General features: G+C 46.4%; 4 protein-coding genes across 4 annotated transcripts; 2 read left to right on the plus strand and 2 right to left on the minus strand.

Moving 5' to 3' along the window:
- Positions 1–969: 969 nt before the first annotated feature.
- Positions 970–5,525, plus strand: NTHL1 (nth like DNA glycosylase 1). Its single transcript, XM_075319444.1, is given in 5 exon segments — positions 970–1,469; positions 1,472–1,536; positions 1,710–1,869; positions 4,195–4,300; positions 5,160–5,525. Coding segments are annotated over 5 exon segments (558 nt in total). The 5' UTR covers positions 970–1,369; the 3' UTR covers positions 5,287–5,525.
- A 2,164-nt stretch (positions 5,526–7,689) lies between these two features.
- NHERF2 (NHERF family PDZ scaffold protein 2) lies at positions 7,690–136,523 on the minus strand. Its single transcript, XM_075318308.1, has 7 exons — positions 136,135–136,523; positions 106,422–106,658; positions 35,178–35,357; positions 21,606–21,762; positions 18,449–18,492; positions 15,735–15,800; positions 7,690–13,989 (listed from the first exon to the last, which is right to left on the minus strand). Exons 1-7 carry the CDS (start codon positions 136,342–136,344, stop codon positions 13,831–13,833), a joined length of 1,053 nt encoding a protein of 350 aa, XP_075174423.1. The 5' UTR covers positions 136,345–136,523; the 3' UTR covers positions 7,690–13,830.
- A 22,601-nt stretch (positions 136,524–159,124) lies between these two features.
- On the plus strand, positions 159,125–207,293 carry LOC142246739 (astacin-like metalloendopeptidase). Its single transcript, XM_075319791.1, has 11 exons — positions 159,125–159,374; positions 199,269–199,319; positions 199,404–199,559; positions 200,823–200,940; positions 203,409–203,587; positions 203,668–203,752; positions 203,953–204,080; positions 204,667–204,948; positions 205,029–205,138; positions 205,412–205,640; positions 207,289–207,293. Exons 1-11 carry the CDS (start codon positions 159,125–159,127, stop codon positions 207,291–207,293), a joined length of 1,593 nt encoding a protein of 530 aa, XP_075175906.1.
- A 2,283-nt stretch (positions 207,294–209,576) lies between these two features.
- Positions 209,577–222,173, minus strand: NPW (neuropeptide W). Its single transcript, XM_075319445.1, has 2 exons — positions 221,309–222,173; positions 209,577–210,085 (listed from the first exon to the last, which is right to left on the minus strand). The coding sequence occupies exons 1-2, from the start codon at positions 222,047–222,049 to the stop codon at positions 209,921–209,923; spliced, it is 906 nt and encodes a 301-aa protein (XP_075175560.1). The 5' UTR covers positions 222,050–222,173; the 3' UTR covers positions 209,577–209,920.
- Between the last annotated feature and the right edge of the window lie 16,483 nt (positions 222,174–238,656).

A 238,656-nucleotide genomic window follows, 5' to 3' on the forward strand; every position in this document is an offset into this window, starting at 1 on the left:
GACCACCTGCACCATCTACTGTCAGAGGGATCCAGACAGAAGGGGTCTTCATGAAGATTGACGGCCAAAACCTCAGACCTTCTACAAGAAGCAAGACCAAGTGACTCAGCTATGCGAGAAAATACAGGAACTGATGGGAGAAAAATGGCTGCAGCTTCTCTGGGCTGAGGGGTCACAATGTGGAATATTTGGCTGTAACCGAAGCAGTTTGTTCCATAAAGAGCGGCACAATATTGAGGGTCTGCAGGAACGTGAGGAAGGTGGAGGGTCCTGCAAGAGTGCGGCTGTATTTCTGAAACTGGGGATTTGTTCAGGATTAGTGGTGTCCTCACTGCTGAGAAATCCAGGCAGATACTTCTCCATCAGGAGGTGTCTGATCGTCTCCAAATTCATTCTGCAGCCGGACAACGACCCCCAACATCCAGCCGAGGTCATAAAGAAGAAGTCCTGGAGGTGATGATCCGGCCGCACAGAGCCCTGATCTCACATCATCCCGACTGTTTGGGATCAAGAAACAGAAGGATCCGCACAAGATCTGGGGTCGGGTCTGCAAGATGTTTGGAACAACCATATGCATATATGGGTCATATGATTATGCTTAAAGGGGTCCTCCAGATTTTACTCCTTCCTCTGAACTTTTTAAAGAATCCGTGTCATCCATTTTTTTGCAGTAGGATGGTGTTTTCAGCTTTCTCCATAAGGGGGCGAAGTTGAGCCCGGCATTAAACCCTACAGCCGAGCACATAAACAGCGAGCGGCCCGTACAATCCCTTTCATCTTCTCATGGGTTCTTTCTTTGAACTGAGAATCTATGCCAGGACAGCAAACATATTCCAAGCAGATGGCCCCGTATAGTGAGGGCGGCCGTCGGTGCTCGGTGGTGATTCACAGGCATGTCTGCAGTGCATTACACCAGAGGGGGAGCCAGGCCAGGACTGGGGGTAATTCTTTACTTGTGTTTGATGATACCTTCCAGCAGATGTTTGCTTTTTGGCCTCCTTTTGCATTTTTTTTTTTCACCTTTTCGCCGCTCTTGGAATGTTTTTCAGTTCATTAGACATAAAATGAATGGTATCAATCAAAAGTACAACTCGTCCCTCAAAGAACAAGCCCCCATGTGTCTTTATATATTGAAAAATAAAAGAATTGTGGAGGAAGAGGAGTAATGGGCTTATAGTGCTGCGTGAGCCAAGATAGGCAGCTTTCACATTGAAATTACAAAGCAGAGAGGTGTTGGTATTTCGGGTGGGTGCTGACGGCCGCCTCCATTGCTGTTTGCACCATGATGCCCCATGACTCTATCCGGTCGTGGGCCACCACTATACCTGCATTATGGTAATGGTTAACCCCGTGTGTTCCTTTATAGGTGATGCGCTACCAGGTCTTGCTGTCCTTGATGCTGTCCAGCCAGACGAAGGACCAGGTGACCTCGACGGCCATGAGCAGACTACGGGAACATGGACTCACCGTGGCCGGATACTGGAGACGGATGAGGAGACGCTGGGGAAGCTGATCTATCCGGTGGGATTCTGGAAGGTGATTGGTATTAATGGAGGTAATGGGTGGGTGACCCCACAGGATCACCTTAAAGAGGTCTTATCTTGTACTATGCAGTACCACCGTTCACCAGCAGAGGCCGCCAGCATCTGTTAAGGAGTTATTCAAACTGGACATCCCCTTTAAGTTTGTTTTATTTTTCCCCCCTGTAGAACAAGGTTAAATACATCAAGAAGACGACGGAGGTGCTTCAGGAGCAATACAACGGGGACATTCCCGATAATGTAGCAGAGCTGGTGAAGCTTCCAGGGATCGGACCCAAAATGGCTCATCTAATTATGGATATTGCCTGGAAGAAGGTGTCTGGGATCGGTAAGGATAATGCTGCATCCGTGGGAGGTGGGTGGGGGGGCGACATTGGAAAGGTCCATTTGAATCTGCATACAACCAAAATAATTACTCACCATAGTCAGGTTGCGAGCAGAATTGTATACTCTGCCTTCATTTTATTATATACTAGCTGTACTGCCCGGCTTCGCCCGGGTTAATAACTGCTGTTAACAAAATAGAATGTATTAACATTCCCGGGATAGAATGTATAAATAGAATATATTAACGCCCGGGATAGTAACTGTCTCTGTTTCTCTCCCATTCTCTGTCTGTCTCCCCCTCTGTATATATCTCTGTCTCTCTATCTTTGTCTGTCTGTCTCTTTCCCTGTCTGTCTCTGACTGTCTCTGTCTCTTTCTCCGTCTGTCTCAATCTCTTTCCCTGTCTATCTCTGTCCTTGTCTATCTATCTGTCACTTTCCCTGTCTGTCTCTTTCCCTCTCTTTCCCTGTCTGTCTGTTTCCCTGTGTCTGTCTCTTTACCTGTCTTTGTCTGTCTTTTAACCTGTCTCTCTCTTTCCCTCTCTTTCCCTGTCTGTCTCTTTCCCTGTCAGTCTGTCTCTTTGTCTGTCTCTTTGTGTCTGTCTCTTTCCCTGGCTGCGTCTGTCTCTTTCCCTGGCCGCATTGTGACACGCCAACATTCCATATAAGGGCGTGGCTGCGCATTCGTGGCTCCCAGCTCCATTCGCTTTAATGGAGGCAGGTTTTTTGGCAAATAACTGTAAAGAGTGGGGTTAAAATTTCCCCTCGAAACATAGCCTATGATGCTCTCGGGGTCCAGAAGTGAGTGTGCAAAATTTTGTGGCTGTAGCTGCGACGGTGCGGATGCCAATTCCGGACACACACACACACACACACACACACACACACACACACACACACACACACTCAGCTTTATATATTAGATAAGTCCATTAACCCTTCCAAATATCTGCTGTATGTGTTGGCTGCATTTGTGCTCCATTTCTGCCAGCTGTGTTATACAGCTGCCACCTACTGCTTAAAGCAGCGGCCGGTGTTGGCTCTGGTTGCTGCTGTTTAACCAATTTGATGCTGCTGTCAATTACTGACAGCAGTATTTAAATGGCTCGCTCCTGCCTGGGGTCTACTGAAAGCCCCCACCTCTGCCATCTTGGCCCTTCTGTAGCTGGATTTCATAGGAGAATGTCAAATTCCACTATACACTCCTTTATCATTGTTAAAAAATGAACATATTCAGCATCACCATGTCCACAAAAGTATGTACACCCCCAAAAATATCCAATTTTTAATTATTTTTGGTAAAGTGAATGGTATCATTCCAAAATACATGTCCTACAAAAAATGAGTTGTCATCTACATAAATGGAGAAATAGTTATGGCTCTTGGAATAGAGGAGGAGAAACTTAAAAAGCTCAAAAATAAAAATTGCCCAAATCGGGAAGGGGATAAAAGGCGGAGTGGGGGGATAAGGGGCTGCCAAGGCCTCGGATAGACCCTTATCTCGTGTAGGAACAGAAGATTGGCCATAACAGGACTTAAAGGGGGGGGGGTGTTCCTGTCTCAGACGCATGCACGGCCACCTCTCCATTTTTGGCATTGTGATGAGGTCCTAAAGGTGCGGGGTTGTGCCAAATTACTGTATTTTTTGGATAATCCGACTCAGTTTTCCTCCCAAAAATTTGAGAGGTGCGTCTTAAAATCCGGTTGTAGCTTAGTGAAGGGTGGTGGAGTGGTCACAGGAGGCAGGGGGCGGCGGAGTAGGGTGGTGTGAGGCAGGAGCCATCTAGAAAATGTCTGCAGTGCGGGCTTCAAAGAAATGGCGCCGAGAGTCGGCGTGTGCAGATATTGAGCTTTCGGCTCAATGACAGCTGAGAACTCCTCTGCACGCGCCGCCTCCGGTCCATTGATCTCTCCGTAGCGGATTTAAGGAAAAAGTCTCCCGGAGGTGAGATCTCAGCTCCTCATTGAGCCAAAAGCTCACTGTGCACGCGTTGACTCTGGGCGCCATTTTTTTGAAGCCTGTACTGCAGACATTTTCCGGATGGCTCCTGCCTAACACAGCCGGCAGCATCGCCCTGCTCCACCACCGCCCCGGCCTCCTATTACCCCGCCCTACCACCGCTGCCGCCCACCCCGGTAAGATACAACCAGATTATAAGGCGGACCCCATTTTCACTCCCAATTTTTTTTTTTTTACTTTTTTCTTTCTCCAAATTTGGGGTGCGTCTTATAAAACAAGAAATACTACTATACTTTGACTTTTCTATTAAACGACATGGAAAAACCGTTAGTTATGAATGGATCTGAACACCCTCCTGTCTCCTCAGGTGTGGACACTCACGTACATCGTATTTCCAACAGATTGAAGTGGGTGAAAAAAGAAACCAAGACCCCCGAAGACACTCGTGTGGGCCTAGAGGACTGGCTGCCAAGGTGAGGGCTGAGCTGGTAATACTGGGGCATATGCTTCACCTCTCCATCCTGATAGAGAGGATGTAAAGCAATATATGGGGGGGTAAAAAGAACATGAAATAGATTCTCGACAGCACAGGGTATGTCAGGAGGCCCGGGAGTGTGTCAGGAGGCCCGGGAGTGTGTCAGGAGGCCCGGAGAGTGTGTCAGGAGGCCCGGGAGTGTGTCAGGAGGCCCGGGAGTGTGTCAGGAGGCCCGGAGAGTGTGTCAGGAGGCCCGGAGAGTGTGTCAGGAGGCCCGGAGAGTGTGTCAGGAAGGCCCGGAGAGTGTGTCAGGAGGCCCGGAGAGTGTGTCAGGGAGGCCCGGAGAGTGTGTCAGGGAGGCCCGGGAGTGTGCGAGGGAGGCCCCGAGAGTGTGGGGGGGCGAGAGGGAGGCCCCGAGAGTGTGCGAGGGGAGGCCCCGAGAGTGTGCGAGGGAGGGCCCCGGCGAGGAGCCGGGTGCGAGGGAGGCCCCGAGAGCGTGCGAGGGAGGCCCCGAGAGCGTGCGAGGGAGGCCCCGAGAGCGTGCGAGGGAGGCCCCGAGAGCGTGCCAGGGAGGCCCGAGAGCGTGCCAGGGAGGCCCCGAGAGCGTGCCAGGGAGGCCCCGAGAGTGTGCGAGGAGACCAATGGAAAAAGAGCAGCAGAATACTCCAATATTTGTATGGGGGGGGTAAAAAGAACATGAAATAGAGCCTTGGCAGCACGCAGTATTTCAGGGGACTAATGAAATGGAGAAAGAGGCAGCAGAATACCCCAATATTTGTAGTAATGGAGGAGACCGGTCACCATGATATCACATCCATGCTCAGAATCTGATATATTTAACCCCCTTACGTCCGCAGGGATCTCTGGAGCGAAATCAATTGGCTGCTGGTCGGCTTTGGGCAGCAGGTTTGCCTCCCTGTAGCCCCCCGATGCTCCGACTGCCTGAACCGAGACATCTGCCCCGGAGCAAACAAAAAGAAGTGATGGCGCCCAAAATATGGAGAAGACCTGGAAGTTGAAGAATTAAAAAAAAGGTTGTGGTTCCTTTTATGTAGAGGGAGGTTAATAGGCGAGTCCCCAGTATGGGACGATGCTGCATGTCCGTGCAGGTCACTGATTTCAATGAGAATAGTGTAATGCCTCTCTTCACCTGTGGGGGCGCTGCAGGTCACCCTCAGATCACGTCTCTTTATATTATACTTATGATACTGAATTTTTTTGTACATTTTCTACTATAAATAAAGTTACTTTTTCTTTACATCTTCGGTTTCTTTTTGATTACACAGATCGTTAACGTAATTTTCACACCAATTATTAAAATGGTGGTCCAAGCCTCCAGTACCCCCTCCTCCTCCGTAGTGGCACCATACATTCATTGTCTATGGGACTGATTATAACACTATAGTCTCTCGTCAGTCCATAGACCTCAATGGAGCAGCAGCGGTCAATTGGGAACCTGGGGTCCCTCTTCTGTGGGTGTCTCAGCGGTGTTGCCCCTGTGATGAGGATAGGTGACAATAGCCGTTTCCTAAAATATTGACTTGTCACAGTGACGGAAGACGTGATCTGTGGGGGGTCCAGATGCTGAGAGACCCCCATACTGATGGCTGAAAGAATCAGTGAGCCACAATCATATATTCACCCTACGCTGCATGTTAAGTCCCCTCTGCCCATGGACTGGAGGTGTAACTTTTCTGCTTCCTCTTTAATGCAGGCACTGAAGGCCTTAAAGGGTTATTATCATCTTTACAGATGGCTATATTTTGGGTTAGTGCTGGTAAAAACAAGCACTTTTGCAATTTACTGCTTATTAAAATTTGCAGCCCGTTTTTGAGATATTCACACTTTATCTTTTGGTTACAACTCGTTGCCATGGAGACCGACCACCGCTGCTGTCTCGTTTGTAAGCAATGTGCTGCATCCAGCCAGGATTTGGAGATAGCAGTGCGCTCCAGTTTCAAAGCAGCGCTTTTAAGGTCAACAGAAAAGAGTTTCTAAGCGCTGCGTACGTTCTGCTGACTAGCAGCGGTGGGGTGGGGGGGGCGGGGGGGGGGGGGGGGTCTCCAAGACAACGAATAGTAAACAAAAGAAAAGTGGTAATATCTCAAAAACGACTCAAAATCTTAACAAAGAGTAAATTACAAAAGTGCTTGTTTTTAGAAGAGCGATCAGAAAATATCTATTTATGAAGATGAAATGAACTACTGTAAAACCTTTTAACTGGAGCATCTATTATATAAAGATGAGTGTATGTATGTGTGTATGTCCGCTAAAGGAATCCGCACTGTTGCATTTACAATCACAAAATTTTACACAGACACTCCATGTGACCCAGGGAACATCGTAGACTATGTTTTGACGGGAAAATTTAACCCATCGCTTTAGTTACTCTCCAAAAAACCTGCCTCCATTAAAGTCAATGGAGCCTGGAACTACTGGTTATTAATAGTATCCGTGATTGGTTGCTATAGGAACAAAGGACAGTCACAGTATAAGAAGCTTATGTGTGAGGTAATATGATGTCGGTGGGGAGACGGATAAAGAGAGACAGACATAGAGTCAGACGGGGGAAAAAGTCAGACAGAGACAGATGGGGAAAGAGACTGACCTGGAAAGAGACAGACAGACAGGGAAAGAGACAGGCAGACAGAGACAGGACAGACAGGGAAAGAGACAGGCAGACACAGACAGAAAGGGAAAGAGACAGACAGACAGGGAAAGAGACAGGCAGACGGAAAGAGACAGGCAGACAGGGAAAGAGACAGGCAGACAGGGAAAGAGACAGGCAGACAGGGAAAGAGGCAGACAGAAAGAGACAGGCAGACAGGGAAAGAGACAGGCAGACAGGGAAAGAGACAGACAGGGAAGAGCAGGGAAAGAGGCAGGCAGACAGAACTGCAGTCAGGAAAAGAGACAGGCAGTCAGGAAAAGAGACAGGCAGTCAGGAAAAGAGACAGGCAGTCAGGGAAAGAGACAGGCAGTCAGGGAAAGAGACAGGCAGACAGGGAAAGAGACAGAGAGACAGACAAAGGACAGATTGGGAAAGAGACAGACCTGGATAGAGACAGACAAGAAAAGAGACAGACAGCAAAAGACACAGACAAAGAGATGGACAAAGACAGACAGGGAAAGAGACCGGAAAAGAGACTGGGAGACAGACTGGGGAAAGAGACAGACAGACACAGAGATCGAGACAGAATGATACAGAGAAAGACCGAGAGATGGAAACAGACAGGCTGGGAATGAGACAGACCCTTAGTTACTATCCGGGACATCGCCGGGGTACTGCAGCTAGTCCTCACTATAATGGAGCTGTTCCTTGCTGTGCGGTGGTCAGGACACGGCACGCTTCAAATCCTCCTCATTCCAGGGACAGACACGTACTTGGGGAAAGCCTTTATTATGCACATAGCAGTGTACAATATGTTGTGTGTGTCGTAGATAAATGTTATCAGATTTTGTGCCTTTTACGTAATTACAGGTTTAAAAGTACAAAAATATGATTCCAGAGGCTACATCCAGGCAGCGGCGGCGGCCATGTGCAGTGCAGGGGTCTCCTCTATTCTTTACTATCAAAAATCTGTCCGTCGTATAAAAGGTACGCCGCAGACTCCCGCTCCTACCAGCAGGGGGCAGCGTTCAGGGCCCGCCATACTGCTGGGGCAGGATACAGTGGCCTCGGCCCGGCACTTCTCAGCCATAGTGGTCCAGGATTTACAACACTTATAATCTACGTCCATTAAAAAAAAACAAAAAAAAAATAAATCCATAGGTTTGTTAACCTCACAAGCTACATCCGGCGCTGACGGCCGCTTCCTTCATATCAGTCTCATGTCACGTCGTCTCCGTGTTCAGTCCACGTTCTGTGTTTTCCATCGAGTACCCCTTAATAAGGAGGGATTGATGACGGGCCGCGATATCCGCCTCTTCTGATCCTAGTGCCGGCATATACTTCTAGTCTCTGGTATAAACCATAGTCCGGCCACCCAAGCCATCAGGGGGTGGGGGGGGTCACCTGCCGAAAACCTTCCATATAGTGACTATCGCTCACATTAGTGCGGTTTATAATCTAGATCCTGCGTCATAAAATGCAAAATGATGGGATCCAAACAAGCCCAAGTGCGTGGATCATGGTGGCCCGGATGGGACCAAGCTCAATCGAAAAGCTTGAGTAACGGGGCTGAGCGCGGTCTCCAGAGCAATCAAAGAGTCTGAGCTCAAGTCTAGAGGTGAGCGACAGGACCGTGCTTGACCCTGAGGGCATGTGATGGGGCTGAGCGCGACCTCAAGGGTACACAGCAGCGCTAAGCTCAGCCTGTTGGGCAAGTGACGTGCCAAGGGATGGGGCAGAGCTCGAAATCTATGTTGAGGGACGAGGCCGAACACTGTATCTATGCTGAATGTTAAGACTGACGTCCGTGTTTATACTGAATATTAAGACCGAGCTCAGCCTACCTGAAGAATAAGACTGAGCTTAGTCTTTATACTGAATGATAAGACCGAGCTCAGCCTCCATTATGCATAAGACCGAGCTCAGCCTCCATGCTGAATGATAAGACCGAGGTCAGCCTCCATTATGCATAAGGCCGAGCTCAGTCTCCATGCTGAATAATAAGACCAAGCTCAGGCTCCATGCTGGATGATAAGACCGAGCTCATTCTACATACTGAATGATAAGACCGAGCTCAGCCTCCATGAAGAATAAGATAAAGCTCAGTCTCCATACTGAATGATAAGACCGAGCCCAGCCTCCATGCTGAATGATAAGACCGAGCCCAGCCTCCATGCTGAATGATAAGACCGAGCTCAGCCTCCATGCTGAATGATAAGATCAAGCTTAGCCTCCATACTGAATGATAAGACTGAGCCCAGCCTACATGCTGAATGATAAGACCGAGCTCAGCCTCCATGCTCAATGATAAGACCGAGCTCAGTCTCCATGCTGAATGATAAGTCTGAGCTCAGCCACTATTGTGAATGATAAGACCGAGTTCAGCCGCCATCCTGAATGATAAGATGGAGCTCAGCCTCCATGAAGAATAATAAGTCTGAGCTCAGCTTCCATGCTGAATAAGTCCGAGCTCTGTTTCCATACTGAATGATAAGCCTGAGCTCAGCCTCCATGTTGAATGATAAGCCTGAGCTCAGCCTCCATGTTGAATGATAAGCCTGAGCTCAGCCACCATGCTGAATGATAAGCCTGAGCTCAGCCACCATGCTGAATGATAAGCCTGAGCTCAGCCTCCATGTTGAATGATAAGCCTGAGCTCAGCCACCATGCTGAATGATAAGCCTGAGCTCAGCCTCCATGTTGAATGATAAGCCTGAGCTCAGCCTCCATGTTAAATGATAAGCCTGAGCTCAGCCACCATGCTGAATGATAAGCCTGAGCTCAGCCACCATGCTGAATGATAAGCCTGAGCTCAGCCTCCATGTTGAATGATAAGCCTGAGCTCAGCCACCATGCTGAATGATAAGCCTGAGCTCAGCCTCCATGTTGAATGATAAGCCTGAGCTCAGCCTCCATGCTGAATGATAAGCCTGAGCTCAGCCTCCATGCTGAATGATAAGCCTGAGCTCAGCCTCCATGTTGAATGATAAGCCTGAGCTCAGCCACCATGCTGAATGATAAGCCTGAGCTCAGCCTCCATGTTGAATGATAAGCCTGAGCTCAGCCACCATGCTGAATGAAAAGTCCGAGCTCAGCCTCCATGAAGAATGATAAGCCTGAGCTCAGCCTCCATGCTGAATGATAAGACTGAGCTCAGCCTCCATGCGCAATGATAAGACCGAGCTCAGCCTCCATGCTGAATGATGAGCCTGAGCTCAGTCTCAGTACATATGTCTATGTATCCCTTGGTCTATAGGTTGCAGGATGTAATGTATGGCGATGGTCCCGCTCCTCCGCACAGCGCAGTCCTGAGATCTCATGTATTTTTTGGGAATGTTCAGTCTTTTACAGAGTCTCCCCGTTCCCGGTCCGGACCCCTCTAACAGCTGGAACCACATGTGGCCGCCATAAGACAGAAAATTGCGCATTCACATGACGGTCTGTAACTACAGCTGTAATGACGTCTGACTGCAAGGGTTAACTTAAAGGGCCAGCGAGTGCGAGAGAAGCTCTGCGGAATGATTAAGGACATCAAATCTGGAATAATCATCAGAAAACCTTCTCCTACAGGGTCTTCCTCCAACTCCGAAGCGGAATAATAACCTCCTGGACACATTTTGGCCACTAGGGGGCAGCCTTGTTTTACACATTTGTAACAAGGAAACTTTTTTTTTTGTTCCTTTGTTGTTGTTTTTCAGGGAGAAGAATTATTACAAAAAGATTATTTTATTTGGCCAGAATCGGCCTAATCTCCCCCCGCTCCCCCCCGCTGACGTGATTAAAGCAGCATTCCTGCGTCAGCTTAAGCGCCATAGATCTGGTAAGAGGAGCTTTCCCGTGGACAACATGATCTCGCCGGCTTGTTAATCCGGGACATGAGCGGGATTAGCGGCCGCGGGGTTAAATGATACTTTTTTTTTTAATTAGAGAAAACGTCTAAGTCCGTGCATTAAATCTCTGCGGATCCATTGGATACACATTGGTGGACGCTTGTTTTGGGGGGATTTTTTAAATCCCATCATGGAGTGGAGAGGGGGGGTAAAGTAACCGCAATTAATTACAATGGATGGGGAGCTGCTGGGAATTTGGGAAGAAAATGAGGGGTGCGTCTTAAAATCCAAATGTAGCTTACCGGGGGGTGGTGAAGAGGGGTCACAGGAGGCAGGGGCAATGCTGTGCAATGTGCTGTGGGCGCTGCTCTGTGCCGGGGATGTTGGCGCTGCTCTGTGCCGGGAATGTTGGCGCTGCTCTGTGCCGGGGATGTGGGCGCTGCTCTGTGCCGGGGATGTTGGCGCTGCTCTGTGCCGGGAATGTTGGCGCTGCTCTTTGCCGGGGATGTGGGCGCTGCTCTGTGCCGGGGGTGTGGGCGCTGCTCTGTGCCGGGGGTGTCGGCACTGTTCTTTGCCGGGGATGTGGGTGCTGCTCTGTGCCGGGGATGTGGGCGCTGCTCTGTGCCGGGGATGTCGGCTCTGCTCTGTGCCGGGGATGCGGGCGCTGCTCTGTGCCGGGGATGCGGGCGCTGCTCTGTGCCGGGGATGCGGGCGCTGCTCTTTACCGAAATTCGGGCGCTGCTCTTTACCGGGGATGCAGGCGCTTCTCTGTGCCGGGGATGCGGCCGCTGCTCTGTGCCGGGGATGCGGGCGCTGCTCTGTGCCGGGGATGCGGGCACTGCTCTGTGCCGGGGATGCGGGCGCTCCTCTGTGCCGGGGATGCGGGCGCTGCTCTGTTCCGGGGATGCGGGCGCTGCTCTGTGCCAGGGATGTGGGCGCTGCTCTGTGCCGGGGCTGTGGGCGCTCCTCTGTGCCAGGGATGTGGGCGCTGCTCTGTGCGGGGGGTGTCGGCTCTGCTCTTTGCCGGGGATGTGGGCGCTGCTCTGTGCCGGGGATGTGGGCGCTGCTCTGTGCCGGGGGTGTGGGTGCTGTTCTGTGCCGGGGGTGTCGGTGCTGTTCTGTGCCGGGGATGTGGGTGCTGCTCTGTGCCGGGGATGTCGGCGCTGTTCTGTGCCGGGGATGTGGGTGCTGCTCTGTTCTGGGGATATGGGCGCTGCTCTGTGCCGGGGATGTGGGCGCTGCTCTGTGCCGGGGATGTGGGCGCTGCTCTGTGCCGGGAATGTGGGCGCTGCTCTGTGCCGGGGATGTGGGCGCTGCTCTGTGCCGGGGATGTGGGCGCTGCTCTGTGCCGGGGATGTGGGCGCTGCTCTGTGCGGCGGGCGGTGAGGCACGGGCTATTCTGAAGATGTCAGCAGTAAGGGCTTGGAATAATGGCACCTAGAGTAGGCGCGTGCGCAGATGGAACTCTCGGCTCAAGCTCTCTTCTGCGCATGCGCTGACTCCGGCTGACATTTCTTTGACGCCTGCACCGCTGACATCTTCAGAATAGCCTGTGCATCACCGCCTGCAGCGAGCGTCAGTACAGAGCAACACCAGCTGTCCCAGCACAACACCGCCACAGCAGTGAGCATCTGAGCCCCCCCTCTGCACCACCTGCAGCTTTGCCGTACCCCAGCACTGCCCCTGCCTCCTGAGACCCCGTCTCCACCAGCGCTGCCACCCCGTCCCTGGTAAAACACCACCGGATTCTAAAACGGAAAACGGACCCCATATTTTTTTTTTACCTTTTGGTTCTTTAAATTTGGGACGCGTCTTATAATCCGAAAAATACGGTACTTTCCTGTGTGCAACTGATCAACCAGGTTTGCATATGTTAGGCTGGGAGGACACGACGAGAAGTGCGATGAGGTCGCATTGTGACCCCCCCCGAGGGTAGTCCAACCTTAATGGATTTTCTGTGGACACCCCCCCCCCTCCTCCCTATTCACATACAAATTTGAGCGAACTTTAGCCAAAATTGCCTTATGGTCGTTTGCTAAAAAAATTACCCATTTTCAAAACCGGCACAAGGTCGGGAAGTCCGAATCTTATGACTGGCAGCAAAGGGGTTAACCTAATTTCTCGTAGCGGTAACATCCCCAGAACATCTGCATCTGCTCGTGGGTCTCCGACTGCTAAGCGCAGGGGCACTTTTTCCCAAATCTCAGGAGCGGGGCTTGATTTTCGAGTCCTGTTGTTATTTTTTTTTTGCATTTAACTCAAACCATGTGCACGTCAGTTTGGGGTAAGAGGGAGCCAGCGGTTCTGGGCTGCAGCGAGGAATGCGTGACCCCAAGGGAACGGTCTGACGTGCAATACCCTGCTTATTTCACATGAGGCCCGAAATGCGTCCCCCACCCCACCCCCCTCCAAGCTATGCAATGCAAAAGATGTTAAGAAATGTGGCAGCTAAAGTGTTAATAGAGCCACTGCCATTGTGCAATCCTCCTATGTAGTGAGAATATTCTGTAAGTGTTGGGGGTCTGCATGTATAAAGTGGGGTACTCTGCCCGCTGGGAGTCTCCCCAGTGCTCGGCGGAGGAAATCATACATCCTAATCCTTGGTGGGACCGGAAACAGTCCTATAAACATAGGAGGAGGATAACACCAGCTGCCAGGACCCCGCTGCTTTAGCAATGGAGAACTGTTGTCCTTGTCGTCAATTTTCGGAATCCATTGCTTCTTTTTTTTTTCTTTGTCTACATTCCAGCCCTTAAGACTTTTTTTTTTCTTCTCTTCCAAGTCCACGAGAGCCAATAATGCCCACCACATTTCCAAGTACAGGCCCGTCCTGTCCCGTGCCGGTGTGCGGGTAAAAATACGTTGGCCTGGCACTAAAAGAGTTAACGTGATTATGCCCTTTGAAATGCCACACGCTTGAAATGGTTAAACAAGATATAGGTTTCGGTGACGACCTCTCGTTAGTTGTTTTTTTTTTTTGTGTTTTTTTTTGTGTTTTTTTTCTTGTTTAGTTGGGAGAAAGGGGTTTGAGTCCTGCGACCGCTCTCGTCCCGACCGTTCCGGGAAAAGGAGGGAGGAGCGGTGCGATCAGAAGTTGCTGAAAAGTTCGTGTTTTTTGTTCCAGTCCATTTGCGGGGCTCGCTTGTTGGCTCTCTTGGAGCGGGCCTTTTCCTTGGCCTCGGCCGCCGTGGGGCTGAGTCGGAGCCCGCTTTCTTCAAAGGGATCTTTTCGGATCAGGTCACCTGCCTGTAACGCAAAAAGAAAAGGTGTAATGAAGGAAGGATGATTGCATTGCACCATAAACATCGTCAATATATCCACATATTAAAGGGGGTGTCCGGTGAAACACCAGTTGTCGGAAAACCAATGGTGCCAGATCAGAGCCCTGCAAACTTTTTTGTACAAAATTTTTGGGCACATTTTGCAACTTTTTGACCCCAGGTACCTAGTATGGGGGGGATGATTTCCTTGCCCCATAAACATCATCGATATACGCACATATTAAAGGGGGTGTCTGGTGTAACACCAGTTGCCAGAAGACCGATGGTGCAAGATCTGAGTATGGCAAACTTTTTTTGTACAACATTTTTGTGCAAATTTTACAACTTTTTGAACCCAGGTACCTAGTATGGAGGAAATTATTTCCTTCTCCCATAAACATCGTCGATATACCCACATATTAAAGGGGGTGTCCGGTGAAACGTCAGTTGTCAGAAGACCCGACAGTGCCGAACCAGAGCTTTGCACATTTTTGTGTGCAACATTTTTGTGCACATTTTGCAACTTTTTGTCCTGGTATCTAGCATGGAGGAAATGATTTCCTTGCCCAATAAACATCATCAATATACCCACGCATTAAAGGGGATAACCGGTGAAACGCCAGTTGGTGGAAGACTGATGGTGCCACATCTGAGTACGGCAAACATTTTTCTGCAAATTCTGCAACTTTTTGACACCAAGTATCTAGTATGGAGGGATTGATTTTCTTGCCGCAAAAACATCATCAATATACCCACAAATTAAAGGGGATGTCCGGTGAAAGGCCAGTTGTCTGAAGACCGCCAGTACCGAACCAGAGCCCTGCAAAACTTTTTGTGCACATTTTGCAACTTTTTGACACCAGGTATCTAGTATGGAGGGAATGATTTCCTTGCCCCATAAACATCGTCGATAAACCCACGCATTAAAGGGGATGACCGGTGAAACACCAGTTGCCGGAAAACCAATAGTGCCAAATCAGAGACCTGCAAATTTTTTGTGCGACATTTCTGTGCACATTTTGCAACTTTTTGACCTCAGGTACCTGGTTTGGAGGGAATGATTCCCTTGTCCCAAGAACATCGTCGATATACCCACATATTAAAGGGGGTGTCCGGTGAAACGTCAGTTGTCGGAAGACCGATGGTGCCGAACCACAGCTTTGCACATTTTTGTGCACATTTTGCAACTTTTTGACCTGGCATCTAGCATGAAGGAAATGATTTCCTTGCCCCATAAACATCGTCAATATACCCACATATTAAAGGGGTTGTTTGGTGAAAATAAGTTATTCCCTATCTATGGGATAGGGGATAACTTGTTGATCGGTGGATGTCGTGCCGATCATCATTCACCTCGGCACTTTTATCCCCTTTAGCATGGAATAGCAGTGACCGCCGGTCCTTTCATTCCCAATGGGACTGCGCTCAGCTTTTTCTGGCAGCTCCATAGAGAATGGACAGAGATGTAATCAAGCATTTGCACTGCTGCTTCAATCTGGATAAATATGACCTGTTCTGCCCATCAGTACAGTCTGATCTCCAGCAATCAGCAGGTTATCACCTTTCCAGGGCAGAGGTGATCACTTGTTTTCACCTGACAGCCCTTTTAATCACTAAGCCGCCAGCAAATAAATGCTGTGCATCAATGAGAAGGCAGGACCCAATCTCAAATGTCCTCTGCTGACTCCATATAAAATGGTCAGATATAAAGGAATCGGACGCTTTCATTACCTGCGAGTCTTTGTCAGGGCTCTGCAAATCACTGTGAGATGAGGACGTCGAGGAGCCTCCATTGAGCTGTAAAAGATAACGAAAAATGTCTTCATATACACAGTGCCTGATGTCAACTGAGGTCGTAAAGCAGCCGAACGTTAGTATCTGCCTGTCGCAGGTCTAATGACCCAAACTAACATTATCACAGAGTTTCATGTTGCTGTTAGTCCCAGCATTGGAGCAAACTTGCACCTATAATATGGTTGAAAATAACTCTTAAAAGGGTTGCCAACAAAATGAAAAAAAAAAAAAAAGGCTCCCGTTACATAATTCAAGCAGCAACTTGTCCAAGTCTTGTAACAGGATGGTCTGGAGTATGAAGAAACACAGCTTCAACAGACAGAGAAGCTGTATCATAAGCACTCGAACCTTGATGATCTGAGGAGGTAGAGCTGTGACAGAAGACATAAATCTTCTCGTCGGCAAAGTAAAAAGAAAAAAAAAGGCCCCCATTACAGAATTCAAACAGCAACTTGTCCAAGTCTTGTAACAGGATGGGCTGCAGTATGAAGAAACACAGCTTCAACAGACAGACGAACCTTAATGATCTGAGGTGAAGACGTGTGACAGAAGACATAAATCTTCTCCTCGGCAAAGTAAAAAGAAAAAAAAGGCCCCCATTACATAATTCAAACAGCAACTTGTCCAAGTCTTGTAACAGGATGGTCTTCAGTATGAAGAAACACAACTTCAACAGACCGACGAACCTTAATGATCTGAGGTGAAGAACTGTGACAGAAGACATAAATCTTCTCCTCGGCAAAGTAAAAAGAAAAAAAAGGCCCCCATTACACAATTCAAACAGCAACTTGTCCCAGTCCTGTAACAGGATGGGCTGCAGTATGAAGAAACACAGTTTCAACAGACAGAGGACCTGTATCATAAGCACATGAACCTTGATTCGAGGAGAAGGGCTGTGACAGAAGACATAAATCTTCATCTTGACTGGCTTAACACAATTAATTTTTTTCACCAGCTTCCGTCCGTTGTGTTTAATCAGCCGAGCAGAAGATTTATTTCTTCTCCTGTCACAGCCCATGTCCTCAGGTCTTGGAAATATGTTTGCTTACGATACGGCTGCTCTGTCAGTGGAAACACAGGTCTTCGGGAGCTGTGTGTCTTCAGACTGCTGTCCGTTGTGACATGTGACTAGGATGAGTTGCCGTTTGAAATACGTGACGGGGGTCATTTTACTACATTCTTGGAAAAGTATATGGTTTCATGTTTCTGTTAGGCCCCAGCATTGGAGCAAACTTTCAGCCATAATAGTGTTAAAAAAAAAATCTTTATAGGGTTGCCAACAAAGTAAAAAGAAAAAAAAAAGTCCTCCGTTACATAATTCAAACAGCAACTTGTCCCAGTCCTGTAACAGTATGAAGAAACACAGCTTCTTAAACTCGTGTAAGCACATGAACCTTGGTGAGCCGAGGAGAAGGGCTGTGGCAGAAGACATAAATCTTCACCTCGGCTGGCTGACCACAATTAATTTTTTCTCCAGCTTCAGTCCTCTGTGTTTAATCAGCCGAGCAGAAGATTTATTTCTTCTCCTGTCACAGCCCTTGTCCTCAGCTCTTGGAAATATGTTTGGTTACGATATAGCTGCTCTGTCAGTGGAAACACAGGTCTTCGGGAGCTGTGTGTCTTCAGAATGCTGCCCGTTGTGACATGTGACTAGGATGGGTTGCCGTTTGAAATATGTGACGGGGTCATTTTACTACATTCTTGGAAAATGTGCATTTTTTTACGACACTGTCAAAGACCTTTATGGCTTATTAACAACTACCTTCTGAAGTTTGTCTATGGGGCTGGAGCCCTGCAGAATTAAGATAGCATGGCTGCTATAGGCCCTAACGTATGGAAAGATGGGGACTGATCGAGAGCACTAGACATTTATTGATCCCACTGGACATAGCATTGCCTCTGCACAGTCCTCATGCAGTAGACCCCCACAATGAGGACCATCCCTATAAACCCCCTTCAGGTCTGAGATCCTTTCAATCTATCTTAGATCAGAAGCTGTAGACAATCCCATAGACTGAAATAAGTGTCTGGCAGGAGGATAAGTCCCATTTTTTGCAATTTGTCCATAACATTGACACCCTAAAAGCCGCCTGCTGAGTGCACGCGCATCGCCTGCCTGGAGATATACGCCAAACACTCTTACTAACTAGCGCCTTGGCAAATGGCTGAACATTTCCTGCCTGGAGCGGTCCCAGTATTCTGCAGGGTGGGGGCGGACACTTGGCTCTTTTCTTTATTTTATGGAAGGAAAACGCTGAAATAACGAGGTCCTCGTTACAAGTGGGCCGACTCGAGAGAGACTGTGAGGGGTCGGACACTTTCTAAAAATATGCAAAAGTTTAAGTTATGAGAAGTTTGGGGGTTTTTTTTTTTACTCCACTGAAGTCAATGTCCCCGAGGTTGTAATGATTAGATAATACAAGAGCCTGGAGGCCACTGACTTTAATAGGAAAAATCATGCGAACTTCACTACTAGGTCCACGTAGGACGGCAGCCGAGGACCTGACCGATCAATAAAATAAGCTTTGATGTCAATTGTTGGCCGCAGGCACAAAACTGGCAGAACTCCATGTTCATAGCTCCTTGTGTTGTCACTTTTTGGAGAGACAAGTGCCGCCTCCCCCTCCTCAAATAAGTAAGTGCACACTCACCTGCGTTTTGCTCACTCCATTGGTCAACGACTGAGGGATTACACCTAAAAGTAAGACAAAAAGCATGAAGATCTCAAGGATCTGAAAGCGGTGCCATCTTGACATGCAGCCGTGTGTAGATTAGCACTAACCCTGACTCTAACATTAGCACTAACCCTGACTCTAACATTAGCACTAACCCTGGCTCTAACATTAGCACTAACCCTGGCTCTAACACTAGCACTAAACCTAGCTCTAACATTAGCACTAATCCTAGCTCTAATATTAGCACTAATCCTAGCTCTAACATTGTCACTAATCCTAGCTCTAACATTAGCACTAATCCTAGCTCTAACATTAGCACTAATCCTAGCTCTAATATTAGCACTAATCCTAGCTCTAACATTGTCACTAATCCTAGCTCTAACATTAGCACTAATCCTAGCTCTAACATTAGCACTAATCCTAGCTCTAACATTAGCACTAATCCTAGCTCTAACATTAGCACTAATCCTAGCGCTAACATTAGCACTAATCCTAGCTCTAACATTAGCACTAATCCTATCTGTAACATTAGCACTAATCCTAGCTCTAACATTAGTACTAATCCTAGCTCTAACATTAGCACTAATCCTATCTGTAACATTAGCACTAATCCTAGCTCTAACATTAGCACTAATCCTAGCTCTCACATTAGCACTAACCCTAGCTCTAACATTAGCACTAATCCTAGCTCTAACATTAGCACTAATCCTATCTGTAACATTAGCACTAATCCTAGCTCTAACATTAGCACTAATCCTAGCTCTAACATTAGCACTAATCCCATCTGTAACATTAGCACTAATCCTAGCTCTAACATTAGCACTAATCCTAGCTCTAACATTAGCACTAATCCTAGCTCTAACATTAGCACTAATCCTAGCTCTAACATTAGCACTAATCCCATCTGTAACATTAGCACTAATCCTAGCTCTAACATTAGCACTAATCCTAGCTCTAACATTAGCACTAATCTTAGCTCTAACATTAGCACTAATCCTAGCTCTAACATTAGCACTAATCCTAGCTCTAACATTAGCACTAATCCTAGCTCTAACATTGGCACTAATCCTAGCTCTAACATTAGCACTAATCCTAGCTCTCACATTAGCACTAACCCTAGCTCTAACATTAGCACTAATCCTAGCTCTAACATTAGCACTAATCCTATCTGTAACATTAGCACTAATCCTAGCTCTAACATTAGCACTAATCCTAGCTCTAACATTAGCACTAATCCCATCTGTAACATTAGCACTAATCCTAGCTCTAACATTAGCACTAATCCTAGCTCTAACATTAGCACTAATCCTAGCTCTAACATTAGCACTAATCCCATCTGTAACATTAGCACTAATCCTAGCTCTAACATTAGCACTAATCTTAGCTCTAACATTAGCACTAATCCTAGCTCTAACATTAGCACTAATCCTAGCTCTAACATTAGCACTAATCCTAGCTCTAACATTGGCACTAATCCTAGCTCTAACTTTAGCACTAACCCTAGCTCTAACATTAGCACTAACCCTACCTCTAACCCTAGGTCTAACATTAGCACTAATCCTAGCTCTAACATTAGCACTAATCCTAGCTCTAACATTAGCACTAATCCTAGCTCTAACATTAGCACTAATCCTAGCTCTAACATTAGCACTAATCCTAGCTCTAACATTAGCACTAATCCTATCTGTAACATTAGCACTAATCCTATCTGTAACATTAGCACTAATCCTAGCTCTAACATTAGCACTAATCCTAGCTCTAACATTAGCACTAATCCTAGCTCTAACATTAGCACTAATCCTATCTGTAACATTAGCACTAATCCTAGCTCTAACATTAGCACTAATCCTAGCTCTAACATTAGCACTAATCCTATCTGTAACATTAGCACTAATCCTATCTGTAACATTAGCACTAATCCTAGCTCTAACATTAGCACTAATCCTAGCTCTAACATTAGCACTAATCCTAGCTCTAACATTAGCACTAATCCTAGCTCTAACATTAGCACTAATCCTAGCTCTAACATTAGCACTAATCCTAGCTCTAACATTAGCACTAATCCTAGCTCTAACATTAGCACTAATCCTATCTGTAACATTAGCACTAATCCTAGCTCTAACATTAGCACTAATCCTAGCTCTAACATTAGCACTAATCCTATCTGTAACATTAGCACTAATCCTAGCTCTAACATTAGCACTAATCCTAGCTCTAACATTAGCACTAATCCTAGCTCTAACATGAGCACTAATCCTAGCTCTAACATTTGCACTAATCCTAGCTCTAACATTAGCACTAATCTTAGCTCTAACATTAGCACTAATCCTATCTGTAACATTAGCACTAATCTTAGCTCTAACATTAGCACTAATCCTAGTTCTAACACTAGCACTAACCTTTCGGACCTCTAACATTAGCACTAACCCTAGCAGTAGCACTAACTTTCCATCTAACACTAGCCCTCTCTGTTACCCTTGCACTAACCTTAACTCTAATATTGGCACTAATCCTAACACTAACCCTAGCTAAAGTGGACGCATACATTTGGGATAACCTCCCCATCAGATCTCTCTTCCCTGTCACTAAATTATACGTGCGAGGAGAGGCAGAGAGCTACAAGAAAGCACAGTGCAGCCTTTGTAATCTCAGTTGCTGCCTATGCAGAGCGAAGCAGTCCACATGAGTTTGTCATCAACTGCTGAGCTCTGCTTTGGCAGCAAACAAGATGACAAATCTCTCGTAATCATTCTGAAAGCTTTGTCATCTCGGTTGCTGTCTATGCAGAGTACAGTAATTGATTTCTCTGGACTGCTGCACTCTGCATAGGATCTGAGATGCAGAGTGCAGCAGCACTGACTGAAATGACAAAGCAGCCCATAGCTGTTGTAGTCGGTCGGCTCTCGCAGGTACTCACTGTACTGCTCCAAGAATCAGCAACAGGGGGCACCAAAATCTGACACCCCTATAGAATATGGCACCCGGGAAAATCGGCTTTATGGTTCCCCCTATACTATGTCATTGGGGGCCACATACATAGAACAAACGTCAACCATAACAACTCATCAGATTTCAGCAATTCGAATAGTCCTGATGGGTAACACCTCTAGACAATATGGCGGACAGTGTGTACCTCCTTTGACATGAGCTTCAGCTGGGGTGACCCCCAATTTCTTGAAGTATTCATCTGTTTCTGGGTCCACCACCAGTAACGTCGTCTCGTTGTCTTTGGCTTTTATGTTCGCTACCACCTCTGAATGTTTCATGCCATCGACCATCAGTCCATTTACCTGTGGGGAGACACATACAGCGGCCATATTAATATATGGTGTGAAAACAGCACATTTTTATATTTTTCCCTTGTTTTTCATTTGTGCCTGTTTTTTTAGTACATTGCCATCATGGGACAGGTTTAGACTTTCCATATATTTTCCTGCTGATTCATCAATAACAACTTTTTAAAAAGGAAAAAGGTGCAGAATTTTCCTCTGCTCGGCTTTCTTGTTTCTAATTTCTTAATGACACCGTCAATTTTCCGATTTTTTTTCCTCCACTTTGTCCAAGAGCCATAACTGTTTTATTTTTCCATCCACACAGCCATAGCACGGCTTCTTGTTTGCAGAACAAATAGTTGCTCCAAATGACACCATTTAACATAAAATGTACTGAAAAATTACAAAAAAAATTCTGCCATATCATAGAAACATTCCGCCATATATTTTTTTTTACGTTTTTTTGAGGGGTTTGTTAACATTTTTTAATATATTTTTTTAATATTTAATATTTTCCATCGAAGGAGTGAATGCTTGTTTGTTTGTTTCTTTTCAAGAGAAGGCGCAGTCTGTATTTTTTATTGATACTATTTTGGAAAACACTCAAAATTTTTGACTACTATTATTTTTTTAGTTTAAATCGATCCAAACATTTACAAAAAAATGAAAAAAAAGTTTTTTCATTTTCTTCCATATAGAGAACTTAGATTTATGATCTGCAATATTGCAGTACCTTAGTGTGGGTGTGTGATATATATATACCACAGCATATATACTACTAATATATACATGTACATACACTATATATATTTATATATATATATAAAAATATAATATATATATAAGTGTGTATATATATATATATATATATATATATATATATATATATATATATATATATATATATATTAGTACCGTAGTATATATGCTGTACTATATTGTAATATACCGTGTGTATATATATATATATATATATACACCACAGTATATTACAATATAGTACAGCATATGTACTACGGTAATAAAATATATATATATATATATATAAAAGTGTATATATATATATATATACACTTATATATAAATTATATTTTTTATATATATATATATATATATATATATATATATATATATATATATATATATATATACACTATATATATATATATATATATATAAAAAAAAAATATATATATATATATATACACGTATATATACTAATATACTGCAGCATATAGTGAAACTGATGTTCTCCTATGAAGGGTGACCATGAAGGGAGATGGCTGCCATATTGACTAGGTCCCAAAATGTCATGGCAACCCATGAGTTCCCCATAATCACATTGCATGGGGGCAAGTGTCACGTCTCCTGCTAGGAAAAGCAGAGCTGACATCACCGGAAGGGGACAGTGTTTTCATTTTCTTTGGGGCCCTGAATTGGCTAAGCAGGAGTTATTCTTCAGTATTGGACAGCCCCTTTAAATGCCTCTGTCAGTGATCGTCAGCGGCAGTAGCGTAACTAGAGTTTGATGGGTCTAACTGCAAAGATTGGACCTGGCCCCCCCCCAACCATACACCGACACCAGGGTACGGGATAATGACACCGATACTTGCGTTATGGGATAATGACGCTGACACTTGACTCTTTCCATCAGCACCCAGCTTTCCTATGTTCTGATATCCATCTTGTCCTCAGCACCCAGCTTCCCCATGCGTTGCTATACACCTTTCTGTCAGCACCCAGCTTTCCCATGTTCTGATATACATCTTGTCCTCAGCACGCAGCTTTCCCATGCTCTGATATACGTCTTTCCCTCAGCGCCCAGCTTTCCCATGATATCAGAGCATGGAAAAGCTGGGTGCTGAGGGAAAGATGTTTAGCAGAGCATGGGGAAGCTGGGTGCGGAGGGAAAGATGTATAGCAGAGCATGGGGAAGCTGCGTGCTGAGGACAAGATGTATATCAGAACATGGGAAAGTTGGGTGCTGAGGCAAAGAGCCTCTTTCCCTCAACACAAAACTTTTGCATCCCATGCTATTATCTTTGTCCCCCCTCATATATACCGCAGCTCTCCAAATACTATAATGGCCCCCACATAGCCTTACATATAGTATAATGGGTCCCATATAACCTTTCATATATTAGAATGCACCCCCATCGTTCACCATGTAGTATAATGCACCACCATAGTCCTCCAACTATTATAAAGCACACCATAGCCCTCCATATATTCTATAGCACACCATAGTCCTCCATATATTATAATGCAGCCACATTGTCCTCCATATTATATTACGCAGCCCCCATACCAGTTAATGCAGCCCCATAGTCCTCATATTATATTATGCAGCCCCCATACCGTTTAATGCAGCCCCATAGTCCTCAATGTTTTATAATGCAGCCCCATAGCCCTCCATATTATATTATGCAGCCCCCATACCGTTTAATGCAGCCCCATAGTCCTCCATGTTTTATAATGCAGCCCCATAGCCCTCCATATTATATTATGCAGCCCCCATACCGTTTAATGCAGCCCCATAGTCCTCAATGTTTTATAATGCAGCCCCATAGCCCTCCAGATTATATTATGCAGCCCCCATACCGTTTAATGCAGCCCCATAGTCCTCCATGTTTTATAATGCAGCCCCATAGCCCTCCATATTATATTATGCAGCCCCCATACCGTTTAATGCAGCCCCATAGTCCTCAATGTTTTATAATGCAGCCCCATAGCCCTCCATATTATATTATGCAGCCCCCATACCGTTTAATGCAGCCCCATAGTCCTCCATGTTTTATAATGCACCCCCATAGCGGCCTTGTGGTCTGCCACTGAAGAGCGCAGCTCCTCTCTCACAGAGAGGGGCCGGCTGCTTCTCTGCAGGGCGGGCGCCGGGCACCTAACCCTGCAGGGCCCAGTTGCGATCTCTGCGACCGTTCTCGTTACGCCCCTGGCCAGCGGCATCTAAGCGGTTAAATGGCAACTGATGGAGGCAAATACCAGCTTGCGCCATGCACCCGCCTGCGTTAATATGATGGGTGGGTTAAAATGTGAAATGTAGACTCCAACATGGCCGCTATGGGTAGTTTGGATATAATGAGGTCCTGGAAGAAGGGGTGAGGATTTTTCTTATTGCTGTGGAGTTGCTACTTGAGCAGTTTTCTCACGTCTTTAGGAAGGCGACGTGCTGGGGACTGAATCGCGTGTACACACAAGTGCTGGCCCGCCTGACAATGAAGTGTGGGAACCATAAAGTAATGCATTGTGTGGTTGCGAGCCATGCGCGGCGATGGAGGGGTTAACGGGAGCCATTCTTTCTTTTTTGGTCTCCTGTCTCCTTTCTCAGCTCCCTGCACTCTGCCCTCGGCCCTGGCAGTGAAAACAAACACCAAGGCCTCTTCTCCCCGGTTCCCTGGCAACCGCTTCCTACTTTCTCCTGACAGAAATAATGGCTGTGCTCTGTTCTGGGCCACATTTGTGTTCCCCTCCCATCTCCTCCCCCCCTCGCCGTCACCCCCTTTATTTTACTCTCCGACGCCCCCCGCCCCCACCTACTCGTACAAGTTTCCTTTCTTTATCCAGACTGTTCCCAAATAATTGTTCCCCCCCCACCCCTGTCCAGAACCCCCCTTCTTTTTTAGAGTGTGCGCTCGGAGCGGTTCGCCCCCCGAATTTGACACCCCTGAACCCTTAACTCGATAAATATAGAGGGGACTGACCAAAAAAAATATACAGAAAATGCTGCAAAATGTGGACATGTTATATGTTATATGCAGCCGGAGTTGGGTGCAATCCACTGCTCTCTGTTATCAGCCATTTCACACTGAAGCATTTGTCATTGGGTTGAGGCCTCTTAGGCTGCGCTCCACAATGGATTCAACCCCTTTACGCTCCATGAGGCCTAAATACACCATTTTGCGAGCTGCATTATACGCCCAACAGTCGTGGACCGAGACGCGCGGATGTGTGAATGCTATATATGAAGGGTTATATGGGACCCATTATACTATATGGAAGGCTATGTGGGGGCCATTATAGTATTTGGAGAGTTACGGTATATATGAGGGGGGCAAAGATAAAAGCATGGGATGCAAAAGTTTTGTGTTGAGGGAAAGAGGCTCTTTGCCTGAGCACCCAGCTTCCCCATGCTCTGCTATACATCTTTCCCTCAGCACCCAGCTTTTCCATGCTCTGATATCATGGGAAAGCTGGACGCTGAGGGAAAGACGTATATCAGAGCATGGGAAAGCTGCGTGCTGAGGACAAGATGGATATCAGAACATAGGAAAGCTGGGTGCTGAGAGAAAGATGTATAGCAACGCATGGGGAAGCTGGGTGCTGAGGACAAGATGGATATCAGAACATAGGAAAGCTGGGTGCTGAAAGATGTATAGCAATGCATGGGGAAGCTGGGTGCTGAGGACAAGATGGATATCAGAACATAGGAAAGCTGGGTGCTGAGAGAAAGATTTATAGCAATGCATGGGGAAGCTGGGTGCTGATGACAAGATGGATATCAGAACATAGGAAAGCTGGGTGCTGAGAGAAAGATGTATAGCAATGCATGGGGAAGCTGGGTGCTGAGGACAAGATGGATATCAGAACATAGGAAAGCTGGGTGCTGAGAGAAAGATGTATAGCAACGCATGGGGAAGCTGGGTGCTGAGGACAAGATGGATATCAGAACATAGGAAAGCTGGGTGCTGAGGGAATGATGTATAGCAGCGCATGGAGAAGCTGGGTGCTGAGGACAAGATGGATATCAGAACATAGGAAAGCTGGGTGCTGAGAGAAAGATGCATAGCAGCGCATGGAGAAGCTGGGTGCTGAGGACAAGATGGATATCAGAACATAGAAAGCTGGGTGCTGATGGAAAGAGGGATTTCAGATCATGGGAAACCTGGGTACTGAGGGAAAGGTATATATGAGGGGGGACAAAGATAAAAGTATGGGATGCTGTTTAACCTCTTAAATTCCGCTTTCAATCACTGGTTGCACCATTGGGTACGCGTGGCACCTTCATCCCACCTACCGACCTGTTGACGGGGTCCTCTCTGGCTGCCATCTTGGTACTCCTGTGATTGCAAAGCGCAACCCCCAAACTAAGCCTCATAGGACCCTGTGATTTCTAGATTTCCAAAAGCTGACACTGCCTTGGCCATCATGACATGCTGGGAGTTGTAGTTCTGTAATACCAAATGAGTGGCAAGATTTGGCAGAAGACTGCAACCCCTTACCTGTCAGGATATAGTGGGGGTTGTAGTGTCGCAGTAGGCTGCATGTTACGTCAAAGCTGCAAGTGTTTTTGGCTGTCAGACCATGATAGGGGCTGTAGTTTTACGTCGTGAGTGGATTCTGTCAAAGCTGGTGGCGATATTGGCTGTCAGGCCATGATGGTGGTTGTAGTATAGCAATAGCTAAGGAGCCATAAGTGGGACTCTACAGTACTAAAGTGTGGGAAGATTTCACTATCGGGGCATCCTGGGAGTTGTAGTTTTTCAAGGCCTAGTGAGTCGGATGTGGTGAGTAGATTTTGCTGACAATAGCAAATCTCTTGGTTGTCGGGACATGCTGGGAGTTGTAGTACTGCATTAGTTGAAGATTTATAGTATAGGGATTGTGATTGGAGAATCAAAGGGATCCTCTGCATCCTGAGGTATAGTGAGCTCCTGATGACTGACAGTCCGGACCAGCGCCATTGCTGGTCCGGCCTGTGTGCTCTCCAGTCCTACAAGCGGAGGCAGCTTTGTCTCTGGAGCATTAAAGCTGTCCGGATCTATTGTTTGCAAGCTATATAGCAAAGCACAGCTTCTTAAAGAGAACCTGTCACCACTTTTTTGGCGAATCAGCTGCGGCCATCACCACTGGGCTCTTATATACAGCATTCTAACATGCTGTATATAAGAGCCCAGGCCGCTGTGAGAATATAAAAAACACTTTATTATATTTTATTATATTATTATTATTATTATTATTATTATTATTATTATTATTATTATTATTATTATATTATATATATATATATATATATATATATATATATATATATATATATATTATTTTATTATATTATTTATTATATTATTTTATATTATAATGGTCGCGCTGTGGGCCATATGGGCGTCTCCGTTCTCTGGTGCCGGCGCCTTCTCTTTCGGCCATCTTCATCCTCTTTCTCAAGCCTTGGTGCATGACGCGTCTACGTCATACACACTCGCGGGTCCCGCACAGGCGCACTACAATACTTTGATCTGCCCTGCTCAGGACCTGAATGCCAGCGAGTGTGGATGACGTCGGACCCGTCATGCACCGCGGCTAGAGAAGGAGAACAAAGATGGCCAAAAGAGGTGGCACCGGAGAACGGAGACACCCATATGGCCAACCGCGCGACCGTTAGGTAAGTATTATAAAGTGTTTTTTATGTTCTACACAGTGGCCTGGACTCTTATATACAGCATGGTAGAATGCTCTATATAAGATCCCGGTGGTGGTGGCCGCAGCTTATACGCCAAAAAAGTGGTGACAGGTTCCCTTTAAGTGCAATCGCCTTGCCTTAAAGAGGACCAGCCACCAGGATTTTCATATATAAACTAAAGCCAGCGCTATACTGGTGCTATCACACTGATTCTATACATACCTTTAGTTGTGAGATTGGATGTATACTTTCTGAAATATAGGCAAGTAAAGTTTGTGAAATGCACTGTTATTTGATTGATAGCAGCTACAGAATATCTAATACGTGGGTCGGGTTTTGCTAGTTATTATCACCTGTTTGCCTGTCCTTCCTCCCGTTGTCTCTGTTAGGAGGAATAAGGAGGGAGGAAGGACAGGGGGAGGAAGGACAGTCAGGCAGACAGGGGTGGGAATAACTAGCAAAACCCGACCCACCTATTAGATATTCTGTAGCTGCTATCAATCAAATAACAGTGCATTTCACAAATGCAGAAGCGTCTTACCTGGGCCAAGGAGAAAAAGAACTGGACTGTTCCTCAGTGGTCCAAGGTGTTGTTTTCAGATGAAAGTAAATTTTGCATTTCATTTGGAAATCAAGGTCCCAGAGTCTGGAGGAAGCTGCTCCAAGCTGCTGATGTCTAGTCTGAAATGACTATATATAATATATAGAAATAGATCCCTCTGTGTGTAATGACTCTATATAATATATAGGAATAGATCTCTCTGTGTGTAATGACTCTATATAATATATAGGAATATATCCCTCTGTGTGTAATGACTCTACATGATATATAGGAATAGATCCCTCCATGTGTAATGACTCTATATAATATATAGGAATAGATCCCTCTGTGTGTAATGCCTCTATATAATATATGAATAGATCCCTCTATGTGTAATGACTCTATATAATATATAGGAATAGATCCCTCTGTGTGTAATGACTCTATATAATATATAGGAATAGATCCCTCTGTGTGTAATGACTCTATATAATATATAGGAATAGATCTCTCTGTGTGTAATGACTCTATATAATATATAGGAATAGATCCCTCTGTGTGTAATGACTCTACATGATATATAGGAATAGAACCCTCCGTGTGTAGTGACTCTATATAATATATAGGAATAGATCCCTCTGTGTGTAATGCCTCTATATAATATATGAATAGATCCCTCTGTGTAATGACTCTATATAATATATAGGAATAGATCCCTCTGTGTGTAATCACTCTATATAATATATAGGAATAGATCCCTCTGTGTGTAATGACTCTAAATAATATATAGGAATAGATCCCTCTGTGTGTAATGACTCTATATAATATATAGGAATAGATCCCTCTGTGTGTAATGACTCTATATAATATATAGGAATAGATCCCTCTGTGTGTAATGCCTCTATATAATATATGAATAGATCCCTCTATGTGTAATGACTCTAAATATATATAGGAATAGATCTCTCTGTGTGTAATGACTCTATATAATATATAGGAATATATCCATCTGTGTGTAATGACTCTATATAATATATAGGAATAGATCCCTCTGTATGTAATCACGCTATATAATATATAGGAATAGATCCCTCTGTGTGTAATGACTCTATATAATATATAGGAATAGAATCCTCTGTGTGTAATGACTCTATATAATATATAGGAATAGATCCCTCTGCGTGTAATGACTATATAATATATAGGAATAGATTCCTCTGTGTGTAATGACTCTATATAATATATAGGAATAGATCCCTCTGTGTGTAATGATGCTATATAATATATAGGAATAGATCCCTCTGTGTGTAATGACTCTATATAATATATAGGAAAAGATCCCTCTGTGTGTAATGACTCTATATAATATATAGGAATAGATCCCTCTGTGTGTAATGACTCTATACAATATATAGGAATAGATCCCTCTGTGTGTAATGACTCTATATAATATATAGTAATAGATTCCTCTGTATGTAATGACTATATAATATATAGGAATAGATCCCTCTGTGTGTAATGACTCTATATAATATATAGGAATATATCCATCTGTGTGTAATGACTCTATATAATATATAGGAATAGATCCCCCTGTGTGTAATGACTATATAATATATAGAAATAGATCCCTCTGTGTGTAATGACTATATAATATATAGGAATAGATCCCTCTGTGTGTAATGACTCTATATAATATATAGGAATAGATCCCTCTGTGTAATGACTCTATATAATATATAGGAATAGATCCCTCTGTGTGTAATGACTCTATATAATATATAGGAATAGATACCTCTGTGTGTAATGACTCTATATAATATATAGGAATAGATCCCTCTGTGTGTAATGACTCTATATAATATATAGTAATAGATCCCTCTGTGTGTAATGACTCTATATAATATATAGGAATAGATCCCTCTGTGTGTAATGACTCTATATAATATATAGGAATAGATCCCTCTGTGTGTAATGACTATATAATATATAGGAATAGATCCCTCTGTGTGTAATGATGCTATATAATATATAGGAATAGATCCCTCTGTGTGTAATGACTCTATATAATATATAGGAAAAGATCCCTCTGTGTGTAATGACTCTATATAATATATAGGAATAGATCCCTCTGTGTGTAATGACTCTATATAATATATAGGAATAGATACCTCTGTGTGTAATGACTCTATATAATATATAGGAATAGATCCCTCTGTGTGTAATGACTCTATATAATATATAGTAATAGATCCCTCTGTGTGTAATGACTCTATATAATATATAGGAATAGATCCCTCTGTGTGTAATGACTCTATATAATATATAGGAATAGATCCCTCTGTGTGTAATGACTATATAATATATAGGAATAGATCCCTCTGTGTGTAATGATGCTATATAATATATAGGAATAGATCCCTCTGTGTGTAATGACTCTATATAATATATAGGAAAAGATCCCTCTGTGTGTAATGACTCTATATAATATATAGGAATAGATCCCTCTGTGTGTAATGACTCTATACAATATATAGGAATAGATCCCTCTGTGTGTAATGACTCTATATAATATATAGTAATAGATTCCTCTGTATGTAATGACTATATAATATATAGGAATAGATCCCTCTGTGTGTAATGACTCTATATAATATATAGGAATATATCCATCTGTGTGTAATGACTCTATATAATATATAGGAATAGATCCCCCTGTGTGTAATGACTATATAATATATAGAAATAGATCCCTCTGTGTGTAATGACTATATAATATATAGGAATAGATCCCTCTGTGTGTAATGACTCTATATAATATATAGGAATAGATCCCTCTGTGTAATGACTCTATATAATATATAGGAATAGATCCCTCTGTGTGTAATGACTCTATATAATATATAGGAATAGATACCTCTGTGTGTAATGACTCTATATAATATATAGGAATAGATCCCTCTGTGTGTAATGACTCTATATAATATATAGGAATAGATCCCTCTGTGTGTAATGACTCTATATAATATATAGGAAAAGATCCCTCTGTGTGTAATGACTCTATATAATATATAGGAATAGATCCCTCTGTGTGTAATGACTCTATATAATATATAGGAATAGATCCCTCTGTGTGTAATGACTCTATATAATATATAGGAATAGATTCCTCTGTATGTAATGACTATATAATATATAGGAATAGATCCCTCTGTGTGTAATGACGCTATATAATATATAGGAATATATCCATCTGTGTGTAATGACTCTATATAATATATAGGAATAGATCCCTCTGTATGTAATCACGCTATATAATATATAGGAATAGATCCCTCTGTGTGTAATGACTCTATATAATATATAGGAATAGAATCCTCTGTGTGTAATGACTCTATATAATATATAGGAATAGATCCCTCTGCGTGTAATGACTATATAATATATAGGAATAGATTCCTCTGTGTGTAATGACTCTATATAATATATAGGAATAGATCCCTCTGTGTGTAATGACTCTATATAATATATAGGAATAAATCCCTCTGTGTGTAATGACTCTATATAATATATAGATATAGATCCCTCTGTAATGACTCTATATAATATATAGGAATAGATTCCTGTGTGTAATGACTCTATATAATATATGCGTTTCCCTTTTTGTATTGAATTACTGAAATAAATTGACTTTTTGATGATATTCTAATTTATTGAGATGCCCTTTGTATATACGTTGGAACGGACAGAATTACGCGCGGCCCATTTATATTTATCATCTACATCTGGATACACGGGGCCGATCCGGTAACCTAACCAGGCCTGTAATCCTCCGTGACAGATAAGCATGTTGGGAAACAGGTGTCTAATAGCCACACACGCCTGTGCCATACGACGTGCCCTACAGGACCCGGGACCCTGAGCGGGATCCTCTCTCCAGGTATGAGATTATTAGCCTGAATGAGCCGCTTCCCCTGGGAATCCTCTCGCTCCTACAGAGCGGCATTAAATATACATGGAAGGCTCGAGCACATAATGTCTGTGAGGTGCTGGGCACGGATCGGGTTCCCAAATCTCCCAGCTGGTAAAAGAAAAAGAAGAAAAAAAAAAAAGACCCTCCCCCAACTGGCACACCACTGACCAACACTCGCATGGCTGCGTCACTCGCATCAATTATACAAGAGGGCCCATGAATTGCGGGGCAGAGCTTGCCGGGCGTACAATGGGAGGAGATGACAGATCCGGCGGGCAGAGGGCACCGAAGGTTCAGCAGACTCGGGCAACAAGAAGGTGGATCGGGTGACCCATGGCACACTGCAGGGAGCATATGTTTTGGAATAACTATCTGCCCAAATTAGCATTAGGTACCTAAGCATCGTGCCAAAGTGGCCCTGTGCCAAAGTGGGGGGGGGGGGGGGGGGAGGTGCTTTCTAATAATCCTTTCTTTCCTGTGCGGATAATTATTTGTAAAAAATCCGCCGCAAAATGCCCCCTAATGTCCGGGGGTGGTCATTAAATTACCTCATTGTGTTGTGCAGCCGAACATGGCTCTGATTAATTTATAAAGAGCCCACGTGGCACCTTACAATAGCCGTCCGGAGTGACAGTGAAACGTGGCACTATTACAGAGGGCTGTCAGGGGGCCGCCAAGTGGTCTTAAAGGGCCGGTAGCACTTTGTTTTCATACCCACGTACCTGAAGACTAGTGCTGTCGTGATTGCACAAATATTAGGATCTGGCACTATGTCGGATGAACTACAACTAAAAACTCTCCCGAATCCTCCATACACAGGAACGATCGGCTCGGCCGAGTGCTCATCTGGCAGCAGCTTATCTCCCTGTCCCCCTAAAGGAGACTGAACCTAAACCACTTGACACCATCCGATGGTGGGACAATTGGGAGCCCCCATACATACTAGATGGTGGTCCGATCCCACTAAAATCAGCAGGTTTGACCAACATTTAGCTAACATGTATGGAGTAGAGAACTTCTTCACTCAAATCCCGACATAACGAGCGCCTCTAGGGTTTACAAGGACACAGCGGAGTCATGATGTCACATGAGGCCTCAATTGTTGTCATAATGTCACGCCGGGGGCAAGAGGACCCCAGGCGAGTGACGCAACACAAAGGGAACACCAGGAAAGCAATACCACGGATGGCTCTGGCACTAGGGAAAGGGGTTGTAGAACCGGCATTTCTCTACAGAAATGACGACTTACTCACTGGCCAGGTGACGTCCTCCTCCGCACTTCCCGGCCATCCACGTGTGCTGCTACCTCCTTCCCCTCGGGGGCCGTGTACAAGCCGCACTGGGTTCCTAAGAAGCGTGCGCATCAGCCCTCCTCCTAAAGGGCCAGTGTGCCATTTCCCGCACTGAGTATTTAAGGCACCCTCCCATTAGGGGAGGTGCCTGTGCAACATGTTTAGTTAGTCAGTCAGTCTGCTACCTACATAATACTCAGGTGCTGAGCTCCTGCCTTGTTATCCTTATGTCCCTTTCCAGCACCTGCCTTCCCATACCTGTCTACCCTTGCTGTGCCCACCATTCCTGTCCGTACCCACCTGTCCAGCCTGTCTCAGTCACTCCGTCTGTACCCGTCTATACCTGAGTCTGTCAACTGTCCTGGGGTTCAGCTGCCACGGTCCCGGTCACTGTCTAGGAAGTGGTACATGCCGGCATTTAGTTAAGCCCCTTCCACTAAATGGTAAGCCCGGGTCCCCCTGTGGTCAGGTTGGTCTATTAATCCCACTCGCTGTCCCTACACCAGCCGCAAGTGTTACAAGGATCACCTCCTACCACTCACATCCCTGCGCTCCCTAACGTCCCTAGACAGGTCCTTCCCCCGTGCGCCGTCACTTGCCTAGGCCCTCGCTCGCCCTCTACTTACCCTAACTAATGCACTGGCCAGCGAGACGCCAGTCTCGCCACTACAATAAAACAACACAAGGAAGGTAAGATCAACAGGGGAAAGGCACAACAAATAGTTCTCTACAGCTAGTCCAGCCGTAAACTTCTCAGCTGCAACAGAAACACCTCAGCTTCTCCAGAGCCAGGCTCCTTCAAAGTGGTAAGTTATGATATAAACTATAGCCAGCATAGGAGAGACTGAGGAGTGAGTTTATATATCGGAAGGTGAGATTAACATCTACAAGTAAATCTCGGCAGGATAGACAAGAGACCTTAACCCCTTCAGCGCCAAATGGAATGAAATACGCTCCTACTCAGGATAAGCGATGAGAGGATTCTAAAACGGATCTGCAATCAAGCAAACACTGTGACTTTCTGATCGCCGATCCCCCTGAGGTCTCAGTAGGTAGGACGCGACACACTCGTGACACATGGGGGCCTTGTAAAATGCCAAGCATAAGAAGATATATTTGCCATTCAGGGGTTTGGAAAAGTTGGGTTGACAGCAGACGCCTCATATTGGTAGTAAAATTAGCCTAAAAACGAATAATTAGTTTCTCACAAACCTCTACCAGCCGGTCCTGTGGTCTCAGTCCGGCCTTGGCAGCGGGAGAGCCGGGGTCTACGGATCGTATGAACTGTCCTGGCCGCGATTTCTCGCTGTGAAGGTTGAATCCGTAGCCATTAGGCCCCTTCTTTAGATGACACAGCCTCGGACATCTATCCTTCACTTGTCCATTCATGTCCTATAAATATAAGAAAAGGAAAGTTCAGGAATTATGAGAATTTTACAGCTCGCGTCCCCATGATAACTCTTCCTGTCACCCTGTGCAATCTTAGGTGTTACCATACACTCGCACATATTCAATAAAACGCTTGTTAATTTCTCTCAGGTATGTTTGCTTTGCTTTCTATTTCAGGTTTACAATCGTTCATAAAGCCAATGCTCGGTTTAACGACTGCTGTGACCAAACCCAAGTCCCTGTGTTTAATGGCTGGAGGAGATTATCTGGTTGGACAAGTCACAACGCAAACACATTGGACAGACTTGGCTTTGAAGATGAAATATGACCGAGAAATCAGTAAACAATATGTCTGTCACAAGGAAGGTGGTGGCAAATACAAAGTAAGGCGGTGATGCGACTGAGATGACTGTAAAAGTATCTTGTCCCCTTGCCTGCTGTAACTTAAAGGGTTATTTCCATCTTTTATATGTTATATGTTGTCGGACAGAGCTTGTAAATACAAGCAATTTTGCAATTTACTGCTTGTTAAAATTTTCAGCCGTTCTTGAGATATTAACACTTTTATTTCGATTACAGCTTGTTGCCTTGGAGACCGACCACCGCTGTTAGACAACCATAAACAAAAGTGTTAATATCTCAAGAATGGCTGAAAATTTTAACAAGCAGTAAATTGCAAATGTGCTCGGTTTTAGAAGCACTGTCCGAAAATACCCAATTTGTGAAGACGGTAAAAACCCTTTAAGAGCCAATTCGGCCTTGATGATGTGAGTAATTTGACTGACTGGTTGCAAATGACCTTTTACTGCACAAGGCTCTTCTTTTGAAGAGTGGCTTTTGCTCTGGAGGATCCAACATGTCCCCTACTTTCCAAAGGCGTCTGGGAGGGTCCATGAAGGATGGGGAGATCTAAATGCCAAAAGTCGTCATCACGACTCCTTTTAAATTTCCCCTTACAACTTCGATTCCCACTCACCAGTGGGGTGTAGCGGGGAGTGTGTATTGCCACTTGTGTTTTTTGTGAATCCATATAGGGGTAGAAGGATCAAACCTCCCCATGATTACTTTGTGGGCCGTGGATTAGTGCTGTACACATCACATAATTGTCCTAAGCTTACACAATCCCATTACCTGACTTACAGGATCCCGTTTACTTTACGTTTTACTTAAATCCTAATTATATGTCTATTTAAGCAGAAAGGAGTCGGATTTCTAAGCCTCGCTGCCATGCCCTCACTTACGACTGAGGGCAGGTCAGCGCGATGTGCAACCACTGAAATCACTATAGGCTCAGATCTGCCAAAAAATGACCTTTTTATACAAATTTACAAAAGTCCAGTTTCCTCAATGGGGCATTTTTTAATGCACACGAACAGCACTTTCTGCAGTGTCACATCTATACCTGGCGACTGCACGAGCTTCTGTGTGCCGATCAAACAAAGAACATTTGCATCTAAAATGATCCCTTTTTTTGCATAGTCAATACCGCCTGGACGTAACACCCCGCTGCTCTGCCATTAAAGCACTTTAACTATTTCCACTTTTTCAGGCAAGTTTCACTTTCTTTTTTGTCTTTAACCCAGTGACACCAAAACACTATGCCACTAAAACAGTAACTCTAACTGTAATGCTCGCAGTCGGTGTAGGGGCAACAAGCAGGATTAGGAGACCCACTGGACTACAGAGGGATCCGGACTTACCCTTAGTGGGAGGGGCTTAACTAAGCGCCAGGTACCACTCCCAGGGCAGTGACCAGGACTGCGGCAGCTGAACCCCAGGACAGGTGACGGACACAGGAATGGACAGGTACAGGCAGGGCGACTGAGGCAGGCTGGACAGTCGGGTACGGACAGGAATAGTGGGCACAGCAGACTTAGGTATAGCTGACAGACACAGGGGTAACGGGACCTAACAACTAGCTAGCAGACTGGTATACTGACTAACTGAATGTGTTGCATAGGCACCTCCCATAATGGGAGGGTGCCTTAAACACACAGTGCCTTGTATACTGACTAACTGAATGTGTTTCGCAGGCATCTCCCCTAATGGGAGGGTGCCTTAAATACAAAGTGCCTTGTATACTGACTAACTGAATGTGTTGCGCAGGTACCTCCCCTAATGGGAGGGTGCCTTAAATACACAGTGCCTTGTATACTAACTAACTGAATGTGTTGCGCAGGCACCTCCCCTAATGGAAGGGTGCCTTAAATACACAGTGCCTTGTATACTGACTAACTGAATGTGTTGTGCAGGCATCTCCCCTAATGGGAGGGTGCCTTAAATACACACTGCCTTGTATACTGACTAACTGAATGTATTGCGCAGGCACCTCCCCTAATGGGAGGGTGCCTTAAATACACAGTGCCTTGTATACTGACTAACTGAATGTGTTGCGCAGGCATCTCCCCTAATGGGAGGGTGCCTTAAATACACAGTGCCTTGTATACTGACTAACTGAATGTGTTGCGCAGGCATCTCCCCTAATGGGAGGGTGCCTTAAATACACACTGCCTTGTATACTGACTAACTGAATGTGTTGCGCAGGCACCTTACCTAATGGGAGGATGCCTTAAATGCTCAGTGCCTCTCAGCCATAGGCTGAGAGGCATTTCCGGGAAATGGCACGCCAGCCCTTTAAGAAGAGGGCCGGTGTGGGCACGCACGTCCTAGGTGCAGTCCTGGGAACCCTGTGCGGCATGTAGAGGGCTCAGGAGGGCAGCACACGTGGATGGCCGGGGAAGTGCGGGGGAGTACGTGACCCGGGCTGGGCACATAGTAAGTCGGTGTATCTGCAGAGACTCCGGCACTACACTAACCTGTCAATGCTGTTTATGAATCTTGTTAGTTTTGGTAGGATCCCTCCTTATGATTGTGTGTTGGCTGCCTTTGAAATTATCTTAAAGAAGATTTTCTTTTCATAAAAACGATAACATATTGAATAGTAATGCTCTTAAAGGGACCTGTCACTTGCCATAAATATGTCATTTTTTTAAACAGGTATAAATGCCCTTGTTCTCCTGAATCTGGCACTGTTTTTATTTTCTTCCTGCACCTCTCCGTTCCTGAGATATGACCCCTTCTTCTCAGTATTTAAATTTACTCTGTTTAGTCCCATGGGTGTGGTTCACAAGAACACGCCCACTGAGAAGAGTCCAGGATGTCGCCCATTTGGCTAAAAAGACATAGGGAAGATGGCCCGTATCTCAGGAACGCAGAGGCGTAGGAACAAAAGAAAAACATCGCCGGATTCAGGAGAACAGCGGCATTCACACCAGGTTAAAAAAAAATTACATATTAATTAATTAATTACATATTAATTGATATTAATTTGTATTTTATATGCACACTTGTCTGTTCTCGCAGAATGTCCTAGAGTCTACTAAGATAAGGGGAGACTTACGTGCCTCCTTGTCTAAATTTCTATATTCCTGTATAGGTTTAGGGGGTCTTTAATCATTAACAGTATTTGTTTAGGGGGTTCTAATTTGAGATCGGTATTTTAGGGCCCCTGTTTAGGGGGTTCTAATTTGAGATCGGTATTTTAGGGCCCTTGTTTAGGGGGTTCTAATTTGAGGTTGGTATTTTAGGGCCCTTGTTTAGGGGGTTCTAATTTGAAATCGGTATTTTAGGGTCCTTGTTTAGGGGGTTCTAATTTGAGATCGGTATTTTAGGGCCCTTGTTTAGGGAGTTCTAATTTGGTATTTTAGGGCCCTTGTTTAGGGGGGTTCTAATTTGAGATCGGTATTTTAGGGCCCTTGTTTAGGGGGTTCTAATTTGAGATCGGTATTTTAGGGCCCTTGTTTAGGGGGTTCTAATTTGAGATCGGTATTTTAGGGCCCTTGTTTAGTGGGTTCTAATTTGAGATCGGTATTTTAGGGCTCTTGTTTAGGGGGTTCTAATTTGAGGTCGGTATTTTAGGGCTCTTGTTTAGGGGGTTCTAATTTGAGATCGGTATTTTAGGGCCCTTGTTTAGGGGGTTCTAATTTGAGGTCGATATTTTAGGGCTCTTGTTTAGGGGGTTCTAATTTGAGGTTGGTATTTTAGGGCTCTTGTTTAGGGGGTTCTAATTTGAGATCGGTATTTTCGGGTCCTTGTTTAGGGGGTTCTAATTTGAGATCGGTATTTTAGGGCCCTTGTTTAGGGAGTTCTAATTTGGTATTTTAGGGCCCTTGTTTAGGGGGGTTCTAATTTGAGATCGGTATTTTAGGGCCCTTGTTTAGGGGGTTCTAATTTGAGATCGGTATTTTAGGGCCCTTGTTTAGGGGGTTCTAATTTGAGATCGGTATTTTAGGGCCCTTGTTTAGTGGGTTCTAATTTGAGATCGGTATTTTAGGGCTCTTGTTTAGGGGGTTCTAATTTGAGGTCGGTATTTTAGGGCTCTTGTTTAGGGGGTTCTAATTTGAGATCGGTATTTTAGGGCCCTTGTTTAGGGGGTTCTAATTTGAGGTCGGTATTTTAGGGCTCTTGTTTAGGGGGTTCTAATTTGAGATCGGTATTTTAGGGCCCTTGTTTAGTGGGCTCTAATTTGAGATCGGTATTTTAGGGCCCCTGTTTAGGGGGTTCTAATTTGAGATCGGTATTTTAGGGCCCCTGTTTAGGGGGTTCTAATTTGAGATCGGTATTTTAGGGCCCTTGTTTAAGGGGTTCTAATTTGAGATCGGTATTTTAGGGCCCTTGTTTAGGGGGTTCTAATTTGAGATTGGTATTTTAGGGCCCTTGTTTAGGGGGTTCTAATTTGAGGTCGGTGTTTTAGGGCCCTTGTTTAGGGGGTTCTAATTTGAGATCGGTATTTTAGGGCCCTTGTTTAGGGGGTTCTAATTTGAGATCGGTATTTTAGGGCCCTTGTTTAGGGGGTTCTAATTTGAGATCGGTATTTTAGGGCCCTTGTTTAGGGGGTTCTAATTTGAGATCGGTATTTTAGGGCCCTTGTTTAGGGGGTTCTAATTTGAGATCGGTATTTTAGGGCCCTTGTTTAGGGGGTTCTAATTTGAGATCGGTATTTTAGGGCCCTTGTTTAGGGGGTTCTAATTTGAGGTCGGTATTTTAGGGCCCTTGTTTAGGGGGTTCTAATTTGGTATTTTAGGGCCCTTGTTTAGGGGGGTTCTAATTTGAGATCGGTATTTTAGGGCCCTTGTTTAGGGGGTTCTAATTTGAGATCGGTATTTTAGGGCCCTTGTTTAGGGGGTTCTAATTTGAGATCGGTATTTTAGGGCCCTTGTTTAGTGGGTTCTAATTTGAGATCGGTATTTTAGGGCCCTTGTTTAGGGGGTTCTAATTTGAGATCGGTATTTTAGGGCCCTTATTTAGTGGGTTCTAATTTGAGATCGGTATTTTAGGGCTCTTGTTTAGGGGGTTCTAATTTGAGGTCGGTATTTTAGGGCTCTTGTTTAGGGGGTTCTAATTTGAGATCGGTATTTTATGGCTCTTGTTTAGGGGGTTCTAATTTGAGATCAGTATTTTAGGGCCCTTGTTTAGGGGGTTCTAATTTGAGATCGGTATTTTAGGGCCCTTGTTTAGGGGGTTCTAATTTGAGATCGGTATTTTAGGGCCCTTGTTTAGGGGGTTCTAATTTGGTATTTTAGGGCTCTTGTTTAGGGGGGTTCTAATTTGAGATCGGTATTTTAGGGCTCTTGTTTAGGGGGTTCTAATTTGAGATCGTTATTTTAGGGCCCTTGTTTAGGGGGTTCTAATTTGAGATCGGTATTTTAGGGCCCTTGTTTAGTGGGTTCTAATTTGAGATCGGTATTTTAGAGCCCTTGTTTAGGGGGTTCTAATTTGAGGTCAGTATTTTAGAGCCCTTGTTTAGGGGGTTCTAATTTGAGATCGGTATTTTAGAGCCCTTGTTTAGGGGGTTCTAATTTGAGGTCGGTATTTTAGGGCTCTTGTTTAGGGGGTTCTAATTTGAGATCGGTATTTTAGGGCCCTTATTTAGTGGGTTCTAATTTGAGATCGGTATTTTAGGGCCCCTGTTTAGTGGGTTCTAATTTGAGATCGGTATTTTAGGGTCCTTGTTTAGTGGGTTCTAATTTGAGATCGGTATTTTAGGGCCCCTGTTTAGTGGGTTCTAATTTGAGATCGGTATTTTAGGGCCCTTGTTTAGGGGGTTCTAATTTGAGATCGGTATTTTAGGGCCCTTGTTTAGGGGGTTCTAATTTGAGATCGGTATTTTAGGGCCCTTGTTTAGTGGGTTCTAATTTGAGATCGGTATTTTAGGGTCCTTGTTTAGTGGGTTCTAATTTGAGATCGGTATTTTAGGGCCCTTGTTTAGGGGGTTCTAATTTGAGATCGGTATTTTAGGGCCCTTGTTTAGTGGGTTCTAATTTGAGATCGGTATTTTAGGGCCCTTGTTTTGGGGGTTCTAATTTGAGATCGGTATTTTAGGGCCCTTGTTTAGGGGGTTCTAATTTGAGATCGGTATTTTAGGGCCCTTGTTTAGGGGGTTCAAATTTGAGATCGGTATTTTAGGGCCCTTGTTTTGGGGGTTCTAATTTGAGATCAGTATTTTAGGGGGGTCCTGGAGTCAATTTTCATTACTTTTGTAACTCATACACTACAAATTGCATATGACAATCTGTCCCAGATAGAAAGGAGGATATCTCGGATAACATATGCACATACATGCATCCATAAACGTTCACACGATCGTAACGTTGACTTTTTGTGTTTGTCCATTCAGAGGAAATAGCATGTTGAGAGCTGCTGACGTCAGTCTAGTCACACGAGGTTAACCCATCGAGCCCATCACTCAGAATAATGTGACTTGGAAATGACGTGCCTTAGGTGTGTATGCCGATTTCAAGGACTGGCGCCACCATTTAGGTTATCGATATTAAAGGAGACGATGAAAGTAAAAAATGTCAAAGTCGACTATAAAGGACTAAGGACTCCTTACGAGGAATGCGGCATATCATCAGACTCCCACATACCACGGAGGAAGGGAGGGAGGGGGACTAATCTCATTTTGCGGTTTCTGTTCCTGCGAAAAGTAAGGAGGTCACATCTGGGGACTGAAAATGGTCTGGGGATGGGGCAAGTTAGCAAAAATCAAATTTACAAAAAGAGATTGAGTTCTCCTGAGTAGCCATAGAACAACAGATTCACACTTCAGTCCCATCGTGCATCCCAAAAATCTAGGGGGGTACTATGCTATCTCATGGGATAAGGAGACTTATAAGTCAGGCAATGCTCACTGAGAAAATAAATATGCTAATTAGCTCTCATCAAGAAGGAAGAAAGCTGCTTTCTAACGGCCTCATGCATATTATATAGAAGTCAGTCGAACCTGTTGACCTGCGAGCATCTGATGTCTATAGGGGTCTCCTAACAGGTGATGTTGGGTGGGGGGGGGATGGCGCTGAGAAAAAGCTCATACCAGAGCTGACCGGCGGCAGCTCCGTCCACTCTCCCCATAGGAAAGACATGAACAATCAGCGGGGGGAGTCGGGAAACATAGCTGTCAGACGTATGAGCTTCAGTGGAACCTACCGTACCCTACAAATCAATATTTGACCCTTTAACAACCCCCGTAATAAGACTAAGCATCTTTTCCAAAAAGAGGACACCCATCGCAGCCAACCAGTGCTCTACACCGATGAGGGGCAAAAACCCTCCAAACAGCTCTGCGGACGAACCTTTGGTCTGGCTAAATACCCTCATTCATTACACTTATTAACTATTGGGCTAGGTACCGCCAATAGGTGGTGCTAGAGAGCCAGAGTAGATACCTCCAATAGGTGGTGCTAGAGAGCCAGACTAGGTACCTCCAATAGGTGGCACTAGAGAGCCAGACTAGGTACCGCCAATAGGTGGTGCTAGAGAGCCAGACTAGATACCTCCAATAGGTGGAACTAGAGAGCCAGACTAGGTACCCCCAATAGGTGGCACTAGAGAGCCAGACTAGGTACCGCCAATAGGTGGTGCTAGAGAGCCAGACTAGATACCTCCAATAGGTGGCACTAGAGAGCCAGACTAGGTACCCCCAATAGGTGGCACTAGAGAGCCAGACTAGGTACCTGCAATAGGTGGCACTAGAGAGCCAGACTAGGTACCCCCAATAGGTGGCATTAGACAGCGAGACTAGGTAGCTCCAATAGGTGGCATTAGACAGCCAGACTAGGTACGTCCAATACGTGGTACTAGAGAGCCAGACTAGGTACGTCCAATAGGTGGCACTAGAGAGCCAGACTAGGTACCTCCAATAGGTGGCACTAGAGAGCCAGACTAGGTACCTCCAATAGGAAGCACTAGAGCGCCAAACTAGATACCTCCAATAGGTGGCACTAGAGAGTCAGACTACGTACCTCCAATGGGTGGCATTAGAGAGCCAGACTAGGCACCATCAATAGGTGGTACTAGAGAGCCAGACTAGGTACCTCCAATAGGTGGCACTAGAGAGCTAGACTAGGCACCTCCAATAGGTGGTGCTAGAGAGCCAGACTAGGTGCCTCCAATAGGTGGCACTAGAGAGCCAGACTAGGTACCTCCAATAGGTGGTGCTAGAGAGCCAGACTAGGTACCTCCAATAGGTGGCACTAGAGAGCCAGACTAGGTACCTCCAATAGGTGGCACTAGAGAGCCAGACTAGGTACCTCTAAAACGTGGCACTAGAGAGCCAGACTAGGTACCTCCAATAGGTGGCACTAGAGAGCCAGACTAGGTACCTCTAATACGTGGCACTAGAGAGCCAGACTAGGTACCTCTAATACATGGCACTAGAGAGCCAGACTAGGTACCTCTAATACGTGGCACTAGAGAGCCAGACTAGGTACCTCCAATAGATGGCACTAGAGAGCCAGACTAGGTACCTGCAATAGGTGGCACTAGAGAGCCAGACTAGGTACCTCTAATACGTGGCACTAGAGAGCCAGACTAGGTACCTCCAATAGATGGCACTAGAGAGCCAGACTAGGTACCTCCAATAGATGGCACTAGAGAGCCAGACTAGGTACCTCCAATAGATGGCACTAGAGAGCCAGACTAGGTACCTCCAATAGATGGCACTAGAGAGCCAGACTAGGTACCTCCAATAGATGGCACTAGAGAGTCAGACTAGGTACCTCCAATAGATGGCACTAGAGAGTCAGACTAGGTACCTCCAATAGATGGCACTAGAGAGCCAGACTAGGTACCTCCAATAGATGGCACTAGAGAGTCAGACTAGGTACCTCCAATAGATGGCACTAGAGAGTCAGACTAGGTACCTCCAATAGATGGCACTAGAGAGCCAGACTAGGTACCTCCAATAGATGGCACTAGAGAGCCAGACTAGGTACCTCCAATAGATGGCACTAGAGAGTCAGACTAGGTACCTCCAATAGATGGCACTAGAGAGCCAGACTAGGTACCTCCAATAGATGGCACTAGAGAGCCAGACAAGGTACCTCCAATAGATGGCACTAGAGAGTCAGACTAGGTACCTCCAATAGATGGCACTAGAGAGCCAGACTAGGTACCTCCAATAGGTGGCACTAGAGAGCCAGACTAGGTACCTGCAATAGGTGGCACTAGAGAGCCAGACTAGGTACCTCTAATACGTGGCACTAGAGAGCCAGACTAGGTACCTCCAATAGATGGCACTAGAGAGCCAGACTAGGTACCTCCAATAGATGGCACTAGAGAGCCAGACTAGGTACCTCCAATAGATGGCACTAGAGAGTCAGACTAGGTACCTCCAATAGATGGCACTAGAGAGCCAGACTAGGTACCTCCAATAGATGGCACTAGAGAGTCAGACTAGGTACCTCCAATAGATGGCACTAGAGAGCCAGACTAGGTACCTCCAATAGGTGGCACTAGAGAGTCAGACTAGGCACCTCCAATAGGTGGCACTAGAGAGTCAGACTAGGTACCTCCAATAGGTGGCACTAGAGAGCCAGACTAGGCACCTCCAATAGTTGGCACTAGAGAGCCAGACTAGGTACCTCTAATACGTGGCACTAGAGAGCCAGACTAGGTACCTCTAATACGTGGCACTAGAGAGCCAGACTAGGTACCTCTAATACATGGCACTAGAGAGCCAGACTAGGTACCTCCAATAGGTGGCACTAGAGAGCCAGACTAGGCACCTCCAATAGGTGGCACTAGAGAGCCAGACTAGGTACCTCCAATAGGTGGCACTAGAGAGCCAGACTAGGCACCTCCAATAGGTGGCACTAGAGAGCCAGACTAGGTACTGCCAATAGGTGGCACTAGAGAGCCAGACTAGGTACCTCTAATACATGGCACTAGAGAGCCAGACTAGGCACCTCTAATACGTGGCACTAGAGAGACAGCTTTTTAACTTGTGGGGAAAGTTAATTTCCCAAAAAATAAAGGGAACTATGGACAGTCATATAAAGGGGGGTTCTTTGTTTGGCAATAGAAATAATCACAAAATGTCTCATACTGGGCCCACCAGGGATCAGCTGCAAACAAGTTCAAATTCCCTACAGCTCCTCTAGAGGAAAAATGAAGTATTACACCTCCGATACAAATCAGTGCATGTAATGCAGAAGAGGACAGGTCCTCCAGAGTGGAAGACATTCTTTGTATATGCTCTGTAGATGAGGATAATGAAAAGAGGGACCCATTTATTCAAGGGTTAATCCTAAAACCACAAACTATCCCTCTATCCTTAGGAAAGGAGATAATTTGTTGATCACTTTTGGTATAACTGATGGAACCTACTGGTGAGCCGCAGACTGGGGCACCAGAATAAATCTGTCGGTTCATTGTCAATGGGATGGCCACAAATAGCAGTACCATAGTGAATGAATGGAGAGGAGTGGAGGAAGAGCATGCACTCCATTCAAGACAACTGATGTTGTTGCGGGTCCCCACTTTTGGGGGCCCCAGAAACTGGCAAAGAACATTTTTGGGGGGAATAATGCCCCTAATTCTCTAACAAGAGGGTAGAAAAATGCAAAGGCCGAGGTGGCCGACCCCTTTTATTTTGAATAGTATATACGATTACATATGGTAGACTCCTAGTCTTGGACAGCCAAAGATGGTGCCATTCAATGAGTCCTTGTAGTGCCGGCATACCTGCAGGAACGCCGACTTACTCACTGCTCCGGCCGTGTCTCTTTCTCCCCTGCTGCTGTGCGTCCTTCCATGTGCTCTCCTGCCATTCTCTCTTCCCGGGCCCTGTACATGTCGCATAGGGTTCCCAGGAGCGCACTTAAGATGTGCGCGGGCACATCGGCCCGCCCCTTAAAGGGCCGATGTGCTATTTCCTGAAAAGTGTATTTGAGGCACCCTCCCATTAGGGAAGGTGCCTGCGCATGCTTTGTGTTAATCAGTGACCTGTCTGTCTAGCTAGTTGTTAGGTCCCGTGTCCGTTACCTATACCTGAGTCTGCCTTCCCATACCTACCTGTCCCTGTCGTGCCCACCATTCCTGTGCATACACGCCTGTTCAGCCTGCCTCAGTCGCCCCGCCTGTACCCGACTATTCCTGTGTCCGTCACCTGCCCTGAGGGCCAGCTACCACCGTCTCGGTCACTGCCCTGGAATTGGTACTTAGCATCCACCTCGCGGTGCGTGCTTAGTTAAGACCCTCCCACTGAGGGGGTAAGCCCGGGTCCCCCCTGTGGTCTACTGGGTCCACTAATCCCACTCTTGGCCTCTATACCAGCCTGAGCAATCGTAATGACTCCATAAAGCAGGGTGATTGTAAAAGACTATTATCAGCTCCTGACTACTGCTTTTACCATACAGGAGATAAAAATAAGACTACTGTGCCATAAAACGAGGCCGCACGTGTCCACGGAGGTTCATGACACGGCGACACACGCAGGCAATCGCTGGATGAGCATTGATCATTATTAGGGTACTTCAGAAAAAATGCGGATTTTAGCTGCAGCTAAAATCCGGCTTTCCTCCAGCTGGATACAGAGACCGGCCAGGGGACCGACAAATTGGTAAAACAAATAAAAAAAAATATATGGCCGCTTTCTGGAGAAGTGTTACATTTCACAAGAACCTATTTGGACGTTTTCACAGAATTTGGAGCGTTTTCCTAGTTTTTCTCTGGAATGCACAACCCATGGGGGAAGCATTCGCAGCGCCGCACTCCCACAGAATAGCTAAACAGACCCTTGGCACACACCCGGCCCGTGTCCTGCGGCCTGCGGCGCTCGGTCCTGGGGGTGTGAGAACCGGGGGAATGGACCGAGTCCAGTCCGTGGAGGAGGGTATTCGTGTTGTGGAGACAATTTTTTTTCTCCTTTCCTGAAATACTCTGTGCTGCTGGAGTGCATTATGCATTAGCAGATTATACGTGGCCATTACTGTTTTGTGTGGGGGGGGATCAAATAGATTTGCAAATTTCGATTCTCAGCACTTATGGGGTTAATCATTACCCCAGTGACTGCCAGCAAAACGATTAGGGAAGACTAATTGATCAGACGATCCCAGGTGACCTTGGCGGAGGCTTTCACATCACGCACACCGCTCCGTCCTCACAATTATAGCCATTCATCCGCTCATCCTTGTCATTTAGGCAGCAGGACGGTAATATTAGCTCCTAGTTCACCCCGCAGATGACAGGCAGTGTCCTAATTGTCAGAGCATAGTCATTTACCCACGAAGATATACATAGGGGCAGTATTATAGTAGTTATATTCTTGTACATAGGGGCAGTATTATAGTAGTTATATTCTTGTATATAGGGGGCAGTATTATAGTAGTTATATTCTTGTACATAGGAGCAGTATTATAGTAGTTATATTCTTGTACATAGGGGGCAGTATTATAGTAGTTATATTCTTGTACATAGGAGCAGTATTATAGTAGTTATATTCTTGTACATAGGGGGCAGTATTATAGTAGTTATATTCTTGTACATAGGAGCAGTATTATAGTAGTTATATTCTTGTACATAGGGGCAGTATTATAGTAGTTATATTCTTGTACATAGGGGCAGTATTATAGTAGTTATATTCTTGTACATAGGAGTAGTATTATAGTAGTTATATTCTTGTACATAGGGGCAGTATTATAGTAGTTATATTCTTGTACATAGGGGCAGTATTATAGTAGTTATATTCTTGTACATAGGAGTAGTATTATAGTAGTTATATTCTTGTACATAGGGGCAGTATTATAGTAGTTATATTCTTGTACATAGGGGGCAGTATTATAGTAGATATATTCTTGTACATAGTGGCAGTATTATAGTAGTTATATTCTTGTACATAGGGGCAGTATTATAGTAGTTATATTCTTGTATATAGGGGCAGTATTATAGTAGTTATATTCTTGTACATAGGGGGCAGTATTATAGTAGTTATATTCTTTTACATAGGGGGCAGTATTATAGTAGTTATATTCTTGTACATAGGGGCAGTATTATAGTAGTTATATTCTTGTACATAGGAGCAGTATTATAGTAGTTATATTCTTGTACATAGGGGCAGTATTATAGTAGTTATATTCTTGTACATAGGGGCAGTATTATAGTAGTTATATTCTTGTACATAGGGGCAGTATTATAGTAGTTATATTATTGTACATAGGAGCAGTATTATAGTAGTTATATTCTTGCACATAGGGGGCAGTATTATAGTAGTTATATTATTGTACATAGGAGCAGTATTATAGTAGTTATATTCTTGCACATAGGAGGCGGTATTATAGTAGTTATATTCTTGTACATTGGGGGCAGTATTATAGTAGTTATATTCTTGTACATAGGGGCAGTATTATAGTAGTTATATTCTTGCACATAGGGGGCAGTATTATAGTAGTTATATTATTGTACATAGGAGCAGTATTATAGTAGTTATATTCTTGCACATAGGAGGCGGTATTATAGTAGTTATATTCTTGTACATAGGGGCAGTATTATAGTAGTTATAGTGTTGTACATAGGAGCAGTATTATAGTAGTTATATTCTTGTACATAGGGGCAGTATTATAGTAGTTATATTCTTGTACATAGGAGCAGTATTATAGTAGTTATATTCTTGTACATAGGGGCAGTATTATAGTAGTTATATTCTTGTACATAGGAGCAGTATTATAGTAGTTATATTCTTGTATATAGGGGCAGTATTATAGTAGTTATATTCTTGTACATAGGGGGCAGTATTATAGTAGTTATATTCTTGTACATAGGAGCAGTATTATAGTAGTTATATTCTTGTATATAGGGGCAGTATTATAGTAGTTATATTCTTGTACATAGGGGGCAGTATTATAGTAGTTATATTCTTGTACATAGGGGCAGTATTATAGTAGTTATATTCTTGTACATAGGGGCAGTATTATAGTAGTTATATTCTTGTACATACGGGCAGTATTATAGTAGTTATATTTTTGTACATAGGGGCAGTATTATAGTAGTTATATTCTTGTACATCGGGGCAGTATTATAGTAGTTATATTCTTGTACATAGGAGCAGTATTATAGTAGTTATATTCTTGTAGATAGAGGCAGTATTATAGTAGTTATATTCTTGTACATAGGGGGCAGTATTATAGTAGCTATATTCTTGTACATAGGGGGCAGTATTATAGTAGTTATATTCTTGTACATAGAGGCAGTATTATAGTGGTTATATTCTTGTACATAGGGGCAGTATTATAGTAGTTATATTCTTGTACATAGGAGCAGTATTATAGTAGTTATATTCTTGTATATAGGGGCAGTATTATAGTAGTTATATTCTTGTACATAGGGGCAGTATTATAGTAGCTGTATATGTTTGCGGTAAATACTAGTAATTTATTACCATCTGTAAAAACATAATTGTTTCTGTATTTTCTAACGTTTCCTGGCACTTGTTTGATCACGGGCTCGGAGGGGCCAGGAAAGGGCTTTCATCAGGTGATCCTGTGGCAGTGTCCCTTGCGATGGGAATATGTACCTGTGTGTACCTTGTGATGGAGCCAAGATATACAATGGAGTTTGTGTTACTTGTAAATCATTCGCTAAGAGGCCAGAATCAGCTGTGAAAACAGAGCAGAATCTGTGTACAGAGGCATCAGATGGCCGGAGAGGAGCGGATGCTGAATAGCTTATCCACTCCAGAGACAAAGGATCCGATGAGGGCCACTCACTGCGGCCATAAAAGCGCGTCCCACATCATTCCCATCTGCCCTGCGCTAAGATAGATCAGAATTATAGCTGCTGTCACTGTCAATCGGCAGTATTTCTTATTGATCATGAGACAGTCCTGCAGAAAACACTGACTATGGGATAGCAGGGAACCAGAGCTCCTAAGCTGTCCCTCCAGCTAAGGTCCCGTATGCTATCCCTATCCTCAGGGATACTCCTGATGGTGGAGAGGCCTGAGTCTCCTTACTGGAGCTGCTCCTGACCAGCTCTTAAGCTGTCCCTCCAGCTAAGGTCCTGTATGCTATCCCTATCCTCAGTCATACTCCTGATGGTGGAGAGGCCTGAGTCTCCTTCCTGGCAATGCTCCTGACCAGCTCCTAAGCTGTCCCTCCAGCTAAGGTCCCGTATGCTATCCCTATCCTCAGGGATACTCCTGATGGTGGAGAGGGCTGAATCGCCTTCCTGGCCCTACTCCTGAACAGCTCCTAAGCTGTCCCTCCAGCTAAGGTCCCGTATGCTATCCCTATCCCCAGGGATACTCCTGATGGTGGAGAGGCCCGAGTCACCTTCCTGGCCCTACTCCTGAACAGCTCCTAAGCTGTCCCTCCAGCTAAGGTCCCATATGCTATCCCTATCCTCAGGGATACTCCTGATGGTGGAGAGGCCTGAGTCTCCTTCCTGGCCCTGCTCCTGACCAGCTCCTAAGCTGTCCCACCAGCTAAGGTCCCGTATGCTATCCCTATCCTCAGGGATACTCCTGATGGTGGAGAGGCCTGAGTCTCCTTTTTGGCCCTGTTCCTGACCAGTCCTGATCTGATTCCTCCTTTCCCTCTCCAAGAGAAAAATAGGACAGAGGTGTGATGAAAATCACAGATAAAGACAAACAAGGGAAAACCAAAACTCACACAGCTCACACACAAAGGTAAAGAGGTTCAGGAGGAAAAAGAAGAGCAGGAAGGAAGGCACAAAACAACAGGGATAAACTCCACAACTGCACCAAGCAATGAGCCCAACTTTCACCTGTAAAGGCCCCGTCAAATGCGTCGATATGTCGTGCGATCGCACCCGCCCCCGTTGTTTGTGCGTCACGGGCAATTTGTTGCCCGTGGTGCACAAAGTCGTTTACCCCCGTCTCATGTACTTACCTCCCGAACGACCTCATTGTGGGCGGCGAACATCCTCTTCCTGAAGTGGGAGGGACGTTCTGCGTCACAGCGACGTCACACAGCGGCCGCCCAATAGAAGCGGAGGGGCGGAGATGAGCGGGACATAACATCCCGCCCACCTCCTTCCTTCTGCATTGCCAGTGAACGCAGGTAAGCCATGTTCGTCGTTCCCGGGGTGTCACACGTAGCGATGTGTGCTGCCTCAGGAACAATGATCAACCGGATCACAGAAGGGTGAACGAGATTATGAAAATAAATGACGTATCAACGAGCAACGATAAGGTGAGTATTTTTGCTTGTTGACAGTCGTTCGTAGCTGTCACACGCTACGACATCTTGAACGATGACGGATGTGCGTCACGGAATCCGTGCCCCCGACGACATATCGCCCGATATATGGTACCGTGTGACGCCGCCTTTAGTCTCAGACACCACACCTCACACACCAATTTAAAATAACCTATATCTGGCATGGGTGGAAGGATTCAACCAGCATAAATAGGAGGGGAGCAGATGTGATTGGCCTCCCCACAGCATGTGACCAAAAAAGCAAGCAGACCAACAGAGATTAACTCTTGCTAGCCCACCTATGAATCAGCACACAGCAGGTCGAGTCTTTCTGTGTTGATCCCAAACACCATAAAAACCCATCTGGCAGAGTATCAGACTGTGCAATCTGAACAGAGCCTAACGCCGCCATGACAGTGAGTGACGTTTGTGCAAAATTTGGTGTGAGATCTATTCACTCTTTTTTTGCTGATGGGTGGCTGAAGCCTCGCCTAATTGGGTGGGACTGAGGCCTCTCTCACACTCACGACGTGCCGCGAGACACGTATTTTCCTTGCGTGTTGCGTTTGGTAAGTGCGTGTCTCCGGTACATGCGGGCCATGTGTGTTCTCCGTGTGCTATCCGTGATAACACACGGAGAATTGGTGCTGTCCAGGGTTCTGATCTTCGGCTCCGGCCCCGCCCACTCCCCGCTGATGCTGCTTCCGGCCCAGCAGAGGGGCGGAGATCAGCGCCCGTGACATCACGCCCACCTCCTTAAGACGCTCATAATGAGTGGCGGTCGGCAGCAACTGTTTGCAGCGGAAGATTCTGCAGGGCTGGTGGAGGTGAGTATGTGTTTCTTTTTTTATTTTAAAATAATGTTTCTCCGGCGCGTGTCACACGGGACCGCATCCAAACTACATCCGTGTGGTACGGGTGCGGGCCGTGTGACACCCGTGATGCCGGAGGAAACGTGGACATGTCGGCCGTTTTTGAACACGCACAAACGTACAATCCACACGGACACACGTTCCGTGTGGATTTACGTTACAGTGTGACGCCCTGGACTAGCCCTAGATAGTCCCATGCACAACATCCATCCCCAAATAAGGTGTCAGCAGCCAACCTAATAAACCCTGGTCACCTCCCTATGGGTTTGATGTGCACACCATGGGGGCGGAGCCTGGCGGTTGGCCACACCCCCCCAGGAGTTTACATGCCCAGAGGCAGGAAGTTCGAGTGCATATTAAGTTAGGGAGAGAGGAGTTAAGAGGAGTAGAATCTGTCTGTGCCCTGGGTAGGGGCCCGGGCATTTTGACCAGGAGGCAGACGGTGGTGGCCGTCTGCAGGAGCCGGGGAGACAGTCCTGGTGGAACCGTAGGTAGCCGGGACAGGGTAGTGGCCCGCCGGTACCGAACCGGCGAACCAGCTGGAAACCAGAGCACAAGTTGGGGGTACTCAGACCCTGAAACACGGTCCCGAATCTACCGGACCCCGTTAATTAACTGATTGAGGTCTGGACTTTAGGTCCTTTCCCACCCAAAGTCCCGAAAGAAGGCAACAGCCCACCGATTCCGGATAACGGCCACCGCCAAGGGCCAAACATCCACCAGGCCAGTGCCTGCGGGCAAAGGGCTCTACCGATGTACACGCCGGGGAGCGGGACTCCTGTCGCTGAAGCGCGGTTGTCCAATCTTACAAAGAGGTGCAGGAGAAGACGGACACCACCAACTGTTTGGGGACCGAAGCGACCAGCTGCGGGCACCGACTATCCACCGTTTGGTTTACCAGAGACTCCCGTGTGTTTGTCAGAGTGAGTACTACTGGGCCCGCGCACCAACACTGCACCACATCATCCGGGTCCCGGGGCCACCATCCCCTGCCCATGGAGGGGTTAACATCACAAGCTGCCCCCAAAATCTCCCCCGGGGTGCCCAGTAACCGGCAGCGGTGGTGCCTACATTCACCACAACCCGTGGGTGGCGTCACGAACTCTAACCTAACCAAAATCCCCCCACTCGACACGCCAGCCCCTTCAAAGAGCGGCGTGACCCCGGTCCGGAGGCGCTCGAGCCACCGACACACGAGCCCGGATCCGAGCGGCTCGGCTGCGGCTGAGCGCAGGGCGGTTCAAATGTGCCTGTTACCATAGGGTAACATTGGTGTACGTGTGTACGTGTCTCCGGTACGTGAGAAAACTGCCAAACACGTACCGGAGGCACATACGTGTGAAAGAGGCCTTAAGCATATTGTGTCCTACACATTGGGGGGAGGCTCCTGCTGCAGTCAGGTGTCTTACAGCCACACATAAGACAGGGAGAAGAACGAAGGGAAACAAGGCTGGGCTACTGAGATGAGAAGAGAAGGTTTCTTTATATTTTTTCAGATTTAATCAAATTTAATCAAAGAAATCAAGAATACATGAGGAATTGCCGGGATGTTTTTATGCATTTTTTTGTCTTTTTTTGGTTGCTGTGATACATAACACAACTTCATCTTGTTCTTTGTATGTGACGTCACTTATGCGGGGCTCAGCCGGGCAGGAATGTAACCTCTCCGCTATACTCTACAGATGACAGTGTCCTTGTCACTTCTCTATAAGCTCTCGCTACCTGCCTCTTGTACATGAAGAACTAGAAGAAAAACCTGTTTTCTCCGCCAGCCAAGAAGTTTACAAGAAAAATGTTTCCTTAATTTGTCCTTTTGTTTATAGGCTTGCGTAATTACTTCTCATATTAGATGAGCAATTGAAGGCTCCTTGGGACGACGAGCGAGGTGTCCTTAAAGGGCCAACGCTTTTAGTGTCATCGTAGAATAATAAACTTCGATTATCTCCAGTAATCCCTAAATATCGGAGTTTAGAAATTGTCCCACAGCACAATGCAGATCCAGCTCTTTATTTACATTTTTTTACCAAAAAGCTGAGCTGCAGTGTAAAGCATGGGGGATATGGCAATAGCCTGAATGTCTATGGGGATTTTTGTGGATTTCAGACTTGCATAGACAATATAGTCAATGATTGTAGAGGCGGCTAAGATGTCTATAATATTTACACACGCTGCAGTGTAAAGCATGGGGGATATGGCAATAGCCTGAATGTCTATGGGGATTTTTTGTGGATTTCAGACTTGCATAGACAATGATGATAGTCAATGATTGTAGAGGCAGCTAAGATGTCTATAATATTTACACACGCTGCAGTGTAAAGCATAGCGGTCGCTGCCGATGCTTTATTGTCTGCTGGGAATTTGAGGGATTTCAGACCACCTTATGTAGCTAAGATGAAGCCACTGATTATAGAAGCAGCTAAGATGTCTATAATATTTACACACGCTGCAGTGTAAAGCATAGGGGTCAATGCAGAAGCCTTAAGGTACCGTCACACATAACGAGATCGCTAGCGAGATCGCGTCTGAGTCACCGTTTGGTGAGGCAGTAGCGATCCCGTTAGCGATCTCGTTATGTGTGACACTTACCAGCGATCAGGCCCCTGCTGTGAAATCGCTAGTCGTTGCAGAATGGTCCAGGCCATTTTCTTCAAAGGCGACGTCCTGCTGGGCAGGACGCATCGCTGTGTTTGATGCTGTGTGACAGGGTCCCAGTGACTGCTGAGATCGTTATACAGGTCGCTACTGCGACCTGTATTGTTCCTGCATCGCTGGTAAGATCTGACTGTGTGACATCTCACCTGCGACCTCCCAGCGACTTACCTGCGATCCCTATCAGGTCGCATCGTTTTCGGGATCGCTGGTGTCGTTGTGTGTGACTGGGCCTTTATTGTCTGCTGAGGATTTGGGTGATTTCAGACTACCTTAGACTCTCATAGACAATACAATTCTGATAAAGTCACTGATTATACAGGTGGCTAGGATGTCTATATTTACACATGCTGCAGTGTAAATCATAGCAGTCGCTGCAGTGTAAAGCATAGTGGTCACTGCAGATGCCTTATTGTCTGCTGAGAATTTGAGGCATTTCAGACTACCTAAAGGCTACTTTACACACTGCGATATCGGTCCCGATATCGCTAGTGTGGGTACCCGCCCCCATCTGTTGCGCGACACGGGCAAATCGCTGCCCGTGCCGCACAACATCGCCCAGAGCCGTCACACATACTTACCTGCCCGGCGACGTCGCTGTGACCGGCGAACCGCCTCCTTTCTAAGGGGGCGGTCCGTGCGGCGTCACAGCGACGTCACGGAGCAGCCGCCCAATAGCAGCGGAGAGGCGGAGATGAGCGGGACGTAACATCCCGCCCACCTCCTCCCTTCCGCATAGCAGCCGGGAGGCAGGTAAGGAGAGCTTCCTCGTTCCTGCGGTGTCACACGGAGCGATGTGTGCTGCCGCAGGAGCGACGAACTACATCGTTACTGCTGCAGTAACGATATTTGAGAATGGACCCCCATGTCGCCGATTAGCGATTTTGCACGTTTTTGCAACGATGCAAAATCGCTCATCGGTGTCACACGCAACGGCATCGCTAATGCGGCCGGATGTGCGTCACAAATTCCGTGACCCCAACGACTCCGCATTAGCGATGTCGCAGCGTGCAAAGCCCCCTTTAGACTCCCAAACACATTGTAATTAAGCTGAAGTCACTGATTATAGAGGCAGCTAAGATGTCTATAATATTTACACACGCTGCAGTGTAAAGCATAGGGGTCACTGCAGATGCCTTATTGTCTGCTGAGGATTTGGAGGATATTAGACTCCCATAGACAATGTAGTTAAGCTGAAGTCACTGATTATAGAGACAGCTAAAAGGTTTATAATATTTATACATGCTGCAGTGTAAAGCATAGCGGTCGCTGCAGTGTAAAGCATAGCGGTCGCTGCAGTGTAAAGCATAGCGGTCACTGCAGATGCCTTATTGTCTGCTGAGGATTTTGGGGATTTCACACCACCTTAGACACCCATAGACAATGCAATTCCGATGGAGTCACTGATTATAGAGGCGACAGATTGCAAAAACTGGCACGAACGATCCCTATAGAATCCGTTTTATTGGGGGGGAGGGGTCACCAATGGACTCGAATGGGCAAGTCTCATCTAAAAGAAAAAAAAAAGATCAGTGCGTGCTGCGAGTCCTTTAACATGGACGCTGAAGTTGAAAGGACCGACATATTGAGGGGGGGAGGATTTTAAAAATTGCGGGGGGGGGGGATGTTACATGGGCAGGGGGATGGGAAGTCATTTCTATAACATAAGCACTATAGGGACATTTTTTTGCACTCCCTTTTCTTGCTGGTCCCAGCGCACACGCCCGGATCACGCTCTTCCTCAGATTGTTCGGCACCGCCGGATGGGGAGGACAAAGAAGGAAACAATATAGACATTTTTCAGGGTCTAAAAAAACAAAAAATGGGAGAAATGTACACAAAAATAGCAATTCTGCACAATGCGGCCTCTTGAGCACTCCGGCCCAGCCAGGGAGGAACCGGTAACTCTCTCGGCTGTATACACGGTGAGCTCTCCCTTAGGGGTGACATATTTCTGCGTATACCAGAGCCGATCATCCCGTAGATCTGGGCTCATAATCCCTGTGAAGATGTAAAATAATCTCCAGACAGTACTTTAGTACAAGGATTCCTGGGACTTGTAGTTTTAGACGTTGATATACCCTCCAATTTGGGAGTAGGATACTTCATATAGTAATTCCGCCATATAGTTGTCAAGGGATAGAAGGGTACCAGGGCACCTAAGCTGACCCTTAAACTAGGGGGCCCAACGCTATCCCTAACTTCAGGGATACTCCTAATGGTGGAGAGGCCTGAGCCTCCTTCCTGGCGCTGCTTCTGAGCAGTCCTGATGTTAGTCCCTCTCCACCTCTCCCCAAGGAGGGACAGGACAGGAGTGTGATGAAACCTCACAGATAAAGACAGACAAGGGAAAACCAAAACTCTATCACCAAGCACTCGCACACAGAGGTAAAAGACAATAAGAGATTATGAGAAAAACAAGAGCAGGAAGGAAGTATAACATAACAGGGGGTACACTCCACAACTGCTCCAAGCAAAAGCAACACTTTCTGCAGAAAGTCTGGGACACCAAAGTTCACAGCCCAACATAGACAAACTATAGCTGGCATGGGTAGAAGGATTCCACCAGCATAAATAGGAGGGGAGCAGATGTGATTGGCTTCCCCACCACATGTGATCACATGAACACAACTTTAACCAGTAAGTCTGGAACATTACACCTCACAGACCAACATAGACAAACTATAGCTGGCATGGGTGGAAGGTTTCAACCAGCATAAATAGGAGAGGAACAGATGTGATTGGCTTCCCCACCACATGTGATCACAGAAGCACAACTTTCACCAGTAAGAATTTGACACCACACCTCACAGACCAACATAGACAAACTACAGCTGGCATGGGTGGAAGGTTTCAACCAGCATAAATAGGAGAGGAACAGATGTGATTGGCTTCCCCACCACATGTGATCACAGAAGCACAACTTTCACCAGTAAGTATTTGACACCACACCTCACAGACCAACATAGACAAACTATCGCTGGCATGGGTGGAAGGTTTCAACCAGCATAAATAGGAGGGGAGCAGATGTGATTGGCTTCCCCACCATATGTGAATACAGGAGCACAACTTTCACCAGTAAGTCTAGGACACCATACCTCACAGATTAACATAGACAAACTATAGCTGGCATGGGTGGAAGGTTTCAATAAGCATAAATAAGAGGGGAGCAGATGTGATTGGTTTCCCCACCACATGTGAATACAGGAGCACTGGGACACCAACATCACAGACCAACATAGACAAACTATAGCTGGCCTGGGTGGAAGGTTTCATCTAGCATAATAGGAGGGGAGCAGAGGTGATTGGTTTCCCCACCATATGTGAACACAGGAGCACAACTTTCACCATCGGGCAGAATGTCAGAATCTGCAATCTGAACAGAGCCCAACACCGCCACAACAGTTGGCGAAGTTTGTGCAAAACTCCATCTGTTCACTTTTTGCTGATGGGTGGCTGAAACTTGGGTGGGACTTAACCATATTGTGTCCTACTGTAAACATGGCTTGGGGGGAGGCTCCTGCTGCAGTCAGATGTCTTACAGCCACACACAGGGAGAAGAAGGAAGGGAAATAAGGCTGAGCTATTGAGATGAGTGTCAGAATATGCAATGTGAACAGAGCGATCGATACCCCTATGGAATCGACTCAAATTATTCCCAAATTATTTGCAGGCCAGACTATTTTACAGTTTGTAGTCTCCAGTCCAATGATAAGCTACAGGCGGTCTCTGCATATTTTATTTAACATGCAATTATGTAGGGGAAAAAAAATGTCCCCTTAAAGTGGACACCCCCTTTAAGTCCCACCCCCTCAACCCTATTTAGAACAGCCCATTTTTGGAAGCACTTTATATAAACCACGCCCCTTTTTAGAACAATATGTTGAGATATTTTCCGAAAAATCAGACGACAGTGATGATCCGAAAGTTCCGTCACCCCTATTACTTTTGCACGGGTTCTTAAAGGGGCGCCTTGAGTTATTATATTTTTGATCTGCGCTCGGTACATTTTCAGCTGTAAATAGATGTAAATCTGCCGCATCCACATCTGCCTCTCTAATAGACAACCTATTTTACAAGTTCTTTGAAGTGGAAGAATGCAGCAATGGAAAAATTTGGATGTTTTATGAAGCCGCATCTCCCTCCTCCCCCCACTCCCTTCCCGAGAAATGAAATTCAATGTATAAAGATTGTGATCTGCCCCATTTTTACAGGTGTACTTTTATTTGTCACTTGGACTGACATGGTGGAAAATTCCTCCTGGTTATTGATCTTTTTGGCAATGGTACGATCAGACCTGCTCCGTGGCTGGACGCTCGATGAGTTTGATCATACGGAGGCAGCGTGAACACCTGTCATTAGGGAAATGGCAAAATCCACAACGGTCAAAAATATGGTTTATCTGATGGGTCCGGTGTTGACTCTCAGGCAGGGATGGAGGGACGCTGTCAGATCGGCTCTTACATACCCTGCAATTACCTCATCATGTAATTATACAGAATTTACCACCTCTGTAGTATGTTCCCAGGCCGGCCATGGGAAACCCGAAGCGCGTGTACACAAGCACCTGGTGAGACCACCCTGTACCCCATTTAGGATCCCCTCTACTAGCCATAGTGGAGGAGAAAATAAAAAATGGCGTCACATCCTAATTCACTAGAATGGATATTTCCTGCAATACCGGATGCAAACTGTAGCCTAAAGGGGCGCCGTTTCTGGAAAAAAAAAAAACAACAAAAAAATAAATACCTATTTATAATCCTTGACTCCCCCTTTGAACAGCCATAATTTTTTTTTATTTTTCTCTCGACGTAGCTTGTTGTACTTTTCAATGACGCCATTTATGTTACCATATCATCTACCGATAAACTGGGGGGAAAAAAATTCTATGTGCGGTGGAAAAAAAAAACAATTGCGCCCTTTTTTTATTTTTTTTAGGGTTTTTGTTTTTTTATGCCATTTTTTGTGGGGTAAAATTGACCTGGCATCCTGATACTCCAGGTCAGTATATTTAGGATTTTTTATTATTATTTTAGTGAGATCAGAAATTCTGAAATTTGTAACAAAAATAAAATACTTTTTTTTTTTTTAGACATTTTTTTTTTTTTTTTCATCGATGCATAAGGGTTTGTAGTAGTTTTTATTAATACAGTACAATTTTTGGGATCCAGTCGGATTACGCACTTTCTATTGCATTTTTTGCGGGAGGAGCACTTACGAAAAAAACCCAGCAATTTTATTGTTTTGAATTTTTTTACACCGTTTGATAATTAAAAATTAGTTTGCAGTTTTAAGGATGCGTTGATACCCAATAGTTTTTTTTAACTTTTTTTTCACAGTTTCTTTTACTATGTTTTTTTTAATTTTTATTATCTAAAGGGAACTTGAAGCTGCAATTATTTGATCGCTTGTACTATATTTTTCATTTTTTTTTTACATTTTCCTTTACTATTTTTTTATTATTATTATTTAAAAGGGACTTGAAGCTGCAATTATTTGATCGCTTGTACTATATTTTTTCTTTTTTATTACGTTTTCTTTTAATATTTTTTTGTATTATTATTATCCAAAGGGGACTTGAAGCTGCGATTATTTGATCACTTGTACTATATTTTTCCTTTTTTATTACGTTTTCTTTTAATATTTTTTTGTATTATTATTATTATCCAAAGGGGACTTGAAGCTGCGATTATTTGATCACTTGTACTATATTTTTCCTTTTTTATTATGTTTTCCTTTAATATTTTTTTTTTATTATTATTATCCAAAGGGGACTTGAAGCTGTAATTATTTGATTGAGTGCATTGTATTTTTTCTTTTCTTTAACGTTTTATTTTACTATTATTTATTTTTATTATCCAAAGGGGACTTGAAGCTGCAATTATTTGATCGCTGCCTTGTACTATATTTTTTCTTTTTTTACGTTTTCTTTTAGTATTTTATTTTTATTATCCAAAGAGGAGTTGCAGGTGTGATTATCTGATCACTTGCACTGTATTTTTTCTTTTTCTTACATTTTCTTTTACTATTTTTCTTTTTTATTTATTTTACAAAGGGGACTTGAAGTTGCGATTATCTGATCGCTTGTACTATATTTTCTTTTTTACGTTTTATTTTAATATTTTTTTATTATTATTATTATTATCCAAAGGGGACTTGAAAATACGATTATTTGATCGCTTGTACTATATTTTTTCTTTTTTTACGTTTTCTTTTACTATTTTTTTTTTATTATTATCCAAAGAGGACATGAAGCTGTGATTACTTGATCGTTTGTAAAATATATATATATTTTTTATGTTTTCTTTTACTATTTTACTTTTTTTTATTATCGAAAGGGGAGTTGCAGCTGCGATTATTTGATCGCTTGTACCATATACTGTAATATTTCATGATTGAATTATACAATAAAAATCACAGTCTCCTATGAGACAATGCCAATGGGGGCCCTGGCATTTAATAATTAAAAGTGTTATAGTTCGCACTCTTAGGCGGGCTTTGCACACTACGACATCGCAGCCCGATGCTGCGATGCCGAGTGCGATAGTGCCCGCCCCCGTCGCAGCAGCGATATGTGGTGATAGCTGGCGTAGCGAAAGTTATCGCTACGCCAGCTTCACACACACACTCACCTGCCGTGCGACGTCCCTGTGGCCGGCGACCCGCCTCCTTGTTAAGGGGGCGGGTCGTGCGGCGTCACTGCGACGTCACACGGCAGGCGGCCAATCAGAGCGGAGGGGCGGAGATGAGCAGGATGTAAACATCCTGCCCACCTCCTTCCTTCCGCATATCCTACGGAAGCCGCAGTGAGGCCGGTAGGAGACGTTCCTCGCTCCTGCGGCTTCACACACAGCGATGTGTGCTGCCGCAGGAGCGAGGAACAACATCGGACCGTCGCGTCAGCGTAATCATGGATTACGCCGACGCTGCACCGATGATACGATTACGACGCTTTTGCGCTCGTTAATCGTATCATCGAGCCTTTACACACTGCGATGTCGCATGCGATGCCGGAAGTGCGTCATTTTCAATTTGACCCCACCGACATCGCACCTGCGATGTCGCAGTGTGCAAAGTGCCCCTTAGGCTGTGTGCAGACAGTGCGTTTTTATTGTGTTTTTCAGTACAAAACTGTGAGAAAATCCTGATGCCAGCAAAGTCAATGGAAATCCTGAAATGTTGAGTATTTTTTTCTTGCAGATTTGGTGCAGAAAATAATCTGTAGCATGTCAATTCCTTCACGATTTTTCACCCAATGAATTGTATTGAAAAATATATTTTAAAAATTGCATAAAAAATGCGGACTAAAAACACATTAAAATGCGTCAAAAATGCACATTTATGCGCTGCGTTTTTCCTGCCCAGAGATGCAGAGATTTCTGCAACCAAATACTCAACATGTGCATATACCCTTACAGATGAGTCAATACTCAATGTTTTGGGGGGTGGGGGGGTTACATCTTGTTTTCACTTTTTTAATTGTCCATAGAGGACTTGAAACTTCGATTTTTTTGATCGCTTGTACTATATAGTGTAATACTTTGGGATTGCATTATATGGAGAAAATCACAGTCTCCTTTCAGACGGTGACAATGGGAACCCTGGTGTCATGGCATCGCACCATCAACCTATGATCACGTCGTAAAGGGGAAGGGGTGATGGACACCCAAATACGCCTGGTCCATGCACCAGCACCCGCTACACTAGATAACAATACGCCATAGGGGTCAAGGTTGGACTCCGTCGTAGCTAAAAAGACGCCAAATCATGGAACCACTGGAAAATTGTAAATGAGGTACCATTGAAGTCAATGGGAAGCAACCCAAAATTGGTCATATGTGACAGTTCAGCTGACAAGTTTCTTCCATTACTTCTGTGTAGGAAAATAGATAAGCGGCTGGTCCTCTTTATCTTGAAGCGTAGGCCGAACCCATAGGAAATAAAGTGTATAATTAATAATATTTCATCCCCAAAATCATAAGTTCCCACTCTTTTTCGCAGAAACACCTCAAAATTTGAGGCCATTTCGCCAGGCCACATATGTTTCTTTGTTTAGTTGCTATGGCAGCACCATAGCTTTCTGACAGGGGAGAAGACCTATAAAATGTCCGCCTTCCCGAAATACAGAAGATGGCCACTGTTCATTTCTCTAAACAGATGGCTATTTTATTTTTCATTTTGGGATGTTATTGTGATGATAACCCCGAGTCGTAATGTCCTAAATACTCAATGTGTTATTGTGGTACTAATGTCTCTCCATGTTGTCAAAGGCTAAAAACGGAAAATCCAGTGACAATAGTCGTCTGTCTGTGACAGGAAAATGGGTGTGCACAGTCCCTGATAGGAGATAAAAATGTGGAAATCTGTGAGGCATGGCAACACAGAGCCTCCCCAGAAAAAATGTGACATTAGGCAAAAATAGTCACATGAAACGCCTCAGACTTTTCCGTGTCCACAGCTGAGGCCGCTATAAAAAAAACCTTATAAAATGTCGACTTCTCAGTTTCTTCCATGTACTAAAAACTTCTGGAATTTTCTAGTAGAGATATATAGCAGGAATATGAAAATCAAAATGGCTGCCTTTTAGTAGCGAATATGACAAAAGCAATCTCAAAATGAGCCCTTCATTATGGGGCCACAGAGGACCGAATAGCCCGGTGTTTGTGTCCCCTTTATGCAACTCCATGTTTCCTTCTGTAGAGCTTCTCACCACCCAATTTTTACAGGGATAGGACCAGGGGCGGAATGGTCACAGGGATCACAACCGCGACCGAGCCCGGGGTTGTAGGGGGCCCGCCGGCACCAGCCCCTGCTTCAGCTGTGCACCAGCACCAGCCCCTGCTTCAGATGTGTATCCGAGGCTGCACATCCAGCTGAAATACAGTGCAGAGACCTGTCAGGTGCATGTACTGAGATATATGAAGCAAAAGCTGGGAGAGGGACAATAGATACTAGGAGAGGCCCAGTATTGGGACATATATACCAAAATGGTGACATATATACCAGGTTGGGGACATATATACCAGGATGGGGGACAAATATATCAGGATGGAGGGACATATATGCCAGGATGGGGGACATTTTTACCAATATGGGGTTATATATAATATATATATTAGGATGTGGGCTAGAATGGGGAACATATATACTAGGATGGGGGACATACATATCAGGATGGAGGGACATATATGCCAGGATGGGGGGCATATATACCAGGATAGGGGAAATATTTACCAGGATGGGGTTAATATACATCAGGATGTGGGCTAGAATGGGGAACATATATACTAGGATGGGGGACATATATACCAGGATGGGGACATACATTCCAGGAAGGGGGACATACCAGGTTGGGGACATATTTACCAGGAAGGAGCCCAGGATGGGGACATTACTACATAATGGGGAGGGGGGAAACTCATATGTATTTATAGGATTTAGAAAGAAAGACTGACAGCACTCCCAAAATACAGTCTGAACAGGTGCAAAACATCTTTTTGTTTCTATACGATTTAGAATGCTAAATGTATGCATACATATACATATATCTGACCAACATAAGGGGGGGCCCAGATCCAAATCTTGCACCAGGGCTCACCAAATTCTAGTTATGCCACTAGATGGGACCATCCTATGAATGGGCCCCCTGTCTCCAAGGGTCCCATAGCAGCCATATGGGCTGCCTCTATGATACGTACGTCCAAGCCGAAACTGCAGGTGATGGCTTAGTTGCCAACATCAACTATAATGGGAGCCATTGTATTGCCGCCTCAGCTTTCCCTCCATTTGTCGAGACCCCTTGGTAGAGGAGATGTTCACAGCCGCTCTGATGGATCTCGTCCAGTTTACATAGCACAGCATTTCCTTTTCTGCATTTTTTCTTCTTTTTTTTAAAGCTTGTTTTTCTCACGCACGATCTTACAGACCATACAGCCAAAGCGACCCTGCCCTTTCTTATCAGCCTCCAGCACTAACGGGAGGAATGCACGAGAGGCAGCTGATATCAGAGGTCCTCCGCTGCGCAAAAGGGTCAATTCAACACCATCGAAAAGTCTCACAATGGACTAAAAGACAATGGAGAATAACGTAAAATGACAAAAAAGCAGTGAGATAAACCACACCGAATAAATATATAAAAAGCAATCAAACCGTCGTATGTACATCCATATGGTAACAATAAAAACTACCGCTTGGCACTCAAACAACAAGTCCATCAATAAATCTCGGATAATGGCGACACAACGGGGGATCGGCAGTGACGTGATGGCTGATAAGTGTCTACTGGGACTAGCAAAGACCCCTCGGACTCCATGTTTGACCACCTCTCTGCCAAGAAGGGGTGTTGAGGGTTCCCCCTTACCCTGGTTGGAATCAGATAGGATCCCTTTGACCCAATAAGTCATCCATCATCTCTGACAGGAGAACATCTTGGTAGAAGGCCTAAGATGAAAGTTTGCAGTCAGCTTCTCCCTTCAAGGAATAACTCAAGTTTAATGGATATTTCTACATAAATAGAACAAGACAAATAAAATAAATATTTGAGTACAGGCTGCGTCTCACTATGTGGCGGTAACAAATAAAATGACGTTTTATGTAGTCAAAAATAGCCGGGACACGACACTGCTGGAGGAGTGCTGAAAATAGCAAAATTATTTTCCAGTAAAGGCTGTCAAAAAAGTTCAGATCTCGGTCACGTTCACAACACTTTTCAGAACATACCAGAGAATCGCTTAACTAACAATTCCAGATTAAAATGAATCATCATCTATGTGGCGGGTTCATAGAGTCAGAACCTAAACAAATGGAGTCCTTATGGCTCTACCCTGTGTCTATGGGCGCGGAATGTGTATAATGTGTTTACATGTACAAAATGTGTATATTTGTATATAATGTATGTATGTATGGGCAATGTATGTATTAGTGTGTAAGTGTGCACGCAATGCTTATATGTGTGCGTAATGTGTGTATATGTGTTTGTGGGCATAGTGACTATATATGTATTTTATATCCTGTACATTATGTGTCTACATATATTTGTGTGTGTGTGTGTATGTGTGTGTGTACACAAATGAGCTGCGATAAATGCATATAAAACATATACCCATACATTGGCATAATTTGCCTATAGGCAAAAAAATCTATACCATGTGTACATAGTGCTGCAGACTACGCTATTGTCCATACTGCCATATATCGGGGGTCTAAAAGGACACACTTTCGACTGATGAGTAATGGTCCACGCAGTGGCGGAACAATCGAGGTCGCAGGGATTGCGACTGCAACCAGGGCTGCAGGGGGCCCGCCGGACCCAACCCATGCTTCAGCTGGATGTGTGTCCGAGGCTGCACATCCAGCTGAAATGTATGTCGGTGCACAGACCCGCCGGGTCCCTGCACTGCGATACACGCTGCCGTCCAAACAGAAGTCAGCAGCTTTCAGTGACGTTGCAGTGACTGAGGCGGTGCATGACAATGATGTCTTGCGTTGCCATAGCACAGATGCCAATGAAAGCTTCCAGCCACTGTGGGCCAGCTATAGAGGACGTCGTGCGGGGTGGGAGTCGGCGAGGGTGAACACAGTATATACCAGGAGGGGGACAATATATATACCAGGAGGGGGACAGTATATACTAGGAGGGAGACATATATACCAGGAGAGGGACAGAACATACCAGGAGGGGGACAGTATATACCAAGAGATCAGAATATACCAGGAGGAGGACAGTATATACCAGGAGGGGCCCAGGAGAGGAATATATTTACTAGGAGGGGGACAGCTTAGATTCTAATTCCATTACCTTCTTTTGTAATCTGATAACGGAGGTCCATTTCTTCTCCAGTAGGCCAGTGTATTTCATGTCTAACTCTTCATTCATGTCTAGTTGAACAGAATATACCAGGAAGGGGACAGTATATACCAGGAGGGGCCCAGGAGAGGAACATATTTACCAGGAGGGGGACAGCTTAGATTCTAATTCCATTACCTTCTTTTGTAATCTGATAACGGAGGTCCATTTCTTCTCCAGTAGGCCAGTGTATTTCATGTCTAACTCTTCATTCATGTCTAGTTGAACAGAATATACCAGGAGGGGGACAGTATATACCAGGAGGGGCCCAGGAGAGGAACATATTTACTAGGAGGGGGACAGCTTAGATTCTAATTCCATTACCTTCTTTTGTAATCTGATAACGGAGGTCCATGTCTTCTCCAGTAGGCCAGTGTATTTCATGTCTAACTCTTCATTCATGTCTAGTTGAACAGAATATACCAGGAGGGGGACAGTATATACCAGGAGGGGCCCAGGAGAGGAACATATTTACCAGGAGGGGGACAGCTTAGATTCTAATTCCATTACCTTCTTTTGTAATCTGATAACGGAGGTCCATTTATTCTCCAGCAGGCCAGTGTATTTCATGTCTAACTCTTCATTCATGTCTAGTTGAACAGAATATACCAGGAGGGGGACAGTATATTCCAGGACAGGGGACATATATATCAGGGTGGGTAACATATTTAACAGGAAGGAGACCAGGATGGGGGACATTTTTAACAGGAATTAGGCCAGTATGTTGTACATTAGAACAGGATGGGGGACATTTTTAACAGGAATTAGGCCAGTATGTTGTACATTAGAACAGGATGGGGGACATTTTTAACAGGAATTAGGCCAGTATGTTGTACATTAGAACAGGATGGGGGACATTAATACATGGGGGAAGGACAACTTGTATGTCGTTATAGGATTTAGAATGCTAAATGTATACGTACATATACATACATCTGACCAACATGTGGTGATGAAGGGGGGGGTGCCGGGTCCACATTTTGCACCGGGGACCATCGAACTCTAGCTGCGCCACTGGGTCCACGACTACATGAGACCGACTTGTAAATGCCCGGAGCTTTCCCAACACATACGGGGAACAGACCCTGCAAACTCTGTCTAAACTCCTTAAAGGGCAGCTCTAACCTAAACCAAAAATCTCCTTTTAAGTCCCCTGCCCATAATAACTTTTAACCTACCGTATATGTCTAAAAATTGACGACTGTGTTTCCAAATTAATATAATAGGAAGTGGCGTCCGGATGACAACTTAGTTTCGCGTCTATGCAGATGTGAAAGCGACGCCTCGGCTGCTGTACTCTCCCTAATTTGACATCCAGGACCCTATTATAATATGGGGAACTGGGAACACGGTGGAACTTCTGCGCAAAAGAAAGCAGAATTCTTGGTATATGCACTGCTAAAAGGAACTTTTGGAACTTTGGTCGAAGACCACCGGAGTAGAAAATGAGAACGATCTTAGGGCGCGTTGCGATATCATCCGCCATTTTATTATACTTTACTGTAGATAGAAAAGGGGGAAAAAAAGGATCGTGGAGCGGATTGCCAATATTTACAGAGAGCAGCCAGCATGTCTTGTATTCCAGCAGGGAAAACATTGTAATCCTCCTGACAGATGGTCCGTAAAACTGCGATGTTTCCATGTAGTTATCAGTGTTTACACAATGCTGGAAGATGTGGGGGGAAAAAATGAGCTAAATGATTCAGGGCTCTCTGCCTGCCCAGATTCCTGACCCTCTCCATCCTCCGCACGCATTTTGCATTCATCCTGGACGTGATCTCGTGTAAATAAACCTTAGGTATCTTCCCCCTGACTCGCGTTTCACGATCAGGCTCAGACGCTGTGAAGGATCCGTCCTCCGATGACTTTAATGGAGTCCATCGGGGGTCCCAAACGTTTTGACGTTTCTGATAGCACCATTCTCGATGGAGGTGTCACACTTAACAGACAGTCCTGTGGTGTCCAGTTGTAGAAGGTTGCAGTGTTTCCTACACAAGCTGCTTTCTGGCTTTCCCTTTTTCCCTACTTGGGGTTTATCACTTTCTCTTTAGGACCCTGCAGATTTCCTCACCTTTTCACCTGTTAATCTTCAGCACTTCCCTTTGTGTCTTTATATACCCTCATTCCCCCTTAAGGCCACGTCTCACTAAGCGATATCGCTAGCAACATCGCTGCTGAGTCACGGTTTTCGTGACGCAACAGCGATCTCGTTATGTGTGACATTCAGCAACGACCTGGCCCCTGCTGTGAGGTCGCCGGTCGTTGCTGAATGTCCTGGACCATGTTCTTCAAAGGCGATGTCCTGCTGGGCAGGACGCATCACTTTGTTTGACACTGTGTGACAGGGTCCCAATGACAGCAGAGATCGTTATACAGGTCGCTACTGCGACCTGTATCGTTACTGAGTCGTTGCTAAGGTCTGACTGTGTGACATCTCACCAGCGACCTCCCAGTGACTTACCAGAGATCCTTATCAGGTCGCATCGTTTTCGGGATCGCTGGTAAGTCGATAAATGTGACGGGGAGCTTTACTCTGTGCTGGTGATAGGTCTAATACCCTTATCAAGTCTTCAGTGCAAGCGGTCGGTTTGTATTCATCTGGAGAAACTTTGTTGTTGTTGCAGTTTCTCTCCCTAAATTATCTGGAGATAAGTTACTCTTTTACTTTCCCATGTGTGTTTTCACTGTGTACTCTTTAGACCTTAGTGGGGTTGACTAAGCTCTCATCCCATCCGTTTACTATCTAGGGCCGTCATCATCTTCTGAGGAACAGTCGCGAGATCCCTATCCACTTTAGAGCTTAGAGGGGTTGACTAAGCGCTCATCCCATCCGTTCCCTACCTAGGGCCTATTTCAGGGTCAGCCAGGGTCAGGTATCTGGCGCGGCACATTGGTGCGGAACCTTCCTAGGGTGGTGAGGGAAGCCAGGGGCCAGCGGTAGGTTTGGTTAGGGGTCACCATCTCCCCCTTCCCTAGACACAGGGTTTGCCTTCCCTTTTGCCATTCGCTTGATACTTCCCCATACCTAGCATGATATTACTGTCACAGGTGTGTCACACTTGACAGACAGTCCTGTAACTTACGACTGTAGAATGTTGCAGTGTTTGGTTACATAAGCTGCTCTCTGACTTTCCCTTTTTCCCTACTTGGGGTTTATCCCTTTCTCTTTAGGACCCTGAGGATTTCATCACCTTTTCAGCTGTTAATCTTCAGCACTTTTCTTCATCCCCCCTTACTATGGGCTGTTGATAGGTCTAATACCCTTAACAAGTCTTAAGTGCAAGTAGTCAGCTTGTATTCATCTGGAGAAACGTTGCTGTTGCAGTTCCTCTCAGTTATTTGTTTACTTTCCTCTGTGTGTTTTCCCTGTGTGTGCTGGTGATAATGTCACGCTAGATATGGGGAAGTACAGAAGGGAAAACCTGTGTCTAGGGAAGGGTGAATGGCCCTGACCAAACCTTCCACTGGCTCCTGGCTTCCCCCGCCATCCTAGATAGGTTCCGCACCTATGCGCCGAGCAGGATACCTGACCCTGGCTGCCCCTGAAATAGGTCTTAGTTAGGGAACGGATGGGATGAGCGCTTAGTCAACCCCACTAAGCTCTAAAGAACACACCTGGAAAACACACAGAGGAAAGTAAACAAATAACTGAGAGGAACTTCAACAACAACTTTTCTCCAGATGAATACAAGCTGACTGCTTGCACTGAAGACTTTATAAGGGTATTAGACCTATCACCAGCCCATAGTAAAGGGGAATAAGGGTATAGGGAATTGCAAAGATTAACAGCTCAAAAGGTGAGGAAATCCACAGGGTCCTAAAGAGAAAGGAATAAACCTCAAGTAAGGAAAAAGGGAAGGTGAGAGAGCAGCTTGTGTAGCCAAACACTGCGACCTTCTACAGCCAGACACCTTGACTGTCTATCAAGTGTGACTCACCCATGACAGGAGGTTCACAAAGCAAATGTGAACAAAGCCCATAGCCATTATGGCTCCTAAGACTCCCGGCAAGCAGCTGATTTTGTCAGGAGGACGCAAGAGCCACCAGATGAATAGTTGCTGGAAACAACAGAGTGGAGGACCATCTCTATGAAATTCATAAGGACTTGATAGGACAAACCCATAAAAAGGTAAAATGTGATATTGGGGTCACAGGGAAGGAGACATTTTTTACTCAACTGTTACCCCCTGTCACAAACCACCGGGGGGTCACTCAGAAATCCCCCGCGCTGGCTACCAGTACGTCACAATCGGGGGGTAGCAAGGGGGCGTCCCCCTCCTTTATACCTCCCGACCGACAGACAGAGCACGTGACGCGCTCTCTAGCGCCCCTCTTATAGTCAGGCCAATTATGGAATTGCCCGACCATAAGCAAGGAGGCCGCTATACTACTTATGCCGATTATTGAAGGGCCCCCGGCGAGAGAAGGGTATATATTCCCCCGACCTCCGCGGGCGGAATATATAAACTCTCCCCGAATCTCACTGGCCTCCCCACAATAATCCTTGGCACAACTCGCTGCCACCAACCGATTTACGGTAACTATTAGCCGAACACACGGACGTGGGATTCGAGATCGAGATAACAGAACAGCTCAAGATTAATTATATAATTTAATCGCCTAAAGCACACTAGAAACTACAATATATACAATAGGGAATCTACAGAATATACATATGTCAGAGTACAGTTACAGATAAAGCATGGGTTACAAACAGGTATACAATTACATCAGTTACCTTGTGTGTCTGGCCACAGGGGGGCGCTGTACCCAGGTTTCTAGGATTCTTCCCACAGATGTTTCCTGCACGTGACCCCCAGCGAAAGAACCCTGGAAAATGGCCGAAGCAGGGTTATCAACCTGGGCAAATCCAGGTCCCCTCCTACCTTAGTGACCTCACAGGGAGCACTGCTCCACCCCTGGCTGGAGTTATGGACAAATTCACAACATGGAATATGGGCCATAACTTTGCCTGGGAGCGTCGTAGGCGGACGCCAATGCTCTCATTGTGACAGTTATGAATTTAGCTACAGACGAGGGGACTCATGACCTGTCTACGAGTTCCCATATGGCTGATATCACGCCTGGGGTATTTCCCAAGCTCCCCCTTCCATAAAAAAAGGTGTGCCAGCATCGTCCGCCTGCGCAAACACCATTTTTATGGTTGCCATATTTATCGGAGATATGGCTTGCGAGATATGAACCATTTTTTACTGGAGTCGTTCTGTCTGGCTACTTCCAAGCCTTGCTAATGAGATACAACTCTTGTTACAGGGTGACGGCAGGGAGCCATCCTGTGTCCATTGTCCGCACAACATCTCATCTCCATATCAGAGGAGATGGCTGTTGGAGGTGTAAGTGGGATGTGACACCTTCACAGATGCTGGACATTTGAGAACAAGAAGGGAGGGGGGCACTGCCAGGGAGTGATGAGAGCAATTATGACTTCTAGTCATAATTCCTCTTCATATCCCAGGATTTACCTCACACCTCCCCCCTTTTGAGGGCGCTAGGGGGCAGCACACTCCGGTGTTCCCCCGTGCGCCCGTCCGCGACCTCTCCTTGTCGGGACAGCCCGTCTGCGTTACCGTGGTCACGGCCCCTTTTGTGGCGAATGGTGAAGTCGTATTGCTGGAGCGCAAGGCTCCATCGCAACAATCGCCCATTCGTCCCAGAGACGGTGTGCAACCAGCTGAGGGGATTGTGGTCCGTCTCCACGATGAAGTGGCGCCCGTATAGATAGGGTTGCAGACGCTGCAGGGCCCACACTATGGCCAGGCACTCCTTCTCCATTGTAGAATAGGCCACTTCCCTTGGTAACAGCTTCCTGCTCAGGTACAAGACTGGGTGCTCTTGGCTCGCAGAGTCCACCTGGCTGAGCACCGCACCGAGGCCGAAGTCACTGGCGTCGGTCTGTACTACAAACGGCCGCGTGAAGTCGGCTGCCTGTAGCACGGGCGGGCTGGACAGGGCGTCCTTTAGGGCCCGGAAGGCTGTCTCGCAGTCCACTGTCCAATCGACTGCAGAGGGCAGCTTCTTCTTGGTGAGGTCCGTCAAGGGCTTTGCCAGGCTACTATAGCATGGAACAAACCTCCTATAGTACCCAGCGGTCCCCAAGAAGGACATCACCTGCTTCTTGGTCCTGGGGGTGGGCCAGGATGCGATGGCCTCCACTTTCTCAGGCTCGGGCTTCAGCGTTCCCCCACCTACCCGGTGACCGAGGTACTGGACCTCGCTCATGGCCAGCTGACACTTTCCCGGCTTGATGGTCAAACCTGCCCGGTGGATCCGCCTGAGCACCTGTGCTAGATGCTCTAGGTGGTCCTCCCAGGTGGGACTGAAGACGGCAATGTCATCCAGGTACGCGGCCGCGTACCCTTCAAGTCCCTTGAGCAGGGTGTTGACCATCCGCTGGAAAGTGGCAGGGGCATTCCTCATCCCGAATGGCATCACCGTGGACTCGTACAGTCCAAATGGGGTAATAAAGGCAGAGCGTTCCCTGGCCTTGCGAGTCAGGGGGATCTGCCAATATCCCCGGCTCAGGTCCATGATGGTCAGGTACTGAGCCCCGGCCAACTGATCGAGCAGGTCATCGATGCGTGGCATTGGGTACGCATCGGCGACCGTGACAGCATTGAGCCCCCTGTAGTCCACGCAGAACCGAGTGGTTCGGTCCTTCTTAGGGACGAGGACTACAGGCGAGGCCCAAGCGCTGTTGGATGCCTGGATCACCCCCAGCTCCAGCATCTCGTCAATCTCCTGGCGCATGTGTTGCTGCACCTCCAGGGAGACCCGATATGCTGAACGCCGGATCGGGGGATGATCCCCAGTGTCCACGTGATGGACAGCCAAGTCAGTCCTTCCGGGCTGGTTGGTAAACAACCCCCGGAAGGGGTGTAGGGTGGCCCACAGCTGGGACCGTTGGTCCTCCAAGAGCTGGTGGCCAACCTCCACATCCTCAATGGATCCGCCTGCCCTAACCTGGGCTAGCATATCCAAGAGGGTTTCCGCTTCTCCCTCCTCGGGCAGGTTGCACACGGGGAGCGCACATGCCTCCCGCTCATGATGTGCCTTCATCATGTTCACATGGAAGGGCTTCCGCCTTCCACTGGCGGGGTCCAGGGTGACCAGGTACGTTACAGGGTTGAGCTGCTGGTACACGAGGTATGGGCCTTCCCAGGCTGCCTGAAGCTTGTCCTGTGGTACGGGGACCAGTACCCACACCTTTTGACCCACTTGGTAGGTCCTCTCACAAGCGTTCTGGTCGTACCAACGCTTCTGATCGGCCTGGGCTTGAGCCATATTGTCGTGTACCAGTTGCGTCAAGGCCTGCATTTTGTCCCGGAAGCGCATGACATACTCGATAACCGACACTCCAGGGGTGGCCAAATCCCCTTCCCAAGCCTCTTTCACCAGAGCCAGGGGGCCCCGCACACGTCGCCCGTACAGGAGCTCAAACGGTGAGAATCCTGTTGAGGCCTGTGGAACCTCCCGGTAAGCAAATAACAGGTGTGGGAGATACCGCTCCCAGTCACGCCCATGGGAGTCGACCAACATCTTAAGCATCTGCTTTAAGGTGCCATTGAACCGCTCGCACAGGCCATTAGTCTGTGGATGGTACGGGCTGGCCACCAGATGTCGCACCTGGACTTGCTTACAGAGGGTCTCCATCAGCTGGGACATGAATTGGGTCCCCCGGTCGGTGAGCATTTCCTGGGGAAAACCCACTCGGGAGAAAATCTCCAGCAATGCGGTGGCCACCTTGTCAGCCCGAATGGACGACAAGGCCACTGCTTCTGGGTACCGGGTGGCATAGTCAACTACCGTCAGTATGAAGCGTTTCCCGGAGCTGCTGGGGATGGCCAGCGGGCCGACCAGATCCACAGCCACCCTCCTGAAAGGCTCATCGATGATTGGCAGAGATACTAGTGGGGCTTTGGGGTGTGGCCCCGCCTTCCCCACTCTCTGACAGGTTTCACACGAACGGCAGTAGGCAGCCACATCGGCCCCCATTTTTGGCCAGTAGAAATGCTGGTTTAACCTGGCCTTGGTCTTAGCGATCCCTAGGTGTCCGGCCATCGGAATCTCATGTGCGATCCGCAACAACTCCGTCCGGAACGGATAGGGTACCACCAACTGTCGGTCCCTGGGCCACGCCTCCGGTGAACCCTGCTGGACCGTGGCCCGGTACAGCCGTCCTTGGTCCCAGACCACTCGCTCCGGGTCCGAGTCCGAGGGAGGCTGTGCCGCCTGCTCCTTTAGAGCTTTCAGGCTGTCGTCAGCTTCTAACGCTGCCTGAAACCCCTGACCAGATGTGGCCAGAATCGACGAGACTGTCACATCTTCGGTCAGTACCCCGGGACCTGTGTCCTGGCCTCCACCTGACTCGGCTGCCACTTGGTCAGAAGGGGAAGAGCTATCGGACCTCCGGGAGGCCCCTTGGCTTCCAGCACTCCCACTGCGGGTGACAGCGGCCACAGCCGCTGCGACCGTGGGTCGTGCCTGCTCCTCCTCCGTTCCTGACCAAGTCGCCGGTTCAGGCAGACCTACCTGGCTTCCTGACACCCCGGTTGTGGGGGAACCCTGCACCGAGATCTTACCTGGGAGCACTTCCGCTCCTGGACCGGCCCCAATCTCACCTGCCTGTTCCCCCCCTGCAGCAACAGAACCCCGCTGTGAAATCTCTGGGGACCCCACATTTGCTGTGGTAGCCCCCACCCCACACACTGGTCCTCCCCCTGCAGCGCCCTGCTCTTTGCTTATCCCTGCAGAGGGCAACAGATCCCAGCTCACAGGCTGATTACTTGTAGAGGCATTGTCACACCTTTCTCTGACCCCCTCCCCTGTCACAGCTGCAGCTGTGTGTGTGTCTATGGTGTCTGTGCAAGCAGAAATATCAGAGTTCACTCCCTCCTCCCTTACATCATTCATAGATAACACATTAACATTGTCCGGAGGCACGTCAGCACTGGCTGAAGGTTCAGCCTTTGGGGCGGGGCCAAACTGGGAGGTTATTTGCCCCAAATCTGTCCCAAGTAGCACGTTTGCAGGGATCCGATCAGTTACCCCCACCTCCCTCACCCCTCGCCCTGCGCCCCAGTCCACATAAATGTCAGCAACAGGCAGCGCCGGGTCAATGCCTCCAATCCCGGAGACAGCGAGGGTTTTTCCAGGGATCAAGTCTTGGGGGGACACCATCTCAGGCCGCACCAGAGTCACCTCCGAGGCGCTGTCTCGCAGTCCTATGGTCACAGACTGGCCGACGGTGACAGGTTGGAAGCTGTCCAGGGACCTACCACCACCCCCACCCACACAATACACCTTGGGCGGCCCTTGGGACGGGGACGGAGCCGGGGCCTTGGGACGCTGAGGGCACATGGCCTTGAAGTGTCCAGGTAGGTTGCACTGGTGGCACCGTCTTGGCTCTGCCACGGGCCTGGAGAGGGGAGTTGAGGGGGACACCCCCTGCAGTCTAGGGGCAGGTGGGGCAGTCGCAGAGTTCATCTTACCCCCTCTCCAGGTGCTGCTGGTGGCTGCTCTCCTGGCCTCAGGAGCCCGATTGTTGGTGTAGTCATCTGCCAGGGCAGCTGTAGCCGTGGATCCCTTTGGCTTCTGGTCTCGGATGAACTGGCGGAGATCCTCAGGGCAGTTCCACAAGAGTTGCTCCGTGATGAACAAGTCCAGGATCTCCGGTCCGGTGGAAAGCTGCAGGCCTTGGGTCCAGTGGTCGGCAGCTCGGGCAAGTGCCCGCCGGTGGTCAGCCCAGGAGTCCTTTGGTCCCTTCTGCAGCGTCCGGAACTTCTTGCGGTAGGACTCCGGGGTGAGGTTGTACTGTTGGATCAGGGCCCGCTTGATGGTGTCGTAGCCCTGATCCGCCTCAGCAGGCAAGTCCCCAAGGATATCCAGGGCCTTACCCCTTAAACGGGGGGTCAGGTATTTGGCCCACTGGTCCTTGTTCAGATGATGCTGCAAGCAAGTCCGTTCAAAAGCAGTCAAGAAAGAGTCCAAGTCTCCATCCTTCTCCAGCACTGGGAAGTCCTCAACACGGACCTTTGGAAGTTTGGTGTCTGGAAGGTCACGGGTGGCTGATGAGGGCCGGAGCTGAGCTAGCTGCAGCTGGTAGTTACGCTCTGCCTGGCGCTCTTCACGCGCTGCTTGCCGCTCACGCTCGGCCATGAGTTCCTTGTAGCCCTCCCGGTCTCCAGCCTGGCGTAGGGCCATAGCCATTTGAAGAAGGCTATCCGAGCCTCCCAGGCTCGGTGGAATGGCACGTGGTGATCTGCGGCCCGCTGCGGAGCCTGGTGATTCACTGTCCATTGCAGAGCGGAGGGCTGGCATCTGGCTCGTTGAGGACCCTTGGGCGAGCTGCTCCTCATCTTGTCCAGCAGTGCCCGGTTGTGCAATGTCCTCTGCAGAGCTGTTTTCTGGCGTCGAGCTCCTGGAGGACTCGTGGACAACCTCCTCATCGTCTCTGGCCTGAGCATCGGCCATTCCTTTGGCTTTGCTCCTGGTGCTCTCAGCCATTGTTGCAGACTTTGGTCACTGACACAGAACTGACACCTGATGCCTCCACACACCTTACAGTATCTGCACTCTGACACTCTAGTGTTGAGCTGGTCTGAAGACCCCAGCAGCCACAGCTGCTGCAGGCAGTCTTTAGTGTCTGGGAGTATGGGTCTCACACTCACACACACTATTATCTCGATCCCACTGCTGCCACCAATATGTCACAAACCACCGGGGGGTCACTCAGAAATCCCCCGCGCTGGCTACCAGTACGTCACAATCGGGGGGTAGCAAGGGGGCGTCCCCCTCCTTTATACCTCCCGACCGACAGACAGAGCACGTGACGCGCTCTCTAGCGCCCCTCTTATAGTCAGGCCAATTATGGAATTGCCCGACCATAAGCAAGGAGGCCGCTATACTACTTATGCCGATTATTGAAGGGCCCCCGGCGAGAGAAGGGTATATATTCCCCCGACCTCCGCGGGCGGAATATATAAACTCTCCCCGAATCTCACTGGCCTCCCCACAATAATCCTTGGCACAACTCGCTGCCACCAACCGATTTACGGTAACTATTAGCCGAACACACGGACGTGGGATTCGAGATCGAGATAACAGAACAGCTCAAGATTAATTATATAATTTAATCGCCTAAAGCACACTAGAAACTACAATATATACAATAGGGAATCTACAGAATATACATATGTCAGAGTACAGTTACAGATAAAGCATGGGTTACAAACAGGTATACAATTACATCAGTTACCTTGTGTGTCTGGCCACAGGGGGGCGCTGTACCCAGGTTTCTAGGATTCTTCCCACAGATGTTTCCTGCACGTGACCCCCAGCGAAAGAACCCTGGAAAATGGCCGAAGCAGGGTTATCAACCTGGGCAAATCCAGGTCCCCTCCTACCTTAGTGACCTCACAGGGAGCACTGCTCCACCCCTGGCTGGAGTTATGGACAAATTCACAACATGGAATATGGGCCATAACTTTGCCTGGGAGCGTCGTAGGCGGACGCCAATGCTCTCATTGTGACAGTTATGAATTTAGCTACAGACGAGGGGACTCATGACCTGTCTACGAGTTCCCATATGGCTGATATCACGCCTGGGGTATTTCCCAAGCTCCCCCTTCCATAAAAAAAGGTGTGCCAGCATCGTCCGCCTGCGCAAACACCATTTTTATGGTTGCCATATTTATCGGAGATATGGCTTGCGAGATATGAACCATTTTTTACTGGAGTCGTTCTGTCTGGCTACTTCCAAGCCTTGCTAATGAGATACAACTCTTGTTACAGGGTGACGGCAGGGAGCCATCCTGTGTCCATTGTCCGCACAACATCTCATCTCCATATCAGAGGAGATGGCTGTTGGAGGTGTAAGTGGGATGTGACACCTTCACAGATGCTGGACATTTGAGAACAAGAAGGGAGGGGGGCACTGCCAGGGAGTGATGAGAGCAATTATGACTTCTAGTCATAATTCCTCTTCATATCCCAGGATTTACCTCACACCCCCACGTAATACACGTTGTAGGAGTGGGGAAAGGAAAGTGACTACTTGTCGGAGCAAACGTCTTCCTTAGAAGTCAAGTCAAGCAGAGTAGAAAATTTCGCCACCACTTTATACGTCAAGAAGAAGGAGAATTTCTAAATTTGGCTGGAGAAGTTCTGATCTTTTCAGCAGAATGAAACCATTTGGCTGCTAAAACAATTATCACATTAGGAAGTCACGTGACGTCCTTCTGGTCGACCCACTGACCGGACCCGTTCGCGATGGTTAGCCAAAAAAAAAAGGCATGAGTCAACTGTATACAAATCAATCTCCAGTTTTTCGAAATAAATATTCCTTTTTTCACGCAGGACAAACACTGGTAGGGGTAAGGTTCCCTCACCCATGTGTGAGAGAGCAAGCCGCGGAAAATGTGATGCGTACACGCGGCTGAGGGATCCGCCGGCCGGACTGATTCGCAAACATGTGGAACCTATTGATTTCTAATGAGAGAGATGCTCAGAATTGTTTCCACCTGCGGCTATAAGTACAATATAAGATAAGATTCCAGAACTCGCCGCTTGATCACATATGTCCTATCGATGTCTATAAATTCAGGTCAAAAATTCCCAAGAAGAAAAAAACAAAACTACCACGTTAGAAATTGTAGTAATCGAAAATGTGACCCTTATGATTTTTATTAATGAGACCTTTAAACATGTCAGAAGATGCCCATAAACGAGACCCCCACATACTCTAGACCCAAAGAGTGATGTGTCTTTCTTCTACTCTACGTGACTAAAACCAAAGAAGCTTTGCCGCATCATCATTTTTTCCATTCTTCTTATGGTGACTGAAGAGTCTCCAAAGGCCACCATAGACATTGGATGAATGTTGGCCAACCCCACCATTTTTGAAAGAACCAGATGATCCCTTCAATGTGTATAGGGTTCTCGCGACTGCTTTGCCGTATCATCAATTTCTCCAATCTTCTTATGGTGACTGAAGAGTCTCCAAAGGCCACCACAGACATTGGATGAAAGTAGGCCAACCCCACCATTTTTGAAAGAACCAGATGATCTCTTCTATGTGTATAGGGTTCTCACGACTGCTTTGCCGTATCATCAATTTCTCCAATCTTCTTATGGTGACTGAAGAGTCTCCAAAGGCTACCATAGACATTGGATGAAAGTAGGCCAACCCCACCATTTTTGAAAGAACCAGATGATCTCTTCTATGTGTATAGGGTTCTCACGACTGCTTTGCTGTATCATCAATTTCTCTATTCTTCTTATGGTGACTGAAGAGTCTTCAAAGACCACCATAGACAATAGATGAAAGTTGGCCAACCCCACCATTTTTGAAAGAACCAGATGATTCCTTCTATGTGTATACGGTTCTTGTGACTGCTTTGCCGTATCATCAACCTCTCCATTCGTGTTATGGTTACTGAAGAGTCTCCAAAGGCCACCATACACATTGGATGAAAGTCGGCCAACCCCACCATTTTTTAAGGAACCAGATGATCCCTTCTATGTGTATAGAGTTCTCGTGACTCTTCCTCAGAATATGATGATGAGAGAGAAAAGGTTTGGAAAGTTAGAATTGAAACACCCAATTTTTTGGTTTTCAGGGGAGATATACCCCTGGATGGGGAGTCTACTGCTGGAGGAGAAGAGATAGCCTTAGCCAGAACGATGGTTAGTTTAAATGACGCCAACAGAAGTCGAAAGGGTAAGGTACCTACTTGGGCACATCTTTAGATCAATGAGGGTCTTGGGTTGTCTCGTTCAGGAACTCATTTAACCGATTCTTACGGCGTCTATTAAAAAATAAAAATCCCCAAAGTCAGACTTTTCCTCCTGTGCGGTCAGCTGGGACCTTGATTTCTTAAAAAGCTCATTGATGACATCTAGCAAGAACCTAAGCAAATGGTTGAGGTCCAACTGTTGGCTTGTCGGTGCTAGACCAGAACCAGCCCGCCATCAGTCTCTTACATACACGCACCAGCCTACTTACTCCAGCTTGGCATTTTGATATTAGATGAAAACCTAAATTGACATCAAGAAGGTAGACAACAATAACAATGGCATCAAAGCAAGAACCTAAGCAAATGGTTGATGTCTAACTCTTGACTTGCTGGTACCAGACCAGAAGCAGCCCGCCAACAGTCTCTTACGTACACATACCAGCCTACTTACTCAAGCTTGGAATTTTGAGATTCGATAAGAACCTGAATTGACACCAAGAAGGTGGAATAGGTAGTGGCTAAAGTCTCCCTTGTATCGTTCAACGTTGGTTAAGAGCCACCCTTTCCAATAAGACATGGCCTCCTGTAGTGAGGAAGTAAAGTCCAGTTGAGGACATTAGAACCAGAAAAGGTCCATTAAATAATTGTAGACTGATCATGCTGTCTTGTAGCTCCAGATACATAAGGACTTCTCTCTATTATGTAGAGTTGCCAAATAGAGGACCCATAAGAGTGTGACTGCTCAGGAGACTGAAGAAGGCATGGTATCTTCAGACCATCAAAGTTAACGAAAGTAAAAGAACCTACTTCATAAGTGATAAGCATCCAGGATACTGACCCATAAAAAGATTATTGCTCCCTCATAAATCAAGCTAATCTGAGCAATTACTATAAATGGTGTCTACAAATCCAAAGATAAGAACATATCGAGGCGTTGCGAGAGATGAAGGCAACCAACTCTACCAGATGTAGACTTTCTTCAATTTTGGAGACCCCATTTGCCATTTTATGTCCTAGTCTCACAAAAAAACAGGGCGGATAAAAGAAAAAAGTTGCAATTTAAAGGCGTTTTCTAGGAAATGGCTCTACACTAGGGCAGAGCAAAGTCCTGCAGTGGCTGATGGCTGGTGAGGTGTTGGTTTTTGGTTTCCACTGAGGCCTGAGCAGGCGCACCTCGCTCTACCCTAGGGCAGAGCAAAGTCCTGTAACAGCTGATGGCTGGTGAGGCATTGGTTTTTGGTTTCCCCTGAGGCCTGAGCAAGCACACCTTGCTCTACCCTAGGGCAGAGCAAAGTCCTGCAATGGCTGATGGCTAGTGAGTTGTTTGGTTTTTGGTTTCCTCTGAGGCCTGAGCAGGCACATCTAGCTCTACCCTAGTGCAGAGCAAAGTTCTGCAGTGGCTGATGGCTAGTGAGAGGTTGGATTTTGGTTTCTTTTTGGGAAGACAGCAGCCATGTTTTTCTAATTCTGGCCAAATTGTTTTCATTTGTCAAAGCTTCTCTAGGAACCGAAACTGTTAATGGCGCTGAAAGAATTTGTCTAGTAAAAGTCCTGCACCCTTGTAATAACTCACCTCAGCCTGACCTTTGGGTGCCAACACTTTATATACTTTTTTTTACAAGGGGAGGAGGACTTGGGAAAACCAACAGACGCCCACACATCAGGGGGCAAAACCCCAGAGGTCAGACACCCGTGAAACCAAGTCAGCTGACCGAGGCTGACGCCGCAAAAGTCGCAAACATAGATTAGGTTGTAGGACCGATTCCACCGTGGTCAGTGGTAGGGCCGAATCCACCGTGGTCAGTGGTAGGGCCGAATCCACCATGGTCAGCGGTAGGGCCGAAACCACAATGGTCAGTGGTAGGGCCGAATCCACTGTGGTCAGTGGTAGGGTCGAATCCACCGTGGTCAGTGGTAGGGCCGAGTCCACCGTGGTCAGTGGTAGGGCCGAATCCACCGTGGTCAGTGGTAGGGCCGAATCCACCGTGGTCAGTGGTAGGGCCGAATCCACCGTGGTCAGTGGTAGGGCCGAATCCACCGTGGTCAGTGGTAGGGCCGAATCCACCGTGGTCAGTGGTAGGGCCGAATCCACCGTGGTCAGTGGTAGGGCCGAATCCACCAAGGTCAGTGATAGGGCCGAATCCACTGTGGTCAGTGGTAAGGCCGAATCCACCATGGTCAGTGGTAGGGCCGAATCCACCGTGGTCAGTGGTAGGGCCGAATCCACCGTGGTCAGTGGTAGGGCCGAATCCACCGTGGTCAGTGGTAGGGCCGAATCCACTGTGGTCAGTGGTAGGGCCGAATCCACCGTGGTCAGTGGTAGGGTCGAATCCACCGTGGTCAGTGGTAGGGCCGAATCCACCAAGGTCAGTGATAGGGCCGAATCCACTGTGGTCAGTGGTAAGGCCGAATCCACCATGGTCAGTGGTAGGGCCGAATCCACCGTGGTCAGTGGTAGGGCTGAATCCACCGTGGTCAGTGGTAGGGCCGAATCCACCGTGGTCAGTGGTAGGGCCGAATCCACCGTGGTCAGGATTCCTCATCTTGGATAAACCCTTTTTTTTCGATGGAGACGGGATGAAATAAAATATCGGACCGATGCCCAGTTCTGGACGTATCCCACACTAAATGCGAAAGTATTTCCTGATGACAGAATCTTGGCGTCTGATCCCTACTAAATGTAGCAGAGCTGTTTATACTACAGATAACGATTTTACAAAATATCAAAACTTTCCTTATCTGGTCCCATCGGCGACGCACCAGAACATTATGTAAGTGCAAAGTGGGATCTCGACTCCTTTCATTAGAAAAACGACATATCAGCTCAATAATGCAAACATCAAAGGTAGAAAGGTAACACCATAAACAATTCAAAACCCATAAACAATTTATAAACCGATGACATCCCTGGTCATAAATATGCCACATTTTGCAGTTTTCATACCGGCCACTGGGGCTTTTTTCCTAATGTCCTGTGATTTTTTTTTTTAGGAAACACATGAACATTAGCAGCAATGATCAGACTCTGACCTTATCTTCTGTATTGATGCATCTAATGAGCATGTGCAAAGGTCACCATGAAGAGAGGAGGAGGTGAGCTGTGATATCCCCTGTTGTGATTGGTGGATCCTGTCTTATCAGGTGTGTATAGGGGTATTGTTTGTCATAATCCTACCTTTGCTGATAATGAGCCTGCTGAAAACTCTGCATGAATAGACAGGAAGTATGGAAAGGTCATTGTGAATGAAATAAAAAGGGAACTGTGACATCCCCTATTGTGACTGTAAAAGCCAGTGTGATCAGAGGTATCGCCTGTCATTGAAATCCTATATCTGCTGATAATGAACCTGCTGAAAACTCTGCATGAAGGGACAGGAATTATGTAAAGGACATTCTTAAGGAAATAGGAGGTGAGCTGTGACATCCCCTATTTTGATTGTTAGAGCCTGTAATATCAGCTGTTTATATAGGTATTCTCTGTCATTATCATCCTACCTCTGCTGATAAGGAGCCTGATGAAAACTCTGCATGAAGGGACAAGAATTATGTAAAGGAAATTGGTAAGGAAATAGGAAGTGAGCTGTGACATCCCCTATTGTGATTGTTAGATCCTGTGATATCAGCTGTTTATACAGGTATCACCTGTCTTTATAATCCTACCTCTGCTGATAATGAGCCTGCTGAAAACTCTGCATGAAAGGACAGGAAGTACGGAAAGATCATTGTGCAGGAAAGAAGGAGTGGGCTGTGACATCCCCTGTTGTGATTGGTAAAGCCTATGTTATCAGCTGTGTATAGAGGTATCACCTGTCATTATAATCCTACCTCTGCTGATAAGGAGCCTGCTGAAAACTCTGCATGAAAGAACAAGAAGTATGGAAAGTTCATTGTGAAGGAAACAGGAGGTGAGCTGTGACATCCCCTATTGTGATTGTTAGAGCCTGTGATATCAGCTGTTTATAGAGGTATCAGCTGTCATATAATCCTACCTCTGCTGATAATGAGCCTGCTGAAAACTCTGCATGAAAGGACAGGAAATATGAAAACGTAATTGTGAAGGAAATAGGAGGTGAGTTGTGACATCCCCTATTGTGATTGATACAGCCTGTGTGATCAGCTGTGTATAGAGGTATTACCTGTCATTAAAATCCTACCTCTCAGATATACAATTTTCTTGTCATTTTGCGGATAATATAATTGATATTATTATTATTTGTTTCTATGTAATGATTTGTTTGCTTTTGAAAATCAATAAAAATTATGATTAAAAAAAAAAAAAATCCTACCTCTGCTGATAAGGAGCCTGCTGAAAATTTTGCATGAAAGAACTTGAAGTATGGAAAGTTCATTGTGAAGGAAAGAGGAGGTGAGCTGTGACATCCTCTATTGTGATTGGTAAAGCCTATGTTAGCAGCTGTGTATAGCGGTATCACATGATATTATAATACTACCTCTGCTGATAAGGATCCTGCTGAAAACTCTGCATGAAAGGACAGAATGTATGTAAAGGGCATTGTGAAGGAAAGTGGAGGTGAGCTGTGACATCTCCTATTGTAATTGTTAGAGCCTGTGTGGTCAGCTGTGTATAGAGGTATTCTCTGTCATTAAAATTCTACCTCCGCTGATAAGGAGCCTGCTGAAAACTCTGCATGAAAGAACAGGAAGTATGGAAAGTTCATTGTGAAGGAAACAGGAAGTGAGCTGTGACATCCCCTATTGTGATTGGTGAGCCTGTGTTATCAGCTGAGTATAAAGGTATCACCTGTCATAATCCTGTCTCTGCTGATAAGGGGCCTGCTGAAAACTCTGTATGAAAGGACAAAAAGTATGTAAAGGGCATTGTGAAGGAAAGCGGAGGTGAGCTGTGACATCCCCTATTGTGATTGTTAGAGCCTGTGTGGTCAGCTGTGTATAGAGGTATTCTCTGTCATTAAAATACTACCTCTGCTGATAAGGCATCTGCTGAAAATTTTCCTGAAAAAAACCCAGGAAATATAAATTAAAAAAAAAAAATAACCCAAGTGGTCAGCGTGAAAACAGTGAGATTACTAATTTATTTATTTAAATAAAGATCGCGGTACTGAAGAATAAAAAGTAAAGAAAGAAAATAAAAATGCACGTAAAACAAAAAAACCCAAAAACTCCCAGATTTTAACACAATGTCGTTTTCTGAGGATATACATTGGATAAAGGGCTGACTGATTTTGGCAGGACTGGCTGACCATCTGGTATATATGGGGATCTCCTGACTCTTTTTGTTCTCAGGGGAGATAAACTGCTGCCAGAAGTCCTGGAGTCACTGATCATAAAGAAGCAAAGGAGAAATTTACTATTAAAATACTAAAATAGACAAAAGAAAGTTCTGTTAAAGGAGACATCACTTGTCATAAATTTGTAAACTTTTTGCATAATTTAGAAGCCGCCATTCTCCTGAATCCGGCGCTGTTTTTCTTTTTTTCCTGCGCCTCTCCAGTCCTGAGATATGGCCCTCTGTTCCCTGTATATACATTTAATCTTCTTAGACAAGTGGGTGTGGTCTCCATGTCTTGACCATGCCCAGTTTGCTAGATTTATATACTGGGAAGAGGAGGCCATATCTCAAGAACGCAGAGGCGCAGGAACAAAAGAAAAACATCGCCAGATTCAGGAGAACACCAGGTAAAAAATAAGTACATATTTATGGCAAGTGACAAGTCCCCTTTAACTGAACTTTCTTAAAGGGATTGTCTATTTTAGTAAGAACATATTAAGATGATAAATTGGAATATTTTTTTTGGATCTGCCAGAAATTAGCAAGTCAAGCCCAATCCTTACATTGTGTCTTTGACTTGTGAATCTGCCTGATATATAGGGATAACCCCGGGTCACATTCGGACAATACGGTAAAATCCCATTGTTAAGTGTTTTGGTAGGAATCTATATATAGGTGCGGGAGAGGAAATTTTAGTCCTGGGGTGGGGTTCTTCCTCAGCAGGAGACATATCCTGTCACTCCACCTACAGAAAACAAATTGGCCTAAAGGCTATTGTCTCTACAGAGTAGAACATCGAGGTAAAAAATAAGAAAAAAGATATTCCACGGGGAAAAATATATATCAAGAGGGGGGGGGAATAGTCATCGTGACTGCTAGGTGTATTACGGTATTATATGGTGGCATTCAAATTAAAGCCTCGGAATTTCACAGTCTGATGAGGAGGATGACGTTTTAGATCTTAACTAGGCCACTTTATGGATTAGGTAGATCAGGATGAACAGTCTCATGGGTTGCTTAGGCCCCACAATGAACAGTTTCAGACTTGGCATAGACCTTGTTATGGACCAGAAAGATTAGGATGAACAAAGTTCTCAGGTCAGGTGTAGACCATGTTATGGACCAGAAAGATTAGGATGAACAGTTATCAGGTCAGGTATAGACCATGATATGGACCAGGATGAGCAGTCTCAGGTCAGGTATAGAAAAAGTTATGGATCAAGAAGACCTTGATGAACAGTCTCAGGTCGGGTATAGGCCACGTTATGAACCAAGAAGACAAGATGAACAGTCTCAGGGCAGGTATAGGCTATATTATGGACCAGGAAGACCAGGATGAAGAGTCTCACGTCAGGTATAGACTACGTTATGGACCAGGAAGACTTGGATGAACTGTCTCATTTCAGGTATAGGCTATATTATGGACCAGGAAGACGAGTCTCAGGTCAGGTATAGGCTACGTTATAGACCAGGATAAGCAGTCTCAGGTTAGGTATAGATAAAGTTATGGATCCGGAAGACCTGGATGAACAGTTCTTAGGTCAGGTATAGGCCAAGTTATAGACCAGGATGACCTTGATGAAGAGTTTCAGGTCGGGTATACGCCACTTTATGGACCAGGATAAACAGTCTCAGGTCAGGTATAGACCACATTATGGACCAGGAAAACCTTGATGAACAGTCTCAGGTTGGGTATAGGAAACGTTATGGACCAGGAAGACTAGGATGAACAGTCTCAGGTCAGGTATAGACCACGTTATGGACCAGGAAGACCTGGATGAACAGTCTCAGGTTGGGTATATGAAACGTTTTTCACTAGGAAGACCAGGATGAACAGTGTCAGGTCAGGTATAGACCAGGTTATAGACCAGGAAGACCTGGATGAACTGTCTCAGGTCAGATGAAGACCATGTTATGGACCAGCAAGACCACGATGAACAGTCTCAGGTAAGGTATAAGCCACATTATGGACCAGGCAGACCTGGATGAACTGTCTCAGGTCAGAGATAGACCACGTTATGGACAGCAATGCCAGGATGAACAGTCTCAGGTAAGGTATAAGCCACATTATGGACCAGGAAGGCCAGGATGAACAGTCTCAGGTCAGATATAGACAACATTATGGACCAGGAAAACCTTGATGAACAATTCTCAGGTTAGGTATAGGCCACGATATGGAACAGGAAAACCTGGATGAACAGTTCTCAGGTCAGGTATAGGCCACATTTTGGACCAGGATGAACAGTCTGAAGTCAGGTATAGACCACATTATGGACTAGACAGATCAGGATGAACAGTCTCAGGTCATGCATAGGTCAAGCTATGGACCAGAAGAATAAGGATTAACAGTTTTAGGTCTTGCTAAAGAGTGAAGATGAATAGTTTTTGGTTCTGCTTAAACTCTGACTTAAAATTTAAATCCTTTTTAGGCGCGATTATGGATCTGGAGGATCAGGAGGATCCCTGTTAAGGACAAAGTAAATCAGCATAAACAGTTTTAGGACCTGCTTAAACGCCATGATGCACCAGGAAGAACGGGATGAACAGTTTTAAGCCCGGCTCAGACTCCATTATACACCAGGAAGACAAGGATAAAGAGTTTTAGGTCCAGCTTAGACCCCATTATGTACCATAAAGACCAGGAGGAACCATTTTAGGCTGTGCTTGTGTACAATTGTAGACCCGGATGACATGTTTGAAGGTCCTGGTTTAGGCTTGAGTAAGAAGGATCAGGATTGAGCAGTCTTGGGCCTGGCGTAGCTCTTGTTATGCAGGATGGACACTTTTCGGTCGAGTTTAGGTCCCATTTTTCTGTCAGTCACCTGATTCCTATTTTACCCTTCCTTGCCTTATGTAATATATTTCCTCTGACTTGTGCCTTGAAGGACAAACAGATGTAAGTCGTCGGTGGTGCAAGGCTCATGTACAAATCCTGTCACAGAAGCGATTGCATGAGGTGAAAGGTCTCTAGATTAAGCCTGCACCCACCCTCCTCAATCCAGCTCTAGAAAAATGCGCTAACAAAGGCTCCTCTGTGCGGCGGCCGAACAGATAACACAGCGGAGTCTGAGGCTAAAGCCGGATTGTACATTCTGCACCTCTACAATGAAACGCCGACCTTCCGCCTGACGCCGCTCCACCGCTAATCCACCGCCAGGCACCAATCCTGGTGTGTACAGGGCCTGCCGCTCGCCCCTCTCCTGGAAGCATGCACCCCAAAATAAATCCAGCTGTTATAGGGGGGCTACAGACTACACATCCAGACTGCTGTTATAGGGGGGCTCCAGACTACATATCCAGACTGCTGTTATAGGGGGGCTCCAGACTACATATCCAGACTGTTCTTATAGAGGGGCTCCAGACTACACATCCAGACTGCTGTTATAGGGGGGCTCCAGACTACATATCCAGACTGCTGTTATAGGGGGGCTCCAGACTACACACCTAGACTGCTGTTATATGGGGGCTCTAGACTATACATCCAGACTGCTGTTATAGGGAGGCTCCAGACTACACCTCCAGACTGCTGTTATAGGGGGCTCCAGACTACACATCCAGACTGCTGTTATAGGGGGGGCTCCAGACTATACCTCCAGACTGCTGTTATAGGGGGCTCCAGACTACACCTCCAGACTGCTGTTATAGGGGGCTCCAGACTACACCTCCAGACTGCTGTTATAGCGGGGCTCCAGACTACACATCCAGACTGCTGTTATAGGGGGGCTCCAGACTACACACCTAGACTGCTGTTATAGGGGGCTCCAGACTACACATCCAGACTGCTGTATAGGGGGGCTCCACACTGCCTTTAAAAAGCAGTCTGGATGTGTAGTCTGGATGTGCAGTCTGGAGCCCCCTATAACAGCAGTCTGGATGTTTAATCTGGAGCCCCCCTATAACAGAAGTCTGGATATGTAGTCTGGAGCCCCCCACACTGCTGTATAGGGGGGCTCCAGATTACACATCCAGACTGCTGTTATAGGGGGCTCCAGACTACACATCCAGACTGCTTTTTAAAGGGGGCTCCAGATTACACATTGGAGACCTTACATAGCCAATTAACGGGTATTCGCCAACCATGGCCGCCAGGGCATTTACTAATCCCCATTTGCACTGTAAACAAATTTACTGTACACAGTGCGCTGTACAATGTGCCACGGGGATATAACAATTCACAAAAAGATCTTTATACCGGGAACATAGACAGGTATGTGGGAGAGGCCACATCATCGCGCTGAGCCGTGTTTGTATGACAACAGGACCTCGGGCGAAGCTTCCGAGGGATAAGTGTCAAATGAGGATGAATATAGCAGATGATGTAGCTTTAAACTGCAGCAATGGAGCCAAGCTGTAATTCCTCACACCGCCTGTGGACAGATGGGGGCGCTGTTTCTGGAAGAAAGCCGGCATATTTGTCTAATCTTGGAACCTGAGCCAGTTTCAGCCTTAGGGTGACCATATATCTCTGTCATGTCTACAATGGACACTTGACCTAAATCGGTTCCATATGAAAAAAACCACAAGAGGCGTCCGGGTCACAATTATCCCCCCCATCGCCATTCACAGCCAGGAGACAGGAAACAGGATTCTTCCAAGTGGATCTTCTCCAGCTCCATCTGCCCTTCCACACGCTCCCTGGCCGAGGCCGGCAGTGACACACAGCTGGGGGGGCGCACGGATATATATATATATATGGGGTCTGCACTTCCTGTGGGAGAAGAGACAATGCCAGATAGAGGCAGATAAAGCCATGAGAATACTAATAGAATATGTCCCCCATCAAAAAGCAGATCACAGATTGATGAACCTATGAGCGAGCGTTCATTTTCCCTGCAGCATCCCCATAGGGGAAATGGGGTATTACACTGTGAAAAAAAAAGTCCGTTAATTTTAGGGGACACCAGAGCCAATGTGATCTCTAGATAAAACCTTACAAAAAGGGAAGAAAACGGGATCTATGACACTATAAAATGGATATAATCATCGATCCTCCTGTGCAATAGGTACCGTAAACTCTTCACGTCATACACGACCTTGGTGGGACAAAAGCCTATTATTACATTCAGGTTCCTAATCATACAATGGTCCTATGGGATAAGATCTGTGGTCTGGATGGGGGCCAGTTTTGTAGAGATTTGGGTGATAGCCAGTAAGGATGTATTTTCACCACACCGATTTATCTGGGCATAGACTTAGGCGCACCACCCCATCCTGGGAGGAACCCAAGGCCACGTCTCCGTGATCAAATCTGCCTCGGAAGAACAAAAAAAAAATACAATGAAATGATGGGGTTTTTGAGAATTAGGAAACCATCTCAAGGGTGGTCTTTAAGCCGATCTGGCGGCAACATGGGAGTTGGAAACTTGGCCGAAAAAGACCCAACACCTTTGAACGTGAAGAGATAACGTGAAGTCAACAAACACGATCAACTTCTCAACAGGAAGAAAAGCAAATAAACATGTGTCAATGGGAACCTTGAAAATTTGGCTAATAGGAGTCACATGTTCTGAGAGAGCGATATTCTCAGGCACGAAACAGAAAATGCCCAAAAGCACCGATATCCACATCCTCAGGATACAATAGCTGTGAATACATTTTTCATATGTGAACGGGGTCATACTGTATATAGAAGGCTATGTGGGGGCTCATACTGTATATAGTGGGCTATGTGGGGTTCATACTGTATATAGGAGGTACATAGGAGGCTATGTGGGGCTCATACTGTATATAGAAGGCTATGTGGGGCTCATACTGTATATAGAAGGCTATGTGGGGGCTCATACTGTATATAGAAGGCTATGTGGGGGCTCATACTGTATATAGTGGGCTATGTGGGGCTCATACTGTATATAGTGGGCTATGTGGGGTTCAAACTGTATATAGGAGGTACATAGGAAGCTATGTGGGGCTCATACTGTATATAGAAGGCTATGTGGGGCTCATACTGTATATAGAAGGCTATGTGGGGCTCATACTGTATATAGTGGGCTATGTGGGGCTCATAATATATGTAGGAGGTACATAGGAGGCTATGTGGGGCTCATGTATATAGAGGCTATGTGCGGGCTCATGTATATACTAGGCTATATGGGGCTCATACTGTATATAGTGGGCTATGTGGGGCTCATACTGTATATAGAAGGCTATGTGGGGCTCATACTGTATATAGAAGGCTATGTGGGGGCTCATACTGTATATAGTGGGCTATGCTGGGCTCATACTGTATATAGGAGGTACATAGGAGGCTATGTGGGCCTCATACTGTATATAGAATGCTATGTGGGGCTCATACTGTATATAGAAGGCTATGTGGGGCTCATACTGTATATAGAAGGCTATGTGGAGGCTCATACTGTATATAGTGGGCTATGCTGGGCTCATACTGTATATAGGAGGTACATAGGAGTCTATGTGGGGCTCATACTGTATATAGAAGGCTATGTGGGGCTCATACTGTATATAGAAGGCTATGTGGGGCTCATACTGTATATAGTGGGCTATGTGGGGCTCATAATATATGTAGGAGGTACATAGGAGGCTATGCGGGGCTCATGTATATAGAGGCTATGTGCGGACTCATGTATATACTAGGCTATATGGGGCTCATACTGTATATAGGAGGCTATGTGGGGGCTCATACTGTATATAGAGAGGCTAAGTGAGGCTCATGTATATAGGAGGCTATGTGAGGCTCATGTATATAGGAAGCTACATGGGACTCATGTATATACGAGGCTATGTGAGGCTTACGTATAATAAAGCTATGTGGGTTCATACTGTATGTAGGAGGCTATGTGGGGCTCATACTGTATATAAAAGGCTATGTGGGTTCATATTGTATGTAGCCTATGTGGGGCTCATACTGTATATAGGAGGATATGTGGGGCTCATGTATATAAGAGGCTATGTAAGGCCCAAGTATATAAGAGGCTTTGTGGGGCTCATGTATACAGAAGGCTATGTGAGTTCATACTGTATGTAGGAGGCTATGTGGGGTTCATACTGTATATAGGAGGCTATGTGGGTTCATATTGTATGTAGCAGGCTATGTGGGGCTCATACTGTATATAGGAGGCTATGTGGGGCTCATGTATATTAGAGGCTATGTGAGTCCCAAGTATATAAGAGGCTATGTGAGGCCCAAGTATATAAGAGGCTATGTGGGGTTCATACTGTATATAGGAGGCTATGTGGGTTCATATTGTATGTAGGAGGCTATGTGGGGCTCATACTGTATATAGGAGGCTATGTGGGTTCATATTGTATGTAGCAGGCTATGTGGGGCTCATACTGTATATAGGAGGCTATGTGGGGCTCATGTATATTAGAGGCTATGTGAGGCCCAAGTATATAAGAGGCTATGTGAGGCCCAAGTATATAAGAGGCAATGTGGGGCTCATACTGTATATAGGAGTCTATGTGGGGCTCATGTATAAAAGGAGGCTATGTGGGGCTCATGTATATAGGAGGCTATGTGAGGGCTCATGTCTATAAGAGGCTATATGGGGCTCATGTATATTGGAGGCTATGTGGGGCTCATACTGTATTTAGGAGGCTATGTGGGGCTCAAAATGTATGTAGATGGGCTATGTGGGGGCTCATGCTGTATATAGAGGAGCTATGTGGGGGGTTCATGCTGTGTATAGAGGACCTATGTGGGGGAGGGGTTCATGCTGTATATAGAGGGAGGTCAGCATACTTAAAAGGGTTTTCCCACGCACAAAGTTCATTTTAAAGTTGATTTTAATCAATAGATCTTAGGATAATAATAATTTATACAATTGGATGTGATTAAAAAAAATGTTCCTGTGCTGAGATAATCTTACATATGTGCCCCTGCTGTGTACTGTATAATGGCCATGTCTGACCGTACAGGGACATAGTGTGATCATACCACAGCTGAAAGTAGATGATTCTTTCTGTGAGGTAAAACATTTCTATGACTGTTTTTTTTTTTTAAATGTTTTACCTCAGAGAAAGAATAATTTATGATCCGTATGCTGTAATGTCAGTATACTTTTTTACTTTCTCACCTATCTAGGAGCTATGGTATGATCAGACCATGTCCCTGTTACTACGAACCCTCAATCTACGACTTTCTCTATTCCACGATTTTCATTCAAAGAACTGGACAAAATGTCCCAAAAACCATCTCAAGTCCACAGCCTGTGTCCTTCAAGAGGTCCTTTCCTGATTTCCGAGATGGTGCGAATCTTGTAGTTGAACCACTGAGGCCATGTAGAGCTCCATAATTTTGAAGTTCATCCATATTAAACTAAGGATGTTCAGACCACCAAAACCGAGCGTAGAATTCAATGTTCAAGTAAGACGTGTCCATATCGAATGACGAATATTTACTGGGTACATTCTTCACCCACACCATGTAAATAACTGAGATCCTTTACTAACATGAAGCCCTGAGGGAGAGTTTCTTTCATAGCATGTTATGTTTGACAACAGCCAAATCCGGGTGATATCACACAGCGTGTCTATAATAAGGAACCTCCCCGTGACATAGCATGAAAATGAAGAGGCATGACCAGAACATGAGTCAGGTGCCGTCACATATATAACCAATACTGAGCGGGACACAAGAATGCTGTCTTTGTGTGTGACATCGTCTATAAGATCTACTTGGAACTTTCTCAACACTAAAAACGTTGTACAACTTCTGGTTTACGGCTGATGGTGCCTCCTAAAGTGCCGGTGAAGTATCTTTCAATTGCGATCTACTGGGGTTGGCTATTTTGGAACCTATAAAATCTACTTGGAAGTTTCACAACATTAAAAATTTTGCACACCTTCTGGTTTATGGCCAATGGTGCCTTCTAAAGTGCCGGTGAAGTAGCTTTCCATTGTGGTCTACTGGGGTTTGCTATATCTCAACTAACAGGATCTACTTGGAACTTTCTCAACAATAAAACTTTGTACAACTTTCGTTTATGGCCGATGGTGCCTTCTAAAGTTCCGGTGAAGAATCTTTCAATTGCGGTCTACTGGGGTAAGCTATGTCGGAACCTATGAGATCTACTTGGAACTTTCTCAACACTAAAAACTTTGTACATCTTTTGGTTTATGGCCAATGGTGCCTTCTAACGTGCCAGTGAAGTATCTTTCCATTGTGGTCTACTGGGGTTGACTATGTCGGAATCTATGAGATCTACTTGGAACTTTCTCAACACTAAAAACTTTGTACAACATCTGGTTTACGGCCAATGGTGCCTTCTAAAGTGCCAGTGAAGTATCTTTCCATTGTGGTCAACTGGGGTTGACTATGTCAGAACCTATGAGATCTACTTGGAACTTTCTCAACACTAAAAATTTTGCACAACTTCCGGTTTACGGCCGATGGTGCCTTCTAAAATGTTGGTGAAGTATCTTTCTATTGTGGTCTACTGGGGTTGGCTATATTGGAACCTATGAGATCTACTTGGAACTTTCTCAACACTAAAAACTTTGTACAACTTTCAGTTTATGGCCGATGGTGCCTTCTAAAATGTTGGTGAAGTATCTTTCTATTGTGGTCTACTGGGGTTGGCTATATTGGAACCTATGAGATCTACTTGGAACTTTCTCAACACTAAAAACTTTGTACAACGTCTGGTTTACGGCCAATGGTGCCTTCTAACGTGCCTGTGAAGTATCTCTCCATTGTGGTCTACTGGGGTTGACTATGTCAAAACCTATGAGATCTACTTGGAACTTACTCAACACTAAAAACTTGTACAACGTTTGGTTTACAGCCAATGATGCCTTCTAAAGTGTCGGTGAAGTATCTTTCCATTGTGGTCTACTGGGGTTGGCTATGTCGGAAGTTACATCTTAATCAAGCCTACGGTGATTCAAGTGGTCAAAACGTTATCTGCTCACTCTACGTTTATTGCCGATGGTCAATGCAGTGCTCTCTCTGGTTCCTTGCCACTCAACGGACAGATGCATCAAACAAAATAAGTGAAGAATGATGGTGGATAATGCATATGTGCCTTAGTGTTTTATGTTGGTCCCGAGCAACCAGACAAAGAGTTAGCAAGTGTCCTTCAAGAAAACCCAAGTTTAGTCTTGTTCACCAGGAAAAACGTAGACTCTGAGACAAAAATGGTCACCAAAAGGTACAGCAGAAGATGGAAGATTTTGAGTCAATCATTTGTCAGTCAGTTGGTTAGCGACTAACATTACGTTCTGGACTGATGGATGGTGTTTCCTCAGGATCATTTCTCTCCTCCAGTCTGACACATAGTGGACCATGGATGTGAGAATGGTTGGAAGAACTTATGATCATGCCTTTCTTATCTCCCATGTGTCCACGACTCATTGGTCATGTTCTCCAACTGACAAGTTTTCGTGGATTGGTGTCCTCCAGATGTCCCATTTTGTCATCTTTCTACGGTGGCCAGTTTCCTTCTGAATCCATGGTGAAAAGAACTTTTGATAAGACTCTTTGCATATCCCGGGGAGAGACAGGTCTGGTTCTTATTGTGCCCATATAGATTTACTACTAGTCTAGCTATGCCTTGGTGCGTCACCATTTTGGAGGACGGAATATTCCCAATTACTGCAGGAGTCTAGATCTTCACATCCTCCCAGTACACGTCACACAGATTAACATTAGAAAAATAAACCAAGATGAAAAGCTCAGGATATAATTGCAATTAGGTAGGAAACAAGATCCGGCAGTCGCCGTGTTCCTGGATAATTAGTTTGATTAGCACAATGAACATATTACTGTTCGGCTTTGGCAGGAGGACGCGGAACTTCACGAGCCAAACAATTACGGCTCTGTTCACATCAGCACCCCGAATTACACTTTTTCGTTTTGCCAAATGAGTTGAAACCTGGATTTCACTTCAGTCCCACGATGGACAACAACTTATCCTGGGGTCCATCGGGTACCGCCATGGGGTCTGTCATCTGGCCTGCTCCACCTAACCATCTTTATTAATGGGTATACAGGGCAATTAGGAGATCCGGCATACCAGAAAAGCTGATTAAGCCCTGTATGTCCGCCTGGTTTGACCCTTGGACTACCTGACTTCTCTCTGTTTTGTGTTGTGCTGTTCTGTTTTGTGTCAGCGGCTACTCTGCAGACACAACCTAGGGTCCCCCAGTAAATTCCAGATCCCTATATAAAGGTTAAAAAAGTTGGATTGAGGTTAAAGAATTATCAAGAAAGCCTGTTTGGAGCAAAGAGATTGTTTCAGTAACACATCGGTCTGTATAGGAGCTGTAGAGGTAAAATGGTAGTGAATTTTTAATTAAGGACCTTCCGAAAGGTTGCTTTACCTTGCACCAGGATAGATAACCTGCTCGTTGATGGTTTCTAAGTAGAAATGTATTAAAAAGTTATTCCCCCCCAAAAAAAAGTTAACCCTAATGGGATAAGTTATTGATCACTGGGACCCCTCAGATATTATGTGATTCGGTGCTCTGGAACCCCCAGAATATGGCTGTATGGAGCGGAGCTGCGGATTTTCGACCCCCGCTCCATACAGGATGGGGCTGCCGAGCTATGATCTTGGGATCCAGTGGTTGGACCCCCACCAATAAATACCGTATTTTTGTGATTATAAGACGCACTTTTTCCTCCCCAAAATTCGGGAGGGAAATGAGGGGTGCGTCTTATAATGCAAATGTAGCTTACCGGGAGGTGGAGAATGGGCGTTGTGCTGGCTGCAGGGGGCTGTGCCGGCTCCGGTGGGGGCTGTGCTGGCTGCGGCAGGGGCTGTGTGGAGAAGGGTGGTGCAGCAGGTGTCCCAGATGCTCTGTTGGCGGTGCGGGCTTCAATTAATGCCGCCCGGAGTTGGCACATGCGCAGATGGAGCTCTCGGCTAAAGATTTTATTTTGCATGCGCCGCCTCTGGCCCATTGATCTCCCAGCAGCAGACTTAAGGAAAATGGCGCCCAGAGGCGGTGCATGCGCAGATCAGATCTCGGTTTTTCATTAAGCCGAGAGCTCAATCTGTGAACGTGCTGAATCTGGATGCCATTTCTGAGAAGCCCGCACCGCCGACAGAGCATCTGTGACACCCACCGCACCGCCCAGTCCACACAGCCAGCACAGTGCCCGCAGCCAGCACAGCCCCCACCACAGCCAGCATGGTCCTCACTGCAGCCAGCACAGCCCCCACCACAGCCAGCACAGCGCCTGTAGCCAGCACAGCCCCCACTGTATCCAGCACGGCCCCCACTGCAGCCAGCACGGCCCCCACCGCAGCCAGCACAGCCCCCACCGCAGCCAGCACAGCGCCCGCAGCCAGCACAGCCCCCACCAGAGCCAGCACAGCCCCCACCACAGCCAGCACAGCCCCCACCGCAGCCAGCACAGCCCCCACCGCAGCCAGCACAGCCCCCACCGCAGCCAGCACAGCCCCCACCACAGCCAGCATGGTCCTCACTGCAGCCAGCACAGCTCCCACCGCAGCCAGCACAGCCCCCACCGCAGCCAGCACAGCCCCCACCGCAGCCAGCACAGCGCCCGCAGCCAGCATAGCCCCCACCGCAGCCAGCATGGTCCTCACTGCAGCCAGCACAGCCCCCACCGCAGCCAGTACAGCCCCCACCGCAGCCAGCACAGCGCCCGCAGCCAGCACAGCCCCCACCGCAGCCAGCACAGCCCCCACCACAGCCAGCATGGTCCTCACTGCAGCCAGCACAGCTCCCACCGCAGCTAGCACAGCCCCCACCGCAGCCAGCACAGCGCCCGCAGCCAGCATAGCCCCCACCGCAGCCAGCATGGTCCTCACTGCAGCCAGCACAGCCCCCACCGCAGCCAGCACAGCCCCCACCGCAGCCAGCACAGCGCCCACCGCAGCCAGCACAGCGCCCACCGCAGCCAGCACAGCGCCCGCAGCCAGCACAGCCCCCACCGCAGCCAGCATGGTCCTCACTGCAGCCAGCACATCCCCCACCGCAGCCAGCATGGTCCTCACTGCAGCCAGCACAGCCCCCACCGCAGCCAGCACAGCCCCCACCGCAGCCAGCACAACCCCCACCGCAGCCAGCATGGTCCTCGCTGCAGCCAGCACAGCCCCCACCGCAGCCAGCACAGCCCCCACCGCAGCCAGCATGGTCCTCACTGCAGCCAGCACAGCCCCCACCGCAGCCAGCACAGCCCCCACCACAGCCAGCACGGTCCTCACTGCAGCCAGCACAGCTCCCACCGCAGCCAGCACAGCCCCCACCACAGCCCCCACCACAGCCAGCATGGTCCTCACTGCAGCCACCACAACCCCCACCGCAGCCAGCACAGCCCCCACCGCAGCCAGCACAGCGCCCGCAGCCAGCACAGCCCCCACCACAGCCAGCACGGAACCCACCACAGCCAGCATGGTCCTCACTGCAGACAGCACAGCCCCCACCGCAGCCAGCACAGCCCCCACCGCAGCCAGCACAGCGCCCGCAGCCAGCACAGCCCCCACCGCAGCCAGCACAGCCCCCACCGCAGCCAGCACGGAACCCACCACAGCCAGCATGGTCCTCACTGCAGCCAGCACAGCCCCCACCGCAGCCAGCACAGCGCCCGCAGCCAGCACAGCCCCCACCACAGCCAGCACGGAACCCACCACAGTCAGCATGGTCCTCACTGCAGCCAGCACAGCCCCCACCGCAGCCAGCACAGCGCCCGCAGCCAGCACAGCCCCCACAGCAGCCAGCACAGCCCCCACCGTATCCAGCACGGCCCCCACCACAGGCAGCACGGCCCCCACCACAGCCAGTACGGCCCCCACCGCAGCCCCCACCGCAGCCAGCACAGCCCCCACCGCAGCCAGCACAGCGCCCGCAGCAAGCACAGCCCCCACCGTATCCAGCACGGCCCCCACTGCAGCCAGCACGGCCCCCACTGCAGCCAGCACAGCCCCCACCGCAGCCAGCATAGCCCCCACCGCAGCCAGCACGGCCCCCACCACAGCTAGCACGGCCTCCACCGCAGCCCCCATCGCAACCAGCACGGCCCCCACCGCAGCCCCCACCGCAGCCAGCAAGGCCCCCACCGCAGAACCTACATCATTGCCCTACTCCAGCACCGCCCCTACCTCTGTGACCCCGCTCCACCACCACTGCCGCACCCATCCCGTAATATACCACTAGAGTTTAAGACGGACCCCATTTTTTCATCTCTAAACTTGAGGTGTGTTTTATAATTTAATCTCCTATCCTATGGATAAGGGGTAACTTAATTTTTGGGATTAATCCTTAGATACAAAGTATTTAGAATTATCCTGTAGGTATAACAATAACCCTCACTGTAATGTAATAAAAGGGGATGATGGGAGTAGATAACTTCCGAGAATTTAATTATTTGCACAGATCATGTGTGTTACTTCCCAGCGGCCGGTGTGCGCTCCCCGCAGACACTGCGCACACTTACCTGGAGCCACAGTATGTGTGATCCTAAGAGACTCTATATTCAGCCTCATTATAGACACTAACGCAATTATACGGGGCTCCCGAGGTTGGAGGCCTTCCACCAGGGAACGGGGAAGTAATAAGACGTTCATGTCAAAAGCCGCCATTCACGTGGAAGTGCCGCAAACTCGACCCTCGCCTCTACACCGAGCCGACCCAAGGCACAAACAAAAAAAAGCAACGAGGCATGTTACCTGGATCTCAGGGGTCAGTGACCAGCGAGAGGCCTTGGATTACATATTTACATTGCTCAATGCATCAGATTCGGGATTATTTGCTTTTTTGGGTCTTTTCCAAATTCGCAGGCTGCAAATGAGTTAACTGCGAATCCATCAGTGAGCTCGTTTTGGTTTGTATCTGTCATTTTCTGAGCTAGATTCGGGGGTGAGGCTATGTGCCCACGGGACTCTGTATCTGCGGATTTTTCTGCATCAAAATCTGCAGCTTTCCCCCGGAATCCGCACCTTTTCATAGGTGCAGATTTTGTGCGGATTTGACGCGGATTTGACGCGGATTTTGCGATTTTTTTTTCAATTGAATAGGCAAAATCCGCACGAAAATCCGCAACAATAATTGACATGCTGCAGATTTTTCCGCACGAAAATCCGCACGATTTCCGCTGCGTGGGCACAGCATTTCCCAAATGCCATAGAAATGGCTGGGGAGTAGCTGTGCTGCAGATTTCTGGAAAATCCGCGGCTTTTCCGTGAGAAATCCGCGGCAAAATCTGCGCATTTTCCGCAGCGGGGGCACATAGCCTTATTTGCTTTTTTGGGTCTTCTCCATATTTGCAGCCTGTGAATGAGTTAACTGGGAATCCATCAGCGAGTTCGTTTTGACAGGGTGTTTGTATCTATCATTTTCTGAGCTAGATTCGGCATTATTTGCTTTTTTTGGGTCTTCTCCATATTCGCTGGCTGCAAATGAGTTAACTGCGAATCCATCAGCGAGCTCGTTTTGGTTTGTATCTGTCATTTTCTGAGCTAGATTCAGGGTTATTTGCTTTTTTTGGGTCTTCTCCATATTCGCAGCCTGTGAATGAGTTAACTGGGAGTCCATCAGCGAGTTCCTTTTTAACAGGGGGGGTTGCATCGGTCTTTTTCTGAGCTCCACAGACCACAGGAAAGGAGAACTGAACTTTGATGTGGTCAGAAATCAGCTTGGAAGGAGCTCAGAACAGACAAAAAAAGAGAACATTTTCAATCAGGATGAGCTCACTGATGGATTCTCAGTTAACTCGTTCTAAAATACGCGAGGAAAGAAAGAGCCTGTAAAAGCTAAAGATCATAAAATATACAGATTTGGTTGCAAAAATGATTTTTAGACCAAAATATATACATTTAAGTTAAAAAAAGACCCCCCCCCAATGGTGCTTGTGTCCTTTTAATTCATTTCCGTGATTGCTGCTCACTATACTTTACACTGCAGCTCAATATGCTCAGACTGGCTACTGTACAAGCTCACCAGATGCATATCAGTGTATTGAAGCTGTTACCTTCTCTCCCCCATGCTTTACACTGCAGCTTCTTGTTCTCAGACTGGCTGCTGTGTATACAAAAAACAAAAAGGACCTAGCGTCACCTTCACAGGTGCTCAGGAAAAAAATATATGTAGAGTTAAAGTAGCCCTGGCACACCGTTTATTTCCCAATAATAATGAAGGAAATGAAAGTCTCTTTTGTATTTTTATTGAAGAAGATGATACAGATGCAGAAAGTTTGCCTATGACAACGTTTCGGCCTTCATTATGGCCTTCATCTGGTCGGACAGACTGACTAGATACATATACAAAAATAAAGCAGACATAACAAAATTAGATCAGTACACAAATGAGTAAACATATTCTCGTATCTTGGTGACGTATAAATGAAAGGTATATTGGTAATGTGACTTGGGAGATGGGGAGAAGCCAATATCCGTGAACACAAGACCTTGAATGAAAGGTGACCACAAAACGGAGAAATCGGGAAGTCGCAAGGTGGGTGCTGTGAGGAAGGGATACGTAATATCATGTCATGATACTAACCTGGACAAGTTAGGGTTCCCAGAGGGACGAAGAAAAATTACAATACTGGTAGGGATGGTAGGTAAAGGGAATGCGTGAATCATCTATGAAAGAGAGGAAAGAAGAAAAGAAAACAGAAAAGGAAAAAGAAAAAAGAAAAAAGAAAAGAGAAAAACAAAGAGAGGAGTGAGCTACTGGAATGGTAATAACATGAGCTAAGAAGAACCAATCATATGTGAATATGTAGTACCTATTTGTGGATAGACTTGTAAACCTTATGGGATGATTGCGGAGTCCCGTCAATATTTCAGTTTATACTTTATGAGCATATTCTATGATGCAGAAATAACACTTTGCTCTATACGAGCGTATGACAAATCTAGTGAAAAGAGGTCTAAAATTAATACTGTAATACAGTCATTAACTGGGTGTAATTATAAAAATATATATTAGGATCTGGTACCCGTGCATGTGTGGCCGGATGTATACACACTCTTTAGACAGGGCTGCTGTGTTGCAGATGGCTATCCAAGGAAATATGTGTATATAAGAACTTGGTTTTAGTTCTAAAGAAGAAATATATAGAAAAGTATACTGGTTATGCACTGATACACCTATGGAAGGGTCATGATAAAAACCAAGTTCTTATATACACATATTTCCTTGGATAGCCATCTGCAACACAGCAGCCCTGTCTAAAGAGTGTGTATACATCCGGCCACACATGCACGGGTACCAGATCCTAATATATATTTTTATAATTACACCCAGTTAATGACTGTATTACAGTATTAATTTTAGACCTCTTTTCACTAGATTTGTCATACGCTCATATAGAGCGAAGTGTTATTTCTGCATCATAGAATATGCTCATAAAGTATAAACTGAAATATTGACGGGACTCCGCAATCATCCTATAAGGTTTACAAGTCTATCCACAAATAGGTACTACATATTCACATATGATTGGTTCTTCTTAGCTCATGTTATTACCATTCCAGTAGCTCACTCCTCTCTTTGTTTTTCTCTTTTCTTTTTTCTTTTTTCTTTTTCCTTTTCTGTTTTCTTTTCTTCTTTCCTCTCTTTCATAGATGATTCACGCATTCCCTTTACCTACCATCCCTACCAGTATTGTAATTTTTCTTCGTCCCTCTGGGAACCCTAACTTGTCCAGGTTAGTATCATGACATGATATTACGTATCCCTTCCTCACAGCACCCACCTTGCGACTTCCCGATTTCTCCGTTTTGTGGTCACCTTTCATTCAAGGTCTTGTGTTCACGGATATTGGCTTCTCCCCATCTCCCAAGTCACATTACCAATATACCTTTCATTTATACGTCACCAAGATACGAGAATATGTTTACTCATTTGTGTACTGATCTAATTTTGTTATGTCTGCTTTATTTTTGTATATGTATCTAGTCAGTCTGTCCGACCAGATGAAGGCCATAATGAAGGCCGAAACGTTGTCATAGGCGGACTTTCTGCATCTGTATCATCTTCTTCAATAAAAATACAAAAGAGACTTTCATTTCCTTCATTATTATTGGGAAATATGCACTGGCTGCTGTGTATAGACACAAGATCCCCAGGTGAGTGGTATCTATTACAATGGAGGCAGACTGATTTTTAAAGTACAAACAACTAAACCTTATGTATTTTTTATAGGACTCTCAGCCAGTGTCTGTCACCGCTGCAGGCAATCATCACCTTAGCCCCCTACGCTCAGTGCCGCCCTGGTCATGGCAGGTACTAAGCGGAGAAAGAAAGGTGTCACCCCGGCTCCTATGGAAAGAGGTCACTTCAGTCCCCGATCTCACACATCCCCCTCGTCCTGAACTCATCCGTTCTCGGCTCTGGTTTATGTCACTGCAACATTTCAAGGCCCGAAACTCTGAAACAAATCCCAATCTGCGAGCCTGTAGTATCCGGAAGCGGGGGCAGGGGGGGGAAGCAGACCCCAACACAAAGCCCGGGCCCCCGAGACACTGTAAACAGAGAGGAAGAAGAGCCGCAGCTTGTAAAGCGGTCAACCGGCCCAAAACGCAAAAGGCAAAATGAATCGTGTCCAATCTCTAATCATTGCCGATCACTATCGATCATTGATCACTGCCGATCTCTAATCACTGATGGCGATCATTGCAGATCTTCAATCACTACCAATTTCCAATCACTGCTGATTATTGAATACTACCGATCTCTGATCATTTCCAATCACTTCAGATCTCCAATCATTGCCAATCTCAGGTCGCTGCTGATCTCAGGTCGCTGCCAATCATTGCAGATCTCTCATAATTGCCAATCTCAGGTCGCTGCCAATCTCAGATCATTGACGATCATTGCAGATGTCCAATCACTGCCGATTATTGAATACTGCCGATCTCCAATCACTGCCAATCTCTGATCATTTCCAATCACTTCAGATGTCCAATCATTGCCAATCTCAGGTCGCTGCTGATCTCAGGTCGCTGCCAGTCATTGCAGATCTCCGATAATTGCCAATCTCAGGTCGCTGACGATCATTGCAGATCTCCAATCACTGCCGATTATTGAATACTGCCGATCTCTAATCACCGCTGATCTCTGATCATTTCCAATCACTGGAGATCTCCAATCATTGCCAACCTCAGGTCGCTGCTGATCAAAGGTCGCTGCCAATCATTGAAGATCTCCGATAATTGCCAATCTTAGGTCGCTGCCAATCTCAGATCACTGCAATCATTGCAGATCTCCGATAGTTGCCAATTTCAGCTCTCTGCTGATCTCAGGTCGCTGCTGATCTCAGATTACTGCCAATCATTCCAGATCTCCGATAGTTGCCAATCTCAGTTCGCTCCCAATCTCAGATTACTGTTGATCTCAGATCACTGCCGATCATTGATCACTGCCGATCTCTAATCACTATCTTTCTCTAATCAATGCAAATCATTGCAGATCTCCGATAATTGCCAATTTCAGGTCTCTACCAATCTCAGGTCGCTGCTGATCTCAGATCACTGCCAATCATTGCAGATCTCCCATAATTACCAATCTCAGTTCGCTCCCAATCTCAGATTACTGTCGATCTCAGATAAATACCGATCACTGTTGATCTCTAATCATTGTCTTTCAATAATCAATGCCAATCATTGCAGATCTTCGATCACTACCAATTGCTAATTACTGCCAATTATTAAATACAACAGATCTCTGATCACTGTCAATATCTGCAGATCTCCAATCATTGCCAATCTCGGCTCACTGAGGATCTCCAAGCATTGCAGATCTTCGATAATTGTCAATCTCAGATTTCTGCCAAGCTCAGATCGCTGCCGAGCTCAGATCGCTGCTGATATCAGATCGCTGCTGATCTCTAGTCACTGACGATGATTGTTTGTTTTTTTTGTTACGTTTTTAACCTTTTTTATTGTAATTTAGATTTTTAACTATACTGTACTGGCGTACATCTATACTCAAGTACATTAGCCTTTGTACTAATAAGCAGAAAATATTATAAGACAGTCCGAGGGGGTCCTTCAGTGGCTGTCAGCCCATATTATGTATTCTGGCTGCACCCAGGTTTTCCACAATAAGAAATGTAAAAAAAATATACATTTTTTTATACAAATTGGTTGTATAAGGTTTAGGAATGATGCTTAAAGGAACCATCTCAATATTAGGCATACATTACCCTGATCACACAAAGGTGTGAGCCGTCACTTTAAGAGTATACCTTGTGTACACAGTCACATTACCATTGACCTGTATAATGATGTGTATATAATATATAATATAGCGTGTGACTGCTTCTCACCTGTTTGCCGTTCTCTGTGCTGTGGTTATTTTGCAGCTGGTCCTCCAGGCTTGTGTCCTCCTTGGTCTTCCATATTTCACCATTATTGTTGCCCACGGACGGGGAGGATGGGGCGCTTGAGTTGGGTTGGGATTCGGGAGCGGAGCTGGACTGTGAAAGGCGCCGGTACTCATCGGCTTCTCTGTCTATGACCAGCAACCGCGTCTCATTCTCTATGGCTTTAATACGTTGTACCACCTGGGCAAAAAGAAAAAAGCAGGGCGTTACTACGTTACTAAACCGATCCCTTACGTATGTAAAAGCAACTTTGTTCATCCTAATCCTCCTGGTGCATGACTAAAATGGGGGGGGGGGGGGAAATAAAGTAAAGACTGGCATCTATACATCCAGCACAGTAAGTCAGGAGGAACATAAGAAGGTCATCTCCACAACAATAGAGTCCTTAATCCAGGGTATACATACCAAAAAAGGTTCTTAAAGGGCACTTGTCACTTTCCTTAAATATCTAATTTTTTTACCCAATGTAAATGCCGCTGTTTTCCTGAATTCGGCGTAGTTTTCCTTTTGTTTCTGCGCCTCTCCGTTAATGAGATATGGCCGCATTTACCTGTATATAAATCTAGACTTTCCATCAAAGTAGGCGTGGTCCACAAGAACACGCCCACACAAGAGAACACTACACCCATTCAGCTCTCAAGACTAGATTTACACACACAGAAGAAAGGTCCATATCTCAGGAACGGAGAGGCGCAAGAACAAAAGAAAAAAAATGCCAGATTCAGGAGAACAGGGGCTTTTACGTCAGATTAAAACATATATATATTAAGAGCAAGTGACAGTTCCCCTTTAACTAAACCTCCTTAAAGTGATTGTCTATTTTAGTATTTTAATAGGAACATATTAAGATGACAGAAAGGAGTCATTTTCTCTGTACAAATGTTTATCCTTAGGTTGGAAAAGAGACTAGTTTTACTAACTTAAAGCAAGCAGAGATTGTGAAAACTGTGAGAAATTATAAGACAAGGTAAATTAGATGCAGTATTGTTCAATAAGAGGTTATTCCCATCCTATAAAGTGATGACATATCATAGGGGGATACCATATTATACGGTACCTAGTCTTGTGTATAATATAGAGGTATACCGTATGTGATGCTAGACACTATGACCAGTATGAATAGAAGGGTAGTCAGACAAGCCGGGATAATAAGCCCGGAGGTAACGTATAAGATTCAGGGAGCGGACAGAGACGTGGTCAGGAAAAGGTCTGAGGTCAGAAGCCAGAAGGTAACGTATAAGGTTCAGGGAGCAGAGACGTGATCAGGAAAAGGTCAGAGTTCAGAAGCCAGGAGGTAACGTATATCAAGAAGCAGACAGAGATGTGGTCAGGAAGAGGTCCGAGGTCAGAAGCTGGGAGGTAACGTATAAGGTTCAGGGAGAAGGCAGAGATGTGGTCAGGAAGAGGTCCGAGGTCAGAAGCCGGGAGGTAACGTATAAGGTTCAGGGAGCAGACAGAGACGTGGCGAGGGAAAGGTCCGAGTTCAGAAGCCAGGAGGTAACGTATAAGGTTCAGGGAGTAGACAGAGACATGATCAGGAAAAGGTCCGAGTTCAGAAGCCAGGAGGTAACGTATATCAGGAAGCAGACAGAAATGTGGTCAGGAAGAGGTCCAAGGTCAGAAGCCGGGAGGTAACGTATAAGGTTCAGGGAGTAGACAGAGACGTGGTCAGGAAGAGGTCCGAGGTCAGAAGCGGGAGGTAACGTATAAGGTTCAGGGAGCAGACAGAGACGTGGTGAGGGAAAGGTCCGAGTTCAGAAGCCAGGAGGTAATGTATAAGGTTCAGGGAGTAGACAGAGACATGATCAGGAAAAGGTCCGAGTTCAGAAGCCAGGAGGTAACATATATCAGGAAGCAGACAGAAATGTGGTCAGGAAGAGGTCCAAGGTCAGAAGCCGGGAGGTAACGTATAAGGTTCAGGGAGTAGACAGAGACGTGGTCAGGAAGAGGTCCGAGGTCAGAAGCGGGAGGTAACATAGATCAGAACACTTACACCTGACAGGAGCCAAGAGCACACTGAGCAAACAAGAAGTACGACTGGCGAAGTTCAGACAGAGCAAGCCCAGTAAAGAAATAGAGCAATCACTAGGAACGGGGCACTTCCCAAAACCACCGTGGACCCTAGTGCTGAAAGACAGCCTGTCAGTAAGTGCACAAGACACATAGCAGAGCATTGTCAAATGCAAAATGCTCCGCACAGCGGAGCCGTGACACTGTAATGATGAGTGGTGGGAGGCTGACCTCTGGGACCCCATCTAATCAATATCGAAGGGGGTCCCAGAGATAATAAAATGATGACATACCAAGATCTAAATAAAAACAAAACCAGAAGACCCCTGAAGTCAATTACATTACAGATTCCCACGCACGTAATGGACCACCCAAGTGCCGGTCCCTGGGCACATCTTGTGCCAGTCCTCGAGTACATCTGGCCTTTTGCAGAGGACAAGCTTTCATCTTGATGCCGTCATTGCGTCTGACTTTGTTTACACCGGTTCTAAGGGCGGCAGAATACCCCCGAGGGTCCGGGACCACTCACACACCCATGCTTATTTATGGAAAAATCTCATCTTATGGACAATGATCATTGTTCTCCACGTTTGGGCACTTGGCCCATTTTACAGGTTCTCACCGCTCGGACAGAAGTTTAGATGGGGAGGGGGGAAAAGTTGGCAAAGTTTCCAACAACTTTGTGAACCCCACAATCATGGTGCAGGGGGGGGGGGTATACCTTACTCCACACACAGGGCATGAGCTCATTTTCTGGCCCACGTCACGGGGATCGGCCCGGGACTGCTCACCTCATAGCTATGTCCCCATTCCTCTCAATGCCTGATTACGTCTATACAATGAGGATTAGATACCTGAGAAGGTCACCAGGGTGGTGCCAACTGGGCAACTGCTCAACAATGCCAGCAGTTGGCCCGCTTCATAAATGGGTATCACAACCCTGGTGTCGTAGAAATAACTCTTAAAGGGAAAGTCGACCTTAATCATTCATAAACAGGTAGGGGAGCAGCATCAAACCTCTATTGATTATCTATAGCAATGATCATCCTGGGCCTCCTGGTTCGTAAACAGGTAGGGGCGCAGCATCAAACCTCCATTGCTTCTCTATAGCAATGATCATCCTGAGCCTCCTGGTTCATAAACAGGTAGGGGAGCAGCATCAAACCTCTATTGATTATCTATAGCAATGATCATCCTGAGCCTCCTGGTTCGTAAACAGGTAGGGGAGCAGCATCAAACCTCTATTGATTCGCTATAGCAATGATCATCCTGAGCTTCCTTGTTCATATACAAACAGGGGAGCAGCATCAAACCTCCATTGATTCTCTACAGGAATGATCATCCTGGGCCTCCTGGTTCATAAACAGGTAGGGGATCAGTATCAAACCTCCATTGATTCTCTATAGCAATGATCATCCTGAGCCTCCTGGTTCATAAACAGGTAGGGGAGCAGCATTAAACCTCCATTGATTCTCTATAGCAATGATCATCCTGAGCCTCCTGGTTCGTAAACAGGTAGGGGCGCAGCATCAAACCTCCATTGCTTCTCTATAGCAATGATCATCCTGAGCCTCCTGGTTCATAAACAGGTAGGGGAGCAGCATCAAACCTCTATTGATTATCTATAGCAATGATCATCCTGAGCCTCCTGGTTCGTAAACAGGTAGGGGAGCAGCATCAAACCTCTATTGATTCGCTATAGCAATGATCATCCTGAGCTCCCTTGTTCATATACAAACAAGGGAGCAGCATCAAACCTCCATTGATTCTCTATAGGAATGATCATCCTGGGCCTCCTGGTTCATAAACAGGTAGGGGATCAGTATCAAACCTCCATTGATTCTCTATAGCAATGATCATCCTGAGCCTCCTGGTTCATAAACAGGTAGGGGAGCAGCATCAAACCTCCATTGATTCTCTATAGCAATGATCATCCTGAGCCTCCTGGTTCATAAACAGGTAGGGGAGCAGCATTACACCTCCATTGATTCTCTATAGGAATGATCATCCTGAGCCTCCTGGTTCATAAACAGGTAGGGAAGCAGCATTAAACCTCCATTGATTCTCTATAGCAATGATCATCCTGAGCCTCCTGGTTCATAAACAGGTAAGGGAGCAGCATCAAACCTCCATTGATTCTCTATAGGAATGATCATCCTGAGCCTCCTGGCTCATAAACAGGTAGGAGAGCAGCATCAAACTTCCATTGATTCTCTATAGGAATGATCATCCCGAGCCTCCTGGTTCATAAACGGGTAGGGAAGCAGCATTAAACCTCCATTGATTCTCTATAGCAATGATCATCCTGAGCCTCCTGGTTCATAAACAAATAGGGGAGCAGCATCAAACCTCCATTGATTCGCTATAGCAATGATCATCCTGAGCCTCCTGGTTCATAAACAGGTAGGGAAGCAGCATTAAACCTCCATTGATTTTCTATAGGAATGATCATCCTGGGCCTCCTGGTTCATAAACAGGTAGGGGAGCAGCATCAAACCTCCATTGATTCTCTATAGCAATGATCATCATGAGCTTTCTGGTTCATAAACAGGTAGGGGAGCAGCATCAAACCTCCATTGATTCTCTATAGCAATGATCATCCTGAGCCTCCTGGTTCATAAACAGGTAGGGGAGCAGCATCAAACCACCATTGATTCTCTATAGCAATGATCATCCTGATCCTCCTGGTTCATAAACAGGTAGGGGAGCAGCATCAAACCACCATTGATTCTCTATAGCAATGATCATCCTGAGCCTCCTGGTTCATAAACAGGTAGGAGAGCAGCATCAAACCTCCATTGATTCGCTATAGCAATGATCATCCTGAGCCTCCTGGTTCATAAACAGGTAGGGGAGCAGCATCAAACCTCCATTGATTCTCTATAGCAATAATCATCCTGATCCTCCTGGTTCATAAACAGGTAAGGGAGCAGCATCAAACCTCCATTGATTCTCTATAGCAATAATCATCCTGAGCCTCCTGGTTCATAAACAGGTAGGGGAGCAGCATCAAACCTCCATTGATTCTCTATAGCAATAATCATCCTGATCCTCCTGGTTCATAAACAGATCGGGGAGCAGAGTTAAACCTCCATTATTATTAACCTCTTAAAAGCCAAATGTCTTGTATGAAGCATTACGGCCGCCTGACATGAATACTCCATTGTTTCAGCCCAGAGTGACCGCTCGCTCCACTTTCCTCCTCCCCAAAAAATCTGAAAATTAAAAGTGTAAGAAAAGTTAAAAAAAAATGACCTCCCGGGACGTGAAGTGACGATGACGACACCAAACACAATGTTACTCCACAGAGATCAGTGACAATGAAGAGAGGCCGCACAATGCCGGGGTTATGTCAGCGACAGTGACACCACCAGACACTGCGGACTTAACCCCTTCACTGACGCTGTTTACAAGGACGCTGATCCGACGGCACAGAGCAAAACAAATAGTGTACTGGCACCTTTCCAAAATTGTGGGTAAGCAACTTTGCTTTCAAGCATGTGATGCTCGTTCAAACTCTCCTGTGACAAGTAACAGGTGTGGGCAATATAGAAATCACACCTGAAACCAGATAAAAAGGGGAGAAGTTGACTAATTCTTCTGTGTGTGCCACACTAAGCATGGCAAACAGAAAGAGAAGAGAACTATCTGTGGACTTGAGAATCAGAAATGTTGCAAAATAGCAACAATCTCAAGGTCAAAGTTCATCTCTAGAGATCTTGATGTTCCTTTGTCCATGGTGCGCAACAGAAACAACAAGTTTACAACCCATGGCACTGTAGCTAATCTCCCTGGATGTGGACAGCAGAGAAAAATTGATGAAAGATGGCAATGAAGGATAAGCCACCTCAGTCAAGGTCCAAAGAAATTCAAGCTGTCCTGCAGGCTCAGGGGGCATCAGTGTCAGCGCGAGCTATCCGTCCACGTCTGAATGAAATGAAAAGTTATGGAGGAGACCCAGGAGACCCCCACTGCTGACAAAGAGACATAAAAAAGCCAAAATGTATGTGAGGAACCAAAATCCTTCTGGGAAAGTGTCTTGTGAACAGATGAGACAAATATAGAGCTTTTTGGTAAAGATCATCATTCTACTGTTTACCAACAAGAAAATGAAGCCTAAAAAGTAAAGAGCACAGTACCTACAGTCACACATGGTGGAGGTCAGAGATACCTCTGGCACTGTGGGCATCATGAAATCTGAAGATTAACAAAGGATTTTGGGTGACAATGTAGTGCCTGGTGTCAGATTCTGGGTTTGCATTCTAGGTCATGGGTCTGTCCGCAAGACAATGACCTCAAACACTTCAAGAAGCCCCCAGAAATTGATGGAAACAAAGTGCTGGAGAGTTCTAAAGTGACACCTTAAAATTTCTGTTGGGAGAAGACGTGAGAGACCTGGAACAGTTTCCAAAACCTGGGCTGAAAAAATAAAAGCTGAATTCTGATTGGTTGCTATTGGCTCCTCCCTTAAAGGTGTTGTCCAGTGCAGGTCAGTTCCGCACTGGCATTGATGATGTCACATCTGCAGAAAATCGTGCATGCATGATGTCATCAGCGCCGTCACAGACATCCCCTTTAAGGAATATTTCGGTTTCGGCAAAGATTATTACATTTCTTTACAATTTTCTAATAGAGTTCCTGTCTGTTCCTTGCGGAAAAATGAAATAAGTTACTGTGAATACTATGACCCTTGACGACTGCTTTAAAGACTCGGGCCAATAATTGAAATATATTTTCTTATGACCGGACTTGCAATGACGGCCTAATGGCCGCCCCCTTAATAAAAGCCATCCCAAGTAATTCATGGCCGCTCGCCTGGAGAAAATGAGCCCGTGTGTTATTAAATGACCTGCTGAACACGTTTAGGTTGACCTCTAATTCCCCAGAGGTCAGAGCCGCTGGCGTTTACCATCGACTCAATTGTATGAGACTTCAGCCCCCGGGGTGTTATAATCTAACAATAAAGCTCTGTCCATCGCTTCCTCTTTAAGAGACTAAAACTGACAATATTTTTCAATGGACTCCTCATTTCACATGGAAACATCTCAGTAAACATCATTTCCAAAGTGTCACCTCTCCCTTAAATCCTTAAAGGGTCGTTCCCAACTTTTATAAAAAGGATATTGTTGGACAGATCTTTTAAAAACAAACACTTTTGCAATTTACTGCTTGTTAAAATTTGCAGCCGTTCTTGAGATATTAACACTTTTCTGTTGCTTATAACTCGTTGCCTTGGAGACCGACCACCGCTGTTGTCTAAGCTTGTAAGCCCTGGTTGGGATTAGGAGGTAATAGCGCACTACAGCGACCCTGGCTGGCTTTAAAACAGTGCTTGCCAGCTAACTAGAAAAGAGATTGTAAGTGCTATGTGTGTTCCGTTGTTCAGCAGCAGTGTTCCGTCTCCACGGCAACATGTTGTAAACAAAGGAAAAAGTGTTAATATCTCAAGAACGGCTGCAAATTTTATCAAGCAGTAAATTGCAAAATTGTTTGTTTATACATGTACTATCCGATAATATCCTTTTTATAAAAGTTGGTAATGACCCTTTAAGGCTTTAAGGAATAACTTTAAGTCTCTTCATTCGCCCATAATGAATGCTGTTGAGCCTGGGAAAGGGAAAAGCGAGCAGTAGGTCACGGCAATAAATGGAGTGGCATTTTTGAAGGGTGTAACTTGTTAAAAAAAGACCCTGCACCTAATTTAGACCACAGACCTGATTATATACAAAGGATGGATGAACTGTATCCATCGCAAAACCAGCTCTGGCATCGGCTTATCTTCCCTGAAAACAAACGGATGGGGCAATATAGTTCCAATGGGCAGTCGGAAGGCTTCCATACCCATCAGGTGGCCTGGATCTGAGAAGGGTGACTGGGTGACCATAAAAATGAGTCCTATGATAGCTAATATGGCTGATGATGGCAGCTGTCAGACAGCTACTCCCAGTCTATGCTCCTTCCCTAGAAATATTCCGCAAGTACCTGTTAAGTACGAGTAATATGGAGGGGGATGGGAGCCGCCTTGTAAGTAATACTCCGTATTCTGTACAGTCCCTTATTACGTCCTTCACACCCGTAGATAATAACTATTTCCCAGTAAACTCCTCTGGGACGCACGGTCTAATGGAAATCCCAGCAACATAATGATGTACTGCACCAGCACGGACTCGACCTCGGAGCTTACAATTAAAGCCGGCGAGGTCTCAGTCAGCGGCGGGGTCTCAATCAGCTGCGGGGTCTCAATCAGCGGCGGGGTCTCAGTCAGCGGCGGGGTTTCAATCAGCGGCGGGGTCTCAATCACTCACTGAAGTGCCAATCAGCTGCCTGTAAAGCCACGGCTCAGGAGCGAGACGGTGCTAATGTGGAGATCAATACAGACGCCTGTTTGCGAGGACGTACAAGATGTTTTCAAGCATCTTGAGATATCCTCAAGAGATCCGTGTCATCTCGGGACTCGGCACGAAGCCTGCATTTAATTTGGAACCTGACTGAAGCAAGGCAGATAAAGACACATTCAATGTTTTGTGTTTTTTCTCTTTTAATCCAACATACACTTATTAAAGGGGTTATCCCCCTCTTTATAAATGGGGTATTGTTGGATAGAGCTTAAAAATTCAAGCAATTTTATAAGTTACTGCATATTAAATTTTTCAGCCGTTCTTAAGATATTAAACACTTTTTCCTTTGTTTACAGCTCGTTGCCTTGGAGACCGACCACCGCTGCTAGACAGCGGAGCATGCGCAGTGCTTAAAAGCTCTTTTCTTTTACACTGTTTTAAAGCTGGAGAGCGCTGTTACCGCCTAATCCTGGCCAGTTACAGCACAGTGCTGACAAGCTAGATAGCAGCGGTGGTCGGTCTCCTAGGCAACGAGCTGTAAACAAAAGAAAAACGTTAATATCACAAGAACAGCTGAAACCTTTAATGTGCAATAAATTGCAAAAGTGCTTGTTTTAACATGAACTATTCAATAATATATGCATGTATAAAGATTGGAATAACCCTTTAATTCGATGGATCGTGCCCGGCTCTCGTCACCGCCATCTTGGTGCTCCTATGAAGCCTAGCCACAGGCTGGGCTTCAAAGGAAACTGTAATTTTTAATATGCAATGCAATACTGACCCATTGATTATATAATGCTTCACTGACTCATTACCCATCAAGTGGGTCAACTCATGGCCAAAAGACCCTCCCATTTAATAAGTTCCCTTTATAAGACACCTGGCATCACAACAGGCCCCTTTAAGTCCAAATATGACCCCTCGATCCCGAGAACTGATCATCTGATCTTCACAACGACTGATAATGTCACTATGGTCGTCCTTCTCATACCCCACCTCCGCTAGTGGGACCCTTCTGGTAGAGCAATAACCTCCAGGCTTCGAAACCCATGAGCAACACATTTACAGGTGAATCAGTGTGACAGCGACCAGGTATACAGTCATGGCCAAAAGTGTTGGCACCCTTGATATTGTTCCAGAAAATTGAGTATTTCTCCTAGGAAATTATTACATTTCCACCTGTTTTTTTATACACATGTTTATTTCCTTTGTGTGTATTGGAACAACACAGAAAAAACTGAGAAAAAAGGGCAAATTGGACATAATTTCACACAAAACCCCCCAAAATGGGCCAAAATGTTGGCAATTTTACAATATTGTGGGTAAACAACTTTTGTTTTAAGCCTATGATGCTCGTTCAAACTCACGTGGGGCAAGTAACAGGTGTGGGCAATATGAAAATCACACCTGAAACCAGATAAAAAGGGGAGAAGTTGATTCAATCTTTGCATCGTGTGTGAATTGTGTGACTTGAGAATCAGAAGTGTTGAAAAATATCAACAATCTCAAGGTTATAAGTCCATCTTCAGAGATCTTGATGTTCCTTTATCCATGGTGTGTAACAGAATCAAGAAGTTTATAACCCATTGCACTGCAACTTATCTCCCTGGATGTGGACGGCAGAGAAAAATTTATGGAAGGTTGAAACGCAGGATAGTCTGGATGGTGGATAAGCCAGCTCAGGGTGCATCAGTGTCAGCTCGAACTATCCATCCACATCTGAATGAAATTACATGCTATGGAGGAGACCTAGGAGGACCCCACTGCTGACACAGAGACAGAAAAAAGCCGAAATGTACATGAGTAACCAACATCCTTCTGGGAACGCGCCTTGTGGACAGATGAGACCAAGATAGAGCTTTTTAGTAAAGCACATCATTCTACTGTTTACAGAAAACGGAATGAGGCCTACAAAGAGAAGAGCACAGTACCTACAGTCAGGTATGGTGGAGGTCAGACGTATTTTGCTGCCACTGGCACTGGGGGCCTTGACTGTGTGCAAGACTTCATGAAATCTGAAGATTACCAAAGGATTCTGGTTGCCCCCAGTGTCAGAAAGCTGGGTGTGCGGCCTAGGTCATGGGTCTTCCAGCAGGACAATGACCCCAAACATTTCAAGAAGCCCCAGAAATGGATGGAAACAAAGCGCTTGAGAGTCCTGAAGTGGCATCGATGAGTCCAGAGCTAAACCCCATTGATACCTGTGGAGAGATCTGAAAATTGCTGTTGGGAGAAGAGAAGACGCCTTCAAATATGAGAGACCTGGAGCAGATTATAAAGAAGAGTCCGAGATTCCCGGTGAGAGGAGGAAGAAGCTTGTGGACGGTTATAGGAGGCGACTGAGTGCAGGGATTTATTCCAAAGGGTAAAGGGCGAGAAACCAAATATTAAGCTGAGGAGAACAACAATTGTGTCAGGACCATTTTTGGACTTTTGTGAGAAATTATCTCCAATTTTCCTTTTTTTCCTCTGTCTTTTTTGTGTTGTTCCAATTCACACAGAGGAAGAAAACAGGAGGAATCGCAATCATTTTCTGGAACAATTTCAAGGGTGCCAACACTTTCTGCCCTGATTGTATCTATACAGCGCTCATTAAATACCTGCGTTTCCACCTCACATGCCTGTGGTCTGACCGTAATCCCATGACCAACAGCCAAATTAGCCCTAAGTACTGCGCCAACTGGAGCCCGGCCAGGACGGGGCAGGGGCCGGAGACGCCTCACCTCAGAGAGAGGGGGGGACTGCGGTGTAGCATAGGTATATAATGTACAGCAGTATATAATGCACAGGGGTGTATAATATATATATATATATATATATATATATATATATATATATATATTGTACAGAGGTATATAATGTATATATATATATATATATATATATATATATATTGTACAGCAGTATATAGTGTATATAGTGTACAGCAGTATATAGTGTATATAGTGTACAGCAGTATATAGTGTATATATGGTGTGCAGCAGTATATAGTGTGTATATAGTGTACAGCAGTATATAGTGTGTGTGTATATAGTGTACAGCATCATATAGTGTGTGTATATCGTGTACAGCAATATATAGTGTACAGCAGTATATAGTATGTATATATAGTGTACAGCAGTATATAGTGTATATATTTATTGTACATCAGTATATAGTGTATATACAGTGTACAGCAGTATATAGTGTGTATATATAGTGTACAGCTGGACATATAGTACATATAATGTACAGCAGTATATAGTTTATATACAGTGTACAGCAGTATATAGTGTGTATTGAGTGTATATGTCATGTACAGCAGTTTATAGTGTGTGTATATATAGTGTACAGCAGTATATAGTATTATATAGTCTATATAAAGTGTACAGCAGTACATATAGTATATATAATGTACAGCAGTATATAGTGTATATACAGTGTACAGAAGTATATAGTGTGTATAGAGTGTATATGTCATGTACAGCAGTATATAGTGTGTGTATATATAGTGTACAGCAGTATATTGTGTATAGTAGTATATAGTGTGTATATATAGTGTACAGCAGTACATATAGTATATATAATGTACAGCAGTATATAGTGCATATAGTTATAGTGGTATATATTGTATATATATATTGTATAACAGTATATAGTGTATATGTATGTATTGTACAGCAGTATATAGTGTATATATAGTGTACAGCAGTATATAATGTGTACATATAGTGTACAGCAGTATATAGTGTATATATGATGTACAGAAGTATATAGTGTATATATGATGTACAGCAGTATATAGTGTACATATGATGTACAGCAGTATATAGTGTATATATAGTGTACAGCAGTATATAATGTGTACATATAGTGTACAGCAGTATACAGTGTATATATGATGTACAGCAGTATACAGTGTATATAGAGTGTTCAACTGTATAGTGAATAGTGTACAGCAGTATATAGTGTATATATAGTGTACAGCAGTGTACAGTGTATATAGAGTGTACAACGGTATAGTGAATAGTGTACAGCAGTATATAGTATATATATATATATATATACAGTGTATATATAGTGTATACAGTGTGTGTATATATGGTGCTCGGCCGTATATAGTGTATATATAGTGTATACAGTGTGTATATCCTGTGCTCGGCCGTATATAGTGTATATATAGTGTATACAGTGTGTATATCCTGTGCTCGGCCGTATATAGTGTATATATAGTGTATACAGTGTGTATATCCTGTGCTCGGCCGTATATAGTGTATATATAGTGTAAAGCAGTATATAGTGTATCCTGTGCTCGGTCGTATATAGTGTATATATAGTGTACAGCAGTATATAGTATATCCTGTGCTCGGTCGTATATGGTGTATATATAGTGTACAGCAGTATATAGTATATCCTGTGCTCAGTCGTATATGGTGTATATATAGTGTACAGCAGTATATAGTATATCCTGTGCTCGGTCGTATATGGTGTATATATAGTGTACAGCAGTATATAGTATATCCTGTGCTCGGTCGTATATAGTCTATATATAGTGTACAGCAGTATATAGTATATCCTGTGCTCGGTCGTATATAGTGTATATATAGTGTACAGCAGTATATAGTATATCCTGTGCTCGGTCGTATATAGTGTATATATAGTGTACAGCAGTATATAGTATATCCTGTGCTCGGTCGTATATAGTGTATATATAGTGTACAGCAGTATATAGTATATCCTGTGCTCGGTCGTATATGGTGTATATATAGTGTACAGCAGTATATAGTATATCCTGTGCTCGGTCGTATATAGTGTATATATAGTGTATACAGTGTGTATATCCAGTGCTTGGTCGTATATAGTGTGTATATATAGTGTATACAGTGTGTATATCCTGTGCTCAGTCATATATAGTGTATATATAGTGTACAGCAGTATAGTATATCCTGTGCTTGGCCGTATATAGTGTATAAATAGTGTATACAGTGTGTATATCCTGTGCTCGGTCGTATATAGTGTATATATAGTGTACATCAGTATATAGTGTACATATAGTGTCTGTATAGTGTATATATAATGTATACAGTGTGTATATCCAGTGCTCAGCCGTATATAGTGTATATATAGTGTACAGCAGTGTACAGTGTATATAGAGTGTACAACGGTATAGTGAATAGTGTACAGCAGTATATAGTATATATATATATATATATATATATATATATATATATATATACAGTTAGGTCCAGAAATATTTGGCCAGTGACACAATTTTGGCGAGTTGGGCTCTGCATGCCACCACATTGGATTTGAAATGAAACCTCTACAACAGAATTCAAGTGCAGATTGTAACGTTTAATTTGAAGGTTTGAACAAAAATATCTGATAGAAATTGTAGGAATTGTCACATTTCTTTACAAACACTCCACATTTTAGGAGGTCAAAAGTAATTGGACAAATAAACCAAACCCCAAAAAAAATTTTTTATTTTCAATATTTTGTTGCGAATCCTTTGGAGGCAATCACTGCCTTAAGTCTGGAACCCATGGACATCACCAAACGCTGGGTTTCCTCCTTCTTAATGCTTTGCCAGGCCTTTACATCCGCAGCCTTCAGGTCTTGCTTGTTTGTGGGTCTTTCTGTCTTAAGTCTGGATTTGAGCAAGTGAAATGCATGCTCAATTGGGTTAAGATCTGGTGATTGACTTGGCCATTGCAGAATGTTCCACTTTTTTGCACTCATGAACTCCTGGGTAGCTTTGGCTGTATGCTTGGGGTCATTGTCCATCTGTAGTATGAAGCGCCGTCCGATCAACTTTGCGGCATTTGGCTGAATCTGGGCTGAAAGTATATCCCGGTACACTTCAGAATTCATCCGGCTACTCTTGTCTGCTGTTATGTCATCAATAAACACAAGTGACCCAGTGCCATTGAAAGCCATGCATGCCCATGCCATCACGTTGCCTCCACCATGTTTTACAGAGGATGTGGTGTGCCTTGGATCATGTGCCGTTCCCTTTCTTCTCCAAACTTTTTTCTTCCCATCATTCTGGTACAGGTTGATCTTGGTCTCATCTGTCCATAGAATACTTTTCCAGAACTGAGCTGGCTTCATGAGGGGTTTTTCAGCAAATTTAACTCTGGCCTGTCTATTTTTGGAATTGATGAATGGTTTGCATCTAGATGTGAACCCTTTGTATTTACTTTCATGGAGTCTTCTCTTTACTGTTGACTTAGAGACAGATACACCTACTTCACTGAGAGTGTTCTGGACTTCAGTTGATGTTGTGAACGGGTTCTTCTTCACCAAAGAAAGTATGCGGCGATCATCCACCACTGTTGTCATCCGTGGACGCCCAGGCCTTTTTGAGTTCCCAAGCTCACCAGTCAATTCCTTTTTTCTCAGAATGTACCCGACTGTTGATTTTGCTACTCCAAGCATGTCTGCTATCTTTCTGATGGATTTTTTCTTTTTTTTCAGCCTCAGGATGTTCTGCTTCACCTCAATTGAGAGTTCCTTAGACCGCATGTTGTCTGGTCACAGCAACAGCTTCCAAATGCAAAACCACACACCTGTAATCAACCCCAGACCTTTTAACTACTTAATTGATTACAGGTTAACGAGGGAGACGCCTTCAGAGTTAATTGCAGCCCTTAGAGTCCCTTGTCCAATTACTTTTGGTCCCTTGAAAAAGAGGAGGCTATGCATTACAGAGCTATGATTCTTAAACCCTTTCTCCGATTTGGATGTGAAAACTCTCATATTGCAGCTGGGAGTGTGCACTTTCAGCCCATATTATATATAGAATTGTATTTCTGAACATGTTTTTGTAAACAGCTAAAATAACAAAACTTGTGTCACTGTCCAAATATTTCTGGACCTAACTGTATATATATACAGTGTATATATAGTGTATACAGTGTGTGTATATATGGTGCTCGGCCGTATATAGTGTATATATAGTGTATACAGTGTGTATATCCTGTGCTCGGCCGTATATAGTGTATATATAGTGTAAAGCAGTATATAGTATATCCTGTGCTCGGTCGTATATAGTGTATATATAGTGTATACAGTGTGTATATCCTGTGTTCGGCCGTATGTAGTGTATATATAGTGTATACAGTGTGTGTATATCCTGTGCTCGGCTGTATATAGTGTATATATAGTGTATACAGTGTGTATATCCAGTGCTCGGCCGTATATAGTGTATATATAGTGTCTACAGTGTGTATATCCTGTGCTCGGCCGTATATAGTGTATATATAGTGTACAGCAGTATATAGTATATCCTGTGCTCGGTCGTATATAGTGTATATATAGTGTATACAGTGTGTATATCCAGTGCTCGGCCGTATATAGTGTATATATAGTGTATACAGTGTGTGTATCCAGTGCTCGGCGGTATATAGTGTATATATAGTGTACAGCAGTATATAGTATATCCTGTGCTCGACCGTATATAGTGTATATATAGTGTATACAGTGTGTATATCCTGTGCTCGGTCGTATATAGTGTATATATAGTGTATACAGTGTGTGTATATCCAGTGCTCGGCGGTATATAGTGTATATATAGTGTATACAGTGTGTATATTCTGTGCTCGGTCGTATATAGTGTATATATAGTGTATAAAGTGTGTATATCGAGTGCTCGGCGGTATATAGTGTATATATAGTGTATACAGTGTGTATATCCTGTGCTCGGCGGTATATAGTGTATATATAGTGTATACAGTGTGTATATCCTGTGCTCGGCCGTATATAGTGTATATATAGTGTACAGCAGTATATAGTATATCCAGTACTCGGCGGTATATAGTGTATATATAGTGTATACAGTGTGTATATCCTGTGCTCGGCCGTATATAGTGTATATATAGTTTATACAGTGTGTATATCCTGTGCTCGGCGGTATATAGTGTATATATAGTGTACAGCAGTATATAGTATATCCAATGCTCGGCGGTATATAGTGTATATATAGTGTATACAGTGTGTATATTCAGTGCTCGGCGGTATATAGTGTATATATAGTGTATACAGTGTGTATATCCTGTGCTCGGCCGTATATAGTGTGTATATAGTGTATACAGTGTGTATATCCTGTGCTCGGCGGTATATAGTGTATATATAGTGTATACAGTGTGTATATCCTGTGCTCGGCGGTATATAGTGTATATATGGTGTATACAGTGTGTATATCCTGTGCTCGGCGGTATATAGTGTATATATAGTGTATACAGTGTGTATATCCTGTGCTCGGCGGTATATAGTGTGTATATAGTGTATACAGTGTGTATATCCTGTGCTCGGCCGTATATAGTGTGTATATAGTGTATACAGTGTGTATATCCTGTGCTCGGCGGTATATAGTGTATATATAGTGTATACAGTGTGTATATCCTGTGCTCGGCGGTATATAGTGTATATATGGTGTATACAGTGTGTATATCCTGTGCTCGGCGGTATATAGTGTATATATAGTGTATACAGTGTGTATATCCAGTGCTCGGCGGTATATAGTGTACATATAGTGTATACAGTGTGTATATCCTGTGCTCGGCGGTATATAGTGTGTATATAGTGTATACAGTGTGTATATCCTGTGCTCGGCGGTATATAGTGTATATATAGTGTATACAGTGTGTATATCCTGTGCTCGGCCGTATATAGTGTATATATAGTGTATACAGTGTGTATATCCTGTGCTCGGCGGTATATAGTGTGTATATAGTGTATACAGTGTGTATATCCTGTGCTCGGCGGTATATAGTGTATATATAGTGTATACAGTGTGTATATCCTGTGCTCGGCGGTATATAGTGTGTATATAGTGTATACAGTGTGTATATCCTGTGCTCGGTGGTATATATAGTGTATACAGTGTGTATATCCAGTGCTCGGCGGTATATAGTGTACATATAGTGTAAACAGTGTGTATATCCTGTGCTCGGCGGTATATAGTGTATATATAGTGTACAGCAGTATATAGTATATCCTGTGCTCGGCGGTATATAGTGTATATATAGTGTATACAGTGTGTATATCCTGTGCTCGGCGGTATATAGTGTATATATAGTGTATACAGTGTGTATATCCAGTGCTCGGCGGTATATAGTGTATATATAGTGTATACAGTGTGTATATCCTGTGCTCGGCGGTATATAGTGTATATATAGTGTATACAGTGTGTATATCCAGTGCTCGGCGGTATATAGTGTATATATAGTGTATACAGTGTGTATATCCTGTGCTCGGCCGTGTATAGTGTATATATAGTGTATACAGTGTGTATATCCTGTGCTCGGCCGTATATAGTGTATATATAGTGTACAGCAGTATATAGTATATCCAGTGCTCGACGGTATATAGTGTCTATATAGTGTATACAGTGTGTATATCCTGTGCTCGGCCGTATATAGTGTATATATAGTGTACAGCAGTATATAGTATATCCAGTGCTCGGCGGTATATAGTGTATACAGTGTGTATATTCAGTGCTCGGCGGTATATAGTGTATATATAGTGTATACAGTGTGTATATCCTGTCCTCGGCCGTATATAGTGTATATATAGTGTATACAGTGTGTATATCCTGTGCTTGGCGGTATATAGTGTATATATAGTGTATACAGTGTGTATATCCAGTGCTCGGCGGTATATAGTGTATATATAGTGTATACAGTGTGTATATCCTGTGCTCGGCGGTATATAGTGTATATATAGTGTATACAGTGTGTATATCCTGTGCTTGGCGGTATATAGTGTATATATAGTGTATACAGTGTGTATATCCTGTGCTCGGCGGTATATAGTGTATATATAGTGTATACAGTGTGTATATCCCGTGCTCGGCCGTATATAGTGTATATATAGTGTATACAGTGTGTATATCCAGTGCTCGGCCGTATATAGTGTATATATAGTGTATACAGTGTGTATATCCAGTACTCGGCCGTATATAGTGTATATATAGTGTATACAGTGTGTATATCCTGTGCTCGGCGGTATATAGTGTATATATAGTGTATACAGTGTGTATATCCTGTGCTCGGCCGTATATAGTGTATATATAGTGTATACAGTGTGTATATCCTGTGCTCGGCGGTATATAGTGTACATATAGTGTATACAGTGTGTATATCCTGTGCTCGGCCGTATATAGTGTATATATAGTGTATACAGTGTGTATATCCTGTGCTCGGTCGTATATAGTGTATATATAGTGTATACAGTGTGTATATCCAGTGCTCGGCGGTATATAGTGTATATATAGTGTATACAGTGTGTATATCCTGTGCTCGGCGGTATATAGTGTATATATAGTGTATACAGTGTGTATATCCTGTGCTCGGCGGTATATAGTGTACATATAGTGTATACAGTGTGTATATCCTGTGCTCGGCCGTATATAGTGTATATATAGTGTATACAGTGTGTATATCCTGTGCTCGGCCGTATATAGTGTATATATAGTGTATACAGTGTGTATATCCAGTGCTCGGCGGTATATAGTGTATATATAGTGTATACAGTGTGTATATCCAGTGCTCGGCCGTATATAGTGTATATATAGTGTTTACAGTGTGTATATCCTGTGCTCGGCGGTATATAGTGTATATATAGTGTATACAGTGTGTATATCCAGTGCTCGGCCGTATATAGTGTATATATAGTGTATACAGTGTGTATATCCTGTGCTCGGCGGTATATAGTGTACATATAGTGTATACAGTGTGTATATCCTGTGCTCGGCGGTATATAGTGTATATATAGTGTATACAGTGTGTATATCCTGTGCTCGGCGGTATATAGTGTACATATAGTGTATACAGTGTGTATATCCAGTGCTCGGCGGTATATAGTGTATATATAGTGTATACAGTGTGTATATCCTGTGCTCGGTCGTATATAGTGTATATATAGTGTATACAGTGTGTATATCCAGTGCTCGGCCGTATATAGTGTATATATAGTGTATACAGTGTGTATATTCAGTGCTCGGCGGTATATAGTGTATATATAGTGTATACAGTGTGTATATCCTGTGCTCGGCCGTATATAGTGTGTATATAGTGTATACAGTGTGTATATCCTGTGCTCGGCGGTATATAGTGTATATATAGTGTATACAGTGTGTATATCCTGTGCTCGGCGGTATATAGTGTATATATAGTGTATACAGTGTGTATATCCTGTGCTCGGCCGTATATAGTGTATATATAGTGTATACAGTGTGTATATCCCGTGCTCGGCCGTATATAGTGTATATATAGTGTATACAGTGTGTATATCCAGTGCTCGGCCGTATATAGTGTATATATAGTGTATACAGTGTGTATATCCAGTACTCGGCCGTATATAGTGTATATATAGTGTATACAGTGTGTATATCCTGTGCTCGGCGGTATATAGTGTATATATAGTGTATACAGTGTGTATATCCTGTGCTCGGCCGTATATAGTGTATATATAGTGTATACAGTGTGTATATCCAGTGCTCGGCGGTATATAGTGTACATATAGTGTATACAGTGTGTATATCCTGTGCTCGGCCGTATATAGTGTATATATAGTGTATACAGTGTGTATATCCTGTGCTCGGTCGTATATAGTGTATATATAGTGTATACAGTGTGTATATCCAGTGCTCGGCGGTATATAGTGTATATATAGTGTATACAGTGTGTATATCCTGTGCTCGGCGGTATATAGTGTATATATAGTGTATACAGTGTGTATATCCTGTGCTCGGCGGTATATAGTGTACATATAGTGTATACAGTGTGTATATCCAGTGCTCGGCGGTATATAGTGTATATATAGTGTATACAGTGTGTATATCCTGTGCTCGGTCGTATATAGTGTATATATAGTGTATACAGTGTGTATATCCAGTGCTCGGCCGTATATAGTGTATATATAGTGTATACAGTGTGTATATCCAGTGCTCGGCCGTATATAGTGTATATATAGTGTATACAGTGTGTATATCCTGTGCTCGGCCGTATATAGTGTATATATAGTGTATACAGTGTGTATATCCTGTGCTCGGCGGTATATAGTGTATATATAGTGTATACAGTGTGTATATCCAGTGCTCGGCGGTATATAGTGTATATATAGTGTATACAGTGTGTATATCCTGTGCTCGGCGGTATATAGTGTATACAGTGTGTATATCCTGTGCTCGGCGGTATATAGTGTATATATAGTGTATACAGTGTGTATATCCTGTGCTCGGCGGTATATAGTGTATATATAGTGTATACAGTGTGTATATCCTGTGCTCGGCCGTATATAGTGTATATATAGTGTATACAGTGTGTATATCCTGTGCTCGGCGGTATATAGTGTGTATATAGTGTATACAGTGTGTATATCCAGTGCTCGGCGGTATATAGTGTATATATAGTGTATACAGTGTGTATATCCTGTGCTCGGCGGTATATAGTGTATATATAGTGTATACAGTGTGTATATCCTGTGCTCGGCCGTATATAGTGTATATATAGTGTATACAGTGTGTATATCCTGTGCTCGGCGGTATATAGTGTATATATAGTGTATGCAGTGTGTATATCCAGTGCTCGGCGGTATATAGTGTATATATAGTGTATACAGTGTGTATATCCAGTGCTCGGCCGTATATAGTGTATATATAGTGTATACAGTGTGTATATCCTGTGCTCGGCGGTATATAGTGTATATATAGTGTATACAGTGTGTATATCCTGTGCTCGGCGGTATATAGTGTATATATAGTGTATACAGTGTGTATATCCAGTGCTCGGCGGTATATAGTGTATATATAGTGTATACAGTGTGTATATCCTGTGCTCGGCGGTATATAGTGTATATATAGTGTATACAGTGTGTATATCCTGTGCTCGGCCGTATATAGTGTATATATAGTGTATACAGTGTGTATATCCTGTGCTCGGCGGTATATAGTGTATATATAGTGTATACAGTGTGTATATCCTGTGCTCGGCGGTATATAGTGTATATATAGTGTATACAGTGTGTATATCCTGTGCTCGGCGGTATATAGTGTATATATAGTGTATACAGTGTGTATATCCAGTGCTCGGCCGTATATAGTGTATATATAGTGTATACAGTGTGTATATCCTGTGCTCGGCCGTATATAGTGTATATATAGTGTATACAGTGTGTATATCCTGTGCTCGGCCGTATATAGTGTATATATAGTGTATACAGTGTGTATATCCTGTGCTCGGCGGTATATAGTGTATATATAGTGTATACAGTGTGTATATCCTGTGCTCGGCCGTATATAGTGTATATATAGTGTATACAGTGTGTATATCCTGTGCTCGGCGGTATATAGTGTATATATAGTGTATACAGTGTGTATATCCTGTGCTCGGCGGTATATAGTGTATATATAGTGTATACAGTGTGTATATCCTGTGCTCGGCGGTATATAGTGTATATATAGTGTATACAGTGTGTATATCCAGTGCTCGGCCGTATATAGTGTATATATAGTGTATACAGTGTGTATATCCTGTGCTCGGCCGTATATAGTGTATATATAGTGTATACAGTGTGTATATCCTGTGCTCGGCCGTATATAGTGTATATATAGTGTATACAGTGTGTATATCCTGTGCTCGGCGGTATATAGTGTATATATAGTGTATACAGTGTGTATATCCAGTGCTCGGCGGTATATAGTGTATATATAGTGAATACAGTGTGTATATCCAGTGCTCGGCGGTATATAGTATATATATAGTGTATACAGTGTGTATATCCAGTGCTCGGTCGTATATAGTGTGTATATAGTGTATACAGTGTGTATATCCTGTGCTCGGCCGTATATAGTGTACATATAGTGTATACAGTGTGTATATCCTGTGCTCGGCGGTATATAGTGTGTATGTAGTGTATACAGTGTGTATATCCTGTGCTCGGCCGTATATAGTGTATATATAGTGTATAAAGTGTGTATATCCTGTGCTCGGCGGTATATAGTGTATATATAGTGTATACAGTGTGTATATCCAGTGCTCGGTCGTATATAGTGTGTATATAGTGTATACAGTGTGTATATCCTGTGCTCGGCCGTATATAGTGTACATATAGTGTATACAGTGTGTATATCTAGTGCTCGGCGGTATATAGTGTATATATAGTGTATACAGTGTGTATATCCTGTGCTCGGCGGTATATAGTGTATATAGTGTATATATAGTGTATACAGTGTGTATATCCTGTGCTCGGCGGTATATAGTGTATATATAGTGTATACAGTGTGTATATCCTGTGCTCGGCGGTATATAGTGTATATAGTGTATATATAGTGTATACAGTGTGTATATCCCGTGCTCGGCCGTATATAGTGTATATATAGTGTATACAGTGTGTATATCCTGTGCTCGGCGGTATATAGTGTGTATATAGTGTATACAGTGTGTATATCCTGTGCTCGGCGGTATATAGTGTGTATATAGTGTATACAGTGTGTATATCCTGTGCTCGGCCGTATATAGTGTATATATAGTGTATACAGTGTGTATATCCAGTGCTCGGCGGTATATAGTGTACATATAGTGTATACAGTGTGTATATCCTGTGCTCGGCGGTATATAGTGTATATATAGTGTATACAGTGTGTATATCCTGTGCTCGGCGGTATATAGTGTATATATAGTGTATACAGTGTGTATATCCAGTGCTCGGCCGTATATAGTGTACATATAGTGTATACAGTGTGTATATCCCGTGCTCGGCCGTATATAGTGTATATAGTGTATACAGTGTGTATATCCAGTGCTCGGCCGTATATAGTGTATATATAGTGTATACAGTGTGTATATCCAGTGCTCGGCCGTATATAGTGTATATATAGTGTATACAGTGTGTATATCCCGTGCTCGGCCGTATATATTGTGTATATAGTGTATACAGTGTGTATATCCAGTGCTCGGCGGTATATAGCGTATATATAGTGTATACAGTGTGTATATCCTGTGCTCGGCCGTATATAGTGTACATATAGTGTATACAGTGTGTATATCCTGTGCTCGGCCGTATATAGTGTATATATAGTGTATACAGTGTGTATATCCTGTGCTCGGCCGTATATAGTGTATATATAGTGTATACAGTGTGTATATCCTGTGCTCGGCGGTATATAGTGTATATATAGTGTATACAGTGTGTATATCCTGTGCTCGGCAGTATATAGTGTATATATAGTGTATACAGTGTGTATATCCTGTGCTCGGCGGTATATAGTGTATATATAGTGTATACAGTGTGTATATCTAGTGCTCGGCGGTATATAGTGTATATATAGTGTATACAGTGTGTATATCCCGTGCTCGGCGGTATATAGTGTATATATAGTGTATACAGTGTGTATATCCAGTGCTCGGCGGTATATAGTGTATATATAGTGTATACAGTGTGTATATCCAGTGCTCGGCCGTATATAGTGTATACAGTGTGTATATCCAGTGCTCGGCGGTATATAGTGTACATATAGTGTATACAGTGTGTATATCCTGTGCTCGGCGGTATATAGTGTATATATAGTGTATACAGTGTGTATATCCTGTGCTCGGCGGTATATAGTGTACATATAGTGTATACAGTGTGTATATCCTGTGCTCGGCAGTATATAGTGTATATATAGTGTATACAGTGTGTATATCCTGTGCTCGGCGGTATATAGTGTGTATATATAGTGTATACAGTGTGTATATCCTGTGCTCGGCGGTATATAGTGTATGTATAGTGTATACAGTGTGTATATCCTGTGCTCGGCGGTATATAGTGTATATATAGTGTATACAGTGTGTATATCCAGTGCTCGGCGGTATATAGTGTACATATAGTGTATACAGTGTGTATATCCTGTGCTCGGCGGTATATAGTGTGTATATATAGTGTATACAGTGTGTATATCCTGTGCTCGGCGGTATATAGTGTATATATAGTGTATACAGTGTGTATATCCTGTGCTCGGCGGTATATAGTGTATATATAGTGTATACAGTGTGTATATCCTGTGCTCGGCCGTATATAGTGTATATGTAGTGTATACAGTGTGTATATCCTGTGCTCGGCCGTATATAGTGTATATATAGTGTATAAAGTGTGTATATCCTGTGCTCGGCGGTATATAGTGTACATATAGTGTATACAGTGTGTATATCTAGTGCTCGGCGGTATATAGTGTATATATAGTGTATACAGTGTGTATATCCTGTGCTCGGCGGTATATAGTGTATATAGTGTATATATAGTGTATACAGTTTGTATATCCTGTGCTCGGCGGTATATAGTGTATATATAGTGTATACAGTGTGTATATCCTGTGCTCGGCGGTATATAGTGTATATAGTGTATATATAGTGTATACAGTGTGTATATCCCGTGCTCGGCCGTATATAGTGTATATATAGTGTATACAGTGTGTATATCCAGTGCTCGGCCGTATATAGTGTACATATAGTGTATACAGTGTGTATATCCCGTGCTCGGCCGTATATAGTGTATATAGTGTATACAGTGTGTATATCCAGTGCTTGGCCGTATATAGTGTATATATAGTGTATACAGTGTGTATATCCAGTGCTCGGCCGTATATAGTGTATATATAGTGTATACAGTGTGTATATCCCGTGCTCGGCCGTATATAGTGTGTATATAGTGTATACAGTGTGTATATCCAGTGCTCGGCGGTATATAGCGTATATATAGTGTATACAGTGTGTATATCCTGTGCTCGGCCGTATATAGTGTACATATAGTGTATACAGTGTGTATATCCTGTGCTCGGCCGTATATAGTGTATATATAGTGTATACAGTGTGTATATCCTGTGCTCGGCCGTATATAGTGTATATATAGTGTATACAGTGTGTATATCCTGTGCTCGGCGGTATATAGTGTATATATAGTGTATACAGTGTGTATATCCTGTGCTCGGCGGTATATAGTGTATATATAGTGTATACAGTGTGTATATCCTGTGCTCGGCGGTATATAGTGTATATATAGTGTATACAGTGTGTATATCTAGTGCTCGGCGGTATATAGTGTATATATAGTGTATACAGTGTGTATATCCCGTGCTCGGCGGTATATAGTGTATATATAGTGTATACAGTGTGTATATCCAGTGCTCGGCGGTATATAGTGTATATATAGTGTATACAGTGTGTATATCCAGTGCTCGGCCGTATATAGTGTATACAGTGTGTATATCCAGTGCTCGGCGGTATATAGTGTACATATAGTGTATACAGTGTGTATATCCTGTGCTCGGCGGTATATAGTGTACATATAGTGTATACAGTGTGTATATCCTGTGCTCGGCGGTATATAGTGTACATATAGTGTATACAGTGTGTATATCCTGTGCTCGGCAGTATATAGTGTATATATAGTGTATACAGTGTGTATATCCTGTGCTCGGCGGTATATAGTGTGTATATATAGTGTATACAGTGTGTATATCCTGTGCTCGGCGGTATATAGTGTATATATAGTGTATACAGTGTGTATATCCTGTGCTCGGCGGTATATAGTGTATATATAGTGTATACAGTGTGTATATCCAGTGCTCGGCGGTATATAGTGTACATATAGTGTATACAGTGTGTATATCCTGTGCTCGGCGGTATATAGTGTGTATATATAGTGTATACAGTGTGTATATCCTGTGCTCGGCGGTATATAGTGTATATATAGTGTATACAGTGTGTATATCCAGTGCTCGGCCGTATATAGTGTATATATAGTGTATACAGTGTGTATATCCTGTGCTCGGCGGTATATAGTGTGTATATAGTGTATACAGTGTGTATATCCTGTGCTCGGCCGTATATAGTGTATATATAGTGTATACAGTGTGTATATCCTGTGCTCGGCGGTATATAGTGTACATATAGTGTATATAGTGTGTATATCCAGTGCTCGGCGGTATATAGTGTACATATAGTGTATACAGTGTGTATATCCAGTGCTCGACCGTATATAGTGTACATATAGTGTATACAGTGTGTATATCCAGTGCTCGGCCGTATATAGTGTGTATATAGTGTATACAGTGTGTATATCCTGTGCTCGGCGGTATATAGTGTATATATAGTGTATACAGTGTGTATATCCCGTGCTCGGCCGTATATAGTGTATATATAGTGTATACAGTGTGTATATCCTGTGCTCGGCCGTATATAGTGTATATATAGTGTATACAGTGTGTATATCCTGTGCTCGGCCGTATATAGTGTATACAGTGTGTATATCCTGTGCTCGGCGGTATATAGTGTATATATAGTGTACAGCAGTATATAGTATATCCTGTGCTCGGCGGTATATAGTGTACATATAGTGTATACAGTGTGTATATCCCGTGCTCGGCCGTATATAGTGTGTATATAGTGTATACAGTGTGTGTATATCCTGTGCTCGGCGGTATATAGTGTATATATAGTGTATACAGTGTGTATATCCCGTGCTCGGCCGTATATAGTGTGTATATAGTGTATACAGTGTGTGTATATCCTGTGCTCGGCGGTATATAGTGTACATATAGTGTATACAGTGTGTATATCCAGTGCTCGGCGGTATATAGTGTACATATAGTGTATACAGTGTGTATATCCAGTGCTCGGCCGTATATAGTGTACATATAGTGTATACAGTGTGTATATCCAGTGCTCGGCCGTATATAGTGTGTATATAGTGTATACAGTGTGTATATCCTGTGCTCGGCGGTATATAGTGTATATATAGTGTATACAGTGTGTATATCCCGTGCTCGGCCGTATATAGTGTATATATAGTGTATACAGTGTGTATATCCTGTGCTCGGCCGTATATAGTGTATATATAGTGTATACAGTGTGTATATCCTGTGCTCGGCGGTATATAGTGTATATATAGTGTACAGCAGTATATAGTATATCCTGTGCTCGGCGGTATATAGTGTACATATAGTGTATACAGTGTGTATATCCCGTGCTCGGCCGTATATAGTGTGTATATAGTGTATACAGTGTGTGTATATCCTGTGCTCGGCGGTATATAGTGTATATATAGTGTATACAGTGTGTATATCCCGTGCTCGGCCGTATATAGTGTGTATATAGTGTATACAGTGTGTGTATATCCTGTGCTCGGCGGTATATAGTGTACATATAGTGTATACAGTGTGTATATCCTGTGCTCGGCGGTATATAGTGTATATATAGTGTATACAGTGTGTATATCCTGTGCTCGGCCGTATATAGTGTATATATAGTGTATACAGTGTGTATATCCAGTGCTCGGCGGTATATAGTGTATATATAGTGTATACAGTGTGTGTATATCCTGTGCTCGGCGGTATATAGTGTATATATAGTGTATACAGTGTGTATATCCAGTGCTCGGCGGTATATAGTGTATATATAGTGTATACAGTGTGTATATCCAGTGCTCGGCGGTATATAGTGTATATATAGTGTATATATAGTGTATACAGTGTGTATATCCTGTGCTCGGCGGTATATAGTGTATATATAGTGTATACAGTGTGTATATCCAGTGCTCGGCGGTATATAGTGTATATATAGTGTATACAGTGTGTATATCCAGTGCTCGGCGGTATATAGTGTATATATAGTGTATACAGTGTGTATATCCTGTGCTCGGCGGTATATAGTGTATATATAGTGTATACAGTGTGTATATCCCGTGCTCGGCGGTATATAGTGTATAGTGTATACAGTGTGTATATCCTGTGCTCGGCGGTATATAGTGTATATATAGTGTATATAGTGTATATATAGTGTATACAGTGTGTATATCCTGTGCTCGGCGGTATATAGTGTATATATAGTGTATACAGTGTGTATATCCCGTGCTCGGCGGTATATAGTGTATATATAGTGTATACAGTGTGTATATCCTGTGCTCGGCGGTATATAGTGTATATATAGTGTATACAGTGTGTATATCCTGTGCTCGGCGGTATATAGTGTATATATAGTGTATACAGTGTGTATATCCAGTGCTCGGCGGTATATAGTGTATATATAGTGTATACAGTGTGTATATCCAGTGCTCGGCGGTATATAGTGTATATATAGTGTATACAGTGTGTATATCCAGTGCTCGGCGGTATATAGTGTATATATAGTGTATACAGTGTGTATATCCTGTGCTCGGCGGTATATAGTGTATATATAGTGTATACAGTGTGTATATCCAGTGCTCGGCGGTATATAGTGTATATATAGTGTATACAGTGTGTATATCCAGTGCTCGGCGGTATATAGTGTATATATAGTGTATACAGTGTGTATATCCTGTGCTCGGCGGTATATAGTGTATATATAGTGTATACAGTGTGTATATCCTGTGCTCGGCGGTATATAGTGTATATATAGTGTATACAGTGTGTATATCCTGTGCTCGGCGGTATATAGTGTATATATAGTGTATACAGTGTGTATATCCAGTGCTCGGCGGTATATAGTGTATATATAGTGTATACAGTGTGTATATCCTGTGCTCGGCGGTATATAGTGTATATATAGTGTATACAGTGTGTATATCCAGTGCTCGGCGGTATATAGTGTATATATAGTGTATACAGTGTGTATATCCAGTGCTCGGCGGTATATAGTGTATATATAGTGTATACAGTGTGTATATCCTGTGCTCGGTGGTATATAGTGTATATATAGTGTATACAGTGCGTATATCCAGTGCTCGGCGGTATATAGTGTATATATAGTGTATACAGTGTGTATATCCAGTGCTCGGCGGTATATAGTGTATATATAGTGTATACAGTGTGTATATCCAGTGCTCGGCGGTATATAGTGTATATATAGTGTATACAGTGTGTATATCCAGTGCTCGGCCGTATATAGTGTATATATAGTGTATACAGTGTGTATATTCAGTGCTCGGCGGTATATAGTGTATATATAGTGTATACAGTGTGTATATCCAGTGCTCGGCGGTATATAGTGTATATATAGTGTATACAGTGTGTATATCCTGTGCTCGGCGGTATATAGTGTATACAGTGTGTATATCCTGTGCTCGGCGGTATATAGTGTATATATAGTGTATACAGTGTGTATATCCTGTGCTCGGCGGTATATAGTGTATATATAGTGTATACAGTGTGTATATCCAGTGCTCGGCGGTATATAGTGTATATATAGTGTATACAGTGTGTATATCCTGTGCTCGGTGGTATATAGTGTATATATAGTGTATATATAGTGTATACAGAGTGTATGTCCCGTGTTCCGTGCTATCTGTCCGCGCGTCTCCGGTACCTGGTGATGCGTCTCCTTCTCCACGTTGTCGCCGTTCACCTCCAGCACCCGGTCCCCGGCTCTCAGGCCGGCCAGCTCTGCCGGGGAGCCCGGCTCTACCTTGCGGATGTACTGGCCGGTCTTGTTCTTCTCTCCGTGCAGGTGGAAGCCGTATCCCTGCTCCCCCTTGTGTATGTGACACAGCCGCGGCTGCAGGCGCTCCTGGGCCATGGTGACTGGCAGCAGCGGTGATCGGGCAGTGGCGGCGGTGATCGGGGGCAGTGGCGGCGTCAGTGGGGCATAGTGAGGAGGTCTGTGCTCGGTGCCCGGTGCAGGGCTCGCTGCTGGTCGCTGCTGGTCGCTGCTCTCTCCGCTCCTCCTCCTCCTCGGATCTCTGCCTCTGGCTTGTGTTTCACTTGCAAACAAGGAAAAGCCACAAAGATGCTGCTCTGGCTCCTCCCTGTGCTCCGAGCAGGATCTGCGGACCGAGGGTCACAGCGGGGAGACATACAACAGAAGATCGGACAGATAACTCTCGGGCGATCCTGTCGTGCAGTCTGAGGGAGGGATTATTCTGTCCTTGCATCTGAAACACCAAATGAAGCAACTTTGCAAATAGTTTTGAAAACTTGCTCCTGTTTGATGCATGCAGCTCACATGTAAACTCATATGTAACCATGGTTACCGACCACAAACAAACCCTGTGTAGTTTGGCAATAGACTGACGAATTTTGCAGAAGGATGTGGAGATAATAGATCCATCTATAATAGAATTCAATGGGCTCTAGCAGCAAAATGAAGACCCAGTGGACGTCTTGTAATTCACCATTAGACATCATGCACGCTCTGCCCAATCGATCATACTTGTATCTAATATTTGCTTGATTGGATTGTTCGGTAAAAACATGTTATCATTCTCAATACAGATCCTGAAAAAGCCAAAAAGCCCGTCAGCCCCTAAGGGAATTAATAGAGAATATGCACTGCCACTCCAATTAAAGGGGATAAAAGTGCCCCTGTCTGCGGCAACTGGTGGACCCCCACCGATCAATACATTATCGCTTATCCTGTTGGTAGAGGATAACCTTTTTCACTGGACAATCCCTTTAAAGCTATAGGATAGGTTTAGTGCTTTGGTTAGGGCTTGGGATATATTCTAGGGATGGGATTAGGACTACAGTTCCAGCTAGGGATGGGTTTACTATGGTTAGGGATAGATTCTAGGGATAGGCTTAGGGCTATGGTTAGGGCTAGGGATAAATTCTAGGGATGGATTTAGGACTATGGTTAGGGCTAGGGATAGATTCTAGGGTTGGGTTAGGACTATGGTTAGCGATAGATTCTAGGGATAGAGTTAGGACTATGATTAGGGATAGGTAAAGATTCTATGGATGGGATTAGGACTACAGTTCCAGCTAGGGATGGGTTTACTATGGTTAGAGATAGATTCTAGGGATAGGCTTAGGGCTATGGTTAGGGCCAAGGATAAATTCTAGGGATGGATTTAGGACTTTGGTTAGGGCTAGGGATAGATTCTAGGGTTGGGTTAGGACTATCGCTAGGGCTAGGGATAGATTCTAGGGATAGGTTCAGGACTATGGTTAGGGCAAGGGATAGATTCTAGGGATAGAGTTAGGACTATGGTTAGGGATAGATTCTAGGGATAGAGTTAGGACTATGGTTAGCGATAGATTCTAGGGATAGAGTTAGGACTAATGTTAGGGCTAGGTAAAGATTCTAGGGATAGAGTTAGGACTATGGTTAGTGATAGATTCTAGGAATGGGTTTAGGACTATGGTTAGCGATAGATTCTAGGGATAGAGTTAGGACTATGGTTAGGGATAGGTAAAGATTCTATGGATGGGTTTAGGACTATGGTTAGGACTAAGGATAGATTCTAAGGATGGGTTTAGGATAGATTCTAGGGATGGGTTTAGGGCTATGGTTAGGACTAAGGATAGATTCTAAGGATGGGTTTAGGATAGATTCTAGGGATGGATTTAGGACTATGGTTAAGGCTAGGAATAGATTCTAGGGATAGATTTAGGACTACGGTTAGGGCTAAATTCTAGGGATAGGTTTAGGACTATGGTTAGGGCTAGCTCTAGATTCTAGAGATAGGTTTAGGACTATGGATAGGGCTTGAAATATATTCTAGGGATAGAGTTACGACTATGATTAGAACTGGGGATAGATTCTAAGGATAGGTTTAGGATAGATTCTAGGGATGGGTTTAGGGCTATGGTTAGGGCTAGGGATAAATTCTAGGGATGGATTTAGGACTATGGTTAGGACTAAGGATAGATTCTAAGGATGGGTTTAGGATAGATTCTAGGGATGGATTTAGGACTATGGTTAGGACTAAGGATAGATTCTAGGGATGGGTTTAGGATAGATTCTAGGGATGGATTTAGGACTATGGTTAGGGCTAGGAATAGATTCTAGGGATAGATTTAGGACTACGGTTAGGGCTAAATTCTAGGGATAGGTTTAGGACTATGGTTAGGGCTAGCTCTAGATTCTAGAGATAGGTTTAGGACTATGGATAGGGCTTGAAATATATTCTAGGGATAGAGTTACGACTATGATTAGAACTGGGGATAGATTCTAAGGATAGGTTTAGGATAGATTCTAGGGATGGGTTTAGGACTATGGTTAGGGCTGGATTCTAGGGATGGGTTTAGGATTATCGTTAGGGATAGGGCTAAATTCTAGGGTCTAAGGATGAGTTTAGGATTATGGTTAGGGATAGGGCTAGATTCTAAGGATAGGGTTAGGGTGTTAAAATAATGACATACAAGGTATATTTTTTTTCATTAATATGGTATGTTAGATTTAATCACTGCATGTGTGGATCTGGTGACAGCTGTGTTATACAGCCAGCATCCAATTAATGCAATCGGAGTTATTTTGATCACAGCAGTTTAACTTCTTAGATGCCGCTATCAATTACGACAAAGGCATAGGAGGCATTGTCAAGGCCGCCAGGGGCCCAAATGGAGACCCAACCCCCCTCACCCCTCCTGTCTGCCATGTTTGTACACCTATGAAGGCTAGCCATAGTTAATGTTACAAATCACTGTAATATTACAGCGTATTGTACAAGCGATCGAGTGATTGCGGACTTAAAGAGAACCTATCAATAGGTTTTCCCCACATAACCTAAGGTCACCACATTTACAGCCTCTTTTTTTAGTATGCGCATGCGCCGGAAGAGGACAAAAAAGGGCAGATAGTCCGGAAATAAAGATGGCGCATGCACATTACAACAGGGGTGAGATTGGGGGCGCTGTGTGGATGACGTGTGACGCATGATCCACATGAACCAGGGCAAGGAGGACGGCGATTACAGTGAGAGGGGGGCGCCGAGCATGACCTTCAATGCCGATCGGACACCATTTTGAAAAACATGTCAGAATTTGCGCCAGTTTTGCTAATAATATTGGTAAATGGAACCGAGATACTGGGCAGATTTATGAAAACTGTCTAAAAAGAAAAATTGTCATTGTTGCCCATAGCAACCAATCACAGCTTAGCTTTCATTTTCTCAGAGCAGTTTAGAAAATGTAAGCTGCGCTCTGATTGGTTGCTATAGGCAACCAAGATAGTTTTGATGATTGAGGCCTAGTAGCCTAAAAAATAACATAGAAAATATTGAGCTGAGGTAAAAAATACAAAACACAAGTGAAATAAAAAGTGACAAACACCACAGCAGGCAAAATGTGTAATAGGCTCCATGTGTGACTGGCAACAGGGGCACGACGCCAGCTGTTTTGTAATAAAGGAATGCAACGTATTCCTCATAATGGAGGACGATGCACTTGCTATTGTCTATTTACAATATAGAACAGCTGTGAGAACGTTTCTGTCCCCTCGGGCCCGTGATCTGACAGCAGGTTCACTGAAGTGTCATGTCAGCTCAGTCCGTCCCCACCTGTAATAATATCTGAGGAGCGTTATAATACCCTGCGCTGTACAGACTTGTCCTACAGTCATGGCCTTCAGGCCATTGAGGTTCCTATGATCAGGACAAGATCACTCCACATCACCAGGGAGGAGAGGCAGCGAGGGAGGGACGCCTCCATTCTCAATCTCCAAAATTAACCCTCTTTAATTGATGTCTTAAGGAGTTTACAGCAATCTTCACTGACTCAGCGCCGCTGTTTAATAAACTGCCGTCATGGAATCTGACTGCGCTGCAAAATTTCCCCAGGTCGTTGCCTGGAGAAATTTTAATTTCATGGCGTAAACACTGTAAAATACAGAGGAATGTATTAAAATTGTCATTAATGGGTCATTGCCATCACTGAAAACCATGTCCTATTCACAGGGCAGAGCCCCCACTGATCCCGAGATGGGGGCATCTAAATGGAGCAGTGGCACATGCTACCGTCATTCACTATGGGACTAACGGAGACAGACGAGTACAGTGGTCAGCTATCTCCAGATGACCCGAAGAGAATTAATACCCGTCCACTGCTCCATTCCATGTTAGAGCATGTTAGAATGGGGCGCCCCTATCAGATCAGATGGTTATATGTGATAGCTTTCAACTTTGTCTCCAAATCCTCAATCCTTAAAGGAATTGTTCGGGGAAAACTAGTTATCACTAATGAGGAGCAGGCACTACGATGTTCAGGTGCTCGAAACTGGTAACTAGTGAACAGCGGGCACTACCATGACCGGGAGCTCGGTACTGATAAATAGTAATGAGCGGGCATTACCATGCTCGGGTGCTCAGTAGTCGCAACTAGTGATGAGCGAGCACTAAAATGCTTGGGTGATTGGTACTCGTAACTAGTGATGAGCGGGCACTACCATGCTCGGGTGCTCGGTACTCATAACTTGTGATGAGCGGGCACTACCATGCTTGGGTGATTGGTACTCGTAACTAGTGATGAGAGGGCACTGCCATGCTCGGGGGCTCAGTACTCGTAACTAGTGATGAATCAGCACTACCATGCTCGGGTGCTCAGTACTGGTAACAAATGATGAGTGGGCACTAAAATGCTTGTGTGCTCGGTACTCGTAACTAGTGATGAGCGGGCACTACCATGCTTGGGTGATTGGTACTCGTAACTAGTGATGACAGGGCACTGCCATGCTCGGGTGCTCAGTACTCGTAACAAATGATGAGTGGGCACTACCATGCTCGGGTGCTCAGTACTCCTAACTAGTGATGAGCGGGCACTACCATGCTCGGGTGCTTTGTACTCGTAACTAGTGATGAGTGGGCACTACCATGCTCGGGTGCTTTGTACTAGTAACTAGTGATGAGTGGGCACTACCATGCTCGGGTGCTCTGTACTCGTAACTAGTGATGAGCGGGCACTACCATGTTCATGTGCTTTGTACTGGTAACTAGTGATGAGTGGGCACTACCATGCTCGGGTGCTCGGTACTCGTAACTAGTGATGAGCGGGCACTACCATGTTCATGTGCTTTGTACTGGTAACTAGTGATGAGTGGGCACTACCATGCTCGGGTGCTCGGTACTCGTAACTAGTGATGAGCGAGCACTACCATGCTCGGGTGCTCGGTACTCGTAACTAGTGATGAGCGAGCACTACCATGCTCAGGTGCTTGGTACTCGGATGTAGACATAGCAGCTGATGGTTTCTTATTTTGTTTTAGAAAAAAAATTGGATTTTACATTTTGAATGATACCATTTATTTTACTATACAATGCACTGAAAAAAAAATAAAAATAAAAAACAATTCTGACATTTTCTTTTGTTTTTTTTTGTATGACATTCTCTGAGGTTAGAATAATGTGGTAATATCAAATTTACAGTTTTTTTGTTATACTGCTTACAAGAAAACAAACAAAATTGCAAAAGAAAATTTGGTTCAGTCGCCATATTCTGAGAGCCAGTTTTGTTATTTTCCGATTCATGGCAATTGGGTTCATACAACTTTCTTATCTATGTGTGTTTCATTCTTTTTGGGAAGTGATGTGACCCAAAAAAGCAGTAACTGTAACCATCCAATTTTTTTTCTGTTTCGGTGCTCACCTGTCTTGATGTGATTGAAGGATAGCCAGGGACAGGGGCTCCTATACTGTCCCTCACACTAGGGGACACCTAGCGATACCTAATGTCTGGATTACCCCTGATGGTGGAGATGCCGGAGTCTGTACCTTACTATTCTCCTGCCTAGAACTGTACTGTCCCCACCCCATGGAAAGGAAGGGGCAGGCGGGTGATGGTAACACAGATAAAGACAGACAGGGAAAAAAACAAAACTCAGACACCCTGCAAACTCACAGGAAAAAACAGTGAGAGACTAAGGAGAAAAACAAGAGCAGGAAGGTAGCAACGAAAGGAAAACAAGAGTTAACACCATAATCACTCATAGCAATGAAGTACTACAACCCCTAGTAAGTCTGGGTCACAACACCTCACCAGACCAGTATAGAGAAGCTATAGCTGGCATTAAAGGACGTGTCCAGCCAGCATATATAGGAGGGGAGCAAAATGTGACTGGCTCCTCCACAGCATGTGATCAAAGAAGACTAACAAGCAGTCCGGCAGACATTAACTCTTGCTATCCTGCCTATGAACTACAAGTCTGTGGGTCGACACCTGAGTCTGCCTGCGCTGATCTTTACATGAAAGGCACTCGCCAAAGGATTAGAGGGGTATTTCCACTAAATATTTATCATGAGTGATGAGTACACGGGAGAGGAGATGAATCTTTGATGGCTCGGACCCCACAGATCACTAGAAGGAGGTTCCAGACCAAGTGAGTAGGAGTTAGAAAAGGTTTTTATTACATTCATCCCCAGTAATGTAGGAAGGAAATAGTCATTAATCAGCAATTTCCTCAAGAAATATATTCCTAGCTGAGAAAAGAAGTAGGACTGAATCTGAGTAGTTTTGGTCTGGAATGATAGGGATGTATATATAGTGTTTAAATGGTATTTGCTAACAAACGGAGGTCACCACGGGGAACAAAGGTCGGGCCTGTAACCGTATGTTCACATACCGCCACTCACTATTCAACTGCTAGTCTAAATAGACCCACGTGTGCGCTCATTAATTATACACAATTTACCCATAAACACCTATTACAAAAATAGCAAAAACCCCACAAGATAGACCCGGTAATGTTTGCTATGGACTTAAAAGAAACCAAATCTGAACTAATGAACTTTATATTCACTTAAAGGGCATTATATCCTTTATATAACAGTTCATATGTAAATATGATCTCTTTTTCCTTTTTCTAACACACTACATTACTGATCCTATACCAATCCTGAGTTACCTCCTGTATTATATTCCAGAGCTGCACTCACAATTCTGCTGGTGCAGTCACTGTGTACATACATTACATTACTGATCCTGAGTTACCTCCTGTATTATATTCCAGAGCTGCACTCACAATTCTGCTGCTGCAGTCACTGTGTGCATACATTTCTTTACTGATCCTGAGTTACCTTCTATATTGTACTTCAGAGCTGCACTCACTATTCTGCTCGTGTAGTAACTGTGTACGTACATTACATTACTGATCCTGTACTGAATCTGAGTTACATCCTGTATTATACTCCAGAGCTGCACTCACTATTCTGCTGGTGCAGTCACTGTGTACATACATTACATTACTGATCCTGTATTATACTCCAGAGCTGCACTCACTATTCTGCTGGTGCAGTCACTGTGTACATACATTACATTACTGATCCTGTACTGATCCTGAGTTACATGCTGTATTATACTCTAGAGCTGCACTCACTATTCTGCTGGTGCAGTCACTGTGTACATACATTACATTACTGATCCTGTACTGATTCTGAGTTTCCTGTATTATACTACAGAGCTGCACTCACTATTCTGCTAGTGCAGTCACTGTGTACATACAGTACATTACATTACTGATCCTGTATTGATCCTGAGTTATGTCCTGTATTATACTCCAGAGCTGCACTCACTATTCTGCTGGTGCAGTCACTGTGTACATACATTACATTACTGATCCTGAGTTACCTCCTATATTATACTTCAGAGCTGCACTCACTATTCTGCTGGTGGAGTCACTGTGTACATACATTTCATTACTGATCCTGAGTTACCTTCTATATTATACTTCAGAGCTGCACTCACTATTCTGCTGGTGGAGTCACTGTGTACATACATTTCATTACTGATCCTGAGTTACATCCTGTGTTAATACTCCAGAGCTGCGCTCACTATTCTGCTGGTGCAGTCACTGTGTACATACATTACATTACTGATCCTGAGTTACATCCTGTATTATACTCCAGAGCTGCACTCATTATTCTGCCTGTGCAGTCACTGTGTACATACAATACATTACTGATCCTGAGTTACATCCTGTGTTATACTCCAGAGCTGCACTCACTATTCTGCTGGTGCAGTCCCTGTGTACATACATTACATTACTGATCCTGAGTTACATCCTGTATTATACTCCAGAGCTGCACTCACTATTCTGCTGGTGCAGTCACTGTGTACATACATTACTGTTCCTGAGTTACCCCCTGTATTATTCTCCAGAGCTGCACTCACTATTCTGCTGGTGCAGTCACTGTGTACATACATTACATTACTGATCCTGAGTTACCTCCTGTATTATACTCCAGAGCTGCACTCACTATTCTGCTGGTGCAGTCACTGTGTACATACATTACATTACTGATCCTGAGTTACCTCCTGTATTATCCTCCAGAGCTGCACTCACTATTCTGCTGGTGCAGTCACTGTGTACATACATTACTGATCCTGAGTTACCTCCTGTATTATACTCCAGAGCTGCACTCACTATTCTGCTGGTGCAGTCACTGTGTACATACATTACATTACTGATCCTGAGTTACCTCCTGTATTATCCTCCAGAGCTGCACTCACTATTCTGCTGGTGCAGTCACTGTGTACATACATTACTGATCCGGAGTTACCTCCTGTATTATGCTCCAGAGCTGCACTCACTATTCTGCTGGTGCAGTCACTGTGTGCAGACATTACTGATCCTGAGTTACCTCCTGCATTATACCCCAGAGCTGCACTCACTATTCTGCTGGTGCAGTCACTGTGTACATACATTACATTACTGATCCTGTATTATACTCCAGAGCTGCACTCACTATTCTGCTGGTGCAGTCACTGTGTACATACATTACATTACTGATCCTGTATTATACTCCAGAGCTGCACTCACTATTCTGCTGGTGCAGTTACTGCGTACATACATTACATTACTAATCCTGTGCTGATACTGAGTTACCTCCTGTATTATACCCCAGAGCTGCACTCACTATTCTGCTGGTGCAGTCACTGTGTACATACATTACATTTCTGATCCTGAGTTACCTCCAGTATTATACTCCAGAGCTGCACTCACTATTCTGCTGGTGCAGTCACTGTGTACATACATTACTGATCCTGAGTTACCTCCTGTATTATACTCCAGAGCTGCACTCACTATTCTGCTGGTGCAGTCACTGTGTACATACATTACATCACTGATCCTGCACTGATATATGTTGGTTTCTCCGTGCATACGTCCTCGGCCCCACTTGCAGTGAATATTTGTGTTTGTGCGTTGATCAGTCTTGTACAGTGGATTTGGTGCGTTCGGAATGAGCTGGAATGTTGTACGTTTCCTGTGCGGCCTCTCAGTATGTATTATTAAATGTTTAATAGTCATATGACTTCTTTCCACAAATTATAGACCCGAACACTTTAGTCCTAGAACAGGGTCTTTGACATCTTCATTGATCCTTCCATAGTGAGCTGAGATACTATAGAAAAAAAGAGAAAATTCAAGGTATTTTCCTTCTGACCCTCGGAGGTCGCGGTGACATTATCCAGATGTGGAGCTCCATAACCTGTAAATGATCTTATTCACGTGTCTGCCAGATTTTTGCCAGAAGAGTGTTGCAATACTTAGGAGTAAGTCAGGGGAGCCTTTAACCCTTACCTTGTCATGTTTGCCCGCTAGTTATTTTATTTTTGCTGAAATTCAACCTAAAGTTTTACAAATAAAATGATATACATAGACAGACATTCAAGAAGGAGACATGCAAAAAGCCATGGAAAGTTATGACACCATCTGATATCTATCAGTAATTAGAAAGCAATCCTGACATTTAGTGAAAAATAATATAATATATATATAATATTATAATAATATCAGCTGGTTCAACTGATGGCCTATAAAAAGATCTTATTGCCAAGGTGCTACACAAGAAACATCTCATGATGGGTAAAACCAGTGAGCTGGCTCAAGACCTTTGCAGCCTTATTGTTGCAAAACATACTGGCATTGGTTACAGACGAATTTCTTAGCCACAGAAGGTTCCAGTGAGCACTGTTGGGCCCATAATATAGAAGTGGGCTCCACATGTCGTGTGTAGAAGAACTACAGCATTATTCTAAAGGGAAGACGGAGAGCTTTCGTTTTGGCTCACCTCTGAACTGGAGGGAACTGAAATTTATAGTGACCACTGCTTCTTTTGTACGTGCAACGTGGAGGGATTCAACCTTAAAAATAAGAAGGAAATTATATAACTGGACATCCCGTCAGTTCCTCACGGTCCTTCACCTCCTGGAAAACTTGAAGATGCACCTGATTCACAAGATTCAGAACACAAAGAGCAGGAGTCTGACGAAGATTTCCACTTTAGTCCCAATGAGCCACAGTTTTAGTTACAGGCTGGCTCCAGGTTTTTGTGGGCCCCGGGCGAAAGAGTCCTAGTGGGCTCCTTTAACACATACCACGATTCATTAGTAGAATAAAGAAGTTGCAGAGCTGTATATATATATATATATATATATATATATATATAAATTCACAAAAATATAATCCCCCGTCATGCGGTCTCTTCTGTCCCTGTGCGGTCTCTCTTCTCCTCCTGTGTGGTCTCTTATCCCCCTGTGCGGTCTCTTCTCCCCCTGTGCGGTCTCTCCCCTATACTCTCTCTTCTCCCCCATGCTCTCTTTTACCCCTGTGCGATCTCTTCTCCCCTGTGCAGTTTCTTCTTCCCCTGTGCTCTCTCTTCTCCCTCTGTGCTCTCTCTTCTCCCCCCTGTGTGGTCTCTCCTCCTGTGCTCTCTCTTCTCCCCCTGTGCTCTCTCTTCTCCCCCTGTGCTCTCTCTTCTCCCCATGTATGGTCTTTTCTCCCCCTGTGCTCTCTCTTCTACCCTTATATGGTCTTTTCTCCCCCTGTGCTCTTTCTTCTCCCCTGTGTGGTCTCTCCCCCTGTATGGTCTTTTTCCCCCTGTGCTCTCTCTACTCCCCTTGTGCACTCTCTTCTCCCCCTGTATGTTCTCTCCCCCTGTGTTCTCTCTTCTCCTCCTGTATGGTCTTTTCTCCCTCTGTGCTCTCTCTTCTCCCCCTGTATGGTATTTTCTCCCCTTGAAGTCTCTCTTCTACCACTGTGCTCTCTCTTCTCCCTCTGTGTGGTCTCTCCTCCTTTGCTCTCTCTTCTCCCCCTATATGGTCTTTTCTCCCCCTGTGCTCTCTCTTCTCCCCCTGTGCTCTCCCTTCTCCCCCTGTGCTCTCTCTTTTCTCCCTGTGCTCTCTCTTCTCCCCCTGTGCGCTCTCTTCTCCTTCTGTGCTCTCTCTTCTCCCCCTGTATGGTCTTTTCTCCCCCTGTGCTCTCTCTTCTCCCCCTGTGCTCTCTCTTCTCCCCCTGTGCTCTCTCTTCTCTCCCTGTGCTCTCTCTTCTCCTCCTGTGTGGTCTCTCCCCCTGTGCTCTCTCTTCTCCCCCTGTATGGTCTTTTTCTCGCCATGTGCACTCTCTTTTCCCCTGTGTGGTCTCTCCCCCTGTGCTCTCTCTTCTCCTCCTGTGCTCTCTCTTCTCCCCACGTATGGTCTTTTCTCCCCCTGTGCTCTTTCTTCTCCCCCTGTGTGGTCTCTTCCCCTGTATGGTCTTTTTCCCCCCTGTGCTCTCTCTACTCCCCTTGTGCACTCTCTTCTCCCCCTGTATGGTCTCTCCCCCTGTGCTCTCTCTTCTCCCCCTGTATGGTCTTTTCTCCCCCTGTGCTCTCTCTTCTCCCCTTTTGCTCTCTCTTCTCCCCCTGTGCTCTCTCTTCTCCCCCTATGTGGTCTCTCCTCCAGTGCTCTCTCTTCTCCCCCTGTATGGTCTTTTCTCCCTCTGTGCTCTCTCTTCTCCCCCTGTGCAGTCTCTTGTTCCTCTATGTGGCCCAGGACGATACTATATTACGGGTACCAGGATGACACTATATTACTGGTACCAGGATGATACTATGTTACTGGTACCAGGATGATACTATATTACGGGTACCATGATGATACTATGTTACTGGTACCAGGATACTATATTACTGGTACCAGGACGATACTATATTACGGGTACCAGGATGATACTATATTACTGGTACCAGGATGATACTATATTACTGGTACCAGGATACTATATTACTGGTACCAGGATGATACTATATTACTGTTAGACAGAATAATTTGAGAAATTTGCCCTCTTCTGCAGAAATCAAAACTCCATAATTTCGGGAGTCGTATTTTTCCGTCACCTGCGTTCGGATCAGCTGACATTTGCGCAATCTTTCCTCGCTGTTGGGAAACAGTAACATCGGCTTTTCTTTCTATCGAGCCATCAATACTTTGTAACACAGATCTAATCTAAAACACAAGCAGCGATGATGACACGAGCGGGGGGAGTGCAGCCCACCTTGGATTAGGATTTAAAGAGGTTCTCCCAAATTTTTAAAGGGACGTTCCGGGAGATTTGTATACTCTCTATAGGTTATTACAAATTCCAAAACTTTGAAGCTGGATAGGGGGAGTGGCTCGAAGTTTAGTTGTCCCCATGGGGCAAAAAAAGGAAGTGTGAATTGTGTGCAAATGCAGCGGGCCCCATGGTCGTATTAGGGCCCCATGGTTGTATTAGGGCCCCATGGTTGTATTAGGGCCCCATGGTCGTATTAGGGCCCCGTGGTTGTATTAGGGCCCCGTGGTTGTATTAGGGCCCCATGGTTGTATTAGGGCCCCGTGGTTGTATTAGGGCCCCATGGTTGTATTAGGGCCCCATGGTCGTATTAGGGCCCCGTGGTTGTATTAGGGCCCCATGGTTGTATTAGGGCCCCATGGTCGTATTAGGGCCCCATGGTTGTATTAGGGCCCCATGGTCGTATTAGGGCCCCAATCATATACAATCCTGCATGCAGCTCTGTTGCTTGCACAATCGCTTGCAGCAATTATATATATATATATATATATATATATATATATATATATATATAGGGAAGCAAATATCAAGGAGCAAGGTAGCAATGTGCAGATTTACATACGTGACTCACAAGGATGAATGATATTGAATCATATACGAGTCGGCCATGCTGATTACACCTCCAGCCACCTATTTAATGATTCTGGCTTGTCTAGTCTGATTGCTCTCCATTGCATATAATTAACCTCTGCACCGCCAGCTGCATCTGCCTCTCCAGGGTTTACAGAAAGCCCAAACATCTGGCTAAGAAAATGAATATCTGCCGCCATGCAGTGCTCCATGCAAGCAGTAGCCAAGATAATATAAATAAACTATGTCCAATATCACATAATAGAGATGACATAGCCAAATTCATTTTATAGCCCCTTTAAATCTTGATATTTAGTAATGGGGGAATTTTCCCACTTCTGTAAAAAGCTGCAGCACAGCGCCACCTGCTGGTGGACTATGCTCACTGCAACTATGGGTCAGGATTCAAAGCTAAGCAATTAGATCGGGTCCGCATGGGAGGGAAATGGGGCGGGTGCTTAATTTTCTGCAACAAAAAACACTTTAGATTTTAGAAAAACATGTCAGGATGATTTTAACTAGTACAAGAAGAAAAAGGATACCTGGTTTTTAGCTGAGAAATCAAGCTATGAATGTAAATTAACCTGGAAGTGCATTGGGGCGTGTCTAATAAAGGTTGATGCACTTGGTTGGCAGTTACACGCCCACATTACATTATTTGGCTTATTTGCATGAGGAATCAGTGATTGTCTGCAGCGTTGATGTCACGTCAACAGCACTGCAGCCAATCAGTGAACTCAGCAGCTCTGAACAGCTTGCGCCGTCCACTCAGGCAGAGCCGCTGAACTCGAATTGCATTCTTAGGCTTATTTGCATGAGGCATCAGTGATTGTCTGCAGCGCCGATGTCACGTCGACAGCGCTGCAGCCAATCAGTGACCTCAGTGGTTCTGAGCAACTCACGCCGTCAACTCAGGCAGAGCCGCTGAACTTACATTGCATTGTTAGGCTTTTTTGCATGAGGCATCAGTGATTGTCAGCAGCACTGATGTCACGTCTACAGTGCTGCTGCCAACCAGTGAATTCAGCGGCTCTGAGCAACTCACGCTGTCATTTCAGAGACAGCCGCTGAACTTGCATTGCATTCTTAGGCTTATTTGCATGAGGCATCAATGATTGTCTGCAGCGCTGATGTCACGTCGACAGCGTTGCAGCCAATCAGTGAACTTAGTGGCTTTGAGCAACTTGCGTCGTCAACTCAGCCAGAGCCGCTGAACTCGAATTGCATTCTTAGGTTTATTTGCATGAAGCATCAGTGATTGTCTGAAGCGCCGATGTCACGTCGACAGCGCTGCAGCCAATCAGTGACCTCAGCGGTTCTGAGCAACTCACACCGTCAACTCAGGCAGAGCCGCTGAACTCGCATTGCACTGTTAGGCTTATTTGCATGAGGCATCAGTGATGTCTGCAGCGCTTATGTTATGTCATGTTGACAGCACTGCAGCCAATCAGTCACCTCAGTGGCTCTAAAAAGCTCACACTGTTGCTTACTGGTTGCAGCGCTGTCAATGTGATATCGGCTTGCGGACAATAACCTACTTGGGTTGCAGCGTCGGGGGTTCAGCCCTGGACCTGGGGCAGGTGAGTGAAGAACTTTTTTTAAGGGTTTTCCGAAACTGGAAAACCCCTTTATACATGTGCTTTCAATGGTAATCGTCACTTATACCTAGATTGTGAGCCCCAATGGGGACAGTGTTGCCATTGTATGTAAAGCGCTGTGGAATTCACAATCCTATATAAATGAATAAATATTATTATTATTATTATTATACGGCTGCCAGATTCCTATATCTTTATTGTGAGAATAAAGGATCGGGCATGTTAAAATTCAACATGTCTGATCCTTCCTCTCCCCTGACATTATCCATAGTACCAATTTTGCTACAACAGTCCTACAAAAGAGGACCACAAAAGGAACAGGGCATAGCAAATCCACTCACTTGGGGCAGAGCTTATAAAAGTGACCAAGCTGCAGTACCAGGCACAGCCACAATCTTGCATGTGGCGCTGTTCTGTTTAAATAATACAGGTGGAGCCTCTTCATTCATCAGTGAGACACAGCCGTGTGAGCTATTATTATCTGGAAGCTGCTATGTGTCCATAGAGGAAAAATATGTCATCAATGCTTAATTACGGGGCGACATTGCTGCCTCCCTGACTTGGGTGTATTTTTAATTAATTACTTTGATACTGAAATAAATGAGTCTGGATTTCATTCATTGCTTCCTGGTGCCGGCGCCTACAGATAGTGATGCCCGATTACTCATGATGACCTCATGTAAATAGGGAGACACTTCCAGGCATCTGTCACCGATCCTCAATGTTTCCCTATGATTTGCATTAGTCACATGACTGCCCCCTATAGGTAAAAACTGGGATTGCACAGAGATTGCAGTAACCTCTAGACATGATCAGAGAAGGTCTTAATTCTCTGACAGCAAACAGAGGTGTTGATACTGGAAGGTCAGAACTAACTGGTATAATACTGTTATGAATGGATCCCTCAAGTGCCCCTGGCCACCAGGGATGTTGACGTCCTCCATCTTTTCCTCCACAAACCATCAGGAATGCTCGCATTACCTGCATTAGTCTAGACGCCCCATGGCTTTTTAAAGGGAAGGGAAACATAGCCAAAGGGCCACAAATCTCTTCTGTCCAACAAGGGTTATGTAGGGAGCAGTGGCCTCATGTAACTGCTAAGATGCCTGTGGACCAGAGGTGCGGAGGTCAATGCCCACCTGTCACTAATTGTATTATCCTCACATCCACCACATATGTCCATCAAAAGTCACGCGCCAGTAGCTGCTGAGATCGGAGCTTGCTCTGATTGCTGCCCTCTAACCTCTTAGATTCCGTGGCAAATGGGGACCCCATCATCTAAGTGGTTAGAAAGTGGAACCTCTGTCATCACCAATGGACCCCCACAACCTAATCATGTTGTTTAATGGCTTACCTTTGCTATGGGACCCCCAGATCTCTATAGATGTAGTGACGACATCAGAAGTCATTAGGAGAATAGCTAAGGGCAAATTAACAATGAAGTCACTAGATAAGGTCTTAAAATTGAGGAACATTTCACTGGTGACAAAGACACGGCTTGTACATAGTCTGGTCTCAGATCCTACATAGTCTGGTATTTTCTGTGACCACATATGGATGCGAAACCTGGACGATGAAGAAACAAGACAGAAAAAGAATCAGCACCTTCTGAATGTGGTGCTGGAGAAGGATGTTATCAATACCATGGATGGCGAGAAGCTCAAACAAATCAATTTTGGATCAAATTAAGCCGGACATGTCACCCGAAGCAAGGATCATGAAGCTACGACTCATCTACACATCATACAAAGAGAGCGATCACTGGAGAAGAACATCATGGTGGGAACAATAGAAGGAACAATGTGAAGAGGAAAACCAGCAACTAAATGGCTTAATACTATCATGATAACGGTGGAGAAGACCCTGGTGGACCTATCTAGGCAGAGAAAACCTTGGTGGACCTAGCTAGGTAGAGAAGACTCTGGTGGACCTATCTAGGCAGAGAAGGCTCAGGTGGACCCATGTAGGCAGAGAAGACCCTGGTGGAACTATCTAGGCAGAGAAGACTCTGGTCAACCTATCTAGGCAGAGAAGACTCTGGTGGACCTATCTAGGCAGAGAAGGCTCTGGTGGACCTATCTAGGCAGAGAAGACTCTGGTGGACCTATCTAGGCAGAGAAGACTCTGGTGGACCTATCTAGGCAGAGAAGACTCTGGTGGACCTATCTAGGCCGAGAAGACTCTGGTGGACCTATCTAGGCAGAAAAGGCTCTGGTGGACCTTTCTAGGCAGAGAAAGCTCTGGTGGACCTATCTAGGCAGAGAAGACTCTGGTGGACCTATCTAGGCAGAGAAGGCTCTGGTGGACCTATCTAGGCAGAGAAGACTCTGGTGGACCTATCTAGGCAGAGAAGACCCTGGTGGACCTATCTAGGCAGAGAAGACTCTGGTCAACCTATCTAGGCAGAGAAGACTTTGGTGGACCTATCTTGGCAGAGAAGACTCTGGTGGACCTATCTAGGCAGAGAAAACTCTGGTGGACCTATCTAGGCAGAGAAAACTCTGGTGGACCTATCTAGGCAGAGAAGACTCTGGTGGACCTATCTAGGCAGAGAAGGCTCTGGTGGACCTATCTAGGCAGAGAAGGCTCTGGTGGACCTATCTAGGCAGAGAAGGCTCTGGTGGACCTATCTAGGCTAGAATTCCTACAGATTGTTCATCCATCAAGTCACTATGGCTTGATACCGAGCTGAAGGAGAAAGAAAGAAAGAAAGAAAGAAAGAAAGAAAGAAAGAAAGAAAGAAAGAAAGAAAGAGAAAGGTGGTGAAGAAGGCCCAAACTACTTTGTTGAAAATATGAGCTGTATGCCAATATCTGAGCGGTGCCTGTCGGGCCCTTTAGGCATGGGGTCCTCTTAGGCATGGCAAGAGGCAAGAATCATTAGGTGTCAGCGCACTTGTCAGTCATTGTCTGGTGTAGACAGTATACATGCAGAAGAGGGAGGCCACATTGTAGACAGGAAGACTCGCTTTTCATACAAAGGTCCTCACTATTTCTTCCTATTCCGTGCTTCTCCTCCCTGTACGAAAGACAATAGGTTTCCTCAAACATCGGGCACCATTGCTGGTTTCCTATAATACAGGGTGACATCTGACGCTGAGCTCTAAACTCACAGTGACCCCCCAAGGGAAAGTCATGTCACCCGGCCCCTAGTATCACTGTCATCAGTGGTAAACATATCTCTAAGGGCCCCGCTCAGCGAGATCATCTACAGACGCCGCTATCAGGGACAACGTTGACTTAAGACATCAGCAGAGAACAATGGCGACTCTCTTGACTTTCATATACTCTTTGTAGAAGATGTGTAATAGAAAGGACGAAATATCCACAAAGATGGATTTTTCATCTAGAATTTCTGATAAAGATGACCCCTGATAACAGCCCATAGTATTAGCCCTCCTCCACCATCTGTACAGCGGGGACGATGCAGTCAGGGGGTAATGTCCTCCTGGAATCACTAAACCCAGACTCCTCCATCAGATGCAGATAGAGCAGTGTGATCCGTCACTGCACAGAACACATCTCCTCCAAAGTCAGTGGTGGAGACTTTTCAACGCTCCATCTGACGCTCAGCATTGTGCTTGGTGATGTACAGTTCGGCATTGTACTTGGTGATGTACGGCTCAGCATTGTGCTTGGTGATGTGTGGCTCAGCATTGTTCTTGGTAATGTATGGCTCGGCATTGTGCTTGGCGATGTACGGCTCGGCATTGTGCTTGGTGATGTACGGCTCGGCATTGTGCTTGGCGATGTACGGCTCGGCATTGTGCTTGGTGACGTATGGCTCGGCATTGTGCTTGGTGATGTACGGCTCAGCACTGTGCTTGGTGATGTACGGCTCGGCATTGTGCTTGGTGATGTACGGCTCGGCATTGTGCTTGGAGATGTACGGCTCGGCATTGTGCTTGGAGATGTACGGCTCGGCATTGTGCTTGGAGATGTACGGCTCGGCATTGTGCTTGGAGATGTACGGCTCGGCATTGTGCTTGGTGATGTACGGCTCGGCATTGTGCTTGGTAATGTTCAGCTCGGCATTGTGTTTGGTGATGTACGGCTCGGCATTGTGCTTGGTGATGTCCGTCTCGGCATTGTGCTTGGTGATGTCCGGCTCGGCATTGTGCTTGGTGATGTACGGCTCGGCATTGTGCTTGGTGATGTACGGCTCGGCATTGTGCTTGGTGATGTCCGGCTCGGCATTGTGCTTGGTGATGTACGGCTCGGCATTGTGCTTGGTGATGTACGGCTCGGCATTGTGCTTGGTGATGTACGGCTCGGCATTGTGCTTGGTAATGTTCAGCTCGGCATTGTGCTTGGTGATGTACGTCTCGGCATTGTGCTTGGTGATGTCCGTCTCGGCATTGTGCTTGGTGATGTCCGGCTCGGCATTGTGCTTGGTGATGTAAGGCTCGGCATTGTGCTTGGTGATGTATGGCTCGGCATTGTGCTTGGTGATGTATGGCTCGGCATTGTGCTTGGTGATGTACGGCTCAGCATTGTGCTTGGTGATGTACGGCTGCTGCTCGGCATTGTGCTTGGTGATGTACGGCTGCTGCTCGGCATTGCGCTTGGTGATGTACGGCTGCTGCTCGGCATTGTGCTTGGTGATGTAGGGCTGCTGCTCGGCATTGTGCTTGGTGATGTACGGCTGCTGCTCGGCATTGTGCTTGGTGATGTACGGCTGCTGCTCGGTATTGTGCTTGGTGATGTATGGCTGCTGCTCGGCATTGTGCTTGGTGATGTATGGCTGCTGCTCGGCATTGTGCTTGGTTATGTACGGCTCGGCATTGTGCTTGGTGATATATGGCTTAGCATTGTGCTTGGTGATGTATGGCTGCTGCTCGGCATTGTGCTTGGTGATGTACGGCTGCTGCTCGGCATTGTGCTTGGTGATGTATGGCTGCTGCTCGGCATTGTGCTTGGTCATGTACGGCTCAGCATTGTGCTTGGTGATGTACGGCTGCTGCTGCTCGGCATTGTGCTTGGTTATGTACGGCTCGGCATTGTGCTTGGTGATATATGGCTTAGCATTGTGCTTGGTGATATATAGCTCAGCATTGTGCTTGGTGATGTACGGCTCGGCATTGTGCTTGGTGATGTATGGCTGCTGCTCGGCATTGTGCTTGGTGATGTACGGCTGCTGCTCAGCATTGTGCTTGGTGATGTATGGCTGCTGCTCGTCATTGTGCTTGGTGATGTATGCCTCAGCATTGTACTTGGTGATGTACGGCTCGGCATTGTGCTTGGTGATGTACGGCTGCTGCTGCTCGACCATGAAGCTCCCGGCAGGTGCAGTGTTTGTGTTGATGTTACAGAGGAGGTCTGGACTCTGCAGTTATGGGGTCAGCAGAGCGGTGGGGACTTTTCTGTCCTCTGATCCTCAGCACTCGGCCCCCCGCTCTGTAACATTACGGAGTTTCCACTTTGTGGCTTTGGTTCCTTCCATTTCTCAGTAATATCGCTCACAGGTGATGGGGGAAGATTTAAGAGGGAAGAAATATTAGGAACAGACTTGTTACATGGTGGCTCCTATTACAGGACGCGCTGTGAGCTCTGCACCACCGGCCGCTCTGTCACATATTGGCAGACGGAGTGGTGAAGGGCCAGACTTTATACACTGGGGGCAATGGAACGAAAGGAAAAACCTGAATTCATTTATTAAGACGCGGTGCCCAGAACTTTCCTTTTATCACGAGCAAGTTAGATGGGAATACAGAAAGGTAAATAGAGACACCTAGTGGTCGGTCGGAAATACTGTACTAACTCTTAAAGGGAATCTATCACTAGATTTGGGGCCTATAAGCTGCGACCACCACCACTGAGCTCTTATATACAGCTTTCTAACATGTTGTATATAAGAGTCCAGGCCGCGGTGTAGAACGTAAAAATCACTTTATAATACTCACCTAAACCGTCGGTGCGGTGCAGACTGGTCAGATGGGTGCCTCTGTTCTCCGGGTCTGGCGCCTCCTCTTTCGGCCTTCTTTTTCCTCAAACATCTGAAGCCTGGGTGCATGACGCGTCATACGTCATCCACACTCGCCGGCATTGAGGTTCTGCGCAGGCACACTATAATACTCTGATCCGCCCTGCGTAGGACCTCAATGCCGGCTACCATTATTTTCTATGGGATTCAGGTCTGGAGAAAGTGCAGCCGCACCATTTGAGGTCTCCCGGTCTCCTGCTGCCATTCCATAATGATATAACCTCGATGAGCTGGCCATTGTCCTCCATTAAGATGAAATTAGACCGGTGTCGTTCATGCAGAGGAACAATGACTGGATTAATGATGTTATTCCAGTAGTAGGGGCTGTCACTGCACCAGTCACACAGTGTATGGCCGTTCTGTACTGAGTAGACACACCGGCCCACACTGTAACACCACCACCACCAAAGGCTCATCTGGTGACAGCAGTGGCTGACGCATAGCACTCTCCTTGACGTCTGCCACATCGTTGGTGGCCATCATTTCTACTGAGGGTGAATCGACTTTTATCTGGGACCAGCACTGAGGTCACTAGTTCCTCTCATCCAGCGTAGATGCGGTCAGCTAGGTAGATGCCTGTGCCTGGTGATGTGGTCAGGTATGTAGATGAGGCCTGTGCCAGGTGGTGTGGTCAGGTACGTAGATGAGGCCTGTGCCAGGTGGTGTGGTCAGGTATGTAGATGAGGCCTGTGCCAGGTGATGTGGTCAGGTATGTAGATGAGGCCTGTGCCAGGTGATGTGGTCAGGTATGTAGATGAGGCCTGTGCCTGGTGATGTGATCAGGTATGTAGATGAGGCCTGTGCCAGGTGATGCGGTCAGGTATGTAGATGAGGCCTGTGCCAGGTGGTGTGGTCAGGTACCTTGCAGGTCGTCTATAACGCAGACTACACTGATGTAAACAATTTCAAATGATATGATGTGACACTTGGTGCCTCTCACCTCACTTAAATGTCCCTGGACTTGTGTGGCATTCATCATCCGGCTACGCAGCGCATTGATCAAAGTGACGCGGTCATCTGTGTGGGATGTGGCCAAAGGACGTCCACTTCTCTGCCTTTCTGTGACTCTTCCAGTCTCTCTGTATCTCTGTACAACCTGCTGGTGACACTCTGTGACTTTCTAAGCTCAGTGGCCACTTCCATCTGAGAACATCCTGCTTGAAGCCTCACAATGGCGCGGTCCTGCTGATTAATTATTAGGTGTCATCTTGGTCTCATGATTTCAGAATGTGAACCTTGTGATAAGGAGGACTATTTTACCAATTCTAATTGAACCCCAAAATTTATTGGGTGATTCATGGATCAAAAACCTGTTGTGAATTTTGCCATTAAGCTTCTTGTTAGAGAACAGCAAGTTGTGCAAAAAGTCCTAAAACATTGAGCAGTTGGACATGTGTGTTCAGAAGGTTAGAGAAGGTCACATTAAGGTCCTCTGAAAAGGTCAGAGGGCATTGTAGGATCATCCTGAAATTTCACAAGAAAACCAAATATCCCTAACTTTTTGTGAGTAGTGTATACAGTGTTAATACTGTATTTGTACAGCATAGTCCCGTCGCTGGCTCTGCAGAGAGGGCTTGGCTCCATCTACCGGTTATTGTCGGTAGGTAACCCATGACTAGGCATTGTTTACAATTCGGAGAGACGGGCTTAATTGCAGTGTTTGAGTATACAGAATATTCTAGAAGAAGGGAAGTGGTTTAGTTTATAAATGGACCCCTGGTGTCTATTACAGTTCAGACATTTCTAGTAGTGGGAGACAAACATTTGGTGCTGATGTTGGACCTGAGAAGAAGCTCAGAAGGTTTTAGTGTTTTGGCGGTAGATGCTGTTAGAGGGGGACAACTGGAAAGAAGATAGCAGTGGATATGTCTGATTGTCCTCTGAAGAAAAGAGAGGAGAATATGATGTGTGAACGCCTCTTGGGAGCAAACTAGAAGGTACTGTGCAACTAGGAGAGTCTTGAAGGCCACTGTGCCTTGAGTGTGCAAGGACCTATGAAACAGTTTAGCCAGCTGTAGAAGATTAGTAGAAGAAAACTAAGGCTTATTGATCCATCTTGCCTGAGAGAAACATCAGATGAGATTTTGTCTGCGGCGACAAATATTATAGTCCGAGAACACAAGAGAATGTCCTGCAACCTGAAGTCCGAGGTGGAGTTTACCGAGTATTCCGTGTTGGAGTGGCTTGAAGGACTTCATGCCGAACGCCTCGAGAAGCAATTCCTCAGAAGGAGTGTCATCATTCTTGATATTGAAAGGAGCTTTGGTTCCATTAAGGAGCATAGCACTGGCCAAAACAACTATGTGACTCGGCGAGTTTTGAGAAGGGACTACTTTGCCTTGCGACTTCACACTTTAAGGCCAGGAGAGGGAGCTGGTAGATATCCTCAAGATGAAGAGTTTGTGGGGGGGGGGGGGGGGGAATTATTTTCTGCTGACGTTACAAGACAGACCCATCCTGTCTGAGAACAATTGGGATGAGTGGCCAGAACAAGATCAGGCACCTGGCTTACTATCTATTGACGAGGGCTATCATTATGGCTCTGTCCCATAAGCAAGAGGCCATCATCAAATAATGGCAGGCCCAGCTGAGAGCTCTGTGGTGGTGACCACTGATCAATTCTGGCAGAGAAGGATCCTTATGTCTATCAATTGTGCCTCTTTCTGTACTTGATCTTCAATAAAGGACAATCTGTTTTGTCATCCACATCTCTGACACAATGCATTTGTCATAGGAGACGGCCTCTTTTCGGGGTCTGCTTCTGGTCAGATAACGTGGACCTGGATCCTTGCTTCTTTCAGTCTTTGATGGACTTCTTTATGTTCCTTGGACACCGCACCTCAGTGTCTGCAGCACACAGGCGGGTTCTTGTCACACACCAGTGACAACCAGACTGTTCCCATGTGAGATGTTCACAGTCCAGGGCCTGCGTGCACGCTATTGACTCGCCCACCCCAGGGCTCTGGGACACCCGGTGCCGGGCCGGACTAGTCCGGGGGTAGTCAGCGGTGGCAGGGCCCGGCTCAGTGACCCTGGCGAGGTCAACTAATATGACGGCTGTGGGGATGGTGATTATAATTAAGTTTATGGAAGTTTTGTGACGCCACCTGTGGATTGCGGCTGTGGAGCCGCCGCTGCTGGACAGGGCCTCCGGGGCTGATGTAATGGCAGCTGGGATGGTTCTGCTCCCTACAGGTGGAGCGGTACCCCGGGGCAACCGTTGGTGCTTATGAAAGTCTATGCAATGGTGGGGGCGGTGCAGGGCCAATCAGGTAGTATATAGAACCGACACAAACAACAGTCTCTTTACCTTCTTTTCTTTTACTTGGCAACAGTTTAGTCCTGGGAGACTGTCACAGGTGGTAAAGATGATCCAGTCGGCCTGGAACTACCTGGGGTTATCTCCTTGGCCAGTTGAGTAATGAGGCCTATGCCCTCCTCTTTCTCTGCTTCTACAGGACCCTGAAATCTTGGTTTAGCAGTGGCCCTCTTGCTGCTGGGACCGGTGGTTCGTCCCTTTCCCCGTGTGGTAGGCTGCGCAGGCCCTCTCTGGTGCTTCTCTGCTGGAGTCCACACCGGGCCCCTGTGATGCAGCTGGACCTTCGGGTTCTTTATGGGGCCAGGGGACCTGCAGCCCTCCTACCCGTCGGATTCGGCTACCAGGGAAGGGTTTTACACCCTGGCAACCACAGACTCCGACGTCTGATGATCTGTTGCGTGCTCTTCTGAGGCGAACAGGTTCTGACCCGTCCTCCTCTAGCGTCTTCTCTACGTGCCTCGCTACGGCTCCTGCTTTCCTGGGTTGAGCTCACCTAGCTCCACACCCCAGCTCACAAGACCGTACTACTCAGCTCCTCTCTCCTTGAACTTCCCTCACAGACTACTTAACTCCTCCCTCAGGTCAGAGCTTAAGGAAGTGCTCCCTGGAACTCCAGGTTTAGAGCTCCCTCTGCTGGCTCGAGGGAGAAACGGTGTTGAATGTTGGTACTTACTGGCCAATAGACTTCCCCAATTACCTCCAGGCTCAGCATTAACCCTTTGGAGGGGCAATGCTGTTGTGGCAACCAGATGCTGGGCGCCACACTATCTTTTGTGGCCTTCTCCAAGCCACGCTATCCTTATACACAATGATGGCAGTTTCTCACAAATATGTTGTTTTCTATTACCTCAACAGCCACAGAAATCCTCCTGTACTCTTCTTGGTCACCCAAGGCAGCACCACGTTCCTTTTATTGCGTCCGTCCACATGTTGTTAGTTCGAAACTTTAGTGGTCATCTGAATAGTTGCCCTAGACCCCGACTAGAAGGAAATCCAGACTTAGGTACTGTCGCACGGGTATGACAGCTCCCTTCTCCCTTGTAAGGGTTGTTACTGTATGTGTTTCCATTAATAGAAAGAATCACAGACCTGGACAGATCACCAGATATCTATACTTCTCTTTTACATTATGGAAATGTCGGAGAATACACCGATGATACGATAACGGCGCTTTTGCGCTCGTTAATTGTATCATCTAGGATTTACTCGCTACGATGTCGAAAGTGACGCCGGATGTGCGTCACTTTCAATTTGACTCCACCGACATCGCACGTGCGATGTTGCAACGTGCAAAGCCGCCCTATGGCTACTGTCACAAGAAGATTTTTGCAGGTATCGCCAACTGTCATGGTGGCGTCAGGATCTGTGAAAACTCCAGATTCTGGTACTCTGCCTGCTAACTTCTCTGTGGTCTGTGATCAGGTCAGGGAGACACGGGCATCGACCCACAGACATAGGCAGGTTATCAAGAGTTAATCTTTACTGGGTTGCTTGTTAGTCTCTTTGATCACATGCTATGGGGGAGCCAATGATGTTCACTCCCCTCCTATGCAAGTTGGCTGGACTCTTCCATTAATGCCAGCTATAGCTTCTCTATACTGGTCTGGAGAGGTGTTGTAATCCAGACTTTCTGGTGGTTGATGTGCATTATTGCTGTGAGCGGTTATGGTGTTAACCCTTGTTGTCTTTTTGTTGCTACCTTCCTGCTCTTGCTTTTCTCCTTAGTCTCTTACTATTTATTCCTTTGAGTTTGCAGTGGCCCTGTCACACACACAGATAAATCTTTGGCAGATCTGTGGTTGCAGTGAAATCATGGACATATTGTTCCATTTGTACACAGCCACAAACTGGCACTGATTGTCCACAATTTCACTGCAAACACAGATCTGCCACAGATCATCTGCCACAGATCATCTGCCACAGATCTGCCACAGATCATCTGCCACAGATCATCTGCCACAGATCTGCCACAGATCATCTGCCACAGATCATCTGCCACAGATCATCTGCCACAGATCTGCCACAGATCATCTGCCACAGATCATCTGCCACAGATCATCTGCCACAGATTTATCTGTGTGTGTGACAGGGCCTTAAGTGTTGGTTTTTTTCCCCGTCTGCCTTAATATGTGTTACCATCGCGCTCCTGCCCCTCCTTCCCTGGGGGGAGATAACAGATTAGATCTGATCAGGAGAATAACCAGGATGGGACTCAGGCATCTCCACCATTAGGAGTAATCCTGAGGTTGTGGATAGCCAAGGGTCCCTTGTCCCTCGTTATTCTGCAGACACATTGTGACAGCTACATGGCGACTCTAGCATGAACTTTGGTACAACACTGTGGACCTTTGAGATCTCCTTATTAGATATTTTACAATTGTACACAGGGTAACATTCCTGTTACTGGCCTCATTGTACACACCAGCGTCTAATAGTAACATTTTTGGTGTTGAGGGAGGCTATGTACACAGAGTTTTGGGAAAAGTTTAGACTATTCAAAAAATAAGAGTGCTCCATGTGCTCCGTGACCATTAAACAACCGTAAGTTGATTGGTAGTTGCTTAATATCCTGTTAAGATGGACCAAAAGCATAGAACAATCATTACATGGATATCAAGGTTCTCGGCAGCACCTGTTTACACAGGACAATGTGCTGCCGAGAATTATGATTTTTAAGAAAAGTTAAAGGTCGATTCACTCTACGATCGAGCGTTTTTCTTGTTCGTCAGGTAATTGTAAGCCTGTCAGGTCAGTTATGGGGGAATGAGCTCTCCTAGGAGCACTTGTTCCTAATTGACCGGTGTGAATCCATCCTCGGTATACGACTGCAGGGGCTAAATCAATCAGCATCCTGACTTCATTTACATGCAGATATTCATCAAAGTTCTGAATCCTATCCAGTGTCCATAAAACTACCAGAAACCAAGAGGGAGTAAACTGTCTATAAGAGGTGGCTTCACAGGTGGATGAAGTGGAGCCGAGAGGGTTTGGATATGTCGTGTCAAGGAATGATGGAGAAAACGAAGAAACAGAAACGCTAAATACTATATTTCTACTACTGAACCTGTGTTAAGTCCCGTAAAGAAGTAATAGTCCATTGAGTGCTATTGATCCTTTATTTTAGCAATCAGTGGGTATTTAAGCATCTGAACCCCTACTTACCAAAACGTCTGACATGTCTCTATATCATGTCAAAAGTTTTGAAAACCAGGGCAAAACTATACAGTAGTGGTTTCTGGCAATAGAAGGTCACAGCGTTTGGCTGCGCAAAATGTTCCCTGACTTTCTATTGTTCATGCTGTTAGTATTTCTTATACTAGGTGGCTTTCTTGCTGGGTTTTTATCTCTTCCCCTTTAGGACCCAGTGGAGCTCTCCTTCCATCCAGCTGCTGATTAACAGTATTCCTCTTGAGTAGTGTTGAGCGGACCCGGATCCGCAAAATCCGGATCCGCACTGTTTGAGAGCCTGATCTGAGTCCGACCAGTACCTGGGATTCGGGGTGCAGGATCCGGATCCGTTTTTTTTTCTCTCTCTCTCTCTCTCCCTCTCTCTCTTTCTCTCTCTCGGGTCAGGTATCCGACTCGGCGCATAGGTGCGGACCCTATATGGCGTGGTGAGGGACATTGGGGACCAGCAGTAGGTTTGGTTAGGGGTCACCATCTCCCCCTTGCCTAGACACAGGGTTCCCTTTCCCTTCTCTTTCGCCGTTCGCTTGGTACTTCCCCGTGCCCAGTGTGACAAGTAGCCCATGTCTCTGGTATAAAGCCTATTTAGAAGTAAGAAGTTGGATCCATTCAGCATAGTCTCCCCCTCTCCACAGAATTTTTTCTCAGACATATGGTCTCACTGCCTTTCTTTCCCATAAAGAATGGGAACAGTAGTGGTGTACCTATAGGGGGTCTTCAGGGTGCGCCTAAGCCTAGAGCCTGTGTACAGCCCCTACCTCTGCCTGGTGAAGCTCTACAGCCTGTGTACAGCCCCTACCTCTGCCTGGTGAAGCTCTACAGCCTGTGTACAGCCCCTACCTCTGCCTGGTGAAGCTCTGGAGCCTGTGTACAGCCCCTACCACTGCCTGGTGAAGCTCTACAGCCTGTGTACAGCCCCTACCTCTGCCTGGTGAAGCTCTACAGCCTGTGTACAGCCCCTACCTCTGCCTGGTGAAGCTCTACAGCCTGTGTACAGCCCCTACCTCTGCCTGGTGAAGCTCTACAGCCTGTGTACAGCCCCTACCTCTGCCTGGTGACGCTCTGGAGCCTGGGTACAGCTCCTACCTCTGCCTGGTGAAGCTCTGGAGCCTGGGTACAGCTCCTACCTCTGCCTGGTGAAGCTCTGGAGCCTGGGTACAGCTCCTACCTCTGCCTGGTGAAGCTCTGGAGCCTGGGTACAGCCCCTACCTCTGCCTGGTGAAGCTCTACAGCCTGTGTACAGACCCTACCTCTGCCTGGTGAAGCTCTGGAGCCTGTGTACAGCCCCTACCTCTCCCTGGTGAAGCTCCTGAGCCTGGGTACAGCTCCTACCTCTGCCTAGTGAAGCTCTACAGCCTGTGTACAGCCCCTACCTCTGCCTGGTGAAGCTCTGGAGCCTGTGTACAGCCCCTACCTCTGCCTGGTGAAGCTCTACAGCCTGGGTACAGCTCCTACCTCTGCCTGGTGAAGCTCTACAGCCTGTGTACAGCCCCTACCTCTGCCTGGTGAAACTCTACAGCCTGTGTACAGCCCCTACCTCTGCCTGGTGAAGCTCTACAGCCTGTGTACAGCGCCTACCTCTGCCTGGTGAAGCTCTACAGCCTGTGTACAGCGCCTACCTCTGCCTGGTGAAGCTCTACAGCCTGTGTACAGCCCCTACCTCTGCCTGGTGAAGCTCTGGAGCCTGGGTACAGCTCCTACCTCTGCCTGGTGAAGCTCTGGAGCCTGGGTACAGCTCCTACCTCTGCCTGGTGAAGCTCTAGAGCCTGTGTACAGCCCCTACCTCTGCCTGGTGAAGCTCTGGAGCCTGGGTACAGCTCCTACCTCTGCCTGGTGAAGCTCTGGAGCCTGTGTACAGCCCCTACCTCTGCCTGGTGAAGCTCTACAGCCTGTGTACAGCCCCTACCTCTGCCTGGTGAAGCTCTACAGCCTGTGTACAGCCCCTACCTCTGCCTGGTGAAGCTCTACAGCCTGTGTACAGCCCTACCTCTGCCTGGTGAAGCTCTACTGCCTGTATACAGCCCCTACCTCTGCCTGGTGAAGCTCTGGAGCCTGTGTACAGCCCCTACCTCTGCCTGGTGAAGCTCTGGAGCCTGTGTACAGCCCCTACCTCTGCCTGGTGAAGCTCTGGAGCCTGGGTACAGCTCCTACCTCTGCCTGGTGAAGCTCTACAGCCTGTGTACAGCCCCTACCTCTGCCTGGTGAAGCTCTACAGCCTGTGTACAGCCCCTACCTCTGCCTGGTGACGCTCCTGAGCCTGGGTACAGCTCCTACCTCTGCCTGGTGAAGCTCTGGAGCCTGGGTACAGCTCCTACCTCTGCCTGGTGAAGCTCTGGAGCCTGGATACAGCCCCTACCTCTGCCTGGTGAAGCTCTACAGCCTGTGTACAGCCCCTACCTCTGCCTGGTGAAGCTCTACAGCCTGTGTACAGCCCCTACCTCTGCCTGGTGAAGCTCTACAGCCTGTGTACAGCCCCTACCTCTGCCTGGTGACGCTCTGGAGCCTGGGTACAGCCCCTACCTCTGCCTGGTGAAGCTCTGGAGCCTGTGTACAGCCCCTACCTCTGCCTGGTGAAGCTCTACAGCCTGTGTACAGCCCCTACCTCTGCCTGGTGACGCTCTGGAGCCTGGGTACAGCTCCTACCTCTGCCTGGTGAAGCTCTGGAGCCTGGGTACAGCCCCTACCTCTGCCTGGTGAAGCTCTACAGCCTGTGTACAGCCCCTACCTCTGCCTGGTGAAGCTCTGGAGCCTGTGTAGAGACCCTACCTCTGTCTGGTGAAGCTCTACAACCTGTGTACAGCCCCTACGTCTGCCTGGTGAAGCTCTACAGCCTGTGTACAGCCCCTACGTCTGCCTGGTGAAGCTCTACAGCCTGTGTACAGCCCCTACCTCTGCCTGGTGAAGCTCCGGAGCCTGTGTACAGCTCCTACCTCTGCCTGGTGAAGCTCTACAGCCTGTGTACAGCTCCTACCTCTGCCTGGTGAAGCTCCGGAGCCTGTGTACAGCTCCTACCTCTGCCTGGTGAAGCTCTACAGCCTGTGTACAGCCCCTACCTCTGCCTGGTGAAGCTCTACAGCCTGTGTACAGCCCCTACGTCTGCCTGGTGAAGCTCTACAGCCTGTGTACAGCCCCTACCTCTGCCTGGTGAAGCTCCGGAGCCTGTGTACAGCTCCTACCTCTGCCTGGTGAAGCTCTACAGCCTGTGTACAGCTCCTACCTCTGCCTGGTGAAGCTCTGGAGCCTGGGTACAACTCCTACCTCTGCCTGGTGAAGCTCTACAGCCTGTGTACAGCCCCTACCTCTGCCTGGTGAAGCTCTGGAGCCTGTGTACAGGTCCTACCTCTGCCTGGTGAAGCTCTGGAGCCTGTGTAGAGCCCCTACCTCTGCCTGGTGTAGCTCTACAGCCTTTGTACAGCCCCTACCTCTGCCTGGTGAAGCTCTACAGCCTGTGTACAGCCCCTACCTCTGCCTGGTGACGCTCTGGAGCCTGGGTACAGCTCCTACCTCTGCCTGGTGAAGCTCTGGAGCCTGGGTACAGCTCCTACCTCTGCCTGGTGAAGCTCTGGAGCCTGGATACAGCCCCTACCTCTGCCTGGTGAAGCTCTACAGCCTGTGTACAGCCCCTACCTCTGCCTGGTGAAGCTCTACAGCCTGTGTACAGCCCCTACCTCTGCCTGGTGAAGCTCTACAGCCTGTGTACAGCCCCTACCTCTGCCTGGTGACGCTCTGGAGCCTGGGTACAGCCCCTACCTCTGCCTGGTGAAGCTCTGGAGCCTGTGTACAGCCCCTACCTCTGCCTGGTGAAGCTCTACAGCCTGTGTACAGCCCCTACCTCTGCCTGGTGACGCTCTGGAGCCTGGGTACAGCTCCTACCTCTGCCTGGTGAAGCTCTGGAGCCTGGGTACAGCCCCTACCTCTGCCTGGTGAAGCTCTACAGCCTGTGTACAGCCCCTACCTCTGCCTGGTGAAGCTCTGGAGCCTGTGTAGAGACCCTACCTCTGTCTGGTGAAGCTCTACAACCTGTGTACAGCCCCTACCTCTGCCTGGTGAAGCTCTACAGCCTGTGTACAGCCCCTACGTCTGCCTGGTGAAGCTCTACAGCCTGTGTACAGCCCCTACCTCTGCCTGGTGAAGCTCCGGAGCCTGTGTACAGCTCCTACCTCTGCCTGGTGAAGCTCTACAGCCTGTGTACAGCTCCTACCTCTGCCTGGTGAAGCTCTGGAGCCTGGGTACAACTCCTACCTCTGCCTGGTGAAGCTCTACAGCCTGTGTACAGCCCCTACCTCTGCCTGGTGAAGCTCTGGAGCCTGTGTACAGGTCCTACCTCTGCCTGGTGAAGCTCTGGAGCCTGTGTAGAGCCCCTACCTCTGCCTGGTGTAGCTCTACAGCCTTTGTACAGACCCTACCTCTGCCTGGTGAAGCTCTGGAGCCTGTGTAGAGCCCCTACCTCTGCCTGGTGTAGCTCTACAGCCTGTGTACAGCCCCTACCTCTGCCTGTTGAAGCTCTTGAGCCTGTATACAGCCCCTACCTCTGCCTGGTGAAGCTCTACAGCCTGTGTAGAGCCCCTACCTCTGCCTGGTGACGCTCTGGAGCCTGGGTACAGCTCCTATCTCTGCCTGGTGAAGCTCTGGAGCCTGGGTACAGCTCCTACCTCTGCCTGGTGAAGCTCTGGAGCCTGTGTACAGCGCCTACCTCTGCCTGGTGAAGCTCTGGAGCCTGGGTACAGCTCCTACCTCTGCCTGGTGAAGCTCTGGAGCCTGGGTACAGCTCCTACCTCTGCCTGGTGAAGCTCTACAGCCTGTGTACAGCCCCTACCTCTGCCTGGTGAAGCTCTGGAGCCTGGGTACAGCTCCTACCTCTGCCTGGTGAAGTTCTGGAGCCTGTGTACAGCCCCTACCTCTGCCTGGTGAAGCTCTGGAGCTTGGGTACAGCTCCTACCTCTACCTGGTGAAGCTCTGGAGCCTGGGTACAGCTCCTACCTCTGCCTGGTGTAGCTCTGGAGCCTGTGTACAGCCCCTACCTCTGCCTGGTGAAGCTCTGGAGCCTGTGTAGAGCCCCTACCTCTGCCTGGTGAAGCTCTGGAGCCTGGGTACAGCTGCTACCTCTGCCTGGTGTAGCTCTGGAGGCTGTCTACAGCCCCTACCTCTGCCTGGTGAAGCTATACAGCCTGTGTACAGCTCCTACCTCTGCCTGGTGAAGCTCTGGAGCCTGGGTACAGCTCCTACCTCTGTCTGGTGAAGCTCTGGAGCCTGTGTACAGCCCCTACTTCTGCCTGGTGAAGCTCTGGAGCCTGGGTACAGCTCCTACCTCTACCTGGTGAAGCTCTGGAGCCTGGGTACAGCTCCTACCTCTGCCTGGTGTAGCTCTGGAGCCTGTGTACATCCCCTACCTCTGCCTGGTGAAGCTCTGGAGCCTGTGTAGAGCCCCTACCTCTGCCTGGTGAAGCTCTGGAGCCTGGGTACAGCTCCTACCTCTGCCTGGTGAAGCTCTGGAGGCTGTGTACAGCTCCTACCTCTGCTTGGTGAAGCTCTGGAGCCTGTGTACAGCCCCTACCTCTGCCTGGTGAAGCTCTGGAGCCTGTGTAGAGCCCCTACCTCTGCCTGGTGAAGCTCTGGAGCCTGGGTACAGCTCCTACCTCTGCCTGGTGAAGCTCTGGAGCCTGTGTACAGTCCCTACCTCTGCCATGGTGAAGCTCTACAGCCTGTGTACAGCCCCTACCTCTGCCTGGTGAAGCTCTACAGCCTGTGTACAGCCCCTACCTCTGCCTGGTGAAGCTCTACAGCCTGTGTACAGCCCCTACCTCTGCCTGGTGAAGCTCTGGAGCCTGGGTACAGCTCCTACCTCTGCCTGGTGAAGCTCTGGAGCCTGGGTACAGCTCCTACCTCTGCCTGGTGAAGCTCTGGAGCCTGTGTACAGCCCCTACCTCTGCCTGGTGAAGCTCTGGAGCCTGGGTACAGCCCCTACCTCTGCCTGGTGAAGCTCTGGAGCCTGTGTACAGCCCCTACCTCTGCCTGGTGAAGCTCTACAGCCTGTGTACAGCCCCTACCTCTGCCTGGTGAAGCTCTACATCCTGTGTACAGACCCTACCTCTTCCTGGTGAAGATCTACAGCCTGTGTACAGCCCCTACCTCTGCCTGGTGAAGCTCTAGAGCCTGTGTACAGCCCCTACCTCTGCCTGGTGAAGCTCTGGAGCCTGGGTACAGCCCCTACCTCTGCCTGGTGAAGCTCTACAGCCTGTGTACAGCTCCTACCTCTGCCTCATGAAGCTCTGGAGCCTGGGTACAGCCCCTACCTCAGCCTGGTGAAGCTCTACAGCCTGTGTACAGCCCCTACCTCTGCCTGGTGAAGCTCTGGAGCCTGGGTACAGCCCCTACCTCTGCCTGGTGAAGCTCTGGAGCCTGGGTACAGCTCCTACCTCTGCCTCATGAAGCTCTGGAGCCTGGGTACAGCCCCTACCTCAGCCTGGTGAAGCTCTACAGCCTGTGTACAGCCCCTACCTCTGCCTGGTGAAGCTCTGGAGCCTGTGTACAGACCCTACCTCTGCCTGGTGAAGCTCTACAGCCTGTGTACAGCTCCTACCCTTGCCCCCTTATACCCCTAACTCTTTCTTTTCTTCACCCTCAATTTTATTTTATTTTTCAAATATGATGACAACAGTGAAGCTTTCAGTCCATAGAACAGTTTATCAGATAACAACTTTGGTAATTGGCCAATAATTATAGTGATGAGTGAGATCAGTGGTGAGATACTGTTGCAGTGATCGCAGTGATTGCGGTATGTATCGGCTCTCGGGTGCTAATCACCACAATCATGGAGATTGCATCCAACAATGGAGGTGAAAATTCCCACCGGGACAATGCCCTGTCACCGCAGACACTGTGATTATAAGATTATCACCAGGACAGCTTTCCTGTGTAAAATAAATCTTCCCGGATCATTTATAATGTTGATGTCTTCTCATGAGGAGGACGGATCTTTGGGTCCCCTTAGGCCAGGGGTGGGCAGTTAATCTTTTCCTAGGACAGCACTGGGGATCTGACCCTGTGATACAATGTACAGTGTCAGTGTGCAGCTTGAATAACAGTGTAACTCATCACACAGACATTAATGTCTACACCGCTGGCAACAAAAGTGAGTACACCCCTAAGTGAAACTGGCCAAATTGTGCCCAATGAACCATTTTGCCTCCCTGGTGTCATGTGACTCATTAGTGTTACAAGGTCTCAGGTGTGAATGGGGGCAGGGGTGTTACATTTGGTGTTATCTCTCACACACTCTCTCATACTGGTCACTGGAAGATCAACATGGCTCCTCATGGGGAAGAATTCTCTGAGGATCTGAAAAAAAAGAATTGTTGCTCTACATTAAGATGGACTTGGCTATAAGAAGATTATCACCACCCTTATACTGAGCTGCAGCACGGCGGCCAAGACCATATAGCGGTATAACAAGACAGGATCCACTCAGACCAAGCCTCACCATGGCTGACCACAGAAGCCGAGTGCACGAGCTCCACATCATATCCAGAGGTCATCTCTTCAGAATAGATGTATAAGTGAGAAAGAGAGACAGACAGGGAAAGAGACAGACAGGGAAAAGAGACAGACAGGGAAAGAGACAGACAGGGAAAGAGACAGACAGGGAAAGAGACAGACAGGGAAAGAGACAAACAGGGAAAGAGACAGACCGGGGAAAGAGACAGACAGGGAAAGAGACAGACAGGGAAAGAGACAGACGGGGAAAGAGACACAGAGACAGAGTGGTAGACAGACAGAGACGGGGAGAGAGGGACAATGAGAGAGAGACAGTTACTATCCCTGGCAATATCGAGTACTACAGCTAGTATACCGTATATATCATGTGCAAAATAATATATATATGATTAATATATGAGGTATTGGTCGATATTTTAGCCAAATAAACACAACCTTGCAACCCACATCAAGGGTCCTCATTGTTTTGTGAGTCCCTTTGATAAAATTAAAAGCAAAAGCCACAGAATAAAGAATTAAAATTCCCCAAAATTTCATAAATGCAATATAACAAAAAAGGGGCAGCAGAATTTACCTGCCCGGGTCACAGAAAATGCTGAACTAAAGATGGAGGCAAAATACTGATGAGACCACCACTCACAACCTCCCGATTCATGGAGGGGGCGACTCCTCAGTATTAGATAAGGCTTGTATAGGGCGCTGGTCACACACATGAAGAGCCCAGCGCCTGTATACAAATAAATATAACATGGAAAAAATATATAACTTCTGTGGCATTGGTTGATATTTTGGCCAAAATACACAAAGCTCGCAACCCACGTCAAGGGTCCTCATGTCTTGCGAGTCCCTACCCTAAAATTAACAGCAAAGCTACAGGAAAACTAAAATTCCCCAAAATTTCCAATTTAATATACAAAAGCAACAGCATTAATCTGCCCAGATCACAGACTAATGCCCTGACATGGGACCGGACAGGATAATACTTTTGCTCTATATTATATTATTTGGAACTTATACATTTTTGGGGATTTTAGTTTATGTCTCTGTAGCTTTACTTTTAATTTCTCCCTCTTTAACTAAACCTTTTTTCCCCTGAATGTTGGGATCTGTCTGAGGCCGTCGGCCCCAGGAACAGCTTCATAGCCTTAAGGTTGAAAGACACAAGTTCAGCCTAAAAGCTAATGTGTTGATCCAGAGGAAGGCGAAAACCCCATGAGGTAAAAGGCAATTGCCCCATATTAGGGGAAAAATTCCTTCCCGACTCCACATCCGGCAATCAGACTATTTCCCTGGATCAACGTCCCATAACCTAGTGCCAATAACCTGCAAATAGTCATGAAAGGAGCACAGGCCTTCATGACCGTAAGATAATGTGGCGGAGAGATCCATCATCTCATCGCTCACACTTTAAAATAACCCTAATGGAAATAAGCTACTTAAAGCCTTTTTCCTAAATTTTAGAATCTATCTAAGGCCATCAGCTCAAAAAGGCGTCCTCGGACAGACCTGGCACAAGCCACTCCAATCTGCAGGTCCAAAAGGAACCCTGGCCTTCACCATTACACTCCTGAACAAGGCTATTGGTGAAGGCCAGGGTTCCTTTTGGACCTGCAGATTGGAGTGGCTTGTGCCAGGTCTGTGAGAGGAAGGCTTTTTGAGCTGATGGCCTTAGATAGATTCTAAAATTTAAAAAATGGCTTTAAGTAGCTTATTTCCATACTTTCCACAGGCCCAGGGTTGCATCTACAGAGTAGCTGCTGGCCGGAGGAGCGAGCTTGATGCTAGAGTGGTTGAATCAACCCTTACTGAAAAAAACTATTTAATGCTACTCTCTCTTGTTAGGACCAGTCTGAGGCCTTCAGTTGGAAAAGGCTTCCTCAGACAGACTTGGCACTAGACTCTCTATCCTTCAGGTTCCAAAGAAACCCTAGATTTCAATCTTGCACCCTCACCAAAATGAACTCTAACTAACACTACTTTCCTAAATGTTAGAAGCTTTCTGAGGCAATTAGCTCAAAAAGGCTTCCTGGCACAGACTTGGAGCAAAACACTCCAAAGGAACACTGGCATACACCTTCGAACTGTATATACATCACAGGTGACACTGGGGGCACATACATCACACAAGGGACTGGAGACATGTAAATGCCCCCAGCCCCACCTGTGATGTATATGCCCCCAGCATCTCCAATCTGATGTATATGCCCCCAGCATCTCCAATGGAATGTGTAAGTCACAGGAGACGTTGGGGGCATACACATCGCAGGAGACGTTGGGGGCATACACATCACAGGAGACGCAGGGGGCATACACATGACAGGAGACGTTGGGGGCATACACATCACAAGAGGGGCTGGGGCACAGACACCGCAAGAGAGGCTGGGGCACAGACACCGCGAGGGGGGGCTGGGGCACAGACACCCACAAGGAGGGCTGGGGCACAGACACCACAAGGGGGGCTGGGGCACAGACACCACAAGGGGGGCAGGGTCACAGACACCACAAGGGGGGCTGGGTCACGGACACCACAAGGGGGTTGGGGCCTAGACACCACAAGGGGGGCTGGGGCACAGACAAACAAGGGGGTCTGGGGCACAGACACCACAAGGGGGGCTGGGGCACAGACACCACAAGGGGGTGCACACACATTGCAAGAGGGGCTGGGGCACAGACATCACTGGGGGGAGCACAGCCATCACTGGGGGGAGCGCAGACATCACTGGGGCGAGCGCATACATCACTGGGGGGAGCGCAGACATCACTGGGGTTCCCCACCACTGGTGTAAAATAGGGGCGCGTCATGAAGGTCGGCGCAGAAAAGCTCCAGCCTTGATAAATTGCCCATCAAAGGATTACATGACATTAGCGGATAACGAGCAGTGATACGGTCACCAGGTTCTCACGATGCTCCCGGTCCTGCGTCGTGGGGCGTTCCTATCCTGGTTACTATCCAAAAAGGCAGTAAAGGTGCAGGGTTCCACGGTGTATAATCCAGGGGCTCCACGGTGTATAATCCAAGGGCTCCACCGTGTATAATTCAGGGGCTCCACGGTGTATAATCCAGGGGCTCCACGGTGTATAATCCAGGGACTCCATCCAAGGGCTCCACGGTGTATAATCCAGGGACTCCACGGTGTATAATCCAGGGGCTCCACGGTGTATAATCCAGGGGCTCCACGGTTTCTTTTCCCAGGGCTCCTCTTTCTTCTTTCTTGCTTGCGTAGCTCGGTCCATCGTCCTGTTGCTTTATGAAGTATAATGGCTGTTAGGCTCTCAGGAGCGGATTTTTAGACCCTTTGATCACTGTGACATCACAAAGTGATGACATAGGCAATTGAGTGTCGCCCCTTTATGTAGTCATCGGGGTGGTCAGCTATAATTTGCATATTCCATGATGTCATAAACCTATGATGTCACCACAGTGAGAACAGACATGAACGTTCCATTCTGATCCCGGCCGTCATCATCATCATCTGAAAACAGCGGCGCACATATGTCTCAGTTTTCACGTCTAGTTACAAAGCAGAGGACTTAGTTCTATAAAAGGCAAATGTGCGATCGATGCCGCCCCCAATTCACAGCTCTGGAGCCGCAGATCGGCCACCGAGGATTCTGGGGAAACTGAGTGACAGATATTGAACTAAATAAAACTCTGAATATTTAGAAACCTAGGAGAGACCCCTGGAGATGTGATGGCGGCCGCGTCTGGTGTCATACAGCCTGAGACAAAAACTATGAATTTTTAGAAATCCAAGAGACCCCTGGAGATGTGATGGCGGCCGCGTCTGGTGTCATACAGCCTGAGACAAAAACTATGTACAATAAATATATAAAAGACCCCAACAACCTTTATTATGGGGATCGCAGGACACAGGGGGCAGGGACCTCACAACAAACCATCTGACGATTTTGTTCTGTTCTCATGTTTTGCATAAAACATTAACTCTCTTATCCTGTTACATACAGACATTACTGCAGAACATCACTCCTCAGCCCATCCTGCAGAACATCACTCCTCAGCCCATCCTGCAGTACATCACTCCTCAGCCCATCCTGCAGTACATCACTCCTCAGCCCATCCTGCAGTACATCACTCCTCAGCCCATCCTGCAGTACATCACTCCTCAGCCCATCCTGCAGTACATCACTCCTCAGCCCATCCTGCAGAACATCACTCCTCAGCCCATCCTGCAGTACATCACTCCTCAGCCCATCCTGCAGTACATCACTCCTCAGCTCATCCTGCAGTACATCACTCCTCAGCCCCATCCTGCAGTACATCACTCCTCAGCCCATCCTGCAGTACATCACTCCTCAGCCCATCCTGCAGTACATCACTCCTCAGCCCCATCCTGCAGTACATCACTCCTCAGCCCATCCTGCAGTACATCACTCCTCAGCTCATCCTGCAGTACATCACTCCTCAGCCCATCCTGCAGTACATCACTCCTCAGCCCATCCTGCAGTACATCACTCCTCAGCCCCATCCTGCAGTACATCACTCCTCAGCCCATCCTGCAGTACATCACTCCTCAGCTCATCCTGCAGTACATCACTCCTCAGCCCATCCTGCAGTACATCACTCCTCAGCCCATCCTGCAGTACATCACTCCTCAGCCCATCCTGCAGTACATCACTCCTCAGCTCATCCTGCAGTACATCACTCCTCAGCCCATCCTGCAGTACATCACTCCTCAGCCCATCCTGCAGTACATCACTCCTTTTCCAGCCATATATGTGTACCGCCCCGGGGGTCGGCCGGCTGCCGAGCCGCTCACATCCGTGCTTGTACGGTGGGTGGCTCAAGCTCTTCACGGACCCGGGGGTTACGTCGCTCTGAAAGGGAGTTGGCGCTACACATAGGGACTTCGGTGGGGGAGATCCACGGCCGGAGCCGCGGTGGTTTGTAGGGGGATTTAAGTTCGTGACGCCACCCACGGGTTGTGGTGAATGGATGGACACCACCGCTGCCGTTGACTAGGCTCCCGGGGATGGTGTTGCGCATCTTGGTGTTGACCTCCTCCGTGGGTAGGGGGATGATGGTCCCGAGGCCCGAGGGAGGTGCTGAGGCGAGGGGATGGATGTGTGCTGGGTGCTAGTGCGGTGCGGCGTGGTGCGCGGCCCAGAGGCACTGGTGTACTCACTATGATAAACATGCTGGAGTCTCTGGTAAACCAAACAAGATGGTGAACGGTGCCCGCAGCCGGCTGCTGTTTTCCCCTTAACAGGTTGGTGGTTTCCGCCTTTCTCCTGCACCTCTCTTGTGTGGAAATCACAACTGCTATGCCTGAGCAATGGTAGTCCGCTCCCCGGCTTGTTATGTGTCGGGAGAGCCCTCTTTGCCCGCGGACGCTGGCCCCTCGGGTCTCTATGCCTTGGCGGTGGCTTTACCCCTATGGTTGGGCTGTTGTCTTCAGTTGGGTCTTATATGGGAAAGGTCCTAAAGTCCAGTCCTCAATCAGTTGATTTGACTCAGCCCAGTTGTTTCTGGGCCTCGTACTGGGTCTGAGTACCCCTCCTAGTGCTCTGGTTTCCAATCGGTTCCCCGGTTCGGTACCGGCGGGCCACCGTCCGTCCCCGGTCCCTATGGTTCCACCGGCTGTAATCCCAGCTCCTGCAGGCGGCCACCACCATCTGCCTCGTTGCCAGAGGTGACTGGGCTCCAACCCAGACACCTGGTGTAGACTATGGCAGGCCTGAGCACAGGTCTGCCCTTGGACTTGACTCCACTCCACTGTCAAGACTAATCTACTGTTGTCCCACCTCCGGGCCTGTGAACTCCTCGGTGGGCGGAGCCAACCGCCTGGCTCCGCCCCCTGGTGTGGACATCAAACCCGGAGGGAGGTGACAAAGCTTTGTGGTTTGACTGCTGTCACCTTACTAAGGGGGGGGTGTGGGACTACCTGGGACGTCCTGGCTAGTCCAGGGCGTCACATATGAAAGGTCAGGATTGAGAAAAAAGAGAGGCATTCACTAGGTTAGGACCCAGTTGAGAGGTACACTGTGACGTGGTAACTGGGCTCAAATAAAATTGGCCATTTTATCTGCTAGGTATCTAATTTTTTCATGTTTTTTTCTAAGCAGAAATGTATGTTCACATTCCTGTGTCCACTCTGTGCATCCTTTAGTTTTTTTTCCCTCTTGTTGAGTGCAACTGTTATTGTGATAGTGCTGGCAGCATTGCCGCAGAGGTTACAACGGTGGGGGGTCCGCCTGTCAGTGCTCAGACCATACACCACACACTGCAGAGGTTACAGCGTTGGGGGGTCAGCCTGTCAGTGCTCAGACCATACACCGCACACTGCAGAGGTTACAGCGTTGGGGGTCCGCCTGTCAGTGCTCAGACCATACGCCGCACACTGCAGAGGTTACAGCGGTGGGGGGTCCGCCTGTCACTGCTCAGACCATACACCTCACGCTGCAGAGGATACAGGGGTGGGGGGGTCCGCCTTATGAGTGCTCAGACCATACACCACACACTCCAGAGGCTATAGGGTTGGGCTCCACCTGTCAGTGCTCAGACCATACACCGCACACTGCAGAGGTTACAGGGTTGGGGAGTCCACCTGTCAGTGCTCAGACCATACGCCGCACACTGCAGAGGTTACAGGGTTGGGGAGTCCACCTGTCAGTGCTCAGACCATACGCCGCACACTGCAGAGGTTACAGGGGTGGGGGGTCCGCCTGTCAGTGCTCAGACCATACACCGCACAGTGCAGATTTTACAGGGGTCCACCTGTCAGTGCTCAGACCATACGCCTGCACACTGCAGAGGTTACAGGGGTTGGGGGTTCACCCGTCAGTGCTCAGACCATACACCGCACGCTGCAGAGGTTACAGGGGTAGGGGGTCCGCCTGTCAGTGCTCAGACCATACACCGCACACTGCAGAGGTTACAGGGGTTGGGGAGTCCACCTGTCAGTGCTCAGACCATACACCGCACACTGCAGAGGTTACAGGGGTTGGGGAGTCCACCTGTCAGTGCTCAGACCATACGCCGCACACTGCAGAGGTTACAGGGGTGGGGGGCCCGGCTATCAGTGCTCAGACCATACACCGCACAGTGCAGATTTTACAGCGGTCCACCTGTCAGTGCTCAGACCATACGCCTGCACACTGCAGAGGTTACAGGGGTAGGGGGTCCGCCTGTCAGTGCTCAGACCATACACCGCACACTGCAGAGGTTACAGGGGTTGGGGAGTCCACCTGTCAGTGCTCAGACCATACGCCGCACACTGCAGAGGTTACAGGGGTGGGGGGCCCGGCTATCAGTGCTCAGACCATACACCGCACAGTGCAGATTTTACAGCGGTCCACCTGTCAGTGCTCAGACCATACGCCTGCACACTGCAGAGGTTACAGGGGTTCGGGGTCCACCCGTCAGTGCTCAGACCATAACCGCACGCTGCAGAGGTTACAGGGGTGGGGGGTCCGCCTGTCAGTGCTCATACCATACACCACACACTGCATCACATTGCTCTGCGTGGCTGTTGTCCTAGAAGGAAGCCTCTTCTAAAGATAATGGCCAAGGAAGCCGCAGTTTTCTGAAGACAATCAGACTGAGGACATGGATTACTAGAGCCATCCTGTGGTCTGATGAGACCAAAATAAACTTCTTTGGTTCAGATGGTGTTGTGCCGCCCCTGAGGCTCTGGTCGCCTAAAACCAAACAGAATTGTGTATACTCTGATATTTATTGCTTATGTGCACAAGCAGATAGGCCACCAAATAGAACATAGACCAAAAATACACCAGTCTGAACGAGGCCTGATATGAAGGGGCAGCGGAGAGTCTGGGTCTGTGGAGTGCTAAATCCTCCATTGGGCTTTTTTTTTACTGTGTACCAGGGCATTTATTATGGCTTTTATTTTTGGATTTGGAAGAAGATAGATTTGTAGGAAGATAGTCAGGGTCATCTCATAATCAGCACTTCCTAAAATTAGCACTCCAGGGAAAGAACTGACCGAAAAATCCAGTACGGCCACTATTTCTTAAATTAGTGTCCACTTTGTGTGATAATGGATTCCATAATCTACTGGGAAATCCACCTGTAGAGAAGTCTAATTACAGGATTCACGGAGAAGACGAAGCGTCTGCGACTGCAGATAACAGAGCCAACAATAGAAGATGGCGAGACCCATTGTCAGGCAGTAGAGGGGGTCAGGGGTGCTCAAACGTTTTTTTTTTTTTTAACTTATTACCATTAACCCTAAATATTGATAGTCTGTGGTTTTGCAACACCGGGGAGCTGAGCTTGACGTTGCGATTGCTCCAGTCTGATGAATGATCCTATGAACGTCAGGTGTCACCATTGTCTTCCCATGTAAAAATGACAAAAGATTATAAATATGAGGCCATAGTATATCTTGAGTTAGGATTCATTCAGACATTCCTGGGTTTTTTTTGGATACGGGTGCTATCCATGTTTTTCATGCAGAGAACTTGAACCTTGTGTAGTCTATAGGGCTGTTCACGTGTCCGTGATGTTTTTGCGGACTAAGGGCACTGCATAACATCATGAAGGTATGTCCGGTATTGATCTGAGTGGGCCCCTTTCTGTAGTAATGTCCCCCATCCTGGTCCCTTCTTGTGATAATGTCCCCTATTCTGGGCCCCTTCCTATAATAATGTCCCCCATTCTGGGCCCCTTCCTATAATAATGTCCCCCATTCTGGGCCCCTTCCTATAATAATGTCCCCCATTCTGGGCCCCTTCCTATAATAATGTCCCCTATTCTGGGCCCCTTCCTATAATACTGTCCCCCATTCCGGTCTTTTCATGTAACAATATCCCCCATCCTTGCCTTTTCGTCTGATAATATCCCCCATAATGGGGGCCTTCTAGTAATAATATCCCCCACCCTGTCCCTTTCCTGTAATAATGTTCCCCATCCTGGCCCCTTCATTAAATAATGTCCACATGCTGGGTCCCTTCTTATATTTATGCCCTCCATCCTGGGCTCCTTCCTATAATAATGCCCCCCATCCTGGGCCCCTTCCAGTAATATTATCCCCCATCCTGGCCTTTTCCTGTGATAATATCCCCAATCGTGGGTCCCTTGTAGAAATAATGTCCCCCTTCCTGGGCCCATTCCTGTAATAATGTATCCTATCCTGGTCCCTTCCTGTAATAATATCCCCCATCCTGAGCCTCTTCTTGTAATAATACCTGCAACCCTGGCCCCTTTTGTAATAATGTCCCCCATCCTGGCCCCTTTTTGTAATAATGTTCCCCATCCTGGTCCCCTTCCAATAATAATGTCCTCATTCTGGCCCCTTTCTATAATAATGTCCCCATCGTATCCTTCTTGTAATAATGCCTATATCCTGGGCCCCTTCCCATAATAATGCCCCCATTCTGGGTCCCTTCCTTTTATAATTTACCCCATTGTGGTCCCTTCCTGTAATATTATCCCCCATCCTGCTGTTTTCCTGTGATAATGTCCCCCATCCTGGGTGCCTGCTGGTAATAATGTCCCCCATCCTGACCCCTTCCTGTAATAATGTTCCCCATCCTAGCCCCTTCCTGTAATAATGTTCCCCATCCTGGAACCTTCATTAAATAATGTCCACATGCTGGCCCCCTATTATATTAATGCCCTCCATCCTGGGCTCCTTCCTATAATAATGTCCCCCCTCCTGGGCCCCTTCCTGTAATAATATCCCCCATCCTAGCCTTTTCCTGTGATAATATCCCCCATCCTGGGTCCCTTGTAGTAATAATGTCCCCCTTCCTGGGCCCATTCCTGTAATAATGTATCCTATCCTGGTCCCTTCCTGTAATAATATCCCCCATCCTGATCCCCTTCTTGTAATAATGCCCGCAACCCTGGCCCCTTCTTGTAGTAATCTCCCCCATCCTGGCCCCTTCTGTAATAATGTCCCCCATCCTTGGCCCCTTTTTGTAATAATGTTCCCCATCCTGGTCCCCTTCCAATAATAATGTCCCCATCCTGGCCCCTTTCTATAATAATGTCCCCATCGTATCCTTCTTGTAATAATGCCTCCATCCTGGGCCCCTTCCCATAATAATGCCCCCATTCTGGGCCCCTTCCTGTTATAATTTACCCCATTGTGGTCCCTTTCTGTAATAATATCCCCCATCCTGCTGTTTTCCTGTGATAATGTCCCCCATCCTGGGTGCCTGCTGGTAATAATGTCCCCCATCCTGACCCTTTCCTGTAATAATGTTCCCCATTCTAGCCCCTTCCTGTAATATTGTTCCCCATCCTGGCCCCTTCATTAAATAATGTCCACATGCTGGGCCCCTTCTTATATTAATGCCCTCCATTCTGGGCTCCTTCCTATAATAAAGCCCCCCATCCTGGGCCCCTTCCTGTAATAATATCCCCCATCCTAGCCTTTTCCTGTGATAATATTCCCCATCCTGGGTCCCTTGTAGTAATAATGCCCCCCTTCCTGGGCCCATTCCTGTAATAATGTATCCTTATCCTGGTCCCTTCCTGTAATAATATCCCCCATCCTGATCCCCTTCTTGTAATAATGCCTGCAACCCTGGCCCCTTCTTGTAGTAATTTCCGCCATCCTGGCCCCTTTTGTAATAATGTCCCCCATCCTGGCCCCTTTTTGTAATAATGTTCCCCATCCTGGTCCCCTTCCAATAATAATGTCCCCATCCTGGCCCCTTTCTATAATAATGTCCCCATCGTATCCTTCTTGTAATAATGCCTCCATCCTGGGCCCCTTCCCATAATAATGCCCCCATTCTGGGCCCCTTCCTGTTATAATTTACCCCATTGTGGTCCCTTCCTGTAATAATATCCCCCATCCTGCTGTTTTCCTGTGATAATGTCCCCCATCCTGGATGCCTGCTGGTAATAATGTCCCCCATCCTGACCCTTACCTGTAATAATGTTCCCCATCCTAGCCCCTTCCTGTAATATTGTCCCCCATCCTGGCCCTTCCTGTAATAATGTCCCCCATCCTGGCCCCTTCCTGTAATAATGTCCCCCATCCTGGCCCTTTCCTGTAATAATGTTCCCCATCCTGGCCCCTTTATTAAAAAATGTCCACATGTTGGGCATCTTCTTCTAATAATGTCACCCATCCTGGCCCTTAAGTGTAACAATATTCCCCTTCCTGGCCCCTTTGTTAATTAATGTCCATATACTGAGCACCTTCCTATAATAATGTTCTGCATTCTGGGACCTTACCTCTAATAATGTCCCCCATCCTGGGCCCTTTTCTGTAATAATGTCCCCCATCCTAGGCCCTTCCTATAATAATGTCCCACATCCTGGGCCCCTTCTTGTAATTATGTCCCCCATTATTTTCAGACACATTTAAAAAAAAAAAAATCTTGTTACCTTCCCCCACTCCCGTGACTTGTGGCATCCTCTTCCATAGCTGGCATTGAGGTCGGCAGCTGATTTCAGCATACCCATCATGGACGGCATATGACACCACTGCCATGCACCACTCATGATGGGTATGCAGACGTCAGCTGCTGGTCTCTGATTGGCTGGTGGTGTATATTACAGTGCGTTCCTCTGATTCAAGATTTTGGGGGAGAGTGGATAAGGCAAGACAGATTTCCGATGACCGATCCTTTTTATTGTCCAAGCCGCTTCCAGGGGATTCTGACTTAGGTGATACGAAGCTCTCTGTTGACCAGTGGTACTTTGTTGGAAAATGAGGTGCTTCATAAAAATGGCGGGATGAGACCTAGATGCGGGATCCCTCACCTGAGGACGACGGCCGTTTCGCCTGCCAATCAGGCTTCCACGGGTCCACGGCCGTTTCGCCTGATTGGCAGATGAAACAGCCGTCGTCCTCAGGTGAGGGATCCCGCATCTAGGTCCCATCCCGCCATTTTTATGAAGCACCTCGTTTTCCAATAAAGTACCCCCGGCACTGAAGCTGTTTGCGGTTGGATTTCTTTCTACTCTGGACAATATTGGATTTTCTCCTTATCTTCTGACCAGCACGCTTAAACCCGATTTTCTCCGAGCCTGGAGCTGACTTCCACACGTGGTTTGACTGCACAAGGTAACTCAGGTGGATAGAGTGGTGCAGGACTTTGTCTCTATTGCATGCGCTCTCTGTTGACCAGTTCCTTATCTGGTAACAGTAGTCCGAGAAAGGTTTTTTCCTACTGACGAAGGACCATTGGTTCAACCAAGGACTCACCATTGGTCCGACCACATTTTTAGAGATAAAACCTATTTCACAGAACTAGAATTAATAAGGTATGGGAATGAGGGTCCTCACTTTACCCAGTATATAATTGAAACTTTTGGGTTGTCCTTATCTTTGTGGCTTGTGTTTTTGGACTTTGTAGGAAGATCATTTCAGGGGTCATCTCTTCACAATTAGCATCTCTGGGATAGACCCTCATAAAAAGCCCGTGGGCAGCTTTATCTTAAATTAGTATCTACATTGGGACGTGACCGGAGTCAATGATGGACTGATAAATCCACCTGCTCAATCTCCTAATTACAGGATGCTTTGAGCAGATGAGGAGTCTATCTCCGTGAATATCTGGGACAATAAAATAAGTCGTTGAAGTTGTTATACAAGAAGACACTAAGCATCAAAGTGGAGGTAAGGGTGTGTTTAGGGGGCTGTCGGGGGTATATAAAGAGTAGAACAAGTCATATGTATGTAGTATGGGCCCGTAGTCACTGAAGAACTTGTGTAGACATCTCAAGAGCTTCATCATCAAAACAATGAAGGGTCTACTGCTGGTCGCCCTCTGCTGTGTGGGAATAAGTTTCCCATCCCCGGTAAGAATTTGTGGGGGCATTAATTGGTTGGGTTCTTAGAAAATTTGGGGAATGTAGGTGCGTTCCACTTTTTCTTTATGATGGATTCCATCGAAACTTTCATTCTTGAGGACAGATTGATGGTTCCCATAAGGAGGAACTCCCGTATATTGGATCCATCCTTTGTTTTTTTGCTTCTGGCACCAATTAATCTCCATTTTCTCAGCTATCTTATGTCTATAGGGACATGTCCAATCAGGGGAAAACAAGAAGAAGATAGGAAAATTTGACATTTAAGATGTATGGAGGCCTCTGACTCCACTTTTCCTATTTCGGACTGTTGATCCTTTTGTTTCCTAAGTGATAAGCCCCAGCCAGAGAGTATGGACTGAGGAGCTATGGGGAGAACCTTTGATTATCTCCATTGTTGATGGGGTGGAGGGGTTTAGTCTCCATTATCACTGAGATAAGCGGTATCCAGTATTTTGGCAGCCACTTATCTCCCTTTTTTGGTAAATATCACGTCTGTTTGCGACTATTTCATGTCCATAGATATTATCTGGCATTTACCATTAAGGAAAAAATGTATTGGAAATGTCCTTTCTGAGATAAGATGTGCCAGGCGTCCGCTTATCTCCATCCATTTAGAGAAGAACATCACAGTCCACATTACGGTATTGATATTTTTGTGTCTTCGCAGATATTGTTTGAAAGGAACAGAAGAGACATGGCGGACGCCCCTGGTAAGCTTTACATTTTTTATTGGTCCCCCTGGGGGGCACGAACCTACAATTTCATGTACAATATATTGCAAGGTGGGAGTTTTACACCTGGGTTTGATATTTGTGCAAACATGGCAGACACAGAAGGACACCCCTCTATGTCCAACCTCTTAAAGGGTGCCAACCATCAGGATTTTCATATATAAAGTAAAGCCAGTGCTATACTGGTGCTAGGATGCTGAATCCAGGCATACCTTCAGTTCTGAGATTGGATGTTTTATTTCAGAAATATGTGCAAGTAAAGTTCCAGCAACGCACTGCTATTTGATTGACAGGTGCAACAGGAAGGGAATATGTGCGTCAGGTTTTTCTATCTATTCCCACTCCTGTCTGGCCTTCCTCCCCCTGTCTCCGTCATAGACGTTAATTCTGGCGCAGGTAGACAGACAGGGGTGGGAATAGACAGCAAGACGCGACGCACATGTTCTCTTCCTGTTGCACCTGTCAATCAAATAACAGTACATTGCTGGAAGTTTACTTGCACATATTTCTGAAAAAAAACATCCAATCTCAGAACAAAAGGTATGGTTAAATTCAGCATCCTAGCACCAGTATAGCACCGGCTTTACTTTATATATGAAAATCCTGATGGTTGGTTCCCTTTAAATGCTGCTGCCGAAATTACCTGCGGCATCATCGTGGTTAAAGAGGTTGTCCACTACTTTTACATTGATAGGTCATAAATGTCTGATCGGCCACTGTCCGACCCCCCCCTTCCCCGCCAATCAGCTGTTCCCGGTGCCGGTTATGCTCAGTTCTGGAGCTGCCTTGGCTTCTGATAGCCACCACGGCCAGGTACTGCACATCCACCCCCCATTGAAATCAATAAGAGGTGAATGTGCAGTACCTGGCCGCTCTCAGTGAATGGGGCAACTCCAGAACTGAGCCTGTCCGGCTGCCTGCTGCTGCCACCGCCGGCACCAAGAAGAACAGCTGGTCGGCGGGGGTGCGGAGTGTTGGACCCTGGCCCATCAGACATTGATGACCTATCCTAAAGATAGGCCATAAATGTAAAAGTAGTGGACAACCCCTTTAAGCTATGAGCTTGGTATGTTCACAAAAAGCAAACTTGGATGCCGTCTGTATACCACAGCTGGCACTTACGCTGTATAAAGTAGGCAGTGGGCACAACTACTGCACATATACGGTGGACGTTGGCAAAGTAAATCCGGGCAAAGTAGAGTCGGTGCTCCGTCACTTTCCCGGCGGACACCCATCTGAATTACAGGAGTAGTAGGAAAAATTGCTCTTGTCCATGGGCTGTGCCTGCATAGACCCATTTAAGATTGCTGTGCTGCAGTGTAAAGAATGGGGGATGGACAAACAAGCTAACTATGAAACATTAATTAATCATCTATATATTCACAGATACATGGCTGCCGGACCAACACAACTCATCGGAAACATCCACAGATGACAGTAAGTTATCCGCCATCAATCTTTCTGCAATTCACTGTGTAGAGCTTGAGTTCTGTCGTCAATTTGCTTATTTCTTCCCTGTAGGTGGCGCCATTGCACTGTTTATTGTTCAGGCATTGCATGCACTTGTTGCCCTCCTCGGTGCAGCGGCACTGCTCATCTTTACAATATCTTGTGTGTGACATCTCCTGTATATTTAGCTCATCCTGAGCAATAATTGATTTCAAGATAATGATGAGATTATATAAAATGTTAATGAAAGACTCAGATAATTAGATAATCAGACAATAGCGGGAATGCTCTGCATACATTGGGATAATAGGCGGCCCATACAGGCATAAATTAATCTGTGTGGTGATATATTGGTTTATGCATCATCCATCATCCCTGTATATACTATATATATATATATATATATATATATATATATATATATATATATATATATATATATATACTAGCTTTACTACCTGGGCGTTGCCCGGGATAGTAACTGTCTCTCTCCTAGTCTCTGTCTGTCTGTGTCTGTCTCTTTCTGTCTGTCTCTGTGTTCCTGTCTCTGTGTGTCTGTCTCCCTGTCTGTCTCTTTCCCTGTCTGTTTGTGTGTCTGTCTCTATCCATGTATGTCTGTGTCTCTATCCATGTCTCTCTGTCTCTGTTTGTCTCTCTCTATCTGTGTCTGTCTTTCTGTTTCTGTTTATCTCTGTCTCTGTCTGTTTCTGTCTGTCTCTCTATCTCTGTGTCTGTCAGTCTGTTTCCTCGTCTGCCTGCTTCCCCGTCTGTCTCTTTCCCCGTCTGTCTCTTTCTCCGTCTGTCTCTTTCCCTGTCTGTTTCTTTCCCTGTCTGTTTCTTTCCCTGTCTGTCTCTGTCTGTCTCTTTCCCTGTCTGTGCCTGTCTGCCTTTGTCTGTCTCTTTCCCTGTCTGTGCCTGTCTGTCTGTCTCTCTGTATCTTTGATTGTCTGTCTCTCTCTCTCTCTGTCTCTGTCTGTCTCTGACCCTGTCTGTCTCTCTCTGTCTCTTTCCCTGTCTGTCTCTGTCTCTCTCTATCCGTCCCTCCACCGATATCATATTACCTCACACATAAGCTTCTTATACTATGAATGTCCTTTGTGCCTATAGCAACCAATCACAGCTGCTATTAATGACCTGTGGACCGTGTAGGTAGAGTGCCCCTGACTCGCCCACCCCAGGGCTATGGGACACCCGGTGCCGGGCCGGACTAGTCCGGTGGTCGTCAGTGGTGGCTGGGCCCGGCTCCGTGGCCCTGGTGGGTGTCAGTTGAATATGTGGCTGATGAGTTAAAGTTAATGTTCGTGACGCCACCTGTGGTATGCGGCTATTAAGCCGCCGCGGCTATGGGAGAACTCCGGGGTGATGTTATGGCAGCTATGATGGTACTGCTCCCCACAGGTGGAGCGATGCCCCGGGATACAGTTGGTGCCCTTGAAAGTCTATGGTGTTGTGTGGCTAACACGGTGCAGGGCCGACAGGCGAGGAAAGAACCAGGCACAAACAACAGTCTCTTTACCTTCTCCTCTTTTACTCTGGAAACAGTCCAGTCCTGGGAGACCGTTACAGGTGGTGATGGGGATCCGGTCGGCCTGGAAGTACTTGGGATGATCTTTCTGGCCAGCTGAGTATGACGCCTACTCCTGTACTTTGCTTTGTGATGATAGGACCCTGCTTCTCTGAATCCAGCAATGGCCCTCTTTGCTGCTGGGACCGATGGCACGTCCCTTCTTTCTGTAGGTGGCTGCGCAGACCCTCTCTCTGGTGCTTCTCCGCTGGAGTCCACACCGGGCCCTGATGCTGCAGCTGTACCTTGGATGTTTCTGGGCCAGGGGCTTGCAGCTCTCCTGCCCTTCGGACTCGGCTACCAGGGACGGATTTTATACCCTGGCAACCACAGACTCCGATGTCTGAGTCTCTCTGCTGCCTCTCAGCTATTCCTGCTTCCCTGGGCCAAGCTGCTCCAGCTCTAGGCCCCAGATTCACAGGACAGCTCACTCTGCGTCTGCTCACTTCCGCTACTCCCTTCAGACCGACTCCACTTCCTCCCTCTGGTCGGGTAGAGGAAGGCTCCCTGGAATTCCAGGTTCAGAGCTCCCCCTGCTGGCCGGAGGGAGAACTGTGTTGGGTGTTAAACCTGCTGGCCAATGGATCTCCCAATTACCTCCAGGCTCAGCATTAACCCTTTGGGAGGGCAATGCTGTTGTGGCGACCAGGTCCTAGGGCGCCACACTCCCCCTTAGTTAAATTCAGTACTCCCGGACTGTGGAAACAAAACATAACATGTCATACATTTCATCCCAAAATGGGAGGCACATTCTCTTTAACGTTACAAATTCAAACAGTACTATAAGAGTCCAGTGTGGCTCCCTGCCGGGTGTCCATTACACTGCTCCATGGGGGACCCGCCGCGATAAAACCCCCAACGTAGGCTCTGGGCGTGCGTCAGAGCATTGATGACCCCACTCTATGCACGCCGGACGGGTTTTTCTTCAGGGGTATCGAGCACACTGGTGCTAACTATGAACAATTTAGGTGTTGGCCACCCATAGTCCAGTGGCCCAATTGTCCATTTTCACAATCAAAGAAAAAGAAAGAACATTTTGTACACAACATTACAGACATTTCGCATAACTATTTACATTCCAATAAATACTCTTTCTTTCTCCTTTATACATTTGATTCCCTATACCTTAGAGGGGGTTGTCCCCGAGTGCTGCGTTGGGACCTGCGTAGCTCTGGTGTTTGTCCCTGACTACTTAGTGTGTCTCCTATCTCAGCACTACCGGTAGGCCTAACCCCAATAGGTATGCATGATGATCGCCCATGTGGTCTAAGAGTCGCCAAGGGTATGACAGGTTCACCACTGACAGGGGGTTGATCCTCCTGTTCCACTGCTGGCGTGTCACCTCGTGTCGGGGCGGACGGTTCTTTGGGTGGATCCGGAACCTGTTCTGTTTCTGGCTCGACCAACTGTGGGAACGTCAGGACCGGTACCACTACGGCACCATTTATGCGGGTCCAAGTCTTGGGGAATTTGCCGAGGATTGTTTGTATCATCTCTTCCCCCTCTTCTCGAACTTCCTCCACTTCCTTTTGAACTTTGCACCGCTCAGGGCACGTCTTCAGGCGGTCTCTGGATACTGCTTGACAAGTCTTGCCTTCATCCTTGCTTATGAGGCACACCTTACTGTTGTCAAAGTTGGAGGGGATAATGGTGTAGGGCTCGTTTTCCCACTGATCATCCAATTTATGCGTCTTCCGCTTCTTCTTGAGGACTTGTTCTCCAGGTGCTAAGGGAGTTGCTGGGGCTGTTTGATTGTAATGCTGTTCTTGCCTCGTTCTTGCTTGAGACAGGCTCCTCTCTACGCACTCCTGGACCTTACGGTACCGCTGCTGCCGTTCTGTATCCCAATCCTCTATTTCTTGAACCGCCTCAGGCGACACAGTCCCCATCTCAAAGTCTACAGGCAACTTGCCTGGTCTGGCTCGCATCAGGTAAGCGGGGCTGCAGTTGGTCGAATTCTCTGGGATGTGGTTGTACAGGTCTACCAGATCTGGCAACTTTTCTGGCCATTGGTTCCTTTCCTCCAGCGGCAGGGTCTTCAGCATATCAATAACCACATGGTTCATTTTCTCGCACAGTCCATTGGTTTGGGGGTGGTACGGTGTGGTTCGGATTTTCTTACAACCGTACATGTTACAGAACTCTTGGAACACTTCAGCCTCGAATGCAGGACCCTGATCAGTCAGTACCCTTTCCGGATAGCCGTGAGGTCGACAAAAGGATGCCTGGAACGCTCTAGCTGCTGTCCTGGCTGTCTGGTCCTTCACAGGCACTACTACCAGGAAACGAGAGTAATGGTCCACAATGGTGAGGGCGTACACATAGCCTGACCGGCTTGGTGTTAACTTCACGTGGTCCAGGGCCACCAACTCCAGGGGCTGCTTTGTGACAATTGGCTGTAGGGGAGACTTTTGGCTGGCATCGTCTTTCCGCCTCAGGTTACACGGGCCACAGTCTCGGCACCACTTCTCGATCATCTTTCTCATGTGCACCCAATAGAACCGATCACGGAGTAGGGCTTCCAACTTCTTCCACCCGAAGTGTCCTGCGTTATCATGATACGCTGCTAGGACCATTGGAGCATCTCTCTGCGGAACCACTATCTGCCAGACAAGTTCATTTGTTCGATAGTTGACATATCTCTTGCAGAGCTTGCCTTGGTAGGTGAACAGTCGTCCCCTCTCTTTCCACAACTGCTGGGCTTCTTCTGGAGCATCTGGGCCAAGATGAGTCTCAGCTTGTGCTAGCTTTTCTTTGACCAATCGCACAGCCGGGTCACCGTTCTGTGTCTCTTCCCAATTATGGTGGAGTAATGGGTTAACCGAGACCTCGTGTTGGCTCGAGCGCTTCACTCCCACAGCATGCTCACACTGGGAAACACCCTGATGATGGAAAGCCGGTAACTCTATCTCTTCGAGTTCATCCAGGTCTTCTCCAGATTCGGGTAAGTGAGGCATTCTGGACAGCGCATCAGCATTGTTATTCTTCTTGCCAGCCCGATACTTGATGGTAAAGTCAAAGTTAGACAGCCGGGCCATCCACCGCTGTTCCAACGCACCTAACTTGGCTGTTGCCAGGTGTGTCAACGGATTGTTGTCCGTGAAGATGTGAACTTGGCCGACGCCAGATAGTGCTTGAAGCGTTCAGTCACTGCCCAAACAATAGCGAGGAACTCCAGCTTGAAGGAACTGTAGTTTTCTGGATTCCTTTCTGTGGGCCGAAGCTTCCTACTGGCGTACGCTATCACCTTCTCTCTGCCTCCCTGCACCTGGGACAACACGGCTCCCAGGCCCACGTTGCTGGCGTCTGTATACAGTACAAACGGCTGGCTGTAGTCAGGGTAGGCCAGAATTTCTTCTCCCGTGAGAGCCCCTTTCAGCTGGACAAAGGATGTTTCTAGTTGGCTGCTCCATTCAAAGGGAGGGCTCTGCTTCTTAGCCTGCTTTGGCTGGCCCACCAGGAGATCTTGAAGGGGCGCTGCTATCTTGGTGAAACCATCAATGAACCTTCGGTAGTAGCCCACCAGCCCAAGGAACTGCCGCACCTCCTTTACCGTGGTGGGTCTTGGCCAGTCCTTGATTACGGTGACTTTCTCCGGATCAGGTGCCACACCTTCTGCGCTGACCACATGACCCAGGTACTGTACCTTTGGCTTCAAGAGGTGACATTTGGACGGCTTGATCTTCAGGCCATATTTTGACAAAGACTCAAACACTTCTGCTAAGTGCTTCAGGTGGTCTTCATAAGTCTTGGAGTAGACTATGACGTCATCCAGGTACAACAGCACGGTTTCGAAGTTGTGGTGGCCCAAGCAGCACTCCATCAACCGTTGGAATGTCCCTGGGGCGTTGCAGAGCCCGAATGGCATACAGTTGAACTCGCAGAGGCCCATTGGCGTCGTAAATGCAGTCTTCTCCTTGTCCGCCTCTGCCACGGGAACCTGCCAATACCCACTGGTGAGATCCAAGGTGGAGAAATAGTTAGCTGACTTTAAGGCTGTTAGTGACTCCTCTATTCTGGGTAGTGGATAAGCATCTTTATGTGTAATGCGGTTAATTTGCCTGTAATCTACACACATTCTCATTGTACCATCTTTTTTCTTTACGAGCACTAGTGGAGCTGCCCAGGGGCTACAACTATCTCTGATAACCCCAGCCTCCTTCATTTCCCGTAACATTTCTTTGGCACGCTGATACTGTGCGGGGGGTACAGGGCGGTATCTCTCTTTAACGGGAGGATGATCTCCCGTGGGGATTTGATGTTTAACCCCTTTCACCTGCCCAAAATCTAGGGGGTGTTTGCTGAAGACCCGCTCGTACTCCTGTACCACCCGGTAAACCCCATGCTTTTGGTGTGAGGGGGTGGAGTCGGTGCCCACATGTAAGTTTTGGCACCAGTCTTCCAGCTGCCCCTTGGAGCCATTGTCTTCCGCCTGGTCGGACGGGATCAAGGGTTCCACTGCTTTGATGGTGTTGTTGCTGACAGTGTACAGTTTTGCTACAGTGGCGTACCGGGGCAATTTGGCTTCCTCCTCCCCACAATTCAGGACACGGATGGGCACTCTCCCCTTGCGGACGTCTGCTACCCCTCTGGCTATCAGGACTCCAGGCCTGCTGTCTGAATACACCGGTTCTACCAAGGCATGGTAATCCTGACCCTTGAGGCCTATTGCTGCCCGACACCATATCAACATTTCACTTCTTGGGGGTATTGCAATGGGGAGGGGGTCACTTACCCTCACACTGCCAATTTCTCCTCCGGCCAGCTCTACCTGCTGCCTCCTCATCAGGGCTCTGATCTCCCTCTGTAGGGCACGCTGCTGCCCGGAGCTGGCAGTTTCAGACGCCTGTTGCAACAAAATTATCACTTCGGCAACACAATTTTCTATCACATTTGTACCAATGGTTACCAATGGGTCAGATTCTTTGCGATCAATATCTACAATTATCATCCCCTGACACGGCAATTCTACCCGCCCCACTTTAATGGTTACTTCTTTGTACCCAATTTGAGGTAAGGGCTGACCATTACTGGCCACAATTGTTAAATCATCATCTGGGCCATGGTCAATGTCTGAATCAGCCCAATATCTTTTGTACAGTTTGTAGGGGATGGTTGTTACCTGGGACCCCGTATCCAGGAGGGCATTCAAAGGGATCCCATCCAGCACAATGGGAAGGACCGGTCGTCCTCCCACATACTTGCTGCGGCTGGGTGTTGAGCCGGGCTTCCTTACACCTGGGGGTCGGCTCCTGGCCCCAGGCTCGGCCCATTTAAAGGACAGTATCGTGCAATGTGGCCCGCCTGGCTGCAGCGGCGGCAGATCGGTTGTCCCGTTGAATCATACCGGTCTGTGTCTCTGCCTCGGGTCGGCGGAACCCTCCTCTGTCGCATCCATGGGACGTCATCTGGGCTGGAGGCCAACTCGATTCTTGCAGGCGATGGGGTCACTTGTAGAGACTGCACGGTCTTGGCAAGGGCAGCCACAGTCTTGGTCAGCTCCTGGAACTGCTGTCTGAGCTCTGCAGTGGGATCCTTATCCAGGGACTGCGCCTCAGCCCCTGCAGTGGCTCGTGTTGCAGGCACCACCCCGGGGTACGTGATAGCAAGAGGCCGGAGGGGTACTGGGTCATTCGGTGTAGATTCTCTCAGTACCCGTATGGCCTGGTCCTTAAACTTTGCAAAGTCCAGAGCAGGGTTCTGCAGGACCATGATACGCAGCTGGGTCCTGTGGGCATCTGACAGGAGCCCCTCTATGAACTGCTCAGTTAGGAGTTTGTGTTCCTCACGTACACTCTCTGGGTCCACTTGTTTAACCGCTTTCAGGGCCTCCTGCAGGTTTAAGGCATAGTCCCTTATGCTGTCTGTGGCCCGCTGCTTGCACCCAAAGAATCTCATCTTTATCTCTGCTGCGGTGCGGGTGTCAAAAGTACTCTTTAGCTTGGCCAGTATCTGGGTTACTGTCCCTTTATCTGTATCAGGCCAGGACTTCACTTCACGCTGGGCTGCGCCGGCTAGCTGTCCCATTAATATGCCCACCTTCTGGCTCTCAGTCAGCGGATACACCCGGAACAAGCTGTGCAGGCTTTCTCTGAAGTCGCTCAAGGTATGGGACTCCCCGGAGTACTGCGGCAGCCATTCTGCGCCCGGTATGTACGGCATGGTGATCGGCATTACCGGCGCTACAGCGGGGGATGGGGCGACGGCGACAGGGATCGCTTCGGCTGGTGCTGCGGCGTCTCGGGCTATGGCAGCCACCTGCCCTCCCTCTGCGTCGGACATCTTCCTCCCCCTTAGTGAACCTTACCAGGCTCCGTTCACTTTTCAAATTTCCTTCTGGGTCGCGCGGGGTTAACAGCGTTCTGCTCTGATGGCGCGCTCCCTTCGCGCTCTTTGTCAGGCACGCCCCCCTTCTTCCTGCGCTCAGTGAGGCTAATGGCGGCGGCAGTTTTCAAACAGTGAAACACGCAGTAATACAGTCTTTAAAGCGCAATTCTTCAGGCGCACAGTACCCGGTGTGACCGGGCACGAAATCCTGTTCGTGACGCCAAAAGTTGACTCGCCCACCCCAGGGCTGTGGGACACCCGGTGCCGGGCCGGACTAGTCCGGTGGTCGTCAGTGGTGGCTGGGCCCGGCTCCGTGGCCCTGGTGGGTGTCAGTTGAATATGTGGCTGATGAGTTAAAGTTAATGTTCGTGACGCCACCTGTGGTATGCGGCTATTAAGCCGCCGCGGCTATGGGAGAACTCCGGGGTGATGTTATGGCAGCTATGATGGTACTGCTCCCCACAGGTGGAGCGATGCCCCGGGATACAGTTGGTGCCCTTGAAAGTCTATGGTGTTGTGTGGCTAACACGGTGCAGGGCCGACAGGCGAGGAAAGAACCAGGCACAAACAACAGTCTCTTTACCTTCTCCTCTTTTACTCTGGAAACAGTCCAGTCCTGGGAGACCGTTACAGGTGGTGATGGGGATCCGGTCGGCCTGGAAGTACTTGGGATGATCTTTCTGGCCAGCTGAGTATGAGGCCTACTCCTGTACTTTGCTTTGTGATGATAGGACCCTGCTTCTCTGAATCCAGCAATGGCCCTCTTTGCTGCTGGGACCGATGGCACGTCCCTTCTTTCTGTAGGTGGCTGCGCAGACCCTCTCTCTGGTGCTTCTCCGCTGGAGTCCACACCGGGCCCTGATGCTGCAGCTGTACCTTGGATGTTTCTGGGCCAGGGGCTTGCAGCTCTCCTGCCCTTCGGACTCGGCTACCAGGGACGGATTTTATACCCTGGCAACCACAGACTCCGATGTCTGAGTCTCTCTGCTGCCTCTCAGCTATTCCTGCTTCCCTGGGCCAAGCTGCTCCAGCTCTAGGCCCCAGATTCACAGGACAGCTCACTCTGCGTCTGCTCACTTCCGCTACTCCCTTCAGACCGACTCCACTTCCTCCCTCTGGTCGGGTAGAGGAAGGCTCCCTGGAATTCCAGGTTCAGAGCTCCCCCTGCTGGCCGGAGGGAGAACTGTGTTGGGTGTTAAACCTGCTGGCCAATGGATCTCCCAATTACCTCCAGGCTCAGCATTAACCCTTTGGGAGGGCAATGCTGTTGTGGCGACCAGGTCCTAGGGCGCCACACCCCCTCACAACAGAGAGCTCTCCATTATGAGTGTAGACAGAGTGCTCCCCATAAACAACGCTTGAAGAGTTCTCCAACATAAACAGTGCCAGCAGAATGCCCTCACCCCCATAAACAGTGTCAGAGAGTGCTTACCTATAAACAGTGCTGGGAAAGTGCTTCCCATAAATAGTGCCATCAGGGTGCTCCCCACAATCTGTGCTAAAATAGTTCTGTCCATAGACAGTGCCAGCAGAGTGCTCCCACATAAACAGCGCCAGAAGAGTGCTCCCACATAAACAGCGCCAGAAGAGTGCTCCCACATAAACAGTGCCAGAAGAGTGCTCCCACATAAACAGTGTCAGAAGAGTGCTCCCACATAAACAGTGCCAGAAGAGTGCTCCCACATAAACAGTGCCAGAAGAGTGCTCCCACATAAACAGTGTCAGAAGAGTGCTTCCACATAAACAGTGTCAGAAGAGTGCTCCCACATAAACAGAGCAAAAGAGTGCTCCCACATAAACAGTGCCAGCAGAGTGCTCCCACATAAACAGTGTCAGAAGAGTGCTCCCACGTAAACAGTGCAAAAGAGTGCTCCCACATAAACAGTGCCAGAAGAGTGCTCCCACATAAACAGTGCCAGCAGAGTGCTCCCACATAAACAGTGCAAAAGAGTGCTCCCACATAAACAGTGCCAGAAGAGTGCTCCCACATAAACAGTGCCAGAAGAGTGCTCCCCTATACACAGTGCCAGAAGAGTGCTCCCACATAAACAATGCCAGAAGAGTGCTCCCACATAAACCGCCAGAAGAGTGCTCTCACATAAACCGCCAGAAGAGTGCTCCCACATAAACAGTGCCAGAAGACTGCTCCCACATAAACAGTGTCAGAAGAGTGTTCCCGCATAAACAGTGTCAGAAGAATGCTCCCACATAAACAGTGCCAGAAGAGTGCTCCCACATAAACAGTGCCAGAAGACTGCTCCCACATAAACAGTGTCAGAAGAGTGTTCCCGCATAAACAGTGTCAGAAGAATGCTCCCACATAAACAGTGCCAGAAGAGTGCTCCCACATCAACAGTGCCAGAAGAGTGCTCCCACATAAACAGTGTCAGAAGAGTGCTCCCACATAAACAGTGCCAGAAGAATGCTCCCACATAAACAGTGCCAGAAGAGTGCTCCCACATCAACAGTGCCAGAAGAGTGCTCCCACATAAACAGTGTCAGAAGAGTGCTCCCACATAAACAGTGCCAGAAGAATGCTCCCACATAAACAGTGCCAGAAGAATGCTCCCACATAAACAGTGTCAGAAGAATGCTCCCACATAAACAGTGCCAGAAGAGTGCTCCCACATAAACAGTGCCAGAAGAGTGCTCCCACATAAACAGTGCCAGAAGAGTGCTCCCACATAAAGTGTTAGAAGAGTGCTCCCACATAAACAGTGCCAGAAGAGTGCTCCCACATAAAGTGTTAGAAGACTGCTCCCACATAAACAGTGTCAGAAGAATGTTCCCACATAAAGTGCCAGAAGAGTGCTCCCACATAAACAGTGTCAGAAGAGTGCTCCCACATCAACAGTGCTAGAAGAGTGCTCCCACATAAACAGTGTCAGAAGAGTGCTCCCACATAAACAGTGCCAGAAGAATGCTCCCACATAAACAGTGCCAGAAGACTGCTCCCACATAAACAGTGTCAGAAGAATGCTCCCACATAAACAGTGCCAGAAGAGTGCTCCCACATAAACAGCGTCAGAAGAGTGCTCCCACATAAATGGTGCCAGAAGAATGCTCCCACATAAACAGTGCCAGAAGACTGCTCCCACATAAACAGTGTCAGAAGAATGCTCCCACATAAACAGTGTCAGAAGAGTGCTCCCACATAAACAGTGCCAGAAGAATGCTCCCACATAAACAGTGCCAGAAGAATGCTCCCACATAAACAGTGCCAGAAGAGTGCTCCCACATAAACAGTGCCAGAAGAGTGCTCCCACATAAAGTGTTAGAAGAGTGCTCCCACATAAACAGTGCCAGAAGAGTGCTCCCACATAAAGTGTTAGAAGAGTGCTCCCACATAAACAGTGCCAGAAGAGTGCTCCCACATAAACAGTGCCAGAAGAGTGCTCCCACATAAAGTGTTAGAAGACTGCTCCCACATAAACAGTGTCAGAAGAATGCTCCCACATAAACAGTGCCAGAAGAGTGCTCCCACATAAACAGTGTCAGAAGAGTGCTCCCACATCAACAGTGCTAGAAGAGTGCTCCCACATAAACAGTGTCAGAAGAGTGCTCCCACATAAACAGTGCCAGAAGAATGCTCCCACATAAACAGTGCCAGAAGAGTGCTCCCACATAAACAGTGTCAGAAGAATGCTCCCACATAAACAGTGCCAGAAGAATGCTCCCACATAAACAGTGCCAGAAGAGTGCTCCCACATAAACAGTGTCAGAAGAGTGCTCCCACATAAACAGTGTCAGAAGAGTGCTCCCACATAAACAGTGTCAGAAGAATGCTCCCACATAAACAGTGCCAGAAGAGTGCTCCCACATAAACAGTGTCAGAAGAATGCTCCCACATAAACAGTGCCAGAAGAGTGCTCCCACATAAACAGTGTCAGAAGAGTGCTCCCACATAAACAGTGCCAGAAGAGTGCTCCCACATAAACAGTGCCAGAAGAATGCTCCCACATAAACAGTGTCAGAAGAATGCTCCCACATAAACAGTGCCAGAAGAGTGCTCCCACATAAACAGTGTCAGAAGAATGCTCCCACATAAACAGTGCCAGAAGAGTGCTCCCACATAAACAGTGCCAGAAGAGTGCTCCCACATAAACAGTGCCAGAAGAGTGCTCCCACATAAACAGTGTCAGAAGAATGCTCCCACATAAACAGTGCCAGAAGAATGTTCCCACATAAAGAGTGTCAGAAGAATGCTCCCACATAAACAGTGCCAGAAGAGTGCTCCCACATAAACAGTGCCAGAAGAGTGCTCCCACATAAACAGTGTCAGAAGAGTGCTCCCACATAAACAGTGTCAGAAGAATGCTCCCACATAAACAGTGCCAGAAGAGTGCTCCCACATAAACAGTGTCAGAAGAATGCTCCCACATAAACAGTGCCAGAAGAATGCTCCCACATAAAGAGTGTCAGAAGAATGCTCCCACATAAACAGTGCCAGAAGAGTGCTCCCACATAAACAGTGTCAGAAGAGTGCTCCCACATAAACAGTGCCAGAAGAGTGCTCCCACATAAACAGTGTCAGAAGAATGCTCCCACATAAACAGTGCCAGAAGAGTGCTCCCACATAAACAGTGCCAGAAGAGTGCTCCCACATAAACAGTGTCAGAAGAATGCTCCCACATAAACAGTGCCAGAAGAGTGCTCCCACATAAATGTGCCAGAAGAGTGCTCCCAGATAAACAGTGCCAGAAGAGTGCTCCCACATAAACAGTGTCAGAAGAATGCTCCCACATAAACAGTGCCAGAAGAGTGCTCCCACATAAACAGTGTCAGAAGAATGCTCCCACATAAACAGTGCCAGAAGAATGCTCCCACATAAAGAGTGTCAGAAGAATGCTCCCACATAAACAGTGCCAGAAGAGTGCTCCCACATAAACAGTGTCAGAAGAGTGCTCCCACATAAACAGTGCCAGAAGAGTGCTCCCACATAAACAGTGTCAGAAGAATGCTCCCACATAAACAGTGCCAGAAGAGTGCTCCCACATAAACAGTGCCAGAAGAGTGCTCCCACATAAACAGTGTCAGAAGAATGCTCCCACATAAACAGTGCCAGAAGAGTGCTCCCACATAAATGTGCCAGAAGAGTGCTCCCAGATAAACAGTGCCAGAAGAGTGCTCCCACATAAACAGTGCCAGAAGAGTGCTCCCACATAAACAGTGCCAGAAGAGTGCTCCCACATAAACAGTGTTAGAAGAGTGCTCCCCTATACACAGTGCCAGAAGACTGTCCCTATAAACAGTATATAGGGACGCTGAAATGTCAATAAAGTTCTGTCTGACCACAGTTGCCACTAGGGGGCGCTCATTGCAGCCATAGTTATACAATCATTATTGAAATGCCTGGTTCCGCAGGGGTGGGATTGCTGCCCTCCTCCTCCGCGGGTCTGGGGTTAAAGGATTTCCAAAAAGTTTACAATTTGTTTTCTTATAGGCACCAGGACGGATCCAAACTGGTTTGACAAAATGAACAATGTCAGCAGAGGTAAGGATCAGCGGAGATTATATATTCCTTGTAGCCTTGCCATGGTGTTGTGCTAATGTACCACCGCCATGTTTTACCCCCCAGGAGGATCCTTCTTAACTGGAAGCTTTCTAATCAAAGATTTGGACATTGCCTATAAGATTGGAAGAAGCTCTAATCGGTGCCCGAGGAGCATTTGCCTATGGCCGAGCTCTACAGATGGATTCGTCTACGTGCCTTACTCCATATCCAGTGATTTTGGTAATAAATGCATTGCCTCGCTATATGAAGATATAATACCATACAATGGAGGTATCTGTTTCTCTGCATAGGCAGCAACCAAGATGGCAAAGCTCTCAGGATGATAAAATGAGCTTTGTCATCTCGTTTGCTGCCTATACAGAGCGCAGCAGCCAATGACAAACTCATCTCGTCCGCTGATCTCTGCATAGGCAGTGACTGAGTTGACAAAACTCACTTCATCATCCTGAGACATTCATTATCTCGTTCGCTGCCTATACAGAGCGCAGCAGCCAATCACAAACTCATCTCAACTGCTGCACTCTGCATAGGCAGTAACTGAGATGACAAAACTCACTTCATCATCCTCAGAGCTTTGTCATCTCATTCGCTTCCTATACAGAGCGCAGCAGCCAATCACAAACTCATCTCAACTGCTGCACTCTGCATAGGCAGTTACTGAGATGACAAACCTCACTTCATCATCCTGTGAGCTGCCTATACAGAGCGCACCAACCGATGACAAACTCATCTCATCTCTTGCAGTCTGCATAGGCAGTTACTGAGATGACAAACCTCACTTCATAATCCTGTGAGCTGCCTATACAGAGCGCACCAACCGATGACAAACTCATCTCATCTCTTGCACTCTGCATAGGCAGTTACTGAGATGACAAACCTCACTTCATCATCCTGTGAGCTGCCTATACAGAGCGCACCAACCGATGACAAACTCATCTCATCTCTTGCAGTCTGCATAGGCAGTGACTAAGATGACAAAGCTCACTTCTTCATTCTCAGAGCTTTATCATCTCGTTCACTGCCTGTACAGATCGCAGCAGCTGATGACAAACTCATCTCATAGTGTGCACTCTGCATAGGCAGTAACTGAGGTGAGAAAGCTCCCTTCAACATCCTGAGAGCTTTGTCATCTCATTCGCTTCCTATACAGAGCACAGCAGCCGATCAAAAAAACCTAATTTCAACTGCTGCACTCTGCATAGGCAGTTACTGAGATGACAAAATCTGAATAGCTGATGAATGAAAACAGTAATTAATGAAACGCAGTGGATGTAGTTCAATACTTTCTTCAGTCATTACGAAGAACTGGCTTTATGATTTTATATTTTTTCCAAAAGTTAGAATTAGGTTTAGGACTAGGACTAAAGTTAGGGTTAGAATTAGGGCTAGGTTAGTATAAAGTTTGGGCTTGCAAGTGAAAAGGAGAAGAGGACGGCGGCATCTACACAGCACATATATCGTAATTATTCTGTTTACTTCAAGGTTCCTATGACAGCGTCGTAATTAAAGCCGCCCTAAGTGACATTGAGGATGTCACCTGCATACGTTTCAAGCCGCAGACGTCAGAGACCGACTACATCACCTTCGTGGCCTCTACAGGGTACGTACGGATGTGAGGGACATCCTAGATGTGCAGATAACCTAGTAGAGGAACATATTTATGTCTGACGTGACATAAAACAAATGACTAAGTCACCTTGGGGACGTATTGTACTAATTTCGGATGAGCTCACGTTCTTCTATATAGTGGTGATCTGGATTCAAAGCCAATGACAAGATTTGGGATGTCAGGACCCCATCGATCTGATAGAACAGATGTCTGTGATATCTGATTAGTAAATGTATACATGGAGATATGGACCTTGGAGTAGTAGGTCACCAATGTCCTGAGAATACAGATTTGGTGTCCTGGAGATACGAACCTTAGCATAATAGTCACCAATGTCCTGCAGATGTCTTGAAGATATTGACCTTGGAGTAGTAAGTCACCAATGTCCTGGAGATATGGACCTTGGAGTAGTAGTGACCAATGTCCTGGACATGTCTTGGACTTTGGAGTAGTAAGTCACCAGTATGACTTACACATGGGACATGGAATAGTAAGTCATCAATGTTCTGAAGATATGGACCTTAGTTAGCATAGTAAGTCCCCAATGTCCTGGAGATACGGACCTTAGCATAGTAAGTCACCAGTGTCCTCAAGATACGGACCTTAGCATAGTAAGTCACCAATGTCCTGGAGATATGCACCTTGAACTAGTAAGTCACCAATGTCCTGTAGATATGGGCTTTGGAGTAGTACGTCACCAATGTCTGGGCATGTCTTGGATTTTGGAGTAGTAAGTCACCAATGTCCTGAGAATACAGATTTGGTGTAAGTTACCAATGTCCTGGAGATACGGACCTTAGCATAATAAGTCACCAATGTTCTGCAGATGTTTTAAAGAAATTGACCTTCAAGTAGTAAGTCACCAATGTCCTGGAGATATGGACCTTAAACTAGTAAGTCACCAATGTCTTGAAGATATGGACCTTGGACTAGTAAGTCACCAATGTCCTGTAGATATGGGTCTTGGAGTAGTAAGTGACCAATGTCCTCGACATGTCTTGGAGTTTGAAATAGTAAGTCACTTACATATGGGACATGGAATAGTAAGTCACCAATGTTCTCGAGATATGGACGTTAGTATAGTAAGTCACCAATGTTCTCGATATACGGACCTTAGTAAGTCACCAATGTCCTGGAGATACGGACCTTAGCGTAAAAAGTCACCAATGTCCTACAGATGTCTTGGAAATAATAACCTTCAAGTAGTAAGTCACCAATGTCTTGGAGATATGGACCTTGGACTAGTAAGTCACCATTGTCCTGTAGATATGGGCCTTGGAGTATTAAGTGACCAATGTCTTGGACATGTCTTGGACTTTGGAGAAGTAAGTCACCAGTGTCACTTACGTACGGGACATGGAATAGTAAGTCACCAATGTTCTGAAGATACAGATTTGGTATACATTACCAATGTCCTGGAGTTATGTACCTTGAAGTATTAAGTCACCCATGTCCTGAAGATACAGAGCTTAGCAAAGTAAGTCACCAATGCCCTGGACAGAAGGACCTTCGAATAAAAAATCACAAATGTCCTGGAGATTCAGTGTTGAAGTAGTAAGTTTACCAATTTCTTGAAGAAATGGACCTTAGTATAGTAAGTCACCAATGTCCTGGAGTTATGGACCTTGGAGTATTAAGTCTCCAATGTCCTGGAGATATGGACATTAGCATGGTAAGTGACCAATGTCTTGGAAATGCTTTGAATATAAGGACCTTCGGGTAGTAAGTTTCCCAATATCCTGGAGATATGGACCTTGGACTAGTAAGATACCAATGTCTTTGAGATACAGGCCTTGGAGTACTAATTCAGCACTGTCCTGGAGATACAGATGATGTGTACGTTGCCAATGTCCTGGAGTTATAGACCTTGGAGTATTAAATCACCAATGTCTTGGATATGTGCACCTAACATAGTAGTCTCCAATGTCACAGAGATGTGAGACTTTGAGTAGTATGCAACCAATGTCCTGGAGATAACTTTTGGAGTAGTAAGTTTACCAATGTTCTCGAGATATGGACCTTGGGGTAGTAAGTGACCAATTTCCTTGAGATATGGACCTTGGAGTATAAGTTTACCGATGTCCTTGAGATATGGACCTTGGGGTAGTAAGTGACCAATGTCCTTGAGATATATACTTTGGAGTAGTAAGTAGTCAGTGTTCTAGAGATGTCTTGGAGATATGGACCCTGGAGTAGTAAGTTACCACTGCCCTGCAGTTACGGACCTTAGCTTAGAATATGGGTAACTCATGATTGGTCTTTGAAGCTGACACATTGGCTGGTGGCATGCCTAGAGATAGAGAGGTAGATACATTAAGTCATATTAGTATTAAAGGCTTGGGCACCAGATCTTTGGAGAACCTATCATCACTACTCATCCTTTTACTTTCCATGATTTAATCCAGCCACATTTCCTATCGGGATCCGTACTTTATTTGTCTTCTTCTATTCTCTTGCAGGTGTTGGTCGTCAATAGGTCACATTGGTGAGGCACAGTACATCTCCCTGGAGAAGCCGGGATGTATCTGGTCAGGCATCGTCACACATGAGGTTCTTCATGCTTTAGGTCTGAACCACGAGCATGTGAGACGTGACAGAGATGAATACGTAAAAGTTCAGTGGGATAACATCCAGTCTGGTACGTTCCTTGACATGATTGCATCCATCCTATAGATACAATCTCCGTGTAGATTAAGTACCCCAAAAATCTCATTACAGATGCTAGGGGTAATTTTGAAATAGCCGACACGTACAACAAAGACCTTACTGCCTACGACTATGGCTCCATTTTGCACTATCCAAAGTAAGTCTACATGTCAATGTATTCATGACAATAGTCTGTACTCCAAAACCCAAAGACTCCAGAGCCAGAATACTCCCCTATACAGAACATTAGACCTGATGACATAGGAGCTTTAGATTAGGAGCTCGTGAACTGGACTAATGTGTTACGTATTTCCAGTATGGATCCCTTCACCTCCCTTTCATCTCGTTTTCTTCCAGTAAGGCTTTCTCCAAAGACGGCATTCTGTCAACTCTGGTTGCTGTTCACAATAGTAGCATGCAGCTCGGACGCGATTTCTCCATGAGCTATTTGGATATCATAAAGATTAACAGTCTATACAAGTGCAGTAAGTAATCACTCGTTTAATAAAAATTGATTAGACCCCAGTCCTGAGCTCCGGAGAGGGGGACCTGTTATTTTACCAATCTCCTGACCTCATATAGGGGAAGACCCTGACCATAAATAGACTAAGTATTACAAACTAATCACCAATTAATTTTCTATAGGAGGCACAACCCAACTCACCCCTTCTACCAACACCACAACAACTCCTAGCACTTCCATAACTACCACCACCGCATCTTCCACAACCACTACACCAAGCACAGCGAGAACAACCACCACCACAACACTAACCACAGTGAGAACAACCAGCACTACGACACCAACCACAACAAGAACGACCACCAATAAAACACCTACGACAACAACCACCACTACGACACCAACCACAACGAGAACGACCACCTCCACAACACCAACCACAACAAAAACAACCACCACTGCTACACCAACCACAACAAGAACGACCACTTCTATGACACCAACCACAACAAGAACAACCACCACTATGACACCAACCACAACAAGAACGACCACCTCTACAACTCCAACCACAACAAGAATGACCACTTCTACGACACCAACCACAGCAAAAACGACCACTTCTACGACACCAACCACAACTAAAACGACCACTTCTACGACACCAACCACAACTAAAACGACCACTTCTACAACACCGACCACAACCAGAACAACCACCTCTACAACACCAACCACAACCAGAACAACCACCTCTACGACACCAATCACAGCGAAAACAACCACTTCTACGACACCAATGACAACTAGAACGACCACCGCTACAACATCAACCACAATGAGTACAACCACCGGGGTTAATGTGAAGCTTGGCATGCCTGTTCACACTGGTAAGACCCTTATTTTCACCATAGATAATGATCTGTTTGTATTTTTCAGGATTTATAAGTAATTGTTAATATTCTTACAGGATGTGGAGGGAACTTGACAGGACCAGAAGGAATTTTAGTATCTCCAAATTATCCCCAAAATTACCCAAGTAATGCTTACTGTCACTGGAACATCACCACCACAGATCGGGTAATGACACCAATTTCTCTAGGCCTTTCCATATGTCGTTGATCACCTCCATCAATTATCAAATTAGAGGGGACACATACAACACACCTTAACCTATGGTGCCAACATTGCCTCCATCCCATTCCTTCCTTCGACATGCATGGATACAATATGGATGATAGGGACATTATCCATGAGGATGTGGACAACACCACTCGCTTCTGGGGAAAGTGAAGGGGTCTCACAATTGGAACAAACCTACTCCAATATCTGTCCTGTTTTTTTTCATTATAGTTCAAGATCACCTTCACAGATTTTATCCTTGAGGGCGATGAGGTCAACTGCCCGTTCGACAGGCTGAGGATTTATAACGGAAGGGATCTCGATATCATGTATAGGCTCAGGGATTTCTGCGGGCAGAATATCCCACCACCCATTACTTCCTATACCAACACCATGCAAATTGTCTTCACCAGTGACCAAAGTGTCGAGAAGAGGGGATTCAGTCTGGTCTACCAAGCAGGTGAGGCTCGGAGTGATTCACCAGGTTGGAGGGTCATTTGGTTTTTAGCTGGGTATAAGGTCCTCTAAGATTGAAGTTGTTAAAGATGTGAGAACAAATATGGCCTGTGGAAACGTGACAATGTTTTTTGGAAAAGGTATCCATATTTTTGTCATTTTAAACAATCCCTCAAAAGAGGTCATCAAATGTTATGATCTTAGTGTTCTATCATCAGGAATTTCCATCTCATAAAGTGACGATACTTTATAATGAATGAGAGTTTGATCTCGGGGAACCTTTTCGATCCTGAGGGCTGCTTTTAGGTCTTCTCATCCTTCTGGCCCCCGATTTTGCGAGGAACCTTTCACGTCAATAGGGTTTTGCTACAGTTCCTTGCATAATGGATGGCCGGGAATGACAAATAGTGATGGGGGACAACCCTAAGTAACTCTAAATTCCCTAGATCAATGAAGGTTCCAGCTGTCGTATCCCCTCCGATCATATTCTATCTATATATATGTGATTCTAGACCATGGGTCCCCAATTCCAGTCCTCAAGGGCCGCCAACAGTGCATGTTTTCAGGATTTCCTTAGTATTGCACATGTGATAATTTAATCACCTGCACAGTTGATGATTCCAACACCCATGTAATGCTAAGGAAATCCTGAAAACATGCACTGTTGGCGGCCCTCGAGGACTGGAGTTGGGGAACCCTGTTCTAGATATTACGATCAGTATGAATAGAAGGGAAGTCAGATAAACCAGGATCATCAGCCAGGAGGCAGAGACGTGGTCAGGAAGAAGTCTGAGGTCAGAAGCCGGGAGGTAATATATATGGTTCGGTGAGCAGACAGAGAAGTGTTCAGGAAGAGGACCGAACACAGAAGCTGGGAGATAATGTATAAGGTTCAGGGCACAGATAGAGACGTGATCAGTAAGAGTTCCCAGGTCAGAAGCCAGGAGGTAACGTATAAGGTTCAGGGAACAGACAGAAACATGGTCAGGAAGAGGTCCCAGGTTAGAAGCCGGTAGATAACATATAGGATTCAGGGAGCAGACAGAGACGTGTTCAGGAAGAGGTCTGAGGTCAGAAGGCAGGAGGTAATGTATAAGGTTCAAGGAGCAGACAGACGTGGTCAGGAAGAGGTCCCAGGTTAGAAGCCGGGAGATGACATATAAGGTTCAGGGAGCAAACAGAGATGTGTTTAGGAAGAGGTCCGAGGTCAGAAGGCGGGAGGTAATGTATAAGGTTCAGGGAGCAGACAGAGACATGGTCAGGAAGAGGTCCAAGGTCAGAAGGCGGGAGGTAATGTATAAGGTTCAGGGAGCAGACAGAGACGTGGTCAGGAAGAGGTCCAAGGTCAGAAGCCAAGATCAGAACACATACACCAGACAGGAGCCAAGAGCACACTGAGAAAACAGGAAGAACGACTGGCGAGGTTCAGGCAGAGCAAGCCCAGTAAAGAAATAGAGCAATCACCAGCAACGAGGCACATCTGTGAAGGCACCTCCCAAAACCAGCATGGACCCTAGTGCTGAAAGACAACCTGTCAGCAAATGCACAAGACACATAGCAGAGCATTTTCAAATGCAAAATGCTCCGCACAGCGAAGCCATGACAATATCATTGTTATCACCATGACCTTACTATTCTTTGTATTCTTGCAGTGTAATCTACGGGAAGAAACGTTCCATCGGACATTATTAATCTCCTGCAAGACCAAGACCCCGTCATCAGAGACCGGACATCATTCTGCTATTGTTAATTGAATGTATTCTATTGTTCACGTTCTCTTTTTTATATAGAAATAAATTATATATTATACATATATCACTCATATTGAGTTTTACTCTGCACTTGGAAGGGTTAATAGTGCTGCAATACCCTTAAGGGTCCCCTGCGACCGCACAACCTGGGTGAGCAGTTCAATATGTATATCCCTGTTGCTTGGATCTCTGCTCTTGTGATACATTTCTCCAAATCTACAAAGTTATAGACGTAAATCATATTATTCACCACTAGGGGGAGCTTACCGCATACTGATTTATTCAATGCACAAGTTGTATGCAGTAAACTCCGATGCTCCCCCTAGTGGTGACAGAAGGAAGATTGAATTTTATTATTTAAAGCTCAGTGTGGCCAACCACAAACATAACACCTAGCTGTTAATTAGTGTCGGCCTTTAACCAATATGAATATTAAATAGTTTATTTACGGCCAGTGCCTGAGGCGGCGGAGGGAAAAAGCTAACTTGGAAGCTATGACCCTGTGATACAATGTACAGTGTCAGTGAGCAGCTTGTATAACAGTGTAAATTTGTGTCCACTAAATCACTCTACACACACACACACACACACACAGCCATTAATGTCTAAACTGCTGGCAGCAAAAGTGAGTACACCCCATAAGTGAAAATGGCCAAACTGTGACCAAAGTGTGAATACTTTGTGTGGCCACCATTATTTTCCAGCACGGCCTTAACTCTCTTGGGCCTGGAGGTCACTAGTGCCTCAGAGTAGCAGCTGGATCCTCTTCCATCCTCCATGATGACATTACGGAGCTGGTGGATGTTACCGACCTTGCACTCCTCCACCTTCTGTTTGAGGAGGCCCCACAGATGATCCATAGTGTTTAGGTCTAGAGACACTCGGTCGGTCCAGCACTTTTATCCTCAGCTTCTTTAGCAGAGCAGTCGGGGTCTTGAAGGAGTTTGGTGTCGTTATGTTGGAATATGAAGGGAGGGGATCATGGTCTGCTTCAGGATGTCACAGGACATGTTGGCATTCACTGTTCCATAAATGATCTATAGCCACCCACAGCTGGAAGCACTTATGCAGCCCCAAACCATGATGCTCTGCCACCATGCCTGACTGTAGGCAGGACACACTTGTCTTTGTGCTCCTTTCCTGGTTGCCGCCACACACGCTGACACCATCTGAACCAAATAAGTTTATCTTGGTCTCATCAGACCACAAGACATGGTTCCAGTAATCCATGTCCTTATTCTGATTGTCTTCAGCAAACTGTTTGTGGGCTTTCTTGTACATCATCTTTAGAGGCTTTCTTCTGGGACAACAGCTATGCAGAGCAATGTGAGGCAGTGTGCGGCGTATAGTCTGAGCACTGACAGGTGGACCCCCCCACCCCTGTAACCTCTGCAGTGCGCAGCGTATGGTCTGAGCACTGACAGGCGGACCCCCCACCCCTGTAACCTCTGCAGTGTGCGGAGTATGGTCTGAGCACTGACAGGCGGACCCCCCACCCCTGTAACCTCTGCAGTGTGCAGCATATGGTCTGAGCACTGACAGGCGGACCCCGCACCCCTGTAACCTCTGCAGTGTGCAACGTATAGTCTGAGCACCGACAGGTGGACCCCCCACCCCTGTAACCTCTGCAGTGTGCGGTGTATGGTGGGAGCACTGATAGGCGGACCCCCCACCCCTGTAACCTCTGCAGTGTGCGGTGTATGGTCTCAGCACTGATAGGCGGACCCCCCACCCCTGTAACCTGAGCAGCAATGCTGGCAGCACTCATACGTTTATTCTGAGAAGACGACCTCTGGATATGACACTGACCATGTGCACTCATTTTCTGTGGTCGGCCATGGCGAGGCCTGTTCTGAGTGGCTCCTGTCTTGTTATACCGCTGTATGGTCTTGGCCACCGTGCTGCAGCTCAGTGTCAGGGTGGTGACAACCTTCTTATAGCCCAGGCCATCTTTATGTAGAGCAACAATTCTTTTTTTCAGATCCTTAGAGAATTCTTTGCCATGATGACCTTCTTGTGACCAGTATGAGAGAGTGTGGGAGAGATAACACCGAATGTAACACCCCTGCCCCCTATTCACACCGGAGACCTTGTAACACTGAAGAAACCAGAACTCAGAAGCTGTGACAATATATCAAGAAATTACTTGGTCCAAAATTTAGAACCTATTAAAACATGGGAAAAAAAAGTGATTTTTTATTTTTTTTATTTTTAGAAATTCAAAACGTGCGTTGTGCTGAACAAACAACCAAACAGCTTTATTGTCTAAGGGAACATTAGTTGAAAAAAAGCCAAAACAATACACAATTTTAGCTCCGCTGGTGACTTATTAGACCAAGATCAATGCTGAAATGTATTAGTGTAGATATGGATTATTGGATGCGGACTTTGAGGAGTAGCGCTATAGATGGATGAGGCTCCAGACGTCCGTCCTTGGTGATCCCCGGGAGCGATGGTCCCAGTTTGGATGGTTGATGAGAAGTCCATATGAGCTCTGAAATCAATACATGTCTGAATCGTTCTTGGATTGAGTTCATAAATCGTCGGCGGAGTCTTCTGCCTCAGTCCAGGCTCTGCCGGGCCGCGGCTGAGACTGAGACAGGAACCGTAGTCTGGCTTTGCACAGGACTCTGTAGGAGATCAATCTGAAGTCTTCACAACTAATCCACTCAGCAGTCTTGGAGTTGAAATACAATGGCTGCGGAGAGAGACAGAATTGGGAAAAATTACATTTTTTTATACTTTGTGTTCAAATTGATCATTGTTTTCAATAACTCTGATTGCTGTAAATGAGTAGGATCAGTGGCTAAAACACTGTACTGATCTGCTACTACTTTTGCTGAAGTTTTGATGCAATTGGTGGGAGGGTGACCCAATAGGGAACTGATTCCCCAAAAGTCAAACATGGAGATTTTATATCTTCCATTGAATCCATGTGCAATGAGTTCCCCCTAGATATATCTGTATAAATATATATGCAATGAATGCCTTCTAGTGGTCACTGTACAAATATGTATGTAGTGAGCACCCTCTAGTGGTGGCTGTATAAATCTGTATGCAGTGAGCTCCCTCTAGTGGTGGCTGTATAAATCTGTATGTAGTGAGCTCCCTCTAGTGGTGGCTGTATAAATCTGTATGTAGTTCTCTCCCTCTAGTGGTGGCTGTATAAATCTGTATGTAGTGAACTCCTCCTAGTGGTGGCTGTATAAATCTGTATGTAGTGAGCTCCCCCTAGTGGTCACTGTACAAATATGTATGTAGTGAGCGCCCTCTAGTGGTGGCTGTATAAATCTGTATGTAGTGATCTCCCTCTAGTGGTGGCTGTATAAAACTGTATGCAGTGAACTCCTCCTAGTGGTGGCTGTATAAATCTATATGTAGTGAGCTCCCTCTAGTGATGGCTGTATAAATCTGTATGCAGTGAGCTCCTCCTAGTGGTGGCTGTATAAATATAAATGCAATGAACATCTTCTAGTGGTCACTGTACAAATCTGTATGTAGTGAGCTCCCTCTAGTGGTGGCTATATAAATCTGTATATAGTGAGCTCCCTCTAGTGGTGGCTGTATAAATCTGTATACAGTGAGCTCCCCCTAGTGGTGGCTGTATATATCTGTATGTAGTGAGCTCCCCCTAGTGGTGGCTGTATATATCTGTATGTAGTGAGCTCCTCCTAGTGGTGGCTGTATAAATATAAATGCAATGAACATCTTCTAGTGGTCACTGTACAAATCTGTATGTAGTGAGCTCCCTCTAGTGGTGGCTATATAAATCTGTATATAGTGAGCTCCCTCTAGTGGTGGCTATATAAATCTGTATATAGTGAGCTCCCTCTAGTGGTGGCTGTATAAATCTGTATGTAGTGAGCTCCCCCTAGTGGTGGCTGTATAAATCTGTATGCAGTGAGCTCCCTTTTGTGGTGGCTGTATAAATCTGTATGTAGTGAGCTCCCCCTAGTGGTGGCTGTATAAATCTATATGTAGTGAGCTCCCCCTAGTGGTGGCTGTATAAATCTATATGTAGTGAACTCCCTCTAGTGGTGGCTGTATAAATCTATATGTAGTGAGCTCCCCCTAGTAGTGGCTGTATAAATCTGTATGTAGTGAGCTCCCCCTAGTGGTGGCTGTATAAATCTATATGTAGTGAGCTCCCTCTAGTGGTGGCTGTATAAATCTATATGTAGTGAGCTCCCTCTAGTGGTGGCTGTACAAATTTGAATTTAGTGAGCTCCCTCTAGTGGTGGCTGTATAAATCTGTATGCAGTGAGCTCCCTCTAGTGGTGGCTGTATAAATCTGTATGTAGTGAGCTCCTTCTAGTGGTGGCTGTATAAATCTGTATGTAGTGAGCTCCCCTTAGTGGTGGCTATATAAATCCTTATGCAGTGAGCTCCCCCTAGTGGTGGCTGTATAAATCCTTATGCAATGAGCTCCCCCTAGTGGTAGTTACAGTATATAAATCCTTATGCAATGAGCTCCCCCTAGTGGTAGTTATAGTATATAAATCCTTATGCAGTGAGCTCCCCCTAGTGGTAGTTACAGTATATAAATCCTTATGCAGTGAGCTCCCCCTAGTGGTGGCTGTATAAATCTGTATGCAGTGAGCTCCCTTTTGTGGTGGCTGTATAAATCTGTATGTAGTGAGCTCCCCCTAGTGGTGGCTGTATAAATCTATATGTAGTGAGCTCCCCCTAGTGGTGGCTGTATAAATCTATATGTAGTGAACTCCCTCTAGTGGTGGCTGTATAAATCTATATGTAGTGAGCTCCCCCTAGTAGTGGCTGTATAAATCTGTATGTAGTGAGCTCCCCCTAGTGGTGGCTGTATAAATCTATATGTAGTGAGCTCCCCCTAGTGGTGGCTGTATAAATCTATATGTAGTGAGCTCCCTCTAGTGGTGGCTGTATAAATCTATATGTAGTGAGCTCCCTCTAGTGGTGGCTGTACAAATTTGAATGTAGTGAGCTCCCTCTAGTGGTGGCTGTATAAATCTGTATGCAGTGAGCTCCCTCTAGTGGTGGCTGTATAAATCTGTATGTAGTGAGCTCCCCCTAGTGGAAGCTGTATAAATCTGTATGTAGTGAGCTCCTTCTAGTGGTGGCTGTATAAATCTGTATGTAGTGAGCTCCCCTTAGTGGTGGCTATATAAATCCTTATGCAGTGAGCTCCCCCTAGTGGTGGCTGTATAAATCCTTATGCAATGAGCTCCCCCTAGTGGTAGTTACAGTATATAAATCCTTATGCAATGAGCTCCCCCTAGTGGTAGTTATAGTATATAAATCCTTATGCAGTGAGCTCCCCCTAGTGGTAGTTACAGTATATAAATCCTTATGCAGTGAGCTCCCCCTAGTGGTGGCTATATAAATCCTTATGCAGTGAGCTCCCCCTAGTGGTGGCAGTATAATTCCTTATGCAGAGAGCTCCCCCTATTGTTGACTGCATAAGTCCTTGCACAGTGAGATCCTCCTAGTGTTGACTGCACAAATCCTTATGCAGTGTGCTCCCCCTAGTGGTGACTATATAAATCCATAATCCAAATTATGCAATGCGCTCCCTCTTGTGGTGGCTGTATTAATCCTTCTGCAGTGAGCTCCCCCTAGTGGTGGCTATATAAATCCTTATGCAGTGAGCTCCCCCTAGTGGTGGCTATATAAATCCTTATGCAGTGAGCTCCCCCTAGTGATGGCTAGATAAATCTATATACAGTGAGCTCCCCCTAGTGGTGGCTGTATAAATCCCTATGCAATGAGCTCCCCCTAGTGGTAGTTACAGTATATAAATCTTTATGCAGTGAGCGCCCCCTAGTGGTAGTTACAGTATATAAATCCTTATGCAATGAGCTCCCCCTAGTGGTAGTTACAGTATATAAATCCTTATGCAGTGAGCTCCCCCTAGTGGTAGTTACAGTATATAAATCCTTATGCAGTGAGCTCCCCCTAGTGGTAGTTACAGTATATAAATCCTTATGCAATGAGCTCCCCCTAGTGGTAGTTACAGTATATAAATCCTTATGCAGTGAGCTCCCCCTAGTGGTAGTTACAGTATATAAATCCTTATGCAATGAGCTCCCCCTAGTGGTAGTTACAGTATATAAATCATTATGCAGTGAGCTCCCCCTAGTGGTAGTTACAGTATATAAATCCTTATGCAGTGAGCTCCCCCTAGTGGTAGTTACAGTATATAAATCCTTATGCAGTGAGCTCCCCCTAGTGGTAGTTACAGTATATAAATCCTTATGTAGTGAGCTCCCCCTAGTGGAAGCTGTATAAATCTGTATGTAGTGAGCTCCTTCTAGTGGAGGCTGTATAAATCTGTATGTAGTGAGCTCCCCTTAGTGGTGGCTATATAAATCCTTATGCAGTGAGCTCCCCCTAGTGGTGGCTGTATAAATCCTTATGCAATGAGCTCCCCCTAGTGGTAGTTACAGTATATAAATCCTTATGCAATGAGCTCCCCCTAGTGGTAGTTATAGTATATAAATCCTTATGCAGTGAGCTCCCCCTAGTGGTAGTTATAGTATATAAATCCTTATGCAGTGAGCTCCCCCTAGTGGTAGTTACAGTATATAAATCCTTATGCAGTGAGCTCCCCCTAGTGGTGGCTATATAAATCCTTATGCAGTGAGCTCCCCCTAGTGGTGGCAGTATAATTCCTTATGCAGAGAGCTCCCCCTATTGTTGACTGCATAAGTCCTTGCACAGTGAGATCCTCCTAGTGTTGACTGCACAAATCCTTATGCAGTGTGCTCCCCCTAGTGGTGACTATATAAATCCATAATCCAAATTATGCAATGCGCTCCCTCTTGTGGTGGCTGTATTAATCCTTCTGCAGTGAGCTCCCCCTAGTGGTGGCTATATAAATCCTTATGCAGTGAGCTCCCCCTAGTGGTGGCTATATAAATCCTTATGCAGTGAGCTCCCCCTAGTGATGGCTAGATAAATCTATATACAGTGAGCTCCCCCTAGTGGTGGCTGTATAAATCCCTATGCAATGAGCTCCCCCTAGTGGTAGTTACAGTATATAAATCTTTATGCAGTGAGCGCCCCCTAGTGGTAGTTACAGTATATAAATCCTTATGCAATGAGCTCCCCCTAGTGGTAGTTACAGTATATAAATCCTTATGCAGTGAGCTCCCCCTAGTGGTAGTTACAGTATATAAATCCTTATGCAGTGAGCTCCCCCTAGTGGTAGTTACAGTATATAAATCCTTATGCAATGAGCTCCCCCTAGTGGTAGTTACAGTATATAAATCCTTATGCAGTGAGCTCCCCCTAGTGGTAGTTACAGTATATAAATCCTTATGCAATGAGCTCCCCCTAGTGGTAGTTACAGTATATAAATCCTTATGCAGTGAGCTCCCCCTAGTGGTAGTTACAGTATATAAATCCTTATGCAGTGAGCTCCCCCTAGTGGTAGTTACAGTATATAAATCCTTATGCAGTGAGCTCCCCCTAGTGGTAGTTACAGTATATAAATCCTTATGTAGTGAGCTCCCCCTAGTGGAAGCTGTATAAATCTGTATGTAGTGAGCTCCTTCTAGTGGAGGCTGTATAAATCTGTATGTAGTGAGCTCCCCTTAGTGGTGGCTATATAAATCCTTATGCAGTGAGCTCCCCCTAGTGGTGGCTGTATAAATCCTTATGCAATGAGCTCCCCCTAGTGGTAGTTACAGTATATAAATCCTTATGCAATGAGCTCCCCCTAGTGGTAGTTATAGTATATAAATCCTTATGCAGTGAGCTCCCCCTAGTGGTAGTTATAGTATATAAATCCTTATGCAGTGAGCTCCCCCTAATGGTAGTTACAGTATATAAATCCTTATGCAGTGAGCTCCCCCTAGTGGTGGCTATATAAATCCTTATGCAGTGAGCTCCCCCTAGTGGTGGCAGTATAATTCCTTATGCAGAGAGCTCCCCCTATTGTTGACTGCATAAGTCCTTGCACAGTGAGATCCTCCTAGTGTTGACTGCACAAATCCTTATGCAGTGTGCTCCCCCTAGTGGTGACTATATAAATCCATAATCCAAATTATGCAATGCGCTCCCTCTTGTGGTGGCTGTATTAATCCTTCTGCAGTGAGCTCCCCCTAGTGGTGGCTATATAAATCCTTATGCAGTGAGCTCCCCCTAGTGGTGGCTATATAAATCCTTATGCAGTGAGCTCCCCCTAGTGATGGCTAGATAAATCTATATACAGTGAGCTCCCCCTAGTGGTGGCTGTATAAATCCCTATGCAATGAGCTCCCCCTAGTGGTAGTTACAGTATATAAATCCTTATGCAGTGAGCGCCCCCTAGTGGTAGTTACAGTATATAAATCCTTATGCAATGAGCTCCCCCTAGTGGTAGTTACAGTATATAAATCCTTATGCAGTGAGCTCCCCCTAGTGGTAGTTACAGTATATAAATCCTTATGCAGTGAGCTCCCCCTAGTGGTAGTTACAGTATATAAATCCTTATGCAATGAGCTCCCCCTAGTGGTAGTTATAGTATATAAATCCTTATGCAGTGAGCTCCCCCTAGTGGTAGTTACAGTATATAAATCCTTATGCAATGAGCTCCCCCTAGTGGTAGTTACAGTATATAAATCCTTATGCAGTGAGCTCCCCCTAGTGGTAGTTACAGTATATAAATCCTTATGCAGTGAGCTCCCCCTAGTGGTAGTTACAGTATATAAATCCTTATGCAGTGAGCTCCCCCTAGTGGTAGTTACAGTATATAAATCCTTCTGCAGTGAGCTCCCCCTAGTGGTGGCTGTATAAATCCTTATGTAGAGAGCTCCCCCTAGGGGTAGCAGTATATATCTGTATACAGTGAGCTCCCCCTAGTGGTAGTTACAGTATATAAATCCTTATGCAATGAGCTCCCCCTAGTGTTAGTTACAGTATATAAATCCTTATGCAGAGAGCTCCCCCTAGTGGTGTGTGCCAGAATTTTAAAACTTGGGATTTAAAGCTGTGAAAAAAGAATCTCTGAGTTATATAAAAATATGGTGTGATAGTATGTTGTACATTAATACGGGCGTACATGTGGGGCCCACTCTGACTTTTGAATGTGGCCCCATGATTATAGTCAGTATCACAAGTCCCAGCATGCCCTGCACAGTACAGGACGCGCAGGCTGCCTGCTCCTTTGTAGTGTCGCTGGAGAATACTGGAATGATGAGATAAATGGTTTCCTGTAACACAACCTCCCAATCATTTCATCATCAGGCAGAAGTCTCCAGCGATCAGTGCAGCTCATTATAAAGAGGCCATCAATTACCATAAATCAGGCTCATCCAGAGCTCCCTGGTGCATCGTTTGTTACCCTGTCCTCAGCTCATTGCTGGAGGATTAAATCTATTAAAGGATAAAATATCACAGTTCAACCATGAAGAGAGCTCTACAATGCAGCTGTGATTTATCAACGCTACGAACATTTGCTTCATGGCTATTACTGAGAATAATACTCACTGGACCAATATATTTTCTACTGGACCACTACTGTAAGTACTCTTACTCACCTAACTGCTTTTATTGATGCTTTGTCTCATCCATTCATTAATACAGGTGCTCTTCCTCACTGAGGCAACATCCCTGTTCTTCCTCACTGGATCACTATTTAAGGCACTATTCCATACTGCGCTATTTCATCAGTGCCTTTACTCACTGGACCAATATTTTAGCTAGTTTGCTATTGGACCGCTATAGCTACTCAATCAGCTTTTTTATCTCTTTTCCTTCCTGTATGTACAACACTGTTCTTCCTCACTGGACCACTATTTAAGGCACTCTTTCATAATCATAATGCACTGTTTTCATCAGTGCTTTTACTCACTGGACCAATATTTTAGCTAGTTTGCTATTAGACCACTATAACTACTCAATCAGCTTTTATTGGATTCCTTTTCCTTGCTGTATCAACAACACCGTTCTTCCTCACTGGACCAATATTTAAGGCGCTCTTTCATACTGCACTATTTTCATCAGTGCCTTTACTCACTGGACCAATATTTTAGCTAGTTTGCTATTGGACCTCTATTGCTACTCAATCAGCTTTTATTGAGTCCCTTTTCCTTGCTGTATCAGCAACACCGTTCTTGCTCACTGGACCATTTTAATAGGTCTTCTTTCTTATTGTACTATTTTTATTGGTGCCTTTGCTCACTGGACCACTATGCTAGCTACTGTTCCTCACTGGACAAATATTGGAATACTGAAATGCTATGGCAATACTTTCACTCCAAGTCATTATTGTTAGTTTTCCTCAGTGGATCACTATTTTAGGTACTGTTCCTTACTTTAACAACACCACTGTATTGCCTCACTGGACCACTAGTATAACCACTCTTTCTTCCTGGAATAATGCTAGTAAAGCTCCCTTCATTGAATTACTTATAGGTATTGCTTCTCACTTGACCACTATCTTTCTTATGAAATCATTCACAAAAATATTCTTACTCACTGAGCCAGCATCACTCTTTTTCCTCACTGGACCACTGATGTAAGTACGCTTTTTTCCAGCACTAATGCTAGTACAGTTTCTTTCACTGTATTATTTATAGGTATAGCTTCTCACTTGACCACTATCTTCCTTACGAAATCACTAACAAACATAATCTTACTCACTGAGCCAGAATCACTCTTTTTCCTCACTGAACCACTAATGTCAGTACTTTTTCTTACTGCACTAATGCTATGAAAGCTTTCTTCACTTTATTACTTATAGGTATTGCCTCTCACTTGACCACTATCTTTCTCATGAAATCATTCACAAATATAGTCTTACTCACTGAGCCAGCATCACTCTTTTTCCTCACTGGATCACCAATGTAAGTAGTCTTTCTTACTGCACTAATGCTAGGAAAGCTTTCTTCACTGTATTACTTATAGGTATTGCTTCTCACTTGACCACTATCTTTCTCATGAAATAACTCCCAAATATACTCTTACTCACTGAGCCAACATGACTCTTTTCCTACCTTCCTACCTGAACCACTTTCATAAGTATTCTTTTTTTGTGGACTACTATTATGAATTCTTCTCTCTCTCTATCACTTATATATATTGTTCCTCACTCAACCACTTTATAGTTACCCTTACTCATTAAATCTCTATAATGGGTGTTCTTACTTATTGCACCAATATTATTGCTCATTGTCACTGTACAGTTTTGATAGGAACTCTTTCCTCTTGTACAATTTTATAGGTACTGTTCCTCATTATGCAAATATTACTGTTTGTCTTCACTGTGTTACTATTTTTAGTATTTTCCGTAACAGTACTTGTGTTATGCGTGCTCTTTCTCACTGTACCAGCTCTTTTTTTATTGTGTACATCTTTACTGTATAAATATTATCACTGACTGTAATCATTGTGATCACTTTCTTTTCATCATTGTATACCTATTATAAGAAGAGTTCCTTACTCAACCACTCATGATATTTTTTTGTTTCCTCACTGAGCCAGTATCCCTGTTTTCCTTCACTGTATCTTTCTTAGATATCAAAATCAGTAACATACAAGGTAATCCCTTACTGCATGACTAATATAACAACTAATATAACCGCTTTAATTTTGCTAATATCAGTCACTTTCTCACTGCACCAATATTTATAATATATTGATAAAATACTCTATACTCTCAATAATTAAGTAATCAGCATTATTCATATTATTACTGTATTAATGTCACCATTGCACTTTCTCACTGTGCCAACATTATCCCTGCACTTCCTCTTTGCTTGTTTACATTTCTTCCTTTTCACAACATTCATACGATCATGCTTCGACTTTCTACTGACATGTTTTTGCTCACTGCACCAATAAAAAGTAATGTTCTTACTCACTGTACCAAACTGTTCTTTAGCCCTTCACCAATATCACTATTCTTCCCTCATTATATCTTTATTATCATCATGCTTTCTCACTGGACCAATATCGTCAGTGCTCTTACTCACTGTGCCACTTTGTCTTCTTTACTTTCCTGTATTATTATGGTACTTTATGGAGATAGGTGGCGATTTCAGGAATTTATGCAGTTTGTATCCTGTACTAATGCTATAAAATACATTGTTACAAACAAGATACAAAAAAGATGTAGCAGAGCTGGGACAAAACGGAAGGAGCAGAGCTGTATTGTCATATTGATCCTCCCAACAAACAGCTCTGCTGCATCAGAAGCACTTAACTCTGCTACCCCCTTTATCTGAGCCCAATAGATCTCCTTAAACCCTATAAGTTTGTGATACCTTTCAGCTAATACTGCAATACCAGACATGGCCTGTGAACAAGAGGGGCACTCTTCAGTCTATTCTGTACTTTCTTGGTTAGATCTGTTTCTGGAAAAGCTGCTTGAGGGCAGAGATCACTGCACAGCTAAGTGTCTAAGACAGCAGGGTGGAAGTAAAGATCCCTATATATCTAAGCAGATATGGAATTCAGGCGCCTGGGAGAGCAGGGTGGAAGTAAATGTCACTGTATAGCTAGGCAGATATGCTATGCAGGAGTATGGGAAAGCAGGGTGGAATTAAAGGTGACTGTATATCTAAGCAGATATGTAATTCAGGAGCCTGGGAAAGTAGGGTGGAATTAAAGGTGACTGTATATCTAAGCAGATATGCAATTCAGGAGCCTGGGAGAGCAGGGTGGAAGTAAAGGTCATGACATAACTAAGCAGATATGCTATGCAGAAGCTTGGGAGAGCAGGGTGGAATTAAAGGTGACTGCATATCTAAGCAGATATGCAATTCAGGCACCTGGGAGAGCAGGGTGGAAGTAAATGTCACTGCATAACTAGGCAGATATGCAATTCAGGCGCCCGGGAGCGCAGAGTGGAAGTTAAAGTCATGACATAACTAAGCAGATATGCTATGCAGAAGCTTGGGAGAGCAGGGTGGAATTAAAGGTGACTGCATATCTAGGCAGATATGCAATTCAGGCGCCCGGGAGAGCAGGGTGGAAGCAAAGGATCTACTAAGTAGATATCATTTTCGGAAGCCTAAGAAAGCAGGGTGGAATTAAAGATCAATCCATAACTAAGCAGACATGCTTTTCAGAAGCCTGGGAGAGCAGGGTGGAAGCGAATGTGACTGAATAACTAAGCAGATATGCTATGCAAGAGCCTGGGAGAGCAGGGTGGAGGTAAATGTCACTGTATAACTAGGCAGATATGCAATTCAGGAGCATGGGAAAGCAGGGTGGAATTAAAGGTGACTGTATATCTAAGCAGATATGCTTTTCAGGAGCCTGGGAGAGCAGGGTGGAAGTAAAGGTCATGACATAACTAAGCAGGTATGCTTTTCAGGAGCCTGGCAGAGCAGGATGGAAGCCAATGTGACTGAATAACTAAGCAGATATGCTATGCAGGAGCCTGGGAGAGCAGGGTGGAAGTAAATGTCACTGTATAACTAGGCAGATATGCTATTCAGTAGTCTTGGAAAGCAGGGTGGAAGTGAAGGTCACTGCATAACTAAGCAGATATCATTTTCAGGAGCCTAAGAAAGCAGGGTGGAATTAAAGATCACTCCATAACTAAGCAGATATGCTTTGCAGGATCCTGGGAAGCAGGGTGAAAGCAATGGTCACTGCATAACTAAACAAATATGCAATTCAGGCCCTGGGAAAGCAGGGTGGATGAAAAACCACTACATAAAAAGGTATATATGCTATTCAGGAGTCCGGGCAAGCAGGGTGGAAGCAAAGGTCACTACATAAGTGACATATATTGTTTATAGTAGCCTTGGAAAGTAGTGTGGAAGCAAAAGACATGGCATAGTTAAGCAGGTATACAATTCAGGAGTCTAGGAGAGCAGGGTGGAGGAAAAGCTTAATGGATAACAAGGTAGATAAGGATCTTGGGAGAGCTGGATGGAGACCTTCATGTGGTCATATGTGGTCATGTGGTGGTCACCCAGCTCTCCCTCAATCTCCTTTAAGACTATGTTACCTGTTTGTCTTTGTCAGTCGTTGTTCTTCGTGGCTGGGGTTGTGACCTGTTCTCCTCCTGCAGGTGAAGGAACATGGACAGGATGTCTTCTCCACTTGGCCTTCTCTCCCATCCAGGCTCTAGGGAGCTCCTCACATACCTATCTTGGTTCTTTGCCTTCCTCTGCCCACTTTCCAGACTTCTGACTAATTCCCCTCGCTCTGTGGTGACCCAAGTCTCTTCTGGGCTCCTCTTTCTTTCTCCTGGCTCCATGTTGACCAACATGGTCTCCTCAATGCTTCTCCTTTGCTCCTCTTGTGGGTACCTGCTCATCTGGCTCTGGTCTTCCACACTTTCCTCTTCTCCTAGGTCACTGTACAGCCCAAATCCTTGCTCCAGACTCTTTCCATCCTGACTTCTGTCCTCCTCAAGGCTCCTCAGCCTGTTCTTTTGGATCAGTTTTAATATTTTCTCTCCTGGATCAGGGGACAACTGAAGCCCTGCTCGTTCTCCATCCATGGGTGTTTGCAACAACCCTTTGTCTTCTTCTGCCTCCTGCGGGAAGACTGGCCAGTCTACTTTGACTTCTCTTCTCCATAGGTATGGAGAACGGCGGACCCCTATGAGGAGTCCTGAGGCTCTGCCCACGGTGTGGTACCTGGGACTGGCAGAGTGCTTGTACCAAGAAGCCCCCGGATGGGGTGCGGAGAGAAGTAGGATCCCCAGAAACCAACACCCAATGGGGCTGAGAAGACAACGCATCGTCTACTTGTTGAAGAACAAGAGAATGTGGTTGTCCTCTTGGACTGGTCAAGATGTGATGAGATGAGGAGAAGTATCAGCAGTTGTGTCCTCTGTACAAGAATCTCCTCCACCCCTGTATTCAGCCCGGGATCAGATCTGTAACTGAGTCTCTGGTTCCTCTCTATATAAAGAGCTATATGGGGTGGGGGGGCCGTCACATCATCACCGAGATACAACTCACTCTTCAGAGGAGGGGTCGCCCTGTGCACTGGGAGGACGCACAACACTCACTGCTGCCATGTCCTCCTATTAGCCCAAAATTAGATATCATTACCCACCATAATGCAGATGTGGGGGGAGCAGGGTGGGGGTGACCGTGCCATCTGATCACTGCGAGGGTCCATGTCACGGGGATTTCATGGTCATAGCTTCTTCTCAGTATTCAGATCTTGGAGCGAGGCGTGAATATTATCCTGTACCCCAGTGTCATTATCCTGTACCCCCAGTGTCAGCGTCATTATCCTGTACCCCGAGTGTTATTATCCTGTACCCCCAGTGTCATTATCCTGTACCCCCAGTGTCATTATCCTGTACCCCCAGTGTCAGCGTCATTATCCTGTACCCCCAGTGTCAGTGTCATTATCCTGTACCCCCACTGTCATTATCCTGTACCCCCAGTGTCATTATCCTGTACCCCCAGTGTCAGCGTCATTATCCTGTACCCCCACTGTCATTATCCTGTACCCCCAGTGTCATTATCCTGTACCCCCAGTGTCAGTGTCATTATCCTGTACCCCCACTGTCATTATCCTGTACCCCCAGTGTCAGCGTCATTATCCTGTACCCCCAGTGTCAGTGTCATTATCCTGTACCCCCAGTGTCAGTGTCATTATCCTGTACCCCCAGTGTCAGTGTCATTATCCTGTACCCCCAGTGTCAGTGTCATTATCCTGTACCCCCAGTGTCAGTGTCATTATCCTGTACCCGAGTATCATTATCCTGTACCCCGAGTGTCAGTGTCATTATCCTGTACCCCCAGTGTCAGTATCATTATCCTGTACCCCGAGTGTCAGTGTCATTATCCTGTACCCCAGTGTTATTATCCTGTACCCGAGTATCATTATCCTGTACCCCGAGTGTCAGTGTCATTATCCTGTACCCCCAGTGTCAGTGTCATTATCCTGTACCCCCAGTGTCAGTGTCATTATCCTGTACCCCCAGTGTCAGTGTCATTATCCTGTACCCCCAGTGTCAGCGTCATTATCCCGTACCCCCAGTGTCAGCATCATTATCCCGTACCCCCAGTGTCAGTGTCATTATCCTGTACCCCGAGTGTCAGTGTCATTATCCTGTACCCCCAGTGTCAGCGTCATTATCCCGTACCCCCAGTGTCAGTGTCATTATCCTGTACCTCCAGTGTCAGTGTCATTTCCTGTACCCCCAGTGTCAGTGTCATTATCCTGTACCCCCAGTGTCAGCGTCATTATCCTGTACCTCCAGTGTCAGTGTCATTATCCTGTACCCCCAGTGTCAGTGTCATTATCCTGTACCCCGAGTGTCAGTGTCATTATCCTGTACCCCCAGTGTCAGTGTCATTTCCTGTACCCCCAGTGTCAGTGTCATTATCCTGTACCCCCAGTGTCAGTGTCATTATCCTGTACCCCCAGTGTCAGCGTCATTATCCTGTACCCCCAGTGTCAGTGTCATTATCCTGTACCCCCAGTGTCAGCGTCCTTATCCTGTACCCCGAGTGTCAGTGTCATTATCCTGTACCCCCAGTGTCAGCGTCATTATCCTGTACCCCCAGTGTCAGTATCATTATCCTGTACCCCCAGTGTCAGTGTCATTATCCTGTACCCCCAGTGTCAGTGTCATTATCCTGTACCCCGAGTGTCAGTGTCATTATCCTGTACCCCGAGTGTCATTATCCTGTACCCCCAGTGTCAGTGTCATTATCCTGTACCCCCAGTGTCAGTGTCATTATCCTGTACCCCCAGTGTCAGTGTCATTATCCTGTATCCCGAGTGTCAGTGTCATTATCCTGTACCCCCAGTGTCATTATCCTGTACCCCCAGTGTCAGTGTCATTATCCTGTACCCCCAGTGTCAGTGTCATTATCCTGTATCCCGAGTGTCAGTGTCATTATCCTGTACCCCCAGTGTCATTATCCTGTACCCCCAGTGTCAGTATCATTATCCTGTACCCCCAGTGTCAGTATCATTATCCTGTACCCCCAGTGTCAGTATCATTATCCTGTACCCCCAGTGTCAGTGTCATTATCCTGTACCCGAGTATCATTATCCTGTACCTCGAGTGTCACTGTCATTATCCCGTACCCCCAGTGTCAGTGTCATTATCCTGTACCCCCAGTGTCATTATCCTGTACCCCCAGTGTTAGCATCATTATCCTGTACCCCCAGTGTCAGCGTCATTATCCTGTACCCCCAGTGTCAGTGTCATTATCCTGTACCCCCAGTGTCAGCGTCATTATCCTGTACCCCCAGTGTCAGCGTCATTATCCTGTACCCCCAGTGTCAGTGTCATTATCCTGTACCCCCAGTGTCAGCATCATTATCCTGTACCCCCAGTGTCAGCGTCATTATCCTGTACCCCCAGTGTCATTATCCTGTACCCCCAGTGTCAGTGTCATTATCCTGTACCCCCAGTGTCAGTGTCATTATCCTGTACCCCCAGTGTCAGTGTCATTATCCTGTACCCCCAGTGTCAGTGTCATTATCCTGTACCCTGAGTGTCAGTGTCATTATCCTGTACCCCCAGTGTCAGCGTCATTATCCTGTACCCCCAGTGTCAGTGTCATTATCCTGTACCCCGAGTGTCAGTGTCATTATCCTGTACCCCCAGTGTCAGTGTCATTTCCTGTACCCCCAGTGTCAGTGTCATTTCCTGTACCCCCAGCGTCATTATCCTGTACCCCCAGTGTCAGTGTCATTATCCTGTACCCCCAGTGTCAGTGTCATTATCCTGTACCCCCAGTGTCAGTGTCATTTCCTGTACCCCCAGTGTCAGTGTCATTATCCTGTACCCCGAGTGTCATTATCCTGCACCCCCAGTGTCAGTGTCATTATCCTGTACCCCCAGTGTCAGTGTCATTATCCTGTACCCCCAGTGTCAGTGTCATTATCCTGTACCCCCAGTGTCAGTGTCATTATCCTGTACCCCCAGTGTCAGCGTCATTATCCTGTACCCCGAGTGTCATTATCCTGCACCCCCAGTGTCAGTGTCATTATCCTGTACCCCCAGTGTCAGTGTCATTATCCTGCACCCCCAGTGTCAGTGTCATTATCCTGTACCCCCAGTGTCAGTGTCATTATCCTGCACCCCCAGTGTCAGTGTCATTATCCTGTACCCCCAGTGTCAGTGTCATTATCCTGTACCCCCAGTGTCAGTGTCATTATCCTGTACCCCGAGTGTCATTATCCTGCACCCCCAGTGTCAGTGTCATTATCCTGTACCCCCAGTGTCAGTGTCATTATCCTGCACCCCCAGTGTCAGTGTCATTATCCTGCACCCCCAGTGTCAGTGTCATTATCCTGTACCCCCAGTGTCAGTGTCATTATCCTGCACCCCCAGTGTCAGTGTCATTATCCTGTACCCCCAGTGTCAGTGTCATTATCCTGTACCCCCAGTGTCAGTGTCATTATCCTGTACCCCGAGTGTCATTATCCTGCACCCCCAGTGTCAGTGTCATTATCCTGTACCCCCAGTGTCAGTGTCATTATCCTGTACCCCCAGTGTCAGCGTCATTATCCTGTACCCCCAGTGTCAGTGTCATTGTCCCGTGTGGGCGGCTCGTGGTCTCCGTGTCTTCAGTGTGGTCGGTGTGGTCGGTGTCGGCCCTTCACGTTCTCGTCTTTCTCTGGAGATCGCTCTCACCTGTGAATAAAGACTTCTAGAAGGAGCGGCGTGTACTTGGCGTGTACTCGGCGCTTCCCGATTGTTCCGCTAGACAATACCTCCGAATAATTAGACTGGTTGATTTTTAATTCCTTTCCATTGTGATATCGATGGTTCACAATCTGAACACATGTAGAAAAACCTCATTATCCTACAAACAAATAGGTCTGCGCCCGCTCCTCTAATAAAAGAAATTATCCATGAACGTTAAACTTTACAACAAGATAAAAGATGCAAATCCGGGCAATAAAATGCGGATAATTACTCATCGTAATGGAGCTGGATTGTGCGAAATGTCACCGGCATAATACAGGATCATTTACTATCCGCATCACAAACAGCGCAATTTGAATAATACAGAACAAGAGCGAAAAAACCTCTTCCTAATGTGCCGACTTAATGCTCAGACTTATGGCCACGTGGCGTCTTCTGCTATACTTAAAGCTACAACTCCAAGATCTCTGCGAAAAGGGATAGTCCAAAGGTCATATTTATTGCAAAGATCGTAAAAAATAATTAATATTTGCAATTTACATGGTGTTAATACAACGATCCAGTCAAACGTTATGACATTTATTTAAAAAGTCTGGCGCCACCTAGTGTTCAGAGTATATAGCAGCATGCACGTCCACCTAGTGAGCAGAACGCTGGTGGTCACACATGCTCAGTCACTCAGTGCCTCCTTTCACTTGCTTCTAAATGTAACTGAGAAGACTTTCTGGGAAGTAAAGTAAGCAAAGACAATATTATCAGCTGCCAGATGGGGAAGGAAACTGATCCTGTCCTAGGAGGGCATATGGAAACAAGCAAAAAAAATGTGCCTAGTTCCTAGCTGTCCCTCCAATCCCCCTGACTAGTGCCAAGGCTGGTGAGTGCACTAGACTTCACCACTACAGTAATAAGACACAGGGGAAGGAAAACAGACAGGGGGACATAGCCAAAAAGGATATACAACAAACTTCACTGCTGCAGCCAAACATCAGGGCTGCAGGCAACATGGCTCCAACAACTTCCAAATGCTTCTTCTCTCCATAGTGGTTAGTTCAGAATTAATGCAATTCTATAACTGGCATCAGGTGATTTAACGTGTGACTACTTAAAGGGAAAGGGGAGTGGTCACAAACCGCCTGCACCTGAGATTGAACTAACCAGGAACTATCAGCAAAGAAAGGATCCTTAACCGTTGCAACTATGTTTAATATCCATGTCTCACAAGCCAATGTGAGTGTCATGATAGTTACCTGCGGCACTCTGCTCTCCAGCAGAGCTAATGCTCTGTTTTGTGCCAGTGAACGGGTGTTTCTGGCCTCGGGGCCTGCGCTGGTGTTGGGAGGAGCCTGTTTCTGGTCACCTCGTTCCGGGTGATTGCTCTGTTTCATTAGGGAGCAATCTCACCTAGAATGTCGCCAGTCGTAGTTTCTGCTCTGCAGTGAGTGCTCTGGTTCCTGTGAGTGCCTTGTTACGATCTTGTCTCTCGGACCCTAGTGACCCTTTTCCTCCCATTCCCCAGGCTCCTGACCCCCGGCTTGTTTATTGACCTCGGCTCTGTTTTCTCCCTGGGTACCTGAGTTGACTTCCTGGCTCCTGACCCCCAGCTTGTTCTCTGACCTCGTTTTCTCTTTTCCCCTGAGTACCTAACGAGACTTCCTGGCTCCTGACTCCCAGCTTGTTCTCTGAACTCGTTTCCGCTTTGTCCTTGTGTACCTAACGTGACTTCCTGGCTCCTGAACCCCGGCTTGTTCTCTGACCTCATTTCCGTTTTTCCCCTGACTACTTGACGAGACTTCCTGGCTCCTGACACCCAGCTTGTCCCCTCACCTGGGCTCTGCTTTCTCCCTTTGTACCTTTCTGGCTTCGTGGCTTGTTCTCTGACCTCGGTTCCGCTTTTTCCTTGTGTACCTAACGTGACTTCCTGCCTCCTGAACCCCCGGCTTGTTCTCTGACATCGTTTCCGCTTTTCTCCTGAGTACCTGATGAGACTTCCTGGCTCCTGCCACCCAGCTTGTCCCCTGACCTGGGCTCTGCTTTCTCCCTTTGTACCTTTGTGACTTCCTGGCTTCAGACTTCCGGCTTGTTCTCTGACCTCGGTTCCGCTTTCTCCTTGTGTACCTGACATGACTTCCTGGCTCCTGAATCCCGGATTGTTCTCTGCCCTCGTTTCCGCTTTTCTCCTGAGTACCTGACGTGACTTCCTGGCTCCTGACCCCTAGATTGTTCTCTGACCTCCTTTCTGCTTTTCCCCTGAGTACCTGGCGTGACTTCCTGGCTCCTGAACCCCGGCTTGTTCTCTGACCTCGGTTCTGCTTTCTCCTTGTGTACCTAACGTGACTTGCTGGCTCCTGAACCCCGGCTTGTTCTCTGACCTCGTTTCTGCTTTTCCCCTGAGTACCTGATGAGACTTCCTGGCTCCTGACCCCCAGCTTGTCCCCTGACCTGGGCTCTGCTTTCTCTGTGTACCTTTGTGACTTCCTGGCTTCTGACCTCCGGCTTGTTTGACTACCCCTTCCACAAGTGGTGTCTGGTGACATCTAGTGGTTGATTGTCACAGTGAGACTCAGATCCCAAACCTGTTACAAGTCTCCACAGACAGGAGACCCTCGTAACAGTCCGACCACTGGGACTACCACCAATCCAGAGAAAGGAGCCGGTGGGGGTGTGACACAATTTTTTTCTTTTTCTGCACAGTTGGGGTGCCCACTACCCGCTGAGCCAGGGCAGTTAAACCCCTATGCTAGGCATGCAGCTGTAGCACTGGAGGATAGCGAGCAACCGGGAGCGCTGCTCTGGAGGAAAAACAGAGAAATGCGCTGATTCACTGCTGGAGCCCCTTCATTCTCAGGATCAGTGCTAGTCCCAAAGGTCAGACCCCCACCCCACCTATCATAAAGTGATGGCATATCCCGTCATCCCTTCATTGGGGGGAGGGCTAGCTTCAAGCGTCACGGTTCACATTGTAATAAATGTAATTAATTTTAATTAACGCAGGAGATGAATTTCCAGGAAATTAAAAAAAAGACAAAGGCGTGATTTTTTTAATGACTAAAAACTAATATAAATCCGTTTCTTACAGAATTCACCGAGTAATAGAATGAAATATTGAGATAATTAGAAATATCTTCATTTCTCGCCTTTTGTATTTTTTTTTTTCATCCTTCGCAATAAATCACTCTTTGTTTTATTGAGGCAAATTAGAAGGAAAATATTGGATCGTTTGCTGCATTTACAAATGTATCGAGTATCGGCTCCTTTAAGACTGAATATAATTATTACGACACAGCGAGAATGTGGGGGAAGGGGCTCTGGTCAGATGAAACCAAAGGAAAACTTTTTGAGCTAAATTTAAAACCCTTTGTGTAGTGGAAACCTAACACTACACATTAACAAGAAATCACCATCCCCACAGTCACACATGGTGGAGGCAGCATCCTGCTGTGGGGAGGCTTTTCTACAGCAGGGGCAGGGAAGCTGGTCAGAGGTGATAGGAAGATCTATAAAGCTAAATACAAGGGAATCCTGGTGGAAAACCTGTTAGACACTGCAGAAGACATGAGACTTGAGTGTAGGTTTACCTTCCAGCAGCAAAACAACCCTAAATATACTGCCAGAGCTACAATGGAGGGTTTAGATCACATTATATTAATGTGTGTGATCGTCCCAGTCACAGTCCAGACAAAAAAAATCCCACTGAAACGTCAAAATTGCTGAACACAGTTCCGAACGTTTGATGGGCCCCAGTGCAAAATTTGGACCTGGGCCCTCCCACCCCAGCATCCCCACATGTTGGTCAGAAGTATGTATACATTTTGCGTTCTAAAATCATATAAAGACATACGATTTGCCCTCCCCCCATTATGTAGTAATGTCCACCATCCTGGGCCCATCCTGCTATATATGTCCCCCATTCTAGTATATATGTCCCCATTCTGGGTCCATATGTCCCCATTCTGGGTCCATCCTATATATGCCCCCCATCCTGGTATGTTCCCCATCCTAGTAAATATGTCCCCCATCCTGGTATATAGTGTCCGCCTCCTAGCTTATATGTTCCTCTCCTGGGTGCCTCCTGGTACATACTGTCCCCCTCCTGGTACATACTGTCCTCCTCCTGGATTATATGTTTTTCTCCTGGGTGCCTCCTGATACATACTGTCCCTCTTCTGGTTTATATGTTCTTCTCCTGGGTGCCTCCTTGTACTTACTGTCCCCTTCTTGGTATATATGTTCCTTTCACGGGCCCCTACTGGTATATAAGGTCCCCCTCCTGGTATATATATTTCTCTCCTGGGCCCCTCCTGAGATATACTGTCCCTCACCTGGTATATATGTTCTTCTCCTGGGCCCCTCCTGTTATATACTGTCCTCCTCTAGGTATATACTGTCCCCCTCCTAGTATATATGTTCCTCTCCTGTCCCCCTCCTGGTATATATGTTTCTTTCCTGGGTCCCTCCTGGTATATAAGTTCCCCTTTCTGATATATATTCTTCTCCTGGGCCCCTCCTGGTATATACTGTCCCCTTCTAGGTATATACTGTCCCCCTCCTGGTTTATATGTTCCTCTCCTGGGCCCCTCCTGGTATATACTGTCCCCTTCCTGGTATATATGTTGCTGTCCTGGGTGCCTCCTGGTATATACTGTCCCTTTCCTGGTATATATGTTCCTCTCCTGGACCCTACCTGGTATATACTGTCCCCCTCCTAGTATATATGTTACGATCTTTGTGACTGCGATTGTTCTGCTCCCGCTCACCTCGTATGCAAAGAAGAAGGTGCAAAAATTTCAGCCTGGTAGAGACAGACCCAAAAAGAATTGCAGCAGTAATCGCAGCAAAAATTGATCCTACAAAGTATTGACTCGGGGGCTGAATACAAATACACGTCACAATTTTCTAGAAAACCGTATATCATTTCCAGTTAGTTAAATAAAAATAATGTGGAAAAGTTCAAGGTGTATGAATACTTTTTCCAGGTACTATATGTGACCTCTTCAAAGTTCAGCTCAACTATGATGTGGTCTGTGATCATAAATCAGCACAAAGGAGCTGAGAAATAAGACGTCAGATATAATTGTTACAAACTACCCATCAAAAGGAGCTCGCTGAAGGTTTCTCAGTTAACTCAGAAAACAAAAATGGTTCTAAAAACCAAACGGTGCAAAATTTTTAATAAAACCCAATTACAAAAATGATTTTTCACCCAAAATACATATATTTAAGTTATAAAAGTGTCCGTATTCTGTAATATTACCATATTGTGGTCATATGCCTGGTTGGAAGGCTTCCAAGATGGGATGCTAAAGTCACTGCGGTGCATTGGGATGCACAGACAGAAATGTATCAAGCATGGCGGCACAACATGGCGCACAAGCGTTAGACACCACAGGTTGGGACCCTTTGCGGAGCGGAGTTATTATTGTACCTGCTGTAGCGCTCGGGGACGTGGGCTCGTGTTTGTTCACTTGAGAGTATACAAATGGGATGACTAAGACAATGTCAGGATAGCTTCTAAGAACCTATATAAGAACATATATTTTTGGAGTTGCTTAACTCTTTACTTGCCTAAGACGCTGGAAGACGATGGCTCCGTCCCCCGGTGACGCTGATCCCAAGGGTTAATGCGCAGCCAATTACATTATTCAGTTTTCTTACTATTATTGTAAAGGTGAAATGATGGCGTTCACCCGGCAGAGTGCACGCTCACAGCTTGATTCCTGCACAATCCCGGCAGAACGCCCACCCGATGGCATTAGACGGAGCCATTTCACACCCGTTAACTGTTGTTATGTAATTGACCCGTATTTTCAGGGGGCTGAAGAGATTTGCAATAGAGTAGGAGACAAAGTACCTTGAAGGGGGGGGGGGACAGGAATAGAAAAACATTAATGTTTTTTTTTTTCTAGAAACAGCGCCCCGTCCGTCTGCAGGCTGTGTTTGGTATTGCAGCTCAGTTCCATTGAAATGGATGGGACTGAACAGCAAAATCTTAAAATCTGTTAAGAGGTGTCTGTTTTTTTGAGGAATGTATTTCTAACCCTATACAGACATTTTAATTCTGCCCCATCACTAAAGGGTTTTACCCCTTTAAGTAAAGTAGATCCTATACACTTTTCCATATGTAAAATAACTCACCCTCCCTGATCTTTTCTGTTACTCCAATTTCGGTAATTTGGCTTTTATGGCGCACATTACCGCTGCAGCCAATCCCTATTCTCGGTGCGCTGATATAGTTGGCATCAGCTGCTGCAGTTAGTGATAGTCTGCAGCGGTTATGTTGTTTGCTATTGCTCCGATTTCTGTGATTTGGCTTCTATGGCTGACATTATCGCTGCAGCCAATCATTGTTCTCAGTGTGATGATATAGTTGGCATTAGCTGCTGCAGTTAGTGATTGCCTGCAGCAGTTATGTTGTTTGCTATTGCTCCGATTTCTATGATTTAGCTTCTATGGCTCACATTACCGCTGCAGCCAATCACTATTCTCGGTGCGCTGATATAGTTGGCATCAGCTGCTGCACTTAGTGATTGGCTGCAGCAGTTATGTTGTTTGCTGTTGCTCCGATTTCTGTGATTTGGCTTCTATAGTGTCGCGGGCGGGGAGGAGGGTGTCAGCACACCGCGCTCACCCCTTCTGCTCGGGTCCGGCAGCTGCTCAGTGGTGGCTCGAGCGGTGGGCCGGGTCCCGGGGTTTCTCGAGCGACACTCCTCGCCCGTGAGTGAAAGGGGGGGTGTGGGGATTGTTATAGTTCGTGACGCCACCCACAGTTGTGGTGATGTGTAGCACCACCGCTGCTCAATGCGGGGATCCCGGGGATGGTGATGGGGAGCAGCCAGGTGTTGTGTTGCCCCTCCGTGGGTAGGGGTTGGTGATCCCGGGGCCCGGTGATGGTTTGTGTGGTGCGGGGCCTGGTGGGCGCAGGGACGCGGGGGCAGCGCTGTGCCTTGCGGCACTGTGGTACTCACTCAGCCTGAGACGTGGACACAGTTTGTACGGTAAACCAAACGGCTGGTAGGACGGTCCCACAGACGGCTGCTTTGCTTTCCCGGTAGGTGACGGTGATGTCCCTCTTCCTTGCACCTGTATGTACGGATGGTTGCGATGGGTCCCCACCGGTAACCCGCTCCCCGACTGCAATCTGGGCCGGAGGAGCACTACACTTTGCCCGCAGGCGCTGGCCCTGGGGAAACTGGTGCCCTGGCGGTGGCGGTGTCTCCCCTGTAATGGTCGGGCTGTTGCCGTCAATCGGGACTTGGTTGCTGGGGGATCTACGTCCCCTTCACTGACGGATTCGGCAAATTTGGCGACTCCTAGCCTTGCCGGGGTCCGAGAGGCCCCTGCCCTGGTGCTGACTGTCCTTCGGAACACTGCTCCAGACCACCGGGCACACAGCCAACGGGGTCCTTCCAGGAACTTCCAAACGGTCCCCCTCCGGACAGTCACCGCCGTCGCTGACCTTGCTGTTCTGGCCCTACACACAGCTGGGCCCTTCAGGCTTTGCACACTCTCTGCTCTGTCACCACTTCTTGCTTTCCTCCTTTACTCCTTTTCTTTCCTCCACTTTCACTTCTTGGTTGTTTACTCTAGCCCTTCGCTGGACTTCACTCTTCCCCTGCCCGGGGCTATCTCACTGTTTACTCAAGCTCGTCCCTGAGCTGACTGCCTGGTTTTCCCGCCTCCAGAGTTGTGAGCTCCTCGGTGGGCGGAGCCAACCGCCTGGCCCACCCCCTGGTGTGCATCAACAGACTCCTGGAGGAAGGCAACAAGGATTTCTGGTTAGCAGATGTGCCTACCTGGAGTGTGGGGTGTGGTGGTGTTGTGACCTGTGTCCCCTGGCTTGCCCAGGGCGACACATTCCCCCTTAGCAAAATGCAGACCGTCCGCGGGCTGCCGTCCTACACCGGTTTTATTTTTCTGTAAAAAGGGGATAACAGGGTTAAACAAACAATAAATGACATTTTTAATAACTTCTTCCCAAGACGGGAGGCACATTTACTTTTAACGTTGCAACGGTATACGGTCACGGTTTCCGCTCTCTCCCACCCAAGTAACCTGGCCCTGATGCTGCCCCTAAAACCCAGGCAGCACCCCTTGACCCACAGTCCAGCACACGGTACCCGAGCGGGATCTGTCCTTCCCTCCAGAGGGTAGCCACCGGTTCCTTTGGTGGCTGGGCCCTGGCCTGCTCTGCTCAGGGCCCTCCCTCCAACCTGCCTCTCCGGAGGCGGCCTGCGGAAACAGTAACGGTACCCAACATATTTACAAGCCACTAACGTCTGTGGTTGCCCTGCAGAGTTCACGGGCTTGTCCATGGATAGTTCCCATGCATTTTTAAACTTTAAACGGTCCCCACGGGGACAACGGTGCCGGCTCCAGCCGGTTGCTAATCACACGGTGAATCAGGTGAACACTCGGTAATCATTTTTCATCATCTTTCAACTTTTGCAAACTTTCAAACTTTTCAAACAAGCAGGTGGTCCCAACGGGGACGGTGCTGCGGGCATCCATTGCCCTACTCCGGTCTTTCAAGCGCTGGGGCTGCTGGCAAGGGGTAGAGGTCTGCGCTCGCTCGGGCCTCCGGGCCCCTCCTGAGGTTAACGTCCAGCGCAAACCAGCCTCGCTCCCCAAAGTGCCGGGTATACTGCACAATATCTCCCGGCATCAGATTACGGCCGGGATGTTCTTCGGGCAGGTGAGCATGCACGTCCCGCCGGGCTACAAACACCTCGGCCTCCAGGCCCGGCTCATAGATGAACCCGTAGCCCCGGCGGACATCAAACCGCCTCACCTGTCCCTCGTACAGCGGTCCCCGGTCACGGAAGGTCGCTTGCCGGAGATTTTCTTTCTCCCGGATCGCTCTGGCCACCAGCTCGGCCTTCTTCCTCTCCCTCTCGGCGATCTCCAGGCCCAGCGGTACCGGCTCCCTATCCCAGTACGGCGCTGCTGCCAGCGCCGGCGCACGGGTCGGGCCCCGCGGGACATCCAGAACGTTACCCACTGTCAGGAAGGTGGGCGGCGTATCCCGCGGTGTCATGGCCTTGGGCGCTGCCCTGCAGCAACAACCCGGCGCTACCTCAGCCGAGGTGTGGGGGATGGGCCTAGGGGCTTTCCGCTGCTGGGCCTTCGGCCCGGAGCGGGTCATCGGCTCCGGCTCGGGGAGTTTCTCAGGGGATGCCTCCGGTTCGGTCTTCGGAGTCTTCCACGGCAACACTGCGGACTTGCTGCGGGCTCCGGCTACAGGTTGGCCCGCTTGGGCGGGGACGCTGGGTACTGCTACCGGTTGCGGTGGTAGCAGGCCTAGTGGCGGGGTCACGGCCTCCGGGACGGGTGGCGAGGGAGGCAGCGAAGGGAGAGGGCTTGGACCGGGCCCCACAGCCGCGATGACCGGCCCCTCAAGGGCGTCGGGACGTGGGTCACTCACCCTCCCTTTCTCCGCTTCCTCCTCGCGTCTCCGCACGGTGGCTACAACGTCCGCCATGTCGGCCTCCCACTCCTCCATGAGGAGCTGCATCTTTACCTGCAGCCGTTGGTAGAGCTGCGCGGTCCGGATCTCCACCCACGCCGCGGTTCCAGGCGCGGGGGGTACGGTGTCGCGGGACGGCATCCACATGCTGGCTTTCTTTCTTTCTTCCAGGAACGGGATGTTTGCAGAGTCCTGGCGTCCCTGCTTTTATAGCCGCAGCTACATGCGGCCGTCCGCCATCGCGTCCCCCTTAGCTCTTTCCGGCCCCTCCTCTCTCGGGGCGGGGTTTTGGCCTTCGCGCCTCTACTGCTCGAGAAGACGCTCGAGCGGGAACTTTTCGCGCCAAAGATGGCGGCTTCTGAAATTTTTCTGCCGGATACCTCCGGCGGTAACAAGGCGCACCTCTACCAGACGGCAGAGCGGTAAGATCCTGTTCGTGACGCCAAGTTGTCGCGGGCGGGGAGGAGGGTGTCAGCACACCGCGCTCACCCCTTCTGCTCGGGTCCGGCAGCTGCTCAGTGGTGGCTCGAGCGGTGGGCCGGATCCCGGGGTTTCTCGAGCGACACTCCTCGCCCGTGAGTGAAAGGGGGGGTGTGGGGATTGTTATAGTTCGTGACGCCACCCACGGTTGTGGTGATGTGTAGCACCACCGCTGCTCAATGCGGGGATCCCAGGGATGGTGATGGGGAGCAGCCAAGTGTTGTGTTGCCCCTCCGTGGGTAGGGGTTGGTGATCCCGGGGCCCGGTGATGGCTTGGGGGGTGCAGGGCTTGGTGGGCGCAGGGACGCGGGGACAGCGCTGTGCCTTGCGGCACTGTGGTACTCACTCAGCCTGAGACGTGGACACAGTTTGTACGGTAAACCAAACGGCTGGTAGGACGGTCCCACAGACGGCTGCTTTGCTTTCCCGGTAGGTGACGGTGATGTCCCTCTTCCTTGCACCTGTATGTACGGATGGTTGCGATGGGTCCCCACCGGTAACCCGCTCCCCGACTGCAATCTGGGCCGGAGGAGCACTACACTTTGCCCGCAGGCGCTGGCCCTGGGGAAACTGGTGCCCTGGCGGTGGCGGTGTCTCCCCTGTAATGGTCGGGCTGTTGCCGTCAATCGGGACTTGGTTGCTGGGGGATCTACGTCCCCTTCACTGACGGATTCGGCAAATTTGGCGACTCCTAGCCTTGCCGGGGTCCGAGAGGCCCCTGCCCTGGTGCTGACTGTCCTTCGGAACACTGCTCCAGACCACCGGGCACACAGCCAACGGGGTCCTTCCAGGAACTTCCAAACGGTCCCCCTCCGGACAGTCACCGCCGTCGCTGACCTTGCTGTTCTGGCCCTACACACAGCTGGGCCCTTCAGGCTTTGCACACTCTCTGCTCTGTCACCACTTCTTGCTTTCCTCCTTTACTCCTTTTCTTTCCTCCACTTTCACTTCTTGGTTGTTTACTCTAGCCCTTAGCTGGACTTCACTCTTCCCCTGCCCGGGGCTATCTCACTGTTTACTCAAGCTCGTCCCTGAGCTGACTGCCTGGTTTTCCCGCCTCCAGAGTTGTGAGCTCCTCGGTGGGCGGAGCCAACCGCCTGGCCCACCCCCTGGTGTGCATCAACAGACTCCTGGAGGAAGGCAACAAGGATTTCTGGTTAGCAGATGTGCCTACCTGGAGTGTGGGGTGTGGTGGTGTTGTGACCTGTGTCCCCTGGCTTGCCCAGGGCGACACAATAGCGCACATTACCGCTGCAGCCAATCACTGTTCCCAGCAGGACATCGCCTTAGACTCGGGTGCCGGCAGTGCTGCAGCGCTCCATCCATGCCGTGTGCACATCTGCTGTTTGCAGAAGCCAGCGAGGTCTTTATCTGCAGATGGTATATAGTATACATTTTGCACCTTGTCACATATACTCCGGCCATGATGAATCGTCGTCTCTTTACTATCAAAACTGTTTATTTTTTTTTTTTATTATTATTTTCTATTCTAGTGCACTTCAGATGAAATCTTGAATCGCAGCTGCGGCGCCATCTGCAGCAAAAGTAACCTGGAGTGGTCCCTAAAGATGCGGAGATAATGGGCCGGAGACCATGTGTGCGCTGAAACCCCCCATACACGGTAGATAAGTGGCGGAGTAATGATATGAAGCCGCTTATCCCAACATCAGACGCAGCTCATCAAACCCGATGCAACCGCAATTATTTACTTATAGCTCAAGGGTTGGTTTGGGACCTGTAGTGCTCCACCTGTTGGGAAACTACTACCCCTAAAGCTGCTTTCACACATCAGTTTTTTAGCATCAGGCACAATCCGTTGAAAAACGGATAAAACGGCGCTGGATCCGTTTTTCCCCATAGTCTTGTATCAGTGCCAGATTGTGCCGCACGGTGTTGCGTTTCATCCAGTGCATGCCGGATCCGGCAAAAGTTGTCTGTGCGGCCGCCAGACAGGATGCACCATGTACGGCCTTTTTCACACATCATTTTCACATCATTTTTTGCCATCATGCGGAATCCGGCATTTTTTTTTGAAAAAAAAAAAAAACACGGATCCGACGCCGGATTCATTTTTTCCTCAAAGTGTTGTTTTTGAGCCGGATTTTGCCGCATGGCCTTGCGTTTTGATCCGGCGAAATGTGTCTGAGCGGCCGTCGGAAGGAACGCAGCATGCAATGTTTTTGATGCCCAGAAAAAAAAACCCGGATTGGGACGGATCCGATGCTGGATTCGTTTTTCTGTCGTGGTGTTGGTTTTGAGCCGGATTGTTCCGCATGGCCTTGCATTTTGATCCGGCGTGTGACGGATCCAGCGAAATGTGTCTGTGTGGCTGCCGGAAGGAACGCAGCATGCAACGTTTTTTGTGCCCGGCAAAAAAAACGGATTGGGACGAATCCGGCGCCGGATTCATTTTTCCCTCATGGTGTTGTTTTTGAGCCGGATTGTGCCGCATGGCCTTGCATTTTGATCCGGCGTGTGACGGATCCGGCAAAATGTGTCTGTGCGGCCACCGGAAAGAGCGCAGCATGCAACGTTTTTTGTGCCCGGCCAAAGAACTGATTGCGACGGATCCGGCGTGCTCCGGTTTTCTTTTACAATGGTAGCCTATGGGCGCCGGATCTGTCACCATCCATAAAAAAACAAAATCAGGTGACGGATCTGTTTTTTGTTTCTGGGCATGCCCAGAACATATGTAAATTCACTTCTGGAAAATTAAAAAAAAAAAACAAAAAAAAACCTCTCTCGCTGGAAGGGGAAAAATGAGACTGATCCTTTT

This window comes from Anomaloglossus baeobatrachus, chromosome 7, assembly GCF_048569485.1.
Source record: "Anomaloglossus baeobatrachus isolate aAnoBae1 chromosome 7, aAnoBae1.hap1, whole genome shotgun sequence".
Classification (NCBI taxonomy): Eukaryota; Metazoa; Chordata; class Amphibia; order Anura; family Aromobatidae; genus Anomaloglossus; species Anomaloglossus baeobatrachus.

Excerpts from the sequence above, each read along its gene's own strand:
- NHERF2 (XM_075318308.1), bottom strand. The coding sequence starts at position 136,344 with ATGGCCCAGGAGCGCCTGCAGCCGCGGCTGTGTCACATACACAAGGGG. Across the intron at positions 21,763-35,177 it reads CACAGGACCGGCTGGTAGAG|GTAAATGGACTGATGGTCGA; the intron begins GTTTGTGAGAAA and ends GTCTCCCCACAG. Across the intron at positions 13,990-15,734 it reads GCCCTGACAAAGACTCGCAG|GCAGGTGACCTGATCCGAAA; the intron begins GTAATGAAAGCG and ends TTTGCGTTACAG.
- LOC142246739 (XM_075319791.1), top strand. The coding sequence starts at position 159,125 with ATGTCCTGCAACCTGAAGTCCGAGGTGGAGTTTACCGAGTATTCCGTG. Across the intron at positions 159,375-199,268 it reads AAGGCCAGGAGAGGGAGCTG|GCACCAGGACGGATCCAAAC; the intron begins GTAGATATCCTC and ends GTTTTCTTATAG. Across the intron at positions 199,320-199,403 it reads AATGAACAATGTCAGCAGAG|GAGGATCCTTCTTAACTGGA; the intron begins GTAAGGATCAGC and ends TTTACCCCCCAG.
- NPW (XM_075319445.1), bottom strand. The coding sequence starts at position 222,049 with ATGCGTTGTCTTCTCAGCCCCATTGGGTGTTGGTTTCTGGGGATCCTA. Across the intron at positions 210,086-221,308 it reads CGACTGACAAAGACAAACAG|CCATTGTATTTCAACTCCAA; the intron begins GTAACATAGTCT and ends CTCTCTCCGCAG.